The 278,124-nt window shown below is 40.7% G+C and overlaps 7 protein-coding genes and 1 pseudogene across 19 annotated transcripts; 3 read left to right on the forward strand and 5 right to left on the reverse strand.

Annotated features, from left to right (window-relative positions):
- The first annotated feature begins 6,010 nt into the window (after positions 1-6,010).
- TMEM108 (transmembrane protein 108) lies at positions 6,011-164,151 on the forward strand. 7 transcript variants are annotated; one of them, XM_079299969.1, is made up of 6 exons: positions 6,011-6,277; positions 13,534-13,662; positions 80,401-80,482; positions 153,064-154,170; positions 162,263-162,417; positions 163,807-164,151. In XM_079299969.1, exons 3-6 carry the CDS (start codon positions 80,443-80,445, stop codon positions 163,927-163,929), a joined length of 1,425 nt encoding a protein of 474 aa, XP_079156095.1. In that variant the 5' UTR covers positions 6,011-6,277; positions 13,534-13,662; positions 80,401-80,442; the 3' UTR covers positions 163,930-164,151. The 7 variants fall into 7 exon arrangements, with proteins under 7 accessions (XP_079156095.1, XP_079156094.1, XP_079156096.1 ...); XM_079299968.1 differs by lacking the exon at positions 6,011-6,277 and adding an exon at positions 6,388-6,602; XM_079299970.1 differs by lacking the exon at positions 6,011-6,277 and adding an exon at positions 7,104-7,124.
- A 3,290-nt stretch (positions 164,152-167,441) lies between these two features.
- On the forward strand, positions 167,442-190,016 carry BFSP2 (beaded filament structural protein 2; the record flags this gene model as incomplete). Its single annotated transcript, XM_079299974.1, has 7 exons — positions 167,442-167,897; positions 176,037-176,119; positions 178,029-178,185; positions 181,671-181,832; positions 186,953-187,084; positions 187,534-187,754; positions 188,531-190,016. 7 exons carry the CDS (start codon positions 167,442-167,444, stop codon positions 188,532-188,534), a joined length of 1,215 nt encoding a protein of 404 aa, XP_079156100.1. The 3' UTR covers positions 188,535-190,016.
- Positions 190,017-195,664: 5,648 nt separating this feature from the next.
- Positions 195,665-210,979, forward strand: CDV3 (CDV3 homolog). 4 transcript variants are annotated; one of them, XM_079299979.1, is made up of 5 exons: positions 195,665-196,129; positions 198,496-198,575; positions 200,747-200,889; positions 201,916-202,078; positions 209,879-210,979. In XM_079299979.1, exons 1-5 carry the CDS (start codon positions 195,890-195,892, stop codon positions 209,901-209,903), a joined length of 651 nt encoding a protein of 216 aa, XP_079156105.1. In that variant the 5' UTR covers positions 195,665-195,889; the 3' UTR covers positions 209,904-210,979. The 4 variants fall into 4 exon arrangements, with proteins under 4 accessions (XP_079156105.1, XP_079156104.1, XP_079156107.1 ...); XM_079299978.1 differs by lacking the exon at positions 209,879-210,979 and adding an exon at positions 203,116-208,760; XM_079299981.1 differs by lacking the exon at positions 209,879-210,979 and adding an exon at positions 203,297-208,760.
- A 3,427-nt stretch (positions 210,980-214,406) lies between these two features.
- Positions 214,407-216,749, reverse strand: LOC306798998 (DNA topoisomerase 2-binding protein 1-like). Its single transcript, XM_079299477.1, has 4 exons — positions 216,619-216,749; positions 215,599-215,688; positions 214,986-215,147; positions 214,407-214,642 (listed from the first exon to the last, which is right to left on the reverse strand). The coding sequence occupies exons 1-4, from the start codon at positions 216,670-216,672 to the stop codon at positions 214,499-214,501; spliced, it is 450 nt and encodes a 149-aa protein (XP_079155603.1). The 5' UTR covers positions 216,673-216,749; the 3' UTR covers positions 214,407-214,498.
- On the reverse strand, positions 216,621-237,847 carry TOPBP1 (DNA topoisomerase II binding protein 1). 2 transcript variants are annotated; one of them, XM_079299475.1, is made up of 25 exons: positions 237,786-237,847; positions 237,402-237,489; positions 236,691-236,825; positions 236,012-236,155; positions 235,352-235,533; positions 235,041-235,234; positions 234,039-234,218; positions 232,964-233,133; positions 232,298-232,461; positions 231,131-231,372; positions 230,627-230,937; positions 229,671-229,843; positions 228,402-228,613; positions 227,530-227,819; positions 225,716-225,889; positions 224,723-224,832; positions 223,544-223,667; positions 223,016-223,165; positions 222,429-222,537; positions 221,625-221,817; positions 220,576-220,802; positions 219,368-219,531; positions 218,323-218,440; positions 217,644-217,811; positions 216,621-216,755 (listed from the first exon to the last, which is right to left on the reverse strand). In XM_079299475.1, coding segments are annotated over exons 2-25 (4,017 nt in total). In that variant the 5' UTR covers positions 237,483-237,489; positions 237,786-237,847; the 3' UTR covers positions 216,621-216,753. The 2 variants fall into 2 exon arrangements, with proteins under 2 accessions (XP_079155601.1, XP_079155602.1); XM_079299476.1 differs by lacking the exon at positions 237,786-237,847 and having other exon boundaries at positions 220,654-220,802; positions 237,402-237,567.
- A 1,406-nt stretch (positions 237,848-239,253) lies between these two features.
- On the reverse strand, positions 239,254-257,364 carry LOC306799239 (C-C chemokine receptor type 5-like). 2 transcript variants are annotated; one of them, XM_079299977.1, is made up of 2 exons: positions 257,345-257,364; positions 239,254-242,590 (listed from the first exon to the last, which is right to left on the reverse strand). In XM_079299977.1, exon 2 carries the CDS (start codon positions 242,577-242,579, stop codon positions 241,509-241,511), a length of 1,071 nt encoding a protein of 356 aa, XP_079156103.1. In that variant the 5' UTR covers positions 242,580-242,590; positions 257,345-257,364; the 3' UTR covers positions 239,254-241,508. The 2 variants fall into 2 exon arrangements, with proteins under 2 accessions (XP_079156103.1, XP_079156102.1); XM_079299976.1 differs by lacking the exon at positions 257,345-257,364 and adding an exon at positions 246,114-246,264.
- Positions 253,006-257,442, reverse strand: LOC306799240 (C-C chemokine receptor type 5 pseudogene; annotated as a pseudogene). Its single transcript, XR_013777919.1, has 2 exons — positions 257,345-257,442; positions 253,006-256,041 (listed from the first exon to the last, which is right to left on the reverse strand). The product of XR_013777919.1 is annotated as a C-C chemokine receptor type 5 pseudogene (transcript).
- A 14,757-nt stretch (positions 257,443-272,199) lies between these two features.
- On the reverse strand, positions 272,200-277,067 carry LOC306800580 (C-C chemokine receptor type 8-like). Its single transcript, XM_079302816.1, has 2 exons — positions 276,877-277,067; positions 272,200-274,732 (listed from the first exon to the last, which is right to left on the reverse strand). The coding sequence occupies exon 2, from the start codon at positions 274,721-274,723 to the stop codon at positions 273,674-273,676; it is 1,050 nt and encodes a 349-aa protein (XP_079158942.1). The 5' UTR covers positions 274,724-274,732; positions 276,877-277,067; the 3' UTR covers positions 272,200-273,673.
- Positions 277,068-278,124: the final 1,057 nt, after the last annotated feature.

Consider the following 278,124-nt stretch of genomic DNA (forward strand, 5'->3'; position numbering starts at 1 on the left):
CAATTGTTCAAATACTTTAATCCAGCTATAAGGAAGAGATCCAGCAGGCTCTAAATGGTTATATTTTCATAAAATTCAGAAATAACAGTGCCATGATGGTGGAGGAATAGTTTTCTAATTGGGTCAGGGAGAGTGCAAACAATTTTAATCAGACATCTGTTTCTGAAGTCTCACTTCCTAGGCTTGTAAGTTATGTGACAATTAATTTTCAGTACAAAGTGTCCCAAACTTTGAGATTGGAAACATGAATTTTCTATTCCTTACCTATTCCTTCACTCCCTGAAATGCACAGAAGAATGTCAGAAGAAGACAAATAGCTCATCTTATTTTAGTCTTCTTAATTTGGAGAACTATAATAATGAATTAATCCAACACCTTGCTAATTTAAAGTGATTGCAGTTTTAGAGAGTTTTACATTTAGGAATAAGAACTGCACTATCTTTCCAAGGGAACTTTTAGGTTAATATAATCCTCTGCAACTTATTGAAAGTCTTCACTGTATATAAAATTTCTGCTTCTTGAAAGTTATTTTATAAATAAATGCATCCAAACAAAAACTGCTGGTGATACTATAAATCTGGACACAACAACTCTAGAGGAAAAGAGATGCAATTTAGGAAGAAAAAGTAAGGAAAATTTTACTTTACCTGTGTTTACATGACAGATGGTAAGCACAATCTTGGGTAATCTGTTAGTCCTTGTGAGTGAAATCAATTAATTTTAGAAAATCTATTTATTGCCAGGGAGATTAAAAAGTAATTAGCAATTAAAAAGAAATCTGTAAAGGTCCTAATTATAATGAAGCAATTAATTTAGTTTCTGATCAGGAGGGAGGTATTTAGAATCTGGGAAGTTTGTATCTTATTTGTTGTTTATTAAGGAAATAGCAAGCCCAATCTTTTTGGTGTTCTGGTGATGATGTCTGGAAAGGCCCCCCTGAATTTTTTATCACAATGCTGACACAATAGCAACGTCCCTAATACCAGTTTATTAGAACCCAACTGCAGGATTAAGTTCTTAATTAAGGGCATTTTGCAACAGGAAAACAATCTTAGATTTTTATTTTTTTTTTTAGTTTTCATATCCTGCCATCTTTTCCTACAGTTGCTTTTAGCTGAATTTAGCTTTTTACTTGCACCATTAAAATAATATTTTCTTTTTCTAAGAGCTGTGCATGAGGAAAATAATTTAATTTCCACACTAAGTTTCAGTGAGACGTACATCACGCTGAGCTCTTTAACATGTGAAAGCACATTTTAAACCCCAGCCTAAAGTTGGTGGTGGAATGTTTCTGTTGACCATAGAGACATAAATTAGGGAAACACCTAAAATGAAGGGGAAGTCAGGAATGTCAAATCCCTGGAGTTTATGGGACATGTGAAGATATGTGGCTTGTTGAAGAGATTAGGGTACGCTGTGGGGGGAGGTCTCATTGGTCACCTGCTGTCCAGATTGCTTCAGCTGCTTCCCTGCTGTGCCACTGACTTTGACAGACACATGGTAAAACGGAATTTAAGCCTCCACTGTTCCATGGTGTGGTGTGGCAACCTTTCAGGAGCACAGCTCCCATCAGCAGTGATTGCTCAAGCAGTACCAGGAATTCTTTATGGGTGAGGGCTACTTTAAACTAGTTTTCTTTGATGACATGTTTTTAAAATTGCTTTTCTCTGTGTGAATTACTCTCTTTGTGCTGAACCAACAAAACAATCAAACGCTAAGTTTACTTTCAGCTACCAGTGATCTTCCTCAAAAATGTGTTACATTTATAAAAGAAGCATCCCCATTCCAATGCCTGATATATGGTATTTAGATACAGATCTAAAATAATTGTGGCACTCTTTGAAAATTTGTTTTGGTTTCCTCTTTTCAGTGTTGTACTCCATGCTCTTCTGCAAAATCCCTAAACAGCTACACTCTTACCCAATGAAGAGTACTCTCAAAGTCTTTTGAATTCTCCTATAAACCCTAGTTTTTCCTTCCCTCTATGAGAACTTTTAAAGTATTGGTAGGTTTGTTTTGTTGAAGATTTTGTATTTTTAATATATTGCTTCTTTTCCATCTTGCTTAGTTAACTGCTGGAAGACTTCTGTTATGTTCATGCAACCAGCACAAGAACAACTTTTTCCTATTAACAGCTGCCTTTTTGAGAGCTCATCTTAATCAATATGCATCAAAATGAAATCTCTGAGCACTTTCCTAAAACCATTCAATATATGAGCATGCCTTATGTCTAAATGACTTTGACATCCACAGCTGATCATCTTTTCCTTCTTCACTTCTTTCCTTTCTCTTTACAAATTCTGGGGAGCTATGAGATGCTTCTGAGAAACAAAAGAGGAGAGAAAACCCCAGATATGAAATTTAAGGTTTTTGAAGTCTGTAGGCTTAACATTGGATTTCCAGGACCATGTATAAACATTTAATTAAACAGTGCTCAGTCCTAGGGCTGCTAGGTATTTATAGCTTCAATAGGCAGGTAAACATTTAGGATGCCTGAAAATAAGACTGTTTAATGAAATAATTTGCCATGGATTCAGGGACCCAATGTTAAGCATAAATACAAAATTACAGTAGTAAAAGAACTCCACTGCCTGCTGTTATCTGAACTCACAATCAAAATTAATCCAATGGATGTAAAATTAGAAACATTATTTTTAAAACTTGCTAAAGTGGCTTAGGACAATGTTGTGGTTCTGACTGAATGAAACTCCAATATTTTCCTTATTCTTCTCAGTATTTTTATTATTACTTTTATTGAAGCTTTGTGAGGTCCTTCTTCTTTCATTCTAACTCATCGTTTTTAGCACATGCATAATTTCATGACTTTGTAAAGACCTAGAGATGAATTAAATTTGAGATGAAAGGAAAAGACATTAATAGTGAAAAGGAAAAAGCTTTCTCCTTTAAAAAAGTGGCTCAAATACTACAGATTCACTGACAGTGCTTTTCTGAGAAGCATTTATTATCACAGATGTTTATAAGGCAAGACATTTTTAAAAAAAATCCTGCATATTTCAGGGATAGTTTTATGAGTCTAAGGAACATATTCTTAGCAACCCATCTCCAGGTTTTATTTTTAGTGCAGTGCCAAAATATTTTAGTGTAATTTATTAAAAATTTATTATGCAGTTAGCTCTCAAGTTGTAAATGAAGCATGTAGGAGGAGAGGGATTACTACTGTACAGCGTCTGCAACAGGGAATAATTATAGTCCTAGAATAAGAAGGGGGTGGAAAAATACTGTGTAATAAGTTGTGTATGGTTTTTCCTTTCAGTTACAGACTGATTCAGTTTTAAAAACTGCAAATCTCTCAGCTCCTGCTGGGTGTTGGTTACCCACCATGTGATTGGCCTCCAGAGAGAAGAAATGGATATGGATTCATCTGGGGTTCCTCGTGGCTGCAGAGAGGTGACAGCTCAGTGCTGCTTGTGCACCTCAGCCTGATCCCTTGGAGCTGATGGGGATCTATCAGGCTTCAGTTCTCTTGAGTGCTAAGGAATCCTCCAAGGACAAAGAAGTCTTGTATATACCCTTGTTCATCCCATTTTACAACTTCCATTCATTTTGCAAAGATAAAGTTTGATTTATATTTAAACCAGTTCAATTTGGATTTTCTATGCACTAAAACTTTACACTTGTTTTGGTTTGACATTTCTTTTTAAAAGAATTTTCACTAGGGAAAATATTAATAATGTCATGTGTTTTTACAAGTCCCATGAGGATTTAAAAAATTTCTTATAACTATAGTCATAACATCAAAACTAATTTTGTTCCAGTGAGAAAGAAACTCCAATCTTTTTCATTTGTCCTTTATAATTACTTACGAATTACAGTGCCCCAAAGGAACCAAGCTTGCTGGCTTTTGACCAGAAACAAGCCATAACCTCTCTTCAAAGTGTACACCTCTGAAGTGGCTGAACTTTAGTCTTCTTCAGAAAACATCTTTTAACTTGTAAATGTCTGTTGCTGGCTAGTTAAATAAACTGCCCTAAAATGGTTAACCTCAGTATATAAAATATAGTGATTTCTCTGAAACATGGTTTCCATACGTGGGTTGTGTGAACCCTGGGATAATGTTTTTCTAGCAGCTGAAATTTCCTCCTGAACCATATTAAGCAACTATGTAAGAAAAAGCTTTTATAGAAAAAAAAATAAAATTAAAATTTAGCAGAGTTGATGGACATTCTGCCAAACAAACCCCCTCTGTGTGGAGCAAAGGGGTCTATTTAACTTCAGGCTGTTACTTTATTCTTTATAAGGCAGCAGGGAGATTAGGCAGACTGATGATTCTTCACTCTGACTATGAACCAGAGTAAGTATCAACAGACTGGAAGACAAAATTGAGGCTGCCAGCCTAGGAAACTCTCCACTATATTTGCCCATCATACAGGAAGGTGAAAATCTTACACTTCCTCATCAGTAATAGGTTACTCTGTTATTACAGCTTCATCAGCATATTGAGTCTAATTATTTAACATTTGTACTGTGATTGAAAACATAACTAACTGCAGATGTTGTTAGTTGTTGGTGTATGATGTGGACTCAGCCATTGATGCAGCAACTTGAAGGAAATATTGGGCAAAAGAAGAAATAAGGGAAAGCCAGAAAAACATGGCAGAGGTTGGTTTTGCACTGACAAAGTAAAATCTCACTGAATTATCCATAGTTTCAATGCTAGTGATATTTCACCAGCAGCAACTCTTTAATTGGAAGAAAGTCTGAAAAGATTTCAAAGCCTGTTGAATGAAGTACTGAGCAATCAGGCAGATGGGGGGATCTTGTTCTGGCCTTTCAATGTCTAAAAGAAAGGTAAGAACAAAGTTTTTAATCGGGCCAGTTGTGATAGAACAAGGGGTAGTGGCTTAGAGGATGATAAAACACTGGCACAGGTTCCCCAGAAAGGTGCTGGACACGCCATTCCTGATAACATTCAAGGACAGGTTGGACAGAGCTTGGAACGACCTGATCTATTGAAAGTTGTCCATGCTCATTGCAGGGGGTTGGACTAAACGACCTTTACAGGTCCCTTCCAACACAAACCATTTTGTGATTGTTCTATACATCAGAAGCTCTGTGCACCACTTTGCACTCTTAAGTCCTAAATTCCTGACACACTCAACATTTCCACTGAAGTAAGAAGAAATAAAAAGACAACCTACACCGTCAGAAGACAGATGTAGCAGGTTTGTATTTGCCGATAATAATTATATAGCAATAGCAAACTTAAAGAAACAAGAGGGAATAAAAAAAGGTAGGGTTTTCCCCCTCTATCGGTTAATATAGAAAAATAACAACCAATGATTGCGACTAAAGAGGGAAAAGGAAGGAAGGCTTGAAATTCTCAGGCATCAGTAGTGCTTTGGGTAAGGCATTGAACTGGAACGGACCTGGGCTGGGAGCTGCCAGTGTTTCTAAACCTGCACTTCCGAGGCTCAGTTTCTCTTGGAGTAGCCACACCAAAATCCCTAGAAACATTCCCTTGCCTACGGGTTAAATCATAACCCAGCACCAGCAAATTTCCTCTGGAGGTCTCTTCCAGTCAGGCTCAAACCTGTAAGAGCTGCCGCGCCAGCACAGGAGCCGCGGTGTAAAGCAGCGGCAGAACACTGCCAGAATGCCAAGTGCAAGGCACTGCGCGGAGCGAACCGCTGTGCCACCACCTGTAATTCCACCCTAACGCGTACTCCTGCCCGCAGCTCCTGCCGGGCATTTAACGCTCCAGCCCGGGCTTCCCCTCTGGCAATCACGGCTGAACGCTGACACCCTGCCCCTCACCGACAGCCGCCGCTCCTCATTTACATTCGGCGCCGCTCCGCGCCCCCGCGGCGGGGCCGCCTCCCCGCCCAGCCGCAGCCAGGGACCCTTCCCGGGGAGGCCGGGCCGCTGGAGCCCCGCCCGCCGCCGGGCCAGCAGCAGCGGCACGGCAGCGGCAGCGGCCGGCGGAGGTGCCCGGCAGCGGCGGCAGCGCTGGGGAGGTGAGCGACAGCGGCGGCGGGGAGCGGCGGCGAGCGGCTCCTGCTCGCCGGGGTCCGCCGCCGGGGCGGGGGCTCGGCTCGGCTGGGCTCGGCTCGGCTTGGCTGGGCTCGGCTCGGCTGGGCTCGGCTCGGCTGAGCTCGGCTGGGCTCGGCTCGGCTCGGCTGGGCTCGGCTCGGCTGGGCTGGGCTCGGCTCGGCTGGGCTCGGCTGGGCTCGGCTCGGCTCGGCTGGGCTCGGCTCGGCTCGGCGCACCAGCTGGGGCTGGGGCTGGGGCTACGCTTGTGAGACGCGTTCGCCTCTGGGTTCGTCTCCTTATTCCTGTTCGATGAGAGGTGATGTGAAGAGGCGGGTGGTTTCGCTGCTAGTTTAAGGAGCATTGCGTTGTAGCTGTCCTTCTGCAGCGTAGGGGGCTCGGTTGTATGTGAATAAGCAGTTTCCGAGCTAGGCACGTAGTGAAAATAGCGTGTGGATTATTTCCACTCTTTTCCAACGGGTGGGAGCTGCGAGGGAAGGTGGCATTAGTATCTGTCATTGCGTGAAAAGCATCTTATCTCGGGTTGAAGGCAGGATTTTAAATTTTTTTTTTTTGTTTTTCAAGCGGGTGCTTGTCGCGACCAGTTTGTAGAGGTGTGTGTTGGCATTATTCAGCCAAAGGCACGAGTCTGCTCCATATCAAAATGAGCTGGCAGCCTGTGGCTAGCATGTTGTATTTAGAGTAGAACACTGCGTGTAAGACGGCAGCCTTTTTTAAAGATGTCTTGAAGTGTAACCACTGGAAAATCCTGTTGTAGTAGTGATAGGCAGTTTACTAGAGATAGCCTTCGTCTGTTTCTCTCATATAGTAGGAGGGGCCAGACGACTGTTTCACTAAAATATTTTCAAGCAGAGATTGCATAGGTTGTAACAGAGATAAAACAGCTATGCATAAGTAATTAAGGATTAAACAGAACTTATACAGAAAAAATTGGGAAGGAAATTGACTATGCTATGGGTAAATGACCATGCTTGTGCTGCAGAACTACAAAATATATACTGTATCAGAGAAAATTCACCTCTCTCAAGTGCAGAAAGCAGTCAGACATTCAAGGTCTGTGGAGGGAGTCCTTTATATGGAGAAGCTGCTGTGGAAAAACCCGCTAATTAAAGCAAGTAGGATCAGTTCATCTTTATCCTATTGACAATTTAATGTTTAAAAATGACCCTTTGACTGTCTGGGAAGGTAAATCAGCAGTGAGAACATGCTTTTCATGAATGAGGGTGTTGTTTTACACCTGGCCTTTATTTTTTTAGGAGGATAGGGGAAGAGGGGAAAGTGTGTAAATCTGTAGATTAAGGAAAACAATTCAAAAGAAAAAAAAAATTAAGCAAACATTTTCTACTAACGGTTTGCAGCACTACCTCTGGAAGGCAGATGTAACTGTTCAAATCTATGTTAAGTTCATCAGAGTGCGCCCTGATGTTTGCAGAGTGATTTTAACCAGATAATTAGTAGGAATAGATAAGGGTATAGTAACAGTGACACTACCTGTATCGAAGATAGTCTAGAGACTTAAAAACTTAACTAGACCTACAACTACACATGCAAGCAATTGGCTGTTGCCCACTATCCTGTTGTCCCAGAGTGACCTATTCCCCTCTAGTTTATGTCAGACTTACTTAAGTCATAATCATAAAGCAATAGTTTATGCAGATACAGTGAAATTATTCTGCTAAATTTCTTACCAGCTATTCTGATGGTGGTGGACCGTGCTAATCAACTGTGTAAACACTAGTTATTCCTTTTTTAAAAAAGTGCTACTTCTGAGGATTTGAAAACTGCAGAAACACCTTTAATCCTATTAGAACTGATGGAATTTGCTCTACCCTTGTAAACTAATGTTCTCTAGACTAATGCCAGGTATGGAATAGTTTGAACTTTGATCTTTCCACTGGAGAGATTAAAGAAAGAGGGAAGCCAATTACAAGTGTTATAATGGTAGAGATGCAATTATGCTATTGCACCCAGGATCTATAGTTACAGCAGCCTAATGCAGAGTAAAACAAAACTCAAGGTTATTATTGACAAAACCTTTTATTTCTGCTGATAAAATGGATGGGTCAATATAATCCTGACATATCTGCAATATTGTGCATATATTAAAGAGATTTTATGTGTTGTCACTGCCTTTAGAAGTTTGACAACACTGGACAATCTTTCCTCTCCTGGCAACAGCAGGCAATATTGCTAAGTGCTTGTGCTGTAGCATCTCCTCTGGTGCTGCCTTCCATTGGAGGTCTTGCCAGAGCTGTGTTGCCTTAGCAGATAAGCTGAATCAGCACAGATTACATTTCTTCACAGCCTGCAGCTCCCCAAAGCAAGAGTTCAGCTAAGCCAAATCTCTCGGTGTCCATGCAACAGACCTCAGCTGCATCAACAAAAACCAACTAACTCATGCTCCAGTCTAGCTCATTGGATTATAGGTAGACCAGAAGTTTTGGTTGTGCTAGAAATTGGATTAATCGATTGCCAGGTAAAGACAGGCAAGTAATTGAATAAATTCTAGTGTATGTGCTTGCAAATTATCTTTTCTTATCAGAGTTAGTGTATCTGTGTAGAAAACTTTCCCTGATTTGTTCCATGACATCCTTGCTTGAGCAAAATATGAACTGATATGCCTGGCTGTGCTTGCTAAACAATTAAATTAATTAATAAGCAACAAACCATTTTTTAAATGAATAGCTACTAAGTTTTTGCATCCACAGATCAACTGTCTTGTGGAGCATAGCTAAAGACAATATGGAGTCTGCAGTAGATCTCCTTTGAGTGATAGGGAGCAATTTTATGACTGTGATACTGAAGATACTTAAATCTTAAAGTCAGTGGAAATTAAAGTGGACCAAAAGTCTTGTTATTCCCTGAATTATTTCTAGGAAATCACTAGACACAGTTACTGTGGGGTAGCCACAAGTAATTTATCTGAAGACATGTGCTGGCCACAGTAAATATACAAAATAGGAAGAATAGAAATCTCTGTGAAGTTTTTAACTTAACATTCACAAAGAGAAAACCTCATAGTTAACTCCCTTTTCTGACTGAAGACTGAGTTATTTTTCAAAAGAAACAGGAGTGAACCCAGGTTATAACTCTGGATCTGATTTGTAGTCTGTTATATATAAAGCTTTTCAGAGTTCAAGTTTAAGATACTAGGACTTAGAATGGTGAGGTTAGAGGTGTTACCAGTAGATGATTAATAATAGGAGTGTGGTAACTGTTGAAATTAAGAGTGATGGGTATAGGAAAGAATGACCTATCTCTTGCTCCTGGCTGATGGAGATTATGAATTATGCAGAACACTTAGCCACCTCTTTGGGCAAGAACATGATACATCTCTGCTTGGTACTGAGTAATCCTTGCCACTGATGATATATGTAATCCATAGGTAAAACACTCACTGTGACCTTTGGTTTGCTGATAGCATTCCCTGAAAGAAGTATATCAGCTGGCATGCTTGCCAGTTTTCCTTTGAAAAGCTCTCTGGAGCTGGGTAAGGGTCCAACTTGTTCTTTATTATGGCAGTTAATTCTCTGTGCCTTCTCTTCATTCTTCTGCATAAAAGAAACAGCATGATTCTCAGAGTAAGAAGCATCTTTAACATCTGGGTACATTTTCAAAGTCATTTTGTCATCAGTCCATTCCATCTGTGGAGTGTGGAGACCTCAACTGAAATTCTTGTACCACTGTTCAGGATCAATTTTTTAATTTGGCCAGGTCACTAACATGTGATGGTGAACCTGTTTTAAAAATAGAGTTAAGTAAATTTGGGAACAGGGCTCTGTTTACAGGGCTGTAAAATTGCTGAGGTTGCAGGGACCTCTGGAGCTTTTGTATCCAACCCTTTGCTCAAAACATCTAGGGCGGTTTGCACAGGACTGTGTGCAGGTGAGTTTTGAATGTCTTCAGTCTCTGGGGTTGGTGACTTCACTGCCTCTCTGGGTCACCTGTATCTGTGTGGGACCAACCTCACAGTGAGAGTTTTCTCCTGTTTAAGTGCAGTTGCTTGTGTTTTTGGTTGTGCCTGTTTCACCTTGTTCTTTCACTGAGCCCTTGAGAAGAGCTTGGCTTCATCTTCTTTGCTGTCCCTTCTTTGTCACATGGGTGGCATGCACCTTGTGCATGGTCAGCTGAGAGTCCCAGGTCTTGTTCTGCAAATCCATTTTACCAGCCAGCTGCTCTCCAACCTCTGCTAGCACAAGAGGAGAGGCAGAGCTAAACAGAAAGGCGGGAAGAAGAGAAAATGACAAAGGGAAAGAGCTGGAGATGTGGTGGGAGGTGGGTGGGAGTGTGCAGAGGAATGCAGGCATCTGGAGACATGGTGCTGGTTTACCTCATCCCCATTACAGTGCTATTGAGGGAAGACCACATGTCAATCCACAAGTGCTTTTATGCCCAGTAATTTAAGCAGGATTTAATGCATCCTGTCGTTGTAAACAATGACATTAGTATGAATCAACAAGGATGTGTGAGTTTTTGCTCTGAGGTTGGTACATATGCTTCCAGGGCAGCCAGGAATTTTCCACAGTCTTTGCAATGGCATAAATTCAGGCAGTTTTGGTGTGATTTAATAAAAGGTTTGGCTAGGCAGCTCAGTCTGCCTTATTAAGCTGTCTACTAAGGCAGACTTTTCCAGGAATGATCTTTCAGTAAAACATCATGATGCCTAAGGAACAAAAATAGTTTTATGACAAGCCACTTGTACACTATGTTAGTCATGGAAGACATGGATGAGAGAAGTGGTCTCTGTGGTCACTTAAAAGATCACTGGCATCCCTATTTTAGTCCAGTGGTAGTCCTCTAGAATAGATGGTGCAGGACTACATTTAGGAGTCCTTTATGGTGGTTGTAAATGGAGGTTCTGCATTAGGGTTGATTCTGATATTTCATAACACGTATACATTGGGGCATAGAACTCCCTGGTGTCTGGAAATCACACAGGCATAGTGGGAGGGTGTCATAGCTCAGAAGTAGTTGCAGCTTGTCTTTATCATTAGTCTATATCCACATCCACAGTAAATAGGTCACTCAAAGTCAGTATCTGTCTGCTCTTTGTGCTTTTGTTTTTTCTTCCAGAAGCTTGAAAGTCACCCAAGAAACATAAAATGTGGTTTTCCTTTTCAAAGTAACCACAGATACAATCCATGTGATCCATGCTAAGCTGTTAGAGCAATGCCATCAAAGTTCTCTTTACCTGCATCCAAGCACATGACAAGAGCTATGTCTCAGATGTCTCTTTTCTTAACCTGCTGCCTCTTTCTGCTGAGTTGAGTGGTCCTAGTCCATGTTTCATTGAAGGTCCTCTTTGGCCCACCATTCAAAGGACAGCAGCCACTCACCTCTGTCTGAGCCCTGATTGCTTGTTACAGGGAAACAGAGACTGATCACAGAAAGACCTGCTGGCTGCCTCTCCTGACCTGGTTCTGGTCCGTCCAGCAGGTCTGAGATGGCAGGAGGGTTTCATGTGTTAAGCCCAGATTTACTTACTTGAATGTATTTGACATTATGTTGGATTTGTATTCTGAAAGACTATCACAGTATTATGCCAAAATCCCAGCACAAGCGTGGCGCAGCAATTGTGATATATAGGGGAGTTGCAATGCAAGCTGCTTCCCCATGCCAGTCTCTGCAGGCTCCACTGTCATGAAGAAGGTGGATTTGTTCTAATTAGAGAGGTCCAAAACCATGGGTTGAATACAAATATGGCCTGCAAATATTCAGATAACCTGCATAGCATGGCATTTTCAGTATTTTTGCCTATTAGTTTGCATTGTGGTACATAATTTGCAAGAGTGTGTGTTGTATTTTTTCCCCATGTTAGGTCATGACTGTCATTTTATCCAGTGCTTCTGAAGGACAAAGCTTTTACTTCAAAGAAATCAAGTCCTGAAACTTGTTGGGAGTAAAAGAAGAGCCTGTGTAATGTTGTTATTATTTGGAGATTCAAAATCAAGGATTCTGGGGTAATTGTGTGTGACCTTTCAGACTGAGATCTGTCTGCATGAAAGCAGAGGCACAGATCCCTCAGAAGATGTCCCTGGATCAAGGCTTTCTCTGTCTCCACCAGGAATTTCAGGTTTGAATAGCAATCAAACGAGATGTAACATGTGCCATCTGCATGTGACATGCAGGGATGGGGTGGCTTTGTGTGCTGCCCTTCATGGTCAGCATTTACAGCAGGATGTAAGGCTACAAGTGGTTCATGTACCATAGTGTCACCACTTATGACTTTTAGGCGTTCTGACTGAAGTGAGTTAATTTTCAATTTTCCATAATAAAAAAGGGAGGGAGAGAGCAGCCTACAGAGGATGTGTAGCCCACGACCCACATGCACACAAAGCTGTACTAACCTTTGAAATACTCACAAACAATTTCTGTGGAGAGCAGGGACGGCTTTTAAGCAGCAGGAGCCAAAATGTGGAAAGCAGCAAATATGCATCCCATTTTCTGTGCCATGGTGCTGGAGCCAGGGGTGTCTGGTGAAATCTCATAATGAAACAGTTGTTTGAGCAGTTGAATACAGCTCAGCAAAGCAGCTCTTGAACTAACACGGGCTGCCTGTCTGCCAGTAAACAGATAATTACACTGTGTTGTTTAATTGAACTTTCTTGAAAACTGAGATGTGTTTTTTGTAAAATCCACCATGAAAATGTGTTCTGCTTGTGGGTCCTGCATAACAGGGATCAAGATATTGATGAGGGGTGTCAGGTACAGAGGTAATGCTCTGTATGCTGAGCAATCTGCAGTGGGGAGTCAAGAATATATAAGTGACTCCCTCATAGCTTTCACAGAGGAAAACTGTACTGTATAAGCAAAGAACCTGTTGCTTGGTTTTTCAGAAGTCCTTTTGATTCAGATGACCAAATTTAGATACCTGGAAGGCGCTGCAGGTCTGGATACATTTGAGGAATCCCATTGTGATTCCCTGAGAGGTTTAAAAAAAAAAATCTGACTGAATTTCTTACTGTCCCACTAATTAATTTTGTTCCTGAAAACCATTGAACAGTGGCCAGGGTCACTTTTTGGAAAGGTTTTTTCTTTTTTATTACCTTGATTGCTGAGTATAAATTTTGGCCACTCTGTCAACTTCCAGTTTCTCAGATTATTAACATTCTTATTCTGAAACTAGTATTTAAATTGAATTTAGTCTCTTTCCACAAGAATCAACCTTTAACAGATAAATTAACAAAGAAATTGACAATTCATGTAAGTTGTGCCATAGTTTTTGTTAAGTGTTTGGATTTCTTAAAATTAGGAGTATGTTGTGAAATCTGTAGAATATACACATATGGAATGTGACAGTCTGGAAAGTCTGAGTCTGCAAAGAAATCTTGAAGAGTCTTCTACTTACATTCCCAAAAATCAATAACCTACAGAAACAATGTGGTCTGTAATCCATTACACTGAAAGCTCTGGAGAGCAATAGAGGCCACATGGCACAGAGCCATATGTATTTAAATTGAATGTCTTATAAAATGAGATTAATAAACATCTTGGAATAACACACCCACTTCTGTAAATTTACAGGTTGCACTAGCTGGCAGATAAAAATAAAAAAGCAAGAAGCTGGAAGCATTTTGATCACCAGGAAGATCTGAACCAATGGACTGTATGGATATAGATATGTTTGAAGGCATCTGCTCTTCCCATTACAAGGTAAGGCACGAATGGAATTCTCTGCTGGTTTATGTCTCTTCAGTGCAGTGCAGCCCCCTTCTGTGGCACTGCCCAAGATGGTGGTGCAGGTGTTCTCCAAGCTTGTTCAACCTCGTGTCTGACTGCAGGTAACTGTGGGCAGCTATTAATAACATAAATTGACAAAATGCAGACCCAAAAAAGCCTCAAGTTTCAAAAGCCAATGATAAATTTGGATCCTTGGGTCCTGTAAAGGTCAGAGTTTTATTATATGAAGTATCTGTTCTGATAGCTCTACAGTTTGTCTGTTTTTAGCATGTGCTAATAGAAGACCTTCCTGCTCACCTAAGGCATCTTTATTTGCTTATTAATTGCTGTAGATTGAAGTGTACTTGAAGCCTGTACGTAGTGTAGCAGCTAATCAGGAGAAAAAGTCTCTAAACTGAGTGCCAGAAAATGTCTCTGACTGGAGATGCAAGTTGTGCCATTTTTTTTGTACAGTTTTAGTGTTTCACTTTCAGGATTGTTACATGGTTTGTTTACACTGCTTAATTTTCCTTTTTTTTCTTCCTCTACCAGTAAAAATAAGTACTTACTGGTCTAAGTTGAAGGTGGTGGAGAGCTTAATAGATTTACTGTGCATCTTTTGCCTGATGCCCAGACACACCATCACTTAGTCTGAATGTTTCCTTCACTGAGTTGTTTTCAGGAAAGGTACAAAACACAGATTTTCAAAAATCTACTTGTAACTGGTAGAAACACTTGAGAAATACATGAACTGAACTGGATTTGAAGTAAAATTTCTCATTTTTGTGATGATGTAGTTCTGCATGTCTGGGGAGTGGCTACGTGGGACTTCGTATTTTAATGAATCGGATCAACACAAGTTTGCTGCAAAACAAATGCAAAACCATAGCAGCTCTGTTTTATTCAGGAGTTCAAATCAGGGAGCTGAGCAGTTGGAAAAAGAGGCAGCTGCAACTGGGTTTAGCTGGTCTCAGCTTTAATCCAGAGAGGACATTCAGCTCAGGCCACTGCAGCATTTAATTTCTCCATTTTCACCAGCCAGTGTTCAATGATATGGGAACAATCCTGTGCAGTGCCATTGCTTCTGTTCTGTATGAAAGTATGACTACTAGTGTTATCAGTCTGCCATTTCCCCAGTGTGAGATAACCAGTCTCTTTCTTTTGTGGAAGAACTAAATTGAGGAGATCCTTAGGTGGGTAATGTAACAGACTGTGGCACTGCATCCTGTAGATATAGGGGGGTGGGGGGCTCCCTTGCATGCTGATAAAACAGAATGACATATATAAAGTATTCAGAAAATGCAAAGATAAGCAATAGCAAATGCAACTTAAAAGAGAAAACACATTCAAACTCTTGAGTACTTGGGACATTCCACAACTCTTGTTAGGAAGGAATGTACATAGATTATAAAAAACCTGTAGGATCTGGTCTAGATAGCACACACTTCTCTGGAGAGTTTTATTTCTTCTACCAGATGATTGTGTAACCCCTGGTGTCCACACTCAGGTGCCCCAGTGGAATCTGTGTTGCCAGGAGTACAGTGCTGGTCTGTGCTTTCTTCTTTGAGCACCTTTACACAAGGTGTGTGCAGGGGGACAGGGAATGACAGCTTTGGTTCTGTGCATGTGAAGGGACAGTTCCACTGTCCTGTGCCACCTTGCCTGCTTTTATCATGTCCCTCTCTGGATCAGAGCTTCTTGGCACAGCAGGAAGCCCAACCTTGGACAGGGCCTCTGGCTGTTGCGTGGCAAGTAATCCTTCCAAATGGGATTTGCATTCTTGCAGCAATCCCCCCGTTCTGGGGATGGAGTCTGAATACATGGAGGCAAATTGTGCTTACACAGACATAGCTCAAGCCCAGCCATTCAGAACACCAGTCAATGACAGAGTTGCACACAAATTGAGTAGCTGAAAAGAACTTGTACTAGTGGCTAAGAAAAATGCACAGGGTCAGAGTATTCTGCAGTGTCTTAGTTAACTGGATTTATTGGTGCTGCTTCACAGCAGAAATGTTGTTAGAGCCCCAGAGTTGCTTTGCTACTTTTCAATTTCCAAAGGCTGTTGTCCCTGCAGTGTTGCTGTGTGGAAATGTGAGCTTGCTACTCAGCTACCTCTGTGAACAGTCCTGGTTTTTCCTGAATCTCCATTCCTCTTTTAGTGTTGTCCACTCCCTGCTTTAAAGCACCTGAGATGATATGCTATAGTGACTCTCATATTGGTGTAGTATATATAGTATAGTTTATATAGTATGTGTTGTCTAGTGATTCTTAATGTTACCCTGCTGCTGCTGGATAGAATAAATAACTGAAGTCAATTGTGGCTCAAATCAAAGCCAGACTTTGAATTCCCAAACTTTTAAATTGTGGTTTATTTGTGGGCATTATTCTTGATAGCCTTTTGGCCCTGTTTATCTGATTTTAATTGAGAAATGGTTGAAACACCAAGCAAAGCTTAGGAACTGAAGGAACAAATAACCTTCTTGTTTAGACCCGACACAGATATTCCAATATTACAAGAAGCTATGTGATTTTCAGTTAATATTCATTTCATGAAAATGAAAGCCTGAAAACCTCTGAAAAGTCCGAGACTACAAAAAGTAAACATTTTTCTTCGACTCATCCAAATATTTTGTAGCCCTAGTTATACTGTGTGTTTTTCATTTGTTTGTTTCCTCTACAGAACATAAGAATGTGTTTTTTCTCTATATTGAAGCACTTGTAATTTTTAATTGAAACATTTATTTTTAAACTAAAGATAGCTGAATCAAAATGAGTTCATTTTGCTATGAGTTTGCAGTTCAGTGAAAGACTCCCTTATATTCAAATTAAAAAAAAAAAAGAAAAAGAATTTGTTAATGACTTAGTCCTGCCTTTCTCCTTTCTGGTGCACTGAGTTTTATGTTCCTATTACTCACTTTTCTAGTGCTGCTAAGGGACCCCAGGCCTTGATGAGGGCTCAGTTGTTCTGCATACCCTGTTGGGTCCCACATAAATTGCAAATGCATCTTTCTGCAAAGAATATATGATCAAAGAGGCAAGAAAGATTAGATCAGTATGACCCAGGAGCATAGGGACAGTGAGACATTTTTCACCAGCAGGGTAAGCAGTGCCTTCAGGAACCTGGGGGCAGCCATTTACATTACAGCTTTGTAGCCTTGAGGTGATCATGTTTTAAGGTGGTGGAGAATCAAAGCATTTCATCCATGCGAGTGGGGAGGGATCCAAGAATTCACATCGTGTCACTACAGTCCTCCCTCTATGCTGCTTTGATTTGAATGAGAGCAGTTTGATTTAAATCAGCTGGGAAATGGGAGCAGGTTCTTGGCAGTGGGGGGAAGCCTTTTCCTTTTGGGAGTGAGTGTGACACATAGCTTGCCTGTCCTGCTGTGTAATTTGTCCTGACATTTGCTGGCACAGTAAGTTCTCACTAACTGCAGTGACACTTGCCCCGTGTGACATAATTCGGAACACTTTCTCATAATACTTCCACTTGAACTGAAAGCAGCCAAACTGTCTTTTCTAATTTCAGCCCTCTTGATCCCTTGTCCCCAGTGAGAAGTTCTGCCTTGCAGGGTTTCCCAGTGGTGCCTAAAGTAAAAAGATGAGATAGCAGCAAGCAACCCCAGGTTTTTCCCTTGTTGCTACTCAAGAGCATGCTAGAAGTCACTGATCCTTTATGAGCTAAATCCTGGAGGAGTTAGCTTCACAAGTCAGCACTCCTGAAGCAGACATTAAGATACAAAAGTAACAACAGTTGTCTAATCATCAGATCTGTTTGTTCTTGCCTCTCTTGCTACCAACACTGGTCACTTGTCACAGAATCTTATATTCAAAACCCGTCAAAAGGAAAAAGGTATGAACAAAGATCATAGTCTAAACATGGAAAAAGCATTTTTTGGTTTTGATGGGGAATTGTTTCAACTTTGTTTTCAATTTTTTTCTAAAAGGAAAATATTCAATATTCTGTAGTGAAGAATACCTAAACACATGTTGCTACTTATTCATCTATTCAAGTAGCATGTGAGATGTAGCAGTTATTTCTTGATGGTTAGGTGGAAAATAAAATTGTTTTGATAGCATTTTGTTCGTGTGGATGACACTGAATGTACATAATTCACTCCACCTGGTGATCTGGCCATGACAAGTTTGGTTACTATTTCTGACAGTAAATGATGGTGTATCTTTCAGATTGGTAAGAGACAATGGGGATGAAAAGTCTTTAGGGTGCAGTTAAATGCTGTCAAGTGAGGTGGGGAATTCACCAGTAAGTGGAGAAAATTTGGGATTATGGTCTCTTGCTCAGTATATGGTATGGAAAATAAACTGGTATACTGAGTAAAATCAGACTGTGAAATCTGATAAAAAGTTAAACTTACTATGAGACTAGTTTAAGAGGGTCCATCAGTACTGGCAGAAAGAAAGAAGCAGGAGCCTGGCTGTGCAGAATGTCATAGTGCTTCTTCTGGTTATTCACCAAGAGTAGAAATGAAAGCTGGGAGACTTTTAGGTATTTAATTATTCAGCCTCAGGTTCCTCACTATCCATAATGAGCCATAGTTTTGTGTATCAGCTCTGTGGGGTGGGGAAATGCCCTTATCCCACCCCCCCATACAGATGGCCACTGAGATTAGCCCAGGATCATGCAAAGCAGAGAACCAAATTCCACTTCTCAAACTAAGCACCAGACCTGGCTGTACTCTTAGACCCGTGGGCTGATCTTTCTGCAGAATGAGTGGGCCATACCATACCTGTCCTCAGAATAAGGATTAGTCTGATAAGTTTCAGCTGTGCATTTCTAGGTCAGATTTCAAGTGAGTAAAAAGGTCACACTTCAACTCTTTGCTCTTCAGGAAGAGAACTGAAAATAGTAAATGGAGTACAGAGAGCTACAGAAATTTAAGAAAGACTCAGTTTTCAAGAAGCAGGCCACTCTGAACTTTTAAACTCTAATCTTTGCAAAGGTGAAATTGCAGCTAGGATACCATTGCTTCGTGGTAAAGAGGTCCTTATAAATGAAGACCCTCATACAAGAAATTAAGTCAGTATAGAAAATCTATACAGGGTGACTTGTGTATTTGTTTTTTTGTATCTGTGCTATTAATTGTACGTTAGATTACTAGAAGTGAATTTTTAAAGCTCTATTTGTGATGTAGCCTTTTCTTTTTTGTTTCTGTTTTCCTCTTGTGTTTTTTTCCTCCTTACATGCATGTGGGGATTGCTTAAATTTAGATATTAAACTGCTTAAAAAGCCTTTGCAAAAGCAAATGCAAAGTAACATTATTTTTAAAAACCTGTCTTTTGGCATTTAACGTGCCAACAGCAGTGCTAAGGAGTTAAGGGAATGCCTGCAAGTAAAAAGGCAGAACCACATCAAGGAAAGTTTCACAAGTGAAAGCCAGCATCCTCTTCTGCAAGTAGTTGGGGATGTTTATGGCTGTGAAAAGCTTGCTGACTGCCGAGTTGTCAGAATCAAAGTGCTTAAAAAGTCAGGAAAGATTTTGACTTCTAAACATTCAGTAAAAGCTCATTTTCATGCATTTCAGTATGGAATTCAAAGTTAAACTGTTGGCTTCTTTCTAAATGTGTGCAGGCATGGGAAACTGGTATATATGATACACTATGTCAGAAGAAGGCACCGCGGTGGTTTTTTGCTGGCAAGTGAGATAGAAGATGATCTGAAGGATCTGATTGGGGTTTTTTTGCATGGCTTTAGTTATTTTCCTAATTACCCACCTTAAATCTTTCCTTTATTTGAATGGAGTAATAGCTTGACTTTGGGAATGAAATGGGGGTGGGGTGGAAATATATGAGAAGTTGCTGAAGCTCTGGATTGTTAAAAATGCAGACTGCTGGTATAATACAACTTTGGTCTTGTTTGAACAACATGATCAGCAGGCAGCATTGTCTAGGCAACCTAGTGAACTACCAAATAAGTATTAATTCCCTAAATCCTCTATTGTGGTTGTCTTTTGTATACATCAGTGTCATAACTCATGTTCTCTTTTATAGCTATTCAAAGAAAAGGTTGGTTGGTGCTTTTTATAAAGTTATGTTCTTTGTTCTAATCCTTTTTTTGGAATACTCTGAACAATTGTACATCTTGCTCATTTAGCTGCATCCACTGCTGACTTTCCTTGCTCAGTTTAGTCAAATTTTGGAGGTAGGATATATTGTTTATAAATGTCAGGTAGTTCAGCTGCTATGCCTTTTATGCTGAACCTTTTTTAATTTTCCACACCATTGTCCAGAACAGACTTTCAAAGCTAATGATGACTTCAGAGAGTCACCTTGTTCTGTTCTTTCTGATTTGGTTTTATAAGCTGTTCATACCTTATTTTATGGTAAAGGCAACTCCAAAAACAGTGCATGTAAAGTCTTATTCTCAGAGCTTTTCTTTAAATTGAAAGATGTTTTCCCTATCACAATAGAGATACTAATTTGCAATTGTTTCTTTCTCTTTTGAAATGTCATCTTCATGCCCTTGAGTATAATCTCTCAACATGATGTCTTAGGCAGACAATGTTTATTTTGTTTCCTGATGACACAGCCTAATAGCTTTCAGAATGGAAGCTGTCAGGTACCAATTGGCAGGAACCACCACCACACTTGTATTTTGTACTTTCTTTGGCAATTTAATAATACTGTACTCTTCAGTTTTCTGCTTCTCAGTAGTAGTTTGAGTCTTTCTTTATCTTTCATTTATGTCTTGCCTTGATTTTCACATTTTGGAAGATGTGACATCTTTCTTCCTTCCCCTTAGGCTGTTGAAATTCTTCTTTCATCTTCCTGCACCTTTCCAGGTTAATTTTAGTTGTCTGCTTATGGGTGATCAATCTGTTTTTATCCAGCTTTACACTAAGTGGAATCTTCTTTGAGTTTCCCTCCTGGGACTGTCTCATCCCTTGAACTTTTGCTCTGTACAAAAGTAGAAATATTCTGCTTCTCAATCACAAAAATATCAGACTAATTTTCATGCTAGTAAGTAGCTTTTTTGTGTCTTACCTAAATGCATATCAAATAGATTTATATGGTATCTCTTAATCAAATGCTAGCATTGCTATAGTCCTGTGATAAACTTGCTATGCATGGCTGACATCATATCTCTTGCAGCTTCAAATGTGTAGGTATATGAACCCTGTGCTTTGTGCTCTTCAGACACTTGTATAAAACTTCCCAGTGACTTTTGGCTGGGTATCTGCTGAGTTTCCAGTCTTGTTCCATCCAGAACCTTTTCTAATTTAATGTTGCAGATTCAAGTTGCAGAATACCTGACTTCCAGGCTTGAAAGAGTGAAGGAAACCGGGGACTTGTTAAAAAAATTTAGGCAAGAAGTGGAGGTGGTAATTTTCAACAACAAAGCCAGAAACAGGTTGAGAAAACTTAATGCCTGATTTCTCTGGGATGTAACTGGTACCATGTATTTTAAAGTAAGCTCAGAAATAAAAGACCAAAATTCATAGGCAGGTCAGAGCAAAGCAGTTCTAGTGAAATAGCAGTCCTTTCTCTCTTCACATAAGCAGCTGCTGGTGCACAACTGCTATGATTTTCTCCTGAACAGGTAGAAAAGGCACAGAAAAGTAATGTATTGTAACCTGTAAGGGAAATATTCCTTAAAAAATTCCCTAGAGTGTTGGCGTTCAAGTATCAAGACTGTCTAGACTGATCAGTAGCTCTGTTCAGGCATGGAAGAAGCCATTCTGCAGATCTTTCCCTGCAAAACTGCACAAAATTTCTAACTACCTCAGATATCCGAGGCACCATCTCATCTGGGGTGTGCATCTTGTTTCAGTGGAGCAAAAAGGAAATAATTGGCTACTTTCCCAAATGCATGTTTAGTTTTTAAGAACTATAGGGTACAGAGTACCAGCAGGGCTCCCTAAGAATTAGGTTTGGATAGATGGCTGCCAGCAGTGACTCCTTAAAAGGAAAGGTGATTTTAGATATCAGCAACTAATAGTACCAAACAGTCTAGCCCTCAGTCTGGCAGCAGGGGTGTTGGAGTTTGGTGCTGAGGCGGGAGCTTGGGAGAGAGTCGGGGAAGGCGTTGTGGGGGTGGGAAGATAATTTTCACACTCTGCACGAGTAACATAAGCTCTGTGTTTAATCTAATATCCTGAAATCTGACATGGGTAGCTATCCTCAGGGGATATTCACAGACTAATTGTAAGTTCTTATTTGATGAGAGGAGAACTTCGCTGAAACATTGTGGGAAGTGTAGCTGTGAAAATTTTTCCACACGTTTATTTTCAGTGCTTCTTTTCTCTAGTTTAACCCTATGTCCTACTGAATTGCCTTCATTTTCCCTGATATAGAATACCTTAGTGGGTTATGACAAATACTCAGACCTGTTGCAACAATGAGGTCACTCACTATTTTTCTTCAAACTTGCAGTAATACTGTTCAGTGGCTGTGGCACACAACCTTGCAGTGATGGAAGGACTTGGCCTCAGGCCTTCTCAGTGTTTTGTGTGCAGTAATTAAACTTTACAGTACCCTTCTGAGGCAGCATCTCTCACCTGTGTTAGGCAGTGCTCTGTGAGTAATTATATTGTAATTTTTGTAACTGTTTATGAGTGAAAGTGTGGTGTTGGGTAAAATAATGGAAGCAGACCCCATCACATACTGTATATCCTCCTCTCAAGGTTAACACTATGATAACAGGAATGACAAAAATAGAAACTATGAGTCTTAACTCCTGGGAGACTGATTTCATCATTAGGCAGCATCTCTTCCCTTAGGACCTTCTGTGTATTTGCTTTAACCCACCTTCTTGCTACCTTTGTTGCAAAGAAGTAGTCAGACTCTAAATAAAATTTTAAATGAAATTAGTTGCAATAATATTTCTCTTCTTGAGGGGGGTTGCATCGTCTTTCTTTTTAAGTTAGAAATACTAGGAATTACACTGAACTACTTGCTGTGTAGTCAATACTGTGTGAAAACTGGCAACATTCAAGCACCTTTTTGGAATAGAATGCCCTTGCTGATGTTGCAAGATAATTTAGTTCTGTTAGTTTTGTTAGTTGAAAATCAACCAAAACACTACACCATTTTTTGTTTCCCTCATCCCTGTGTCACAACCCTCATTTATTTTTTAGTGTAGATGTTAAAAGCTAATATTCTCCTTCTTTAGGGAGCCTACACAACTTCACTGTGTTTGAATTATCATGTGAGGTGTGATCAGGTTTTTTTATACCGTATAACAGTTTTTGCATTCTAAATGCAACAAAACTTGCAAAAGGTGATCACCAAGGGACTGTTAAAGCTGATTTCTTATCACTGGAGCTTACAAGCTGTAGCTGACAGCTGGGTATACATGTAACTAGGTAAAGGTCAGAAGTAATCCATTCTGGCACTGCAGACCCATTCTAAATACAGTAACTAGCTGCAGAGGTGGGTTCTGTTCAGATCTCCCTCCTGGCACACAGTGTGATGAGAAAAGGAGCTAAGGAAAGATTACTTTTCTGTTTTGAGAGGATCCTTTTACTAAGGATCAGGCTGCCCACTGCTTTGCTTTAACATCACCATCATCCAAAATAATGTACTGACTACTCCAGAATAACACACTGACCACAAATCCTGGTCAGGAGCAGTAGAAGTAGCTGATGCCATGGTGCTGGATCTATTTAAGTTGTTACTTGGTTTTAGTTTTGCTTAATTTGGAGAGATTTTTAAATTTTGGTTTGGTTTGTTTTTTTAATTTGCTATTGGAGATACCACCTCAAGGGAATCCATAGGGGCATTTTCTACTGTGAGTATAATCAAGTCCCTACTTAGTATGAGGCAATCTTTAGTAATTTATGCCTGTATCTTGGCTGCAGACTGCAGACTACATCATACATATTTTTGGAAAAGCACGGGAGATCTCTTACTGAAATTAAAAGTAAACTTTCTATTGACTTAATGGTTGAAATTGCTTTTGGTGGTTTTGTGCAGTTGTTTTGAAAGATTTCGACAGGACTGATCACAGGATAATGATGAAGATTTAATAGCAAGGAAATAGGGTTAATTAGAAACTGTGGGGTCCTACAATAACCCTAGAGATCACTGAGGTAGGCATGACTTTTGTTGAACATGATACTGGTTTCCTGTCTCCAAAACAGTTACACCCCAAAGTGTGGATAAAGTTATTGCAAAATGTGCTACTCTAGGAGGTGTCATTCATCAAGATAAAGAAGCTTATTTTTTGTTTGTTTCTGTTTTAGAACTTTTTGAATAAACATGAATCAGTTCCTCTCTCTCTCATTGACTCATGAGTCAACATGAGAGATTTTGATCCTATGCTATTAATGATCATAGTTTTAACTGCAATGTTTTTATACAGTGCTATTAGTTGTATTTCTCCTCTCAGAGATATCATTTTTGTTACTTTATGTACTACAACATTATTTAGCACATTGGAAAATTATATTTTGCTCAAACTCAGAATTTCTTCTGTCATTTTGCAGTAAAACAGTGTTATGTTACCATATTTTTTAATCTTCTGAAGAACATCATCACTTGATTTTAGCATAATTTCTGTTTATTTAAAAGGCTGGCACTTTATAGTTTATTTCAGATCAGAAAAAATTAATGAACACTCCAGGAACATCAGGGATGGATGATTATTAATCTCCACAGCTTTTTCTCCTTACTCCTTTTCCTTCAAAGGAAGGAAAAATTCAACTATTAATATTTTTATTCTCCTCTATTCAGTGAAGGTATAATCCAAAATTTATTAAAGGTAACTGAGAGTGTCATAGAAATCTAATAAGATTACAAATTACCTTAAAAACTAGGCAACTATCTGTATTTATTCTTGATTCTGGACCATGTACTTTTAAGTCTATGTACTTAAGCCATTGTCCTCTGAGATATTCTCTCCCAGTTATTGCAGAAGGTCATTGTTTGGTATGAACAGGAGTATAGACTCAGGTTTCAAAATTATTTATTCTGATCTGTGAAATAAAATACCAGTAGTTTATTGTATTTTTTAAAATTAATAATTTCAGCGTATTTTTACTGTCTTACAATTCACATAATTCAACAGCAGATGATGAGAAAGATCACAGATAACTTGATTCATTGCCCTGCCAAAGCAGGATTGTTCCTGGTGTCATGTTTTCCATTGCATTGCCCAGTACACTTTTTGGTAACTTGAAGGACAGATTGCCCATAATTTCCTCCTCCTGACTAGGTTTAAAAGTTTTAAAATGAGTTTTGTTAAGAGGTTCATTCTTTTTTCTAGTTCATTTGTTAAGAGGTTGGAGTCAGAAGTTCACCAGTGTAGAATGATGTTTGCTGAGATGAATCCATGTTTTTATGTAATAATGGAGCAGTTTATAAACCTTAATGACTGAATGGTGAAATTGGAGGAGCGAGCGTGTGACCTCTTGACTTCCAGGGATTTGAAAAGTAGAGGTGTTGCTTCTTGAAGGTCTTCTCATGTGGTTTATTAAGTGATTGGTTTATGGACTTTGCAGTAAACATAGGGCTTTGTATTCCAGTCTCCTGGGAGAATTCAGTGGGAACTGAATTAGTCCTCAACTAAACCTTTGGTTGTGTTTGAAACATTGCATTACTTTTTGCCAAATTACACTCCGTCTCTTCCAGAAATAATTTGCAGTGTTGAAGTGCTTCAAGTGAGCCCTTTATTCAAGGGGAAAGTTTTTGCACTCTCTTCTTTTATTTAATAGAGGAAAACATTGAAGAAGTTACAAAACTTGAACCTCTGTGGCTTGTATTGTCACTTAGACCAGCTACCATAAGTGGTGACTCAAGGTTGTACAGTCCAGCACTTCTCTTGCTTGATTAGCAGATCCATCCATTGAATTTTGTTCTTCCTGACACTAAGGACGTGAGGCTGCTTGCCCAGCCTTCTCAATTCTGGCCAGCTAATTATCTCAGTAGGATATATTGCAAGCAAATCAAAAAAGGCAAATGGTTTATGCTTGGTGTTGAAAAGAGATGTTAGATATTCATTCCCATTTGTTCTCATTGTTAAGGAATTGTGCTGACAAAAGCACTTTGCTCATGAAATAAGAGGAATGGAAGGAGAGGGCAAGGCAACATTAATAAGACAGAGGGATGTGCATGTGGCTTGGCAAATTGAGCAAGTGGAGGAGGTGGGGTCAGGGTTCCTGACTTCACAGCTGATAGACTAATTTTCTGAGTTTAACTGATTTACTCTGTGACACAGAGTACCTTGGCTCTTCAGTGCACCCATCCATAAGTAGGTTATGTTACCTGATTTAATAAAGGGTTCTGCAGATTATTTTGTAAAATGCTTTAGGAAAGTTGAATGAGAAGATTTATAGCTAGATAGGTACAGCTGTAGAAATAAATATAGATATGCATCTTAGCCTACTGCAGTTACAAAGCACAGAATTACTGCCATCAGTGGAAAGGACTGAAAGAAATCCCCTGGAAGCTGTTAAGTAATTCCTTGAATCTTTTCATACATGCATTAGATGTTGCTCCTGTTTAGCAACAGGTGTAGGGTGATATGCCACTTAGTGCATGGATGGAGGCAGAAGTGTGGGGAGAGAGAATAATTTGTTGAGGTTTTGTAATTCCTTTGTAACATAATTTTCATAAAACATTAAACTTTCATTTTGGTTCATTAGAATAAAAATTCATTCTTTCTCTCCTCTAGAGCCCTAGCTATTTACTTGGTGTTCTGTCACTGGCATTTTAAATGAGAGAATTTAAATATCCAAGTATTACCAATATCCAAGAATCCTGAGGAGAAATAAAAAAGCTTTTTCAAGCATGCTTTTCTTGAAGACAAGGTACTGGGTAGATTATTCTCTGGTCAGCTTCAGAATGGCAATTTGAGATGATTATAGCAACTCTTCTCTGATGACTTGCTTCTCCTATGGCTCATCAGTTCCATTTGCAAATCACTCAATTTTTAAACCATTTAACAATACTGTCTTAAAGACTATTTAAAGCTGTAGTGATCTGCCAAAAATAACACCAACCTGTTGTTCTATAGCAGTATAGAATTCATTCCCCTTGCTTTGTATCTTCCATGTATTTTTCCTTCAGATTCCTCTTCCTCTTTCTTCAGTTTCAGCTGGCTGTGGCAGTGGTGTTTAGATGGAGTAGAAAGGAAGAAGGGAGAGCTCCTTGAAAGCATTTTTGCTACACCACTGAGAGAGAAGCCTATTGGTGTGTATCAGCAGGGATGCAGGCAAGAGGTAGCAGATGGCATGAAAGGAAGGTAGGAAGCCATGAAGGGAACAGTATTTCTCAGAGAAAAGTGCAGTGTGCAGGGAAGGGAGATAGTTGGGGACCTGAGGCAAAGGTGGTCAGAGCTTGAAAGTGGAAAAATACCATTTTTCCCAGACAGAACCTCCTCTGGGATAAGTTGCCCTGCTGACTACTAGAGGAAAAAGCTTTGATCTCTTCACACTGAGCTGAAAGACCCTGTTTTTTTAAATCAAAAGACAAACAAACCTCTCAGGTACTTTGATTCCTGTTTCTTCTTTAAAGTGTCCTGTGCCATTAGCACATATGTACAAGTTGAAAGAGGGGAAATTTAGGTTCAATATTAGGAAGAAATTCTTTACTTTATGAGTTGATGAGATTCTGGAACTGGTTGTCTAGGGAAGTTGTTTTTTAAGGCTTGCTTGGATACAGCCATGAGCAACCTGGGAGGTGTCCCTGTCCATTTTGGGACTAGATATCTTTAAGGTCCCTTCCAATCCCTTAGCATTCTGTGATTCTACAATTAAGCCATGCAGTAAGAGAAGAAGCTACAGGGCTGCAGCTGGGAGGTGTTTATTTTGCCTAACCAATATGGCTGCATCAACATTAATAAACGTGGCCAGCATGCCCAGGGTCACCCAGGCCCTGGGCATAGCTACATGCAGCTCAGGTATATATAATTAAACATTTTTTTAGTTTTTAGATGATAGCCACATGTAAGCTACATGCTTAGTGTAGTAACTGTAGATTGCTAACTCTCAAACTGTGTCTGGGAATTGGACAGTGACCCTTTGAGTGATCTAATAGCATTGGTGATTGATTTCCAGCAGCCAGGGTGCAATAGGTTGGCTTTCTCTGAAGAGTATAGAAGAGGGTAGAAATTATAATGATAATTATAATATGACATTATAATGATAATGGAAGGTCAGAGATAGGCAGTGAGGATGCAAAGTGAGCCACGTTGATCTTGACATTCTTGACAAAAAATGCTTTGGGTTGATTTTACTCCACTTTCAGGCACTAAGAGAATATTTTGAACAAATTTTACTTTTGGATGTCTGAAGTTTGTTTGAGCCTGAGTAGCTCAGTTGGAAAAGTGAGCAGGGACAGATTGCAAGACTTCTTCCACAGAGCTGCCTGTTTTTTTCAGAAGTCTCTGCACAAGAACAAGATTATTGGGACTTAATTCCATGAGGACCAGCTATGAAACTAGCCTAAAAAGAGGCACATTTCTGTTGTCTGCACAAGGAATTGCACTTGCCAATGCCATTATATAAATGTCATCCTAATGCCCATTTGCAGCAATGCTGTAAGCAAACTTATACATTGGTTTATTTCTCACTAATTAAAGTCTTATTTAAGAATGAGTAACTTATACACCAGAATGATTTATTTATTTATAAATCACACAGGCAGGAGTTTCATACTGAGGTCTGCTGCCTCTGCAGTGCAACTTATTATCCCAAAACTGATCTGGGGTTGCTTCTCTGTGTTCAAGCATCTGTGACGTTAATGTTACTGCATTTTATAATTGGTACTTGATAGTTCAAGTGGATAATCAGCTAAGACATAAATGGAGCTTACCAGGAAACAATTGAGAATTTAGGATAATAAGACTGATTAGACACTGTGTTATGCCAGTCTCATGCCAGGATAATTCTACTGAGTTGAAGTTGTCCAAATAATGCTGTAAGATGCACAGTGGTCAGGCAGGCCCCTTTCACATATGCTTATTAACTGCCTGTCTTTGAGCAGACACTGTCTAAAAGGTAGTAAGCTCTTTCTAGTGAGAAAGTTTATATGTTCCTCAAATCTAGAATCATAGACATTACTTTCCTGGGATCTTTGCTACTTCCTTCACAGAGGAGTTTGAAAAACAGTTAATAACATCTCAAATCAGTCATAATTTCAAACACTTTTCTCCTGTTATCTAGGCTCTTTGTTTTAGATTAAAACATACAGGGAGAAGTATCTTGTCCAGCATTACATAATCCTGGTGGCTTCCAGCTTTATTGGGAATGCTTGTGTGCTGCTAAAGCAGGTGTTAATGCTCTGTGAAGGAGGGAACTGACTGCATTTTTCTGGTGGACAAGCACAAAACTGGCAGCACACAATTTGTACAGGCTCTTAAATTGGGGCCCAAGCAGTGGATGGAGCCACGTGGTCTACTTGAGCTTTTAAATAAAGATGACCAATGGAAGCTTTTTATTACCTTTGGTACAAGGCTTCATGAGAACTACTTTATTCTGTGTCACAAAAGATATCAGCCTTATTGTCTGGGTATCAAAGGGAGGTGGCATAGAGCCTGGTGTGGAAGATGTTTTTGCTGGATATAGTAGTACAGGAAGGAGACCACTCACTCTTTTGTCCCAAGGGCTCATTCTGGCCCTGATTCCCATGGTCTGGGGATGAAGAGCAAATGGAGACAGTTCAGTGATGATAATTACAAGTTGTTTTTTTTTTCTAGAGTGTGCTTCCCTGATACCTGGAAGTAGTTCTACTAAGAATATTGACCTGCCAGTATCTTGTGCTGCTCTGGGACTCACATAATCCGAATCATTTGGATCTGTTTCTCAGATTGCTCTGTACTTATTAGGCTCATGAAATCCATGCACTCTGATGAGCAGTTAATTCTCTCTCCAAAAGTGCTGGCTAAGCCCCAAGTGCCTGTTTGGCATGCCCTTGACAACTTCAATGTCACAGGAGCAGCAGCTGGAGTTGTGTGTTCAGTGTGTGATGGTTGGTTGGGGTGTGTTGGACATATGCTGTGTGTTTGGGGCTATTTAAAGAATTAATTTACATGAGCCATGCAACTGTACTGATGCTAGTGGTCTTCAGTCTGTGCTCATTACTCTGTCATGCTGAAGAACAGCAAACTATTCATCTTGTTCCCAGTTTATTTTTCCTCCCAAAAATTCACCTGTGAAAATAACATAACAGTTCCATGACTGGTTGGAAGGGAAGGAATTAATTAATTTCCCTAGCTTTCCTGTTTTAGGCTCAGTCTGGCTGAAGCCAGCTGCCCAGTCTGTCTGGCTCATAGATCTGAGTGAGCCACAGTACTGGGGAATGACACTGGAATTGGGAGGGAGGAGAGATTTCTGAGTATTAAGGTAGAGGGGAAAGAACATTACTGTTTAGGAAACGGGCTACCAGTGAAATGGTTGCTTTTTTAAGCAATTTGGTAGAATGACTACTTTTTGAGCTAATAATCCCAAATTTCTTCTTTAGTTACTGACTATATATTGGGTTACAGGTGTTTAAAGCAGACTTTGTTTTTCATAAAGGCAGTTTTTTATTTCCTGTACAATAAGGGTCATTTTAATGTGTCTTTCAAGCATAGGAAGCTTTACTTTTTTTGCTTTCTTTGAAGTTAATAGATTTACTTTGTTGTTCTTAGGCTGGGGATTTTTTAATTATTACTTTGTTTGTAGAAGTATGGCAAAAGTACTGAAAACCATTGTCCAAAAGGAACTGGCCTCTGTTTGAATTTTTGCTTTGATGCCAAAGCAAAAGGAAGTGAAAATTCTGGTCTCTTTGTCTCTGAGAAGAGATCTGAATTGTTTTCAGTAGAATCTGGTAAAATTTGCATTATCCTTAACCACTGGAAAAAGTCACTTTACATAATTGTCTATCTTCTTAATAGCAGTACAGTACCATTTACATCAAGGTTAACAATTCTGAAATGTGCTAATAAATATCAAAATTGTGCCAGTGGATCAGCATGACTCTGGGTCAGGAAGACTGAGATTCTGATTTTTGTTCATTTTTTTGAGGCACCAACTGACAATTCACCTGTCCTTCTATCAAACTGTTATTGCTGAGCTCTACATTAACTAATAGGTAACTTTTTCCTTTTTCCCCATATATTTCTAGAATATTTTCTTGTTTTATTTGTTTATGCATATATTTATTAATTTATCATACATCCAGCAAGATGAACCTCTATGAAGAGCTGACTGTAATTCAGCTGAGTCATCACAGCAGATTTTCCAGGGAGAATTGGAAAATCCCACTATGACAGTCACAACCCAGCTGCACATCTTAAAATGTTATGCAGCTCTGAACAAGTCAGTTGTACAATTTAAACAATGAAATGTATCTCTAATGTTTTTATTGCAACCAAACAGACACACAATGAACGTGGCCCTGCCACTGTTGACTGACATAAAACATTGGGAAATGTTGTATTTCATGGTGCAATTAAACACCCAACAGCCCTATCACAGCATGGATGTCACATTTATATTGTAACAGTGCTTTATGATGGCCATGATTTTTATTGATGACCCTTACTACCCATATAAAACATGTTTTCTTCTAGCAACTGTGTTATCAAACTGACATCACCCCTCTTCTTCCTCCTTTCCTATTCCACATCCACAGCAACTTTTCACTGCAGATGGATTCAGACATTTCGCCTGTTTAGCTGCTTTAAAAAAATCACTCATAGGTTAAAACTGAAAAATGAAATTACAACATTTCTTACAGTTCCCCTCATAAATGTGTATGTGGCAGGGAACTTATGGGAAGGAAGTGTCTTATCAAAATCTTAAACAGCAAATAAAACAAATCCATCTCTTGCTGAAGATGCTGATTTGTGGGGTTTGATAATAAACTGAATACAAATCTGTATAAATACAAAGTTAAACTTATGGTTAAATAGTCATTTCCACTATGGTCAGCAAAGACAGTGTTAAAGGAAGGAAGTTTTTTTAAGTTCAGAGAAGCCAAATCAGCTCTCTCAAGCAATCAGTAGGAATAGGGTTTTTTTTATTATTTTGGCACCTTTGACATCCTTATTCTTGCAAAGCTGGAAATACTATGGGAATAGCATCCCTCTGGGGGGAAAAAGCAAATTGTATTTTATTTGCAGCCTGTCAGGAATGAAGGGATCTGAAAGCTGGCTAAAATTGAAGCCAAAGAAAATTGCTTGGATTGGGCTGCTGCTTGAAGAAAGCTTGCTCTGACTGCTGGACTATTACTTCACATTAAAAATGCCCCCATTGTTCAAACTTTGTCTTAGCTAGTAGATTGAATTTATTTAGGGATGTCAGCTGAAGGTGCATTCTATGTTGGGATAAGAAGCAATTTGTATGTTTTGTGGAAAGGAACCTGATTTGGTTATGAAAATTACTTATAAATTCCAGGTATACTTGTGGCTGGAATTTTGGTCTGGTAACCTACTAACTTAGTTTTAGGTGAGATGTGGAACACAGCAGGTTACATAATCTTTCTAGGTCTATGAATGAGCACTTTTTCTGGGAATAAACAACTGACTAGTTTTTTTCATTTTCAAAGTAGTTGATGTTCTCCGAGGTCTCTTCTTCAGCCTTTACAAGCAGAGGGGTGAATCTTCAGTGCATCAGTTCCCCAGCAGCCAGTGAGAAACATTCTGCCTTTAAATGGTGCTGAGCCCTCCCTGTACAGCAGGGCATTGCCTGCACGTGTGTAGCAGTTCTGCTCCATTCAGTGTGTTGAACACACTGCACTTTGGAAGGTTTCATCTACAGAGCAGGTCTTGTACAGTTGTCAAATGCATTTTTGTTATGAGGTAGTCCTCTGACCAGGGATGTTTAGTGTCCCAGAAATTCCAGACCAAGAATGGAAACTTTTTTTCTTTGTAAAATTCCTCAAGCAGTAAAAAAATAGATGTGAAGAGGGAAACAGACTAATGTTAATCACAGTTATCTGCTGTAATAGGCTTGGAATTCAGAGAAAGGCTGATAATCTTGAGGCTTCTGATGTTCTTTACTGCAAAAAAAAAAAAGCAAAAAAGCTAAGTCACATTGGCTGCAGGTCCTGTCCCTTTGCTTGTCCTCCTGCATGGGGCTGTGCTGCTCATAAATAGGATTGTGCTCTACCTTGCTGAGTTCTGGCAAGCCTGGTGTGGGTTCACTTGGAAAACTGAAGATGAAAAAGCAGATGTAGAAAATAGAATTATGTGTTCTCACCTGTTTTTTCTGAGGTAAAGCAAGTTGTTTACTGACCTTTTCTTGCTCTAATGATCTCTGTGTTCTGTCTCTTATTCCAGGAAGCTTATCTCCTGGTACCTATGACTAGAAAGCATTAATTTGGACACCTGGCTGACAAAGAATTGTTTATTTACACTTAAGCAGCTGCAGTGTTGGAGTGCATCCTTTGAGGATAAGAGCACATGATGGACACTAATTGGAAGACTTTGAAAACTGAACAGTATCTGCCTTGAATTATAACCTTGTGCTGTGCTCTGCACAAGATCTGTAAGATCAAGGCAGAAAGTCTCACTGAGAACTAGGACAGAGTTTCAGAGACTGACAAAAAAAAGGCATTGACAGTCCTAGAAATGCCTCACTCAGGAGTGAGTGGTAGACATGCCTCTCAACTGCAGGGCCTGAAGGAGAGGAAAAAATTTAATGTGCTGTTGGGGAATTCTAAGCTGTGTTCGATTAGTTCTATACAAATTGTAGATCTTTGTTAATTTAAGAGAGGGCTAAGCCTCAAGACCTGAACAGTCTGATTTTTCATGTGCAGAATTCTGCAAAGACTGCCTTGTAGATTGTTTTTTTTAGATATCTATGAGCTTTAGAAGCCACTGTAGAATGGGCACAATGAAAAGTATATAACCCAAAAGTACAGACAGATAATAGTGGAAACTATTATCTCTCCAGGAAGTGTATAAAGGGAACTCTGTTCAGGCAAGCAGCTGAGTGAAAAACTTTGACAAATGGTAACTTTTTCTCTTTGGAGCTTTTCTGGTTTTGGAAGGCTGTGGGTAGGGCATCAGCTGGGGTAGAAGCCAAGCATCAGTTTTAGTGGGATGTTTGTGGTGGCAATGACTGCCACATGAGAGGAGACAGAAGGGAGGCAGCAGCCCAGTGGAGAATTACCTTGTCAATCACCTAAGATACCAGCATCTGAGAAAGGGGAGCTTGAAGAAATGCCATTGTATCTCTCAGAGTGCATTGTTGTTGTAAGGAGTAAGTTCAGTGATGTTTGCCATTTTCCTTTGCAGGAGTGCCTGGCAGCCAGGCTGCTCTCAGGAGCAGTATACTGATTTGCAGCAGAGGAAGGCTTGCTGTGTCTTGGGCACTTTGGGTAGTAGACACCAGTTCAATGACAAGATCCTGTGGTTTTTGTGTCCTCTAGAAAGGAGTCACTTCCCCTGCCCACCCTTTCTTGTGTAGATGTACAGTAGCCTGTGATGAAGCATAAATTTAGACTATTGTCTGTGCCAAAAATATGTTCAGTATTTTCATAATTCAACTAGAGTGGTTTTAGGCATGTGTTTATTTTCTTTAATTTTCTTGCCAGTCATGCTTATGCCTTAAAGAGCACATTGTTCAGGGGACTGTTTGGCCATCTTTGTGAAACCCTTTTTCAACTGTGTTGTTAGTTTATGTCTAAAGATAGAAAGCTTTTTAGTCTTGGTCCTTCACAGAGGTGCTTCAGTAAGGATAAACACTTGGTATATAAAGTGCAAGGCTAGGTGTAATGAAAGAGCTGTTCACTTGGCTTCTGTGGGAGCAGTGATTTTTACATGGATGCAGCCAGTGCTGGTTTCCCATGCAGACAGCCTTGTAGCAGGGATATTCACTTACAGGGCTGTTTTGGAGGTTTGTTATAAGCATCTCTTATCATATAGGGAAAATGGTATTTTTTAAGATAACTTCCATCTGACAGCTTTACTAACCCAGATCTCACTTTTTCAGTGATTTGAGGATTAGAGGTTCACATGTTCCTGTAAAACAAAAGCCCTTCACTGCAATGTGTGTTTCATCTCTGTATGCAATGCTGACCTAAAGCCTTGCTTGTGTTTCTCTTTGTATATCCTGGCAGCAGAGTAGCTGGTGTTGCTACTGCAGGAGTAACAAAAGCCAATTACCATCTGTCATGTCATACTTGTAATTTTCAAGATCCAACCACGGCTCTCCTGGTGCGACTGACTATGGATCATGATTGACATTAATAGCTATTTTTGAAATTCAGAAACTAGGATTTATTTCTGACAAGAGGAGCATGTTTGATTGATACTGAGCTCATTACAATAATATAGTTGATTCCAGGGGTCCTGCAGTGGCATTTATGACAGCTTTGTGTCACGTGCACATGTACAACTCTGTCCTAGTTGCATGGGGCTGCTCCAATGCTTTGAATTTAATGCCATGTTTGGGGGTTCAAAGAAGGAAGAAGGGAAAATGCACCTGCAGAGGCAGTGAACATCCCTTTTAGAGAGTGTCCTATTGCTGAGTGGAGGAAAAGAAATATAAAGTAAGTAGTTATGACAGATACAGGCAAAAAGTTTTGATTCAACTTTGAAGCCAGGCTAGAAATAAAATGTTTTTGCCAAAATGAAAAAAAAAAAAAGAAAAAATAGAAAAGAAACCAGACTTTTGTGAACTAACAAGATTTAATTTAATTGATTACAAGAAAGAGACAGCTGTGAATGAAGTCCAAAGGACAACACCTGTGGCCTGAAAAATCAATATATTAGAATAAATTATGTAAAATATTGCCTGTAGTTGAAAAGCATGTTCTGTTGAGAAAATCTTTAGAAGTAGGTATTGTATTCAGAACTTTGCAATAAATTCAGTGGGTTTTCTGCTTCTAGATACTTTTAATAGTTTGTGAACAAACTAAAAATAATTCTGGAGGGTTTTTATTTTTTTGTGGCGTAGTTCTAGACTTTTCAGTGCTCAGAACACTTAACTTTAAGGTTAAGTGATAACACAGTAGCATCTAAGTCTGCCACCAAAGCTAGCTCTATAATTTCTGTGTAGTGTTAAGGTGTTTTTGGTGATAATGAGCCTGTTTTCATTTTGTATAATAAAGTTTTTAAAGGGTTTTCTTCCAGCTCTCTGCCTCATTTTTCGTGTTGTGAGCTTGAAGGGCTGGGCTGGCATCAAATTAAATAGATCTCTCATGTCTGCTCTCTCTGTCTCCCTGAATAAACAGTAAAGGGATGAGATTAGAAAATCTGAATAAATAAATAATGGGTTAAAAATCAAGTTTTGCAAAGTCAGGGGCCATTTCTTCTTGAAGCCAAATGTCACAATTTTTAGAGAAACCTTACAAATACATAGGTTTTTGTAATAATTTGTGAAAATGGCAAGCCATGAAAGGCAGGCATTCTAATAGGACTATATAGCAACATGATACACGAGTAGAATTCATTATATCTAATTGTATCCAGTGCAACTTCTAAAATAAGGCAAGTTTCTAGTAGGCATTTCTCATTACTGCCCTCTGTCAAAAGGAGGGATAGAATGTACTTATCTTGTAGTCCCTGGAAGAACCACTAGTATTTGGCTGGCAAACAATAAAGGTTTTCTAGCAAAATGATGCTCATGGCTGCAAGAAGAGAAACTCACATTTGAACAAGTATGTTGGATTATGGTGCCTACAACCAGATAGCAGCCCTTAGGATGCACAGCCAAATGTTTGCTTGTCTATGCACAAGGCAGTTTTATTCTTGTAAGCAGTGCATGAACACTTTTGCAGGTAGTTGTTGGACATTCTTGTGGAAACCTGATCTTTAATTTGATAGGCTAATGGATTGATACTATATTTTCATTTTCATTAATGCACATTAACTTGAATTAGTAGTGCATGAATGTCACTGAAGAAAGGGTGTAACTTGTGTGCAGCCTATTAAATTTTGTCCTTATCTTTTTTCTAGGCTGTGCTTTAAAAAATTGTAAAAATTGGAGTGTTTCTTGGCATGAACTTCAAATGTCTTCTGAAGCAAACTTTTTGAGCTGACTAGCAAACTGCCCTGTCTGCTCTGTGGCATTCATACTCTGAACACAGGTTTGAAATGCAGGGAAGGTGTTTGTTTTAATACCACCAGCCAGGAGCAGTGAAAGGAGGGCAATTCTTCTTAACTTCAGCACAACTCAGTGCTTCCAGGTGTGGGGGAGAGACTATTGAAAGAAGAGTCCTCAGTTTGGAAACAACTAATGATTTGTCTTTGATTGGGTTTGATTTCAGATCCTTGACCACGTGAGACACATGATCAGGATATGATGAGAGGATCATATTTTGAATTTTAAAAAAAAGCGCACCTTAGTAGAAATAGCTGGGACAAAAGCTTTTAAGTACTTCTGTACATAAGAGAGAATATATTTTCAAGTACACAAGTGAATGTTTTACATGAAATTTGTAATGACAATTATGTCCTTTTTGATTCTAGTTCATATGAAAAAGCTGAGACGTGAGATATACAGTAAGGCAGTTAAATTTATCTTAAATTGGTTTTCTTTTATTTGAGGAAACCCCCAGAAACTAAGAGATATGAGACTTAATACTATCCTCAAGAGGTTGGAGATGTGCTAAGGAAGGTTTGTGAAATTTTTTCCACAAGGAAAACAGAGTTCTAGTACTAGCTGAAGTTTCCCTGCTCAAGGGCATGCCAGTCTGGAGGCAGCACTGGGGTCCTGGAGCTCAGTCTGCAGATGCCTGGGAACATGGAGAAAGATTGAAAATCACCAGGCTACACAATTACATATGTGTGATTATTACAAGGAGGCAATCTAACTGCAGGTAACAGCTCTCAATATGGCTTGCTTTAACAATTGGCATTGTCTATACACTGGAAAAGAAATTGCCATTCTTTTGATTTCTTCAGATGAAGTATGTTTAAGTGTTAAAGAAAACTTGTCCCATCTGGTGGGACAAAAACCCCAGACACTCTTCACAAGTGTCTGGTCTGTTTTGAGGTATTTTAGCCAACAGACAGCATGTTTTTATGATTACCCATCAACTAACAACTTTCAAATCAATTATTTTGATATCAAATGCTACCTTTGCAAAACTATTATTTTCATGCAATGACTTTTAAAGTAGATTGTACTCCAGAGAGAAATGAATGTGTGTCTCTGCTGTTAGTGTGATTTATGCTTCAAGTAATGTGCATGCCTTGAACAATAACACTTGCATAACCAGTTCTATTTACAGTGAAGCTTTTTTTTTTTTTTTTGTAATTTCTACTAAGTTTTGTTTACATGATGGGTGGAATGGTTAACATAGACCAAATTCTAGTGGGTGGGACTAGTTACTACCCTATGGATGCTTTTATGAGCAGACTTTATGCAATTTAGCAGAGTTTAATATATAAATTCATTTTAAATATTGCATGCTTACTTTTGTCTAGAGATTGAGGTGATGACATGTATAGATATTTGTAGATTAGGTGAATGTTTAGTTCTTAACCATAAGCTAGACTAAAACTTAGTAGCCAAGAATTTTTAGGAGGTACAGGTATGCTGAACAATCTATTGTTTTAGCTTAGGCTCAACTTATTTGAGGTACCTCATATAATTTTTTAGCACATGCATATTGATATTCTGGAGTGATTGTTAAAACTGGATTATTTTATATTTATGTTTGAATCTGAATGAAGAGCAGAATTTCCTTTTAAAGAAGTAGGTTGTTGTAACACTGAGGGGTGCTAGTCTAATAAATTCTGCATCTTGCATATATGAAGAGCACAGAGCACTACAAGGAGTTTTGCAAGTTCTTCTCTGTCCTTATTCCCCAACCTTCTGCTAGAGAAAGGGCTTGTGGTGGGGGAGGGGACTTTTGTAATTACTACAGATCTCTTCCTTAATCATCCATATGGTTATCTCTTATTTGCTTACTGAAGATCAGGATGTCTGTAACATCTCTTCCTTTTGCATACATTCGTCTAATGTCACAAGGTAGTATCATTCTGAGGATATGAGACAGCAGAGGATTCCAAACATATCCTGACAGAATGAAGTCTTTCATTTCTGGTTGTCACTGAAGGCTCTCCACTGAGAGAGGAATGCTCTAGAAACAGCTATTTCAGGAGCAGTGCCTTCTATGTTAACCCCTGACCAAATACAAAGTCACAGAACCATAAATTGGTTTTGTCTCTGGAGTCACCTGATCCAGCCTCCAGCTCAAAGGGGACTACTGCCAGCAGTAGATCAGGTGAAGTGTGGCTTTGTCTTGCTGCATCTTGCAAACCTCCAAAGGAGATTTTGCAACCTCTTTGAGTAAAGTAGCACTCCAGCATGGTCATTTTGCTCTTGGGCAGGAGGTTCAGCTAGTAATCAGTGTTTCATGAGCACATAGTTCTAGGTGGAAGAAGGAGGAATAACCTCTCAAAATGTAAGACCTACACTGTAAATCAAAACACTTTTCCATAAGTAGGTTTGCTGAAGAAAGCATAAAGGGGAAATTTCATGCTGGTTTCCTTTAATCACTTCAAAAGCTCAATAGAGGAATTTGAAAATCAGTTATACAGACATTACTGCAAGCCAACACATCTCTTTTGGAAATAGCAGAATTGCTACTTCTCGTTTTGCTGATCATGTCATGAGGAATCTGAAGCAGCAATCTGAACAAACTGCAGCTTAGGCAATGCTCTATCAGCAAAACAGATATGGATTTGTGGTTAGCAGCATATTGACTATTTATTTTAGTGCATTTGGCAGTTTTATCCTTTAATCTGCTTGTAAACCCTTTTCACTGGCTTGTAATACAGGCTTTCTCAAAATATGTAAACTGCAGAAGTGATTGTGTGTAATGTTATACTGAGATGAGCATCTCCTGTGGTTAATATGATGCCTTTTTTTTCTTATTGGGACTATGGGAACAATTTGATTAAAAATGTAGTTATAGATTTCAATAAAAAATTACAAGAATAGAGTAGGTCAAGCTGGACACAACTAGATACCACAGTAGTTGGTTTGAAAATATTTTTGAAAGTTGGAATAAAGCCAATGAAGTCTGAATTGGGGCAAGGAAATGTAGTCAACACTTACTTTCAGAAGTAATTTTCGATATCTGCTGGAAATAAGACTGACTGTGTGGAATAACAGTGATAGAGAACCTTTGTTTTGCAGTGTGTAGAAACTCTTCAAGATTCTTTCAAACTATTTCCCGCTGGAAATTTTGTGTGCATTTTGCAAGCAGCTTTGCCCATGTCCTTGAATTTCAAGAACAAGCAATTGGTTTAAGTTACAACTCCTGGATGATGGAAGTCATCTGAAAATCTACAATATTTTTTCCAACAGTGCAGCAGGATTTCATGTCTGGTTGTCAGGAATTCACCTGACTTAGAGATGGGTGCCTGAGGGCAAGTCTTGCTTTGGGTGCCACTTCTCTGCTGAGCCCTGCTGCTTAGGTCTGATTATCCAGGCATGGACTTGCTGCAGTTGAGTTTGGAGGTTGCCATGGGTATTAAGTAGTTCAAAATGTGTTCTCACATTTTAATAACAGCAAGTTCCTGCCCTTCTGGGACTGGATGATAATAAAATTACCATGTGGAAATGGATAGAGGACAAATGAAGTGCTGCTGAAAAGCTACCTGTGACAAGCAATACAGAGGAATAAGACATTTCCAGGGCTTTCATTTGTGCTGCATTATGTGAAATGGATGAGAAATGGTTTCTTTGTTCAGTCAAGATTTTGTTATAAGGCAGCTAGGTCACAGAGGTTGAATTGCAGTGAAAACAAGAGGAAAATATTGATGACTCCTGATTGCTAGCCAAAAGCAGGAGAGAGGGAACAGCAGTTCCTTTAAAATTGAGAAGCATGAAATGTCACAGAACACAAGCTTTCTGTTTCAGGAGAAGACCTGGGTAGAGGACTTTTTGTTCTCACTCTGAATAGGCATCAGACTTGATTGTATGTGCAGTCACAGGTATGCCAGGTCTTAAAGCTGTACAGATACCATTATCCATGGCCTTCCCTTGCAATCCATGCCAGCTCTGTAGTACTTGCATCGCTTATTGCATTGAAAAGTAATGATTGAGAAGTTTGTGTTTCTTTCCATCTCCTTTTTCTCACTCTAATAGGTTAAACATTTTCTGTCTCTGTAAGAAAGTAATCAATGAAAATGGCTGGAACTCTTTGAAATGTACATCATAGGGTTTTTTTCAGTTAAAGGGTTTTTTTTTTATGACAGCACTTCAGGTCTATTATGTAGTTAAGAATCCTAACCTTCCCCTAAGGTAGGTAAATTATATTCTCTCCATTTACAGCTAGTTAAACTGCAGAAAAGCAATAAAGTGGCTTATCAAAAGCAGCACAGCATCACTTCCTGAGAGGAATCTGGGACTCACAAGTTTCTCATGACACTGGAGTGTATTTTTGAAAGACTGTGCTGCTGGGTCCTGACATATTAATATGCACATAAAATTTGCTGGTATCTACACAAGTGAACAAGAATGGTGTTTTCTGTATTTCTTGACTGTTTCCTTGTGCCAGTCATATGCCAGTTATTTAACCAACACCATTTGCTAATATTTTGTTAACTCGTGTTTTCTGAGTACTCTGTCAGCTCTGACACTGACAATGTCATAAATTGCTAGCAAAAGGACAAGAGTCAACTTCACTAAAGCACTCCTTGAGGCCTTTTCTTCGTTGGGTACAGATCCCTCTGCAGCATGTACCAGAGAGTGGTTGATTTCTTGGTACAGTAAATCTTATCTGTGATGGAATGGGATGAAATTCTTTGAAGGGTTAAAATAATTATCTGTGTCTGGTGGGGCTCCTTTTAAGTATGTTTGCTTTCACCTCTTTTGATTGTCTCCCTTGGTCTTTGTTCAATGCCTTGTTTTCTCTTTTATTGTTTAAAAGTTACTTTGTTTTTTCTGCAAACAAGGCAAGAGTTTGTACATAAAGAACGCTGTGGAATATTACCTCTCTGTGTTCAGAAAAATATGGGAACAAATCCAAACAACCAAGTGTACAAATTTTAAAAAAGAAAAATAGTGTGCAGATATGTAAGCATATTAATATACCTGCATAAATAAGGAGTATGTAAGTAAGTAAAGATAAAAACCCATGCATGCTTTTCCTAAGTCACTACAGCTGCTCAAGATGTATCTTGTTTACAATTTTATTTATGAAATTATCAACTCATGTACATCATCACTTTATTTTTTGTGTGTCAGGGGAAAGGGTGGTTTGAGATGAAGTTGACATTGTATGAAAAGTCCAGAAAATAAGGGGTACTTATTTTCTAGTTGAATGCTGGCATAAGGTCCTTCAAAGCATAAGTTCCTCCTAGCTTGAAGTTTTGCCAGTCTCTCTGAGCTGGAACTGCAGGAAGTAAGTCACTACAGCACTGACAAAAAGAAGATTGGGAGACAGACATCACAGACCTTGATAAACACATCAGAAGACTTATTGATCCAGAAATATTAAAATTGCTTGGAGTTTGATATGAAGAAAGTATCCATTTTTTTTGTGTAGGTTTAGTTGGACAACAGCTCAAAGTCAGTTCATATTTAGGACCAGATGGTTGAAAAGAATATATGGCCCACATGGACAGGTGCCTTGAACTTTTGATATAATAATTTTTGATATAATTTTTGTTGGCCAGTGAAGATAGGACAGTCAGAGAGACTTTAATTCTTGATGCAAGTTTGCTTTTAGCATTAAAAATTGGGCATGGAATGTTGCTATTGACAACTCATGTGTGACTCTGGTGGATCTCTGCTAGCTGACCAAGGCATGCATGAGGTAGCAGAAAATTTTTATCTCCTACCTGGTCAGGACTGCTTTTTCACAGACCCAAGAAAAGGATAAATTGTACAGGGTTGCAAGTAAAATTCTTCTACTTCTCTCACTGTTGAATACAGTCACAGCTTAGTCATCTCTTACCTGTTTAACACAGAAAGATTCAAACTGAAACTTAAAAAATTCATACTTCAGTGTTACTTTTGTGGTCTCTACTGCCCATCTGACACTGTCTTCAGTAGCATGTACAGAGAAATTCCAGTCTTATGTACACAGATCATTTTCATTAAGCTGAGCAATCTCTGGAGCAGGAGATGGGAGACTTTAAAAAGCATGTCATGACTTCACAAGGCTTTGAAATTATGAGATAATGTTTGTAGGCTGTCAAATGGCATTTCTCAGTGGAACATTAACAGTTGTTCATGATCTACCAAATGTACCTTGGAGGTTTTTCAGCCTGGTACCTGACTTTTGCACCTCTGGAAGATGGCGCCCCCAGCCCTTGATATCACATTGGTCCTTGTCCTCAGTCTTGACTCTGAGGTAAGACTGCCATCTATTGAATCCTCCACGTTATCTCCCTCAAAATTTAGCTTTCCCCCTAAAAACTGACCAGCTGCAGTCCTGCTTTGCTTATGGGTCCTGACAAGATTGGAGGCCTCCCTGGCATGCCTTCAGGCTAGATCCCCTTGCAAGCAGAGATCAAAGTGTCAGAAAGCAGCAGCTGAGCAAGAGCTCTTACCTTGCTGCACTGATTCCTTTTGCACTGAAAGAAGCCATTACAGATGCATCTTTCCAGAGAATGGTTGTCAGATGCATTTTTCCAAGGCTTGTCAACTGCAGTAGGATGCAGCTGTCTTCCATCAAAGAGAATTTCAGGCACTTGAGGATAATAGAAAGAAAGAGATAAGAATAACTTTCAGAAAACACAGACTTGGAACACTATTATTAGAAAAAAACCCTTCCATTCAGCTCATTGATTCCTCTCAATGATTTCTCTCTGCTTTCATTTGTATGCAGGAATACTTGCAAGTGTAATAAGATTCATACCCTGCACAGTAGTAGCAGGAATTTTTTAAAGCACTGGCAGTATGCAATTCTGAAATTCTGCCTTCTCCCTAGACACCACTTCACCTTAATAGTTTGATAATATGGAAATCCCATGAGCACAACACTTGAAATTTAATTTTTTTTTTCTTTTTTGTATTTCAAGATGTATTAAGAGCCTTCTCCAAGGCCAATGGAGATCTGCTTCTGAATGTATTGTACTTTTAAATAAGACTCTCTCATCTAAAGAAGGGAACTGACCACAGCCCGAGGTTGTTTGAAGCCATGAGGTTTATTAGTCTTTTCTGGATGCCAGTGCAGTGGGGCTCTAGCAGTTTACATTGACAGCCCTTGAACATTCTTTGTTAATCTCCAGGGACTTCTCTTGCAGAGTCGACAATGGGCCTATGTGGGAGGATGGTGAGGAGCTGACTGGCTCTAAACACACAAGGATCACTACCAACCTTGCACCTGTTGTGTTTGCAGACATTCCTTCTCCAGGCACTGAACAAGCCAAAAGTGCATGGCTAAAAGCTTCATTTCACTTGACATATCTTGCACATCTGTCTAGAAGACCTCTGTAAGGCTTTCTTTCCTTAGTGGTTTTCATTGGAATATCTTCTCTGTATAATCATTTGCAATGGTATCACCTGTTTCAAGCAAAATCCTAAATATCATGCACTGCAGGATGGAGCTAGGCATCAAAGATGTCTGAGTTTAAGTTGTGAATCCTCAGAATATTAAGGATTATTATTATTATTATTTTCTGTTGTCTGCAATGGAAATGTTTGCAGCTATGCCAGTTGAGAAATAAGGTAAATCACACACCCAGTTCCCCCCTTTGCTCTCCCAGGAACTTATGTGAATTAGTGGGAGTTCTCAATTCCAAAGAGTGGTGTATTTCCCTTCAGTGATAAAGCAGCAAAGCTGCTTGTACCTGCAGATCCTTCCCTTTGGATTTAGGAAGGATAATGCTTTCCTATTCAGGCACCGTGAATGAGATAACCCATCACCATCAGAAGGCAATGGAAAAAACAAGGACCAAAGGTTAGCATGAACCTTGTGCTGGTTTGGCTTTGCCTGGATGTTGTAAATCCACTGTTCCCTGCTCACTTCCTACAGCCCAAGGAGCAGAGGCCTCATCTTGTTCTGCATGTAGCAGTCACTTGTGTCCCTTCTCCCAAGGCTGTGAGCAGTGAGCTCCTAATGGAGCTGGAATTGCTCGACTATTGTAAAATGCAGCCTAGGAGCTAGAAATGTCCTCATGCCCTAGGGAGATAAATTGGATGGACACAAATGGGAACAAAAGGTTTTGCAGTGGATTGAAGTATCAGCACATGCTGGGTGAATGTATTGCTCAAAAGGGTATGTTAAAATGCGTGACTCTTGATCTGTGCGCTTGTATGCTCCAGTGTTCCTCTGTAAGTGTTCTTGTCACCCACTTTTCTCACTCATACACAGGCAAAATTGGGCTTCACCCAGCCTAATCCTGCACAGTGATCCTGTATGAGGCCTTTCAGCACAATAGAAGAACCTGTGCAACAACCTCTATCTGAACTGCATCTCATCGAGGCAGGACAGACAGAAAATGATGTCAAAACTGAAACATTATTTTCTTCCTTGCAGAATCTCCCTTTTCTCTCAGTCGTCCATGGGGCTTTTTGTTCAGACATGAACAAATTCTTCCTTGACAGCCAGGCACCCAGAGAATGATGGTGGCCCAAGAGCTTGTTGTGTGCTCTGAATGGCAGCATCTTGTCCAATTCTTGACTTCCAAGTCTAAGGGAGATTTTGTTCCCCTCAGCAGATTGGGTAAAAAACTGGGAAGTAGTTGGATATTTAAAAAAATACATTTCCCCACCCTTTGTGTGAAGCATTAGCCAGAAAAGCCAGCTAATGAGTTAATGTGTGTGTTGTATTCCTCCTGAGGCAAATATGAATATGGATCATCATTTGTTTATACTGGACAGAGAATCTGAATTATTTTAATAGGGCTTTCTATTAGTTTGTGACAAATAACAAAATTACAATGTATTAATCATTCCAAACCCATTAAACCTGTCAGCTTTGAAATGATTGATAAAATGCTCTGATTTAGACTTGCACATTTCATCCACATTTTACTACAACCACTGCTTCATGTATGAGGCACAGCATTCTCACCAGTTTCTCATCAGGAATAAGTAATTGGCCAATTAAATCATAGGCCAGGATATCTTGTAGAGTAGAGTTAAATCAGTGATAGTCTATCTCTGAACAATTTGAATCTTAATGTAGGATAAATTAAGCTCCCTCCTTCGCAGTTGCCTTCATATGGAATCTTCTGGTGTGAAAAATGGAAAGCCTGAATTTGTCAGTCATGCAGGGCTGTACATCCTTTTTTTGTCAGAGATTTGTTTCCAGACTGGGTTTCACTGCTATGTTTATTGATAAAATAATGCCTCCCTTATTTATGACTGAAGCCTGACATCTTAGAAGCAGGAAGTGTTTTGTCAGGATGCGGGCTCCAGGACTTGATTTTGAAGCTTTCACAGATTATTTTTTCCCAATAATTTTGGCTTCTTAGTGCTAGGAGTTGAACTAATTTTAGTAGTCCAGTAGTGTCTAGAGGTTTTGAGCTGTACCAGAGCTCCATTGTGATACAGACTATATGAACTTATAGTGGGGAAAAGTCCCAGTCCTGCAGAGACTGCAGTATAACCAGGCAAGAAGATGGGTAACAAAAAGGAAATGGTATCTCTCTTTTTCAGATGGGGTTTCACTATTCACACAGGATAACAGAACAGCAATGCTGTTTACAGAAGTGTGCAGAAATAAAGCATTTTGCCAAATATCAAAAAGAGAATTTCTGTTAGAGTAGGGGATGAGCTGAGGTTTCTTGAGTCCCAGTACACGACTGATAAAAAGACAATCCTCCTGTTTTGTGATTTCTAAACAAAATTCAAGCATATCTCCCATAGGCTGGAAGGTAGGTAACATCCTTCAGGTAGATGAAAAAAAGCACTATACCAAGTGGGGAATGTGCAAAAAGTAAACAGAGATCATAAAAAACAAATTAACTTTTCTTTTTTCCCCCTCTAAATAATTTACAGATATCTTAGCAACAGTGCTAAAAATGTAAGAATTGCTTTTATTTGACTCAGAGCGCTACCTCATAGTTGGAATATCTCTTTTTAGCACTCGGGGTTAATCTTGATGCTTGGATAAGAAAGAACAAAAGGGATGAAGTGTGTGTTGAAGTTCCTTGCAACAAAAATTGTGTGTGACCAAGTTGTGCTGTTTGTTTACACCCTTGGATTACTTTTCTGCATTCCTGTGCCAGCAGTGACTGTTACCTAACCAAGGACTGAATGTTGTAAGCAAAGTCCCTCCCTGAAATACGCAGCAAACTCAAATCCTTATTTTTAAATTGAGCTCAAGCCTAGGTATTTTTCTATAGAGGCAGAGACTCCAGCAGGGGAGGTACAAAAGCACCATTAAACCCGTAAGTTCTGTTAAAAAAAACAGAATAATAGAATCATTTACATGGGAAAAGACCTTTAAGATGATCAAGCCTAACCATAAAAAAAACCCAAACACAAACCTTTTTGGTTTTGAAGAAGCTGATGAAACATGGTTTATCTCTTCCTTAACCCATCCTTTGGTTATGAGTCAGACAACACATATACAGAAGCAGTAGCAGGACCATGAAAAGTCCTGATTTGGACTTCATTTTCCACTGAATCTGTGGAGCTGCACCCAGTTTTCAGTAGTGAGGAATTAGTTGTGATGTCACATGGCAGTTGCAGATGAGGAGGGCAGTAATGCTGTGGCTGCTTCACTGGAAGAATTTCCTGATGGCAAAAGCCAAATGCCAGCCCTCATCGTGGGGTTTTCCCAACTCAGCATGGAAAAATGAGTTTTTGAGCATTTCCTTTTGGTGCTTTGTGAACTTTTTGTGGGTGGATCATGTGTTCATACACTGAGCAAGGAACAGACTTGGCTTTTCACACCACATCTGAAGAGCTTGATTGCTTTTTTAGAGGGAGTGTGCCCAGACACCATCAGGGGCTAAGTAGCAGCCAGCTGGTGAGAGATATTTAGAACAGAGACACATTTGGTGCTAAAGTTTTGACTGTTGCACTGATGGCCTTCAGCCTGGTTTCCCTAATGGGGCAGACTTGGCAGCCTGGAGGAGTCAGAACACCTGTCTGTTGGCTTCCCTGCTCCAGCTTGAGCATCCCATCATTTGAAACACTGGACATCTGCTGCTAGACCCTGTCTTTGGCAGCACCTGCATGTGTTTTCAAATACTTGCATATGAGACTAATGCCAATTTCAGCTGGGGCAGGGTGTCAGGAGTCAAAAACGAGCTCACCTTTGCTTTTGGAGCGATCAGTGGGCATATTTAAAAAGAGCTGCAGAACAGTAGTGCAGTGGGTCTCAGCTGTGATGCATGGTAGGCTTGTGCAGACTGTGAACACCAGATGTAAAAGGCACCTGCATTTAATCAGTCTGGGGAGAGTTGTCTCTGAGCTTTATCAGGACTTCTGATCAACTGCTGGTGCCTAACAACACCCAGGGAGGCACTGGGAATTGTTATGTCACTGGCAAGATATAATGCTGTTGTTAATTTAATGCTCGTTAGATGGTTTAATTTGGAAATTCAGATGTAATCAAATGTCAAACCCACTGTCCAAATTCCTAAATTAAACATGAATTGTTTGGAAGCTTCTCCAGAGCTGCTGTTTGCTGCATCACTCCCACAGTCACTTTTATTGGTTGCAGAAGCAACCACTTTGCAACAAGGAAATTTGGCCCTTACTGCAGGAGCCAGAATAGCTGCCTTGAGACATACTGAGCCCGTTTTTTGTAAGAACCTGTGATTTTTAATAACATCATCAAAGTCATTTTAGTGGAGGCTGAGCAGGAATGGAATAAAAAACTCACAAAAGGAAGAGTAATTCCCAGTCTTATTAAGGCATTCATTTGGTCTCTGTGTCTTGGTGTATGTCTGCTTAATGACTGTCATCTCCCCAGTTCTCCCAAGGGCATTCATGTTTATCTGCTTTTATAAGAAATGAGTCATCGAGTTTGGGCATCTTTGTCACATAAAAGCATCTACAAAGATCTGAATGTAAACACTAGGGTTTTGTTCTGCTGGTTAAAATTGTGCTGTGGGATTCCACTCTGCAAACACTGTGCTGGCTAAAGTTGCTTGTAATAGCTTTGTGAAAAGGGGAAAGACCAGATTTGGAATGTAAATATGTGTGAATATTTGTTAACAGATGAACTCTGGAGCAACTTTTTAACTTGATACTGGAGTTTTTGGTGAAGTGTTGTACATGTCTGATGGCTACAGCACTGCAGCCTGGTTCCCTGTTAACAGCAGAGTTTGTGTGATCTGAGAATTGCTGAAAAGCCTTTCCCACTTCTGTGTGTGAACGGTTCACAACAGGAATATGGGTCCATCTGGTTTTTATCCACTTCCTTCCACACTGGCACTTTGTAACAGCATTGAGGATAGGCTGTGAGACAAAAGCTATTCTAGATTAGAGCACAAATGCCAAGTGTCTTCCCACGTTGTCCTTCTGAAGAGTCAAAGGATTTGGAGCAAGAGCTTTGCATTAATCTGTTATTAAATAAATGCATGTGCTATCAGAACAATTATCAAAACAATATGGTTTCTGATATTTTGTAAATCCAGAAATGAAACAGTTTTATTTCATATTTTTCTTAAGCTAATTGAAAGCATAATTTAGTTCTTAATGCAGAGTATAAGAAATAAAATGGTCATTAAGTTGTCCCTTAAAATAGTGGCATTGCACTCAGACCAGCAGGGCTTACTGAAACTTATTCTGCTGCTCCTCCTTTCTCAGGATCACAAACAATACAAATGCCCTTGCACCAAAAATAGACTTAATCAATACTGCTCATATTTAGTTTTTTATTGCATTTATGATTGGCTTTCAACTTTTCTTAATAAAACCAGCTAGCTGTGTTTCACTAATTCTGTTCTTGGTGTTACTGGCAGAAAGGCAGTGACAAATGTGTTCTTTTAGTGCAGAATGGACTTTCAATATGCACCTAAATTTTGGCTTGACCCATGTACTCTTCTAAGCTAAGAACGCTGAGACTCGTGTCCCACATCTGTTCAGGGATTGTCAGTAGTACCAAAAAACTTGCATTCTGGTCAGTGTAAAAAGAGGTGAATCTTCAGTGCAATGCTCCAGAGAGATACTGGGGATGCTTTGTTGAGGCAGTCAGAGCATTTGGTATTGGTGGAACCCTTCACCTTGCCAGATCCATTGCAGCGGGATGTGACTGAAAACTTCTCAGCCTAGACCAGTAAAAGTGTTTTGTTTGTAAGATGTGACTTCCCTCAGTTCAGCTGAGCTTTTGAATATTTTCAGAAGGCAGCAAACAGCAGCTGCTTACCTTTTCCTCAATCACTTTTTAATTTCTGACCTGTTACTTTAATTTTGTTTCAGCCTTGTTTTTAACCAAATGTGACTTGGACTTGTCACTGGCACCTGCAGTAGATAGAGCAGGAAAGGAAAAGCTGGAGGGAGAAAGGGATGGGAAAGAAACTGGCAGTGTGGTCAAAGCCAGATGGTATGAGTATGTTTGGGGGAAGATATCTGGCTTCTGAGAATATTTTATACCTTTGTTATTTGATTTTTTTTTAAATAACATAAGAGTCTGTGGTTAATATTGCTTCGTCACCAGTGTGTAACAGCTAAAATGTGTTCTTCCTAGAGCTGCAGAAAGCTGTGTCCCAACTAAAGTGTGAAGCAACATGTCAGAAAAGCAGAGTGACATACCAAATCCTGAGCAACTTTTCTTTTTTTTGCTGAAGGGTAATGAAATCTGAAAAACAGGGAAAGCTGTTTCGGTTTAATATATCTTGGTTTATTGCAAGACTGGTAAAGGGCCATATGAGTGTGCTGTGAAGTGGACGTACAGAATGGGTAATTTAATTTTGTTGCTGTTGTAATCTGCTGGGCATTTTTCCAAAACAAGAGTAGGGAGTAACTGGCATATTTCATTACAACTGCCCAGATGACTAAGAGGAGATTAAGCCTTTAATTACAAGATGGAGCATCCTGAGCCAGCATTACAGCTTGTGACTGAAGCCACAGTCAAGCCTAGAAAAATCTAGAGTGTCTCAAATAGGTGACCTGTATGTATCTGCTAAAGACTTCACATCTTGCCTATTTACATATTTATTTTATTGAAGTTACACAAATGTATGTATAAGAGGATTAATATTTTCCATGAATCAGAAATATTCTCATGTGTCTGGTCTCCAAGCCATTTGTCATTGAAACAAGCTGATAGCTAGTTCTTTTCCTCTGTGTTTGCGTGTCAGCAACATAATTTTTAACAGGTGCTACCCTGTGTGGATAGAACCCTTAAACATTATGTTTAAACCCCTTGTTTCCTTTTTGATTTTTCCCTTCAAATTAGCAAGGCTGGATGCTGTCAGCAGTGGTGAATGGTTAACATCCTTGCTGATTTTACTTGCCATCAGACTGTCAAGTTAGGGGATGACATGCAATACTCGTGTAAAAGTGGCAGAGAAAGGATTTCTGTTTTTTTTTTTCCCTTGTTGTAAAATGGGTAAAAAGCCAAATGGAAGGAAGATCTCAAGTACCAAGAAGGGCTGTCTTTTGACAATATTTCATTAAACCAACCTGTATGAAGGAGCTGATTTCCCTTTTACCCAAAACATTTATAAGAAATAGTGATCTGTCATTTGAATATTTTGGTTTTTAGGGAGCTCCTTCAACTCCATTTGGCTGTCATGGGGGTTGGAAGGGTTAACTTATTGCAGGAAAAGAGCCCCAGAATTATGCCTTTATATGATTAAATCTGGGACCTTTTCAGTAAATTATGCTGGAATAGCAGGCAGAGCAGAGTGAAAAGATTTATTGTGCTAGTTCATATACATAGGTTGAAGACTTGGCATGGAAAGCTGCATGGTGCCAGTGCTGAGTGGTTTGCCAGTACCTGGCTGTGAAGAGCAGTCATTTTCTCTCAGCTGCACAAGGTTGCAGGATGTGGATGATTTTGTTATGCAGATATCTTAAGGCCTGGAGCAGCACCTTAATAACGCTCTAGTGCTGTGATGCTGTTCTCCTGCCCTGTGAGCAGGATGCATTAAAAGGGGCAATTTAAAACAGCCAAGTGGGACGTTTTATAACACACAGTGTGTTTTCCTCACTTTTGTCTGTCTCTGGTAGGCCTGAGGTGGCCTCTTCCTGACAGGGGGCTCTAAGAAGAAAGCAAAAGTGCAGGGTTCTTTTTGGCATTACAGTGTGTTTGTCTGAGACAGCAAGAACTAAGTAGTTACAGACATGTCAGCTGTAGTTGAATGACTGAAATATGGTGACCATCAGGAAAGACCTATAAAGGAGCACAAAATTCAGCTTTAATGGGATTACTGTGTAAAATGGTGTTCTGTGAGTGTGCAGTTTTTGATGTAGCTACTCAGAACTCCTCTGGATGACAAAAAGTGCTATGGAGAAGCTGTAATTTTCCATGGAATAAGTGCACTTTTGTCTCTTGAAATAACAGCATATGCAGGCAATGGCCTAGTGAGTTGATACTCTTCAGCATCTCAGTTCAGGCAACACTGCTGTTACATCAGTGGGATTTTTCTGCAACTTAATTGTCACTTAATAAGAGGAGAGAATATTTTCAAAAGTGAAATCATGCTAGCTTCTTTGGAAAGGAATTTTGCCTTTGAGAGCTTTGAAGTTAGCATGAGAGAAGTCAGTAAACTAGCAAGCATTTTGATACGTAAAGGTCAAGGATAACTATTAGATAGAGTGGCTGGCTGAGAAAATCCAGGCATTTGGCAGTGGATTCATGCCACAGTGAGTTATGATCAAGCAGTTAAATAGCAGGGTTATTTGCATCATCCATGTGGCTCTGCTATGCTATTAACCATTCCTCCTGGTGTCCTCTGCAGCAATGTTTTTGAAAGTTTATTTTTAATTGCATAAATATCCTGAGGCCCAGACTTCTTGTTCTTGTGTTAGTGGCTTTAGTGAGGATATCAAGAGCTGCAGGATAGGGCATATTGCTTTAGTGTAAGAAATTCAAAGACTACATTAAAGTACCTCTTTCCCTTATTTGTTCTTATGTATTCTGCTTTTCATCCTTTGAACATGACAGGAATTTATTTTCTTTTCCCCAGTAGTAGAGTGCATTGTGAGCACTGTGTATGTCCCTCAGCTATGACTGAAAAATAAAGGAGAGAATAGTTGAGTTATTCTGTAGCCAAAGGCAGCAATCACTTCATGCTGGGTCACCTGCTTGGCAGGCTCTACAGCTCCCTGCTCAGTTGCTAGTACAATTACCTCAGTTTATTTATGGTTATGGGGGGACATAAAGAGTAAATTTGGGGAAGATTTCCATTTTTATGGTATAACTGGAAGCCTCAGTCATTACACAGACTCAGCAACCTTACCTCTGTTGAGGCAGAAGCTGAAACCCCCCCCATTTTAACTCAGCTCTAAATAACTTTCTTGGGTGTGCTTCTGTTGTGACCTCATGTCTTGTGTTTTCCATGATCAGCCCCATTGAAAAAGAAAGGCAGGCAGTGGAGGGTACATCTGCATTAGTGTTTCAGTTTGGTTTAGGAATCTTGTTTTGATGAGAATCCCTCCTGTTGTCTGCACTTACACTTTCATTCATAGCAGTCCTGGTGCTTGTGAACTCGACTGGTTTTGGGTAAAACTAAAACAGAAGCTGCAGCTCCGTACACAAAATTCATTCCATGGGAGACTAAAGCAAAGCTAGTCCCAAGTAAACTGCCCTGAAACACACAGGATGGGGTTGCAGGATTTTTAGCAACACTGTTATACAAAACTACTCCAGCTGGGCTACACTGATTGGTTAATAGATGTAGCCTGGAACTATCTAGCTCTGTAGAGCAACTCATTCTATGGAGTTCAGCTCAAGCTTTCATGTATCTCTACTCCCATGTGGAAGACTCCATATTCAAAACCTGTCCTGATGGAGCTGGTGTTGGTGATTTTCTCATCAGCCCCTGAGTACTCACAGGAGGGCAGGGTGAGATCACCTCTGACACCAGCAGATCCCCAGCTGCCCAGGGAGGAAAGCCTCTTTTATCTGCAATAACTGTGGTTCTCTGAAGATGGATGATCCATATGAACTCCACTTTCATCTAACTTCCTCAGTGCTGTAATGAAATGCCACCACCAGGACTCTGGATCTTTTGAGGAATAGAAGAACAACTGTGACTGCTTCATTTCACAGACTGTTAATGAAAAGTTACTGAATACAGCAGAGGATACAAATACTTCCTGAGTAGCAGTGTTTATTGCTACTACTGTCTGGATGAAACATGACAGATTATTGTAGCTAAATAATCAACAGAACATACACTGTGTAGAGGGTGTGGAAGTTCAGAAGAGGCCCCACAGCTGCTGAACAAAAGTGTGGAGTTGCAGCTTATTCCCACCATGGGGGCTGGGTAGTAAACAGTCCAGTTCACTCCTGCCAGGAGAACTGGGTGGGCCTGTTTTCTTTCATGCTGTACCAGAAAACTGTCTGTGGTAGCCAGACAATGCCAATGTTTTCAGTATTACATTACCATAATTGACAATACTACTGAATTGGTAGAAAACTGCCAAATCAAATGTTCCAAGTAACCGTGGTGCCATTTGTCTGATGATAATGTTTGATTTTCTGAAGAACCATGCAGCATGCAGAATTAGGCGAGGGGAAATACACTGCATGGTTATTAATTCTTTAATACTCGAAACTACTTAGCAAAGAACATGTAGATCAAAGCTTTTGCTTGAGAAGATTGAGCTTCCGAGACAGGAGATAGCAGGAGCAGTCTGGAGCAATATAACAGAATCCTGGAGGATAAAAAAAAGAACTGATTACATTTCCATTAGTTTTTAAATCTCCTTTGTGTTCAGTTTAGACATTTTCATGACTCTTGAATTCCAGGTTAAATCTAGCCTGTTAAGCACTTGATCCATTTTCTCAAATTGACAGGCGCTAGCTTTCCATTTTTAATAAATGAATGTACTTGGAATTTTGGTAGGCATCCTTCAAGAAGAAAGCTAAGATTGATGGTTAATTTCTGGTTGTTACCTTAGATTATGAAAGAAAGAGGTGGGTTGCAATAATCCATTCTTCATTGTAACCATCCCCAAAAGACATATTTCAAGCAGGTCAGATTTTCATGACCTCAATTGCTTTTACTCATAGAATGGAAAAAGGAGGGATAATCTTTTTTTTTTTTTCTTGTTGTGATGTGCATTTAACTGTCTGATTCATATTTAGAGCCCAAGTCTATCATAAGTACATTCCCTATTGATTTCATTGGAAACAAAAATAGTATTTTATGCCCAAAAATCCTGTAAATCCAAAATTTGACCCTCCTGAAGTCAATGACAATTATACCAGAGATCTTAAAAATGGCAAAATTTGACTTCACGCTCTTCTGGGTATATATGGGAGCTTTGGAAAAATTATTTAGAGCACTACTCCAGTTGAATTACATGAAAATGAAAATAAAACATTAAGGGCCATTTTCCTCTATTGGTAGCTTTTTATCATTTAATGTACCCAGTAATTTGATAGTATTAAATCTTCTGAGATTCTATGCTAGTGTATATTGCAGTTTAGTGTTAGTGAAAAGGATCAGTTAATCAAAATACCGATTTTCATTGAAAACCCATCATATTTCATTAGAAGGAATTGCATTTCTCCTTGTATAAGTTATTGAAGAACCTGAATTTCATCTCATGATTCTCTAAATCAGTTGAAGCAAATTAAAACCTATGCAAACCCTGTATTAGTGAGAAGAAAGTTGATACACTGCATTCTTTGTATTTCCTTGACATATAATTGTGTTTTTTCTGTAATTAGCACAAGTGTGAAAAATAGCACAGATTAAGACAGCAAACAGTCCAGTTTACAGAGCTGTGACTTTGAGTCTCTGGGAGGGGAGTGCTGAGCACTGGCTTAGTTAAATACACAAGCCAAGGAGTAAATCATCAGAACACAAAAGCAGGCTTTAGGAGATGTTAATGCTACTTATGTTAATAACCCTCCATGTGATACAAGGAAATATATAAATGCTTCTTTCACCATTGCTGCTTTTACCCTTTTGGTACTAACTGGCAAAGCTTCAATTAAGAAAAGGTCACCAAAAGGTTAAATTCTTAGTGGAATTTTGTCAGCTCTTAAAATAAAAAGCACTTTTGTGTCTTCCTTCTTCTCCCCTCTCCACCCTTTTCCTGACCCCTTTTTAATGGATATAAGCAATACTGTGGAGGATTTCCAGGATGTTCAAGAAGTCACTGTGGCCCTACTCATTTCAGCAGACATATGTTAATTTTGACCAAACACCTGATATTTTATTGTGTCTTTTCTTCCAAAGAGATGCCTGAATCTTGACTGTTTGGTTGGTTTGGTTTTGGAGGTTTTTTTGTCTTACAAAACTGTGTTTAACATTGCTAGATATCAACTGGCTATTTTAAAATGGTAGAGTAAATAAAAATTAACAGAAAGTATAATATGCCATAACAAATATAACTCTTATCTTCTGCTGCTAATTAATAGTTGAAAGTCAGATTTTCACATTTAATTTGCGTGTGAATAGAACAAGTCTTTGCAATTGAAGGGTGTCAAAAGAGGAGACTTTCAACAGCTATCTCTTAATTTATAAGGTGATTTGTTTGTTAACTGGTTCATGGCTGTCACAATTTCGGGTGTGTGGGCACCCAACATGCTGCTGTGTGTTCTGGCTGTGTGCCTCTCCCCTGGAGGCACCATCACACCAGAGACTGATGTCTCAGGTACTACAGGGAATGTGGAATGTGCAGCCTGGCTCTTGGTGTGTGTGTGCCACTGAACACACCTGGGCACGTTGTGAAGCACCTCAGAAAGGCTCAATCACTTTTACAAACCCAAGTTTACTTTTGTGCTCAGTATTGGTTCACTGGTACTGAAGTATTGAACTCTTTTATGAAGAGGCAAATGTGTAAAATTCTAAATGAAGGAGTTTATGGGCAGTAGGCTGGATTGTACCTTGAGGCATCGTGGGAGTCAGAGCAGAAAGGAAAGATGCTGGCTGGCAGTGGCAGGTGTATTGAACTTTTCATAGGTGTGATTTATGTTTCTCTCTCCTTTCCAGCCAGTTTTGTTGGGTTGAGGGTGAAACAAAACAATTTATGCCATGTATTTAAAAAAACAAATCAAAGTAAATTAAAACTGCTAAATTTTCTTCCCTCCTCCTTTTTTTTTTTTTTTTTGGTTTTTTGGACCTTGAATTCAGTGTAATGGTAGCATGTTAGCAGCAGCTAGCATTGAAAACATTGAGAGAAAATGCTCAGGTCGTGCCACTAGCTAGAACAGATGAAACACTACTTAACCTGGCTATGTTCTCTTGAATTTTGGACATGTTTTGTTGGGTTTTGTCCATGCTTTGTTAGTGTAGCATTATGGCTTGCATACATTTGTTTGATACAGAGCATTTGCCACTGATGTCATTTTGTCTGTGCATGTGAAGTGTTGTGCAGTCAGTACTCCTGTTGGCACTGAGCTTGGACTTCTTAGATATGAACTACAGCAAGCCTTGATGCTTGAAATGCAGTATATTTTGTCAGAAAATATTTCTGCATTGGAAGGAAAACAATTGTTTTACTAACATACACAGCCATTTCACCTAATCTCTGTTTGTCAAGTCCAATGTGAAACAAAGAATGTCCCTCAACAGGGTATGTAATGCCCTTCTGATGTAGACACTCATGTGAGAATCTGGAGCTGGTTGAATCAGACAAAGCAAAAATTTGAGCTACTTTTATAGATCCAAGGTGAGGTTTTGTTTAGGGATTTTGTGCTTGTATTGTTTGGTTTGGTTTTTTTCCCCTTTTTTTGCCTACTGCAATTTTAAGTGTAAATTGCTTATCGCAGTGTGGAGCAGAAAAATACTCAACATGTTAGCAATTTTCCTAACAGAAAAGAAAATCCTGCCCTTTATGATAGATTGCAAGGAACTCTCCATCTAAGTGACGTGTCCTTCAGGAGGAAAAGATGATGGGTTAGTTTGGATTCTGTAGTTTGTGCTTGTCTGGAGCCCCATCTCACTGGCAAGCCCTGAAAAGCAAGAAGCAAAGTCTCCAAACACTCCCTACTGTTACAAGGGAGCTTTTGCATTAGCACAGAGTTTTTGGGAGCTGCTGTATCCACACCTTTGTGAAGAGGGAGGAATGTGGGAACGCAGTGTAAGCTGCTCCCTGCATTGTCTCCAGTAGTGGGGAGTGGAGTTTGCATTTTGGGACAGAGTGGTTCTTGCCTTGTCTGGAGGGCAAGGACACAGGTTCTTCTTGGCCACTGTGGAGCTCTTGGGTGGGTGGAGAAGGAGCCTGGGGCTTCTGTAGGACTCTAAGTACCCTCTGTTAGAGGCAGAAGAAAGCCTTTGTTTTGTCCTCCTCCATCTTTCTCTCCATCCCCCACATAAGAGCTGTGAAAAAATCTCTCCTTGTAAATGCTCTTCAAATGCATGTCTGCATGTTTAGGTACACACACACACTCACCTGTGTGTCTTGGATTGTCCTGGGGACACACAGGTGGTCAGCAGGTGGAGAGCACCAGCTCACAGCAAATGACCCGATTAGTTCTCCCCTGTAAGTCCAAACAATGCCAGCCCTGCTAGTTATTTCTGGAATGTGTTATAGCAGAGCCATGTTCAGCAGACTGGCTTTGTTGCTAAGGAATAGTGGCAACCACGGGGGGGAAAAAAAAAGCTGATTTCTTAGCTTTTCAAAACAATGTCTGGAGGGATTTCCCTCTGGACTTAAACTACACTAATCTTTCTGTCTCTTATCAGAATTACAGTGTATTCATGTTCAGGTATCATAGCTTGGCTGGGGGAACATTTGTAAACACAGACAAATATGTCTTCTCTGAGTATTTAGGGATCTTTTTATTTCAGGAAAGCAATTTGACCACTTCAAATAAATTCTTTACATCTTATGATTTCAGCACTTGGGAAAAGCTCTGGCTTGACAACCTTAGGTACACAGGGCTTTGTCTTGCTAAACAGCTTTTCCTTAAAAAGGGAGAAAGATATTGTTTTTTGTGATGTGTGATGAGCAGATCAGTACCTGGTCCACAGGGAAGGAAACCTGAATAGTATGGCAGCAGTGTAGAGTTCTTCACATCTGTGTCTGTCCAGATGGGCAGAGAAATTCTGTGGCACCCTTAATATCTCAATCGAATTAATCCCAGTGGTGGTTGTAGAGGAGGACATGAGTTTGTCTGCTGTTGCTAGTGAATGGTAATATCTGTTTAGTTGCACAAATGGGTGCACTTTGGTGCTAAAGCCTGTGTTCTGTAGCTGCTGTCAGTGATTTGTAATCACTCTGCATGAACCTCTTAGTCGTAGGTTTCTTAGCTGCTGTTCAATAAATTGAATTGGAGATTGCATCTTTCTTGAAAGAGCAGCAAGAAATAAATGTGCAAGTAAAGAAGAAAATTGTGAGGGGAAAAGTAAATCTATGTATGTATCCCATCAATTGTTAGCATCACCTCTACACTGGTATCTGGATTAAAGCATCTACAAGAGCCAGGTACAATTTACTCCTATAACAGAAGTGGGACAAGTACATTTCTATGTGTGCTCATGGCTAATGGTCAGAAAACTGGGTAAGTATGATATTAATACATAGAGTCATAAATATGAATTGTTTTTCTGCACAGCTCCCTGTTTACCATTCAGAGATGTGCTACAAAATGAAGCCTGTTTTACTAAAAAATGAAGTAATAGAAAGCTTTGTCAAGAAACTGTTTCCTTCTCTTTTCAGAGATAAGTTCTCTGTAGCTAAAACATTTTTGTACCACCAGAATTATAAAGCTGAATGTAGATGGTGTAAGTTTTATTTTTCTTGAGTATTGCTGTCAAGTAAATCCATAAAGATGATTAAAAACTGGCTTCCTCTCGGCCTTTCATTTGTAAGAAAACAAATGTGCCAGTCTCAGCAAACAGATGTCCACATCATAAAAATCATAATCACAGTTGGCTTGAAACCTTGCCTGTCTCATAAATGCATCTAAGGGCTGAAGAGACAAGGAATTTTACCCCTCTTGGTCTCTCTAGGTCACACCTGAGAGAATAGCAAAGGAGGATAAAGAAATCTGCTTTGTTACTTGGATGTTATGTTGCATGGGTTTTGAAATCCCATGATTCCTGTTTCTGTCCTTTAGGGATATCTTGTTATTAAACAAGATATTATTAACAAGTCTGTTATTAAACAGACTTATAACCAAAAATATGTAGACAATGTTGTGGTGTGATTGTTACTTTATTCACACCATGCTAAGCCTGGGAGGGGGATGCATTAAGGATTTAGTGCAAAAGGAGTGGAAGAAGGAATTCAGTTTTATCCTCAGCCCTGGCACAAACACTTGAATCACTGTGAAGAAGGGAACATATCAGACCAGGGAGTTGATCTGAATGCTGTCACGCAATTTTGGGGAGCTTTGTTCAAATTCTTTTACTGACTTGTGTAAGTCAGACTCATTGGATATGCCTCGGATCTGGCTGTACGTTTTCCAGATTCAAAGATTGCATGAAAATGCAATTTCCTGAATCCTGGCTTTTTGTCCTTTCTCTGCATAATAACAACTCTTAAGATCCAAGAGTAAAATTCACAGACAAAATCAGGTGTTTAGACCAATACTTAATTGAGGAACAATTTCAAATTTGCTGTGGGTGGTATAGCTTATCAGCCACCAGCACATGCAGGAGATAGGAGCAGGATGCTTTGGGGGTGTCTCTGTGGATTTACTGAAGCCTGAGGTGCCAGTCAGTGCTGGTAAGTAGTGTCTCACTGCAGGATGAGTGGGGAGATTGCTGGGACACTTCACAGATTATGGTGCTGTTCTGTGCTGTTCAAAAAACAAGGAGGCTGTCTCTCAAAGCGCTTTTAAGAATCTCAAATTGGGTTTTTTGGGGAAAGGAGTGGATGATTTTAGACTATTATATTGTAGGATAACATCTTGTAATCCCAAACTACCACAAACTGCTGTCTCTAGCTTTTATCAAGAGTTCATGGTACCACAAATGAAGTCTATTGTGGCACTGGGATGGGGTGGATCTTTCCTTACAGTCCTAAAAGGACTGTGAGTTTGATCTGTATGAGGAATCTTGCCATATGTGGTGTGCTATGCACAGCATGTGTGTCTTCTGCTTCTTGTGCTGTGACCTGTCTTGTGTGTAGGATGGTGGGAGTAAGGAGAGGTGTCTGGAAAATACTTGTCTTTCAAGAGGATTGCATCTTGCCTGCCTATACAGAAATGATTATACTGAATTTCTTGCATCGTTAATTTCCATGGCAACGAAAAATAATCTCATAAATGTGGGATTATTGCTTTAGGATCAAAGAGGGGAGAACCTGGGCTGTGAAAGAGAAAGTTCTTTATTTCAATATCTTAGCAGCAGCAGGAGTAACAAAACAACTCTTGAGATTTTAGCACATTTTGCTTTTACTTCTTGATCACCTACAAACCCAAGCCTTAAATATTAAGCAAATAAAAGCAAGAATGTTCATCTCTTGTACTCTATTATCTTGTCAGCATTGTTCATTTCTTCTGAGTGCTCAGCAGACGATGAAATAATTGCAGTGGAGCAATAAAGCATATCTAAAAGAAATCCCTTCCTTCTTTCAGCAGTGCCCTCGCATCAGCTGGCTGGAAGGTTAGACCCCAAAAAAGAACATGATACTGTGCATGATGTGAGAGTAGGTGACTCATCCCAAACAGCTCTTAATGGGGACTCTTGTGGAAATATTTCCTCTGAGCAGGCTGGTTGGAGGGCAGTAAAAACCTTAATGGGCCTGCTGAAGAATTCTAGATGGAGTCCACTGCACTTTTCACCATGAGAGGATTGCTGCAGGCATCTTAGTGTCCTTTGCTTCTTTCCATCACGTGTCATTTTGAAGCTGTTTGTCTCTCATATACCTACTACATATTGGGAAGCTACTGAGGAAATGTAGGTTTATAGAAAGGGGCTCACCAGCTGCCATTTTTCCTAAAAGAAAAGCTGCAATTTAACATTAACCTAGCAATTAAGCAAAAATTTACACTAACATGCTGCTTTCTTGCATAAAAATCCCTCTCAGCAACTCTGAAAATTATCTATGAGAAAGGTAATAGAATAATTCCCAGCATCTTTGATTTGGAAAAGCTATTTTCTGGCATGATTGATATTTCCTTTGTGTTAGCATGGGAGGTCGTAGAAAGAGGAGTAATCTCTCTAATGGGTGTACTCCACACTGGTGCCTGGGGTCCATGATACATTTGTCAGGCTTTAATTACAGCTCTGGAGTTGAATTTCCACAGTAATTAACTTTTATTTTCAGTTATCCTGTGTCTCTCATTTTTGACACTGACACTTTCCTGTTAGAGATAGGGATAGCAACTGGCACGAAAAATAAAGAATGTGGAAATGAGGAATAATTTAAGAATTGGCATTGTTTTTGCCATGACTTCTGACAGTAGACAAAATCACATTTTCTTTCAAAGCTGTTTTGTTTTTGGCTACCTAATATGTTTTCTCTTATGCATAAACACATATCCTGTTATCTTGGTTACCCTTCCTTATGTAAGGTCCAGTAGTAAAAAAGCAACTTTTGTTCAGTAGTATCCTACATCCCTGTTACAACAGGTCTTATTCATTATCTCACAGAAATATTTTGTTACCTTTTGGCAAATCTTGACTTTTAAGCATGAATGTGTGCTAGGAGGCTATTCAACTATTATTTTTGGTATTTCTGCAACTTTTTAGTTCAGTTCTGGTTTGGATTTTTAAGCGTAAATACCACAAGTCCGCATTCTGTTGTCTGTGGTGGGTGTGGATTGCAGGAATCTCTGTCTCACTGAACATACACACTGCTTTTATTAATGGGAGTTAGACACTTGTGTCTTACTCTTCCACTTTTAATTCATGTAGTTTTCACACTTACTGTGAAGTCCTATTATGTAGAAGCACAAATAGTGAAATCCCAGAGTCACTGTCATTTGGCTTGGCCTAACAAAACAGCCTTTCCAGGAACAGAGGAATTCAGACCTGGAATCCACTCCTCTTCTGTCTGAACTGCTGTGTCAATTACCTTTTGACAGACATACTGAACTTCATTTAAAAAAGTTTGTTTTGTTTTGTTTTGTTTTGTTTTGTTTTGTTTTTTACAATACCATGGTATAAAATCTCCGCTATTTATTGACTATCTTCTGATTTCCACTTTGAATGTGTTCCCAGCTGGCTGTCACCATGTCCTCACATGTTCATGTGCTCCTAGGGGTAGGATAGAAAGCCTCCTTGCAGGATGCTGTAATTGAGTTAAGAACTCTCAGAAAATATTAATTTCCTAGGTGTCTGAATGTTGTCTTGTCTTGCCCTCAAGAATAATCTTCCAGAAAAGAGGTGGCTGCTTTCTAGCTTTGCTTTTCTCAGGCCTGTTGGTGTAAACTAACTTTGGAATTTACTTTCTGTAATTTGCAGCAGCTTCTTCATTCCCAAATACTTGAAATGTATTCCATGTTTTTAAACTGTAGATCTGGTCTTGCTGCTATAGCTTTGAAACAGGTGGTGGAATGGGCCCTGCAAAGTGCAATGCTACCAGCAAAGAAACAGCTAAGAATAGTATCATTTCTGAAATAAAGCTCCAGAGATAATTAAGCAGAACAGTGCAGTAAATCAGTGTGGCACTTAAGGACATGGCAAAGGCCATGAAAAAGAAAGGTAATAAATTGTATGGTGAGAGGTGCTAATTGATCTTTGTTTGCAATTTCAAGCTGTGTTTCCAGGTTTCATTTTAATATTTCTTGTGGATTGAAAAGCAAGTGCAGAGCTGAACTGATTGTGATCAAATAGAAGAATGGAAACTGCAGAGAGACGTGGGCTACTCAGGCACCAAATTCCTGTGAAGTAATTCTGACTGCCAATATGTTTTCAAATGTTTTGCCTTTCTAGTTTGCAATGTGCTGGCTCTACTCACCCGACTCGTCTTACAAAACTGTTCCATAACAGAATGTATCTGGGTGCTGTGAAATCCTGTGTGATGTTTTCTCTATACTTTCTTTCTCTTTTTAAACTTATCTTGATTCTTCCTTGATTAAAGCATCTCTATACTTCATGTGTCCACAAATTGTTGATCCACTGTCAGTTAAAATTGTTCATTGTGGATGACTTTACCATTCTTTAATCAGCTTTATCTCTGAATGTACTTCAGTGCTAGCCTCTGTTTAGCAGTGCTATGTCAAGGACTGAGTGGCATTATTTTACACGCAGTTGCTCTGGAGATGTCATGGGGAGGAATCTCATCTACATGTTCCACTGCAGTACCCACTTGGAAGGGAAACTTGGGGTTTGTTTGATTTCTGACCCCGCTCAAGTTTCCAGATCTGTTGTTAGTGACCTGTCCTGTTTTAATGCAGGACCTCATCCCAACTTTTTTAAGATTAAAAAGGAGCTTATGTAAATGGCTTGCACGAAACATTAAACTAAATAATATTTCCTACAGACATCTGGAGGAAATATTTGATGTCTTGCAAAGCAAGAACTAGTGTGCAGGGGCCCTGCATTGGTAGAGAAGAGTAGCCACTGATGAGGTCACAACTCTATAAATCATATTAGCAGCATGGCTTGGTAACTTGTGTTTGATATTTTGTGTATTATTACTATTGATCTTTTTTGTTATAAGTACATTTCCAAAGTTTCCTTCTTCATCTGCAGAGCATTTTATGCCATAAATGTATAATGCAGTTCTTCCAGGATCTGTTTTCCACATAGAGCTATTCATGTTTTACAGAGAAATCTCTTACCAGGAGTAGGGTTTCCTGCCTATTAATTCTCCTTTGATGGAGTTTTGCAGACCAGTTTGAGTGCACTTTGATCTTGACTTCCCCAAACCCAGTTTGAATGGGAAGCCCTGTAGCTGTCTTAGCTGTGCTTGATCCAATAAGCTCTCTCAGGAAGCTGTATTTATTCCCTAGAGCACAGTGCCACACTGTGTGGCTTTTGCCTTCAGCCAGCTCACATTGTCAGTAAAATATATCTGTCCTTATCTGCAAAAGGCTGTGTAGATGTAACACTGGTGTGCAGAGTGAATGGGTCTTGCCTGGGCTTGCAAGCTCTTGGCTCCTTGGGGAGGTACTTCTTTATGCATAGATGGTATCTAGGAGCAGAACTTGCTGCCTTTCCCAAACCTTTAGAGTGTTTGAAACTCTGCCCTTCATGTGGAGAAACAGACTGAATGTGCATTCAGGATGCTTTTATGGAATATATTAAAGGTGAAAGCACACTGTGACATTGACTGGAATCATCCCGTCACATGGGGAGGCTTTCAAGGCACCTGCTAATCGTTTACAGCATCTGTGGGCTTTCCCAACTCTTGCTTTAGCCAAAATATTGTCAACACAAGTAAGCTCAGCTCCTTTGCATCCATGTGCTTAATATGTCTGACAAAATGAGCATACGCTGTGAACAGGATTTGTTGTTGGTTGTTGGTGTTGATACATAGATGTCTCAGTCAAGAAATAGAGAGAGGAAATAACTGTCTGAGCTTTAAATCTATGTGTCATTTTATTCTTTTCACCTAAATTCACCTAAATTAACAGGCTACAGTCAGTCTTAGTCAATTTTAGTCCTGCTACAGCCGTTTTGTCTCAAATAGTTTGGTGATCATGCCCAGTGAGAAACTCATCCTTCCATTTAGTGGAGATTTTGGGGCATTCTCATTAAAGAGAGGAGACTCAGATTTTGTGTCTTATTTATACAAAATGGAAAAATAGCTCTAGGAGGGCAGGGAAGGAAGCCTTATTTTAGAGTACTTATGTTAGAGTGATAGCTAAAGTACTTACCTAGGCTGTGGATAACTAGCTTAACCACCAAACTGGAAGGAGCCTTATGAAGGAGCCTTATTTTTCTGAGAAAAGGGTTGAAAGGCCATTTTCCCATTCAAGAAGAGTGGTCAAATATCTGAAACCTCAATGAAAGAAAAAAAAAATTGGGGTGGGAAAAATACCTAACTGATTTCACTGAACAACACTTTCATTTGTACACACCATTGGAAAGTGTCAGCATCATATGTCACTCTTCAGTTCAATATTTCTCCAGTTAAAAATCAGAGGTTGGGACAACACTGCATTGACTCTGCTATCACTGCAGTATTTTAGTCCTCTGAGCTGAGGCAGTAGAAAAACAAACCAAAACTTTAACTCCTGTGTAAACAAAGATTCTCCAAAATGCACAAGTAGTACTGGAGTAAGAAGTAACATTAGTCCTTGAATTTCAGTTTGTGGCTAGTGAAGTTCCAAAGTGTAAATGCAGGGAATTTGCACATATGTTAAGCTCACATATACGAATTTTCCTCCTACTGACATCTGCAGTGCTGTTTGCATGGCCAGCTTGCTTTCAGAGCAGTCAGATGTCAGTAAAAACATCACAAACCTTAGGTAAGATAAATCTGAATATATGGGTCTCATCTGCATTCATAGCACAATGGGAAAGACTTGACAGAGTGATGAAAATGTAAGAAATGGAAGCTTGCACAATTCAGGTGCTGTGTGCTGAGTTATTTAGACATTCTAACATAAAGATATGTCCTGTTTTTTCCTGAATCTGTGATAAGAAGGATTATTTAAAGCTGCAGTTGATTCATGGATAATGCAGACATGGTATATTTTCATTGGAATGCAGAGAGAACTGGTTCATATAGATAAGTTATTAGAGAGGAATGGCACAAGATTTTCTTTCCAAGTGAATTATCAAGCATCTGCATTGCCCTCAAAATGTCTAATATTGACTTTTTCCAACAAAAGAACATCAAATTTTGTGGACCACTGCTTTTGTGACTGGTTTATAGATTCAGGATCCCTATGACAAATCCCACTCTTCTTTGGTGTGAGATACACTGTTTTGTCAAGAAAACATTAAATGGTTTATATAAAGTCAATGTCACTACCAGCTCTAACAAACTACTCCAGAATTCCTCTTTGTTTGCATTGTTCCATGTGCATTTAGCTTTCTGTTGAATAGCAAGTGAAAGTTTTGTTCTGCTGTTACAGCCTGCTCCCTTGTACTCCTACCTGGTGGGACCAGATGTATCTACTTCTCCTTCTTCAGAAATGCCTTGCAGGGCTTTGAGACTTGAAATGGCCTATTATCTACCAAATAACAGATGTCTTCACAGATTAGCCTCTCGGAGTAAAAACACAGGCACACCACACAAAAGATGATGATTAGCTAGTTGAATAACAATGGACAAACTCCAATGCAGATGTACAGCAAACAAGGAAAGGATCAGACACTTATATTTCTATTTTTCTGAGTTCATTATATACATTCATTTTTACAATGACATCTTAATGTTAAAGCTGCCATTATGCAGCTTTCTGTTTCAAAGCTTCTAACATATGCTTTTTGCAAATTAAAATAATGCATTAATATTTCTCCCAATTACATGCTAATAAAAGGCTTAATTCAGTTTGCATACAATTAATGCGTTTGTTGCAAAAGTATTCCATATGTTATTTTAGTTCATTTCTTTGAATGTATTTCAGTTAAAGATTTACATTCAGTATAAAGGAGATTGAAGAATGCTTCAGTGATAAATCCTGCAAATCATAATACACCTCTCTGTATATGGTCCAGCAGAAACCAGAAAGTTTGCTGACATAATTTGGAGTGAAGCATATGAAGAATCAGACACATTTACCTACAGGGCTTCCCGTTCTTGATGGTTTGTCTCCTTAAATGATTAAGAAAGGATAGGGCTGGGGTATGGTCCCCATGGAAGGGAAACTAGGCAAGGACAAAGAGATTCTTAATATGTGGAAATAAAGTGGTGAGACAGAGAGAGGAGGAGCAGAGAGGTGCTAGGAGAAGAGGATGGGATGTTTAAGAAAGGATGGAACCAATACACAGGAAAAAGACAGAGAGAGAAAGGTAGACAGGATTCTGGCAGTAGAGACCAGACTAGCAGTAAGGCAAGGTCAGGTATTAGTCAGCTCAAGGGTTAAAGTCTGGGCTCAGAACAGAAGAGGGTCCAGTCCTCCAGAAGGATTGTTTTTATTTCAATTTTTTTAAAAAATACAAATGTCTTTTTTTTGTTTTTAACCTGTGTAAGTTACACTTAAAAGTCTTTTAAGGGTACAAAGCAAAGCTGTCTTAAATATGGAGAGATTTCAGTCAACACTGCTCAGATGAATCAATATTTTATTTTATCATAGTAGCTCATTATGTCACCTCTTCCTCCCGTAACTGTACATCATTCAGAGCCAGCTTTGAAGCCAGAGTTATTAATTTCCTGGGGAGCACTTCTGTGGCTCTCATTATTGCAGCATCCGAGTACTTTAAAAACATTAATGAATTTATCTTCACAATGTGCCAATAAGGTGAAATGACATTATGCACCGGGGAAAATTATGCACAGAATCATAATGTCAACAAGGTACATTTAATTTAGATGCCCAACTTGAGATGTTCATGCCCTCACTTTCCAGAAACAGCACTGGATCATCCTTTCTTTGTTCTGGAGTTGGCTTCTGAGTCCATCACAGTTGGAATTGCTCCACACTTCCATGGTTCAGAGCACAGGTGTTCCGTGCTCTGCTATAAGCAAACAAAGAAGATGCAATTAATGACTGCCTGCATGGAGTTTGGATTTTGTGTCTTCCTTGGCATGAGGCACTGAGGCAGAGACAGAATCCAGTTCCCCAGGGCAGCTTTCCACTGCCCTAGGCACAACCACGGTGGTTTTCCAAGCCCTTACCTCACTCTTGTTGGACTGTCCAGTGCCATCAGCAGTGAGGCAGAGATTCAGGAAACAGCAAGATCCTTCTTGTTGTGACCTTGACTTGCTGTATGTGTGCAGGCAGTCCTTGCACTTTACACTGAGCAAGGCTGGATGTTAGACTAAAAACCAAGGTGTGTGGGTTTATTATTTGCATTGTTACAGTGTGTACAGGCTGTAGACAGTGCAAATTTCTTGCACTGCCAGGACAGATGCACCAAAAGGGCTCTCATTCCTTCCCATTGATTCATATCTTCTGTAACTCTGTTGTGACAGTCTTAGCACACAGAAGCAGGGGCTTCTGAAGCAGAGAGAAGCTGGAATTTTATTTGAAAGAGATCCTTCATTGTGTCACACTGGGTGGCCTTAGATTGTGTGAGCTGATTTGGGGATAAGGTGGGAACCCTGTCACACAATACACCTGTGGCTGACATCTCCTGTCTTTGTCCTTGCAAGGCTGAACTCATGGCTCAGAAATGCATTGCACCCAAAGGGCACAACATGTTTTCCCCAACTTTGTACAGCTTGTAGAGGCACAGCCATGGTACAATCAAGCAGGACATGGAAGAGACAGTCTGTTTCACTGAAAGATTCCTCTTTAGTAGGAAAAGAGAGGGATAGAAAGGTCCAGAGAATGTTTTTCAGATACACAAATAGAAGTTAGTCTCTATTAGCTTGCACAGTGAGAAGGGAATCTGACTGAAGTCTGTAACTGCAAAAATCCTGCTGTAATAATACAGCGCCCCCCCACACCCTCTCCTGGTCCGTTCAAAACTGTTCTTCCCCATTTTCCTTCATCAGTTCATTTTTATATTGAATTGCATTGTGGTGAGACAGAGTCACTGGAATTACTCTGGGTTTGCAATCAGCAGCTCAGAACATGGCTTAGCCCATCCGGTTGCAGTGTAGCAAAAAGTATCTGACACACCTGAAATGATCCTCTCACATTATAACTGCAGTCAGTTATCTAGGCACATGTTTATTTATTAAATTCACCTATCACTCCTTCACCTAAGCAGTCTTATTCTTTCCCTGTCTAGGCTCTTTCTTATCCCTGTCATGCAAAAAAAAAGAACAACCTTTTTCAAATGGTGACATTTGCTTGCACTGCTTTATGAATCTTGAGCCAGGTGCTGCGTCCACACTGAAATCTTCTGTCAGGGTCAGTGGGCTTCCCCTGAGAAAGAACTTCACAGTCCCAGACAGAAAATGAGGGTTTTCACTAACCTATTAGAATAAGCTGTGCATCTGAGCATAATCTTACTTGACAGGATAATGTGATTTTAGATGCTGGTGTTTTGAGATTTCCCTTTTTATTTTTTTTTTTTTTTTTGCTTACTTGCACCTCTGTATATGCCAGCGAACCTTTTGAAGGAGGGGAGATGAGCTGTTTAGCCAGTAGCAGTCTTGCTGGCTTCACAAACTGAAAAGGAAAAAAATAAGACACACAGTGATATGCATGCTAAATCCTCTCTAAAGCTACAGACCTGTCATGTAAAGCTAAATCTCTGTCAGTGCCAGGTTACCATCTTGCCCAATCATCTTACTCTACCTCTCTTTCTTTTGCCTTCAGTCCCCCTCTCCAAAGCCTTAAGTTGTAGATATCACGTTGACACAGAATAGGGCATTATTATTATTCAGTTGCATAGAAAGTGAATTTACATTGAGTAAAGCCAATAAGCCATGGTGCTCTGACATTTAATTTTCTTGGAAATTCTTCCTATTGAATCAGACAGCACTACATGCATTTTCAAATTAAATTCAGTGTTTGCACTACAGTAACCTTGTAGGCAGAAGAATAAATAATTTGGAAATTATCAAGAGCCTATTTCCTGCCACCTTCCTCCAAACCTAAATTTTTATGTGGCTATATTTCCGTGTGATGCCATGATAAATTTTTGGTTTATTTCCACCCTCTGTCTTAAAATGGTGTGCAAAATAGTCTTCTATAAAAAGAGTTGCTATTAATAGCTGTGTCAGTAGTTAGTAGTCTCCTATTTTTTCCGTGGCCATTTCTTCCTTTGGCATCAAACCCTGGGAAAACTGAGAATAAATAAATGGTGTCCCTTGAACTAGACACAGTTATAATAAACTCTGAGATGAAATGTCAAGTCTAAGCAGGTGTACTATTCTACTTTCCAGTGTGTGTTGATCAGCCTGCCAAAGCAGTGCAGTCATATTTCAGAGCTCTCTTTATCTCCCTTCTCTTCTTACCATATTGAATGTCTGATTATAAAGGAGGTAGTAAATGGCTCTGTTAGAAGGAGGTTTAACCAGAGAGACTTAGGTCAAGACATCATCTTACTTTCTCTGTCAAGTGATTATGCATTTATGCATCCATCCATCCAGATCTGCCAAAAGATGTTCCTATTCTTAGAGCTGGAGTTGTTATAATTTCATAGAAGAAGCTAGTTCAGAAAGACTTTGTCTTTGAAGTGATAGACTTCATTTCAAGATGAATGTGTGCTCTAAAATAGCTGAGCAAAGGAAAGCAGCAAACATTCCACTTGGGATTGCCCCTGAACTAACACCCTGTCACAGGAGCAAGAGGGTCTGGCAGAGCACACAAGAAGGTCTTAGAAATGCCCAGCCTTTCACATCTGTTTACCATACTGATATTTTTACTAAAAATATTATTATAAACCATGTTGGGTTTTCTTGGGTTTATGGTCTGTTAAAAGAGCTAGCAATATAGGTTAACATTAAATACATTAATGCACCATTGAGACTGAATGGTTAAGAATTCAGAAGGTGGTTATGATTTCCTACCAGGCTTTTTTCAATTATAATAAAATGTTTCTTTCAATCTTAGGTACTTGTATGTGTCTATTATAACCTGTCATTGTGAAATTAGATCCTTATGCTGTACTTACATATTATGATTAGAGCTGGTTCAAAACATTCAATCCAAAACTGACATGGAAATAATTTTGAACATGTATTTTGATGGGAAATTTAATATATTTTTCTTTTGACTGAAAAGGAAAAGGAGATACATTGTACAGGTTTATGACTTTTTTTTCCTGTCTTCTTTTTTCCTTTTTTTTTTAACCTTTTGTCAGTGGGAGAGGCATGCTAGTATAAATAGGGAAGGAAAGACAAACAGAAAACATGGCTGTCTTCTATATATATATATCCATAAAGAAATATATATATGCAATTAAAAATTACAATAATGAATAGATTGCTTTTTATTTAACTTTTTGGCAGCCGAGTGGTTATATTCTCCTTCACTGTGGGATCTTGTTTGGTATAATAGGATGGGCCACAACCGAAATATGCAGTCAGGGCACTCTGAACTGGTTCAAAGTTCTTGTTTTTCACCCATCTTCAGTTCTCAGAAAGAGTGGGTCTGTGAACTGGGCTCAGCATCAGACAGAGCCAGAAGAGCACTACATTGCCATCCTTCACTGGTGATTATTTCCCCTGTGCTTTGTGGATGTAGGCCAGCCTAGGGAGTTGAGAGGCAAGGCAGAATGGATGGGTCTTGGATTCAGGTCTGCTGTGCTTATCTTACAGCAGGTCAGTTTGAATTCCCTTAGAGATGGTCCAGAACTTAATTAGCCTATCTTGATCTTTTTCTTCATTCATATTCCCCAATCTCCTTAATCTTTACAGTCTCCTGAGGAAAGTTAGCATGAGGAACCTTTTTTACAGATGAGGTTTTCAAAGCCAAATCCCAGTATGTGAGATTTTTGTCAAAACAATTAGAGGCACTTAGTTTGCATCTTTAGTTCACTGTAAATCAGATAATGCTGATGCACAATATTGAGCCTCCTTTGTACTGGTGTCTTAAGGATTATTTGTTAAGCTGGGTAATTGTGATGTTTACTAAAGAGAAGATGGTCTTGCAGTTAAAATGTTATATTGAGATCTTCCCATCTCTACTATAGATTTCCTTTAAAGTCATCTGGGGCCTGTGTAACAGTGTTTTCAGGACTCCAAGAGAGGTGTGTTTGACAGCAAAGGACTTGCTTACATTTTGGAGTACTTAAGCATCTTTGTGAAACTGGAATTTTGGTCTGGATTTCAGACACACAGAGCATTCATACTCCTCTCTGTGTACAGCTGATGCTTTCCATTCTTGAAAATTTGACCCAGTCAATCCACCTTAGGAATACAGTGTCATACTATAAGAGAGGGAGAATAGGACCTTCTCCTTTGCATGCTTTTTGTATCTACTTTAAATACTTGCATTTAATCAAACTGAATAATGTGAAAAGCCTGATTTCAGCTGCTTCACAAAGGTAAACCCTTTTTCAGCTCTCCTGTATTTATTTCAATGGAGGCAAAGCTATTTGCTTTTCCCTCCTTTACATTAAGTCTTTTTTTTTTTTTGTTTTTTGTTTTTTTTCTCTGGGTGAGTTTCCTTTGACAGATGCTGGCATCCTCATTTTCAGTGTTATAGGCTGAATTCAATTGATTGACCTTCAGCCCTCAGAAACTCAGTGGAGAGAAACAGCCCCAAAAAAGAATGGGCCCCTTCTTCCTAAGAGAGGCATTTTAAACAGGGCACAGGCTTCAGAGGAGCCAACACACCTGCTCATTGCAGAGAGTTTCACTGAGTAAATCAAATGTCACATTGAAAGTGTGGACGCCCTGAGGCTCCTGAGATGCCACAGAAGATCCTCCAGGAAAAGCTGCCCATCACAAGAGTGGTGTGGAAGTAGAGCTTGTTTCTACATCCACTCCCTGCTGTGAGTGAGAAGGAAGAACAGCTGTATTTTCTTTATTTTTCCAGAAGTTATAGAGACATATACTTTACTTGTGTGCTAAAAAAGTCTTTTAGTAAGAGAGCTTCCAGTGGTCATAAAGTTCTCCTGCCAAAGAGCAGGTAATTTTCACTGCTGAATGCTTCCTTGGTATAGTGCAGCCTGTGAAATTTTCATCATGAACTTGAAATGAATATTAAAAGATTTTCTTTGGTTTGGCTGTCATAAGACCCACAAAGAAAATTTTGAAAAATTACACAATTTAGTCTTAAATTTGTCATATTTAATTTTTAAAAAGTCTTCTCAAGAGAACAGTAAAAAGTGCTTTTCACTATAGATTTTTTCTGTACAACTTTCTTGACTCAGCTGTTCCACTTTTTTTTTCCTCATGTTGCATTGTGAAAGATTATTCTCCCAAAAACTCAGAGAAGTTGGACTTTTTCCTTCAGTTACCCAAAATAGCATGTTTCAAGGTGTGCAATAAAATTTCATTATCAAACTTTCAAATGCCCATATATTGAGGCTTACTGGAAAAGAGAATATTGCTAGGTGTCCACAAGAATTTCACAAAAATATTTCATTATTTCATCATAGGATATTTTATATTCAGCCATATACAAGTTTTAAAATGAGCACAGAAATCTTCCTCTGCCCACCCCTAATATGTATTAATGACCAAATCCTAATTATCCCTACAGCTGCTAAGTCATTTTGATCTTTATGAAGATATAAGCTTCTCAGGGCTCCACAGACATGAATAATGTAAAGGAAGGGCTTCTTCTTTTCTTATTCTAAAACTGGACAGACAGTCCAGTCATGTCTTTGCACCACTGAGAACGAGAAGCAAACAGAACTGTTTTCTCCACTGGAGCTGCCATAAGAAGTATTGGCTAATGTTAGGTAATTAGAAGCAAAGAAATAGTCAAGAAATAGTCACTTGCACCATTGATGTGTGAAGGACATTTAGTAGCCCAGTGCTTTATAATTTTTCTGATCTCCATCTCTGGGATTTATAATCAGTTGTAATCAGCCACTAGGGTAGTACTGTCTGTCACAGCTTTTCCAAAATGGTCATGTCTCTTGTGAATGACCTTTCATTTCCACCCTGGTATTTTCCCTCTCAGTTTTCCTTACCCTTTGAATGATTGCCTTTTGCTGTTCAGTGATTGCTCATGAAATGACCACAGATGCCAAGACATTAAATAGCCAAAGGCAACAGTACTTTTACCTGGCCTTTTCTGACTAAGTCCTTCTCCTGGCCATGGTCACTTAGATATGAGATTATTCATGCCCATCTATTTTTATGACAGTGAGCCCCAGGAGTTCCTTTCTTCCCTCTCCCTTTCATCAGCATGCCCCATGTCTGACATGTGAGTAAAGGAGGATGGTGAAGGGTGAGCTAGCTGGCAATGTCCTCCATATGCCACACAAATGACAGTCTCTAAGTGATCCTCTTGCCTAGAGTTGTTCATGGAAACCCTGTCACAGCTGGGAGGAGAGTTGTGGGAGCACAGGAATTGGAGCTGTTGTGTTAGAGAGATGAGGGATAGGGACTTCAGCAGTTAATGATGAGGTAGGGAAGCTGAGGAAGAGGGAACAGTTGCTGTCAGGGTTTCCCCTGTATATTGGCACTGCTTTCTCTGTGTGATGGTAGTAGCTCTAGTTAGTTCCCACCTGACTATTCCTTATGCACATATGACAGGCACAGCACCACTGAGACTGGTTTTAATCAGCTGTGATATCCTGAGGGCAGACTCTACTCTATGGAGATCTTAGGAAAGCAAAAGGTGTACACTTCTCTGGGTAAGAGTGAAGTACATTTGAATTGCTCTCTCTTAAATCTGCAAAGAGGAATCTACTTCAAAAAGTGCTGAAAGATGTAAGTTATAAAGTGGACATAAATATAAAAAATTCTGCACTCAAAGTGTTATGAAGAAAGATGGTAGTGGTGGTTTGCATGTTCAAAGCAGTGGGAAATAAATCACAGCAAAGAGTGTTGCACATGTTGAAGGACAGAGAATTCCTGCTTGGAGGAATCTTATTGCTGCAAGTTAATATCTTTATATTAGTATGCCCTGAAGCTTTTTGGGATATAAATTTTGCAAAATAACATCTGGATTGTGGAAGCAGGCCATAAAATTAATAAACAAATCTTGAAAGCCAGGAAACACAGAATTTTGCTTGAGCCCTGTGTAGCCAGGAAGAGGACACCTTCTTCCTTTTATGAGGCACACTGGAACACCCACTGTGACTAACCTGTGGGATGATTCCATGGTGGTGGAATTTACACTGGGGCAGTAACTCCTGGGGATAGTCTCAGCTCTCTTGAGTTGTAATTGAGGAGCCTCTGCTGTCTTATAAAGAATGTCTTTTAAAGAATTTGTTGAATATCCTTGGGCAATATTATACTGAAAAGATCAAGGCTGGGTTTCCTTGACAGAGGAGTCAAAAAAGATTGGAGATGGAACTACCTCTGAGTCTGTCTGCTTTTTCTTGTTCATTTTATGGAGAAATACTGTTGTTGAAAGCTCTCTGTGATATAGCATTTTCTTCTTTCCAGAATGATCCATAGTGGAGAGAAGGCAGTCAGAAATAACATAGCATGGTTTATGTGCTTCATGGATGAGAATGGAATGTCTTTTGCCCATATTCACTTTTCTTTACCATTTTTCAGCTTCTTTACTTTAATCTCCTGGTTTCTGCTTGACAGACAACAAAAAAGAGTTCTCCACTGCCTGTTAGCTTTGCCTCAATGTGCATCTGCTGTTCTTTCTCCTCTATTTCTTCTGTAATTTAAGGCCTGGTTGGCATTTTTTTCCCATCAGACGTAATGAATGGCTGGGAGCTGTCTGCTCTTTTGGACTCCTTTGTCTTCAATCCATCATTATGTCTTCATTGTCCTCTTTAATTTAACTGAGATGTTGAGGGGATCACTTACTGTGAAAGACAATACTGCTAGCTGTCCACAGGGATTTTACACATCTATTCATCATCTTGGTAAGATAAACTATGTATGAAATATTGTGTACTAAAAAAATGCAAAATACGTTAAGTCCATTTCAGATGCCAAATGCTTAACCAGTATTTTTAAACAGAGATTTCTGTGCCTCAGCATGTGACACCTTTTCTGGATACAAATTTTGTTTAATTTAACTATGAAAGATAACTATTTCAAACTTGACATTGATTTGACTACAAACTTGCACTAACTTTATTGCTTTGTTTCAAAGTATGTCAGTAAGTGCACCTGTATGAACTGCAATACAGAACTGAAACAAAAGTCATAATTACACCTTTATTTCCTGGTTTTCAGAGGGAGTTCAGAGCAATTTGGGAATATGCCCTTTTATTTGGAGACCAAAATATCAGAAATTAACTTTAGAATGCTTAATAAAAAAGTATTCTCAGGGATCATGTATATTTGTATCAGAGAATTCCCTCAAATAGTCAGAATGGCTCTCAAACATTAAAGCTCAGTATGTTTCAAAATGAATATTTTGGTGAAGTCTACTCCCAAAAAACCTCAGAGAACTGTTGAAGAAATGAGTAAGGAGTATAAAATGAATTCAAAACTCAGAGACTCCATTAGATTTTGCATTATTGAAGTTTAGCACACATTTTCAAACTCCGTTTTTTTCCAAGACCACTTCTGTTTCTGCTCATTCTTTTTTTTTTTTTTTTCTTGTGGCAGTTTACACATTTAAAACAGGTGGCAATACTCTGGTTTTAAATTAAACTGCCCAAAGTCAGGAGCTGTCTGTGTGTCTGCCTTTTCCACCTGCATATGCACAACTTTGCTAATCTATTAGTGCCTAAAATTACATACTCAGGTACCTGAGACAACATGGGTTGGTGAACTAGAGCACTTTCAGCTACCAGCCACTCAATCTGTAACCTTCCTTGATTGTGATAAATAAATGTATCTCTAGAGCCCTGAGAAGAGTGTCCTGATAGCTGGACATGAGTTGAGACTCAGAAAGGAGCTAGTGAGATTTTGCTTTGTTTTCTTAGAGGTACAGAAGAATTTCCATGATTGGAAGGTATTATTGTAGAAACTATGGCAACTTCAGAAGTCCTTATAAATTATAGGTATATATTTTTAGTATAATAATAATGATAATAGTAATTCAGCCTTTCATTGCTATCCCTCAGAAAAGTCAAGGTGGTAAATGATTGCATGGTAAAAATGGCAGATGAAATTCCACAGATGACTAATGCAGGAGCAGTGATGAAGACAAAGAGAATCATGGGCACAACTGAGAAGAGAGTAGAGAAGAAACAGGAAATATCACTGTGCAGTATGAAACTCCAGTACACACCCACATTTTGGTGGCTGCATACAATTTTGTTCCCTGCTTCTCAGATCTGAACTGTAATGGATAAGTTCATCTTAAGGCATGGCAATTATCATTGATAATCAAGATAAGGTACATCTTCTTTATGAAAAAAGAAAAAAGACAGGAATTACTCAGCTGGAAAAAGAGATGCTAAATGATCTAATGGAAGACTAAAATTGTATGACGTGGAGGAGATAAGTAAGGAATAATTATTCTCAAGTTTAAAAAGTATGGCATCTGAGATAATTTATTCCACTCAGGCTTGCTGGAGACAGAGCAGTCTATGCCAGGCTGTAAAGATTACCTTGCACTGTTTTTTTCACAAATCATTTCCCTGCTGTCCTGCTGGCAGCTCATGTTTGAGTCAGGGTAGTGGGCTGCTGGAGCTTTCACCTGGCTGGGTGCAGCAGTGGCTCCTCTGTTCTCATGCCAGGTCTGGATTCAGGGACTTGATGGACTGATTCATCTGCCTCAGCTTTGTGTAGCCTTGCTAATCATTGCGAGCAGTCTCTGCCTTTGGAAACCCCTCACTGATGTTCCTGGGATTACAAAATTATACAAATAAATCTTAGATGTCTCTTGCCTCACAATTAAACAAGTCCTTGTTTCGTCCACATTTCCTGTACACAAGAAACAAGGTATTAAAAACGGTGGAAAGTTTATTTGCAGCATTTTCCACATTTTAAAATTTAAATTAGTTGGACTAGATGATCCTTGTGTGCCCCTTCCCACTGAAATGTTCTCTTCTGTTAAGCCCAAGTCACACTAAGGACTTTGAGGAAATTGAGACATTGTAAATTCATGGCAACATTTCATTTATGTATGTTCACTGAGTTCTTCATATATAATTTTATGGCCATGTGGTCAAGAGGATAAATCTTCTAACTGAGACCAACAGAAGAACACAGTAAAGTTTTCTGGTGAAAACCTTTGTTTCTTTGCCCATATGCACACTAGTTCATATTCCTTAGCACAGGGTCTAAATAAATATACTGGTCTAAATAAATATATGCACAAACCCATGCAATTTGTTTTTACCACAATACAGAATTTATAAGCAAAAACCTTTATTTATTATAGCATTAGGGTAGCAATAATATGGAGGCTGAAGAGAAATACAAAAAAATTGTGGTTCACAGCCAAGAACTGCATCACATCAACATTGCCAAGCATTGTTCAAATTTTTATGAAGTCAATAATGTGGATTTAGGATTGCAATTTCAGATTCTCCCTTTTTTCTATTTTATTTTTTATGACTTCCCTTGGGTCAGTGCATGTAAATCCTGTTTTGATAGAAACTTAATTTTATTTGTACTTTGTAAGAGTACTTTACTATGTGGTTTCTACATTGTCAGTGGTTCTTGTCTTTTCCTGAATATATTTTTATTAATATCTTAGTGGCTAAACACAGACCTTTTGTATATACATCTTTGAAGAGTGCTGTAATAGATTATATTATGTCTGTTTATACATGAAGACTGAGGGTTTTCACTACATCTGTTTCATCACTTGGTAAACCATAGGGAAAAAGGGGTAAAGAGAAGTCCCTCAGCAAGTTTCCATGATAAAACTATAGCATGACTCTAATGCTGATGCTGATAAAAAATGGTGAGCTAATTCATAGGTGATGGCTTCCATTTAGGAGAAAAGGCCTTGCAAATACTGACATTTCTGCAAGTTATAGAGATGTTTTTAAGATCCAGTTTAAATGGAAAGTGTGGAGAAATCGAAGCACACAGCATTTGTGTGCATAAGCTTTCGTGTGGAGTAACAACAAAACCCAAGCATCTTTTGTTACAGGCAACAGAAATCATGATCCTTTTGAGTTTTCCACATGGAAGTCAACTATAGCTGTTTTCACAAGCTCTGCAGCATTTATGCAGTTCAAAGGTGTTATTCGTTGGTTTGACTTGTTTATCTTATGTCTTCAAGATTGCATTTTAAATAAGCTCTGAAATATTTATCTGCATGTTAAAATGACTCAGAAGTGTCCCTTAGGAGTTTAGAAGATGAAAATGTGTTGAACTGAAAGCTAGAGGATACCACATGCTTTTTAATATTGACCAAGGGTCTTTCAAGGAGGTGGTCTCAGTGTCCTGCTTTTCGCAGTTGGTTCTGAATGTTTAGCAAATTCTTTATTTTGGAAAAAAAAGCTTGATTGTTGTGTTGTCTTTGGGTACTCAGTGAGACATTACTCACAGCAGTGCTTTGGGACCACATTTGCTTTTCACTTCTGATTTATGCATTTATTTTCCTCACAACGTGAATAATTAATATCACCATGATTGAGATTTATTTTTTTGTAATATCTTTTAAACCAGGGTGAAAAAATATCCATGTCAAGTATTTGAAAATACCATCTGAGGACACATAAAGTATTATTAGTTACTCCCCAAGTGGGCAAAGGCAGGGAGGTAGGGTGGTCCCATATTTTTGCCACATCACATTTTCAGACAGCAGGCACAAGAATTATGAGATCCCCTTCTGCAGCAAGACAGCTCAGTTTAGAAGAAACAAAAGATGTCTAGAGACATAGAGAAGGTTCTCCAGCCCAGGTGGGGTATATCAGGAAGGAATATGACCTATAGCAGCTGACTAAAGCTAAAAATGCCAGGACAAAGCTGCCCTCTGTGCTACAGTTTCAGCTGAGTTTGGGATCTCCTCCACTTTGGCACCACTGAAATTTTCACTGGGGAAGAGGGACTTGGGGCTTTCTCCATGCTGTACTTCTTGAGAGACATGGGAGGGAGAGCTCAGGGAGACAACTACAGCCCCATGTGCCCAGCACAGCTGCCTGGTGGTGTCTGCATCTTGTCTATGCTTCTCCACTGAGGCCCTTCCTCCAAACTAAAAAGACTACTGTAAAATTAATTTTATCAAGCCATAAGCATGACATGAAAGTAATTTTCAGTGTGTTTATTCCACATATTCTTGAGAATTTTTTCCCTGTTTGGCCATGACTCTATCCTCCCCTGCCAAGTTGTTGGAGAGCGTGGCTAAACCAAAGTGCAGTTAGGCAATTTCCCATTGCCTATCAATACAGTTTTCCTGTGAAGCTTCATCTAGTTTTGCAATGAACAGGTATAACAAGGCAGCCTATATTTTTTGTACATAATTTTCTCCTTCTCTTGCCTTTTTTGTTGACAGAATCATGAATAAACTGGCAGACCAGCAAGACCACATGATACCATGAAGAGAAGCTTACAGGTCCTCTGTTGCCAACTGTTTAGTAAGTAAATATTAATTTTTATTCTGTAAGAAAGGAAGTACTCAAATCCTTATGTAAGATAGTAATATTCATGCAGTGCACAATTCAGAGAAATATTTAACCACATGTCTTGCTTCAGGTACCTGGAGGAACCATATGGAAGTTAAATTACCCAGTTGTCTGAGATATTTAGAGATGTATTAAGAAATGAGTTGAAGGATCAGATGATTCTGCAGTTTTGTACAAGAATAGAACTGATCTGCTTTGCCTTGCAACTGAGGGAACTATCAGTCTCAGAAAACGAGATGTAGATACAGAGGATGGTGGCTGGAAGAAATAATGCAACGTTTTTGGAACTGGGATCAATCCCACTTGGCATTTCTGGTGGTCGCTGTCCCGCTCAATAAGATGTGTGGGTGAGGGAAAGTCTAGGCTCACACAGACCTAAATTCTGTGTGACTTCCTGAGATTATAAGTTGCTTTTTTTTCTAAGTTTTGGCTTTCAGAGGAGTCCATCCAATATGAAAGTCCAGCAAAACCACCAGGTAGAATTTAGACTGTGTAGACAGGGGCTGGCTTCCCTGTTCATGGCAGTAAGGAAAGGTTTTAGGGATATAGCAATATTGACACTGTTTGGGCATTTTTGTAAACTGACAATTTTCAGTACAAGCATCAAAAGCAATAGCTTTTCTTCAAATTTGTAGAGATTAAATAAAGTAGGACTAGACAAAATGTAAATATAACCACTTGCTGTCATGTTTTACAAGGGAAATTGCTAATTTTCAGTAAAAATAAAAAAAAAAACCCAGTTTTTCAATGTTGTCACTTCAATTTGGCAGAATATCTCACTCCAATATACATTTTTCATAGACAGTTTTGTATGGCTTTCTCTTATTTTGGCTAAAGCAAGATAAAAACAAGAAAATCAGCTTAATATGCTTGGAATGAGCAATGGAAGAACTCTTAATTTTATTGGATGTGTGAAAATGAAATCTAATAAATATTTTATGGGCTGTTGCAGAAATCTGGTTGCTATCATATCTGTGCTTTACTCATGATCATCAGGGTATAGAGTGAGAGATTTCTTTTGCTTTGCTAGGTTGGTTGATGTTCTTATTCTATTTACAGCTTCTCCTGTGACAAAGGGGAAACAGACATGTGTCCTCATGACATTAGGGGAGAGGCTTCAAGATTATTCTGCTTGAGCATAAAGCTGGGCCAGATGTGCCTGCATGACCTGACCTGCCCAGCAGCACTATTTTGGGTCCAGAGGTTTAGTGCCTGGCTGGAGTTCAGTGTGAGAAGAGCTCCTCAAGGAGAAACCCACTGAGAGCACTGGGGGCTGTGGTGTTTTTACCACTGCTCAGGACCCAGAATACTTTGCTGCATTTCACCATGTTGAAATGTCATTTAACTCTAAAACTAACTTGGTTTCTGGATCAACGTTAGGTTCATTGTAAAGAAAATAGGAAGCAGAACATGCAAACACATTTCTACCAAAATGTTGGGAAAAGAAGGAAGCTATACTGTTCATCCAACTGTTGAATCTTTCTGTAACTGTTTTTGTGTTTTTTAATGCCATGTTTCCCTGCTTGGCAGCATTCCCCTTTGTTATCATTGTTGCTTTAAACTGTATTTTTCAAGGTCATATGTTGACTATATAGGTGGCAAATAGAGCAACACTGAATATAAAGAGGAAAAAACTGAGAGAACTATATATATGTATATACACACACAGATATATATAGCATGACTATGCAACAATATTGTCAACTCTGTGATGTAATTTGAAAAGATGGATTCTGAACTTACTACTTCTAATGAAGGGGAAAACTGCTTTATTTTTCGGAGTGCAGCAAAAATTTGTAACAAATGTACTTTCATTACCAAATGCAGCAGCTGCTGTAGCTATATAAGAGGTATTTTGGGCATGTGGAATGTATTTTTCACTGGTTGGTTTATAAAAAAGCCTGTGACAAGTTACTTAATTTGTATTGTATCAGCTTTCTTTTAGATGCACTGAGGTGTGTTACCTAAGCTCACTTTTTCCCCAGTTACATCACAGTGCTAAAAACAATCTCCAAGAGAGTGCATTCTGTCCAAGGAAGAGGAAATTACTTTGATGTGTTTCCTCTAACTGTTCTTTGTGGTATAAGAAGGGCCTTCAGCATGGTATTTTTTGTTTCATTTGGACAAAAGAGGAAAATTGCTACTATTATACAGCTGAAGAAAAAAAGCAAACTTCACAGAAAGTATCACTAGAGGATATTCTGCTTTGGGCTGATTCACCAATGTCTTCTACCTGCCTGCCTTCCTCATCTGCAGCTGCAACAAGTGGGTCTGTGGTGCTGCCTCTGTGATGTGGCAATGTTTTCATCTTGTCTGCTGTGGCATGAGTGAGTGAGTGAGGTCAGGGCTACAGAGAGAAGTGTCCTGAGTGTGCATTCTTGCAAGTATGAACAAAGGGAGTGCATAAACAGAAAATCTAGGATAGCTGGAACAAAGCATTGGTGGGTTCTGTAGAAACAGTGATTAGATGGAGAGCAGACTCTGTGTGCTTGTGGATGTGCCTGTGGAAAAGAAATACAGGAAGAAGCAGTTTCACCTCCAAACTGGTGTGTTGTTATGAGGCTTGCCACATTTTGCTGGACTCCCAGCTGTGCTACTGGGCCAGTAGTGGCTACACTCATCTGTGAATTCTTTTCCACCTCTGTTCATTCGTGCTGTGCTTGGCTGTTTGTGCAGTGTCTGAGACAGTAGGACTCTACACTCTATAGGGCTCCTTGTCTTTGGGGCTGGAAGAAAAGACTTATGTAGATATTGGTTTGATTGTCAAACAGTGGGATTTGTTAGGTGCATTTTTAAAAATCAGACCCATATATAAATAAGATTTTGATTGTAGGTTATGTCTGTGTTTTTTGGTGAATTTCACATGAGTTATGCAAGCATTCTATTGCCATCCATATTCTTTTGCTGTGCTTTCCAAAAAGAGCACATTCCATCCATTCATGCTGATCAAGAATAGCATGTGAAAATGGCACTAGCAACAGCTGCTCTTTTGAACAGAGTTGTAGCTGGCTTGAATCTGATCCCAGCTGTCAAGAGGTTGAGCTTGTGAAAATTGTAGTGCCACACTTGGTCCAGGACAGGGGCTCCGGGCGATGCTACTTTACCTCTAGTCATTCATAATTTATGAATAAGTAATTACACATGTGATGTAAAACTATAAAGAAGTAGTGCTTTCATACTGTATCTTCAAAGATTCCATTTAATCTGAAATCTCTTAAGACATTAAAAGAAAAAAAAAGACAAAAAGATTGAAACAAAAAATTTGGAAGAGGTTTCTTAGTAAGGGCTCTTTGAAGTCACTAGCTAGATTGAGTTGATGAGGGCCAATTAAAGCAAAACATGTGTCCACAATTTGCTGCCATTTGTTCTAGGCACATCTTTATGGATGAAGTTTGTTGCGTCTGTAATGATGAAGATGCAAATGTCTTTCCCATGAGGCTGAGCGATCTCTGTTTTTTATAAAGATCTAATGTGATGATTTAAGCCCTACAGCATGAGTCACAATATGTCTGCATTTTCTGTAATGAAACATGCACACTATAATTTGCCATGCATACACTCAGGGCTTCCAGGTTGTATGTAAGCTAGAGAAAAATGTGGGGACAGGTAACTGATGGAGCTCTTGGTGTATAACCTCTATATGGGACTTATTTTCCTGAAAAAAATCAAGGGCTTTTATTTCTTGTTTACTTACAGCACTAGGGTCTGTGTGAGGACCTGTCACCACAGCATCTGAAATAAAAGGCCATCTGAGTGCTTCTTCATGTCATTATCACTTAGTGTGTTCCCAAGTATCACTCTTTCATCTCAGAAGTCTGGCATGATGCCCAGTGATATCAATAGGAAGAGTTTTCTCTTTGCAAGTATGTACCACACTCTGTAGTAAAATGAGCAAAAATGACTGTGAGTGGCCGTGCCTTATAACACAGGCTGTCACAAGTCTTGTGTCCCCTTGCTGTGGGTGTAGCTCACCTTCCCCAGTGTTACCTGGCAGCCTGGCTGCCTCTCAGTCAAGTCTTTGCAGTGAAGTTCACCCTGCAGAAAGAGTTAGCACAAGCCTGGACTCCATTCCAGTCTGAAGCAAACCCAAGGACTCATCTTTTAAATATTTGATAAGCAATGTGAGTTTGTAAAATTCCTGTATTAGAGAAGACCCAGTCCTAAGTACCTTCTGAAAGGTGTTGAGCAGCAATACCTCCTAATGCTTCTTGCCTCTGGTAGGAATCCACACCCACCAGCATTTCTTTCTATTGCCAAACGCTGTCTGTGAATAATTACGTGTTATTAATTAGATGGTGTGCACTGATGGCTCCTTTATACAATTACACATGGCTCATTTGGAGCAAGTGCAGAGGCATGGTAACAGTACAAGAAAGACTGCTGCCACATGCAGGGGAATAACCTGCTCTCTGCCCACAGTAGTAGATGAGACGTGAAGAAATGGATTTAAAGAGCAGGTAGCTTGACATTAGACATCAGGCAAAAATGCTGTATCAGGTGAGGGTGTTGAAACCCTAGAACAGGCTAGTCAGGAGGATTTAAGTCTGCCACTGAAGGACTGAATGGAAAAAAACCCCATCTCTCAGGGGAGACAGAGGTAATTTAGATGATTTCAAAAGCTCCTATCAAACCCTCTGTTCCTGTGACCACTAGGTACTGTGTCCCTAGTGCAAATGAGCCTGCTTGCTTCCAGAGAGCTCTCAGCTTGCACAAGCCATGTATAATTAATCCATGTGCTAGAAATGTAAAGCTGACATGGGCTTAAAGATACTGAGGATCACTTGATACGCAACAGCAGAAGATGTCTTCCTGTCATTCACAAAGACTCACAGAGAAGAGAGAAAACATCATTTTTGTTGTGCTCTGCTAGATTGGCAGGTATTAGCTTGAGCAAAGACAGCAGCAGGGAGTGGTTATCCAGCAACAGATTCCATCTGGTTTGCTTAAAAATTAGAAAGGTAAACAGCCTCTGGCTATGCAGTGTATCATGTACAAAGCTTTTTGGGATACTCACTGGGTTGAGGCATTTGTGTTTGAGAATCACGTGGCTTGGTAACAGCCTGCCCATCAGGCAGCTCACAGCAAGCAGTCCCTCAATACTTCCTTTTCCCAGAATTCAATTAAAGGTTGCTGCTTCAGTTTCTCAGCAAAAACTGCCTTCTTGAAAAAACCTTCTGTTTTGTGATCCTGTCCTGGAAAGCAGACCTTTTGAAAGGGGACTTGAAAAGCAAACCAGTGCACCTTATAAAGAAATTAAATAGAATATACATTTTCTTACCAGATGTAGTCCAGTGTCCTTGTTGTGCCCTTTAGTGAGATTTCAGCTGCACACACACATAGAAAAGGGAATGTTCCTACTTGCTGTCTGAATAAGCAAAACTCTGTGAATCGGATGGCTCTTGCCATTCTAAAACTGAGATTGTTCCCATGAATAGCTTGCAGTATTTATTTTAAATTTGCTGGTTCAATGAACATTCATGCCCTTAAAGGCATTACAGTTTGGTAGGATTTCACAGATAGTGTGAAGTCTCTAACAAATTTTGGGTACATCTGTGGGGTGGGATCTTCTGCCTTGTTTTGCCAGGAGCAGATAAAAATTCAGGACATAGCAACACAAACAACTAACATATTGTGAAAAGTTCTCTACTTTTCTTGCAGATTTGCTGAAACACAGAAAGATGTGGAATAGGCCTGCAGCTGTAGAATTTCAAGTCATGGTTTATAAGGTCCTTGACACTGAATTTGGAATAAAAAGCCAACAGGCAGTTACATTATTATATTTGCTCTTTCTATTTGCAAACAAGCAATTCATGCCTTTGCACATATCATTTGATAGTCTGAGTATGTTCTTGGCATTAAGCACCTTCAATTTTATACTTATACTGGTGCTATTTGCACTAGAACCCTGTAGATTTTTCAAAATTATTGAGCGCAGATTCTTCACAGTGTTTATATTCATCAAGCATTCACACCCAGTTGTATGACATTCCAGTAACAATGTCCATTATTAGTATGCTAGAAAACCAAGAGATATTAGGGAAATGCATATAAATATGTATGCTTAGCCAAATTTGAAAATGCTGCAATTTGGTTTTAAAATTCCTTACCACCTTGGTAAAACAAAAATCTGATATAACTCCACAGTATTACTTCCCTCTTACGGTGTGAATTATTTGTGTTTTGGACCTGAAGTGATCCCCATTGTGTGACCCATATCTATCTAATCTCTTTTAGATTCAGTACTGTTTGCCTCAAGCCCTGAGAGAGATGTTTTAGAGGGAGAGCGAATAGGCGGGAGTACAAATGTGACTTTCCTCTATTTTCCCTTTCAAAAGTCTATTCATCCATCTCTAGCAGAAATGAAGCTTCAGGAACAAAGACTTAGGAGCCTGTGCAAAATCATGTGTGTGTTTTGAGACCCAGCATCAAGTGGAGGAAGAAATATTGCTGATGTGCAGGTTTAGCAACCATGAAATATCAGTCCTATTAAGTTCAATGGCAAAACTCCCATTGACATTAGTAGGATTGGGATTTTATTCCCAGCCTTCATGTTCCCAGTTTGCTTTGATATGTTGCATTATAAAATGAAAATAACCTGTCAAACATTCATTTCTTTCCCCAAAGCCTTCTTTTCTTCCTGGCTGTGCCTAAGAGGCAGTGCTATGGTTTTTGACAATATTGCAATCAAAGCCTAATTCAGCAGTTAAATATGTAAATTAAGTTGTTATCCCCAGCCAGACTGCTCCTACAGCAGCCTCTAGCCTTGGGCTTGAATCTACACTGACCTATGTTCCAATAATTTGAAATAAGAAAATTTTGTATGTCAACATGCACACCTGTGTCTCCTGTCCATGAATTATCCAATGCCTTTGACAGTGTTCCTGTGGGAAACACAGAAAAATTGCTGTTAGCTCTCTGTTACATTGTTATCTGATATTCCCCATGTGCAATCTGCCCTGCACAAGGATTTGTACCACTGGTACCAGTACCAAAGCAATGTTTAGACCCCCATGTTAGGTGCTGAAACTTTTATATGTTAGAAGTGTCTTTGCTTGCAATGCCTTTGAACTTTTCTCCCTCCAGCCACCCTTTGGCATGCTACATTCCATCATTTTTGAGCAGAAAAGACATAACTGTGGATGTTATGGCAGATTTCATTGCTCACTTGTGCCCTTTGTAGCTCACTGCAGGCTGTGTAAATAATTTATTTGTAAAATAGGCTCATTGCAGGCAGTGGAAAGAGTTTGGAAGAAATACACGTGCAAAAAGTTGTCATCTCATTCAGTAGCATGTGATGGGTATTATCCCTGTCCCTTCTCTAAACAGAAAATATATGGATGCCCTTTGTGGATCAACAAAAATTCTCCAAAGAACTTGAGTATACACCAAAACATTTTGGCATACACTAAAATGCTCCTAGCTATTAAGCACATTCAACTCAATAGAAGACTTCAAAACTCCACCTGTGGAAAAACTTGGTGTGAAACATCATCCAGGTTAGCCTTTGGAACAAAGCCTTTGCTTCCAGAAGCACTGCATCCATCTGGTCTTTATTTGAAGACAGGCATCTGCAAAACTTCCTTGACAAATCAAGGCCCTGTACATAATTGGCATGAATGTGTTGTTTTGTAGTACATTATTGATTTAAACTATGTGTGTCCTCTAATGTTGAAACTTCAGGGGCAGGATGTGCTCCCAAGGTCTGGGAAAAGCCACTGTCTCCTTTCACATGATTTTATTCCCCATATTATTTTTGGAAAAGAGGAAGATGTTTGTTATATGTCCTACACAAGATATTTGAAAAGTGATCTTGGTAGGAAAAATATTGTATCCCTGCTCTGGTAACTAAAAGCCATCTCTCTATTGGGTTCACAAAAGGTTCTGGAAATGAGGAGAAAAAAATTATAGCAGGTCAGAGCCCTTCAGCTAGAGAAGGCTAGGGCACCACAACACTGAGGCCATGTTTCCTTGGGTTTGAGGTGCTGGGCCTCACTCTGGCTGGTGTTTATCTCATAATGTGCATCACAAGTGCCCAGGAGGAATCACCACTTCAGGTTCTGAAGGAATAGTGCAGTGTAACCTGGCCAGATTTCCCATTACTGAGCTATTCCTTTTGCTCAACACCAGGCTCCTGGTCATATCCAGGGCCAAGGACAGGATTTCTGGGGCCAGGTTTTCTGTATCAGAAAATGCTTAATAACTGATTTTGGCACAGTGAATTTTCCTAAGTACCTAAGCAGGTCAACCTGCTTTCTTCCTGGTGGCTAGAGCAGGAAACTTCTGCAGGTGTCTAGAAGAAGTGCACGAGGCATGTCTCTAATACAGTGTGCCAAGATATTTTGGAAAATCTGATCCATTTTCCTCTAATTTAAGGGAGCAGACTTTGTTTCAAAACTGTGTAATACTACACAGAGCATAAAAAGTTTGCCTTAGAATTGGTGACTAATATTCAGTGCGTGCTTAGACCAAGTTATAAGGAAGGGGGAAAATAAAAAGAAGGCATATGGAAAGGAGCAAAACAGTGTGGATGGCTAGAGAGATGCCTGGATATTCCTCATAATAAAGTAAATATATTAATAATAAAGTAAATGCATCCATTTCTTATTGCAGGTTTAATTGCAAACTTTAGGTGTATTTCACATAGCCATTGAAACACTTGTGCTGATTGTATTTATTGAGTGCCTATTCTGTATTCATTAGACTGTTGTTCCTAACTCTACTGTAGCAACATGTAAATATCTTTCCAGCCACTGCCATCATCAGTAGAAATGTGTGTGCTGTGGCAGAATAAAGCTTGCTCTGCATGGAACCTAAAATATTGCTTAGAGGGAATGTTCAGACCACACAACAAACTCTGTCTCATGAGGTTTTTTAACCCATGGGCTTTCCTTATTGCTAGAAAATGAACAAGCAATTCTCTCTCATCCCTGAGGAATACTGGTCTTAAATAAGTTGATGATCAATGCCATCAGTTGTTATGAGTCATTGCAGGAGACCCTGAAAGAGTTTGAAATTTTTGTGTACTCACAGAAGACTTCACATCACATTTTATTATGACTTTCAGAGTGAACTAGTGAGTATTAGTGGCAGTACTTTGGTGTAAACTGTGGGAAGCAGCATGATTTCTGGCCACATTATAAATCCATTTTGTAGAACCCATGGCTCTGCTGCTGCTGGAATCCCCATGCAGACAGCTTGTGAGGGACACTCAGTTTTCTAATACGAAGTTTCTCATTCTTTAGGTATTTGGAAAAGGCACTGCCTCCTTAAGTTAGCATTGCAAGGGAAGGATGATGACTTTGCACTATCTTCTAGAGCATTAGATTTCACTCGCCCCTGTGGAGGCTACAAATTCATTATGCTATTGCAGCCTCTCATTGCTGGGGGCATTAGCAATTAACATACAAACACTGCAATGAAGATGTCAAAGAGAGGAAAGTAAAGATAACAAACAAGAAGAGAACCTGATAAATTAATAACAGCATGCTTGCAGGGCAAAACACTTGTGTTTGTATAGACAGTTTTGCCTTAAAGCACAGGGAGAGAAAAAAAGTGGCTTAAAAACCTGTGAACTTTCTGCCTTGTCTTGGAGGTAGAATGGATCAATTATCTCCCATTTTTTTGTTGCTCACTTCAACAGTGCTAGGGTTTGACACTATTTTTTCCTTAGAGAACCTGGCCATTTCACCTAGTTCAAAGCTGTTTTGTTGTGCCATTTCAGGAAGGAAGAGCTGTTTTTCTGATCAAGGTTCTGTACATGCCTGAAAGCCTCACGTTAAATCCCTGCCCCGGGACCTACTTCTTAATGCTGAGGTCGTGAAGCATAAAGTTAATCACATTACAGTCTGTACTGCACAGAGGTGCTCTGAAAGTTACTAAAGATGAAGCTTGTGCTGGAGAAAGGGCAATAGGTGCTTAGGGAAGGAGGATTCTCCAAGGCTGATTCCCAGAAGCAAACAAGGAGGATATGGAGGAATGGAGTAGTGTTTACAGCTTATTAGGAATGGACAGTAGTAGCAGCTTTTTTTTTTTGCTTTTTTTTTGCTTTTTTTTTTTCATGCTTAGCAATCCCTTATGGGAGAGGTCATCTGCAAGACAAGAGTTATAGAACCCTGAGCCTCAGCTATGCACATTGCAGTGCATCTTTTCTTGCCCTTGGGACATTTATGACTGGGACCATTAGTTTCACAGTCACTGCTGAGCATGGATGTGACTGACAGGGAATCAGATATAAATCCTCCAGCCTCTAGGGGATTGGTGGAGGTGAATGAACTGGAGACAGGATAAGACAGAGAAAGCTTAGTGTACATTGTCAAAGAAAGGGCTCCTACAGGAAAAAGAAAAACTTTTTCCTTGTATTCATTCCTTGTAGTTTACAGAGCTGCAGAAGACCCGGGGTGAGTGGAGATGTACATAGACTTGACTAGCTCTTCTTTCAGGAAGATTTGTTTTAGAAATGAAAGGCAGTTCTAAAGAAAAGTCTTGGTCTGAATTCTTGTTGGGAACATCCCTTAATGCTCCTAGCTATTACTCTTCTCTCAGTTCCAGGGCACCTGTCTTCACCAGCATTTTCCAACATGAAAAAATCCCTCTTTCTTGCCGATGGTGGTGACACCATTTAATGTCTTCAGCTCTTCTCAGCCCTGATGAGGCCATTGTCCCCTCCTGTGAACGTTCCCTGCTCCTGGCACTTCACTTCTACCAGAGCAACGTGCTTTTCCACGGTGGTTTTCACTACTGCATCAAAAATTTCGGCTTCATTCCCCTGGTTCACAGGCTCTGGAGCAGCCCAGAGCTCCCAGCACAGCTCAGCACAGCAGCCTGTGTTTCTGTGGGCTGGCTGTGCTCCAGAGCAGCCCCATCACAGGAAGAACAGCTTGAAGGTTACAGGCAATCAGCATAAATCGCCAAGGGCCCAAAATGTGTTGCTGAGCCAGTGTGGATTGTTAAACCTCGAAACATGTTCCCTTTTTCTTGCTGCTTTTTTCTCTGCTGACTCTGTGGAGGAGAAAAAGCTTAGAGCCCATTTTGGTCAATCTCAGAGGAGGGACGTAGCTGGTGCAGCAGGAAGAGTAGGACCAAAAGCACCTCCTAGTATCCAGACCATCTTGGGCTGTTGTTTTTGTCATTGAATTTCTCAGTAGCTCCTGTTCCTTCCTGCACGTCTTCTCTATTGAACTGTAAGCATTTGAGTCTAGGGGTTGACAGTATTTGGATGTGTTACACAGTGCTGAGCATACTTTTGGCTCTTATTTAGTAATTATAACAATTAATAAGAAATACCATATGGCTAAAAATATTGTAACTCTCAAAAGAATTCTTGGGCCATTTATTTTTTGTGCATATGAGTGTGTGCCTCATTTAAGCCAATTATTTTTGTATTAACAGGCATTGGTTATGCCTTCCTTCTGCTTTTATTTTTAGTAGTATTCAGATTATTACAAGAAGTGTGAAGAGTGAATGAAAAAAAGAAATCAGTTTCCTAGTACTTGTCTTCTAAAATTAAATTTTCTGGTTGAATAATCCTACATTTAATCCTCAAAGGGATGTGCCCCCTAGGGGGAACATTCTCTGGGCCTTCAGGTGCCTGCTGTCAAAATGTCAGAGGATGGGAGATAAATCCAAGTGAATTAATGAATCCAAATCCTTGTTTGGAAATCAGATGGTGTTTGATTATGGCTGCACCATCTTTAACCACAAATGTGGAATTTAGGGACTAGAGACATGTTACTCTCAAAATTCAATTCCCAGGCTGTGTTCTACTTTTTGGGCAATGCAGCAAAATATGCTCGAGTCCCTCTCACTCCCCATTTTATCAGTTATGGGAGACTGGGAAATCTCAGTCCTCAGTGTTTCAAGATGAAATTTTTTAGGTCTAGCAGAGATGATCCTTTTTAGCATGGCACAGACAAGTGTAAAGCCTCTTTTGTCCTATGGATTGAAGGGGTTCAAGCTTTATGTCAGTGGAGGAGTGGAGATCACACATGGTCCTGGTGTATCCCCAGACTGCCCCTGTGTCCCCCACTTTTTGGACTGGAGACCTGTTGTCACAGGCTGATTTTCTGTTCCTGTTCAGTGATATTTTGAGAGCAGTGTGTTGTTACTGAGCCCGTTATCTGGTGCAAAGGATGCATCCATGTGTGTTTGTACTGGGCAGCAGCATCCACAAGGGAACAGAAAACACAGACCAAGGACTTGGGTCATCCCAGTACTTAAATCATCAAATTTCAGATTTTTAAAGTAATGAAAGAGCTTGTAGAAGTGTATTTCTTTAAATTTCAGCTGTGAGTAGAATATGATGCTTATTGCTGTTAAGAAAGGACTAACGTAGTTCACTGAAAATTTCAGAGCTGTTTCTTGTGTTTAAATAATAAGTAGAAATTATTGAAAAGCTTTGACTACTGGTTTTTTGAGAACAAAAGCACAGGTAAGTATATTTTTAAAGCGTGATATGATATGCTGAGGAGGAACATGGGAGAGATGGGCAGAAGAATGCAGGTTTATGTTAGTATTTTTCTAAAAACAGCTAAGATGTTATTTTGTGAAGCAAAGTTGTTTTGCAGTGGCAGATGTATAAAGACATTGTTTGTTTCAATGGCAGGTGTCACTGGCAGATGAATGACAAGTTTGTGTGAAGAACTGCAGTTGGATCAGCAAAGCTGATTCTCACCAGAGAGCTTTTGGAGATTACAGTATAGCATGGGGAATTTATTGAGGTGATTTATCCACAGTGCTTACACTGTGAATACATCCATACTCTGTCTCAACTATTGTAGAGTGGATTTCAATACTTATAAATGTATTATTAATGTTATTTTAGCAAGCAGTATGTTTTTCAGTAGTTTCAATGTCCTTCATGTTCATGGATTTTGAACATAACTCTAAAACTCGCAGTAAATCTTCTGCTGTTGAAACAAATAAATTTTGGGAAAGCATAAAAAATACTTCTAAAAATTACATTTGAGTGCCAGGAGTGCCTGGCAACCAGAAATGGAAATTTCTATACAGGAGACTTCTGAAAGAAGCAAAGGAGGAAAATTTAATATTCTGGTTTTGCCTGTGGGGCTTTCTTCTTGTTTTGGAAGCTTCAATCAGTAGGTGCAGTTTGTAGAAAAGACAGGTGGAGAAAAGCAAGCTAAAAAGAGACAACAGATGAAGCACTGTTTAATGCTAAGTACTCTGTTTTCCTCTGCATCCACAGTTCTTGTGCTATGAGGGAAACAAAACCAAAGACTGGTTAGAGGAGGAGACCAAGAACTTTTTTTTTTACAGTCAGCAGTAAAACAATAGTGAGAAAAGACTCTTCTTCAAGTGGTTTCCTCTGTCATGCTATCAGAGAGGGTGAGTTCCTCTCTCTGCTTTACAGGGCCAGGCAGTTCCTCAGCTGTTCCCCTCATTCTCACAAGATCCACTAGCTGACCATGCTGACATTGCCTCCCGCCCACTCTTGCAGACCCTTATATTGTGTAGCTCAGCATCTGCAGCCGGGGATGAGTTACCAAAAGAAGTAACTCCTGAGGCCAGTCACCTGTGGCTGATCTTTCATAGCAAAATGTGTTTGCTACAGTGCATCTGTGCAAGGGTAGGAAACAGTCATGAATTTGGCAGTGAGAAAATTTTGCCTTTATAAAGTTATTAGCTGCAATGGTTTCACTTTGACAGCCCTGAAATACACCAGACACTGAATTGAGAGCTTCTCAGTTTTGTAAAATTCAAAACTGGTGGCTGTGCACTGAGTTATGGCAGAACCCTGTGGAAACCTCTGGTAAATGAGCTTTACAGATTTACATCCTTCTGTTTGCTTTTCTGAGTAAGCCGATATATGTTTGTGCAGAGGCAGTATTTTATATGCAGGCAAGATAGGATGCCAATAGTGTTATGTTTGTCATTATATAAGATCCAAAATGCATTAATTTATAATACACATTCAAATCTCAAGACCCTGTTAATTTCAGTCAATTTCAGGGTCTGTTTTGAGGGACAGTGTTTTAATGAACCCATAAGTCACCAGTCATAAGCACCTCTTGTTATTTTCATTTATAAAATCAGTAGCTGTATTAAAGATTCACTGATATTCATAGTGCTTTTGGCCACTCTTGAAGATGTATTTTTCCAACAGGTCTAGGACTTTGTCATTTATAATAAACTCTGAGAATAATGGATTTGGAACTGTATGTGTCTGAGGGAGAGACGTACCTTGTCGTCTACTGAATTTGCCACATATTTCAATGTTTTAAAATATTAATTTATTTTTATTCAATTTTCTAATCCATTTATCCATTGTTCAGCATAAGAGAATTTCAGCCTGTCTGCCATGCATGCATTAAGCACATCTCCTGCCCTGTGGTGCACTCATCAGGCTCTGTAGGTCGTTATGATAATGCCTCTAGGGCAAGTTTGCATATGAACTGTATCTATCTTGTGCTTTCTTCCCCTTCTCCTACCCCATTTTTGTTTGCAGAGGATTTTGGCACTGCTGGTTGTCATAGGAATGTGGTAGGATTGTTGAACAGGAAAAGGGGAGATGCATAGCTTTGCCCATAGCACATTCAGGCTGCCACCTCCAGGAGCTGCAACAGCAAGGGACACAGCCTGGAGAGTTGTCAGTGGCTTTGCAGTTGCAATAATGTTCTAAGGAGGGCAGTGGAATTTCAGTACTCCAAAAGCCTTTACAACCCCCAGCAAGTGCTGGGAATGTGTTTAAGTGCTCTTCAAACCTCCTGTTTTGTGGTCTCGTGGAGAAGACATCACTGTGATGCCTTTCACAAAAAATGTTGCAGAACTTCTCAAGTATTTTGTGAGGAGACACTAAAGTTGCCTAACTACATCTCCTTCAGCCTTCACAGAAGAGGCAAAAGCAAAAACTGTGTTATGGATGGCTAGTCTTCACCCCAAAAGAGTGTTTCCTGGCACAGTTTGGAAATGATGTAAAGGAGAGACCTTGGGAATGTGTGTCTGACTTCTGTGTTTCTATAGAATTCCTGTCAGCAGCCTTCAAGCTATTTACTCAGCTTTGAGTGGAATTATATTTGTGATGGCTCCTCTCTAAATTTTTGTGGTGGAAGGGATTAATGGGTCTCTTTTTTAAAAGAGCTCTTTTAAGTCAGTATGCTAAAAGCACCCTTAGGCTGTTTTTAATATATGTTGGGATTGCAGTACTCTAAAACATTGCTGGCAGTGATGGAGCACCTGCAGTTTTCATTCTTTTAATTTTATTTCCTAGCATTTGAACAGGAATTAATCAGACTGTGAGGAGACTGCTGCAAGGTTTAGGTAGAGTTGTGGCTGCCCAAGCTGCTTCCCTCAAAAAAAGAATGTCTGCTCATTTCTCCATGACCCTGTCTATGCTGGCAGTCACTGCATCACATACTTAGCCTGAGCAAGAGAATGGAAGGTCCAGCTGAAGAAAAGATCCAGAATATTTGAAAAGGGAAAAAAATAGTCCTGAAATTCTCTTAAGGTCATTGTTAAAATTAAGATAAAAATCATTAACCTGCTTTGGTAAAGAGAAGGCTCAGCAAGTACAGGTCAGACAACAAGGCAACAGTATGCATGCATAATGGGAGTGTGGATGCATTGGAGGAATAATTTTTAGTATTGTTTAAGAAATATGTCACAGAAATGAACAAGAATACAAGAACCTGAAACATGCTGCATTCACTCCACAACAAAAAGAAATATGTCACCAAAGGGTGATGCCTTGAAACCCTGGGATCTCTGCTGCTCTGAGAACCACCTTCAGGTTTCTTCCTGAATTTTCATCTTTCAGTATATGAGCTTCTGCTTCATTGCCATAAGGAACAAATAAAAGTAGTTTACTTCTATTGAGTCTAAAGATGATACTCTATATTTCCAGCAGTGTCAGACCACTCAAATTTCTTTAATTCACTGAATCAGATTCTTAGTGGACAGAAAGAAGGGCATGATTAGCTTGGTTTAAGTCATTACTGCTCATGGAAGTAAATCACAAGGCAAGTATGAAAGTCTTGCCTGGCTTTCTTGTGTCCTGCTAGAGTTCACATTTGTGAAAGCACTTCAGGAGCTGGTCAGGTAATGCTCATCTTTTAGGCACAGCTTCATTGTGATTAATAAAACACTGATTTCAAACCCAGAGATTTAGTAGAACATTTATTTGCAAAACCTAAAGCTAGAAGATATTCATTAAAGCATCTTTTTAAGGATGTTCCTATTGTTTTCCACATTAGTGTAGTCTCAGAGAAATATTTACATAAGGTCCATGCAAGTCCTTTTTTACATGCAGATATTCACACAAATGCTCTTAAGTGAAAGCCGTCAAGCATCTCTTAATTTATTTTCTGGTTCTGGATAACTTCTTTCTTTTACTAGTACTAGCATTTAAGCATTGTCAGAACACAGCTTCAGATTCTCCTCTTGGTTGCTCTGGTAATTTTCAGGAGAAAAAATAAATTCAATAGATCATCTTTGGATTTATACTGATGTTAAATGTGATCTAGTTCACTCGGCATCTGTTCCAATGAGAAAGCCAATCTATTGAATTATTTTATTATTTTCATATCCCTTCTTTGTTGCACTTGCTTTAAGTTTTGCCTATTTATCACATCCCTAGACATTAAACAGCTATCTAGGCTGGCTGATTGTCACGTGAGAGACCAACAGTGGACATCTGGATGGGGTAGGATGTTCTGTAGGAAAATGATCCCCTGAAGTGAACAGATTTTGAGCTATGCACAACACAAGGAGGAAAGTTGTGGAGTGACAGATGGATGCCTCTGGTTGACCTCGCTGTAGGTGCAGGAGGAGCAGATGGCAGGCAGGGTAATGTCCAGACATATGATTTTAGGTATCTTTGACCCTCAGCATAGCTGTGTACAGTGGCAAGTAAGACTGGAGTCTTGTGAGTCACTTTTGCATGGTGCAATGTGCTTCTCTGGCAATTCAGACACAGACACAATTACAAACAGGTATGCAAGAATAATGCTGTCCATTATTTCCTCCTCTGAGGCTCTGGTGGTGTCATGCATGGATAAACTGAAGGACTCATAACTCATTAGTGGGATCCACAAATTAATTGTCTGTAACTATTTCTGTGCTCCAAGTGCTATAAATATGTGTTGTAGGTAGAAAAAAAGTAATGTAACCATGTGCATAATTCGTTTATCTGTCTGTTTTGCTGGTGAGGAGCCAAATCCATACAGGGGTAGTTACAATAGGTTACTAATTGGGATTACTTACTATGTTAATTATGTGAAGACCCTTAGCAAGTCAGCCCTGTTGTAGAGCTGGAGTGCCACCTTTTTTGTGTAATTCCTGGTTGTGGTAGATTTCTGGTGAACATGGCCCAGATTCTGAAGTTCTTCTCAAAACATTTGTTTTTCCTTGACTGGTCTTAGTTCAGATGATAACTTGATCGAAGTAGGAGAGGGATGATTTGACCTGAGATTGCTTTTATTTCTGTGAGTGATGGCTGAATAGTTCTCCTTCTTTCTTGGGTGAAGTAATGCCTGATCATGAACAGACATTAATCTCTACTGAGAACATTTAGTATAGTAGGGAAATGGAAAGAAAATGAACCCGGATTTTTATGCAGCACTTGGCTTTCTTCTTCTGTAGCAGAAAGAGCTGAATGGTTTGCAGGAAGGGTCCCAGTTCTTCCTGCCTTCCTAAAGACTAGGTACAGCAAAGTGACTGCACAGCCAGGGTATAGAGACCAAGGTAATCTCTGATATGACAGAGCCCACTGACTCCTGAGGAGCCCTGCAGTTACCACAGCAGCAGTCATGCCCACAGTAATGGAATATATAAGGAAACCCTAATTTCGGGAAGCTTCTTTCTCTCACCTATGAACAGATCCATCAATCTCTCTCTCTCACCATTCAGGAGCCACTAGAAATCAGTATGTAGAGATAAATGAGGCTATTTAAGGTGAGGAGGGTGAAGTTACTCTACCAGTAGAGTTTCTCTCAAATACAGCCATTGTCAGGGCTGTGCTCCTCAAATGCCAGGGACAAAGGCACAGAAGTCAAGAAAAACTTTCTGTAGCTTATTATTTCTGATGATAATAATAGTCTTTTTGTGTTGAAGTAGTAGGGCTCATTTTTCAAACCCTGTGCATATATTTGCAATACTATCCTGGATCCTAATGTATTTGAAATTTGAGCTGAGAGAAGATGAGCAAAAGCATTACTTTAGCTTTGGAAAACTGCAACAATGTAGGAACTGGCTTCTTCAAGATTGGAGGCAGATTTGATGGTTCTAAACTCTACCCTCAAGGCCCACTCAATGTGCACATTCTTCACTCAGTTTGTCGACCAGTCTAGCTTACTGAATTAGGAGAAAAATTGATCCTGTGTTAATTGGTCTTCTTTCTGGTTTTCAGTATAATATAAATTAAAAATAAGCAGCAAAGAGTAAATAACTTGATTTTTATTTCACTCAGAACTGTATGGTAATTCTAAGTCCTGCAGATAGTTGCTGTGTGATAAGCACTCTGCTCACATAAGGAGCTTATCTTCAGAGAAGGCAGAAGTCCCCTATTTCCCCATAATCACTCTGGTTTTGTGAGGGAGAAAAGCAACATGTAGGTTATAAAGGGAGTCTTTATCCTCAAAGTTGATAAACTACAGTGAAATGATAGTGCCTGTTGAGCACATGGTAGGACATCATTTCCTGCCACAGGACAATGAAATAGGTGTATTTCTTTCCCTTTTTAGTGTAAACTGAAGCCTTTGTCCTTTCTCTTCACTTGGCATCTTTATTAGAAGCTGAGCAAGAATATGGAATAATCATACTACGTCTCATATCATATCATAGTACTCAGTGGGTAGACTGAGCACACACTGAAATGCTTGTGTGCACCTCTTCCTTACTCACTTTCCATGGAAGAGATGAGATTGCACATTCTATTAAGAATCACAAACTCAAATCCTCTTTGTTTATATTGGGTGTTTTCGGTTATGTTGGATTTTCTTACTGTCTCATGTACTTTTTTTGGCAGTTTCTTATATCTCTTATGTATTTTTGTACTCGTTGTGCAGCTTCTCCTGGTCTCTCACATTTACTCAGCTTGCTGACCATGCCCAGTGGCATTGCCCTGCTGAGTAAAAGCAGGGCTGAGATCTTGCTGTGAATAACTGGCTCCACTGCCACCTTCCATATTTAAATCCCCCATTTGATCTTGAAAAACTTGCTCCATCCTTTGCCTTGTTTCCCTGTCCCTGCACCCTGTCTGGCCCATGGGGCAGGGACTGGGATGTGCAAACATAGCAGAACTTGTGGCTCTAAGTAATGTGGTGATTTAATGTCATCTTGTGGGTTTTCTTTTTAAATTGAAGCCAACTGCCTTCAGCAGCAGTCACAGATGAAAAGGTCTTTAAGTGCTGGTGAGCTTTAGCAGGAAAGGAACCACTTATTCTGTGGGAGCCTGAGTGTGCCTTGGAGGCTTCTCAGAAACAGAAGAAAACAAGACCTGACTTCAAGTCTGCTCAGACCATCCTCTGCAAAGCAGACTCAGTCCTGCCCTGTTTCTCTTGTTCATATTGGTTAGCAAATTGCAGTTCAACAAGCTTTATTACTGACCCTTTGGAATCATCTTATAAACCAAAGCATAGACTTTTTTGGTTTTGTTCCACATGTGTGTAGAGTTGGTGGCATGACTAAGACTCTGCATGTATACAGAGAGAGATTGAGAGAAAAAGGAGCTGGCTTCTCATAAGCTCAGGAGAGATGTCCTGCTCTGGCTGTGGATTCTGGGGACATGCTCAGCACGGTGAATATGTGAGTGTAAAATGTTTGTCGGCACAAATGTTTCTTTGATGAGCATGTACTATACCTGTGAGGGAGGGGATGCTGCTCCTAACCTTGTGCTTACAAAGCACTTGGTGCCACGCGCCAAGCCCAGTCACACTCATTCATTTGATACTCTGCTGTTAAAAGCTGATTTTATAAAATTGCTTGTTTAGCACGAAATCACAGACACCAGAAACAGAAAAAAAATAGGACACATAGTTCATTTTTACACTCTGCCAATTATCTCCAGATGTTCCCACCTCATACTTTCCAGCCGTGATACAGTCCTCTCTTAAGTCACACCTTTTGTATAGAAATTACCAAGGAATAACAATTAAGGTCTATTTTTCTCTCTCCCAATACCTCTTACATGGGAAAAGCCACAAAAATTTTCCTTGTCTTCTTTTCTTGTCTGTGTATCTTTGGTTTTAGTTGAGCTGCATTTATTTCCCATTAACCCACATGTTCCGCTCCTGGTGCATTGTTCTTGTTTGGATGTAAAATGCAATAGACTAATACTCCAGTGCATTGCAGAAATTGTTCAGGGAAAGTTAAAGGTTCCAGTAAATAGACTACATATTTTGGAACTTAGGCTCTGTCAGGCAGTCTCTTCTGACATTGATCAAAAACCTGATGAGGAGTGAATTGAACCCCACCCCCCTTTGTTCCTTATTTACACAAAGCTGGAGGTGACTTGGAGAGTATGCTTGAGGAATAAAAATATATATGCTTTCACAATAAAAAATCACTGTATAGCTTAATATAAAATACTAACTACTGCTACCTGCTGCCAGGGGAAAAGCACATTGCACTTCTTTCTGCTGATGAGACCATGAACATGGAAGAATAAAGATATTTAATTTGTCAGCATTAGTATTTAGACTGAATAGAGCTTTGTAGTAAGTTGTAAGATAGCACTTCCAGATCTGAAACTGCTGCTTATGCATTGTGCTGGTTGAAATTTGGAGGGGTGTTTGTTTATGTGGTTTTACTTTTTCTGTACTTGAAGCACTAGCAATTTTATATCAAATCTCAGAAGAGCTTGAAGCTAAGGTTTGAACTTTAGAAATGAGACATTTCTATGGCTCTTTCCATTCTCTCATAGCCCTATATTCAGAGGAACTGGATTATTTTATTTCTTTGCACTCTTAATGATCAGACTGTGAAGTCCCACTAATGGATACACTGCTGTCTAATGTGCTTCAGGTTCTTGCCAAAATGACCACGGTGCTCCTTTACAGGCCAGACAAGAGCAGTGTCCCTGGCACCAGGTGCTGGCTCAACAGTGAAAAATAGGGGTCTGTGTTCCCATCCAAATACCCCCACTCCCATCTTCCTAGATGTTTCAAGAAAATAATTTTGGAATTTGGCAAGGGAACAGGAGATCATACATGGACAGATTCCCCTGCACAGATAGCAAAGCAATTAGGTCCAAATTAAGACGACAGTCATCCAAGCTGTTCTGTGTGGAGCCAAATTGAAGTATACCCAAAGCAGATTGCAGGTTGTGAGCCTGAATTTGAAACCTCAATATTCTTAAAACTTTTCTTTTATATTGAATTATTATTTACTGTTTGTTTATTTTGTAGCAATTCTCCCCTCCTTCGTCAAGCAGAGCATTTCCATAAAAAGTCAGCCAGTTGATTTCTGTAAACGTGTCAGAATCAAGCTTTCCTTATGAGTAATAAAGAGTACATTTATGGGACATTTCTTTTCCACAATGTAATGCCAGCTCTTCTTTCCACCAGGAGAGACTGACTTACACTGCAACTGGAATAGAAATATAATTTTTCAGTTGAAATATCCTAAAAAGGCTCATAACAATGAGGCCTACCTAAGACTGATGGGAGGGAATTGGGAATTTTTAATAATGTGCTCTGGCCATTTTAAACAGGGATAGTTTCTGAAACAGTGGGGCAGAAAGTCTCTGAAACCCCAAATACTATAAGGCTAAGAATTAACTACTTCTTTACTGCTGTTAAATTGAATTATCACTGGAAGGGAAAAAAGCTCTTTAATGGTTTACCCAGATATTGATTCTCTGTTGTTGTCAAACCCCAGCTGTTCTGTGGAAAGGAATAGTGGGGTCAAAATATAATCCTTGTTCCACACCATGGAGGATCAATACCTGCAGTATAATTCAGGTAGTTGTAATTACAAGGTCTTGACAGCTTTGCCTGTGGGTTAAATGACAGTCAATACCAAGTTGGTAGATTTCTTTTTCCTGAAAGTCCCTAAGTGTGTGGGTTTTGCTTCTTTTCTAACAAGAAGGGATCTTTGAGTCCTGGCACTTCTTAACTGTGTGCTGTGCAGACATGGGTGTATAGGAAAAGGTCTGGCTTTATTTACCCCAAGGAATCCCATTACTTTGCTTTCCATGCAGCCTTCAAATCATCCTATTTTATAATGTTAAAAATTTTGGGGTCGTGGTGGGCATGGGGAAAGGTATTTCCATTGGCCAGGACCAGCTTCCCTTTCATGTGAAGGACAAGGCTGAGGTTTCCAGAGCAGCAGCATGTGGTGGTGGGTGGGATGGCAGCTCTGGAGTCAAAAGCAGATATGCTGGAGAGCTTTTTGGATGGATTGCTGCTGCTCCTAGATTTCAAGTGCTGTCTTGAAATTGTCATCCACATCTGCTCCTACTATGGGTTAAATTACTTTTCTTACCATACAACAGGCCAAACCATATGGCTCCTTGTGTACTTGTGTGCATGCAGGCACTTATGCCTACTTAAAATCCCTCTTGTGAGCTAGGCACAGGCTTTACAAGAGACATTCTGCCTTGGAAGGACTCTTGCTTTACTCCAGCACAGTTCACCATTGCTGCTCTTAGTGACTTCTACCAGTGGCAGGAAGAAGATGGTGCCCAGCACAGAAAGAGCTCAATCACCACTGCACTGATAGGACCTGCTTGACTGACCCTACCTGTGAAATGATGCAGCCAGTACATAATTGAAACTATGCAGGTGCAACTCTATACATAAAAAAATAATGGTGTGGTGCTAATCAGCATTAAAATAAAAGCAGCACAGTCTGCTGTCCTAAGAGACTCCAGTGCTGGGGCACTTAGAGCAGAGCTGAGCACAGCCCAGCTCTACATACTGAGTCCCAAAAGCCCAGAAACTAATGACATGGGTACAGGCAGTGGTACTGTGTGTGCATCAATTCGATATTTTTTGGGTGCTGCTGAACTTACATAGCATCAAGGAGAGAAAAAAACCTCAACTAAGTTATATCAGTTAATGAATGTTGAATGCTTTTCATGACATTCTGTACAGTCTGAGGCACTGGAAGAGTCTATAGACTCATCTTCTGTGTAATTCCTGGGGGTATGTTCATGTTGAAAAATTTATATTGTCAGCCTGCATTACAAGGAAGAACAAGTAGATTTCTTGTCTTGATCTCCCCATCCATAACCTCTCAAAAATTTGGTATTCACCCAATAGTTGGTGTGCCCTGCCAGCAGAGTTTTCTGTCTTTGGAACAATCCAACAGCTCAAAAAATTTAATTGTCTGTCGTGGCAGTTCCCCCATCTGGAGGGACTTAAAACACAAGGAGATATGTAAAGAAAAAATCCTGAATTTCAAACAAAGACATACTGTTAATTATTACCACTGATGGAAACAGAATCCCCATCTCACCCTTGCAAATCATATTTATTCTCCTGCTTCATATTTCATCTGTAAAAAATAGCCTCCTTAGTAGCATCTAGAACTCACACTGTAGTGACAGAGAGGGAAATGTGCCACCCTATGAAAAACAAATAAACTGTCAGCAGAACCTACAATTTTTTGGAGGTCTGTCATCTTATAATTCACTAGACTAAACCATATATAGCTGGTGAGACCAGATGAGATAATAGATGAGTTACAGACTGTCCCTGCTGTGGACAGCTGGTAAAGTCATTTAATTTTTAGCTGGAGATTTATCTGCAGACTTTCACTTAAACATCCCTGAATACAGAAGCACAGAAAAGGATTATATCTGTATATCCAGAAGTGTATATATGTATGTAATTCTTACTTATTTTAAAGAATGAGAACTTGCTTCTGAGTCAAATGTAAGTTTTCAAGCTTATGTTGTTCTAATAAAGTAAAAATTGCTCGATACACCAAGTAAAAAAAAACAAACAAAAAAATTGAAGGACTGTGTGAGCAACATAACCTCATGTGTTTCATGTGGATTTGAAATGAAGCTGTTTAATAAAATGGAGACATCTTTCAGTTTGAAATTTCTGTAATCTCTCTGCAATTATGGGATAGACAGGTAATCGATTGGAATTTTGATTTTTCACTTACACTGAAAATCCATCCTGATCCTTGTCCTCATTTTAAGATTTGTTGTTAAAATAATTTGGATCTCCTTTAGATAGAAATGCCTAGAACAGGATTTACAACTAATATATGCAACGAATGGGGAAACAATGTTTACAGGCTTCCCTTGAGTCTCAATCAAGGCATTAGCAGTGGTTATTGTAATAACAAAGGAAGGTGCATCCCCTCTTGGCAAATTCCTGATGTTTGCTTATCTCATGTGCAGCTCTCTGGTGTTTTATTTGAAGAAATTTATTGATTGTTCCTCATTAACAATCATGTTGTATTGAATGAAAAGAGTCAAGTCATGTTTCATATACTGCCCTCAAACCCTTAGGCTTAGCACATCTGTCCTGGTTCCATTTTTTCCCTGACTGCTTCTATTCATTAGTTTTAATGGACACTTTGAAAACTGCATGATTAGGAGCTGATTGTGCTTAATTATTTTCTATTTATTTTCTTTCCTTCTTTTTTCTCAATGAGGGAAGAGGTCTTACATTGTAGGAACATACCAGTTCATTCAGTTTGGCACATCCAGCACTTAGATATGGGTGTATTTAGTCTGATACTGTCTTACTGAGAATGGCAAATGTGTTGGTCCAGAGTACAGGAGGTTCCCTGGAGAACAGCTGCTAGAATAACTTTTCTTATGACTGACTTTTGTCCTGGAACAAAAGAGCTTATTGTTCCATTTTAAGGTAGTTAGATTATCAGTGTGCTGTTCTTTTTGTTTTTTCCTCAGGTAGAGATAGATTGGCTCTTGATGATTCTGATTAAATTCCTTTTTTTTTCTACAGGAATAAAACAGACCAATTTATGTTCTTCTTTCCTGTTCAGAACCATATACCAAATTATTTCTATTTCTTCTGTTTTCACACGCCTTGCTATTCTACAAGTCTTGATATTATTGAATTTCCAGGCAGAATAAATAGCCATGCCAGATTTACCTTTTTATCATTATTAGTGTGCAGAACTGTCTCACAATCCCTTTTGTGCATGTCATCTCTAAGCCTTAAATCTTCATCTCTTCAATTTATCCATAAGGATAATCCTGAACAACTTTAATTATCTTTAACATCATTCACATTATGCTCCTACCAGGAAAGGTATTGATAATTTTAGGACTCAACATGATACTTTTTATCTGATTGTATCTATATTCCTGAACTATGAGTCTGAACTTTTGCTTCATCATATTTAGAGGAGTATTGGGTACATAATTGAGAAGGAGAACAAGGCTTGTTGTAATGTTGCTTGATAACTATATAAACAAACCATACCTCCAAGAAGTGACATTTTAGCAATCATCAGCTAATTGAACTGAAACTTATAAATAACTGGGGATGCATGACCTCTGTTTGAAGAATGTAGTCCTGCTTCCTTCAGTGTAACCATAATTCTCTTCCTGAGTCACCAGTTCCCAAGCTGCCCATTTTTCCCCGATAGCCATGCACATGCAGCACTGACACAAACACAGTTTGTTAAGCCACTTTCATCTCTGGTGAAAGTAAATGCTACTGCTGCAAAGTCACCAATATCAGCTGAAAAAGTTCTGCTATTGTTGTCATATTATAGGCCATAATCCTTCAGAGTTCTGGAAAAAGAAAACAGTGCCAGCTACTGGTTGAATTGTAAAAACAGATTATTTTTGGGGCGCCAAATGCTCATTTTGGCATTTTTTTATTTCATCCTCAGCAAAGTCTGTTCTCCACCAATAAAGTTTAAATATGTTTTCCCATCTCCTTGGCAACTAGTGCACAGATTAATATAAAAATGCTGCCTGAACAGGAGTCAGGTGTGGCTAGATGCCCAACATCCCATGGCAAGTCAATTCTTTGTTCCCAAACCATTAAACACATACATCTTGTGGAATGATTATCCTCTCTAAACTAGCTGAAAACTAATTTCATTTTGCTCTCTATTGTCAGGTGATTTCTTTCTTTTCTTATTTTGAGTTGGAAGTGCAAAAGGAACAGGTGATACCTGAGAATGGACAGGGTAGTGAGATTTTTTCCAAATATCCATTTCTGAGCAGGCAGTTTCTTTATGACCTTAGCGTGTTTTTCAATGAGCAAATTCTATACCAGCTACATTTCCCCTCACCCACAAAAGAAAAAAATTATCCTTCTGGGGCTCAGCTTAGTTTTCCAAGAAACTTTCTAGCCTTAAAAATTGTGGGAAAAGCTCAAGAATGTGACCTCAGTGTCACAGGACACCTCACTGTGGACAGACCTTTTAAGTGGTTGATCTCTTGCTCCATTTTGGGATGTTTTGAAGCACTCCCAGTCTGCATGCTGACCCTGCTTGCAGCCTCCCCATGGCCCATGCAGATCCTTTCCAACAGACACATATGTGTGTGCATTTTGCTCACTAGACTTTACCAGGTTTACTGCTCTCAGCAAGTGGTGTTTGTCTTTCTCACTTTCACAAGATCTCACCTCTGGAAGTCGCAGCTATTTCCAGTTTCCTCCCCTCCTTGAATTCCCAAGTTACAGCTCCTTTGACAAAGTCCAGAGAGTCAGGTTCTCACAGCAGACATTGTTGTGCTGTGCCTTGGTGCTCTTGGCTTGTGCTGCTTTGGAGTTGAATGCTTCCAGCAGCCCTCAATGTACCCAGCTTCTGCTGGGGGCCAGAGCCCTAAGCCAAGAGAACTGAGCCAGGATCCACTGCTCATCACACATTAAGAACCAGCTATCAAGGTTCTCCCAAGCCAGGTGGATCTACATTTTGGAACCCAGTGAGAAAAGTGGTTCTGGAACACCTGAGATAATGTGTGCTGATGTAGCCTCTGCTCTGGCACCCACAGCTCATTTTTGGATATCAGCTAAAATGTGCAACAGAGACAACTCAAAAACTGACTCAAGGGTCTGTGTAGTGGGCTTTATCTCTTCTTAAATTTGCAAATAGCCTGAAACACTAGTTTTGAGCAAATATCCCATTTTACTGAGATGTTTAGAAACAAAAGGCACAAAATGAAGCACTGAAAAAAATGCAGTACAGTATAAATAAAGGCAGACTGTATTTTAAAATAAACAGTAATGGTCATTATTTTTCCTTTGTCCAATAGCCATATTCTTTAAAATAATGTACATCTGTCCCACAAATGTAATAACTAGGTACTTTGCAACAGAGCCAGTCTGTTGCAGTCAAGGTTGTCTATGGTGAGGTGTATGGAGAGGAATTTGAGTTTATGTGAGTATTTAAAAATCAGAGTTTGACTTTATGGTGGGTTGACCTTGGCTGGAAACCAGGTGCCCACCAAAGCTTCTTTGTCACTCCCCTCCTCAGCTGGACAAGGGATAAAAAATACAGCATAAGTCTTGAGGGTTGGGATATGGACAGGGAGAGATCACTCACCAGTTACTGTCACAGGCAAAACAGACCTGACTTGGGTAAATGAGTTTAATTTACTGGCAATCAAATCAGAGTAGGAACAGGAACAGACTGCTCCAGCATTAGTCCTGCACAGGGTCACAGATCTTGCCAGAAAACCCACTACAGTGCAGGCATTCCCTGGCATCACAGCATCCTTCAGCATTTACCTGCTCTGCTGTGGGTCCCTCCATGGGCTGCAGATGGGTCTCTGCTGTGCAGTGGGACATTCACAGGCTTCAGGGGACAGCTGCCTCACCATGGTCTTCGTCACAGGCTACAGGGGAATCTCTGTTCTGGCACTTGAAGCACCTCCAGCCCTTCCTTCTCTATCTTTGTGTCTGCAGAGCTGTTTGTCTCACACACTCTCACTCCTCTATTCTCTGACTGCACTTTCTGTTGTGCCATTTTTTCTCACCTTGAGTGTTTTCTCCCAAAAGCAGTGCCACTGTCACTGATGTGTTCAGCCTTGACCAGCAGTGGCTCTGTCTTGGAGCCAGCTGGCACTGGCTCTGCCAGACAGAAAGGAAACCTCCAGCGTGTTCTCACAGAAGCCCCTCCTCTGGTCCTCCTGCTACCAAACCCTGCCATGCAAACCCAAGGCGGGCTCACAGGAATATAAGCATCTCAGAGGAGCCAAATGCCTTGACAAAACTGTTGAACAGCACTGATGTGCTCAAACATCAAAGTAAACGGAGGCCAGCTGTCTGGAATCCTAGTCTGTGCTTGATTCTTTAAGACCCTGCTCCTGTGAGTGTTTTGTGGAGGATACCTGTTTGTCATCTCTGCAGAAGGAGGTCCTCTCCTGACCTTTACAGTGAAAAGCTCCCAGGCAGTGATGCACAGTCCTCTGACACTGTTAATCTCAATAGCAAGCTAAATGGTCCTGCCCTGGGGACAGGTAGACCACTCATCACCCAGTGGCAACTTGGCGTCTTTCAAAATAACAAAAAATACCCCAACCAAAAAAAAACAAAAAAAAAAACAAAAAACAAACAAAAAAAAAAAAAAAAAAAAAAACAAAAAAACCCCCAAAAAAAAAAAAAACAACCAAACAAAAAAAAAAAAAAAACAAAAAAAAAAAACAAAAACAAAAAAACAAAACAAACAAATAGAAAAACAACCCAAGCTGTTCTCCATAGCAAATCTGACAATAAGTTTTTATTTGTTACTTGTGCTGACTGTTATCCATTTGAATTGCCTGAAGGTTGGAGTGCTTCTGAATATTGGTCTCTGCTTCACCAGTTATCCACAGCTGCCAGCTATATGTTCTTCATGTAGACCATGTTGTATCATCAGATAAAATGGCATATTGCCTCCAAATAATGATCCATTTAGCACTGTGTCCTGGTCAGGCCCACATCAAAATATTTTGAAATTTATTGATGCATAGTGAGCTTTTTATATGGGTGAAAGTAGCTCTACTGTAAATCTGGGGGGGGGGGGGGGGGGGGGCAGCTTTGTAGCTTTTGTCCCTGAGTATTTCCTCCTCAGCCCAGGAGGTTTTTTCCTATGGTCATGTATAAACAGTAGCACAATGATGGATAGACAGTGTTCCTGCTGTGTCCTGTTTGGGAGCTGTAATTATTACTCAAAAAATTACTGGCTACCCTGCTGAGACATTATTTAATGCTACTTCAGGTGCACAGGAACTGATTAATTGAATGCCCCTGTAAGCAGCCATTATGTTTCAATAGGATTTTATTGTTTTGTCTCTCCTCCACTGGGTATTTAGAGCATTTTTTCATTGCTTGAATACCCCATATCACAAGCATTTGCAGCTAAGGAGGAGGGAGAATATCTAGCCCTTCAAGGTCTGTCTGGGACTATGACTTTGCCTCTGTAAGAGTGTGCACCATGTGAATTAACATAGATCATGATGGTTAGCTGATACTACTGAAGGTTTTCCTCCTCATCTAAGACATCTGTTGGATTAGCAAAACCATTTAATATGACTCTTGGTCACAAAAGAGAGCAGTAATCATGGAACTTTAGCCTCCAAATCCAAATGAGTGTGTCTGGGAAGGAGCTCAGCCCTCGTGTGGTGGTCAGGATTGGGCTCATCAAGATGGGTTAATGGAAAGATGAGTTTGGGCTGCTTGTGAGTTAATCCATGGCAAAATTCTAAATTAGCTGTCTGGATGCAGAGAGAATTAGGATCTTTTATAAACCTTTAAACTGTTCACAGATCATGTATTATTCTGCATTTTAAATCAGCCTCATGCAAATCAGCCCTATGGGAGGAAAAAGGGTTAGTTAGATACTGATTCCTAACCTGCAGTTTTGCTTAAATTATGTTTTTCCAGCACTGATTTACAGACACGAAGTGTAATTCTATAATCAGAACCTCTGATGGACTAAAACAAGATGATTGGTATGGCTAGGGGAATGCTGTAAATTCAGATTTACCTCCATTTATGCTGCAGTAAAGAACTATTTTGTTTGCTTTATTTGCTAGACTTCATCCTGCAGAGAAAGTAGATCTGCAGATAGCAAAAGGTAGTTTGCAGTTCCATGAATATATTTCTGTTAAAACATAAACAAGTTCTTACTTTCAAAGTGGTCTTTAGTCCAGCTGCCTGACACTGAGACATCTAGTGGTTTTCATCAGTGCATCTGTGAGCCTAGTTACTTATGCCTAGGTGAATTCTCAGCTCTAATTTCTCTCCCAGCTAACCAGCATTGTTAGCTGGATGGGTACTTTAAGCTCCCTGGTTAGATGGGTACCAGCACATGTGCATGATGACTTCTCAGTTTATCTCAGCCACAAATGAAAATCAGCCCTACATACATGGAAAAACTAACCTGATGAACAAGTCCTCTTTCTTCTTTTCCCTTGTGCTCCTTAAAGACCTTTATTCATCTCAGTGATGAAAAAATAATAATCAACACTTAAACAATGAGTTTTTGCTTGAGACCCTGGGCAGTGGTTTTTAAGCAGCTCATGGTGGTTCAGTCATGTGCAACTCATTTGAACTCAGTGAGTGCTGCACGCCTGAATCTATGCAAAGCAGTTAGGAATTTGTACATACAGCAGTGTATAAACATTAAGTATGAATGCTGTCTGCTTTCAGGTAGCTTTTCATCCCACATCTTTTTTTACATGAAGAGGCACCAATTCTGCTGACAGCTTTATGTGGGAAGAGGAAATTACAGTTTTCCTGCTGTCACCTTCCCAGACAATACACAAGCTGGTAGTTTCTGTGAAAATTCTCACATCTTATTCAGTATCTTTCCCTTGGTCTATTTTTCTTTAGTCTACCTATAATGCCTTCTAACTTTAGTTGTGTTGTCAGTTTCTTAATTTCTTGGGTGCCTAAAGCATAAGTGACTGTGTTTATGCAGCCTCAAAGTACTGTATTTAATTTGTGCCCTGTTGTTTTGCCCAAGAGAACGATGGATTTCAGCAGCTGAATCTCATTTAGATTGTCAGTGTAGGCTAGGTCAGCACTTTTGTTCAGATTAGAATGATACTTTTGAAGTGAATCTCCTGCATGTCCTGATTACTGTGCTTTGGTTCACACCAGGGAGCTTTCACAGTGTGCAGCAGTTTGATCCCTGTGGATGAAGCCAGGCTGAAGTCTTCATCCTGGGAGCACTGTGTTGTACCCCAGCTGCCCATGTTTGCCAGAGACAACCAGAAGTAGCCCCCTGAAACACATATACAGTGTGGTGTTGGGTCTGCAACAGCTCCAGCTCTGCTCCAGAGCTTCCCACCAGTTCCTCCACACTCTTTGCTAATGTGGATGTTGGTGCTTGTTTCTGGAGTCCTCTGCTGCTCTGAGTCCTATTGGGTTCAGTGTGCTCTCTGCTGTGAGCCAGCACTTCTGGGGGAGCCAGGTGACTCCAAAAAAGTCAATCTCTAACCTCATGTCTGCACCAAACACATTATCATTCATAGCAAAAATATTGCTGCTGTGAGATTTACTACACATATGTGCATAAGGTGAAATGAAGATTACAATTTTTTCTTTCAAAGCAGGCTGACAAGATAATGAATGAATGAACGTGCAGCTTTTACTGACACTGGATGCCTAATTTAAGTCATCCTGCCCATGTGAAAGTAATAATTACCACCAAGTAGGAAAAAACATCCATTTAGCCCATGTTGCCTTTATTTTAAGTTGCTTCTTTCTCAGTTTTCCTGTACTGTCAGATCTTGAGTCCCCTGTTGTCAGGTGTCATTACTTCAGAAGGTTCAGTCAGAAGAACCAAATCATGACATTTTCAATATCCCTCTTGATACAGTAATTCAAATCCTTTTGCTCATGACAGGAAATGCAGTACAACTAACTTGGTAAATGCTTGAAATAATTGAATAAAATCCTATTTTGAGTACAGAATAGAGAGGTTCAAAGCAAATGGTTTTGAATCCAGAGATCAAAATAGAAATGCTACATAATGGGTGTTGAAGGAGCAGGGAAAAAAATTTCCTTTCATTGTGATGAAATTCTGGGTTCTTTCAGCTTCCCGTACAGCGATTCTGATTTTTTTCATCATTCTATGTCTTAAACCACATTTTAGATTTAATACTGTGCCAAATGAGATAATTTATCTTCGTCTGACTGCATATTTCTACTTAATCTACTTAACAGATTTCTACCAGCTCTGTCAACCATAAACACAACTCTACCCTTATACAGATTTGTTTCAGTGCTTGTAGCTGTGTGATTACCTCTCCCATCTTTGCTTCTGTAAGCTTTCTTTCTTGCATAATGACTTACAGCTCAGTTGTGATTTGTCAAAAAAAAAAAAAAAAAGAGAAAAAAAAGAAATGCTTTGTATGCTTGTGGTTATGCTGTTGGGAATATAGCATCCCTTCTTAATCAGGAAATGCATTTGGAGTATACAGCAAAACTGCTACCCTGCCACACTTTTTACTGATACTGTATTTTAGTCCCTTGCAAGGTGGACTACCCAGTTCTCAGTTATCTTTTTGTGCTACAAATAAACAAGTGTAGTATTTTGCATATTTGCAGGTTGTGTAAATAGTTGTGAAACTGATTTCTCAGGCAGGTCCTGTGTTCAGCAGCTTTGCTCGCACTCAGCATGTGGTTATCATTGCACATCTGGAAGTGGTTCCATCTGGTCTTAATCTTATTCCACATCTCTCATGGGCACTTAGAACTATTTATGCTGGTATCTACACTAGTAAATCAAGCGTTCCTGAGCACTGATGCCAACTGGCTGCTGAGGTTTCCTGACATCCCTGGGCTGGGAAACTCTCCCAGCCTGCACAGGAGGGTGGCTGGGTCCCCACTGCACTTGGCAGCAGTTTGGTGGCCCTGCTGGAGCAGTGACAGTGCTATCCCTGAGAATCCTTTTGCTTTTGGATAAGATGGACATCTGCAACTCAGGATCTGGGGATCTTCCCAAGTCTTGTTTAATTGACTAATAGAGGCATAGCTTTATTCAAGGCTTCTGTGCTGTCTTTCAAGGAAGTTAGTAAGTACAAGTCCCTAAATCAGATTTGCAGTTTAAGATTCATGTTTTTCTGAGATGATGAGATTTCACAACACTTCTGAAAGAAACATTTAAAATTATTCATACTGCCTGGTTGTCATACAGGTGAGACTGCTGATGGTGTAAAGGGGCTGGAAGTCAGTTTGCATGGCTGTTCTGTGGAGCACTCTAGTACTGAGTAAAATCAGAAATGTTAACTTGGAGATCAGCATCAGTGCTGTGTCATAGAAAATGGGCATGGAATTACTCATTTCAATTAACTTATAGTCCCAATTTCTGTGATAATGAACTATGCTATGACCCAGCATGAAAGACATAGAAAAATTTCTGTCTTTGTTCCAGAATCAAGGAATGAAGAGAAGTTAACATATAACAAACATCACTGATTTCTGTTGGGGAGCTCTGTTTGTTGTCTTCTATTGCAGTGTTATGATCACTTTGATACTGAATTAATGTGTGGTTAGAGAGCTCCATGGAACAATTTGTCTTTTGGATGGAGAGTTTGCATTGAGACGACAAGAAAAGGGTTGCATTCATTCAGTCTCCTTGAGTCATGGTTTTAGTTGCCAAGTAATTATTATTTTCAATAGAGAAAAGAAAAAAAAGTTTAACATAAATAACAGTGTATGGCAAATAGTTCTACCTTTCAACTATTTTAACACAATGCATGTTTTAGAAATAGATTCCATTGATAAAAGAAAAGGTTAGTTCTGGCTCTTTTTTTTTTTTTTTTTTTTTTTAATGATGTATTGCAATAAAGTTTATTCTGTTTGAAGTTAATAAATGTCAACTGATATTTATTTAATCTGGGCAAAAGAATTGCAAGAACAGCAATAGATCATATTCTGTTGTGTTGCATTTTTGGTCCACTGAAATAGAGGTAACAGGAGCTGGAATTGTTTTTTGCCGAATAAAGAAAAAGGAAAACTGATCTGATCAGTTACTGACTAGCTCATCTCTTTTGGATGTTGTCACTTATGTCACCTGTTCCTCATCTTTCCATAATAAATAAGATCAGCTGAGAAAGGTGGAGAATTTTTCTGCAATGAAATAAAAATGAGGAGATCATTAATGCTCTGGTGTTAAACATCCTCTCGATAGGGAGCTTCTGTCTCAGTTCAAGATAATAGACAATGAAGCTCTAAGACAGGAGCAATTTAAATTACATTTTAATCAACTCTCAGGAGGGAAGGCAGCATTATGTGAAACTGTTAATAGAAAAACAACAATGTTTCTTACTCTATCATTTATGTGTATTTGCCTGAACAATCCAGTGAATTAACAGATTGTCTCCTAATTCAGTCAAACTTTTCTGTGATGTTTTAAAAAAAATCCCATCCTACTACTCTTTCAGAGCAATGACATCATATAATCAGAGTCTCTTATCTAATTTCATTGCATTTAAAGTCTGAGGGGTGAAGGCAGTGTGAATGTAAGAGGCAATGTTATTATCACTGCTGCATTGTGACTTTGAGTGGAAATATTTTTTCTTCCTTAGACTTTTATGCACCCTGTCAATGTTGCTGGAACAACCTATAATCTGTGTAATAAATGCTAGAGATTTGGCCTGGAGTCCAGTGAGTAGGCTGCATTTTCATATAGCTTTTTCTTCTTCAAGAAGGCAAACTCAATCAGCAAAACATACCAATTGTAACAATTATTTAGTGTGAGGTATTACTGACAAAGATGAAATGGCAAGTGTGCTGTGCTAATCCCACTTCCCAGGCTGGAAATGGAAACTGCTGATTAAGAGCAGCAAATCAATTTGCTAACTATAGTTCTAAAAATAAGGTGTGCTGCAAATAGAAAATTAATGGGAAATGGATAATGTTGAATGGATTGATCAATGGAAATGTAAGAGAAGACAAATGATGTGTAACTTTACTTTTCCCTTGGCTAATCAACTTCATGCCCATATGTAACCAATGAAAGGCGAGGGAGAGAACACATTTGTAAAAATTAACCAATGACACTGAACACTGCCCCTCCACAGCCCTGAGGAACTAGTGCAGGAAAGAGGAAAAATGTTTTACATGAAAAAAACTTGTATTTCCCAGAGTCTTGCTTTAGCTGAAATAGATCCACTGTGTGCCTCATATTATCCCTGGATCCACCAGTCTGTAAGAAGGAGATACTGGAAAGGGGCAAAAATGGAGGAGGGGACATTACTGGAGGGGGAAAGAGTAATGTCTAAGGAACTTGCACTGGGCTAGAGGAAATATAAAAGTTGAACTTTTCATTGCCATTACTGGGTTTAACTTGCAATGGTGACTGTCGTCATAGTTTGACTTCACATGCTATCCCAGTGACTGATTTGGGGTTATTTAGGGTAAAATAAAGTGAAGAACTTTGCCTCTTAAGGCTGAGCAATGTTAGGGAAGTTTGGAGGAAACAAGGCAAAAGTAGAACTCTGCGGCTCAGAGATGCAGTTGTGCTGCCACCCAGAATAATCTGAATACCTGCAGTTGTGCTGTCTTTGGAATTCCCTCCTTTAAGAGGAAAAACAGGTGGAGGATTCATAACCTCTTCTGGGAGTCACACAGATATGTCTGCATGAGGCTCCACTACTGATCTTGTGCCCTTTGAGGGCACATACCCCTGTGTTGCTCTGTGTCACATCTTGATTCTTGATACAAAAACCACAGCAGTGTTTCTCATTCTCCTCAAGCCAAGCATGAAATGTTGGACAGCCTGGAGAAAATCTAGTATTTCAGGTCTATATTTCAGGTAGCTTTGTTTCATAACAATGGGGATTTTGAACATATTTTTAATAGAAAATATTGATTTAATATGTAATCTTGTACTAATCTCTATAAAACCGGAAACACTGAAAACATTCTGATTTTTGAAGAAAATAGAGAAATCTGAGGGATGTTTGTCTTCAAGACAACCAAAACTAAATTGGTTTTTTTTTTGTTGTGATGTTTGAAGATGCCAAAAATCTAGTTGATTTTTTACTTTCAAAATTCAAACAAACAAACAAACAAACAAACAAACTCATGCCGTGACAATTCAAAGTCAATCCCCCATTTCTTTTAGGAATTATTTGCTAGTTTCTTTCAGGAATTATTTTCCAACTTCTGGCCAAGGGTTCCTCTGATCAGGAAGCTCAGGAATAAATCCAGCCCAGGGCAAGGTCCTGATGATGTGGATGGCAGTGCTGTGTTCTGCAGGCTGCTCTGGGCAGTTGGCTGTGTTTTGGCAGACCAGAGATTTCAGCAGCCTGCACTGCAAAGTGGGCATGTCCTGGTGAGGGTTTCTTGGCTTTATGCTACTGACTCCAATCATCACAGCATAGCTTCATGTTAAAATAATGAAGCAGGTCCAATCTCAATGCCATCATGGCTTTGCACAGGCTTTCCACAGCCAAGTGTATTAATCAGTGGCTGGAGTATTTTGTCAGATCAATGTGTCTTCCCTATATCTGATCCTCCTTCTTATAATAGTATTCATGAGACTTAAGGAACAGTAATTGTATTTTCAAAATTATTTATATTTTCTACATGAAAAACAACTTGGTGATTACTCCATAATTAATTTGGGATGCTGAGATATCTTCTGGGATGAGCTGTATTTTCATTTAATTAATCAATTTCCTGGACATGGGTAAATATAATAAGCACAGTTGCAAGTCTGGAACAGGCCAGTGTTGATACCCAGCACAATGAGACATCTAGCTGAGAACAAATCCAGTTTGCATCTAGTGCCATAAGCTTGAATACAGTGGGAAGAGAAGAACTGGGAAAGGGAAGGTCTGAGATGGAGATCCAGGTGCATGCATGAGATGACTGAGTGACCTTATAGATGGCATGTGCAGTTGAACAAACCAGACAGCACTTTAACAAAAACCTGAGTGATTTTGGAAACTCTCACAAGAAATGGTGCTTTGAGAAAGTATGTAAGTCAAATGATGGTACATTTTATTTGGCTCCACAAGCTAACCCACCTCAAGATCCCTGCATTAGGATGTGACCATGTTAATCTGGCACTTGTGGTGCATGAAGTGTCCCTGTTGTTGCCAGTGCCTGGATATATGGAGAGCTTTTAATCTGGCATGGCATGTCATCCCAAAGGGAACACTGTGCCTGAATCTTCAAAGATGATCTTGTCTCATTGGCTTCCAGTTGTGTTTACTGGCAACCTGCAGCGTGTTGCCATGCAGCTGGTGTGCAAGCTGAGGAGAACATAAACAGCACAGCTGGGAGACAACACATGCAGTTTCAAAAAAAAAAGAAAGTCTGAAATGTATCAGCACATCTTTATGAGAATTCCTATGGAAACAAGACACAATAGAGAATCAATCTCACAAATTATTATTTTTGTGGAAAACATTATCTTTTCCCTAAAGCTTTCTCTTCAGCAATCTTCCACTGTAATTCCTTACCATTGACTAAGGTTTTTGGCAGGCTACAGTCATGGGTCTAGCCTGCAGCTGGCCTTTTTGGATGCTGCCATCCTGTAGGAAAGGGGTGCCAGGACCACCTTATCTTTGCTTTGCCATTACTAGGAGTCAGCTCTAGTAGTCCAATAGCTCTAAGGCAGCAGCATCCATCAGCTGAGGGCTGTGGCCAGGACACCCAGCCCTGCTCTGCATACACAGCAGTGGATGTTGGAACACAGGCTGCTGTTTTTGAGAGCAGTGGCAAAGTATGCTGCTGTAAGCCACATCTTTCCTAGGCTGTTAAACTGGCAAGACAGCTTAACCTCCTGGCTGGCTTTCCTTCCTGGATCCCCTGCTCTTCCACCTAACAGTGGCTTTTTTGCACAACATCCAGGTCTCCCAGTGCATGTTCTGTTTCCTAGGTGTGTCATGACAGTAGCTGGTGAGAGCTGGGGCTTATCCAGCTGATACAACCTGCTGCTGCCTGCTTCCTCCCACTAAGTGCATGCAAACTAGTCAAGCTGCTTTATTGCCCTGCTTCCCTCTGCCTGCTAAGGACTGCAGATCAGGGGCATGCCAGGAAAATGGGCAGAGGTCATGTACGGATTTCATCTTTCCGGAGAGAGCCGAGTGTCAGAAAAGGAGGTCAAAAACACCAGCGTGCTTCAATGTCTTTGACTTCAGAGGTGGCTTTTCTCATCACTGCCTGGCCTTTCCTTTGCTCTGTCAGTGGCTTGCTACCCTGGACCAGGTGTGCCTTACAGTCATCTTAAGCTGTGCTTTGTGAAGGCAGGATATTGTCAGTGCTCTGTGTCCAGGTCGAAAAAATGCCTGCAGAGGGTCAGGCTGAAGTGAGTGCCTCAGCCTTCCCACTGCAATGGGCTTTGACTCTGCTGTTGTAAAACCAGATGTCAAGGATCAGACGTGTGAAAAGGCGAGTGGTTGTTAAAAAGTAATTTAGTAAATAAAATAAGTGGATATCACATCCCCAGCTGGAGTTATTGCAGTCCTAAGTGCTTGAAAGTCATTAGAAGAATGAAGAAAGAAAGAAATCCTGAAATTGGCTTAAATAATATGAGATTAGAAAGTGTTTTGGGGTTCATGTGGCTGCTTTTCAATATTGAAGCATTAAGGGCTCATGTGGGTTAGAAACATATTTTTATTAAAAAGTAAAGCAGGGATTTTCACTGAGGCTGCTTCCCTGTTTGAAGAAATTCAAAAAATGTGGCAGAACATTCTGAAGCTGTTTCCTCAGTTTTTGGTCTGGGGAAGAGAGCAGCATCAGCTTTCAGTGGGTAAGTACTTGGTTCCTCTAACTCCAGAGGTGCCAAGGCAGCTGCTCCAGATATGTAGATGACAAAAAACGGTACAACAAATTTATGATTAGTCTTTTCTTTGGTTGCCTTCTAATTGCTTCATGTATGTCATAATTTTCTATGTCAGGCAGCAAAGCACAGGACAAAAAATGTGGACTTGTGTAATGAACATGACCTTCATATACTCATGGTCATGTTTTTTGCAGTAAAGGTGGTTATTTATAGTCAATTAATTTGTATACTGGCATGAGGATCCCATATGAAGCTGAGGATTTTCTTTTGAGATATTTATGTCTCTTCAAGAAAGATAAAATATTTTAATTGATGTAATCTCTTCATTGCAGCACCAAGGTACATTTTGATAAGAGCAGGCTAAGAATTTTTAAATTTCTGTATCTTTCTTATTGATGCAAACTAAACTCACAGGGCTTTTAATTAGGTTGTCAATGTGGTGACAGTGACATTGAGAAGATAGTTGCACAGTCATTCCTTTTTAATGATGTCTCTTCTTGGTAATTAGGGTAGTTCCAGATTTATGAGGATTAAAAGAGCCATATACCTTAGATTTGTTCTTGGAGATTCTTGTTAAAGACTGAAAGTATTGTGTCAATGTAGTAAAACCAGAGGCAAGGTTATGAAAGGTAGATGATTCTCCCTTCTGAAATCATGTCATTTGTCTTCTGGAACATTTTTACCTCTATTGTACGTGTAGCTGGAGAGAGCACAGGCTACCCACGGACACAGAGACTACTCTGGCATGGAGGAATCATGAAAGAGTGTTTCTAAAGCAAGAAAGGGATGCTGCTTACTGTGGTGAGAGTCTCCTACAGTCAAATCTTACCTGCCTTTTAAATAGCAGTAATTATTTGGGGCACTTCAATCTAAAGCAGTATGAAGGTTGGGGACTAAGTTCTTAGAGGACAGGTAGTAGCAGCTTGTTCAAAATCAGAGTGCTCTGATGTATCTGACATTGATGCTGGAAATTGAGGCATCCTTATCCAGAAAAGGAGTTGGTGGATGTGCCTGTCAAGTTAATTTCCTTCTGTTGCCCCCATTTTTCTGCAAACACTGCAGTCTCTCTATGTGCAGAGTTTCTGTTCAGCAATGTAGGCTTGTGCAGGATGGTGGGGGAGGCCAGGTGGTGGCAATGCCATGTGTTCCTGCCTTCAGTGCCTTCCACAGGCAGGGTTAGCTCAGTGCCACTGTTCCCCCTGTGCTGCACACCCACACCAGCATGACTTCCATTGATCACCAGTGCTTCTCCCTGAAACAGCAGTGTGTAAATAAAGCTGTCAGGAAACAGGCCTTGATACAGGAGATGAGCAATGAGGTCTCTGGGTGATGCCTAAAGAGGCTGACCTGGAACAGAGGCTAGACAGAGTTAAAGGAATAAAGTAGGTATTTATTTAAAAGGCTTTTAAAGGATACCCCTTGGGTAGTACAAGAGCCTGGCTATGGCTCCACCCAAGATGGATTTTGAGTCACAAGTTCTTACACTTTTATAAGTTTTGGTCTATTACATATTGGGGTTAATTGTCCAATTACAGCTTCAGTTTATGAAGTCCCATCCTCCCAGTTTGCTCTCCTCAATTCACTGTTTATACTTTTTGGGCCTGGAGCTGTGAGAGTGTCCTTGTTTCTCAGGATAGAAAAGGATTGTTTTGTCTAACTAAACTATGAGGAGAACTTGCTAACACTTTATATGAAGTTCAGAGTTACACACTAAGGCAGTACAGAATCTGAAAAATATGAAAGCAAAACTTAAGGCAACATGGGCAGGATGCAAGGGACTGGCCAGTGCCTTGGCTCTGTCTTGCATTGGAGGGGGCATCATGCACTTCTCTCAAGCCCTGACATCTGCTCATACCTCTGGTTTGAATAACCAATACAGCCTTTTCATGTGTCAGAATTAAGGTTCAAGGTGTTCCTGTAGAGACACAATTCCCATTCCTCAAGTGCCTGTCTCTCCTGCACGGGAGGATAGATCACCAAGCACTCTCTGCAGCATATACTCAATAACTATATAACTACTGCCTGCCTTTTCAGGTGTCTGATTCTTGACATCTGTTTTTACAAAGCCAGACAAAGTCACACCTTAGCTATCTGGATGGTGAGGCATTCACATGCTGAAATACTCAGCTGAGGTAAAATTGCCACTGATCCCAATGCAACTCCTATTTGGGGGATTGAAGGTTTAGTTTCTTAACATAAAAAACAGCTGCCACAGTGAATGGCAGCCAGGAGAGCCAGTGCTGGGAAACCCAGGGTTGCAGGCAGTGGTGGCACAGCTGTTCCCAGCCACACTGGGCTGAGGCTGCATCCAGGGTGTCTGGAGCTGAGCAGGAGCACAGGCATTTTCCTCTTTCTCTGAACTGGGACATGTTTTACCCACTGGGCCAGTTGGCTTATGGGTGCAGACATCCTTTAAATAAAAATCTTATTTACTCCAGAATGCCTCATGATTCTAAAGGAAAAAGCATAAATGAAAATACAAACAGTAAGCAGAAAGTGGTAATTAATGTCCAGTGCACATGTGCAGCATCGCTGATAATGTTGCCTGGTAACAGAGGAAGGGGTGGCAGAGCCTCACCAGGAGCCAGTGAGTCCTTTTCAAGTCTGGGGTTTTGCCCAGGGGGGAGAGAGAGCCCCACTGACAGCTCTCTCCTCCTTATTGACCCCCATTTACAGATGTACATGCATGCATACTTACATGTCTTTTGGGGCTGCAAAATGCCATCCTGAATAAATAAATACATGAACTCTCTCTTTTCATCTCAAACCAGACACTGGTGTTTTGCTGTGAGGTGCCTACAAAGGGCTTTGAATAGCAGCACGTTCAGTGGGGGAAATTTTTGCATCCTTTTCCTTTGATCATGATAGCATGGTGAGAAGGAAGCAGACTGTCTTCATTTCTGTAACTAGGTAGGGTGCCCAACCTGACAAGGAAAAACAGTTCTTACTCTACCAATTTGCTTTTTATGACCTAAAGAGCATTAGAACAATTTATGCATTTGTAAGTGCATTAGAAAGAAGCTTGAAAAGAAAATTGGCAAATTCCTCAGGAATCAGCATTCTTTTTCAGTCCTTAACATATTCTGTTCTATGAAATTATAATCTGTTTTCCTTAGGGTTTTTTTACTATGTTTTCCACAGTTACAAGGCTGGTGTCCTTTTGTGTTCCTGTTGCAGTACCTGAGACTGCTAACTAAAATTTGCCAACCGTGAATAAGCAAAAACATTTTATTATTGCAGCAGCTACCAAGGCCACAAAAAGACACTCCTGAATTTACACTCCCAGCAGGCTGCAACAAAGATTTTTGATTTATCCACTCTTAAGTCCCACCTGGTGCTGAGAACTCAAGGCCCAGGATGGAGTCCACCCAGAAACAGCATGCACTGTCGAGTTAAACGTGCTCTCACAAACAAAATTTCCATCTTGTAAGGATGGAGCTAATTGTTTTAGGTGTTTCAATGCTCATGCCAGTCAGGCAGATTGTTAATGGTTCTCACCAGCGCTCACAGAAGTCAGAATAGTCCTTATCTGCACCCGAGAGGTACTCCAAAAAGATGTGCATTTTCTTTTCATTCAGAACTACCTTGTGAATTTAAATAAATTCCTTCCTGCCAGAGGTGTGGCAGAAGTTGCTGGTGGCCAGCATGAGCTTCTGGGAGACTTCTACATCTTTAATAACTGAGTTTTGCAATTAATTCAATAAATAGTTTGTTGTTCTCAGTAATTCATAAATGTTTTATTAAAATGTTGATGGCATTGACTGGAAATGAAATAAAAGGATTTTTAATTTCTAAAAAGCCTGTAAGTAATTACCAGCTCATGCTTAGGAAACCATTCAACTGGAGCAGAGCCTCAGATCTTTTTTAGCATCTACCTCTAGCTATTTTTTAGAGTGTAGAAGATTAGAATTAAGAAAACCTATTAAACAATTGAATGCCAGCATTTACAATAACTGTAATCTAATAAAAGATTAATGCATCACAGCAGATCTGTGTATGTTGCCAGTGGAAGGTTTTTGACTGAGCTGTTTGAGGTGTCACTTTCATCACAGGCTAATGACTAGATAAATAAAACAACCTCATAATAAGAGTTTCAAAAGGCTTTTTTATGGTAATAAAAATTAATTGCCTACAATCAAAAGTGAAAATATGAGTACACAAGGGAGATCCACTATTTGAAGGGAATCATAAAAATTGTTGGAGAATTAAAAAGGAGAATTACAACACAAACAGTGTGATTCCTGTCACCACAATCTTGTTATGCAAGAGTTACTAGCTTTGTTTTGAAATTATAGCAACACTGATCAAGGACAATAAAGAATAAAAAGTCTTATTTAAAAGGTACTTTCAGTTTATAGATTGCAGTATTCGGAGACCAGGTGCTGAATCCACCCCAACCCATTTCATGTTTAAAATCATGACTCAAACAACTTTGCAGGGGTGATAAGCAGCCACAGTTCTAATTGCAGTACACAGGATAGATGGATTTTCTGTTCACTTGGGATTGTCACAGAAGCAATGAACTGGGTGTTTCTGAGCAAAATACTTAGTGAAATATTACCTAGCACACTGAGTAGCCATGAGATTGGAGGGAAGGTTAGACACCCTGAAAGGTGCTTTCCTGCAGCTCTGAAGCCATGGAATTGAACAGTAGCCAATCCCTTTAAAAGACCACTCAGTAATGAGCTGTAAAAAGCGGGGTAGTTCAGTGAGATGCTGCTTTGTAAACAGTAGGAGAGAGATTTTGGCTAGCAGACAAACTCCTTCCAGCATCTTGATGAAGCAAGCATCATTTTCCTGCTGGGATGCTGCCTATTAGCATCAATCCAGACCACCATGCCTTGGGTCTTCCAAAGGAGTATTTTCCACTAATGACATTAACAAATATAAAATCAGATAGCACCTTTTAGCCTGACTCTGTGTGGCTTATCATTACTAAACACAACACTAATCACAATAACAACATATCTGAAGTAAAGTTAGGACAGGGAAATCCAGTAACACCTCCACAACCTTTTGTTGGGTTATCATCTGATATCTTAGCTTCAAGCCATGGCAGTTAGTTTGCTGTTTAATAATCCAAAATACAGCTTCACGACTCCTTACACTGAAGAAGAGAACATAGCCAGCAAAGGCTGTTTATTTTCATTTTCTCTGTTTGCTGTTATCCAACTGTATTGGTTTTCTTCCAGAGATGTGCTGTTGCCACACGTTTTGTCGATGGCTGTAAGGAAATGATTTGCTGGAGGTTGTTGGGAGTGGTCTCCTCTCATTCTCATAGAGCACAACCTGGTTTGGTAGGGTTCCTCTCTGACCACCTGCTCACTTTGAATATTTTCTGATGGCAGGTTAAATCAAAAAATAAATCAAAAACTAGCAGGATAAATGCCAACCATCAAAACTTCAGTTTAATGCCATAATATGAAGCTAATTGAGCCCCAGCAGCCATGGGGGAGTGACAGAGAAAAACAGGTAAGCACAGCAGGATGGACTTGGGTACCATCTGGCTTCAGGAGTTCTTCATTACCTGGATTTTCTCATTTTCTCCAAATTACTTCTGCTAGGGAGGGGCTGCCCCCTGGAAATGAGCTCACTGTTGTTAGCTACTAGAATACATATCAACATACTTAATTTTACATTTGGTGATCTCTGTCTAGGAACTCACAGTTTGAATGGATGTGGGAGAAAACTCATGGAAAAGTTCATTTTTCTCTCATATAAAATCTAACACATTTGTAATTTTGGCCATTTTTTTAGACCTGTGGTCTTTGGATCAAATTTTTTTATCGCTGTACCTCAACACTTTAGTTCCTAGGAGCTGAATTTGGTTCAGAAAAGGAGTTAGCAAATAAAAGAGTAGGGTTTTTTTCATGTAAGTTATTTCATTCTGGACACTGACAAGTGAGTAACCTTCATAAATGTCAAATTTAGAAGCACACAGGCTCTGTTTGCCTTCATTTTACACATGGTTGAGCCAGCATATTTTGGTTAGCCAGGGATCATTTAGATAATCCTTTAGAAATCTGGCCAATTTCATCTGTTTCACTCTTTATGAACCTACTGCACCCACCTAGTTCTTTTGAAAAGCACCAAAATCAGATCCTTAGGATGTTTTTGTCTCTCAGAAGCTAAAAATTCTCACAAATAGAAGGGTTTATCTACTGGTGGCAAAGATGTGGTTTCATCTTAGTGCAATATTTGAGACAGTGTCTTGGATCATCCTGTTCTTCCCAGATGCTGTTATCTGCAGTACCACTGAAATATAAACCTGATGGTAATCTTCTGTGCAGCTATGAATTTCTTACCTTACCTCTGCACTCTCAAGTGCCTGTGATTTCATGGTGTATTAGAGGAAAAAATGGCTCATAAGGATCTTGGGGATCCAAATCTTTGTGTTCACTTGTGTGTCAAAGTTGTTGAAACTGGAAGGATTCTTGCATGCCATATGTATCCTTGCTGGATATACCTCCACCATCTATGGCACAATAATAAGAACAAGATGCAGGCCTAGAAACTGACAAAAATGCAAACCTCAGAGCTGCCAAATTAAGTAAATTTATCAGAGAAGAAATGAAAGCATCTGCAGGCTGCATCACATGAATTTCATAAGGAAGAGAATTCCACCAAATTGGGGCCAGGCATATTCCAGATGGCACAGATGGTTTAGCAAGTGACAGATTGGAAACAGAGCCCAAATTATGAGCAAGTACATAAACAGAAATCAAAATTTCTCCAATAGGTAGGAATCAAAGCCTGAAGGGTCTTCAGAGACAATAATAACATGTTAATTTTAAGCCTTAAGAAGTAGCCAAGTTGAATGCCTGGATAAGGATGGAAGATGACAAGTTGTGAGAAGAGCTCACAGCTTTTCAGTAGCTGCCAAGTTGGGAGTAGATTCTTAACAAAACTGAGAGGCAGAAAATGGCCCCCCAAATGCAGCTCTAGTCCAATGTGTAAACTGCAGAAAAGCAAGTCGAGATTTCATTATCCAGCTCATTGCAAAACCAGTCTGAATGTTGTATGGAAAAAAATACATTGTTATGTCTTTTTAAATCAAAATCAAATTGTGACTGGCTTTTATGATAGCCAATTTATAGATGGGTGAAAATGTGCAAATTATAAAACCTGTGACCATGTGAAGAAAATGTGTGAAAACAATAGGAGCAATGAAAGAATAATCAGAAGTAACAATATTTCAATATCAGTAAGGGAGGGAAGGAAATTACAGCGAAGTTAATCCTTAAAACAGTATGTGGGGAAAAGTGAGAGAAATCTTAGCTCCAACTTGAACAAAGACTGATTACTTTACTCTCCAGTGATACAGGCCACCCTATGCAGTGTCTTAAAATTCAAGACAGCAAAACGTTTTAAATAATTTAATAGTAATTGCATAGTAGGAGCAATATAAGAACTTTTGGGTGTAAAAATACCAATTGCAGGTTTGTGTATGTACATATGTGCACACAGAGATATGTTTATACACACAGAAATGTAAAATGCATGGATAAAATTTTACAGCTGCAAGTGTCTCCTACTCCCTTTAAGCCAATGGTAATAAGGCTTCCAAACAGCCATCCCTTTTTTGGCAATGCTGTCCTTCATTGCTGACTTATCCCTAGGTTTTAAACATGGGCTGTGGGCCTTATTCATGTGTGAGAGTTGGTTTTGTGGCCCAGAGAAGGATTTCTGTAGAATCAGAGTGATGGAGAACATGCTGTGAAGCTCTCATGCTCTCTCTCAATACCTCCTAGGCACTTCCTGGCATTATGGACAAGTATTTTCCTGGTAAAAGGTCAAAATAATAAAAGCAGTGGTGGTTTAGTCTTTCAGGCATGGTTAGCTCTTCTTACAGAAAGCCTGTGGATCTTATTTTCCTGCCTTTTTTTAGGGAGCTGAGTATGTTCCACCTCCTACAGCCACATGAAGAAGGCTGGAGAGCCTCAGTAGCTCTGCTCTGTCCCATGCACACGTACATTCCCCTTCAGTTTTCAGGGTGGCAGTGGGCCATTCTATCTGGTATGTTTTGTTTATGCTTTTTTCTGGCCAAGTGCACTAAATGCACATCCCCAGGATCCAGGTCAAACTCTGGACTTATTCTAATGTGGATCCAAGGAACTGTCTTAGGTAGAGCTTGCTCCGTGGTACTTTGATGTAAAACTGTATCATGGCCCTTCCGTCACCCACTGTCAGAAAACCTTTTCTTCAAAGAGGGTGTGCGTAGCCTATGAACAACACATAAAATGAATGAGATAATTGGGTGGGAAAAAAAAATCCTGTATTTATGTTGAACAGTTTTTCCTGTTGGCCAGGCAGGCAATTTTTTCATCTTTTAATCTGGTCTATCTGTAATATTATCTCTGCACTGCCTTCCTGGTTTCTTTGTTTTCCTGTCAGTCTTTGCCCTACTCCTTGCCCCACTGTCTCTCTGTTTCTTTGATATTCAGATTGACTAAAGTATTCTCTCAGATCAAGCAGTGGGAAAAAAGTGATAATTTAAGTCACATTATAAATCCCAGATAGGCACTTGAGGTTTCTCTCCATATCTGCCTCCCTCCCCTCCAAACATCAGCAGAATGTTTTCAGGGTCTGATACTGCCTGTCTCCTCTGTCTTTCCTGAATAAGGGAGAAAGCCCCTGTGGGTGGAGAGGACAGAGACCCTGCAGCCTCTTATCTTGTGTGATGTGCAGCACGTGTGGGAGGAACGGGAAGGAGGGGAGGGAGCACTGCCAGGGGGAAACATGTGCTGTGCTCCTTGGGTAAGGGCAGCAAGCCTGCAGCTTAATGAATCAGCAGCTTTCATCTGCACAACGTTCCTAATTGGATTTCTCTGAAGAACTGCAGATACAGACCATCACCTGGTAGGGGAAGGTGACAAATGTGGACAGACAAGGTGTGGTGTTGCTTAAAGGAAAGGGAAGCCACTGGGTTGGAGGCAGTGTCAGCACCAGCCTCGTGTGGCTGCTGTGACATGATGGGGCTCACATCAGTGACAGCATCTCAGGCACAGCAGGAGACCCTATTAAAAATAGGAGAAAGCTGCCAGCCTTCCCACAACAGCACAACCTCCTGTGTGACAATTTATCCAACCCCACAGGGGTGCCAGCATCCCTGGGGCACATCTGCATTCCCACCTCGCTCCCTCATCCCTCACCCTCACTGAAGTTGTGCCATCCATCTTTGGGCTCACCCCACTGACTGCACTGTCTCTGTGGGTGTCTGATGTGGATGCTGGGGGCACTGGCAGGTGGTCCCTTGGGAGCACCAGGTCAGGAGGTAGGAGCCTGCATTAGGGCTATGCCAGGGAGAGAACAACTGACAGCTAATTAAACATGGCTTTAGGCTGTGGTCACTATAGAAGAGGATTAAAGGAAAAAGGCACTGGCATATTCTCTGTTTAAAACAAAAAAGTGTTTAAAGTCTCTATGTCTGTCCCACCATATGTGGAGGTGGAAATGTTCTTTCAGTGAAGACCTGTGACAATATGTTATGGACTCTCACTAAGCAAGAAGGTACAGGTACCAAGAAATTTTCCTAATGACTGGGAATTTCCCTGCCATTCCTTGGATGTCCATATTTTGCACCTGCAGGAGTTGCTGTTGACTTCAAAGGAAGCAAAGAGACAAATTTAGTTTCTGTGTGTATAAGAGGTTGTATTCACTGGTGACAGCTTTGTCAGAAACCAGATGGAGTCTTCAAACTCGGAGTAGATTATCTGATCTTTTCCCCCCCCCCCTTATTCCCTCTATTACAACAGTTAATTTTTCTAAGTAATTTTATTCTTTCCCTTTCACAGTTGCACATCAGATGCCTGATCCTGCCTAGTACTTTCTCCCTGACCTTACAGTCTGTTGCCATGGAAATTCAGCTTGGTAACTTCAGTGATGGATTAGGCAGGAGACAAAAGATAGACTGGATAGGAAATTGTTACCAAAAATTCGTAAAATAAAACTCCTTAACACCAACGTGGCATTAAGAAGCAGGCATTCTTTATTTGGTGCCAGATATGTGACAGGATATTTCCACCAAAATATTGCTCATGCTGAGTGCAGAAATGGCTCTTGTTTATCCACTATAATTTACATACATATTCATTGATTTCCCAGAAGAATGTACATGTGGTAGTCATTTCCTCAAAGTCATCAGTGTATTTCCTCCCTCATCAGCACATGTGTTCTCTTGTCCCAGGGATCTCTCTGGTGGACTTTGGTGGTCATTGACCCTGAAGCTGTAGTTCACTGCTTGATGAACATGATATTACTTCCCAAATATGGAGCTGAGGTGGCATAACTAGTCTAGTTCATTACTCTGGAAACTCTTGATCAACAGAATTTGTTCTCCCATGCCTCTCCTTGGTTAACAGTTAACAGTTTAACATGATCCTCTTCACTCTGTGGTTTCAGAGGCTGATGGTTTTGCAAAATAATCATTGTATTTTCCCCACCAGCAAATAGTTCCTCATCTGCAGCAAAATGAACCTTCATTTGCTAAAAGGGCAAGACAGGTTGTGGCTGTGCTGTACCAGGTCTGAAGAAGCTGGTGAAAGCAGAGTGCTGTCTCTGGATGTGCTACACAATGCCTGGGACTGGGCTCTTGACCAGCTTGTATGTGACTGCACCAGGAAAGTGGTATTCCTGGCAGCCCAGTGATGGAGGAGGGGGTTCAATCTGTGCCCTTGTCCACTCAGGTGGGTCACATCTCTGTAGCTTGCAGACAGGTGACAGAATTTCATCAGGATTTCATCAGGCCCTGCTGGGAACCAGGGCTATGAGGGCTCCAGTGGTCTGGATGGCTGCAAGTCCTTGTTTTACCAAGCCAAAGCACACACAGCTCCCTGAAATACTTGCTTTTCTGTGGAAGGTCATGTAGAAATCACAATAAGAAGCTCTCTATTAGCAAGGCAAGGCCAGACATCCAGTTAATGTTTTGTCTCATTGCACCTAACTTTGCTGTGGAAAGTTGTGAAGGGTGTGCTTGCCCCCATGGGTTTATGTGATGATTTCAGTGGGTTTCCAGGAGGGTGGGTGAGCAGCACTGCTGCCCCCAAGCAGTGCTGCAGGTGTTGCTGAGGGTGTGTGGATAGGGCCAGATGTGCAGCACTTTGCTGTTCAGCTCTTGAGAGCCCTGCAGCTTCCAGGACACTGTTTGACATTTTGGTACAATCTGATGATTTGCAGCATGTGCCCAGAGCACTGTATTGATGTCACGGTGCTGGATGTGGGCCAAGCATCCAAAGGGCAGTGAGTTGGTTAACATGATAATCACGTTGCATCCTAGTCTCTCCATATGACATAGCTTTCCATTCCTGTTCATGACTCTGACACATTTTTCTCTAAGGGCAAGTATGACTTAAGTAAAGTGACAGAAGGGAAAGAGACTAGTCAGGGAAGAGAGGTATCTGTGATGTAAAACAGTAATATTTGGAATTATAAACATCAGGAACAACTCCCACCACTGCTGGATACAGTCTGTTTGGTCTGATAAATCTTTGAGAACTGGGAGCCCCCAGTAAGCAACAGGAGTTCTGGAAAAATAATAACCCAGTGAGGGTCAAGAGGCCTCAAGGGGCAGGGGCTTCCATGTCCAATCCAGCAGAAAGAAGGGGAAGCTGGCATATCTCAGGAGAAGTGTGTCTCTTTGAGGGATGAGAGCTGCAGCAGCTGGAGATTGTGCAGCTGTTTAACAGCTGGCTTAACATCCAGCCCTACCAAAGGACAGAGCTGTCCTCACATTGTGGGAGTTATTTGGGATCCCAGCATGATTTTATGGTCATGCCAAGGATTAGAGCACTGCAGGGCCTCTGCCATTCTCTGGGGGCAGACTAGGGCACAGGAGCTTGTACAAAATGAGAGCCAAGCTAAAGGTTTTGGCTAAAGCCACTTTAGATTGGTGGAAATCCTTCCTCTGATGGCAGTGGCCCCAGGATCAGACCTTGAATCTTTGCATCTTGCCTTGAACAAACATGAATCTTTTTTAATGTGGGTTTATGCCATCCTAAGAATTTGCCAGAATTCCCAGCCCTGAACTGAACTCTGGAGTCTCCAGGTGCACCTGGTTCTCCTGTGCAGGCTGAATTTGGTGGCATTGCTTTGAGCTCCTTGGGACAAGGGCTTTCAGTTGCTGTGTGCTGGTAGTGGGCTTGCTTAGGCTCATGGAAACTTGCTTCTGGCTGCTTTTTCCAACTTCTTGGGCACAGCTTGGCCTCATAAACAAGCAGAATGTGACCAAACAGAACATAGGGAAGGAAGACAGCTGTGATGCGTCCATCCAATTTCTTCTTTATGGCAAGGATGACATGAACCAGAAATCCTTTGCTATTTAATTTGTTATTTCAGTGGAGAGGGTAGAAAGATTGTTCATGCTATGCATTGCTCGTGCCATAAATTTCCCACCATCAGTCTGAAGCAGGTTGATATGATCAATATTTGACCAGCATAGCTGTAATATCACCAGATGAACCAGAATTTTCAGCTGAGTGGCAGAATCTTTTCTTAATGCATCTATACAATACTTCAAAATATTTGCAATGGATTTATTTCCAGTTAGGTCTAAATCCTCCAGCAAACTTCAAATTTATTACCTCTGGTGTCTGCAAAATACCTTCTTTATACCTCATATCAGCTTCCTTTCAAACCAGATAGTACTTAGATTTTATGGCATATTACATTATAGTCACTTACCATCATACATATTGTGTTCTTCCATGGCTCTAAATGTTAAAGGACACATTTTTTCCTATTTGAAAGGAGGGGGAGAGTAGAAAACACATGTATTAGCAAAATTGCTGTCATTTGCTTCATCACATCAAGGCTGAAATAACCAATCCATTATAAGGGAGGTAATATATCATACATTATTTGCTGCTTGCTATGGCAAGCCACTGGCTCAGCACATACAGACTTATGGATTTGTGGAAAGTTCGTGGAAAACTGTAATGAATGTGCAGTTGTGATGAGCAAAATTAATGCTAATATTTACTGCTCTACACAACTATAATATATCAACAGCTTCCCCCTCCCTTCCTATTTGCCCCCTCTGTACATGCAGGCAAACGTTCCAGCTATTTGATTTCCATCCCAGCTATCACTCAGTAGCAATCTTGTCAGCAGAGGTTCCACCCCTTTAGAGGACAGAAGTGGAGCAGAGACCTGAGGGAGCTTGGTTTGCCATGCCACTGTGACCTCCTCTTTGGCTGCCATTGTGCCTGGGTGTGAAAAGAAGCTCCAGAAAGATGCTGCTTGCAAACTTCTCTCTCCACAAAATAGTTTAATCAAAATGTTTTGCATCAACTAGAGGATGCCTGGCTATGCAAAGCAACAGTGATATTTGGCATCAAATGTTTTGATCTACTGTAACAACATAATACCATATAGTGGTGTATATATGTTATACTTATTATTTTTATATCTAGAAAGACATAAAAAGCATATTTTATAAATAGATAGACAGACAAATATTCTTTCAAAGCCACTCGGTTGCAACACCCCATAATAAGACCCTTTATTTAAGTCCCTGCTGCACTGATGGCAGGGTGGGAGTGAGGCATAAGCAGGCTGGATCAGCTGTGTCCTGCCCCACTTTGAGTGGGAAGAGGAGGACAGGACACTGTGGTGACACAGCAGGCTCTGTCCTTGCACTCCCAGAACTCTGGACAGCCCTTCTGCAGCTTCCTAAAGGGTTCCTTTGGCAGCTCCTGGAAAGGCAGAGATGGGCAGGGCAGCCTGATTAATGTCAAGACTTTCCTCATGTTCCCTGATGTTCTTTGCATGCAGCCTTTAGGTTCCTTTTGAAGTAAAGCAGAAACATCCACGTGTCCAAGCCTGGCTCTTCACAGTCCCCTGTTTGTTGATGCAACAGGGTGTGCTTGAGGCTTGGTGCTTGGAGTTTCTGGACTCATTAACTACATGTTCAGGAAGTGGATCCATAAAATTAATTTACCCTGAATGATGCATCAGTAGTCCCTGTGGTGCAGACATCAGCCCTGTACTCTTATTTTTTGCAGTGTGGACAGCAAGAGCACACTCCAGGATCAATTCTGGCCAGAGCACAGCTACTCCATATGCACTGCCCAGGCAGCTGAGCCTGTGCTAAATCACCTGCCCTTTGGAAAGGCAGGGAGAAACACTGGGTCACCTGGCCACCAATGGAACTTGTTTCGCATGCAGTACAACAAAATCATTGCTACTATTGCAGTGTACCATTATTTTCAGGGTCTGAAATGTTTTTCTAATCAAAATCTACGATTTTCCTGAATGCTGAGTTGCAGATGGCTTATAATACCACTCTCCTATTATTTTTACATAGGAATGCTGCATGCTCACTGAAAGCATTGGGTGCAAACCTCCTATTAATTTGTCTCTCCACTTTTCAGCATTCCCATGTCACCCACTTTAGCTTAATGGGAGTTGTGTGACGCACCTTGGGGAGCAAATCCCCATAAACATGCAAACACTGTAACCTATTTCTAAAGAGGAACAGCTGCACTATTACACTTGGTTTCTCAAAACAGCCAGAAGATAATGGGTCCAGATTTGCCCTCAGCTCTGTTTCTGTAACCCCTGTGATTTCAGCACATTGCAGGTGCCTCATGGATGGGCAGATCCTCATGTCTTGTTTTGCCCTGATCATTGTCAGAGCACTGGAGTGAGATTGAACCTGACTGGAAGCCTGGTGGCACAGGTGGACTATGCAGGCTTTTTGTCTGAGAAGCATGAAGCAAAAATGGCAGAACAGGCACCTAGGTCCTTGAGAAATAGCTGTCATTTGCCCACAGCACTTGCCCTTCACCACCATAAAAAATATATTTCAGCATCTCAGAGATGCTTCTTTCTGGTGATCAAGATATGGGCATTTGTGTCTCAGTATTTCTATATTTGCTGGGAGAGCTTGAGAAGGAGCAAAACAAGTCATTCATGGCTCACTAGAGCAGTGAGTGGTTGCAGCTTTTGACAGTGTGACAGCTGAGTAATAACATGTTTTCACATGGTGGCCCCATGTGATGTCCTCAGCATCTTCATGCTGTACTGGAGATTTCCTGTCCCAGGGAATGACATGTGAAACAGAGTAGTTACATGGTGTTTCATAACCACTGCCTTTGGCTAAGGATGTGCATGCAGTTATGATGGTCAGAAGGTTTTTAAGTGCAAAAAAATTTTAGCTAAAAAGGGACTAGAGATAAACCAGCTTTTTGGTTTTTTGTTTTTTGTTTTTTTTTAATTTGTCTGTGTATCTTGCATGCAATAAAACAAGTTGGTCTGTAAGCACCTGACTCAAATTCCTCTCTGAACTTTCTGATATGAGCATTTGGTGCTGTGTGGTTTACTTCCAGTTGCTTGGACTTTTAAAAATCTCATTTGTTCTTATCAAAGCTGCAGAAGGCAAACATGGATACAAGTGTTCCTCACTTGTATGACTGCAATGTCCCTGCAGTGCCTAACGTGGAACAGGCTCCTCATCAACGTGAAAGGCAGAAATATTCAGATGATGATAAAACCCCTGGGCAGGCTTTGTGAGTGTGGTTCTGGCTGTGGTCTGGGCTTCAAGGTTCAGCTTGAAAGATAGGATTGCCAAAGCAGGGGGTGGGCAAGGATCTGGGGAAAGTCTTACACACATTCCCGATAGTCATTGTGGCAGGGTTCCTGTCTGTGACACATAAGGAACAGATTAAAATTTTCCCTAAACAGCCTATGATTATCTGATGCTAAGAGCAAAAATGTCTCTTATAGGAAAGAAGAAAGCCACAGTCCCACTCAGGAGCATGTAGGCTCTTCCAAAGCCAGTTTATGATGAAGGTGTGGGAATTGTTAATTACTTCTGTGGAAACAAAACCACTGTTCTTGCTTCAGATCCATTCCTTTTTCCAGGCTCTTCCCCAATTTTCACTTGTTCCTAATTTTCTGAAGAATGTTGCTTGGGGGATAGCAATGTACCTTTCAGGCTTGGCTCAGTCTAAAGGTGAATATTTAGAGAAGTCTCAGCAGAAGCAGCCTGGCTGTTTTTATGATATGTGGGTGTGAAGAGAAACCAGCTATTCCTATTTGTTCCGGTTGCAGCTTCTCTGACCTCATAACTCAAGAAGAGCTGAGGCTGGGAAATTTGAACCCAGCTTGTTTTATAGACCTTGGTGATGAAGGAGAAAACAGTTCATGTCTGGAGAAAATCAATTCAATATTTCTAGAGTTGGAAGCAATTAGAATTGAAGGCCAAATTTTACTTTGAAATACTGCAGCACAGCCCTCCTGAAATGCCAATCCGAGGGCAGAGCTCATCGTGGCACAGTTTGTACATATTGATGAAAAATTTAATTTTTCCTAGAATGTTAAACAGAGGTTGAGGGGAGGAATGTCAGATTTATTCTGCATGAAAGGTCCAGTTCCAGCTCTGATGCCAAACTCTGGGCCAAAGTATAAATAATGTTCATCCAGCAAGGAGTAAATATCTCAGCCATGTCAATGGGAGGTTTGTGCAATGATCAGAAAGACTATTTTTCCATATACAAGCAATTAGCTTTTTCAGATAACATTATTTATTCTGAACATGGTTCTTAAATCCAGTATTGCTTGCGAAGACAACATACTGTCTTCCATTCTTACTTTATTCTGTTCCCTTTTTTCTTTCCTCTGTCTTTCTCCCTACTGCCTGTCTTGTGTATCTTCTTTGTTATGCCTTCTTCCTTTCCTTCTTTAGAGGAACTCTCTAAGGCTGCTGTCTGCAGAGTTTTCCCTAATATCTTAGCCATTCCAGGGAATAGTAAAGAGTTAATGTTGGAATTCGAGTGTCATTTCAGGGCTTTGACTCAACATGTTGATGGCAGTAGAGAGAGAAAAAATTTCAATTTTTAGAAATCCAGAACACAGGAATGGATAACATCAAAATATTGAGGGATCAGTCACATAAACCATTGAGTAAGTTTGAATCAGCCTTTGACTTGGATTTTTCATTGGGTAAATTTTGTTGTTTCTGTCAAGCTGAGCGCTTGCGGGAAATTCCATGAGAATCCATTTCCATAAAATTCCATTACATCTGCCCCTTCATCTTCAAATAAGCTTCTTGACCTAAGAAAAACCACTGTTGACTGCAAATCATTAAAGGGAGCAGACATTAAAACCCCTTAAACCCATAACTTATTTACAGAAAGTGGATTTTTCCAGCTCCTGCCTTTATTGAATTGTCACGTGCTATATCAGGCAAACTGCAAATGTACAGCTGTTGTGAAATCAAGTCTTCCTACTCCTAAGCCATCAGAAGACACCTCCACAAATGACCCAGCCATGCCCTGACATGTCATGACTAAATTCTGTACTTAGTCTGACAGAGGTGTCCCTCAGCAAAGCCCTCCAGGTCTAGCTGAAGTCAGTTTGTCTGCTAGGGTTCTGCTTCTCCCAGGTCAAAAGGATTCTAGCTCCTGTGGTTTGGAGGCAGAGCACTCCATTCTTACACCTCAGCTGAGTGTCAGTTGTCATGACATACATTTGGGGTTAAGTAAATGTGGTTGTGTCTTTACTTTGCATTAGGAGGCATCTTTTAAAATTTATTTTATATTCATAAGCTGCATGCCATGTGTACATGGTAGAAGATTTTGCCATATGTAGAGATAATGCCTCCAAATTAGTAATTTTGCTCAGGGGCTGTAATAAAGACTGGCAAGGAGACTAAAATGCCTGGATTTTTATCTCTTCTCCTAATGGAGATGATGCTGTTTGGACACTTCAGACCCTCCTCAGAATGCTCCATCTGATTCATAGTACTGCCTTCCTTAGGCAGCCTGGGTCAGTAGCTTTTCCTAACTTCCAACAAATGAAAGACCTTGATATGTATACACTGTTAAAGGAGGTAAGACCTAAACTACAGTAGATGGTGGTTTTTTCCAATTTGTTTATTGATAACAACATTAACAAAATATAAACATGAAATATAAATGTGTGTTAATGATAACTAACACATTAACTAAAATATAACTATTATGCCCAGACTCCTACCCTCAACTGCTGCTATAACATACCTGTGCATGTGGGTGCACAGAGGGGGGCAGAGAAAGCTCTTCAGCGTAATCATACATGCATCACAAAAAACCATGTAAATGCATCTCATAGGAATGGGTTTGCACAGCTGCCACCAGCAGCTCCTAGTCTCTGCAGGGTGAGTTTGATCATATTCATGCCTGTGAACAAATGAATGAATGAATGAATGGGTGAGGTATTTTTTTAAACAGAGATTGCAGATGATTATTTTGTCTTACCATCTATAAATATGATTCCCTTTTTCCATCTGCTTTTCTCCTCTCTTTCCTTTCTTCCCCCTTGCAACCAGCTCGTTTGTTTGAGGCCAGTGGCAGCAGTGTCTCAGGAGAGAATGTGGGGACAAGCATGCACTGACATGATGCTGTTCAGGGGCTGTGCCACCAAGATGAGGCTGGAGCTCTGGAGGGGTGGGTGTGCATCTGGCTCTCAGGGTGTGGTACTGATGGAGTGCTCCTGCCTGCAGCTGTCCAGCTGCAGAGCCAGCCCCTGCATGGCTCCAGCTTGGCAGTGCTCTTCGGGTCTCAGTAGGGCCAGATCACTCACACAAGCTCAGGGTCAGGTCTGTTGCTCTACAGAGCAACAGTTGAGAATGTGTGTTTCCTGGGCCAGGAGCTGAAAATGAAGGGTTAAGTGGGACCTGATTATCTCATAGACCCTGCTTGGAACGCCAAATGAACCATTTCCATCAATCATTCCTTCCATCCATCCATCCATCCATCCGGCTGGAGACCTGTGTTCCACTGGCTCTTCACTTCTTGGGAAAAATTAACACCCTCTTAGAGTTAAATAGCCTTCATGGAATCACACAGGAAAAGTTTTAGCTTGCTGTAGAAAGAGATTTGAATCTTCATTTAAACTTGAAGGATTTTAAAGAATAATTTCTGCTGCAGCCGGCTGGTTTCATCCCTGCTAGGCTTTCCCTGTGACTTTGTCCCACATGGGCTGCATGGCAGCAAGTGGGAAAGCCCTGATGCAATGTGCAGCTGGCACCAGAGCTTGTGATGCCCTCCCCTTCTCACCAGACAGTTGTTTGGGGGCCACAGAGGGAGCAAGATTTGAAATGTTTCTCTTTCAAGCAGCATTGAGGCACAGCAGCTCTCTGTGAAGTGACAGCCTGCCCTTGGGCACATCTCCTTCACTGCTATTCCAGAAACCATGTGGCAGAGCTCTCCAGCTGCATCCTCTCCCCTTCCTCCCCATCCCTGTCCTGCACTCACATCAAGGTCCATTTCAGGCAGCTGTGACAGATAATTTAGAGCTGCTCAGATAATTCAGTGCTGTGCAGACAGTCCTCTTAGATCAGAAGGGTCTTGTTGAGGGAGGCTGTGCTCTTCCTGTGCCTCCAGAGATGCTGTATAGGTGACTGGGCAGTAAAGAATCAGCTAAAATCTCCTGCTCAGATAAAAGCTTGGTGTCAGATGTTTTGCTTTCCAGTAACTCCATACAAAAAAAAAAATCTCTTTTTTGTTGTCAGGGATCATTTTTAAACTAGTTAGTAAGAATTGTCATCATATTCCCCTTTTAATCATGCTCTGCCAAGAGCAGCTGCTCCTGAGGTGAAAGGGAGTTTGTGTCCAGCTGCTCCCAAGGCCCCAGTGAGTGAGCAGAGACAGCACTGCCTCTGCTTCAGTTCAGTGTTGGCCCTTTATCACTCCTTCTCCTCCTTCTTCTGGAAATATCACCTCTGGACTGACTCCAAACCTGAAATGTTTTAGCCTTGTATAATAATTATTGTGACAGTTATATGTCTCTTAAAACCACAGGTTTATTAGGGAACCATAATTTTGGTCTGTGCCCTAGGTACATTCTTCCCTTCTACCCTCCTTTCAGTCCTTTCTAAACTATTCCACATACATTTTTAATGTGTGCCAAAGATTTCACATAGGAAAAGAGGGAAAGTTTGGAAACAGCTTTGGATAAGTTAGGTAATGTGGTGTAATTTCAGGGAATGAGTCTGGATATTTTTTTCCTCCTGCATGGTATGTGCCACGTAGCTTGAAAGATCAGTTAGTGCCTTGGACACGTGCATGGTAGCTTGATGATTTTTCAAGGGATATGCTGAAAAAATGAAGTTAGCCAAGCCTGAACCCAGTGCAAAGAGTTACACAGCCTTTGAACTTCACTTAGTAACTAAACCCAAAGATAAATCTGACTGTAGAAATTAAAAATATGTCAGAAAAAAAAGCCTGTAAAGTGCCCAAGGCACTGCTGATAAATATGGAGCATTTGTGTCTTACGAAATGCATTTCTTCATAATTACCAGTATATGGATTTGCAGTGTTCAAAGCCCAAAGAGTGAATGATCTGTGATGGATGCACAATAAAACAGGACTAATTGGAAGCATTAATATAGACAGAGGCAGAAGTTGACATGGAGCTCTGAGTAAGAGATGCTTTATATTGCTATAGCAAGTACAAAGTGCTTGCCTGTAATTTGCAAGTTCAAATCACACCACCTTCACAAACAAATCTTTGCAAACTGTTGCTGTGTCATTTTTTCCTCTTTTTGTTCTATTGCATGTCTGATAAATATCTTGTACCCAAGGTCATCTTTAGGAAATAGTTGCAATACAATAGAAATGTTGCTGTAGGTGCTGCTGTGTTTCTGGCAATGTAATGGACAGTGAGTGAGCATGCAGGAGCAGCTCCCAGCAGGGACACTTTGGAATAAATATACAATAAAGAAGCACAGAGGAATGGTAGAGTAATGTATTTCCATAAAGAGCTGTATTCTGTACGTTCCCCCAAAGCTCTTCTGTGGTTTAGGCCTGTAAGAGCAGAGGTACATGTCAGTTTTGCTGCTCCTCTTGCTTTATCTGCCTGCTCCCACCCCAGCCCCACTTCAGTGCCACTTCTGGCACGTGGATGATGCCACCAGCATCAGATGGAAGCAGCTCTTGCTCCAGTGCCTTTCTGAGGCAGCGCTCAAAACAAGAAGTCAGGTTCTGATTGCATGAAGATACAACCTTAGGCAGGTTTCTTGTTAGGAATTTCAGCCACTGACCCTGGTTCACACCAGATCACTTGGTTTTTAGCCAATATATTGTGGCTAAAATAACTTACACATATATTATTTACTGTTTGTAAGTAATCTTGGGCTAAGCAGTTGTTTTACATGTCTTTGGTCACTAATTTGGTCACTGGTCTTCAACTCCCAACTGTGTTTTACTTCTTCAGGTCCATTTAGTGTTTCCTCTGTTCTCCTCTGAGAGCCATTTGTATGTTGAATAATCTTCCTAATTGCAGAGGAGTACTCCTGCTGCTGCAGCAGAAGCCACCATCAGTCCCAGGGGACTTTTCCTGACACTGCCCTCTGTGGGCCTGGAAATGGTACCCCAAGCAATCGTTCTGTTATTTATTTCCATCCAGTCCTTTGAGCTCATACTGAACAGGGCTGAAACTCTGCACTTATATAATTATATCCTTTGTATAATGCTTCTTCATACTCACCTTCCTTCCTCTTGGTGTCCTGACCTTTGCTAAGGCTGTTGGTAATATATTCTCTTAGCCACAGTAGTTAATGCTAATGCAAGGACTAATGTTCTCCTGCAGCTTTAATGCTGATGTGCCACACTTAGAGCTCTGTCTCCAAACAGAATTATGTCCTGAAACTGCACTTTACTGTGGGAGTGATTTTGCTGTTTGGGTACAATGACAGCTGAGAATGCTTAAAAAGAGAGAGAGGGGGGAAATGTAATAAGGCAAAATGTGACAAGGCACTTATGTCACTATTATCGTGGCATTTCTTGGGTATGTAACATCTGACTGCCACACAGCTCTTCCAGCATCTGTCTGATGCTGAGGACTCAGGGTGGTGTTTAATTGTAGTTCATTCAAAGTGCTTGAACAGAAAGTTGTTTGTTTGTCAACATCTCCACTGCTCCCTAGTTTCAAGATTATGTTTTGCATATTAATAAATTAAGTCCAGACCAAGGAAAGCCTGGAAAAGAGCAGTGTAGGCAGTAAAAACATGTTATTATCTATTTCAGAGATGAATTTGTCTTTCCAAATGCACCTCTGGGTACGTTTGCACTTGCACTGTTTCTAAGGAAACAACTCACAGCTGTGTTGGAGTTTTGTTGCCGATGTGCCAGCAAGTCTCAAGCCCTCTCTGAGGCCCAAGCAGTCACACATATTAAGGGCAGGGCATTGAAGCCAGGTGCTACCACTGAGGTAGGTGCCCACACTGTCAGAAATCGATTGTCCCTGTTCCATGGCTGGCATTTCTGCATTTCCACCAGAAAAAGAATCAATAGCCTCAAGAGCAGAGCAGCTGGGTCACTGGGCAGAGGCACATCTCCCCTGCAGAGGATTAGGACAGGCACCTCAGGAGCTGGCTGTTGCAGTGCTTTCTCACCCAGGTACTGTAAAGGCAGAGATGTCTGAGCACATGGTGCTCTCAGCAGCCACCCAAGGTTGCTGCACAGCTGTGTACAGCCACCCTGCTCTTGAAGGGGAGATGGTGCAGGGGAGGGACAAGGGGGGCAGCCACCCTCTCTTTTGCCTTTGGATGGCAGTTTGCATCAACAGTAGCTGAAAAATAAGCACTGTGCTTTGGGAACTATGTTATAGCCTGACTGAAATGAAATGAGGCTCCCAGTGTAGTTTCTGGAGGGGGAAGGAGAGAGATAAGATGTCCACGTCATATCCCCAACAACATAACTGGTATTAACGAAGCAGAAGTCAAGGATGAATGAGCATTGAGGCTGAGCTAACTTTCACATCAAGAGAAGATCCCTGAAGGGCTGTGTGCTGACAGGGCAACATGGAAAAGCTGGTACACTTAATCTCTTCACAAGGGCTGTTCTGTGAATAATCAGAAGTTGTTAGGGTTGTCAGTCCAATTTCCTTCCAAAATAGAATTAAGTGTGGAGGAGATGACATTTCAGAAATGGGTAAAGTAAATTCTTTCCTGAGTATAAATAGAGGCAGGTTTAACCAGAAAGGAGAGACAAATAAAATATCTTACCTGTAAAGTACTGTGTGAATAGTGCTGCAGTAGGGGGCCTGCACATGACTGTTGCTATAATTCCAAGCAGTTATTATATGTTGATGTTGTCAAGTGCCAGCCCATCATGTGTAAGGCAGGATCACTACGAACACTTAAATCATTGAATGTAAATGGTGCTTCAGACATGCAATATATTCCTGTGAAAAGACAAGACCAACACATGTTCATAATTGCATTCCAAAGCAGCACACACATAGTTGGTAGTGGATCTTTTATTTCTTTTTAATGCAAATGGGGATGTAAAAAGAGGCCATCCACACAGAAAGGTGAAACATTTTACTTTGTTGTGTAACTGTATTTATGCTGAATTGCAAATACGAATTGCAGAAGTGAACGAACTGCAGAGTTGATGGAGCAGATTTTTATGAAGTGAGATCCTCTTCCTAACTTCACGTGTATTTCCATTTAAATTACTCATCCCCTGACTCATCAAATACTCTGTGTCACCATGTCATCTCACCCTTCTGTTCCTTGTGTATGATATTGCATCTCTCCACCTCTTGAACTGGATTCAGAAGCAATAACACTGAGTGAAATACAAGCAGTGGAGTCCTGCTCTCATTAGCAGAAATTATATCCAGCTCCTGCTGTGACCTTACTTATAAGTACATATGATTTACTGCACCAACTTGAACCATCATTCCTTCCAGACCAATACCCAGCTCCAAAGCATGGCAAAAAATCCATATCTCAATACCTGTGCAATCTTGCAATTCACCTAATGGAGCAAAAACCCCATTCTTCATTTCTGCAGCCAGCAGCTGATATTTTCAAGAAAGTAATTGGATCTTCCCCTTTTATCTTTGCGTGTGCTAATGCAGCCTACACCTCTGACATTCTGGAGTTCCAGGCATGCACCTCTGTTCTTTTGCTGTGCAGGGGCATTCCTGACCCCTTCCAGCCATAAGCAGAGCTCCCTGGAGAGTAGCTCCCAGAGCATCCATGTGGCTCAGTGTGGATGGACCATGATGAGCATCCAGATCATTCTGAAATCAGCTTTAGCTGAAGCCAGGTTCAGTTCAGGTCTGCAAAGAGGCAATACAGTTTTTTGTCCCAGAAGCCAAAGGAAAGCTGTCTGTAGGAACAATGAATAGAAAGAATAGCCATGAATAGTAAGAGCTCACTTCTTTCCCTAGTAACCTTGCAGAGGTCTTGCTAGCCTGTATAATCTAGCAGATAATAAAATCAGATAATAAAAACAGCATGCTACAGCCTTTCTGGTTGATTTATGTGCAACCTTACATTCTTGTGCTGTTCTCACAGGAGAAAATCTGGACATGATAACTTTCACTCCCTATTATATCCCAATTGCATCTTGGGAATAATTTACATCTGACCCTTTGTATCCCCAAACCGGTGCCCAGTCCCCCATACCAGAAATGCTGACTCTCTTGATCCTGACCTGTTTTGCTTCTCACTTGCCCATATGTTAATCTGGGACTGTAAATGATTTGCACAACCTATCCCCTGCCCATTTACACACTCTGAGACAGTGTCCTTTTTCCTTCAACTGGAAATGATCAAAAAATCAGAATAAAGCTTTCCTGCAGGTAAATATAGCAATTACTTTCTAATTGTGTCTTACCTGCTAATATATCAGTGCAAGCTTCTCATTACCAGCTCTCATTGGAGATCAAGCACAAGGATAACCAGGCACTTGGAAGTAATAATGTGTTTGAAGGGGGCATAAGTAATAAATCATTCAAATTACTTTCAGTGAACAGATGAAATGGCAGAAACACCTTCAGGGTTTATAGAAGTTAGACAGCATGTGCATAACCACAGCATCCCTCCTGACTGCAATATCAGTGTTTCTGTGCCTGCAGTTGGAGAATTTAAGCACAGCATTTGCAAGCAGAGGAGAAGGAAGTTCTGCACTGTCGAAGCAGAGGGATCCACAAGTGGGATGCTCTGCTCTGCCTCACCTGTTGTCATACAGTGTGTTACAGTATTTGAAATCAGCCATGGATCAGGAGTTAGTGGGAAAGATAAACATAGAGTAGATAGAGGATAGATAGACAGGTTCTGTTCCTTTAAATGTTTCCTTAGAAAAGACATGTTGAAATGACTGTGCTATAATGAGAGAGTATCCTGAGTCCAGAATAAGCTCGTTGTTAGATAGGCAAGTCAGTGTAAAGTACTTAGAGCTGGAGGCTAAGTCTTGAAGAGATTAGGTTTGGAAAAGACACATCATGTGGTGCTGGAATCAAATGCCTTGGACCTGGTTGCCTCCAACAGCAAGTGGAAGGATTTGGAAAGGAGTGCAGCAGGCCCAAGAGCTGCGTATTTTTGGAAAAAGGTTTATGCATGAAGAAGTGGCTCCTACTTCCTCATGCTACCCACCACTTTCCAGTTCAGCAGGTATCAGACTTCTTGCCTTGCAGGGGCCAGGAGCATCTGATTTGTGAGCTGTTTCTTTGAGAGGCAGCAGCACCAGTTTCAGCTGAATTAGTGTTTGCCCAATTACCCTCTAATATGTGAAAGAAAAGCACTTCCTAATGCATCACCATGGAAAAGCTGTCAGGCCCTGTTCTAGTCCACTCTTTATGCCAATTTAGTGTTGCTCTATATAGCTTGTTGTTCTCTTGGTGTTCTGTAAAAACTGGTTCTGAATGTCCAAAGCAGTGGGATTTCATCTCCTGGAAAGTCACAATACAGGGACTGCATTTCACCTTTTCAAATATCACTTATATCCCTTTATGGTTTGCTTTATGATGATGAGATCTGAATAGATAGAGGCATGTGAGGTGGGATTCCTCTCATCTAGTTTTCATCACCTAAAGGATGGACATCAAGTTAAAACTCATCATCCTCAATGTGACCTCTTTTGCTAGTGCAGGAAAGGTGCCTCTCTGAGGTACTAGTCAGACTCTGGATGGAGTGAATTGCCTGCCACAGCCACAGCTACCTTTCATCAAGCATGCAACTTTTATGTATGTGAAGTTACTCACTGTTTGGGGAGCTTTCAGAAATCTTTTCAGGATGGCTCTGAATTCTCCTTTCCCCTTGCTTATCAGTGCTTGGGCAATGGACACTCTGGCTTGAGTTAGCATCAGTGACACCAACTACATCCTTTCTTTGGCAAGATCCTATTTTAAGCTTTTCATCTGAGGCCACAGCTATCTGTGTCATTGTCAAAACTCTTCAAAAGGTCCAGTGACATTGATGGTAGGTCTCTTAGAAGCCAAAGGTTCTGCAGTAACATAAATAGGATCAGCAGCACTAAGTGCAGGTGAAAGAAAAGCCAGCTGCACATCCTTTCTGTCTCCCTTGGCAACAGCATCCTGCCAACAAAAACTGCTGCCAAGTCAAGGCTGGAAAGGAAGGGATGTGCATTTGCAAAGCTGGAGCTGGACAAGCTTTGTGTGAGGGGGGAGCTGTCAGACCAAGGAACGCTCATGTGCTTTTAAAATTATTTTTGGTTTGTTCCATGTGTTTTTGGACAAGGGAATGCACATAGACTTTGTCCTTATGAAGAGTTTTCATCTGAAATTCCAAATGACAGTCTTTGCAGTTTTGGACCATATGTTTCCATCCATGACAGCACGCAGGGAAGAAATCTGTGGTGAATTACTACTTACAGATGTGGCAAATCCCCCAGTAAAGGTTAAAATACGTGGCATGGTTCTCTTGTTACACCAGCTGCAGCTTCATGCTAAATCATTGTTTCAGCAGCAAGATCTTAATCAGCCCCAACTTCTAGAAACTGCTAACCGAGCTGATATTTTTAAGGACCTTTTTTTTTTTTTTTTTTTATATTGCACTAAATATCTTTATTTAGAAAACCTTCATGTTGGAAACAGTAAGAGCAAAAAAGTGAACTGCAAATGGCTGGGAGAAAAGGAGCATCATCACAAAAGCACAGAAGTGCAAAGCAGACCTAAGATTTTTATTCATACTCTGTTTTTCCACATCCTTCATGAAATTATCATGCTTGTGAAGACAGTCTTTGTGTAACTGTGGGTGAAATATGCTTGTGATACATGCATCTGCCTACTCTCCTGATTTTTGTCCCCAAAAATCAGCGTTGGCATCACTGTGAGAGTCCCCTTAGCTGCTAGTGCAGCCAGATCTCAAAACTGTTGTCACAACTTCATTTCTTACAGATTTGGCCACAGCATCAGAAAAGAAGTCTGGTAGCAACACACTTATTTTCAAGGCCTGAGAAAAAAATAGGATGTTCTCACTTGGTGTGGTAAGAGAGAAGAAAGAACTGGCTTTTCTCTCTAGAATAATATTAGGAATTAATTTTATGAGGAGCTCATGTAACAAACTGCTTGGGCTGTTGCAGCAAATTGGATGCAACAAGAACTCTGCATCAAAGTCTTGAAAAGCCCCAAACTTGTTGCTCTCTTAATATTTTCCTGTGCTTTTTGAGGGATTGGTATTTTGCTGCCCAGGACATATTTTTGTGCTTTCCAGGCAGCATGTTCTTCCAGACACCCATTGGTGCCAAAGAGACAGAGAGAAACTAAAAAAAATAATAGGAGAAATCAAGAAGGGAGGCAGGATTATGGCTTCAGTAATCTTAGAATCTGTGGACTTCTTTATGGCCCATTCACCACTGAGAAGTGAAAAAATAAAATACAGAGTGTGCATTTTGATGCCAGGGAAGGAGAAGGAGAAAGAGTGATCACTATTTCATTCCCTGTATTTTCCTCTGTCAGGAATATTAATATCATTAGAGATAATTGAATAAGTGGAAAGTCTGGTGGAGGTGCAGAAGCAGGAGGTAGATCTGTAAAATCTATCCCCAGACAAAAAGCTAAGCACTGCTCTGGAGGGAGGGCACTCTGCCTTGAAATAGGGACTGAACAGCCTCACAAGGGCATGCAGCTGGGGTGCTTGTTGCTGTTTTGTTCCCGGAAAACGAGAACTGCCAGCAATCCTCTGGCATCTGAATAGACTCGTGTCAGACAAACTGTATCTGGACTTGATGGGAAACCAAGCTGGAATACCAAGCAGCCCTTGGATCTGCTGGCAGAGAGGGGGACTGGCTCAGTAAGTAATCTTGCCTTGCAGTTGCAAAGGTACTCCATAAAGGAGCGAGCCCTCTTGCTGCACAACCCTGCAAGACACGCCTGCCTGGGCTGTCTCTGTCCTCATTCCTTCAAACCAGTTCCAACAATAACAGCAACTCCTGCGTGCAACTGCCTCATTAGAGAGATGTATTTTTCCTTTTTCCACTGAGGGATGAAGCTTCCAAATCCTTGTGATGTGAGCAGGTGAGGATGTCTGCTGACAAGTCCAAATGATATTTTCAGGTAAGTGCTTACCTTGAACGAGCAGCTAGAGTCAGGCTCTTTATTACCCTCTTCTCAGTAATTACTGTAGCCCTGATTGTCAGTAAGCCTTTTCACAAGGTTGAACAGCTCCAATATCTGTATGCATTTAGCTGAGTAGGGGATCTAAATAATTTCTAAAGCACCTATCCCTATAGTATCTGTGAGTCTCTAGTGCAGTGTGAGAATGAATTGGGATCTGCTTGCTCTGTGACTACACGACACTGTTCTTTTTGTTATCACCCATTGTTTAGCTCTCTGGAGGGACAGAAATTAAATTTGATTCACATGCTCACTCTCTCAAAGTCTGTGGTATAAGTGTATTTTAAAGCAGCAATAGTGGTCTGCAATGTTTTTGTATCTTTAAAGCACCGTGACTTCTTGCCACATGAAAACCGTAACTGCTGTTGCTGTTGTTGCACAGGGAGTGTCAGCAAGAGCTGCTTAATTTGTGTTTGTACATGTGATTTCCAGAGCTTCTGCTGATGCTGTTTAATGTTACTGTAAATAGAGCTGTTACTCTGTGTGTCTCATTCCCTGCATTTTACCAAACGCTTCTGTGCTGAAGTTCAGGTTGATCACTTGTCTAATACCGGGGAAAACAGACAATAACTTGTAAGTTAATATCTGGGACTTCTGGCATGGCAGATAGACTTTCAGAGAAGAGAAATTTTCTATGCAGAGTAACCTACTTTTTCTTCTCTCCATTCTGCAACCAATCATGGAGATTAAATTTGCTTAACTCTTTGTTTGTACAAAGGCTGCTTTATTGTGAGTGAGAATTGCATTGCTCAGACAGATGACAAAGAAGTGACCGTAACAGAAGTAGTAACACACACTTTGTACAGTTTCTACCTATTAAAGATTCATTTTGCTCCCTGTAATATTTTAGGTTTGTTGAGAGACACGTTAGAAGTGATTAGTGTTGAGAAGAAAGCTTTCATTGCAACAATAACATCGTTGTTGCTTTGGAGAGGTTTTGCACAGTCTTCTCTCGCTATTAGTAAGTCAGGACAGGAGCACAGAGGTTCAGCATCCTGCTCTGTGGCCACGTACAAACAAGCCCTGGATCTGTAGATAATGGGTCCTTTGTAGGACAGCTCCCGTTGCTTTCTTTGCCCACGGCAGACTGGAATAATGAGTCCAGCAGTAGGTCTCTGCACAAAAAGCTCTTCCTGACTTCCTAGAGCAAAAATGTTTGCCAAGTACAGCTCAGGCTGACTCTGTTTGTCTTGCTGCAAGGTCCGAGGTAGCAGAGGCCAGAAGGGGTCAAACACCAGACTGAGCTGGTTGTGCGCGTTCATTTGCTGTAGAAAATGTAAATGTGCAGCTCAAAAGTTTCCACTGTATCTCTGGCAATTAGGAGTTGATCCAAAGCTGGCTAAAGTCATTGGGAGCCTTTCCACAGGCTTCAGAACAGGAGTTACATAAGTTTGTGTTGTTTAGCAGGGGTGCCCCAGGGAGGCTGAACGCATGAGCTGACTCGACAGCCACATGCCTGCTCTGCCATGTCAGGCAAAAAGGCTGTTCTGGAGTGCCCAGGAAGAGTCCCATGCTGCACCCAGCAGTGTTAACTCCTGAGTGAAACCTTTACTGCTGTCCTGTGCCAGGACACTGGCTCCTGGTGGAGCCTCACAAAGACCAGAGATACAACAAAGAACATAAGCTGCTGAGGCCTGAATTGCTTATTTTTTCTCTTAAGACACAGTTCTGCCACTTCTGTGCAAAATAAAAGGGTCACAAGGAAGTTTCCAAGTGGTAGAACCCTATGGGTTTCATGGGCTAGGAAAGTGAAGTACTCCTAACCCCAGACTTTTCTGAGACTCATTGACTCATTATGAGGGTTGAATGGATTGAATGTAGCCATAAAATAAGGTTTCAAAAGCATGAATTTGACACATAGCATTTAAAAAACAAACCAGTTTGACTTGTTCTGACCCTGTACCTTAGAAATGGCCCCGTATGAAAAAAACTTAATGGTGTGAGCTGACCTTTGAAAATATTATTATTTGCTATAATATGCTTGCATCAGTCTGTACTATTATTATGCTAGCAGATCATAAGGACTGCCAGTCCCTACTCCAAGGGGCTCATGCTCTAAGTAAAATCAGCTCTAAGAGTCTTAGGCAGCCAAAAAGGAAGGATTTGGCAAAGACTGCAGGATTCCACTTTGAACTAAACAATAGCGTTTGCTATCTCACCTGGGATATCAAAAGCTGGCCAGGAGAACTTGATAGCAACCAGAGAGCTTCCTTTCAGTGGAAATGGAATTGAAGGTAAGCTGAGGCACCAGGAACAGGTGGCATTGTACCCACCATGACCCTTCACTTAGTACATTTGTGAAGCACAGAGAGAGGGAAGAGAAGGAAAGAACATCACAGGTGCTGGATAAGTCCATTTCTGTGACAAATGCCTCCTGCACCTTAGTATGGAAATTCAGAATATCATTTTCCTAGGCTTAAGCCAAAGTTGCCAATAAGGGCAGTCCAATGTCAGGGAATTCAGTGAGAGCTCCACTTTCTAAGACTTAGCATATCCTCAGTGATAGAAAAGTAAAAAGTGGGAGCTCTGGGCAATCAAGTGACTGCAAATCCAGACAGAGTGTGCTTGGGTGATGATGCAGAACATCTAAAAATACCAATTCCAGCTTTACTTTTGCTTTCCAGCAAATTAATTCTACTTAAAAGGGCCAACAAAACCCACTGTGAAGTCCTTGTCATCAGCTGTTTCTCTCTAAATATACAGCACTGGCTATTTTTACAATGATCTGCTAAACTGAATATTTTTTCCAGTAGTTAGGGGCACAGATTAGCTCTTGTGGTTACTGAAGGAATTACTGTGGTCCATCCAACCAGCAGAAAAAAATGTCCTAAAAAGCTGTAGCTTATAGGGCCACAGTGGCTCTGCAGAGGCAGTTGAAGCAAGAGTGGCAGATAAGCAAAATCTGACTGCCACAATGTGAGATGGCCAAATGTCATGGGAGTTATTGTTTATTGTCAGATAAATTACTTCTGTTGTAGTATTTCCTATAAATATTTATTCATTCTTTACAAGCCACCTAAAGGTACGAGCCAAATGCATCTGGTTTCCCATGCCTGATGTGCAGTGACCTGCTACCACAACAGGCTGCCCCAGAGGGACCATAAATCTTTATAGGAGCAGGCCTCAGATTTACCACTATTTCAAGAAGTGGAAATGGATATTAGGTGGGTTTTCAGCAAAAGATCAGGGTTTCTAACCCCGGGGCATAATATGCAGAAAAGCTAACAACTTCTTTATTCCTTCAGGAATATCCTGGAGAAAAACATTAGTACAATAGTGATAGGGGTTTTTTTGTGTGTGAGGTGTGAGAGAAAGCAGTTACACAAAGAATATCCAAAAATTCTAACAGGCATTACAGTTGTTATGATCTAGTATCTCATCAAATCTGCCAACACACTTTATCTTGTGTGCTCAGAACAGCAGGCCCAAAGTTTCCTGGATCATTATCTCCATACACCAAATCCAAAATAAATCGTCATCCTTTCCTCTTCGAATTTGTTCTGTGGCAGCAACTTGTCTTGGCATGAAATATTAGCCATATGGACACTAGAATATCTGCTTTGACCTTGACCTCAGTATAATCACTGCCAAAAATGTGAGGATAACTCCTGCCTTTTATTTCCAAGAGTGATGCTCCATGGGTACAGCCCGATCTGCTCTCCTGGTTGCATCTCGGTGTACAGAATTCATGGGTTTTAATTTGAATAGGTGTTCTGCTAAGAGCATATTGTCTATGGCTGGCTAGGAACTGGGAAACAGTATCCCAGATGATGGTTTATTTGGCAGAGATATTTATTCCAGAAATTAAGAAAAAATGGAGAGCTAATTTTAGCATCAGGCAGTGGAAAGTGCATTACTTGTAACTGGCTCTCACCATGTTATTTAGTCAGTGTTTTCATCTTCCGAATTCTCTTCAAAGTAACAGGAGGCTGCTGGGGGCAAGATGAGCTGAATTGTTTTGGTTGCAGAGCTCTGTACTTCTCTGGCTCAGAAATGATGGGTAGTGATCAAAGTAGAACATTTAGCTGGGCAAGAGGAACAGATACTGCTCCTCTGGTGAGTTTTTGCTACATGTATTGCAGTGATCATGAATGGGTGTGAACGATACTCAGGATTCAGAATAAATTCCCCACATTTGCATTTGCCCAACATGAAACAGAATCAGGACCAACAGACACATAATCAGATACCTTCTTTCACTTTCCCAAGTCCCTGTCTTCCTCTGGCCTATAACAGATATTCCCAAATAGAGCTAAATGGCATAACAACACTCATGGAGAAAGCTGGCCAGCTAGGAAGGGTAGAGCAGGGAGCAGGAAGACACTCCACAGTCCTGGCTGGAAGTTGATCATCACCCAGTTTGGAGTCCTGCAGTTTTGACGAGCTCATCTCCCTGACTTGTTAGGACTGTGACAACATTTTTCACCTCGCTGCTGCTGGTTGAAATTCACACTAGCACAGTGCTAATGGTGCCATCTGATGATGCTCAGTGGACTGTGCAAAATGGATTTATTCCATGTGCTTCCTAGTGGGCAGAGATCCACATTACACTCAACAGCTTCAACATATGGAAATGGTGACATGTGATTGATGTGGTCCCTGCAGGTCACACTAACTCACGGTGTATTAGCCCTGAATCCTGGGGAGGCTTATGCTACTGCAGCTGCCCACCTCCATTATCTGAACTGGGAATTAATGAAAGAATTGATGTTCCCAGTGGTGTGAATCTGGCACCTTGTGAAATTATGGGCAGCACTGAGGGAGGTGGGAGGCATAATTCACACAATCCAACCTCACAGCTCATGTGAGCACAGGACAGGTTACAACCAAACTTTGGTTATGAGTGCAAAGGGCAGTTGTGTTAGATCACAATAATCACAATTTTTTTTAAATTGCTGGAATAGCCATGTTTTCTTGTCAATTTTTGACATTTGCCGTGACTGGATTTTCCGAAGTCATTAAGTAAAGCACAGCATGTATAACCCAGGTAGCCCTCTCATCAGACATCCCTTCTTGACCTAATTTTCAGCAAGGCCTAAGCAGCTGCTCTTTCAAAACACAGATTGCTTAATGGCAGCCAAGACTGGAGGCAGCCAAATTTAGGATTTTGCAGCCAAAGGAGGGAGCAGACTAAGGTTTCCACAATGATATGGACATTCATCTGGACACCTCCTGGCCACAATGAAAATGAGGACGTCTTTTGTTTCTGCCCCTGAAATGTAGGATGCTTTTTTAGCTTCTCCAGGGAAATCACCTGCTTATAGCATTTTGAAGCTTCACATGAGTCAATACTGCAAGCTCCTCTCTCTCTTTGCCACAGAAATTCCCTATAATTTTGCTCATTGCTCTCATGACCATGGAGTCACCACAGCTCCTGCAGATTTGTTTTTCTCTTCCTACTTTTGCAGAGAAGCAAACAAAGTTGGATGCTAACTCTTCTGTCCTTCTGCAGAACATGGAAGGCATTCCTTCCTGTCAGACACATAAGCCATGCTGTCCCCATCCCCTGGTTCCTCCCCAGTATCTCACCTTCTTTATGTGTTTTTTTCCCTCAGGTGTTCTACTGATCTTGGCACTGACAGAAGAGCTGGTGTTTTCTGCTCAGGTACTGTCTCCCACTGTCTCTTCCTCTCAGGGCTTCCCGATGAACACTACAACTATCACAGCCATGGGAACAACACCTCACCACAAAGACCACCACACAGAGCCCCTTCCCATGTCTGCTCAAGCCATGTCCCACCCCATCAGCCTGGTGGAGGAAGCCCCTTCCACCGGGCAAGAGCAAGAGAGTGGCCCTCGCATCGGCGGGAAGGAAACTTACCATTTGTACAACCAGAGTGCTTTGTACTTAGGACAGTCTCGCCCCAAGGGGAAAATATTCCAGGTTTTCAAAGGCAACTTCTCAGAGTCGACAGAGCCTTACCTAAAGACGACCCTGCACTCTCCCTTCCCTACCCTGAGGAGCCCTTTCACAGACCACCCGTTCCAGTCGCAGACCACGGCATCCAGCGATCCCAATGGAACGGGGCTGGCAAGAACTACACACTCAGACCCTTCTCCCCACAGCACCTCGGGAAGCCGTAGGGAAGCAGAGCGAGGGGATGGGACCGAGGCAGTAGTGCAGGAGGCAGATTTTGCCACCACAACTGCTGGACCATCAACTGATCCTGAAGCAGTGTCGGTGCCTTTTAAACCCACCCGCTACGGCGCGTGGGATATGCTGAGCAAAAACAACTCTTGGGTAACCTTGAATCTCAGTACAAATGTCCCTCTGTTTGCTGGCTCTGGATCTGCTACAGCAGCAGCTGGTCACTCGGTGCAGACCAGGTTTGATGTCAGCATCTCGTCCCCGGCAGCGGGGGCTGCTGAGGGACTCGCTCCAGCGCAGCACGGCGCGGTGACCGGCGCCACATCACCGGGCAGTGCCCTCTCCTCAGTGCCTGCCACCAGCTTGTCCAGCTCCACCTCCACGGCTGGCTCCACCGCCACCGGGAACTTCCTGAACAGACTGGTTCCTGCCGGGACCTGGAAACCAGGTGTGCAAGGAAACGTCTCCCATGTCACCGAGGGGGACAAACCCCAGCACAGAGCCACCATCTGTCTCAGCAAGATGGACATTGCCTGGATCATTCTGGCTATCAGCGTCCCTATATCCTCATGTTGTAAGTTAATTGACACTTTATTTTGCTTTCTCTTTCCTTAAGATTCAGATTTCAGCCCATGAATCAAGGAATAGCTGGAGACCTAACAGAAGCAGGTCAGCTTGGGATGGATGAGATGCACAGACATCAACTTCACTGACCAAAGTGTTACAGTCAAAGCCTACTTCCTCCATTGCTATTTAAAAATCTTATGGGTGATTCCCCATTTGAGGGTGTAACAGTAGCCTGAACAACTCTAGAATGTGAAGCAGCTTTACGTCAAGATATTTAAAACAGTGACCAAAAAATTGATCAAAGACAGTGATTCTTTTATCTAGGAACTAGTATTTGCACCCTGAAACTGGATTTTAAAAGCCCACTGCTATCCCAAAGGATTAATAACATCTGTAATGACTAATAATTCAGGAAACACCATACTTCATTGCAGGCAGTGCATGAACTATCAGATTTAAAAATCTGATAACCAAAATGCTGATTTCCTCCATTTTAATTTCAATTTGCATTTGCCAAGGGAAGAGAAAATTTGGAAACCTTGGCATTCAGATACCTGGAGTCAGCCATCTGCAGGACCAGGGCAGGCTGGGTTTCCAGAGCTGGCTCAGGGTCTTGTTGTTTGACTCAGTTACAAAAAGCACACTAGAAATTATGAGCAAGCTCGTGAGTGCTTGCCAGGATGTCCCGTGCCTGGCTGGTTTGTATCAGCTTGGTGGGACAACATATTCTCTGAGGTCTCACTGTCATGGGGTGTGATTATTCTGATCTGTGTGGAGTGAAACAAAACCAAGCATTTCCCAGCCTTTGGTGCCTGAGGAAACATAAAGGGGTAGCAGCCAACAGTGCTGAGTATTAATGCTGTTATTTACAGCTATGAGCTGTACTGAGGATGATGACGATGATGAGCTGCCTGATCCAGTCTCACACACAGTTTACTCCAGCCGAAAAGAACAGTGCTGCTCTCTGCTGCTCTTTCTGAGGTGCACACACCTGATCCTGCACCTGTCCTTCTGCCTGGATCTGATTTGTCACCTCCCTAAGGCACTTCCAGATTTTTAAAATGGCCAAAAAATATCCACTTTACTCTTTGGAACTTTCTGTCCACCCAGTGAGCCGAATCTGTTCCCCACAGAGTCAGATGAGCATGAGACTCAGAAAGGATGAGGCTGCAGAAATGCAAACCTGGATAGGGGACCATACTAATTCTTTCAGCAGCTGCAAATTATTGGATTGGGTCACCATATGTATTAGATTCACACTTCTGGGAGCATCAATTCTGCTATTGCCAAAGTGGTTAAACCACAAGTGAGAATGAAGCTTAAGGCTAAAAGATGGAGTAACCAAAGCAGAATTTGCATTTGCATTTCTGTGTAAGGTGGAGGGAAGAAAACTGGGACTTTGCAAGCACGTGGTCAGAAGCAGTAATATTTGATGATTTGATGAACTGTGCCTTGTCTGTCCATCAACAGAACTAGAGGATCCTTCCAAATCCTTCCAAAAATTGTGTTTTGGGCCTATATCCAGAAAGAAAGCTGAGCAGGATAGAAGGTGTCTAAATACAAAATAAGAATTGTAAAACCGTACAACACAAGCATGGGAAGCATAGCCAGTGGGTAAATTCTGTGTGCTATATATGAGGTAAATAACAATAACAACAGGAACAATAACAATAGTAATAATAATATGATAATTCTGACAGCAGGAGTGCTAACCCACTATTCATTAAATAGAGGTGTTAGCATTTTTCTTCTTTTCCTTTGTGCCATAATGGTATGTATTCATGTGACTCTGCCTATTCTGGTCCTTGTATTCATAAGCTACATTTCTTTTAAAAAGTCAAATGCTATTTTCAAAGTTATCTATCCCAGCTCTAATACAACTGAGTGTTTAAACGATTCAAGTGTTTAAGTCCGGCTTTCAGGACTGGATTCCCGCAGATGGCCTTCACTGGGACTCTCCTTTTAAAATCCGGCGATCCTCTGATGTATTCCGGAGTTGGAATGAAAGGCAGGCAGGCATTTAAATGGTGCATTTTGGGGGAGGTCTGTCTTTAGGGTTTGCTGGCGGCGTGTCGCTGTTGTGGCGCGGGGATGAGGGATGCTCTGCCGTGCGCGGCGCGGCTCTGCCAAGGGCGCTGTCGCCACCTCCCGGGCACGGCGCTGCCCTGCGCTCCTCCGCTCCTCTGCAGGGCGGCTGCAGGCTGCAGAACACATTTTGGGGCTCATTTCGGCTTCAAACGGGGAGGGAGTTTTCCCAGAGAGGCTCTCACAGTTGTTTTTGGCACGGATGGTGGCTCTGTGCTCAGGTTGGCACCTTCAGGACCAGGCAGAGAGAAGACAGGGGAGTTAGCCATGCACCCTTGAAAGACATGGAAAAGGGTGAGGAGAGGCAGCCCAGAGCCTGTGCACAAGGCTGCAGAGCTGCAGGAATCCAATTAACTCAGCTCCCTTGTCCTGCTAATGAGGGGTGCCCTGAGCCTGTGCCAGTTCCCTGACCCCAGATTGTTTTTCCAGAGCCTGTGCAGAGCTGTGCAGTGACCAGAGCATCTCTCCTCTGCCAGGAGCCCTTGTGTCTTTCCATAGAATCTCTCCTCTGTGCAAGAAGTTACAAGGAGACTGGAAGAGCTTTCTTTGGAGGGCTTATGGGCACAGCTTGTGCTACTCCTTGGAAGGGAAAACACATCATGATTCTGCAAAAATGCCTCTATCCCTCTCTGATCCCTACATGCTGCTTGCTGTTACACCTTCTAATAACACCTGTCAAATGAAAACTTGTGGACATTTGAGCATTTATAGCAGGGGAAGTAACTTGCTAGAGAGCAACCATAGGAGCCTTTGGCTCCTCATCCCAGCTGAAAGACGTGCTTGGGATGCTTAACTTCTCACAGGGGACAAACCTTGCTGGGGTTTCCTTGCTGGCCCATGCCTGCAGTGGGAATTTACACCAAGGAGCAGGAAGCAGCAGACTGTTTGTTCAGCATCACTGTGCTCTGACATCTGAGCCCCACTGAGGACTGGAAGGTCCCACTGGCTGTGCTGGTGGCACAGCTCAGGGGCTGTAGCACGAGCCTGAGGATCTGTGCCTCAGGAACACACCTGCTTAATTAAGAACTGGGATTTAGCCTCCCACCCTTACAGTACATTCTTCCTTACAGATGCACAGATTTCTGAGTCCCGCTGAAATCCCTGAAACTGCTAGCCAGAGCAGTAATGCTTTGAGTAGGAATGCACAAGCCATGTCTGCTGCATGAACCTAGGGAAATCATTTCACCTTTTGGCAGCTCAGTTTCATGGTATAAATAATGAGGGTAATATTTCTAATGCCATAGGAGGGCTGCAAAAATGAAGGATTCTGTATCGTTCTCTTCCCAGAATAGCAAAATCATATCTAACAGTGATGTCATTATTTTCTTCATGTCCCAGTTTGAGTTGGTTTTGCAGTGTCCTTCAGGCAGCCTTGAACACTTTTGTGCATGTGCTGTTGTGTATGTGTAGGTGCCTCTGTCTGCATTGCAGAACAAGACACAGTATGAGCTCATTTTAAAACCCACCATTCCAGTCCTTGGGCTCCTGGTCCTTGCATCACTGTAACTAAATGACACAATAAAATGTGGAAGAACAGGAACTTGCAAATCAGATGCACAGAAGTCGATTCAGCCAGTCAATTTTGCTGACATGGGAGAACACAAGAGGAAGGCTGAGCCTCTGAACACAGGCATCAGCAGAACTCAAAGAATATGTGAAGAATTGCCTTGGGCCTAAGCTCTCTTAGCTCACAGTTCAAGCACTGGAACACTTTCCAAAACTACCTCACTCACTTTCTCCATGACAAAACCTTTGTGATGCTTGCTTCCCAGTCTGGAGCAAGGGAAATCCCAAATCCTGAGCCTAATCCCAGATGTGAACTCAGGCTGAGCTGGAGAGACTCCTGTCTCCAGGTGTTAGCAGCTGTAGTCAATAACCAAATCCATCCTGATACCTTTATCACAGCTAAGTATGTGCTGCTATATATGGGAAACAGAAAGAAATATGAAAAAAGCACTTTTGGTCATTGAGGGAAGGGTTCTTTAAACCTAGCTTGGGTTTTGGTCTGCAGCTGTAGGGAGAAGTAAATGAAGATCCTCCACCCTGAATATTGCATGACTTCTAAGTGCTTACAGTTCTGTTAACACAGTATTTTGTGGGGCACATGGAAAGTGGGGGAAGGGAGTGTGCAGCTGTGTAATATTGGTAAAATATTTTAGTGAGTTGAAGAGAAAGTCTGTCAGAAAACTGTAGGGAGCTGTTATGATCTCATTACACTGCATTAATGAAGCTGGTATTGAATGTGGTGTGTAATCATAGTGGATTATATTTTTTAAAAAAAACCAACAAAAAACACCAGAAGATTAGAAAAGAGCCACAGAATGATTTAGGAGTGGAGAAATGCAACATAATTCCACTTGTGCCATGATGTAGCACAAAAAGAGGCTGAAGCCTACATATATAGGAGAGATTTCTGACAACACAGTGGAACTTTAATAAAAAAGGCAAAATAACATGGAGAAAGGGAACTTTGAAGGTGAAGGTATTTACACAAGAGTAATGTAAATGTGTCCCCACAATGGAAATTAAACATTGAAACAAAATTTGTGGGAATGGGATAGATATCTGGTCACTCTGTATCCTTAAATAAAGCTGAGTGTTTTCCTATGAGATGTGCTGTATCTTAAATACAGATTATATTAAAGGCAGCAGATGAAAGTCTCCTGGTGTGCAGGGGCTATGGGAGTGACAATAGGTGATGTTCCCACCAGTCTAGAAACTTGTAAATCTGTGAGAATCTTGTTTCTCCCATTTGTGGGATGTTTAATGTCCTGTTTCATAGGTGGGGAGACAGATAATGCAGATAAGGTGTAACTTGCCCTATGGCCAAAGAATGTCCAGTGTCAGAGCTGGAGCTCATCAGCAGTGAAAAGATACGTGTTAAAAATGCTTCCAAAATCTCTGAACCTCCAGAGACCCCTGATATTTCCTAACACAGTGTCACATGTACAAAAGACTTCAGGCTGACACAGGGCCAACACTGACATGTCTTCTCATTGCACTTACTATTGACTTGAACATGAAGCAGGCAAAGGGAAGTTAGTTGAGCTTTTCTGACTCCCAGAAAGCAACAAGAGGATTGCTTGAAAACCAGGGAAGAGTTAATCACATAATATACCAGGATAGATAAGCAGTGTGCTGCAGCTGCAAGTTCTCTCTTCAGCTCTGTTGTTGTCATTATTGCCATTTGTGCCTTCCAAACCATCTCTGCCCTCTGTGTATTTCATTCACTTAATATGGCCTCACTGGCCATCAGATCTGTCTGTCCAGAAGAGTTTTTCTGTAATACATGTAATTCTAATTATGGGAACAAAGGGATATCTAGGAATATTGGTAAAGCTGTACCCTGGTCATGGTGTTGTTCTGGAAGTGGGAGGTGCTATGTGTAGTACATTAATTTCACTAAAATATGCCCAAAATGTGACATATTACATAGTAGATGTGGTACATAATGCCATAGTTTCGTGGTGGATCTGGCAGTGTTAAGTTAATGGTTGGACTCAACATTCCTAAAGGTATTTTCCAACCTAAATGATTCTATGATTCTGTGAAAAGGGCAGTTCATAGAAGATGAAGAGGGAATAGCCCCATTCCAGCCCTGCTGTCCTCACTTGCCCTCTTAAATGAGGTCTCCTCTGCTTTGAATTGGGGCAGCTTAGGTAGACATCCTTCTGCTAAAATGCATGTTTATGGAAGCTCAGGCACCCATTTTCCATGCTCTTCCATCCATTTTCTTGTGTGTGCACCACATTTAGAAGCCAAGAGTGTAATTAAGATAGGGAGAATTACTGCTGTATGTATCTACACATGGCAAAGCCATTTCCTGCTGGAAGAAGCTGAGATCTCTCTCAGCTCAGTGTCATTGGCTTTCCAGCCCCTAAACCCCAAATCTGATACTTCTCTGTCAGCAGCCACAGCATTTTATAAGCTGTATAACCTCAGGCTTTAAAAAAAATACTTGCACAGAGTTGACTTTAGTATGTGCTCAGGTGCCTTCAGAAATGCTCTGTGCCTCAGGGATGGATCACTTGTTGCTGGAGTACTGAAAAGCTCCAAGGACTGTTGGCTCTCACCAGCAGTGGTGGGGACTAAATGCAAATCCTGCATCACTTCCTGATCTTCCTGAGCCTGCAGGCTGGGCTGGGACACAGAGAGGGCAGCAGCCAAAGTAGGGATAAAAGGTGCAGCCCTTCAGGAGGACAGGCATTTCCCCAGGCAGGGAGAGCAGTTCTGGGGGGCCATGAGGTGCAGCAGCAGAACTCACACTATTGGGGTGTCAGAAAATGAAGTTGTTAATGACAAAACTGCCTGAATGGAAATACATTATTGGTTTGTGGGGGTTTTTTTGGTTTTTTTTTTTTATTTTTATCCTTATTAGTTTATTCTCTTTTTTAGATAGAACTCTAGCATATCACTTTTGTGATGCTGTTTGTATGTGGTAGATGGGATAAGAAATTAGAGCCATGGCACATGAGTAGCTGCGCTGTTTGTCAAAATGTATGCAGCGGCAGTGATCTCTCTGCAGTCTTTTCTTTCCTCTGAGATATCATTCTAGTACATAATTTTAAATGTAGCTGAGGAAATAATATATTTTTCTGCTTCACGAATGTTTTCTCTCTTCTATTCTACCATAAGGGATTTAGCAATTATAGAGGGAATTTACAGCAGGGCATTTCCAATTTCACAGGTAAAAATCAAAGCAAGCACATGTGCAGTTACCTGTGTGTATGAATCAGGTAGATTACAAACACAACTGGTCAATGAATTCCAGAGGTGTAAGGAAAGCAGACAGAGCTCACACATTACAGCTCTGAGCAAACCCTTGCACACACCACAGCTTCTGCCTGAATGAGAGCTGGTGGGAGCAGTAATTCTGTTGCTGTGTGTTTGCCTGTCTCTCATAAAGTTGCCAGGATTACCCATCTGAATCACAGGAGATTAATAAACTGAAAGCCATTCCAGAAAATAACACTCAGCCAGCTTTGTGTTCAGCTGCCTTCTGGGAGACAATTACCTGGGCATTTCTGGGGCCCAGGGATGCTGTGGCCCTGAGACCAGACTGACTCCTGAGCACCAGGAGTTTCACTTGCTGGTCACTTTGTCTTGCCTAACTGCTCTGCTTTAAGTTTAGATATTTCAGATTGTAAAAGCTTTTATTCAGATTGTCCTCTGCAGGTGAGGAAAAAACCCACTCTCAGACATTATCCAATGCCCAGACAAGTGTGGGGGAACAGGTTACCTCTATCAGTGGCTTTCACATCCCACAGCTGATGGAGACAGGCAGGAAAACCCCAGCTCTGGTGTTAACACTATGCTGGAAGTGTAAGGTATGTGAGACAGGTGCCACAGGGGATCTCCACACCATCCTACCCCTGTGTCATCCTACTCAGGAATCCATCTGTTCTCTGGCTAGATGTGTTGGAACACAGTCACAAACCAAAATCCAAGTTACAAAGGGCAGGCAACAGAGGCAGGAATCAGTGGTGCTTCAGGACAGAAGCTTTAGGTATTGGAGACATGCAACTGCAGGCCTTTATGAATTTGCTATTTGAGCTAGGACAGGTATCTGTCACTGCCCACTTGCTAATGTGCTCATCACTGCAGCCTCTGAACACACCAGATGCAGAAAAGATCCCCACAGAAGCATTTTAGTCCCTGAGGAATGCTCTCTCTCCAAGAGGGTCTATAAATCCCTGCTTGGGTATTAAAATGCCATCAGTTATAACAACAAAGCTTCTCAATAATCAGGCAGCCACATCTTGAAGATTATACACTCACATCAGAAAGAAAGCAAAAACTGCATATTCTGCCAAGCCCAAACCCTCATCTGTTTGGCCCAGATTCTGACATAATTGTGTGGGGTTTGTTAGTAGAGAGCTAGGACTGGCTGAGACTGAGGTGTATGAATGCAGGTAACTAGCCCTCTCCTTAAGTAAAATAAAGTAAAAATCCAGGTACTGATGGATCCTTATTAAAAGGAAATAACCAGATTTTTGACATGTTTTTATTGACAGCAGTTCTGCTGACAGTCTGCTGCATGAGAAGGAAGAAGAAGACATCTAACCCAGAGAACAACCTGAGCTATTGGAATAATGCTATTACCATGGACTACTTCAACAGGCATGCTGTAGAGTTACCAAGAGAGATCCAGTCACTGGAGACTTCAGAGGTACCTCACTTGCAGAACTGGTGTCTGAAAAGTGTGACTGAAGCCATGCTGGGAGGAGGGGAGAGGAGGTCATATTAATAAAGCTTTGAAATCCCTACACATGTTCAGGGAACAGCTTTTAGGGAAGGACTCATTCCCACACATGTATTAGATGGGATGAACCTGTCAGCAAAACTGGATTGGCAGTATACCCAGGCAGTGCAGATGTGTTCCATATTGCAGCGTGGTGATGGGCATTCGCCACCTCTAAGTGAATTTGCTCCTTGGTTTCTCTTCTTATCAGGCTGCAGCCAATGTCAAGCCATGCCATGATGGCTTAAGGAGAGCCCTTTGGGCTGGCTCATTACTGACAGTCAGTCTACTGTGCATGTGCCACACAGCATAAAAAAAGGAGGTTGGTGGAAGTTAGCAATGCAAAGAAATTGTGTACGTTTATGTCTGAGGGGCTGCTAGTAACTTCTCAAATAGCAGTTCAGGAATGAGTGTTCCCATTACAAAAGTAATCAGAGCATCAGTATGTGACGGTGTGTGATGGTGGTGTACACTCATCAGCCTTTACTTAAGGGATCTGACTGGTTCAGTGGGATTATTCACACAGTGGGATTATTCACTGGTTCAGTGGAATTATATCCCTCAGATAGAAATTGATTTCCTGGCCTCAGAAACAGAGAATAATTCATTTTAGTTCAAAGGTATTTAAAACATAGAAACAGTAGACAGTCTGAGTTTATGCTGAAGCTAGCTGACTAGCTCATGTGACTAAATTAAATTTAAAAAAAAAAAATTAGAAAGGAACTTCTGAGATATGATTAGACAGTCACAGTCACTTCATTAACCCCACTTTGCTGGCAATTATATTGCTCAAGCTAAGGCAGGACCTGGTCTAGCTTGCCCTGAATCAAATGTCAGACCTATTCACATACAAGATGGTCTTCAAAAGCTGAGTCATTTAAACCTGATCAGAGCATGACTGAACTGGGGCATGCTCGGGTGGCTTGGACTCATATATGTGGCTTTCTACCCTAAAAAAGTTGAAAATGCGTCTTTGAGGACTCAAGCCCAGCTCAGAATCAGGAAACACTTACAATGAGTCAATAAAGTGAAAAAAAAACCCCAAGAAATGTGAAAGCTTCAAAGGAATTGGAGGTTTGGTGCAGCTGATTTGTGGGTCCCCAGGCTGAGAAAGGATCAGCAGACTCTCAGAGCAACTTTTCAGAGCAACTCACAGCTCATCCTGCCTGACAAAGGGAGAAGCCAGCTCACCGAAGGTGGCTCTCTGGAGTCCCAGCCCACATTCAGCCCCTTTGGGGCACTGGGAGGAGTGCCCTGTGTGCTGGTGCAGGGTGCAGGGTGTGAAGTGCTCAGTCTCACCCTCTGTTTTTCCCCTAGGACCACCTGTCCGAGCCGCGCTCCCCGGCCAACGGCGACTACCGGGACAGCGGGATGGTCCTGGTGAACCCCTTCTGTCAGGAGACACTGTTCGTGGGGCACGAGCAGGTCTCTGAAATATGACCCCACAGCTGCCCCCTACTGCAGTTTCATCTCTACTGTCTCCAAATTATAAATAAATATATATATATATTATAAATATAACCTTTGTGTAACCCTGAATTACAAGAAATGTTTTCAGCTTTTCTTTCGTCCCTCAGAATTGTCAGCCCCTTTTTTATAAGTGTGGTAAAACTTTACAGAACAAACTGTGGCTTTATAAAATAAAGGTATTTCTAAGCAAAACACCTGTCAGGTGGACTGTTTGCTTCACTCTCATTTACAAACTGCTGCTAAATATACATGGTGTGGAAAAATACTGAGTAAGGCTGCTCTTGGTGCAGGCAGCATGTGGTGGGTACAGCATCCTGCATCCTATGTGTTGTCACACAGCTAAGCACAAGCATTTCTGCTCAGTGACCTTCCCTCCTCCTACTTCAGAATGACTGCAGTCACTCCTTTCCTTCAGGCTGCTAAGCTAGAATGCAAACCAGACAGGACCAGCTCAGTTGCCAGAAGCAGTCCTGTGCCTTGAATCCTTTCTGTGACTCCAGTACTGCCTGAGCACTAATTGGATGAGCCCTTTGCTGTCCCACTTCCAGTCTGAGCTCCAAAACTCTTCTATGTGAGAAAGGACAAGAATGGCCCTTTTTTCCTGCATAAATGTTTTAACACACTACACATTGGACTCACAGCTGCTATGCTTCAGCCCAACAAGCTTAGAATAATTTCCTGAAGATCAAACAGACTCAAAAGAGGGCATGTGGAGTGCTCCCTTCAAAGGAACAGAAAATTCCTTTGAATTTATAAAAAATCTTGCAATCTGGTGACTAGGGACTGCCACAAATTGAATGCTGTGGCTTTGACCACATTTCTGCTTTCCCACTGTTTTATTTATCTTGAGTCTTTAGACTGCTGATGCCACTGAATCAAGTTTCCTCCTGCCCTCTTCTCTCTGGGGCTTTCCTTTTCCCCTTCAGAAGGAAAGCGCAGCCTTTCAGAGCAAACTGGCAATTCTGTCCTACCCTGTTAAGTGCTAGATTGCAGACTCTAATAGTGTTAAGGGAATAGTAAGGGTGAGTGAAGCTTAAATGATGGATTAAAAATAGTTTGCTGCAAGGCAAGACTAATATGGAACATGGTATGACTTGGCCCAAATCGATGCTGTCTCTTTGAGTAACCCAAAACTGTTATTGTGGGACCAACTCTCAGTTTTGCCTCTCAAATTGCTTTTTTATATCATTCAACAAGTGAAATGGCCTCTGTCCTTTGAAGTCTTGTCCTCCTTCTCCCCACCTCTGGCCACCAGTTCTGGCAGACAATTTTCTGCTTTCACTCCACACCACCGGCTGCTCAGGCTCAATGCTTGGCTGCGTGAAAGGGAAGTTTGAGCAGGACAAGGTTAGTGCAGCATCATTAACCATATGCCGTGTTCAAGGAGAGCCACAGCTGGTACTAGAAAAGAGACTTACAGCAATGCCACATCTGGTCCAGCTGTTCACACTTACCAGCAGTGTTCCAGTGGCTGCTGTTGGTCAGAGCAACATGACACCTTCAGTAAATGATGGCTGGAGTCAGACCCAGGCTTGGCTCAGGGAGCCACAGAGGCCTTGTTTCTTCTCCTTTCTCCCCATCCCACACATGCACTTCTGCTGTGCTGTGGCACAAACCTGATTGTGGACTACAGGCTTCCAGAAACTGGAAGATTGCAATGTTACAGGAACTCTCCTAGATATTTGTTTCTCTGCTCAGCATCAGAGAGTAATGCCGGGCTTCCTCATGAGGTGATGGGGCAGGCAGGATGACAAGGCTGTGTATGGACATGGATAGGCACTTTGGGAATATATTTTTTCGCTGTGGGGTAAATGCTTTGCAGTATGATACCTGTGATCCTCATGATCACTCAACAGCCTCCTAGAAACCACTGTTTGATAGGAGAATAAAAATTCCCTGAGGCTATTGCTGAGAGCAAAAGCAATCCCACAAGGATCTTTGTTTTTATTTAAAGAGGTAGGTGGACAGAGGGAACAAGGTTACAGAAAACTAAATTAGGTTCTTTGAAAAAAAAATACATATTATTACACTTGTTTTCTGTATATGGTATTACTTTCACAAGGGAGATTTTTCTAATTTGACACAAAGCAACTACACTGAAAATACTGTGTAAGAAATACTGGAGGATGCTTCTCATTTAACCAGCACAGTTTGTTTGGTAATCTAAAGGCAGAATACCTAAACTAGCCAAAAGTATTTGCAAAGCTGAGAGATGCTGCTGTCCCCAGTTTTCACACAACCTGGAAACGGTAACCTGACTGTAAGCAGCCTTGCAATTCTCAAACTTAAAAAAATAAGTGAAACAAACTCCAGCCATCAACCCAGCGAGCCAGGATTAGGCAGCAGTGGAAGACAGGGATTTCTGATTGTATCCTGTCTCGCCAAAGACTCACCACTGCCCCTGCACAAACCTACACTGCATTAGGGCAATGCCCAACATCAGCACATTACAATCGTGCCTACAAGATGTGCACACGGTGGTTCTACACTGGAACAGCATCCTGCCTGTGAAGTATCCCTGTGTGTAGGTAGAAAAAGCCACACCTAACATTGTATTGTGAAGGATCACACTGTACCAGGAACCCATCCTACTTATTATTACCTATAAACTACCCACCTAATCACTAATAGCTAAAGAATAGTGACATGAAAAGCAGAGCAGGGGAAATCTCTCCCTTTCCCTGCAATAAGTCTCTAGGATTGTTTTACCCTTTTCTTTCAATTCACAGTTCTCTCACTTTGTCACCACATGACACAGGCAAAGAAGTGAAACGGGGCCTTCTTGAACAGAAAAAGTGCAATTGATTATTGAAGTTAAACTGACTGAAAAGGGGTGAACATGAGGGTTCTTGTCCCTATAAAATCTGCTGGAGTTGGGTCAATATGCCTTGGGTGGGTGGTGAAGCCAAATTGCAGTGAAATCCAGAAGCTGCAGCAGACCCAAGGGAGCATTGGATGCTCTGCAGTGGCAAAAGGCTGGCTCAGCTCTGCTCAGCTGTGGCCCAGCTGACTCCACAGAGGTTTGGGTTTTGCTAAGTTTGAAAACGTCTCGCTGAAGTAGACTATGTCTGGAGCAAGCACAGGTGTGAGAAGCATTTGCAGTATATAACTGGATACCTGTGGCTATAAGGGTAGGAAATCATCCGGGTGTCAGCCTAGAAAACACTGCTGGTATTTTAACACGTACGTTGTACTGAATCCCCGTCCCGCTGTGCCCGTAAACACCATTGTGCTTTTCATCTGCCACATTTGCAGCAGCAGCAGCACGGAGATTTCCCCCGCAATGGGACTGCTGACCCAGCAGCCGCCGGACAATGTGACGGGTGCTCCGGGGCAGCACAAAGCCCCCCTTCCAGAAAGCCGTCGCACAAAGCCGAAATCCCGGGCGAGCCCCAACCTGCTGGGCTCGGCACATCGCTGCCGCCAGAGCGGGGCGAGGCGGCCGGGCTGAGCGGCGGTGCTCGGCAGGCTGGAGCGACAACATGCCCTTGCCGAGGCGCCGGTCGTCCTTCCTGGGGCAGCAGCCCTCCACCTCCGCGGCCGAGAGCTCGGGACCGCCCGGCCGCCGGGTCAGCGTCGGCGGCGGGGGCAGCCTGTCCCGGCCCCCCGGCGTCTACGTGGGCACCGTCCCCACCGGCGGCGTGAGCAGCCTGGGCACCCGAGTGTCCCGTAGAGCCCTGGGCATCAGCAGCGTCTTCCTGCAGGGCCTCCGCAGCTCCGCCGCCGCAGTGCCCCTGGCCCCGGGGCTGGACAAGGGCAGGGGGCTCTCCTACGAAAGCCTGAATGGCTGCTTGGTGGAGTACATCGAGAAGGTGCGAGCTCTCGAGCAGGTCAACCAGGAGCTGGAGGAGCACATCAGAGTCTACCTGGACAAGAAGGCGGCCAGCGTGGGCAGCTGGGGAGCGCTGCGGGAGAACTGGGAGGCGATTTACCACCAGGTGAGCTCTGCCGGCAGCCGGGGAGCAGAGAGATGGAGGGAGGGAAGGAGGGAGGGAAGGAAGGGGCTGCAGGGGCATCAGCAACTCCGGGCGGCCACGAGCTGGACCAGCGCCGTCCGACTGCAAGGCGCGGTGCCCGAGACAGAGGGTGCGAAACCTATCTGCATGATAATTAGCATTATTATGCCTATTAAGCAGGAGAATTGCCTTAGGCACCGTGCGCATGGGAGCGATTGAAATGCACCCCAAGGCGCCGAAGGCTGATTAGAATGGATGGGGGTTTTTTTTTCCTTCCTCCTTCTCCCCTTTTTTAAAATCTGTGGTTATTACACTGAGTATCAAAATTATTGAAAGAAACGTGCTAGAACTGAATTAGATTATCTTTCACCATGATATCATTACAAGAACACTTTTTCTTTTATCAGCAATTCAGATTTTTACTTTATTCACTTGTTGGCTTAATAACATCTTCGAAAGCTTTATTTATTTAAAAATAATAATTACAAGGCTACAGATGAGTGACTTCCTTCTTTTCCTTTGCCATCACCCCACCATCCCTTATTCCTGCCTTTTCCATACGGCACAAAAGTTTATTGTGGGGGTGAAAAATAATGTCTGCATTTACCACATGGACGAGAAGGAGTTCCTTTTGCTGGCCAGCAAGGCCTTGCAGGCTGATGTCCTGCTGCAGCTGGCACAGGGCTCTGTCTGCTGAGGTCCTGGTGCACCACACAAGCCTGGTTTCCCAGCTCCCAGGCAGTGGGAGCAGACAGGATTCCAAAGAACTGGAGTCTGGCATTTCGCACAGCTCTTCCCAGCAGCGCTTGTGCAGGTGCAGAAAATGCCATCGCTGGGTCTTTGGAAAGCCTGAAAGCCAGCTTTAAGTGCCTGGGACAATTGTGTGTTTTAACTTGGGCTGGCCAGTCTTACTTTGCATTTTTAGGGCAGGTCTTCTCCCAGATCGCTACAAACGTTGCTTGAACTCTGAATGTGTTGGCATAAGCTGTTGTACAAAGATGGTGTCAGCAGAAACACCCAGTTAAGCACCAGCTTTTAAAGTTGCAACCTTTTAGTATCAGTAAATGACTTTATTGCTTCCTAAGGGAGCAGCTGCTAAAGTAAAGGAGTGCTCTGAATCTGGGGTACAAAATTCATCTCCTTAAACCTATTGTCTCACTGGGGAAGATGGGCACTTTGATAGGGAATAGGGAATTAATCCTTGGCAGCCGCCATCCCGTGTTCTCCAAACCAGTGTCCCATTTCATCGTTGTAGATTTCACCTGTAAATTCTATCAGTATTTATGTTGGAGATCAAAAATGTGGGAGCATAGGTACTTTAGGAAGGACTGTTTGATCTTTCATTATATAAGCTGCCAACATTACAGTGCAGATGAACCTGCTCATGTAATAATTTTTCATCCAAATTGCTTTCCTTTCAGCCTTTCTTTGTAGGCATCCTTGCCTCTACCTCTTTTTTGTGAGTGCATAAGAGCATCTCTTAATGAAATCTAGCCTGACTATCAGGCTCTTCCTATATGAAAAATCAGAAAAATAAAGCCATGTAGTAAAAGCATTTGTGAGCATCATAGAAAAGAAGAGAAAAAGACTAGCATCATCTATATCTATTTAAACTATCAAAACACATCAGAGAACACATAACATTTTCTGAATTGCTTCAATTAAATCAATAAAAGAGGCATCACTTAGTGGGTTTTGTCTTTCACGGATGTAATCCAAGCTGTTATGTACAATTCTGATTAATAGATTTCTTTGCTTTTTTTATTAAGCATTTAACAAAAAATGAAAGTAGGACCTTATCCAGCCCAAACACCAATTAGCTCATTCCTCCTGGAGCTAATTGGCATAATTATGCCAATATCAGCATCAAAACCATCACATTTATTAAAATAATGTCAAAATCAGTTGCTCCAGAAACAGCTGAAATCACACAAAGCCAGAACTCCTGCCACAGAACGTCCCAAATGGAAAAGTAAAAGGTATTCAGGAGCAAGGTGTAGCAGAAATGAGAGACACCTGGCAGATACCTTCCTAAATGTAATTTTTGTAAATATATTCAGATTTTCTGTAGATGTCTACATCCACCTTGATTTCCTAAAGAGTGACATACTCCATTTTCAGCTTTTTGTAAATTCTGAGCACTTATTTCAATTCCTGGCTAGGCCCATGAGTCCAGCAGGGAGAGACACCTGGCAGCCATAAAACCCCTTGGTGCCATTTGCATAAAGCAGCTGTGAAAGTTTTGGGGGGAAAAAAAACGCTCAAGCAGGCACCTGGTTTAACCAAGCACTCATGATAGGAACAGTTTTTGAACAAGAAGCAGCAAAGAAATATCCACAGTTGGGGGGGAGTCTAAGCAGGAGCCCTTTCCTCTTGCCCTGCTAATGATTAGACAAGGACATGGCTAAAATGGACTCTCCTGGTCTCAGAATCACAAATGTGGCGGGCCCATCTCTGCAGTGGCAACAGGAGAGACCCCAACAGACCTGAAGTCTTGCTTCCCTCCTGCCCTTCCTGGGATGTGCTCCAGCATCCCAAAGTTTAGGTAGTTGCATTGCCAGCAAAAACAGCTTGGTGCCAGCATATATCCCAAACACAGAGCTAAGGGAAAAATGTGTCAGTGAGTGACTCAGAGGGTGTGTGTGAGTGCAGGGTCCCTCAGGAAAAACTGCTCATGTTTCCTTGCAGTGGTCAGAGCTATGGCAGCAACAGGGGATCACTGGTGGGAGCTGAATGATGGAAAGCCACTATCCAGCTCTCAGGGTTAATTATCTGCCTGGGCAGCTGGCTTTTAGCAGAGCAGGTGGACACACACTAATTGGGACAGGCACAAAGTGAAAGAATTTTTGCTGGAAAAGAGGGAAATGAGAAATCCTTGCCAAGAGGAGTTAATGTGACAAAATTACAATATCATGATAGAAATATAAATTATATACTCTTCTTCTCCAGGCTTCATCCTCATCTTCTTGGGGAAAATTCTATCTCTAAACAAATGCATCTCTTCTGCAGAATAAGAGATTGTTTGCAATGGCAATTCCTTCCCAGGGAATAGGGCAGCACTGGGAGAAGTGGATGCTTGAAACAATCTGAGTGAGTGTACAGAGAGAAGAGGGTAGCTCAGCCTCCATGACTGTTCAATTGCAGCTGCATGGGAGACACAGAGATTTATTTTGTCTATGAGATGACACATAATGCAGTTCACATCACAGGAGCAAACACAAAAGCAGAAGAAGGAATCAACATCCTGGACCAATTTTATCACTGCTGTGACTGATCATGACATCCTGTGTGTGGCTGGAGCATTCAAAAGACCTCCAGAGTTTTTCTATAGAGCTACTTTAATTTGCACTTGGCCTTTCTATCAGCATTTAATCAGTGTGAATATTAAGCCTGGAGAACACACAGGTCTAACAGCCTGAGAAATTGCTATTTGGACTCACACCCACTAATTTATTTGCTGCAGGGTCAGAAGAGCCACTGAGTGTTACTTGTGACACACTCTAGCACAACACAGTTCGTGATCAGTGTCTGTAAATGGCTGAAATAACATTCTGCTACTCATCTAAGGGTACAACAAACTCACACAAAATGGCACAAAGCTTGATCAACTGCCCTACAGAGCATGGCAGTGAATTAGTTTAATTATGTTCTCTCAGCCATCTCCCACAGCACAAATTTGGGCTGCCTTCACAGGCAGCTGTGAGGGGGGTGTGAAGTTTTCTCTGTGTGCTTGGGCAACATTGCAGTTTTACAGATCATTTCTTTAAGAGGTATCTCCTGCTTTAAGAACCAGGCATTCTTTGATGCAGTCCTGTGCACTTTTAAAATATTTGATGTATACATGAAGTCGAATTTCCTTGGATGCAGCAGGAATCAGCAAAGGAGCCACCAATATACATCTCTCTTTCCTGAGGCCATGCAACAAATGCTGCTCTTGCTGCTTTTGAGGTTTCCTCCTTCAGGCTCTGAGGGTTCAACACGGAGAGCATGACCAAGACCATTAAGAGTTTATTGCTTGGCAGTGGGCTGCAGGCTTTTAGCCTGATTTTAGTTGTGAATTAAAACGTTTTGGAGGCAATGGTCTGTTATCAACTATTTCCTTGAGTGAGGAAGGAAAGACTAGATTGACATCTTCTGATCTTTCCCCAAGGAGGCATTTGCTTTACTGGAGTGAACTTAAAAGCCAGAGAAGTTTCCATTACATGAATAATTAAACCATGAGATTCATTATCACAAGCCACACCTGAAGCCATGAATTTAGTAGCAGTCAAAAAGGACATTTGTAAGAATAACAAAAGTATACAAAGCCACAGATAAAGGCACAGCTAGGAATTTGAAAGGCATAGTAAATCTTGTCCTGCCAAACTTGGCCAAATCTCTGTTAAAAATCAGAAGTTACTAGTCACCAGGGATAAGGAGTAAATTCTCCCTGTAAGTGTGTATCACTTCACACTTTATCAAGTCTGGCATCTGCCCATTCCCTTGAAGCAGCTGTTTTATCCTTGATGCCAGCTGCAACCCAGCAAATGGGCCAGCATGTTGATGCAGATTTTGATGAGACTTTTCTTCCAAAAAATTAACATTGCACTTTCATGTCCATACAATCACAATGAAATCAAAGAAAAAATTGCTTTGTAGTTGGGTGTTTATTACCATGAATATTCACTGTAAATTCAAGAGCTGAAAAAAATCATGATCAAAAGGGGTATGAGAATCACAGAACCGAGTGTTGAAAGACAATGTGTGACTGAAAGGAGCTATTATTAGTAAAAATATTTGCATTTTTAAAACTCTTCCTATCTTGGCTCTTTGAATGCCACCTGAGCATCAGTGACATAAGCCTCCCAGAAGCTCTGTGAGGCAGGACATCACTGCCTTCTGTTTTACAAGCAGAGGAGGCAATGTCTCAGTGCTTGCAGCATTGCAAGGCCTCTCATTCCAAATGGACACAAAGAAGGGTGTTTCCTAAACTGCTGCATCATGTGTTTTAGTATGTGTGTCAGCAAAGTGGCTACAAATCTCTCACTAATGCTGCATCCAGTGTTTGCATCCAGCTGTTGATTAATAGGAGAATTAAATCAAACAAAAGAGCCACTAGATGGAAGACTCTGATCTCTTCTTCTGGAGCCTAGGAAAGGGCTTTCACAGCTCATGCAAATCAGAGGGAATCTCTCAGGAAACATGGCTTGTACCATGTTTGACAGTATTAGAAACTACTGTCTAATTGCTTACCTTCAAGTCCACTGTCAGATTTAAAGGGTGCACAGGTGATTTCCAGGAGGGCTGAAAAGTCAATGCCTGCTGCTTTCCACTACAAGTCGTCTCTGAACTCTTCCAGACATGAGTTTGGGGTTTTTTAAATACCATTGTTACTTACATGGCAGAGTTCAGGGTTTTGTGGAGTTTTGGAAAGCCCTGGACTTTCTCACTGAGCCTTTGGCTTTAGCTGTTGGTCTATGAAGAGGAGAGTTGGGGTATTGACTGAATCCTCAACAGGAATATGGTAAAGACATCCACTGTGGGGCAGGTAAAAGTCACCTCAAATGCCTCAAGAAATCCACAAAATCACTAATGAAAAACACTTTTAGAAACCAGTCTGTCTCCATATAGATGCAGAAATCCAGGCAGCAGCAGTTCACCTGCTATTGCCTGCTTCTGCTTTTGTTGCAGCCCCAAAGCCCTTTCACACTGTATTCAGCCTCATTCACTATTAACATGCCTCTGAGTGACACTGTGCAACTCACAGGATGTTCCCAATTCACTCAAAGACATAAATTTTTGTCAGACTTTAGGCCAGATGTTCTAACTGTGAGTGATCCCTGCCAGAGGCAAACAGGTTTGTTTCAACAGAGCAGAGCAAATCACAGGGCAACATTTCTGCTCCTTGATTGAGTCAGGGGGAAAAAATGAAAGCTTCTGTGAAGATCCACACATGTATGAGTTGTCAGGAAGACAAAACAACCTCTGTAGGAAAAAAGAAAATAAAGAAAAATAAAGAGGTAGAAAAAGAAAGCAACCAAGACTTCAGAGCTTGTGTCAAAGAAGTCCCTCTACTTCTGTGCTGACTAAATGCCAATTCTTCTCTTCAGGAGAAACTCGGGTGTCCTGATGCAAGGAAACCTGAGGACAGAAGAGCAGCATGTCCCCAAAGTCCCAGCTCTGTTCAACTGCTCTGAAATGCCACAGATGGACAACCTAGGGTTTGGGGAGTTAGGACAGTGCTGATAAAGTGGAGCTGCAAAAAATCAGGGAGAAGAAAATAAGGGGTTGAACAATGAAGAGTAGCCAGTTCTGTGTGCAAATGAGCACACAGAATTCTACTGTACTTGTGTGCTGCACAACAGGGCTGGTTGGAGTGAGTGACTATCTCTTTGCCCACACCTGTGGCTTTTGTGACATCTCTGACTCCTGTCCTTTTGCTGCACTTACCAATTTTCCCATGATGAAACTGGGGCTTTTCCCCCCCCAACCCCCCAAGCAGCAGTATTTACAGAACCTCTCTTCTCTGTCCAGATGCTATTTTCATGAAATGTGTTAGAACTGGATGTCTCTGAGTTGGCCTATCCCTCTATCATATTGTTTGGAATTGGCCAAGGAATCCCACAGTTACTGAAGAAAAATAGGTTCCCCATGCAATGGTGTGAAGCTCCAGCCCCAGCCAACTCCCCTGGTTTTTCCTAACAGTAGGTGAGAATTAAGAAAACCACTTTTTAAATTCTTGTATGTAGAGTGCTTTTGACTTCCTGATCCACTATAGACATAATAAATAGTGAAGGAACAGGTTATTTCTCCACATTTCTCCTTATCAGATGCCTTCAGGTATTACACATTTGTTGGTCCAAACATTTGTAAGACATTTGGAGCAGTAAGCCACTCTCCATGAGGGTAAATGTTAATTACCACCAAGAAATGCTCAGCCTTGCATGCCCACCTCCACTCCATCACCAAGCAGCCTCAAAGCAGGTGGGAACATAAGGCAACAATGCCATTGAGATCCACTTGAGATAACTTGTCGGGATGCAGTCTTGATGTTTCCACATTGCATGGTGTTTCACCTTGCAAAAAGGTGAATTCAGAATGCTTTGGGTGATTTGGAATCTTAGTTACAGACTTAATTATCTAAGGAAAGATTTTTCTGCTTCATGAACTCTGCTGGCCAGCTTAAAAATCTAATCTTACTTATGAGGTGATTTAGTTTTAAGTGCAAATCTTCATGGGTGTTTCCTGAAAAAGGCCAAAGAAATCTTCAGTTTAGCTTTCCAGAGGGACAGCTTGGATCATGGGGTCACTGGAACTCTCAGACAGTTACTTGCAGAAGTGATCACTCTAAGCCTGCTACTGAATTCTTCATGTCTTTGGTCATCTCTATAGCTCAGTGCATGTGTGATTCCAGGGCAGACAGTGGTCTTTTTATTCTGTTTCTCATTCTATATAACCCTCCTGAATCACAACAAGCTGCTAAGCCACAAGCCTTTCAGCTTTACTTACCCCTCAGTGGCTCTTGGATGTTAAGAGACGCACCCCAGAGCCATAGCAATGATACCACAGTCTGATTTGCACGATCTTTCCAATCAGTGTAATAATCTTTGAAGGCTTCTCAGGTCTCATATCTATCGCAAGAGCCTAGAGGATCCCCTAGGAGAAGGAAAACGACGCTCTGGGAGCTGAGGAGGGCTCGCAGGCGGCATGAGCAGCAAGTATTCCGTGGCTCCCCGAGGAGGACGACTTGGAAGAGGACTGCTGATATGGGAAGTAGAATAGGAACTGCATAAGTGCTGCTTAAATTGTACCTAGAAAATATAAGTGGGACTTAAAGGATGAAAATACTTTGAGCACAGCAATGAATTTTGCCCCTTGCAAAGAGCTGGTGATCGGAATAAATGTGTTGCTACAAGAAGATGAGGGCTTAGGAGGAATGAGCAGTTTGAGGACAAATTATGGCCTATTTGCAGAGAATTTGTGACACTATATGTACAAAAATAATTGATTAACTTATCTGGAATGAGTCACTTGAACAGCCCTAGGATAAAGGAGTATTTTCAGAACCAAAGCTGTACATCTGCTTAAGATACACGTGCTGAAGCTCTTCACTGGTTGAGCTCTGTTGTATCTTTCTTCTAGGTGGGTGAAGCAGTCCTTGAAAATGCTCGTCTTATGCTGCACACCGAGAATATTCAAGCCTGTGCTGAAGATTTTAAAGACAGGTAGTCTTGTGGTGGCACCCAGCTGGCCACTTTCTTTAAACTTTGCCTTTGTGAACACTTAATTTATAAGGGTGTAATGCAAGGGAGTAGAATGGGCTTGTTTTTTAAGTTGCATATTCATATTCAACACCCTGATTTGGGAGAAAAATAATGATGGTGCTAACATTCTTTTGGAAGATTTTGAAGATTCATAGTAACAAAAACGTGCACAAGCAAAGTGACCTAAGCTGTTCTTAACACAGACATTTGTCTTAATGCAGATATTGGTCTCTCACTGAGAAGTCGGTATTCATTCAGAATTGGGTTGACATTTTATAAAGGTGAACTTCCATGTTCCTTTTAGTTGCAATTTTCAGTACTTCAGTACCAAAACCAAGTATTTTTGGAAGTAACAATCATTCTGCTACAGCCGCAAAGAAAAAACTACAGACATCAGGGTTGAAATGTTAGACAAGAAAAGAGAAACAGGCTGAGCTGATTTTCCTGTCATTTACTGAGCAAAATAAGTGATAAAAGAAGATTTTAAACACTGGCAAACTACTTTTTTATTGTCTTTCTGTTTGAAAAGCCTGATAATCATGTGTATGAGCGCAGGAAGCTCCTAAGATTTTAGTCAGAAGACATGATCCTTCTAGCTTTTTTTACTCATAATGGTCTCTTTCATTTACAAATAGCTTTTTGCAAGCTCTGATGCAACAAACATACTTCAAACTAATTGATTTTTATATCCTGTATTTTTTTATCATCCCTTAAACTTATTTTTCTCTCTCTCCGGCATTATTTTATTTAATCATAAAACCAAAATGTGTTAATGTTTCTTAAGATTGCCTTTTATTTCAGAAAGGTACAACTCTGAGATACTCATTTGGTTTCACATCCAGCAAGTTGCATTCATATTTTATGTAGTTTAACAAAAATACTGTTTAGAAGTGTCAGCTGACTTGGACAAGCAGTCTACATAACAAAAACAATGTTGAATTAATCTACTGCATAGTGAAAGCTCCTGGGATCAGATGCCACTCTCCCAAGCTCTAAACTCCAGCAACTCCAGCAATGAAGGTGGCTATCAAGAAGCCAAGTGTTTATGAAGCAGGTTCCCAACAGATCCCAACTAACCTGCCAAGCCCCTCCTGGCCACCAGGTCCCTGGGCTGGACAGGTTTGACACAAATGTCTCCCACCCAAGGAGATTCACAATGCAATCCACATTTTCAATGGAAAGCCTAAACCAAAAAGGTACAAACAAGAGCAATGCAGCAAGCAGTGCTGTGAGACAGAAAATGCTTGCCAAAATTTCCCTATTATTACAGCTGTGGTTTGGAAATGAGCCATTTGTTCCAACAGCAAACAAACCAACCAAAAATATTTCCTCTTTGTTTTGATACTACTGGGACTTGGTCTTAGGGATGGGCCAGGGCCCTGGAACATACACTAGACTTCCATCAGCTTGTTTGTTAGAGGTAATGCTTGATGTGCATGTTTTTCCTTTAACCATTGCCCTAAAAGATTTTTATGTAGACAAGGGAATAGGTATTCTCATTTTATAGCCAGGACAACTGAGAAAAAGCCACCCATGGTGATACTGTATATAAATACCAGATCTAGCAAGAAACCATGAGCCTCTCCATGCTTTTTCTGGAATCTTATCAGATTGATAACCACCATAGCACATTCTGCTAACTTGGCCTGTTTTCTTACACTCTGAATTAATGACAGGGCACTTCAGGCAGTTAATTTCAAGTATGAAGAGCCAAGGTGGAGTAAAGTATACTGTCTGTGTCTCTCTGCCTTTGTCTGGGACGCATTCACTAATTAGCAGAAATAGTGTGGTTCAGGAAAAAAAAAGACAGTTCTTACTTGCTGAGCTGTGCTGTATTGAAGTTTGGCTTCTTTTTTTTTTTCCTCTGCAGGTATGAAAATGAGCAGCCATTCAGAAAGGCAGTGGAAGATGAAATTAATTCCCTATATAAAGTGATTGATGATGCTAATTTAACTAAAATGGATCTGGAGAGTCAGATAGAAAGCATGAAGGAAGAACTAACTTTGCTGTCAAAGAATCATGAAGAAGTAAGTCCAGACTCAGGACACTGCAAAGCCAATGTGTGCCTGTTTCATCTGGTTGGTATCATATATCTAGTGCAAAGCAAACATTAAAAACTCCACCTGCCATGTCTGGGTGCGGGGATTTTCCTGAAACCTACTCCTATTTCTTCCTTCTCTTTTAACTCAGAGGACTAACCCCTGAGACATTATCAAATTACTTTCATGTAGGTGTTAACTCTTTCTTGTTTGATAAACGTGGCATGGAAGAGATGCAATGCCTTCATTTATTGTCAGACACCCCATGATGGTCAAGGGGCTGCACAGTCATGTATGTGGATATCTCAGCAGTGAGGTCTGATGGAAGGAGAAAGTGCATGTGCAGGGCACCAGCTCTGGTCCTGCTGCACTAATGTTGAGCATTAACCAGGTTCTTAGGAAAATACCCTGCTTGGCTTCGCAGGGTGCTTGTTTCCCAAAATTTAGTCTCTCTTGAGAAGCACAACACTGAAGAAAGTCACAGGGGCAGTGGCCTGAAGGAGTGGCTCTAAAGAATCATCATCAAAGGTGCTGGCAAAAGGAGGTTTAATATGAGATGTGAAGGTGCAATTTAACTTTGATAGCAAGGTTCATTTTATTACTTACTATGTAATGAATCTTACAAAGGAAAATTGGATTAGAATCAATCTAGAATGGTTTACATGGAAACTGGGGATGCAGAGGGTAAAGGTGTAAAGGATAAAGGTTCAAAAGGGTTAGGAGAGTCCACCCCATTGAGTCACGCGGCTCAGAGCAGACCTCCTTGCTTTCTAGACTCCTGATGGAGACTAAGTGTAGCTGAGTACAAACTTTACCTCAGACCTGGTCAATGGTTTACAGCTAAAGGATTTATCAGCACCTGATCGCTGACTAATTTAACATTTAAAATTAGCATATAAAATTAAAATTAATTTTAATTTAAAATTATCCAATAGGATTTCCTCCAAGCACAGCAGTAACTTAACCGTAGATCTGGGACTAGTATTCATATTATACTTGCTATAGGGTATTTAAACCAATTCACACAAACGGACATGAATAAGTCTGCATGAAGGTGCCTGTTAAAAATTTCCCTCAAGTTCAGTGCAATACTCAAGTCAGATGCTTCTGCATCTCTCAACAGGTGAGACCTGAGCCTTGAGGAGTAGTGGGGATATCCCAGGCCCCACCATGAGCATTTGGCAACAAGTATTGAGTATTGCAAACTTGTTAGCTCCGAGAGGTCCCAGTCAGAGGGAGATTGCTGCTCACAGCCCACTGCAGTCCAGGAGATCTCAAAGGGGCTCACTCAGGACTACTGTTTATAGAGTCCCAAGATGATTGGCTCCAGTCATCTGTCAACCTCCATCCTGGCTGTAATCCAAGTTTTCTCAGAAGTCTGGTGACAAAAATATTGTTTCACTTGGGCATTGATTTGGGCAAATAATATTCCAAGGTTATGCTAGGATAGCTGACTATCTTGTCCCCTTCCTTTGTCAGGTAACAGAAACTCCTAGGCACAGACAGTGTTTCTGATAAACTCAAGGGAAGCTTAATTGCCTAGAAGCCATTGATTGATTAAGGCTGAGGTCTATAGAGAATTCCTGAAACCACAGAGAGGCCCAAACAGGTGGAGAGGATGCACCACCAGAGACAGGAAGCTAGAAGAGAAGCCCACACTACCCAATTTTGCAACACTTTCCCACTTACTCACTGCATTCACCAACACTATTTGAGTGAAGGTGGTTTGCTTCCTTCATCAGGGATTTCAGGATTGAACATAAATCAGCATCTTTATTCGTGGGGACTTGAATATGGAACTGTTACTAATCCCTCATAAGAGACAGCAGGTAACTGTGCTGGTGCCTCAATAGTAAGACAGAGCTTGAATTGTGATTCAATTCAAGAGCTTGAAAGGCTCACAAAAGCAAGGTACTGTCCTACCTTACATTTCTTACCAGTTGTTCCTCCAATCACAAGATTTCAGCAACACCGGCTTGCCAAGATGAGGTTGCATCACTAGCTCCCTACTTGAATCAGTCTAATTCCAAGGCTGGCATTTTGCAGAAAATAACCAGTGCATGACAGGAGAAGATGGAAGTTGTTTTAGAAAAGAGAGTAAAGAGAAAATAGATAGAAATAAACAAGATCCTCTTTAAACTTCCAAGTAATGCAATGACTGCAGTGAAACCAGAAAAACTGCTGTTCTCACTCTGCAGCTATGGCATAAGGAGAACACCACCTGTCCATATTGATTCTCATGTAGCCAGCAAGGAGCCCTTTCAGAGTGGAAAGATGTTCTTTTCTTTACCTTTTGGGAGTACCTGAGCATTTGCAGAACCACCTCGGCACAGGCCTGCTTTTCCTACGGCAGCAGCACCAGGGGAAGCCGCTTAAGAGAAGTCACAGAATAAAGGCTAGAAGCCACTTTTGCTCAACTCTGGCAGAATTAAGTCACAAGGACTTTTCTGAACTAATTCAAACCTGTCTTTACTCTGGTGCTCCCACTAGCAAATCCATGCCAAGTCCTTTGGAAGCTTTTGTGAACTTGGAGTGGGCACATTTTGAGGTTTGCATTCTTGCAGGTTCATAATTCACATAATTCCCATTTTTTCCAGTATTGTCACTGTCAGGGGCCATTGCTTACAAATATAATTCCCAGATGCTTTTACACTACCTTTTTTTTTTTTTTTTTTTTTTTTTTTTGTGCCAATAACACAGATAAACAGGTTGATATAAAAGGATTGAGGTGCCAGACAGTTAATATACATTGTGAAAATCTCATTAATTCTTGTGTTCCTGAGCATGACATACTACTGATGTGTTACCTTTAAGTGTGCAATTCTAGACCTGCTAATTCTCTATTGGTTACATTTGGAATTTGGAGCACTTAAATGTAAAGAAGGAACAGAATGCTGCCACAGAGGAGAATCCTCTTCATCTAACACGCACATACAAAATACATACACTTGTCTCACACAAACTGTGAGGCTGTAGAGCTCCTGCTGCTTTGCACATCTTGTATCTTCCAGCAGATGCTCCTGCATGATGCAGCAGCAAGGAGAGAGTTTTTGATATCCTGTAAGCTGTTAGTTCCTTGGTCCAAAGTCCACACTGCAGTTTTACTGGCAATATATGTAGTGATTTTGGATCCCAGCTGCACAGGATGCATGTGTCAAGCACTGGCTGCTGGAGAAACTTGCCACTGTTGAGAAGGCACTGCCTTGGTGCAGGGCTTCCGTCTCCTTCCATCAAGGGGAAAACTCTTCCAGTATCCTAGATCTGCAGGAAGAGACCCCATGCAGAAGTGAGACAAATCCACATCTGAAAAAGGAACCCTTCAGTGCACTAAATCATTTATGTAAAAATACTTTTTGGGACCAAATTTAATTTATCTCTGTTTATGGCACCAAAAGAGCTCTTCCTTGAGCTTCTCTGAAGATACTATTCAATTGTCCAGTTCACTTTCTTTATGTTTGTTATTTTTGTTCAAGGATGTGAAGGTATTATACAAGCAGCTTGCTGGATCTCAGCTGGAAGAACTTGATGTTCCACTGGGAAGTGGCCTGGATGACATTCTGGAAAAAATCAGAATCCACTGGGAGAGAGACATTGAAAAGAATCGTGCTGAGACAGGTGCCCTGCTCCGTACCAAGGTCAGCACTCTGTAACCCACTCCAACATCACAGCATATCAAGCAAACACAAATTCTCTCTAACATTTTGCAATATCTTTGGAGGTTGGGTATTTTCTGGTTTTGTTTTTGGTTTTGTTTTTTTTTTTTTTTTTAAACAGAAAATATGTTAAGAATCTAAAGTATTTTGGTCCAAGTCCAAAGGAGAATGCACTTATAAATATAAAGGCTTTCTTGGGATGCACAGAGTTAAACATTGGTGGAAATAGCCCTGCTCATATTGCAGGTATCCGTGGGAGCCTTTCAAGGGCTCTGAAATGTTGGCTAAGGAAAACAAACTTAATCAGTTGATACATTCTGTGTAGGATAAGCCACTGTTATTACCCTTTTTACTAGGACTATTCCTCCACTTAATAATTTACAGGGGTCTATAAATAAGAAGGGCAAAACACATTGCCCTCTGCACTATAGACTCCTTGCTGGTTTCTCCCCGATATTGTTTTCTTTGGCAGCAGTGGGAGAACTAGATATTAACTTTGAAATGAAAAGTGATGATAACAGCCATTCCCTTCCAACAGGGATTTTCCTCTCCTGAGATTGTCTGAGACAGCTTTTTAATGCAGCTTTTTCCCTGTCATGAAGGATCACTCATTTTCCAAAGTGTCTGGCTGAAGTATTTTTGCACAGCTGAAGCATTAAGTTCAGTGGATGATCCTGTATGTTAGAAGCCATCTCATTCTGAGTTGGCTCCAACCTGGCAGAGCGTGACAGAGGAAATCAGGAGACCAACAAAGATTGTGAAGGGCCTTGTGGGGAACTTTGGTGAGGAGTTCCTGTGGTCACTTGATTTGTTCAGTCTGGAGAAGAGGAGACCTCACTGCAGTCTGAAACTTCCTTGTGAGGGGAAAAGGAGGGGCAGGCATTAATCTCTTCTCTGTGGTGACCAGTGACAGGTCACCAGGGGAATGAATGGCCTGAAGTTGTGTCAGGGGAGGTTTAGGTTGGATGCTAGAAAAGCTTCCTCACCCTGAGGGTGGTTGGGAACTGGAACAGGTTCCCTAGGCAATTGGTCACAGCATAAGCCCAACGAAGTTCAAGGAGCATTTGGACAATGCTCTTGAGCACATGGTGTGACTCTTGGGGATGGTTCTAATGCAGAGCCAGGAGTTGGACTCAATGACCCTTGTGGTTTCCTTCCAACTCAGCATATTCTGTAATTCTGTGAAATCATAACTGCAGCAGCACTGTTGAAATACTTAGAAAAACCATATAAACATACAAACATATAAACATATAAACATATCCCCCATGATCCGAGGTAAAGAGCTGCCATGAGAGGTGTAGGAGGTATCAAAAGCAAACAGTGAGAAAAAACAAGAAATATGTTTGTAAACATATGTGCAAGCTCTGACCTAATTTTCAAAATAAAGAAGAAAAATCCTGTGAGAAAAGTGATAACAAAATTGCTAGGAAACATACAAGAAGGCAGACAGAGGGGTTTATCCAGAGGCCCCATCAAGTTTGTGAGAATGCCAGACCTATTAAGCAAAGTTTTTTTAAAGTTAGACTGTGGGGTCTGATTTTCAGCTCATACAGTCCAGAGGAAGTGAGTGACAAATAGACTAAACGAGCCTGGAGAGTGCCTCCATACAAAGCACATGCAGCCCTGAAAAGCCAAGGCATCCTCAGCAGCCTCTGGAGCTTTCCCCAGAAAAATCTGTTCCTGACTCACTGCCAGGTTTCAGTAAAATGAGCTGATGGCACCATATTCTTCAGTGTTTCCACTTGCCTGTCCTGTTGCTCTCCTCCTTCTCCTCCTGTGCCAAAACACCCTTACAACTTTTTTCTTCCTATTTTTTTCATACTTTCAATATCTGGTCTTTTAGCTGCTCAGAGATATCATTTGGGGAGAAAATTGACAGCTTCTAGTAATTGCTCTATCATGTCTTTGATACCCAACTCACCCCTACTCAGTCATCTTAGCCTAAGCTCTTACTAGTTTCAGTTGTTTCTGTTTTGGTTTGTTTTTTTTAATGGAACAAAGAAGCAGAATACCACAGATTTCTGGAACGATCAGTTTTGGTTCTGCCAAGTTCTGGAAACACATTCTAGAGAGGTTTTTTCTACAAATAAACCCAGATGATGCAGTCTTGCATCCTTTACCTTCTACAGACACAGACAGATTCAGATTACTACTATGTATACAGATCACAAAAGTTTAGCTTTTATTAACTAAGCTTCTGGTTTTATATTATCTTTTGTGGTTAAGTTGTACCATTTGGTTATCCACACAGTGAAAAACTTGCCCTTACTCTTTTGTGACATCCCAGGAGGAAGAGCAGTTCCCTGCACTCCTTTGCTCTTTATTACCAGGTTTTTTCAGTGTCTCTGTGAAGTTTTCCTTGGTCCCTAATATTTTAATTTCCTTTTTCTGCACCTAATCTCTGTGTACCTGTGACGGGCTCAGACCAAGGTGTTTCAAATGATGTCCTATCACTTCCTTAGACATGAAGGCAGTATTTTTGTTATTTTCTGACTAATTACCTTGCCTCATTTGTTTTGTCTTGTCACTAGATCAGCAGTCTTGGCTAGATTTCTCAAGGACATTTGGGCACCAAATCACACCAATTTAAATTTATACCTATGGGGTTTTACATGGGCCTTTTTTAGATGAGTAACCTCAAAACTCAAGTCCATTGGTTTCACCTGTGCACTTTTTCATCTGTAGTGGTCAAAATTTTTCCCCAAATTGACACAAGTGATTCAAACCCTTGCAAGACATGCACGCTATTTATTTTTCCCTGGAAAGATGCTTTACTTACTGATGTGCTGTTAATTCATGTAGTTTGATTCCACACATCCATCCCTGCTCATTGCTAATCTGTATGGTTTTCTGTTATCCATAAATTCTTGTAATTCATGCTTCATTCCCAATGCAGCAGACCTTGAGGCATCAAGCTATAAAGCTTCTGTCTTAATGGAACTAGACCTTAATTTTCCTCTTCATTTTCTGTCTCTTGACCGGCTGTTGATCCATGGAAATGTTCTGCCTTCAGCACACAATTACACAGCTTTCTCTGTTGTCCTCATAAAAGGCTCTGAAAAATCTTGTGAATTATGTCAGTTGTTTCTCCTTTTTTTGCTACTTTGCTAAAACCTTCCCAGAACTCTCAAGAGCTTTTCAAAGTAACTTCCTTTCTTTAGATACCTTGCTGGTCAACTCTGGGTGTTGGTGTTCCATTCCTAATCGTTCTTTCATTATCTGTATTTCATGAAATACAGACTAATGAGGGATTCTGCACTCATGCACAATGCTTGGCTTGGAACTGTACAAATATTTGAAATACACAGATTTCTAGGAAACTCAAGCATCAACATGATAAAGACATAGGAATATTATTTCATCCTCTCCTTCCATTAGTCCAGTTGTTTGTGGTCACCATATGTATAGTCTTTCCCTTATGGAGCATCTCAGGGATAGGAAAAGTCTCCTCAGAAAACAGTAATTGACTAGTGAAAAGGGCACAACAGACTACTTCTGCATTTCTCCACAGAAGGAAGGAACCCCAAATCTGAGGCCAAGTGTCATGCCCAGCAGCACCCCACACATGGACACTTGGGGCTGGTAATCCAGTAAAGGAGAGTGGGAAAACCTTGTGTGTCCCAAAAGCTTTAGAGTGCATTCAGTGTGTGCTCACTTGTGGTGTCCTCCTCAGTGTTTAGGACCTGATGTGGCCATCTCCATCTACTCCATCTGCTTGTTCTATCATTCCCACCACTAAGGTCAGGTTCACAGTTTAAGGCAGCTCCTGGAAGGGTTTCAATGCCACCTGCAGTGAGGCAAGCTGGATTTATAGGTAGGGTAAATGTTTCTCATTACCTGAAAGCCAGGCTTCAGGTAATGGGTGTACACTATAAATATAGATGCAAAGGCACCTCTACCTTCCCTGTGTACCTCTTTAAAAAGAGGCATTTGCAGTCCTCGTAGCCTAAGAAGGTGCAGACTACTCTCTCAACACAATTTAGGAAACATAATTTACTGAAGAATGGTAGGTCCATGATCACTGGTTCACCAGGAATAGTCAGGTAGAATTATATGTCTCTGAAGCACAAGCCCCAACAAAGCATTTCCACAACCCAGGATCTGTGCAATTTGCTGGAAAGGACAGGTTTGGTGCTTAGATTGAAATCCAGCCCTCTGCAACAAAGGTTCTTAATTCTAAATTTCTGTTTGAGACTCAACTGGTATTTAAATGACCTTTTTCACTGAGGTTATTTCATTCACAATGTGCAAGGCTTGGGGTTCACATGGTAGTACAAAACCCCCTGATTTTTGGTGCATGGTCCTAGATTTTTTAAAATTTGAACTTACTTTTAAAATAAAAGAATGCATAATCAGAAAAGTAGAACAGGGTCAAGATGAAATTTCAGAGCACGATGGAAGTGTTTTGCATAGTTTAATTTTAGCATCATCCACAAGAAATGTAGGTTTTGACTGAAGAGTTGTATTTTCTAGAGAGCCCAGAGCTCTGGGTTGAAAAACTTTGATCTCAACCCTTATTAAAAAGTATAGAAATTCTATTTTTACTAATGTACTTTTTCCTTCACCTACTTTCAAGGAACATGAACCAAACACGTATAGAACCTCCTAAACCAGAAGAGCAGGAAATAGCATAATTAATATATTACTTAATTAACAGATTTTTTTTTTTTACCCCTGTGATATGATTTGCTGTCTGACTCATAGAATCTTATGCGCAAAATTAAGGTGTGAGTAGTTCTGAAGACACACAGCTTTTTAAGAAATATTATAGTATGGCTATAAAATGAACAATTAGAGCAATGTTTTCTCTTTAGAGATAATTTTAAACATACAAGTATGAGTTCTGAACAGCTGTTGTTGACACGGATAACATAAATACACTTGTATGCATAAGCCATTTTACAGAAAATGCCTGTAAATATGATGGTTTTGACACTAAGAAGTATCCAGAATTGTTCAACCAAGGGATTTAATACACATGAATCATACTCAGAGCCAGAATTGCCACAAACTGTGCAAACATTGCTGTCAGTTTGGAATGTAAGGAAGCTAAACCATAACTTGTGTAGGTTGTGATGACAGTCGCCTTCTCTCACCAGCAACAGGCTGAGACGACGGCTGCCGTGCGAACCCAGGAGGAAGAGCTGGTGGAGGGCCTCAGAACCGAGTTCCACGAAACTGCCTGCAAAATACAGAGCCTGCAAGCAGAAACCGAATCTTTGAGAACCTTGGTAAGGAATGCTGGGTTTTCATGGGTGTGGTCTCTGCAAACTCAAACTTCTGAGGGGAACATTCCTGTCTTGGGATGCAGAGTTAAGAATGAATCCCATTTTCCACCAGATTGTTTCCAGAGAAGCCAGACATTTCTGGGCTTCTCTTGATTGAAATGGTGCTCTAGGTGCACCACATTTGATAACTAGGCTCCAAATTTCCATCTTCAGTATACTCATACTCAATCTCACTGAGATTGCTTGGTAGTGTAGGACTAGACAATGAAGAATATCTGCACCTTGCAAAAGTACTTCAACTTTTGTAATGATAATACCTAATATCAAGGTAGCTAAAAAAGGAATTCTCAAAATATATACAGCCAGTAGAGATATTGGCCAAACCTGAATAAAAATCACTAAGAAGCATATGGAAATTGACTGATTTATTGTCTGCTATCCTGCCCTTGCAGAAGAGGGGTCTGGAGAATTCTTTATATGACGCCAAGCACTGGCACGACATCGAACTGCAGAACCTAGGCTCTGTCATTTCCAAGCTGGAGGCAGAGATGGGAGAAATCAAAGTAGAAACCGAGCAGCAGCAGAGGGATCGTGAAAATCTGCTGACTAGCAAACAACAGCTGGAGAAAGACATTGCTGCATATCACTGCCTCCTGGATGGAGAGCAAAGCAGGTACTTGTCCTTAAAAGGATGGAGAACATGCTCCCTGGGAAGGGGTTGTGAGGTTGCTGGAAGCAGGAGGACTGGAGTCCTTTTAATGTTTCATAAGGATGGCTGGTAGATGGAGAGGTTTGGAGAAGCTGCCAAAGGGAAGAACACACCAAATCCCATTAAACAGAGATTCCTAATGTACTGGAGGTGGGTGGTTTCCAGCCCTACCACAGAAGGACATGATTTGGGAACATGCCATGAGTTTCACTTCTCTGAAGGTTTGAGATATGATATTAAAAAGCTGCTACTAGGAGTTACATTAGTGGCTGCAAAACAGATGTGTTGTTTCTTGATTTGAATACATTATGCCATCCCACCTCAATATAGTCCAAATATTATAGCTGTGATCCTGGGAAAACTCCCTTTCTAAGCTTGTAAGATTCCCCTGAAGTCCAAGGATTGAATCTGGACCAGTGACTGTACCTTTTGTGAAGAAATGTAGTTCCAACTCAAGATTTTTCCTCTGGGAATAACCTTTAAACACCTTACAGTGGTTGGGTTGTATGGTTGGCTTTTCTGGGATCCTCAATCATCCTTAGTCATGGAACCTCTGAGAATCTGAGCCACAGATTTTGACTTGTTCTTCTGTTCAGGCCAGGAAGAATTTTAAAATAATCAAATCTTGCTGAAGCTGATGAAATTTCACCAGCTGAATTAAGGATAGGACTTGGCTGAGCAATTTTCCTGTTTGCAGGAAATTTACCAATTTTTATCTTTTTTTTTTTCCTCACTTTCAGCTGATTATGAAACTCCCAGCCCACAGAAGACCATTGCCATTAAAGCAAAAGATGTCACTGCCAATTATATTCGTGGAAGCTAAAAACCCATCAAAGCAGCCTGCTTTATTCAGTTTGATTCAACAATCAAAGTAGGTTGTAGCTTGAACAACTTTATTAGACCCTCTTCATGTAATTGCTTTGCTTACAGATTTCAATTTACTCATGTTGTTAAAATTATAATAAAAATAAAGAATATCAGGCTTTTGTTTGATTTTTTATTTCCTTCGAGCATTTTTCATGATAGCTGGAGGGGGCTGGATTAAAAATACCAGGTCTCCATTTCCCACCAAGTAAACTCTTTCTTTTCACAGTACAAATATATCAAGACTGAGCTACCCCTCCCCTGTGTACACAACACCCACAAGGAAATGATGAGTGCACTGTTGTGCCACAAGATCATCAGCTCAGTAGTGTGAAATGCAATTCAAATAATGTCAAATGAGTTAAGTGCACTGTAAACTCAATGTGATTAATTTTGCAACATGTAAACCAGCAGAATCATTAATCCAAGCATCCCAACAGAACTTTATAAACATATTTTTAAGTCTAGACTAAACTTCAGGAAAAGCTGAAGGTGCAGGAGAGTAACAGCAGTTCTGCAGGATCCAGGTTACATCCTTTTACTGTATACTGAAAGTCCAAGCCAGGGTATACACTTGTGCAAATTTGATACTTTTTGGTTTATTTGTATATTTTTATATTTATTTTTACATGGTTGCTCTTTCTTAATATCAACATCCCTCCAAGGCAGGTTGGCCACACTTCTTTTGAACAGGAACCCACATAGCATCAACCTGTTGGGTGACCTTAGGTTGTTTCCCGTATTTATATGGCATCATGAGGAAAAAGATTGGCCATCTTTCACTTTTGCCTTTTTTTTATATTTTAAACATTGGTAACCTCATTGTATTGCATGTGCAGTATGGTCACATAAAATACCAAGATGGATCTTGCATTTTCAGAGAAACATAATGAACATTAGCTCCTATCACACAATTTTAGGCAGATGGCTTGCTTTCCTTCACAAGTTTCTGCACAGCAATGAAGTTAAACATATATGTGTTTGTTGGATTGGGACTTCACAGGACCAACAGTTACACCGGGTGACAATACAGTTCATTAAATGGACTCAAAGACTACTGAGAAATGGCATATGTTAGAGAACACAAGGGCATACAGCACATACAGGAGGTAGACTTCAGATATTTTGATTTTTAATTGAAACATTAGCTAAGAAAGCTACTTATATTTTAATGATTGATAAAATCAAATACCCTCCAAATCCACTAAACTTGATCCACCAGTGAATTACAGGAATAGGCACACAAGTGTTGTCATGCCTTTCCTGGTACATTCCCCCCACACATGAAAAATCCTTCCTTATGCAGCTGCTTGACAAATGATCCTTCATTTAATCTCTGCAAAAAATCCATCTGGCATGTACCACCTGCAAAATTTTAATAAAAACTGCTGGATTAAAAGATTACCCAATAACAACCACAAAATAAAGGCAGATGATGGCAGATTCTGGTTTTTTTCATATAACGTAGGCTCCTCAGAGCAGCAATAATACCTTCTTACACATCAGTGCAGACAGAATTTACCAACTAAGACTCCATCAAGAACAGTGATGATAAGAGAAAATACACACAAACAATGATACAAGAAATTAGATGGCACTCACCCTTGGGTTGGGGCTAACTGGTAGGTGTCTAGGAATGATCACTTTTTGGCATTTACAGAACATAACTTCCCACTCATTCCTGATACAGAAGAGAACAATCTTCCTATGATTTGAAAATGAAGAGGGAATTTAAAAAACATAAAAATATACAATCTGCATTCAGATGCATTTGCTATCTTCCAGTGATGCTTTGGGCATGAAAAGCAACTGACTATCCCACTGTAAAACTATTCTTTATAAATACCACTCATGGAAATAAACCTGAAGAAATTCTGAGTCTACAGTTATACTCAGATGTGAAAGAAAGATTTTTAAAAGTTTTTTCTATGCCACAATCCATTATACTCCATAAAATTTTATTAGGTTAATACTAAGATGTTTATTCATTGGAATGTAAGTACTTTCTTTCAAAATCATCAAGGTATTTCAGCATGGAGAAGTGTCTGGAAAAGGAGGAAGCATCTAAGCATAAATAATGAACTTCCAGCAGCTTTTCTCTTTATTCCTTGCAAAGACCAAAAACCACAGAAAAGATTATTTTGTGAACAGTCCATCAGAAGTCAAATGTAGCACATTTAGCCCTTCTAAATTAAAGTACTTTCATATTAAGTGATAAAGCTCTTGTGAAGAAATCTTCCTGCACTTTTACACAGACTCCTGTAGGTACCTAGCTGGCTGTGCAGCCCCTCCAGGCTGCTTGAATGCTGTCTAAGCAGTGACTAAGCAGTCTTCACTGTGTGAGATGGGATATTGAGTGTGACAGACTAAAGGCTTTCAAAACTATTTGCAAGCACTAAGGTTCATAAACAGATTCAGCTTTATATTTATGCTCTAGTCTAGCGATTGCTTTATTAAATACACATTAACATGTTTCCAATTGGTTTTTCTTCAGAAAATCAGCACCAGAAAGCAGATTTTATTATTCCCCACTGCAGTATCTCTCACACCTATATTTCTGTGAAGGAATTTGTGACATTTGCTGGTATGAACACTCAGGATGCAGTCAGAGAGCACAGATAATACAATCTAACAGCCAGCTGCTGCACAAAAGGACATCTCTGCTCCTACTTGTGTATTCCCATTGCACTGTCTTGTGCTAGCACCAACATCTGTCTGATGTTACAGGAGACAGCACAAGATTCAAAATCAGCAGAAAATTAGCCCTGCAATATGCTGGAAAGATTTCCTGCCACTTGTTTCCCTGAATCAGGCCACTGCAGGGACAGACATGTACCAATGGCAGCATAGGGATGAGAGGGGGAGTGGAACTAGTCCAGACTGTAAAAGCCACCCCCTTGGTGATAGCTAGTCACTAGGTCAGATGAGCTGTGCTATCAAACCATATGTGTACTTTATACTCCTCCCAGCCAGACACAGCCTCTTCTGCACCACAGCCTGAACCCACATTGCTACATCCATGGGGGAAGGACAGGGTGCCAGCTCTATGTAAGCCCCTGCCTCATTTGTGATTTCACACTGAGCAGCAACATAGTACACCAGCTAGGCACTGGTATTCTAGCCTATCATTCTAATGTTTATATTTTATAATATATATAATATATACACTGATTCTGTAGTTAAAAATTATTTTTAAGGTCACTTTCACTCTGGTATTGCCTAAATTTTAACAGTTTAACAAACCACCGTGCACTGCTGACAACCCTTATTGTTGTAGAGGTCTGAAACTACAGCAAACTCAGAGCTGAGAGGAAGGTTAAGCTTCTAATGAGAAGTGAGCCCACGATGTGACAAGGACTCCACCAGAACTCTTCTGCAAGCTGCTCTGCACCTAGGGGCACCTTCTCCAATTTCCTTAAGCAGTCATCTGCCCAGGAGTTACTGAATGTTTTTCTGCTTGTACTCCACAAATGTCACAGCAGTTTACAGTGGTGTCACCTTCATGTCACAGAATGGAGATTATTTGGTACAATGGAAGATGAAACACTGGGAAACTGGAAATGGAAGTCTACTCCTAACTCTTGCATCACCCACAACCCACTCCAACTTTCCTTGCTTCAGTTTCTCCAAGTGAACAGCAGCTGCTGCATCACTTTTCCTACACGCAGTAGTGCTTCACACCTCAGGCTTTATTAAATGCACCAAGATGCACAGGGAGCAGCATCATGGCAGGACTTGCCATAGCTACAGGACAGAGGATTCAGGCAAGCATCACTGTATGGGGAGGAGAGAGAGACAAAGTGCTCAGAGTCCTGGGGGTAAATCCACACCTGAGCAGAGGCACTCAGAGTGTTGTCTTGCCAAAGGCAGGTCACACAGGTCAGTGATGCACAGTGCAGCAGGGAGCCACGTGCTGAGCTCATGCTCCCAGTATGGCAATGAGGCATTCTGGATATATTCCTTGCATTACAAACATCACTTCTGCCAGTCCGTGCCTGCGAGCTATTCTTCAGCCAAGTGTCCTCTGTGCAAGTATTGAGAGAAGTTGAATTTGAGAAAGGAAAAGAAAACCACAAAAAAAAAAAAAGACCTTTTTTCTGCATGTGACTTTTTACACAATAAGAATCTTAATGGTAAAAGCTGATGAGATGCATCCACACAGAACTACAAATGCCACGCATCAGCACATTTTCACAATTTAACATAAAAATAAAACTAGAGGTGGGAGGTAAATCCAAGCATAACTGCATAACTAATGCTTCCTTTAAAGCACAAACTGAGACACGTCTTTAAATCTGGATCTAAGCCTTCTGAGGACTAAAGCATTGCTGCTATTTTCCATGATTTCTGCTGATTCTGTTCCAGATTTAACAGCTGAAAAGTTTCTTGGTGCTCTGCTCCTGACAGGTATTAAGTTTCTAATCCAGAGTTGGGCATTCCAGCCTTACAGTACTATGTTTGCAAGAGACAGGTGATGCAGGTGCTAAAAGATGCAAAAGGCAAAATCAGGTTCACATTCTCCAGCCTGATAACGGGACTATCCATAATAATACAATGAAAATATTTTACCAGTTGCTGAAATTCAAGAAATGATCACCTCAGAATCAGGCACAGCACTGTGCTTAGCACATTATTAGGTTATCTGACACAAAAGCTGAGGGACACAAACTCTATGATGGTATTACCAGCGCAGAGCCTGTCCCAGCATAGGGCAGTGCTGGAGATATGCTGGCTTCCCAGGAAATAAAGGAGCATAAACACAAGGGAATGCAGTGCCTTGACATCAGGAATGTCAAACACTCTTTCACACCCAACCATTCCCTGTCACACCCATCAGCTGAAAAGGGACAGTAGGAAGGGAGCACAGAAAAATGAGACTTTTCTACCAAATTTGCTCCCTACCTCAGTAACGATTCCTATCGCAAATGCAGTGTCACTGACCTCGTGACATTCTTGGCGCTACCAAATGAATTGTTATGCTTGCAACTTTTAGCTCCCAAGGGCCTGCTCTGTGCAGGCTCAAATCCTCTAAGTACACAGGAAGTAAAAATACCAGGAGGACAGCGGGTGACACATAAAAAGAGAATTGTAACACAAAGGCAGAATGCTTGACTACAGTGACTCAGTTACTCACAGCTACAAAGCACTTCATGAATACATCGTGTGTTTATCCTCTTTCTGCAATGTCAATGGCACCTTGTCAATTTTTTTCAAACAACCTGAGAAATAAAGATGGAAAACACTAAATAACAGCATTATCATGGACTAAGTTCAGACAGTCAGCCCCCAAAGGCCGGAAAATTCTAATTTATATGCTAATTCACACATAATTATTTCAAGAGAAAACATGATAAAGCACAAAATTATACTAAATAACTCAAGAATACAAACACACTGACTTTTATATAACTGTCATACAAACCAATACATATTTGAAGGGTAATTCTCATTTTGGCTCACCCTTTACCAGTTCCTACTTTTATCTCCTTTAGATGGTTGATGACCGAAGTAAGTAATCGGAAACAGTGTTTCATGAAACTATTTATGACTCATGACAGGCTGAAGATGTTTTTCCAAATATCCTGTCTCAAAGCTTTTGACGTGTTTCGAAGACACTGTGAACTTTTTAAACACCCATGTTTTTTTCCAGAGTTAAAGGTCACTACAGTACCCAAAGTTAGAGGTAACAACCTACAGACACCAGCTGTGAAGTTTGTTTTCCAGCATATACTCGCTAGGCTTCAATGCCAGTCATAAAAACAGCTAGGAAGTTCAGGCCAACACATCCAGAAATCCTAGGCAGTGTGATGTTTCAAGATTTACTCATTTAACCACACAGACCCAAGACGAAAGCTAAGTGACTTCCTTGCACCCTTTGCAAGGACAGTGTAAGCTCACAGGCCTTGCTGGGTGTGGGAAGAAACGCCTCTGTCTCTGCTGGGAATGACACAACCTTTCCTCAAGGGCTGGGGGGAGTCGGGCAGGCCAAGCAGTGCCCTGAGCCTGTGGGATCAGTAGGGGACTGGGGCTGCTCCAGCAGTTTTCTCAGCCTCCTTGGAAGGGATCCCAGCAGCGCCGAGCCCGAGGGCGCTGTCCCTGTTTCACCGTGAGGGGGTCCTGACAGGAAGGGCCTGCACATGCAGGGAACAGCCAAGGGCATCCAGAGAAGCTATGGCTAGTCTCAATGACAGACTTGTTAGGATTGGAAAGGACCTCTGGAGATGATCCAGTCCAACCCTGCTGCCAGGCAGGGTGACCCAGAGCAGGATGCGCAGGAACACATCGGGGAAGGGTTTGAATGACTCCACAGCCTCCCCAGGCAGTCTCCGCAGTGCTCTGCTATCCTCAATATAAAGAAGTTCTTTTTCATGCTAAGGTGGAATTTCCTGTTATTTAATTTACAGCCATTACTCCTTGTCCTGCCACTGGGCACTATGGAAAAGAGCCTGGAATCACCCTCTTGGCACCTGCCTCGGAGACATTTATGTAAATTTAGGACACCTCCTCCGTGTCTTTAGATAGAACAGCCCCCGCCCCTGCAGTCTCTCCTCATAAGAGAGGATGCTCCAGTCCCCTCATCATCTTTGCGGCCCCCGACTGCGCCTTCTCCAGCTCTCGTCCTGATGAACCCAGAACTGGACACAGCACTCCAGATGTGGCCTCACTATGGGTGAGCAGAGTGGCAGGATCACCTCGCCCGCCCTGCTGTCCCCATTTTTCCCGAGGCGCCCCGGTCGAGCTGTGCCGGCTCGCGCCCTGCGCGCTCGCTCCCACCGCGCCCCACCCACACGGAGCGCGCGGAACGCCGGGGCGGGAGGGGCAGGCGCGAGCCCGGCCCCGAGTGCGCACGCGCCACCCTGCCCAGCTCGGCCAATCCGCGGCCGCTTCGCCGCCGCCCTCCCCGCGCCCGCCGCGCGCGTCCTCACGCGCCGCAACGTCAGCGCCTGTCGCCCCGTTTGGACACACCCCCGAGCGGCCGGCGGCGCTCATTGGCCGCGGCGTGGCGGCGCGTGCGCCGTTTGGGGCGCGGCCCCGCCCCGTCTCCCCTCAGCCCCTCCGCTCCCTGCGGGCCGCGTCAGGCGTGGGGTGCGCGGGCCGCCGGGCGGGCGCGGGCAGCAGCAGCCGCCGCAGCAGCCGCAGCCGGGCGGCCGCGCTCGCCGAGCAGCGGGGGGGCCCCACCGTTCGCCTCTTGGCCCGGGCCGCCGCTGCTCTCCTTCCCCCGCCCGGCCGTCGCCATGGCGGAGACCGAGGAGCGAAGCCTGGACGATTTCTTCGCCAAGCGGGACAAGAAGAAGCGGAAGGAGAAGAGCAGCCGAAGTGCCGCCGCCGCTGCCGCCTCCAGCGCTTCCAACGCCGGCTCCAACGCGTCGGGCGCGGCCGCGGGGACTCCGCGACCGACTGAGGGCGGCGGCTCCGGGGCCGCCGCCGCCGCCTCCAGCGCCGCCGGCGGCTCCTCGGCCAAGGCGGCGAGCAAGGTGCGGGCGGGGAGGCCGCGGGTTCCTGCCGGCAGGGGGCGCCGCCGCCGCCCGGCCATGCGGCGCCCGGGGCCGTGCGGGGCTGGCGGCGCTCCCGGCCCCACCCCGGGGCCCCGGCGGGCGCCGCCGCCGCCGCTGCTGCTGGCGGCGTGGGGGGAGCCTTCGCCGGCAATCCCGGCCCTGGGGAATCGGGAAAGCTGGGCCCCTTCCCGCTCTGCAGCTGTGCCTCAGCCCAGCACTCCCTGCCGGGTTTCGGGATAGCGGCCGGAACCGGAGGTTTGCGTCAGGTGCCACCTGGAGCTTTGCAGCGTGGCATGTGGACCTTGGCGATAAGATTCCCCCAGAGTCCTTCCGAGCTCTGTGCCTCCTTGCCAAGGCTGAGTTTTGCTGCCCATAATTTTTTTTTTTTTTTTTTTTTTTTTTTGGTAGCGTATTACAGTGCAACGATGAGAATGCAGGAGAAGCTTAAATGTCCGTAGTTGACTTAGTAGCTCTGTATTTCTTCCTCCGCCCTTGTTCTTCCTATCCACATTATCAGCGCTGAAATAATGAAGTTTAAACCAGAAGTAGCTATAAGAGCTCTAATGCTGTATATTTTTAAAGCAATTCTAAAAAATACTCTAGTGTTTCCTGATGGTTTTTAAATTATGGAGCTTGACACGCGCAGTATCTTTATTGCATATTTGTCTGCTGTAGGCAGGACTGATAGGACCTAAAAAACTACTTACACCTTTTATCTCTATTTCTGGTTTGCTTTTTTTGCCTCTTGGTATTGTTTTCCTTTGGAGACTTCAGCACGTAGTAATCTGAGGATGTGTTCCCTGTCTTACTGCTACAAATCGAATCTTTATCTAGCCCTCATAGTATAAAAAGATGGCTTGTGAAAGGGTTTTTGGAAGTTAGATACATTGTTTCCTTTGTCTTTATATAGAGGATCGGTGATTTAAAGATACAATCTTGTGCTAGATTGATTACTAAAACCCGAAGCTGTTGTAAGAGCTCTAATGCTGTATATTTCAAAACGAATTTTAAGAAATTCTCTCCTGTTTCCTATTGTTCGACCTGGAGCTCTTGACATGTGCAGTAGCTTTCTAAGTAGATCAAGGTCAGTGCTAATCTTTCAGCTGCTCGTCTGCTCGCTTGCAAAATATCTGGCTTTGACTAAAGCTAGTACTTGGATTAGAAACAAAAGTCATTAAATGTAAAAGGTATGTTAGCTTGGAAACTGTAATGTTTCCATGGAGATGGGGATATAAGAAATCTAAGAGATTTTAGAACTGTAAACTTCTGCTCTTCCAGAAGACTGAATCTTCAGCAGGCAGTGCAGTTAACATGAGGTCACTTCCTACTTCTGCTGTTATTCTAAAGCAGGTCAAAGTTTTTCTGCTGGAGATTGACTGTGTAGGAGATCCCAGCACAAGGCTCTAGAAGCAGCTTTATTCTCAGCAGTTCAGTGGAAAGGGGACTGTACTTCTGGCAGACCCTGCTTACAAGCTCTTCCCATTTGGAGGAATATAACTGCATTTCATGTAGAGTGTAAGAATTAGGTAAACTACTGATTGGGCTTTGTGTTTCTTAAAGCTGGGACTGGGAACGTGGGAAGGCTGCTTATCTGTTCTGGTCCATTTTTGGTCCACCTTAATAATCCTAGAATCTCCTGAATGATGCATAGGACAAAATTGCTTCCACTTAGGTGAGTCCCTCTTTCCTCAAACTTCCATTTCCAGACCCTCGAGTGGTTCTCTTGAAAGATACACATATTTTGTGTACCAAGATTGCTGTGGTTTTGAAGCTGACCTTTTTACTGTTACAAAAACACTGCTCAGGAAACAAGATGAAAATGTGATTGTGAATGTGAAAAAGTCAAATGCACCATTGTTAACATTTGTCATAAATGCACTGTCAGCTATTCCAAATGTTCTTTTTTGTTTGGCTCATGGAATAGATGATAGAAAAGTTAATTTAAAGCTTTGTGTGCATTCAGTCTGTTATAAAACCCTACTGTTAGTGAAAGTCTTGCCCTTGTATTGCCCTGGATCACGACTGCATGGTCATGTTCTGTACTTGATGTTGTTCCTTGACTTGCTGATGTGTTTTTTCTGAGGTGATGTGGTTTTCTTTCACTTGAATGACTTTTTGCTGGGGCATTTCTTTGCCGTTCTAGTGAGTTAATGCCAGGTCTCAAGTGCATCCCAGGTCACAACAGAAGCTAGGGGATGAGGGCATGCAATCCTTTCCCCTCTTGACTGCAGGGCACACAGTTTGGTTTCTCCTTCACCCTCAGTTTTTTTTGTATTATCTTAGTTATGTTCTTCTTTTCTTTGGTTACAGAGAAAGTGACAACTTGTATTTTTCTCTTCTTACAGGAGGAGGATGATTGGAAGGAATTTGAGCAAAAGGAAGAAATTGATTATAGTGGTCTTAGAGTTCAGTCCATGCAAATAAGGTACTACTTTTTCTTCTTCTTTTCTTCAGTATAATCCTTACCAGTGTATAAAAAGGATGGGTTTTTTCTTCAGAGCTGCTTCCATGGAGTCCAGTTAAAGAGAAGTTTGATATGTTTCTGATAGTACACAAGTTTGTTACTGGGTAATTTAACTTTGACTGGTCTCTGCCAATATTCTCCTTATTTTGTAAACCTCTGTTTATACTCTAGATCGATCTGTTTTGCTTGGGACTCGGGATTTTTTATTACAAATGCTTGATATTCCCCTTCATAATGATAGTCAAGTAGGAATTTTTCAGAGTAGTGCAGGGTAGTAATTCCCACTGAATCATTTGGCTGCTGTAAGGGTACCTGACTCAATCTACTAAGCATCTTCAGTTGGGGAGCAAATTCCTGAGCCATTGCATTTGTATTTCAAAAAACCAAAAAATACCTTTGGTAAAAGTAGTGTCCCATGATAAGATCCCACAGGATTGTGTTTATCTAATCCACGATTCCTTGTTTGTTTTCTTCATTAGAATTTCCTGTTGTCTGGTACAAAGTAAGTCTACTTATGTCTATCCTGGTCAAGAAAAACATTTCAACAGGTCAGAAAAAAGGTTTTTATGACCTCATTTGTAGACTTAGAATGTCAGATAATCCTCATTGTCCAGGGATTGATGTTCAAAATAATGATATCTTAAAATCAGGCTACCTATAACCAATACAATAGGTGCTGTCTTCACTGTTTAAGCAAGTCTGTCATTTCTGGAGTTGTTTACTTCTTTGGATCACAGCATTCCTCCCGTTCCTTTCAGTTAACTAGTCCTTTGGGCCATTTGCATGAATTTGTCCCACAAGCTGTCCGTGGCATTGAAGTGTCACAGTGGATAATCACATCTCTGATTAGAGAACCAGTGAGCTGCAGCTTCACTGACTGCTGGTGCTGTTTGAATGAAAAGCCTCTACTTTGGTTTTCCAGACAAAGGCCAGCATTCCAAATACTTTTTGTATTGTGGCAGATTTTCAGGCATGTGGAAGTTTTTGCTACAGGATTTTGTAACTATTCAATTAGTGGATTCAAGGGAAGAGTAGAAAAGTAAATGGAAGAAAAACCCACTATAGGTTATAAATTATCCATTCTGGAGGTCTCTTTGATGAAACAAAGATACAGAGTGTCTGGTGGTGTGGGATGCTCCCTGTGCTTGCTCTTTTGTGTTAAGTTTGTAGACAATGTTTCTGTCATTTAAAATCAAATGTTTAGGCCCTTGGGCCACCTTACTATGGTTGTTGCTGTGTTTGGATGAACAGTGAAAAGCCATTTACAGGTTGGTTTTTTTTTTTTCTGTTTTCTGCCCATTACTTACAAAGAAAGCTACAGAGATCATGATTAGTAGGATTTGGTGTATTATAAACTTCTGAATTCACACCTCTGCTGTTGCAATCAGTGTCTTGATTCTTTCCAACAGCATGTTCCATTTTACCACATAGCTTTCTGTAGTAGCTTTGGCCAGCAAATTATTTTGGGTGTCTGACTACATCTATGCAAAATAAAAAAGTCTAAATAAAATACAGGCGAGCTTTTTGGATTGAGTCTGTCTTTGAAAAAAATTACATTTTTCTATCTTGTGCTTCTTTTTTTTCTTTATTGCCTGCTTAAAAAAAAAAAAAAAGAGATCCGAGTTTATTTGTAGATTGTGTATTACCCATACATATAAGGGTGTTTCTTATGGGGCTGTGGTCATAGGAAAAGTGAACTCAAGACTTGCTTTCTTTCACCACTACTCCACTGTATCTTCCTCTTGACTAAAGCATTTTATGGAAGCTGGACTTGGAGACCTTTCCTGCTTTATTTTCTCATCCCTTACAAATGTATGACTGTGTTAGTAAGAAAAAAGCCTTTCTGCTCAAAAGAAGATGCCAGCTCCTTTGATCACTTTGTTCAAGTTGCTTTTTTTTTTTTTAATTGTTTTAGGAGCTTTTATCCTTTTCAGTTGCCAAGTTATGTAGCAGTATGCCATAAATTGTTCAGATGGAATTGCTAGTACAGTGATTACAGGGCTAACATAGTCTGGTTTAATTTAGTATCTTCAGCATGGCAGCCATGAAATCTTGTCTTAGGAGGACTGTGGAATTCTGGCAAGTCTTAAACCTCCATTTGTATCGTGCTACTGGTCATTTCTCTCTTACAGTGAAAAAGAAGATGATGAAAGTGAAAAAAGAGAAGAACCTGGTGACAACTGGGAAGAGACTGGTGGTGGTGGTGGTGTAGACAGATCATCTGGTCCTTGGAATAAGTCAGCTCCTGCACCAGCCCCTGTCGTTGAACCAATTGGTAAATTTAACTCAGACTTGTTTTTTTCCGATCAGAAGTGCATCAGATTGAATTAAGCTGCTCAGTGGGTAGAGCTCAAGGAATGGTTCCTGTTCAGGCACCTTTTAATTAGCTAATGGCTTGATTGGCATGCCAGCCATCAAGGAAATCTTTGTGTTGAGGGATCTGAGGAACAGAATTGAATTTAAAGTACCTGTCAGATACTTTAAAACACACGTGAAAAGTTTTTTTTTATTTCCAGCTTCAAAATGGGGGGAAACATCCTGGCTTTGCAGGAGATCCCTCTGTAAAATACCTGTTGGAAGTATTTCTGTTGATGTAAAAAGGCAGCTTTAGCACTTCAGTGGATGTTTGGCCAGTATCTGATCCATTGTGGCCATTAGTAGCACACTTTTCAAATCTGTTCTTTGAGTATTGAGAACATGACATTGCAAAATAGATTCTTTTAACTAGGATTAGTTTTTTTTAAGTACAGTTTATTAACATCGGTGAGATAACCAGAGATAAACTACTTAGTCATCCTCTGAGTTCAGAATATTCTTTTCCATGGAGAAATTAATTGGAAAATAGCCTATGTTCTTTTTTGTTTGTAAAGGAGGTAAACCTAATTAGTGTTATTCCATGTTAGATTTTTACCTGAAGTGCAAACTATTTAGATAGTCCCCTCTGCACCTCGAGGAGTATTTTAAATAAGATTTGGAACCTATATAATTATGTGTTTAAATCAGTTTTAAATGTGTTTAAACTGTTGCTGATAAATTTCAAATGAGAAACATGAAGTTCTGATTAGTAGTTCAAATTCCCTAAACTTTGTGAGGACAATATTCTGAAGCCACATTTCAGTTTGACTGAGTGTAGGTTGCCTGCCTTGTCTAAAATACTTACTTCCAAAACTTAAAAGATGAAGAAACATACTTGTAAGATTCTTTTTATTTCTTCTGTGGAGCTGTGTGTGTTGGTTGTTTCGGGCTCTCGTCAGTTTGGACTGCAGCCTTGTTCTGCTGTGTGAGTGCCGCTCTCCCCTAGTTGCAGAGGCTCCGGAGCCGGTGCAGAGCGGGGGCGTGTACCGGCCGCCCGGCGCCAGGGAAGGTGGGCGGCCACGCAGGGCACAGCAGGGACCGCCAGAGATCTACAGCGACACGCAGTTCCCCTCGCTGCAGTCCACCGCCAAGCTCGTGGACAGTCGAAAGTAAGTGCCTTCCACTGGCTCCCCAAGGGAGTTCTGCCTCCTCCAAATTCTTGTTTGTCCTAGTGCTTAAGCCTGAGTCTTTCTGTAGAGGAGAGAAATAACTAAGGGATGCTAAATGTCTTTTCCAACTCTGTTCCTGTGAAATAACTTTCACTGGATGTAGCCCAGTGAGATAGCTGAATAAGACTGCCAATTATGTATCGTTGACAGCTGAAGGATTTCACTGAATATTTCTGCTACTGACAGCATCTGCTTCCTTCAGACACTAGATGAGCCGTGGTGAGGCCCTGTGTTAGTTCCTGCTGTAGACAGATGTAGGAAGTCCTGAGCATGCAGCCTTCTTGTTAGAGATATGAAGGTGGTTTAACTGGAGGAGTGGGGTTTAATACATACAAATCAATACACTTGCTGTCTGAGCTGTGATTTACAGAGATGAGCCCCCCCCAGTTTTGCTGAAGTGTTTTGTATTATGTGGTGCTGAAGACTTCAGTCTCACCCTATTTTTGAATCCTGAACTTTCTAGAACCTTATTCCCAGTAGAAGAGATGGCAAGGCCGATACCTAATCAATTTAGCGGATTTGGGGTGGTTTTTTGTTTGTTTTTTTTTTATTTCTCCCTCATGCTTGCTATGTTACTGTTTAATACAGCTTAGGAGAAGTTTTGTTTCCTCTGGGTATTTTTTTGATGTAGCAAAGGAGATATGCTGTTATTGATGCTTTGTCATTTGAATGGTGCAAATTGAGCCATGATAAAATTCTGAATGAGTGTTTTAGAAAATTCTGCTTTCTAGAACCTATTTTTCATAAATTCAAGTAAATTTACTTTGTTAATGCAAACTGTACTGGGTGATAAGCTTATTTTGTAGATAAAGTTTTAAAAAAATTGCTTGGGAACATTTAGGTTGTTCTGCTAAACTGTAGATCTTAGTTTTCTGTGTTCATAATGTTTTTGTTGGGATGGGGTGGAAATGGACTAGAAATTCACAATTCACAAGTTAGTGATAAGATATTTACTGATTACATTTATTTTCCCGTAGGGATAAAGAAATGGAGAAGAGCTTTGAAGTAGTAAAATACAAAACTAGAGGTAGGGATGAGGTCTCAAAAAACCAGGCACTTAAACTTCAGCTAGACAACCAGTATGCTGTGCTTGGGGATCAGTAGACCTGCACATACATTACAATTAAGGAATGCTTTTTTGGTAACCCTTCTACTAAGGTAACTAAACTACAGCTAACAGCTATGATGAACGTGCCACCTTATTTCTGCTGGATCTACTGCAGCAAGTGCAGACTACTTTGACATAAGTGATTGGTTCTCCTGCACTATGGAAGCATAATATGTTGCAACTTCTCCATTGGATATGGGGCAAATTAATGTAAATGATTGAACAAGAGTCATCAGTGTGCTTTATTGCTCAGAAAGATACCTACAGCCAGTGGTCATTTCAAAATCTTTTTATGTTCAGATACTGAGCCTTCGTAAAGGTTGACTACCTCAGACTTGATGCACTCATTGTGGACACCATGTGGATCACAACTTCTGGAAGAGAAGGTTACAGCTGTTTTAGTGGCCATCTGAAACTTGAAACCAGCTCTACTGGATTCCTGTCAGAAATCCTGCAGAAGTCAGCCATTTGGTTCCAATTTGCTATAACAAAGATTTAAGTGACCTTAATGATGAACCTGTTGGTTCCCCTTCTGAGGAATCCTGTCATGTGTAGCCATAGCCTACTAGAGACTTCTGGAGCGTCCCATACCACTCATACTGTCCAAGTACAACGGAGCTGTAGTTTGTTTACCTTTCTAGAGTGCTGTATGGAAGTAACTGCAAAACAAATTAAAACTCATTCAGTATCACATTTGAGGAATGATGAGTTTGAATGGTTTGTTTGCATTAGCCATTTTAAAGTTGTCTAAGTTTTTTTTTTTTTTTTTTATTTCTGTTATCCACAAAAGAAATGCCTGCCTTGTTTCTGATATCAATTTGCAGTATATTTAAACAATGGTAAGATGTTGTAGTGAAGTAGGATTTATTTTGGTTTTTGTCATGAAGTTGGTCTTTCTCACCCTAAAGCACTAAGACTTAAGAGTTTTTGATTTGACACAGAGGTATCCAGACTCCAACTACAGTCTTCAGAATTTGTCCTTTAAAAATGAGACATGTGGCAGTAGTGATACTAGATAAAAACTATTTTCTAGCAAAAGCAGTTGTTTGTTGAGGAGTGATGCTCATCTGATAAAAAGAATAACTTAATATGCAGAGAGATAACTACAGCTGGTAAGCCTGATTTGTTGGGCTACTTCTGTGAAGCACACAGCTCTCTGAGGCAGCAATCCTCCAAGTATAACTCATAAGTGGTGTTTATTAACAGTCAGAAAGTTCAGTAATGATGGAAGGCAGTGACTTCTTTAAGTTACTTAATTTAGGGGAAGTAGGCAAAATGGCACTGATACACTAGGAATCTAGGACATTGCTTGTAACTGTTTCAGTGAACCAAACCTGTCAAGTACCAGAAGTGTTCTGCTGTAACTGTTTTCTCTTCTCTGAATTTTTACACCAGAAGCAAAATTAAGTACAATAGTGGTGTGCTCCAGTGTTGAGGTTTCTCAGAGTAAATGCCAAAAAGTAGACCCGACATCCATACAAGTTGCCAATGGCAAGAAAAACAAGGGAACAAAACAAAGCTTGCTTGTGTGTGGGAGTACTGTGTATGTGCAGAAGATAAGGATAGTTCAGGAATCACCCAGCTGGGTTCCCTTTGACTAACTGCTGACTTGCTTTAAATTTACTTCTCTGAGGCCAATGCAGATATTGCTGTTGACTTCAGTGGGGCTGGGGTTTCACCTGGTTCTTTCATGCACAGACTAAAACTGGCCTTGCCCTTGCAGAGTTAACTGTCTATAAAAAAATTCTGCTAGAAGCTGCTATTAAAGAGAGGGCTCGAGACTATTCTTAAAGTTGGAGACTTCATTTGGAAACAAAACCCCACTGAAAGACTGATACTGATACCTTGGACTCTGAGCCATGTATCTTCCTTGAAAATCCATTGTTGCCAGCAAAAGTGTTTTTGTCACAATTTCTGTGGAATTCTTGGTAAATGGACATGTCACTTGATGGGGTAGAGATGTGAAGTCTTAAAGTGCTTTTCCTGATGCTCTAAAGAGATTGCAATCACTAATGCACATGAATTGAATTTTAGTCTCCTGTGTGAAGGGTAGATGAGACTGTCCATTGTACCACCTTCATTTGAGGTTTTTGGGCATGAATTCTGGCAGTTCAAGAAAACCCTGTAAAAGTTTCAAATCAAATAAAATGGAAATATACATGGATTCTGGAGTCTAGTGAGTTTTTACGTTTTAGTTTGAGCTCATGACCATACAATAGCAGAGGAAACAGTATTTGGATCTCTTCAGGGATAGGCCATGGAGTGGGCAGTTGTCCTTATGGTCAGGTGGGCTCTATTTCAGAGCTTAGCAGTGCATATCAATAAAACATTTATTTATACATAGAAGTTTAGCTTGCTACTTGGCACAGTGTTGTCTTGCTCCCTCCATAGAGGACCGGTTTGAGATTGTGAGGTGAGTAGGAATGAAGCTTTGACATGCTTTTCACATAAAAGTACCTCTGATAAATTAAAGAATGGGGAAGAAAAACCCAGCCTCTGGATGGCTGCTATCACTGGAGCCCATTGGGTACTGATAACTAAAGGTGTTCCTTTGGGGGCTTCACTCAAGCATATCATTCCAGTTTGTTTCTGGAGGCATAAAGAAAAAATCAGAAATGCAGCAGATTTTTGTAGTACAGAATGTTAAACTGTTTTAAAAGAAGTGTTTCTCATGTTAAATATAGCTGCCAGCAACTATCAAAATGCCAGTTGTCAGTAACTTCCTTGTACCAAGTAATTGCTCTGCTTACCTGAAATTTTGAAAGTCAGTCCTCTGCAGAAGCTCAGTATGCTTTGGAGCCTCTGAAGTCCAATTTTATCTGGTTTGTTGTTGCTTTCATTCCAGGCATGCTAAGAATATCCTTTCAATTCCTTCAAAATGCTCTTTGAAAGCTGATTCCATAAATGAAGGGTTGTCAGTTGTAGAAATGAGATTCTTGATGCTGGTCCATATAATGCAGTTTGTGTGGCATTTCAGGGACTCCCTGACCTGTGATATGCTTTTTGGTGGGTTGCTTGTTAATTCCCAATTTAAAGGTTCTGGTTTACTTTCTCTGGCTTACAATAAAACATAGCCATGAAGTTACTGGAAATGTCCAGTGCTTACTGGGAAAAGAACAGTTTGGATTTGTGTTGCTCAGTGATACAGTCTGTATTTAAGGATGTTAAAATGCTAAAAACCAGGTAATTTTAATGAAGTTGGGCTTCTCAAATGTCTGCTGTAGGCATCTGGAATCTGTATTTACTTGAGCTGATGATAAATACAGGAGAGGATTAGTTTTGCCCATGCCCATCTCTCCCAGTTTAGCTGTGTCATGTTTAATCTTCTTCACAAATGAAGAGGAATTGACAATTAAAAGTGACTGTCTCCTGTTACTTCAGTTTTGTATTTGTAGCTAACTTTTGCTGTCATGTCCATAGTAATTTACACACATTTTTAATGGTACCAATTGTGCTAGAGGTCTGATACTACAGGAAATGGGGCTATTGGTATTTGACTGGCTCTGTTATCTCTTGGAAACTTGACCACTCCCCATGGCTGAGATCCCTGTGTTGTTCAGGTCAAGTAAACAATATAAATTTGATTGGGCTGCTTATCTTTGGAGCTGGCTTATCTGAGCTTTTGCAATAGTTGTAGCTTTTTGCCTTTCTAATTTCTTCCTGGTTGAGCAGTTTTAAACTTGCTTGTGGTTTTCTGTCAAATAGCCTATCTGAAATGGATCAGGGATTAATAGGGCTTCATGTGCTTAAATAATGTTGTTTCTTTCCAATATTGACAAGGTCAGAAAATTATACCTTATTGGCCCAAGAAGCTAAATTGTAACAAAACCACCTTTAGTACTATAAAATCTTTATGAACAGTTACATTCCAGGTTTTGTTGCTGGATTGTAACTTAGTTTCCAAATTCTCCCTGTTTTCAGCTTTTAATGTTACAACTTGTTTTTAATGATAAGGGCTTTTATATGTCAGTGTAAGAAAATAATAGATGTACTTAAACTTCAGATATATGAATTACGTATGTACAGAGGGGAGAAAATCTGGCATATTTGCAGTCAAACTCCAGAAAAAGTTAAAAAGACAGCTTGTCTGTATTGAGGTTAAAACGAGAGCCTGCAAGCTCTAGCAGATGGAAGAAGAAATGACAGCAGAAAACAGAAGTGATGAGTTTAAGTTTTAACAATTGTGCATCTAAACTTCGGCTTCTTAAGCATCATCTGCAGTTCTGCCATATTCTGTTTGAAGTGAAATAGAGCAGGAAGGAAGATTAATAAATAAATAACTTTGGGAGAGTGGAAATTATGCAAGTAAAACATAGGTGCTGTAAGAAGAGAGGGATTAGGAGGGCTGTTTTTAAATGCTAGCTTTAAGTGCATAGCCTGAGGCAGGGGCTGGAGTGTCAGGCGTTGGGTAGCACTGTGTGTGCTGTGTGTGTAGGCACTGCTTGCACAAGTAACAGATTCATCTGACTTTAAATCAGCAAAACTGTTTAAAATTCAGTTCTTGGGGAAGGCAGCCCATGTTTTTCTTCCTTTCGATAAATGGGGAGAATGTGCTCAGAGAGCAGGTAGAATTTTGCATGAATTTTGGTATGAAGCTGATCTGTTGCCTAAAAGAGAGAACTGAGGACAAATTTCAAGATGGCTCAACAATTCTCTTAGGAAATAAATTGTCGATTTAAGAAATTGTTATTCACTTCTTAATGATTAAAGGCTGACACATTGTTTCAAATTGCTATGAAGACTTTTTTTTACAAAGTAACTTGTAAATGGTACATGCATCATGGGTTTATTTTCAGTTGCTTGAGAGTATGTGTTGATGCAGCAAGGTTCATGAAGTTCAGTGCTCACTTCAGCAAAGTTCTGCTTAGCCAGAATACAAATACTAAAAACATATCACAATATTAATGAGTCATCAGGGAAAGTAGTGTGTCTGGAATATTAGATTGGAAAGTGTCATCTAAAACAACGGTGTGCACTGAAAAGCCCATTTTGTAGCAAGAGCATGGGAAGCATGGGACAGGAGACTGGGGTTTGGCCTTAGTTTTCTATTGAGCTGCTATGTTCAAGTAATTTAGTTTCACTTTGTCTCAGTTCCCCAGCTGTACCAAAATAACCAACAACCTACCTCACAGGGGTGTTGTGAGGCCAAAGCTGCTCTTTGTCAACGGCTGGGGCTGATGGAAGGTTCTGCAGAGGACTAAAAATCTGTATTAAAAGATCTTTATATTAGCTTTTATTGTGGTATTTTAATACTACTTTGGCAAAGGCTTATTTCTATGGAATGTATACGTCCTATTTAAGTATTATGTCATTGGGCTTATTTTAGTATGTATGGGTAAGGAAAAGGTTCAGGCTAAACACTCAAGTGGTATTTCCTCTCTTCAGTTATCTGTGCAACCCAAATGGCATATTAATATGAGGCTCTTTTTTTTTATGTGGAACATATTAAAATCAATATTGCTATATTTTGTAAACCCATGACTGAAATAAAATCTTGTTCACAGTTGATAGCCATTTCTTATAATGTGGCTGTTTCAAAGTTTGTTCAAATCATGTGAACCAGAAATATTCACTCCTAAGTGATATTTTGTCATAGGAATGTGCTTTTCTTCTCCACGTGTAAACGCTTTTTCCTGCTCTTTATTCTTTCCCTTACTTAAGTTGAAGTGGCATGAAGATAGAAGGGAAATAGGGAGAGAGAATAATCTTCAAAACTTGTAAAATCTGGTATTAAGGCAAACTGTAGAGGAAGGGAATGAACAAAAGGGAAATAGTTGGCCATGGAGGGGGTTTTATGAAATAAACAAAGGGAAGAAATTATCAAAAACTATGTGTGAGTGGAGTAAGCAGCATATATAAGAGGAGGGAATACAGATACAGCAGAGGTGATTACCCTATGTATTATTATCTCCTGATTTATCAGTTAACTGCAGCTGAAGTAACATGAACTAGGAACTTGCAAATATGTCTGTCTTCTTTTGCTGGTGATTTCAAAGTTCATTGCTCAGCTTTTACAATGAGGCTTCAATCAAAAAGAGAACACGATGTTGGCCTGCATGCAGACAAATGACAGCTGTGGTGGGTCCTGGACAGAGATGAGGCCCAGCAGTTACCTTCTCTTAGTGATATTTTTATCACTGCAATACCTCTAAGACAGTTGTTAATGTGCATCAGCAGTGACAGTTCTCTGTCAGAAATGATTACTGTTAAACTTCAACAAACTGTGGCAGTTGCTTCAGAGAAAATGTTTAGCTAGCTGAATAATAAGCACTGAAGAATAACATGGCGCTTTTTGTAATACTTATGATGATAACAAGTGATATTAAGGACCATATATTGGTAGGTGGCTTAAATTGACTTTCAAGTATGTATCTTATATGGTGGGAAGGAGAATTTCTTCTAAGATGTTTATCATCTGTCCCCCTCTTAACAAATAAATTACTTTACTTTTACTGTCTTTCCAGCTTCAATGAGCTGCTTCTACCATTCTCTTACCACTTTCCTGCCTGTATTTTTCTAATGTGTCACTTTTTTTAAGGTGCTGAAGAAACAGCAAATACTCATTGAGATTATCACCTCTAAGAGAAATGGATGCTGTAATATTTTTCCGTATTGTTCTGTCTTTAATACAGCCTAACATCTTATTCGCTTTCTTGACTGCAACTACACAGTGAGCAGATGTCTTCATCAAGCTGCCATGGTGATGCCTAGATCGTCCCCTTGAAAGATCACAACTAATTCAGACTCATGTCACAACTTCTACCAGAGCATGTATGAGTGGTTTAAAACCTTTCCAGTATTAATTGCCTTGGTTTGTCCTGTTGACAACTCACCTGCCCCTGATTTGCCAAGTTTACAGAGTCATTTACAGTACCCTGGCAATCATCATCAACCCAGTAACTTCGATGGGGATTGGCTTTTGCCATTTGATGTACTGAAGTCTTCAGTTTCATGTATATAATCCACTCTTCTGGTCAGTGAGTAGCATGGCAAGCTCTTACTAATTTTTGCTCAATCTGATGTTTTCTATTCATTTTCATGTCTCCTATCTTCCATACTGAATTTCCATTCTAGCTCAGTTACAGTAATGAAGTCATCATATTATATCTGCCTGCTTTATTTCAAGTAATTTGCCTATAGAAAACTGTTAAAATATTATAATAAGCTTTCTTTTTAAATTAAAACAAACCACTTATTCTGTATATCTTTCAGAGTATGTGCAACCATAGCAAAGTGATTCAAACCATAAAAACTGGCTGATACAATAGAACAAATTTATTGAGAGAAAGGTAAAATCAGTGTATGGTCTCCAAGAGTTTAACTTCACTGGTGTCAATAGTTATTTGTGTCACACAAGGCGAGTTTCCTTTACATTTGGTGTCACAGCCAGAATCAAGTGCCAGTGAAAAAGCCCTATAGAAACTTGTTTTAAATTTCTGGGTTATTCTCTTTGTGCCAGAGATGAAGCAGATGCACTACTATTACTTAGTCTTTGATCAGCAACCAAAGGAGCTCAGCCATGCTTAATCTAATACACCTGTAGTAGTATTTAACTGGATATTGAAACTACATTAGAGTATTTGAGATGAAGCAACACTGGAGGGCAGGCTTAGTCTTTGTGGTTTGTTTCATCTCTTCATTCTCATCATCTTCTGCTTTAAAGAGCATGGAGCTGTAAATTATGTTGTCTTTAAGCACTGACTGCATTTCCCAGTCATGTTATGTTTACAGATGTGTCATAAGGGCAGACTCAAGCCTGGTAGGATGTACAGCCTGGCCCCTGAGAGCTGCATTACCTCAATTATCAGAGTACCACATCCTAGAGAGCAGCTGCCTTCCAGTAGTAATGATGATACCGGGTCGAGAACAATGAACTTTGGTTTTGCATCCAAATATCTGTATTAGGTGTTCTGTTACAGCAGTATTCTGTCAAAAAACAGTTGTGGCTGCTGGGAGTTGAATAAATTGGCTGAGGGGAGTTGGGATTCTTTTTACATTTTGAGGCCTTGGCTGAGGGGGAAGAGTGCCACTGAATATGAGAGTTGTTAGAATGTAATACTTCATAGGCTCTCCTCTGCCTCTGAAGCCTCCAAAGCCCTGTCTTGCCACTGTAGCTCCATACTGTTGCTTACTAACTGCCCAGTAACCTTCAGGACTGACAAGTTCTTCGACCGTGCACTGTGTCTCTACTCTGGGAAATGGGTAAAAGGCAAGGTGGCTTTGGAAACTGGCATGACAATGTTTTCTAGGCAATGGGCTCTGTTCATTGTTTTTCCTGGAACTCAAAACTCAGCGAAAACCTCTTGATTTGACCTCTCTTTGCCCTAGAGTATTCCGTCCTCCTTGTGTTCATCTACATTATTACCATGCCAAGGATTTCTTAGGTGCCTGAATTACTCACCACTTTTTTAGAAAGCAGCAGGCATGAACTCCTGAGTCTTGAAGATGCTGCATTGCTTTTGTCAGGGCTGTAGTATCACAAACATTGCAAAACTGCCTAGCAAGTACATGCAGTCTCCTTGAAGAACTGAAACCTAGAGCCTCAGAGGAGCCAAATTCCCACTGAATACAGTAAAAGGGAGGCAGTAGCATTGTTCACAGTACAACACAGCCCAGCTATGGAAAGGAGTAGGGTTGCATGACTGGTAACATTCTAGCTTAAACAAAACTGTCTTACCTGGACAGCAGGTCCTAGCCTAAAGCATTTTAATATTTTTTAATTAAGAGATTACCGAGGGAAGAATTGTAAAAGGATCTCTCTGTAAATCAAAAGGAAAAAAAAAACAACCTGAATTGGTTTTCAACAATGTATCAGAATGCCTCAGCACCAGACTTAATGTGAAGAAATGAAGATAATTGTGTGCTCAGTGTAGTGCAAAAGAAAGAATGACAAAATGGTTTGGCTGGGAGCCTATGGAGCACAGCAGAAACAATTTCAGCAAAGCAGAGTTCAGTATGATCTGTTTCTGAGAATCCCTCTGTGTGGCCCCCAGAGTTAACACAGGAACCTAATGGTGCCTGTATATTTATATAATTATGTTAATATTCGTAACTTAAGTTCAAAACCTGAACTATATATATTTTTGTCAGTAATTTTTTTTTACCCTGGTTTACCTGTCATGGCTTCTGCATATGACAACTTCTAACTGTGCAGTGCACACACCTGTTGTCCTTTTGTCCCATGGTAGAGTAATGGTATTCAGACTCTGTAAAGCACTTTCATGATGTTTCTTGTGAAGAAAGCTGAAGAAAATAAATTTATCTTAACAGCACCAACTGAATTTCCATCTTCCAAGTTTGTCTTGTGTTGTTTTCCCCCTTGCACGGCATATGCACAGAGGTGCATGCTGGATGTTCAAGGCCCAGTGCAGAGGAGGAGCTGGCCCTGGCTGCTTTCTGCTTCTGTCCTCACTGTCCTGCCTCAGCCCTGGCTTTAAACCAGTGTCCACGAGAGCAGAGAACACTGGAGAACATGTAGCACTCAGATCCAGGTTACTGGTTTCACTGAGGGTTGGTATGTGCCTTGATTTTTAGCTGCTCCCCCTTCTGCCCTGCCCCAGGATTCACAGCAGCTGCAGGAACTGTGTGGCTCTAAGACTTCTTTTAAAGTTCAAGTTAAGTGGGTCAGGGAGTGGATTTTAATCTATAAAGTGAGAATACAAACACTACCCTTCTACAGCAGCTTCTGGAGACTGGGAAGAAAAAGTCACAGGAACTTGCCTGGTAATACACTCATTTCAAATGCCTGCAATGCAAAGCCATACTTCAGAGGTAGAACAGTGAAATACACAATTAATTCAAAGTTAAAGTTAATTCAAAATGTGATATAAAGCATTAGCAGTATTTTTTTTAGTATGTGGTGCAAAAAAAAAAACCCAAAAAAACAAAGCAGTGTGAAAAGACTGTAGTCACTGCAGCTAACATAGCAGTCTTGTCACAGCCAGGCCCCCAATGCTAGGGGCACAGATTTCAGTTCTTTCAAAGACTCAAATCCCTCACACTCATTTGCAATCCTTCCTGACAATTCCTTCAGGTCATCCTGACAGCAGGTTGCAGAGCTCACTGACAAACGATCCACTGCACTACAGCAGGAAACCAGAAGCACAAAGTACAGCACTGCACATAAACAGAAGCTGTGTTCCTGTTCTCTCTCACCTGGAGACCCCACGGCTCAGGTGCCTTGTCCCTTCCCCAAGCAGCAAAAGTCAATTCTGCCCAGCCCAGAGTGACTCTCCAGGTTGCACAGTGCTTAAATGCTTGTGGCTCAGTCTTGGATCTACAACAAATCCTGATGTAAACCCTTTCTAGAAAACAGTATTCAGCAGCTAGAAAATAAACATAAAATACACTCTTGCCTTCAAAACAAAAAAGAGGTAAATTAGAGAGACTTCAGTGTTACATGTATTTTTCCAGACAACTCTACTGGTCCTGTGCAACTGGATGCTGTGCTTTTCTGTTCAGACAGGCTGTAGTAATTCCAGCTGCTTAAATACAGCTCTTCAGGTTCCATGAGAACACTTTTGCTCAGACTAACAGTGTGCTCACATACATGATGTTCAGTAAATATAGACCTAGACCCTACTGTTACTGAAAAGGTCAAAGACTTTGTCAAATATTGTGGTTGTCTGACTAAGGACATTTCCAGCTGCCAGAAAATGAAGTCTGTCTGGCTCTGGTTACCGTCACAGACTCAAACAGGGAACATGGTCAAGACAAACTTCACTTCTTGGGTAACAGAATTGCTTCTACAGTGGCTGAGCAGATTCATTAGCACCTAGGATGGCAGCACCTGTAATCTATAATTTATTACACCCTCAATTAGTACAAAAATTTACAAGCTAGTTCTTTTTTTCTCGTTTCCCTCTTCTCTCCCAATAGAAAATACCAAAAGATGAAAAATTAATGTAAAAATCTAAGTCCATTACTATATGGGAAATGCAATGGAATTCTCATCAATTGGTATTTTCTATACAACACAGAGATAAAAGGTAAGCGTTTTACAAATTATTTCTTAATTGTTATTATACAATTGTGTCCACAGACAAAATCACTAGTCTAGTGATGGAATAGTTTGGACATCTTAAAGTATGTTTTGGATGAATTCTTGCCATTTTATGGCTATAAGCATTACTGCAAATTTATTTTAATCTCAGGACACGCTAGACGTGAAACTCAAAGCTTTTAATTTTTGGGGCAAGAATGAAAAAATATAAATATTTAAAAATGTACAAATTAAGAACAGAGAATATGTTTTAGTGTATTCTGGATCGCTTGACTCTGCTCATTTCTCCCAGTGCTTTTCTCTTCTGGGATAATCCGGTTCCAAGATCTGAGTTATTCTGAAGGCAAGACTCAGCTTCTGGCAGGCAGTAAGACTCCATAGAGGGAGGTGGATCCTTCAGTAAAGAAAAAGAGAGTGGGTCAGCTCAAGAAGAGCAGCTTCTGAGAAGACAGAAACAGCTTATTAGTTGTCTAAAACTGAAAATAACAAAATAACAAAACAAACATTACATGCCTACATTTTAAATACCTTTTGTGAGCAGCTCCCTACCCTGCAAGAGACCCCACTGCCACCAACCAGAACAAGTCAAGTCAGAGCATAAATCTGAAGTATCAGATCAAAGCCCTCAGCACAGGCAATTCCTGGCAAAGGAGGCCCGTGACTGGTAGAGCAGCCATCCCCCTGCAGGGGCTGAGGAGTGTGGCATGTGGCAGGTGGGGAGCCCTGGGTGTGCCTACCTGGATGAGGTAGTCAGCAATGTACTCAGGTTTGAGGCAGTTCACTCCCTGGGCTGCTGCCTCTGCCACGTTAACCCTGGAGTCATCTGGCTTCAGCTTATTGAAGTCAGCAAAGAGGTGAGTTGCTTCTTTAAAGAGAGATGCAGAATGGCCAGAAAACACCTAGAGACAAGACACAACCCAGGAAAGTTTAATTGTTTCTTCCCCCAGACAAATGCAGTTCATGACATTTAATTTCACTCATCAAACTAACAGAAACCAGTGGGAAGTCAAATACCATTTACAGCTGCATTCTGTACCATCGCATACCAGTCCAAAAGGCTGATCCTTCCCATCAGAGAATGGCACAGAAATTCTATCCTCAATTCCCACCAGCAGTACTGACTTGTGCAACCTCAGACAAGCTGCTCTGCCTGACCACTTGCAAAGTGAAGATGACAAAGCCTTTTCCTCCCACCCTTTGACCATGTCTCAACTACCCTGCGTAAGCAAATTTTGTTCGTGAAGACCTTTTACTCACATGAAAAATGCCCACCACAGAGTTAAAGAGAAAGAAAAAATAATTAAAACAAACATATATGTATTTCATTATTTTTTTCAAACAACTACATACTTTAGCTCCTCCTGACTGAAGAAGGCGCCTGAATCCTGCTTCCTTGGTTTGATCAACGTTCAGGATCACTTTCCAACCACTGAAAGCTCCCTAGATAAATGACAATTCAGTCAAAAGGATGTTGATATTGAAAAAGTACAAAGATTTAATGGGTCTATAATTTATCCATTTTGAGAATATCCATCAGATGAAGACTTGCAATTACCTAGTTTTGCCTTCAAGTATGCCAGAAAGAATCCAGACCATACAGCTACTGGGCCACAGTCAGCAGCCTGCCACCCAGCCCCCTCTAAAAAAGACAGTGGCACAGTATGCTTTCCAAAACACCAGACACCACAAGAAATTTATCTTTAAAAACCCCCAGTTACTTGGAAACATTCTCCCCAGTTCCCCCAGCATGCACTTGGTTACAGTAACAGCATAGAGGGCCAACTGGTTGCCTCCTACAAACACTCAGCCTGGTTTCCAGGTAGGCAAAGGGCACAGAGGATTTGTTACAAGCATTCCTTTTAAAAAGGTTACTGTAAAGCACACACAGGATTTTTCTGACATAATTGAAACACCACCTTTCAATGAATCCTCAGCTACAATGCCTGATTTGAGAGGAGCTGGAAGGCTTTGGGGAGTTTAAGCTAGCTTCCAAAAATTTCAGTGAAAGACTATGAAAACAGTAACCAGTTTTGGTTTCCTAGCAGAACTGAGTTGGGTTAGCTCTCCAGTCAGAGCTCTGAAGAATAAACATCTTCCTGGCTGAAGGACATTTATATATGTAAATAGCCACATTCCAGTCTTGCAAAACATGAACACTGGTTCAGAGGAGACTAAGACTTTTCATATACTATCACATAAACCCTTTTAAAAAACAAAATTATTTAACTAGAATATATCAAGCTGAGACATTTTGTTCTTGATAACGAGACATGTTACCTTCCCCTGACAGTGAATCTTTAGTTTCTCAGTGACAATCCCTGTCCTGCCCATCCACATTGTACACCTTACATTACAGGAATATCTACATACCTCAACAACACCCGTTTCTTGCCTCCCTTTGTGGATTTTTTTCCTCCACCTCATGGCTGCCAGTGCTAGTTTCTTCTGGTTTACATTGATTCCAGACAAGACATTAAGTACAGAGTTACTTCCCCACTCATAGTCTTCTTCCTGAAACAACCATAAGCTTGAATTACAAAGGAGTCCTGCCAATTTTACCAGCAGAAAAACAGATATAAAAAACCTACACCAAACAGAAAAACCCTGAAACAAATCCCATCTCACTCTAGCTACATATATGGATTTTATCCAGCCAAAACAGCTCTAGGAAGAATTAGAGATATGGCTCTTAATTGCAAATGTTTATCTAAATTAACTTATGTTTTCTGTAACATGAAGTCTTGTACACAACCAGTTGCAGTTACATGTAAAACAGAATTCAATAGCAGGACAAAGCAACTCACTACACTGGATACCACAGACTATATTTCTGCAGTGTCTTCCAAATCTTCCAAAACAAAGTCAGTTTTAATATATAAGGATATAAAGCAGTCTACAGGCATTACTTTAAATTAGCCTAGTTAATGTAAAAGAACTGTCTGACCCAGGAGAACTGCAAAATTAACAGTTAAGGAGGCATCTGAAAAGGCAGAATTCAAAAATATTTACATACATGATTATAAAATCAAATTATTTAAAAATAATATATGTTCCTTTACTGAAAGAATCAAGATTTTATTCCTGGTTTAACAGGAGCCATGTAAATTTAGCTGATAACAATGAGAATTTACCAAAAGGCATTCAAAGACTCAATTTTAAGAAGTAATTATAAAAAGCAAAGGTGTTTCATTTATCATATACCAGGAGTTTGGTGCAGGACTAGTTTTCAGACAAAGCTTGTCAAAAACTTCTCAGATTTTGGATTCTCTAAAACTCCCATGGCTTGGGCACCCTAAACTAGCAACTGGTTTTGAGAAGCTGTCTTTTCCTAGTAGTGCAAAACAAAAATAAATGCAAAACCATAAAACACACTCATGTCCTAGCAGCAGGGTCACATGCCTGAACAAAGCAGCCAGTTCCTCTACACGCCTCCAGGTAGGAACGATGGAGCACCCACTTTCCAGCCGCCATCGAAGCCAAGAATTTTTCATTCCGAAGAGGATGTCCCACAACAATGTGTGTGCAACTCGGATCAAAGTACTGTTTCTCAAGTACTACTCCACCTTGAATTGAGGAATAAATAAATAAAGTGTCATGCTGCACAGAGAAAGGATCAAGTCAAAGTGAGAATTATTTGAATTCAGACCAAAACTCAGCTCAAATTTACATTGAGATTATTATCATTGAAATGACATGGGCAGAAGCTGCAAGGGAGGGAGAAGCAGCCAGGAAAGAGTGGCTCTGTAGAATGCCACAGCAACACAGAAAGGAATGAGAGACACCAGAAGAGTGCTCATCCTGGGCACTCCCAACAGTAAAGAATGAGGCTGTTGTGAAGACAGCTAAAAGAAAACTATGAGGAGACAAAACCATTGCTGTTTTATGGCAAAGCTGATCACTTGCATAATAATAATACTATATTCAAAGAATTGCTCACAAGCACAGAAAGCCATGAATTTGAGACCTCAAATCTGATGAGTCACTAACAAAAGCCCTTTCTTTCCCCAACAAGCCACAGTTGAGCAGACACATACAGACACATACTATTCATTGCATTTGACAAATATCTGGTACCTAATTGCTCAATCAGATGGCAGTAATCAATTCTTTCTTGAGGATTAAGAGAAGACAACTGAAATTTACGGAGCTTTTCTGTTTCTTCATCAGCCTTCTTCTCATCTTCAGTAGCAACCTAGAAATACAGTAACAGTTTTGAAAATATGACAGAACAATTAGGTTGAAAGCTGACTATTTCTCTGCCAAATATTTTGGGTTATTTATATATTAAGTTTTCTTTTAGCTGGGTAAAGAAGAACCAAACTTGTCAGTCACTTGACAAAAAGCTTGGATCTTACCAAATTATCCTTAGGCTCCTGCTTGAACACCCTTTGGTTCTCCCTTGCTTCAGGGCACAGCTGAACTAATTTGTCATAACAAGTAATCCTTCACTCACATCCATGGAATGCAGAGTTGAACACATAAAGAAATCAGTATTGATCTATCACACTGCCTCATTCATTCACTTTCCATCAGGCTGGAATACTATATTCTTTGAAGGCCTTTCCACTAACTTGCCACTTCATGCTTCTGAAGACACTGCTGAAATTGAAGCATCAAGTGACACATTGCAGGTGAGACTATAAGCTCATTTCCCTTTCCAAGGTGACAGAATTTTAAACCAGGTTTTGGCAGAAAAATAATTTCCCATTTGTACCTAAACATAAAATTCCAGATACCACCAAAGAAACAAAGGCCTACATTTTTTTCCATCATCCTAACATGGCTGGAGGAGTTCCAAGCAGTATACATAATAATTCTTCATTCCAAAGCCTGCCTTAACATTCCAGCACCAACTAATGAGACAAAAAGCTTTATTTGTCTAAACAAATAAGCTTTATTTTTTTTTAGCAAATATTATTTGTTCAAAAATCTCAAAGGGGGAGTGTTGAAAAGAACAGAAAAAAAGAGAAGAGAATAGAACTGCACAAAAGTAATCCACCTCAGGATTTTTAATGCAGATCTGCATATTTTATATTTATCATCAAATTCAAAATTTCTTAAAGTACGACTGCATCTCTCAGAATACAAATCATCATAAGTATTTTTCCATTTGACAAACCTTTTCTTTGGGCTCTGGTGCCACAGGAGGGTTAGCCAGGGGGAAAGCAATGCTGGGGGCCTGCGGAGTAGGGATCAAGTTATCCTTAGCTGGTGTTTCAGGATCTCTGCATATGGGATTCTTTAAACTTTCAATCACATCTCCATCCCCAGCCTCAGGAACAGCTGTGAAGGTAAAGTGGTGTTGCGTGACTTGCCTTTGGCAGAATATAATTATGCATAAAGTAAAAAATATAATAAAAATAAAAAATCCTCACAATTGCTGCCACAACATGTACAGTTAATACTTCACATGCCTTTCATAAAGATATTCTTCCTTATACACAAACCACCAACAGCAATATTGCAATCATGTCCCCAGACTACTCACTTTTGAAAAAACACCTGAAAACTGCAAATGACCTGATTTCTTTGGCTAAACTGCACTGATTTGGTTGAATCGAAAATCATTAAATGGAATTATCTAAATTTCTTCAACTTCCTCTAGGATAAGGTCAGTTTTCAGGAAGATTGCTGCCACAGAAACTCTACAAGTAGATTGAGGGAAGGAGTTGGCAGCAGGGAGAGAGAAAAAAAGGATTCCACTATCTCAGAATAGAAAGAAAGCAAAACATGAAAAAACATTTGGTTTTGGCAGAAAAGGTATGTTGCTTCCTTAGTCCTAGCAACAGATTTTAGACTTCAAGAACAGGGAACATAAATAATGTATCTTTACCAAATCCTGACCCAAGCATATTCATCAGCAACTTGACACATCTTGGTTTTTTGGGTCCATGAATTAATCTTGTACCCCAATTTTTCACCTATAAGTATTTCCACTACAAAGGAAAATATTTTGCTTATGGTATTGAATTCCACTATATTTACCTGAGAGGTTACCTGGAAACCAGCTGTGGCTCAAAAAAACCAAAACAACTTGGAAAATTTAATGAAGTCTTCAAGTTGTTTGCTTTTTTTGGACCCACGGCCATCTATTTTCAGACAAGCACTGCTTTGGTGTTTGACCACAAATGAATGGAAAAGCTTCTCTTTAAAAAAACAGCAACACATAACAGAGCTCAAAGATGTGAAATTGTATTTTTGCATTTGAGAAATGCCAACAATGCTCATTTTTTTGTAAGTAGAACTCAAATGCTACTGTATTTTAAAAGTCCCAAAGACAAATGGATGCTGTTGCACAGAACAAGGATATAGCACTTCTAATTTTACCTATACCAGCCATCTCTGCATCAGGTACAGATCCTCTGAGGGCAGACTCATCCACATTCTTACTGGTGTTACTCTGACCTTGCTCAAGGTACTGTGAAGGACTATCAGGCCACTGAAGGTTGCTGACAAGTCTTGCTCTCTCTTCCCTCGCAGTAGGATCATCCCAAATGATCTGCTCACTCTGGGATGGCTCTGTGTTTATATCTGCCACTGCCTGGCGGGACTGCCTAAGGTAAAAACCACAGATAACCTCACAAACTGATTTTACAGAAGACTTCCATTCTAGAAGGCAATGTGTTAATGATCACATCAACTGCAGCATGACCTCATTATTAGAAATTACAACTGGGAAAGAGAAAAATTTCAGTATTTCTAGCACCCTGGCTTTATGAATCTAAGTGCCAGCATGGCTGAAAATGGGCAGCCAAAACATCAGCAGATATTTTCATTATGTGCATATGAATAAGTTATTATAAGATTAGCATACCTTACTCTTTATTAAACCTATTTATTGGCAAATAAGCACCAAGCTAACTGAATAATTTTGCAGGGGTTCCACTACTGTCTTACTGCACATCACTGTTGATGGAGTTCAAATCCTATTCTCCATTTGGAGAGAAAAGAAAAATAAAAGAGAAGAAACATTCACAGAGGTGCTTTGCAGTAATGCTGACTATTTTTTTATGACCTATGTAAGCATTCATACACATTTTCTTCAAAATCTATAAGAATACTAAGGATTCTGAAGAGAAAGAAAATAAGCCAGTTAAAAACCTGAACATTAAAACCAATCATACTATTCTGTTTAAAACAAAAGTTATTTTAAAAAGTTTTTTAAAAAACCAAAACCCCTACCTATTAGAAATCAAGAACATTCTGACTTTACCTAGCACATCCAGTTAAAGATTCTGAATTGCAGGAGAAGAAACTCAGGCACATCAGTAGAAACACACAATACATCTGAAAACTGTGGAGACCTATTCAAATCTCAATGAATGTCTAAATCCACGTAAGGACAAAACAAGGTACATTTAAATACAAGTCCATACCTTAGAGCTTCCAAGACCCTACTGCGGCCATTTCGCACAGACCGTGCACTATCAGGAGTGGCTGGAGAACCATCAAAGCTGCTCCTGGAAAGGGATCCTCTTTGCCCTTGTGGTTTCACCAGTGATGTGGCAGACATGAGTTCCTGCAGCTGCTTTTGGAAGTTCTCCCTCATTTCTAGTGCTTGGGTTAAAACTTAAGAGAAGAAACAAAACTCATAATATCACAACTCTTATACTGCAACAAGTGAAAAGTGAACAACCGATCACTGTTTCAGTGAAAACTGAAATTCCAGTCAACCTCCCTCCCCCACGAGGACAAAGAGCATACATTAAAAAGAGGAAAAGTAGTTGGGTAAGAATATCAAGGAAAACTACATGTGCCCTAAGTCACCTATTCTTAAACACAAGGAGAAATCTCCATTCAGTTCACTTCTGAATCTCCTCACGCAATCTAACTTGGATCCATAATTCTTCCAGAACAAATTTATTTACTTAATATATACTCCAAAACAAAAACCTGTCACGTTGAGGATGAACTTCAGTGTTTTAAAAAGAAAGAAATGGCAATTAAGTATCTTCCAATGAATGATCATGATTTTCTTGTGGGCAGTCAAGATCTTCAAGATCTTTAAAATAGAGAGGAAAACCCTTTCCAGCAGCAATAAAAGCTAGTTGTACTTTACCAGTACATTGATACACCACCTAAAGTTTCCAGACCTTAGCATTCAGCATCTGGAACTGCAAAGACTCATATTGATAGTTTGATAGTCCATAAATATTCTGAAAACAGTGATTTACATTTACCTCCTTTGGATTCACTTGCTACAATTTGTTCTTCTCCTACATTGACTGTTTTGTTAATTTCATCAGTAGTTACATCATCTTCAGCATCATCTTCATACACAGGAATAATCTAAAACCAATGAAGACAGGTAGACTTCTCACACCAATTATTTTTTTGCTTTTTAACCATGTGTGACACTCTGAAGATCATTAAATCTTGGCTGAGAGTAAATCTAACCTTTCTGCTACTGCAATGACAGTAGAACAGTGAATAGTAGAATGGGTGACAACTCCTATTCTGAAGTCTTAATGTCAGTTAAAGCAAGTTCACACCTTAGATCTCATTATCTAAAAGAAAAGACATCCATCTTTTCAAATTTGGAAAGCAAATCCTGAAATGCCTGTGTTTTCCTCCACCACCCTAGAAGATGAGTATTACAAATGCAGAAAAACCTTAAGGAACATCTGCATTAGCTACTCTTAATCCCTAGCTAAACCTGCTTCAGGACGTTGCTGAACTAGTACCAATGTTTTATTACTATCTTAACCTAACTATTAACTGAATTCAAATCACTTCATGGAACACACATTCCTATCACACACCATACCTCATTTTCCTCTGCTGGTTTTCCAGTTGAAAGAGGTTTACTGGAGGAGGAGAGCCTGACGTCTTGCACAGCACTGATATCCAAGCTCATTTTGGGATTGTAAGTGTGAGGAAAGAGAGATTCAGGAAGCCGTTTACATTCTCGGGCACTCTGTAATAACATCAGTTAATTGGAGAAAGATAAGGAACTGATTGAGATAAAAGAAACTTCACACCTAAACACAAGAAAAGTACAATAAAAACTCTGTCAAAAGAAGTACTTCACCCAAGGGGAAAAACATGTCTGCCATTCTGGGAAAAATGTAGCACAAGTTTTCAGTGGAAGAGAATTTATTTTCTCCTTATGGAGAACAAGGTGAATGTACATCAGTGAAAAGGATCACTCAATTTACAAATTCAAAGCAGGATGCAAAAATCAGTCCTTATATATGTATGGTGTAAATACACACAAAAAATCCACTGACATATGACTGGTTTTAAGCCTCCATTTCCCTTTACTATTAAATAGGGAATAAAACAAGCTTCATACCTCTAAAAGCCAATGTTCTGAAACAATATGTATACCCCGCTCTTTAACAGATTTGTACTCCTTATTGTTATCATTCTGTCCTCCCTTATAGATGAAGTGTGTTACTGTTTCATCAAAGCACCATCTGGAAAAGAGAACAAAACACAACTTGAAGACAGAATTTCTATCAAAAGATATCAGAAATCCAGCTCAGAAATTGTCCTGTCTCTTGCTCAAGTTAAAGTACCTCTACCTATTTTGTTATGGCTCAATAATCAATGAGCCCACTTTCTTTGCCAGAAAAGACATCAATCAGTTTCATGACAGCACAACTTCAAGGTGTTTTGAAAGTATTCCTGAAGAAAATAAAACTAAATGGGATAAACATATGGAAAGTAGGAGTTTTGCTTTATAATTTATTTTGCTTTCATTTAAGTGGAATTTTAAAATAGTTTCTGAAAAGAATGTGTGATCTTGGATAAGAGCTTTTTTCTTTTGTTGTCACATTGAACTGCAAATGGAATACTGATCCTTGAAGCTCAAAATAAACAAAAATTGAGGACTGTTAATTTTTAAACTGATAAAAGCAAGTATATGCTACCTAATCCAAGTATGTACAGCATTTTGAAGGTACTACCAAACGTAAGTGTAACTTCCTTCACACCAGAAATAATAACACTTACATAAAAGTCAGTAATGAAATACAAAAATCAGATTTAATGGGAGCAGAATTCTGTCTTAAATAAAAAATGTTAAGTTTCTAGTTTCTCTTTGTGACAACCTATTTTTCCTAAGCTGCTCTTAGCTGTTCACTGACTTAGCTGTGCTTACAATCTAGAAAATATTTTGTTTTGAGCTAGGGAGAAACATACACAAATTTATGTTAGATTCAAGACCTAAAACATAAAGCAAATGTTAAACCATCCAAAAGCTAAACTTCTTCAAACCAAAGAAGAAAAACCCTGCAATTCAAGAAGACTTTTGGACAGACAGTCTGAGATGGATTTACAAAGAACACAGGAACTGGGGATGTGGCAGGAAAATATTGCCTTATTTCACATTACAAATGGATAACTTGCTGTTTAGGATGGTAAAATCTAATGTTTAGCTGTAGCAAAAGGCATATCAGAATGCAAAGACTCAAAGTTACTAGAATCCAGACCAGTGCAAAAGCTCAGAAGTCATTGTATTGGCTGATACCTGTAGTCTGCTCCAAGAGAAGCTGCTACTGCATTCAGCTCCCTTTGCCTTTTACTAAGTTTTTTACTAACATATATAACTGCATCAGCTAGAGGCTTGGGCTCTTCTTCCTGGTCAAGCAGCAGGGATAAAAACAGAAGAGTTACAATTGGAAGGCTTCTATATCAATAACAAAAGTATTTTAATATTTAGTGAAGTATAGTAAGATAAACACACTTCCTCTGTTTCTTATGCTCCCCTACCCATGCTCAAAACCCAGCATTATGACCATGCACTAAAAATGCCTAGAGATTCAGCCCATCTCCCTAGAACATACCCCACTCCTTTCATCACAGGCTGAACACTGAAATTAAGGAATTATGAAACCTGATGCTACTGAAGTATTTCACTGTAGAGAAGTGAGAGAAGTAAGACTAAGGAACTACAAAACAAGAAATAGCAGCATGCCCCTTCCAGAGGTCATTAGCTTTCTCGCCCCTCCTCAACAGTAAACAGTGCACTAACATGGCAAGCAATACATAAATTATCCCTTTCCTCCTACACCTTTTTGTTTTCTCTCACTTTTCTCCTTCTACTAAGCACAGAGGAAGGCAGGAAAAGAAGACATGCATTAATAAGGGACTCTGAACTTCTGGTCAAAGACAAAATATCTAACCCTGTTCAGCTGGAATGTGAGAATTTCTTAAGTGTAGTATCTCATTCCAATACTACAGAGTCTAAAATTGTACATATTTATATGCCATGTTACTTAGCAACTGCTTAATATTCAAGACAGTAGTGCAGATAGTAGAAAAAGATATTAAAATTCTTCGTCTTCCATGAGCAAATTCCTCTTACATTCCTTTAACTGTCTTTGAAGAACACAATCATATGAATTTGTATTCCAATAGATCATAAATAACAATTCACAAATTCCTTTGTAACTGAAATCACAAAGAGAAACTTTTCTTAATTAAACCTATACTTCAGCAACTAAACCCCCAAATTTCCTACCACTTCTGGCTGTGCAGCAGCCAACTGAGGGCTGGCAGTAAGAGCTGCTGCGTGCATTGTGCTGCTTGCCAGCGCCACTTTCAAGTTTCTGCCGATGACTTCAGAGAGAGGTGTGCTCGGTTTCCTGGTTCTTTGTTCACGACCTTTAGGAGTTTCCAGAGCTTCCAGAGCATCCTACCAAAAAAACAAAAAGAAAAAACCAATTGACTTTCACAAACACCTCATGAAATTCTTATTCCAGTGCAAGTTTTAGAAATACAGTAGGACTTCTTGCTCCTAAACCAAGACAGCAAACTATAGGAACAGCTACCAAGTGCAACTATAGTACCACTGCACAAAAACTGTACAAGGCAAACCCAATCTTAGAGCCTGCAGAAGTAAAAGTTTATTATTATTATTGCAGAAGACAACAGTTTATTAATCTCTCAGTTCACTGCCATCACTGAGAATTGCCCCTCAGTGGAAAAACCTGACTCATTCCTAACCCCAACCAACTACTTTAATGTACTCACATCTTGGCCCACAAGAGTTGCAATATGAGTATGTGATTCTATCTGCACCTTTAAAATACCATTTCACACTGTCCTTTTTTATATAAAAAGAGATATTTTGGTCTAGAATATCTTACTTTTGAAAATTATCAGAGCCTTTCTTCATGAAGCAGAACTAGCTAAAGAAAAGACTGGATTCTTCTACATTTGTAACATGCTTTGTCCTATTGTGAGCAGAGGGATTGAAAAACAAAACAGAAAACCTCCCACAACAGAACAGACAACCCACAAACAACCCTCAAAAAACCAAACAACTCTGCAGGAATTCAATTCATTGATCCTTCAGTTAAGCCCTAGAAAATTAAAAACAAATCTGAAGCCTTCCAAAGCACACCTGAGTCATTCAGGATCTCCTCCAATGCAGATACTCCCTTGACGACAGGACCTCCACTTGTATAATGAAGAGACGAGACCCCTCATTTGATGCAAGCATGAAGCAGATTTTTTGATTTCACACATCAATATATATACCTTTTCAACTACAGCTAAAAAATAGCACAAATCTCAAGATTGGTGTTTCTAAGTAACATTACTTAATCAGAGCTCTGCACAGACCTGTACAGACCAGCATAGGCATGTATAGTCTTGCATGATTTATCTTAAACAAAGCACACCTTTAGCTTCTCCATTCAGGATTCTGCCTCGGCTTGCCAGGGCTTGTGCCCTACCAAGCTTAGTACATCCACTTCAGTCATGAGTTGAGCAGTACTCTGAGCCCTGCTCTCCAGCCATATTTCTAAACTCTCTGTCAGGGGAGGTTTTTTGCTGCCTTTTCTAGTCTACTGTAACCTTCAGAATAAAGTACTGAACCCAAAATCCCACACATTTTTCAGCTTGCAATAATAGATTTGTAAATGCTTTAAAGCTATTACATTAAAACATGCCATCAAAATAGCATTTCATCAGAAAATGCAAACACTTGTTTCCAAATACCTGGAGCAATTTTAAGATCCTTTGTCACATTTATCAGTCTCTAGATGCAAAGAACACAGACTGGATACTGTCTGAGGTGTAAATGATGCAATAAGCACAAAGAAGCTTTGCTAAGGACATTACAGTACTTATTCAACAAATTTAGTCCACTTTAGACCATTAACTAAACTATATAAATAAAGGAGACAGTTTTTCTGGCTTTCTTCAAAAGAGAAAGTCTGTATGTGAACAGCATAAAAACTGGTAAAAGCACAGGTTCCTGTGCTGTTTTAAGTTTATGCACATCTTCAACAGTACTGGCCACATAGACAAAAAGTTTGCAGAAATCACCTTTACATCAAAAGAAGGCTTGAACAACTTGTCTTCAGAAAGAAACTTTGATGGTGTGTCAAGATTTAAAGACGGTTCTTTCTGGAGTGGTCCCCCTTGTGCAACAGGAGTTGTCTTCCCAGTATGATGAGAGATTACAGCTTGGAAAGCTTTACTCTGGAACCTTTTGATATCAAGAGGGGTCACAGCTCCTTTGTTTCCAGCTTCAAGGAGACGAGTAGCCTGCTCTGAATCAGGAGATTTAATAGTTGCTGGTGTCTTGCTAAGCTGAGTAATGAAACTCTCTGTATCTTTAAAAGAAACAAAACATAGGCAAGCAAATTGGTTTTTTTGTTTGAACATAGACCCCACACACTCTTATTTAAACAATAACCATGAAGAACTGAAGAGAGAGGCACCAAATCATTGCAGACTAACAAGTCTGAAGTCTTAAGATGGATCTCTCATCAATTCCCATGCAAGGTACAAAGCAGTATACGTGCCAAAGAGGACAAATTTGAGACACTGAGCTTGAATCCCAACTGAATGATAACCACATGACCCTCACTGGCTCCACCAGATTTGCAGTAAACATACAATATCATTTCTGTAATCACAACTCAACAGCAGGAAAAAACATGGTTGCATGTATAGTCTGATCTAATAGAAAGTGACCCTGTCCATGGCAAGGAGTTGGAACTAGATGATTTTTAAGGTCCCTTCAAAATCAAACCAAATCTAGAGCTCTACCTTAATATTTGGAAAAATACCCTTTATCTCCAATACTTTGAAGGTATTAGGAAAATTAAGACAATTTCATCACACATGTCTTTTTTATGGTGAACAAACAGCACAATGACACAGTCATAGCCCCTAATTTGCTAAGAACCAACCTTCAGCCTCTGCATTTTCAACCAAGAACTTGCTTTCATCTGCTCTCTTTCCTGTCCTTGCAGACTGCAAAAGCCAAGCTACAGTGACTGCTGGCAGATTCCACTTCTTTGCAGCTTCATACTTGGAGCCATTTGGTTCTCTCACCACAAGATGGGTGCTGGCAAACATTCCTTTTTTGGCACTGGCTTTCCGCACAAAGAACTCTTGGACTCTACAATTAGATTGTTAAAACATTCATTTAGTCATAAACAACGTTCATCTAGGGCATGTCTATACTACTATAAATTGTATTCTCACAACAGAAAAAGAACCAATAGAAATAGGTATTTAAGGCAACTCACTTTGCATTTTACAGCCTAACCTGCAGACAAGGGAAAAAAACCAAAAATACCCTCCAAAAAAACCCCACAAACCCTCAAAACAACAAAAATGTTACACAGTAATGCTTCTATTACACAGCAATGCTACAGTTTTGCTTCTAGCAGCATTGAAAACAGTATCATACTCTAGCAATCCTCCTGCAAGATCCCATTTTAAAATCATACACTAGGCCTAACAGTCTTCAGCAAGATGAATGGAACAGGTCTGCTTCCCTTCCAGACTCAACAAGCATAATTTTCAAATGAACAATAGTTTGCTTTGTATTACAGTTTTTCTCTTATCATCAAGGACACAATCTTGCAAAAAGATGCCAGGACTGAGAACTCATCAGCAATGAATTTAGTTCAAACAGGCTCCAAACCAGATCAAATGATACTTACTCTAAGCTACACGATTTTGCCATATTATGACTAAACATGTTTTTACTAAAGTTTTTCTAAGATCTTGGTGAATTCTAAGCAAATAGGGCACCATTTTTTAGGAGCTGGAATAGTGAATAGGGTTTATTCTTATGAGGCTGAGCCAGATAGTACTGAAGTGGTCCTTTCCCAGACAACCAAAGAGCAACTTGGAAGGCCACTTCTGAAAACCCAACTTTCACTGATCGGTTCAAGAGCAGAGTAAAAAGCTGCTGAGACTCAGTTACTGGAAAATAAGAGATTGAGCATATTCTGGTAGAAATTGGACTGCATGAGTATTGACCATACTTCCTTCAAAGAGAGCAGAATGAAAGACCTATACAATGATATCTCACTGCTTCAGCACCAGGTCTTGTAAATTAATGGAATTCAAAAGAGCTTTAACTCAAATATTTATACAGAAGAAATGAAATGCATAATGGCAGCACTTTGGGTCTTTAAGAACAAGAGAAACTGTGACAGAAGTACCTGGCTCCCAGCAGTTCTGCCACATAAACAAGGGAGTCTCTCTCTGCACCAGTGAACTGGCTAAAAGAGAGAACACAATCTTCCAGAGGGGTAGCTCCTTCCATTACCAGGACTGGGGTGAAAAGTGGATTGGATCGGAGATCTAAAAGGGCCTGCTGTTCCACGCATGTGATCTTCAAGAAGGTGGAAGACATAAAAATGTAAATCAAGACAAGTAGCAACAAAGCCAACAATGTTCCAGCAACTCCACAACAGCATTTATGGACCCAACAAGAGCAATCCTACTTCCATCATCATATCTGAGACAAATGATTTCCCATTGGATCAGACAAACTTTTTTAGACCATGTCTATTTTGTCAAGTTTTACATTCTGAAGCATTATTCAGAACCTTTCAGTTGCTAAAGTTCCAACCATGCAGGTTCCCATAAAACTGGAGGTTTCCAGTTCAGTGCATGATCTGAGGTCAGTAGAGATTTACTCCACAGGAAGTTACCTAATACTGAAAGTTACTAACAGCAGGTAGTCCATACCATGTGCCTGCTCCTGCCAAACAAGGTTAGTATTCTTTAACTTTTTAGGTTACAAACACTTGCTCTTCTGCCATAAATTAAAAAAAAAAAAAAAACTATAAAAAGCATGAAACAAACAAAAACAACAAATCATTATTAGTCAACTAGCTCCTTCTACAGTTCATTTAGACAGAATGCTGTCAGACCTCATAAGTCTGGGTCATGACAAAGGCCATTTAAACATCCTGTGGAAAATGAAGTGAAACAGGTAAGACACCCTACAGATGCAGAGGCTTTAAAGAAGACTCTTGTTTAGCACATTCCAATTTAAATTAAGCTAATATCTCAGTATCTTCTTTATATTTAAGCTATTAATAACTGCATTCTGACAAAACAAATTTGAAATAACTGTTTATCTGAGAATTGAAAAGTGTAACTCCCTTACCAGCCACGTATTTGTGACGACATCACCAACAGCTGCCTTCACGGTGCACCCTAATAAAGGTACCACAGCATAGTCTGCAATGGTTCTGCTTTGCAATGGCAGAACTTCCCCAGCATTCTCCTTTATAATGTCTGCAAGGCAGGACTCATCCTCTTCACCAAAACCCAGAAGATGAAATCTCTTCCTGAAAAATAAGCCTCCTTCAGCCAGTGTAGAAGACTCTGCCAAAGTCCCATTACAGACAGAAGGTAGATTCTCTCCTTGGACAGTCGAGTCACTGAAGGTTCTGGATGTAATTTTTTCAACTTCATCTGAAAAGTTAAAAAAATAAAAAATAACCAAGCATAATAACTGTTTGACAAGAACATCAAAGACAACCCATAACAGTTTCAGGAAGAAATTACAAGATTGTGCTGTTTTCAGCCAGATTGTAGTTATTCTGCAAGCTAAAATGCTAATCATGAGCAGTTCAACTTTCTATGTTTTGTTGAGCCTGAAACATACCTAGTGTGGAATAATTATTTACATATTGAGAGAGGAAGTCATCTTCAGCAGCTTTCTGGTGCTTTATAATGTTCACAGTGTCTTTCTTCAAGGCTTTTTTGGGAAAAATTGACTTCTTTGCAGGTTGTTCTAAAATTGGATTCTCCAACAGCTGGTAGTTTAGAGGGATATAGTGCTCCACTGGACACAGACAACCCTTACCAAATGACTCCAGCAACCACTTTGCTGTCACTATATGAGGCCTATAAATAAAATAAAATGTTATACAAACGTTACAGTGGGTTTCAGACCAAAAAACCCAGTATACACACACACACAAACTCTAATACTAAGCAGGCTTCGGGCAATTTACAACCCTTAAAAGACTTTAATTCTTTCAGTCTGAGAATAGAGCATTTCATAATTATTTTCTGTAACATAAATTATACCTGCCACTGCTGCATTGCCAAGCTCTTCCTCCTTAATAAATAAATACACATTAACACCTCTTTTCACCATTGAGAACATTTGCTTTTCTACTTGCTGAGGTCACCCATGGCTACCCAAAGATACAGTACTGAAAAGCCTATGTGGACATAGTTATTACCACTAGCTGTAAGTCTTCTTATTTAAATCAAGAACTACTTAGTATTTTCAAATGAATATTTGATTCCAGTGAACAATACAATAGTTTGGCAGGAAATTTAAAGATCATCTAGTTCCAACCCCCACCCCAGCCATGAGCAGAGGACACCATGGACTAGACCGGGTTGCTCAAAAGCCCATTCAACCTGGCCTTGGATACTTACAGGGATGGGGCACCACAGCTTCTCTGGGCAACCAGAGAAGCCTCACCACCTTAACAGTAAGGAATTTCTTTCTAATATCTAAACTGAAATCCCCTCTTTCAGTTTAATGCTATTCTCCCTTGTCCAGTCTCTATATGACCTTCACAGAAGTTTCTCTCCACCTCCCTTCGAGTACCGGAAGGCCACAATTAGGTTACCCAAAGCCTTTTCAACCAAATCCTCTCAGCCCATTCTCCCAGGAGAGGTGCTCCATCCCTCTGACCATCTTGGTGACCCTCCCCTGAACTCACTCCAACAGTTTGATACACTTTCTACACAGAGGTGGTGGGAGAAAGAAAATAAAATGTAACTAGACCTTAAGCAATAAAGTTATCACTACCTGTGAGTTGTCTTGTCCAAAAAGTGTTTCAGCTCATCATTATTTTCCCCCACAATGACATGAGTAACATCTTCATTAAGTTGATTAAATCGAACGCCACCACCACAATTAATAAGCCTTCTCATCTTGTCCAACTTTCTGCCACTGAAGCCAGAGAGATAGATCTACAAAGAGAATAGAGCAACAAATAGAGCCTTAAAAATGTTTAAAAAAAAACACCCAAGAAAAAAATAAAGTAGAATGTTTTGGTACAATTTGTTACAACTGCTGCAGAGCACAGAAAGTAGTGCTGCAGCTTCTGAGAAGCAGTAAAAAGTTAAATTAATCTGTGGAGATGCTTATCTTTGCAAATTAAATCACATAAACGAAAAAAAACCAAATAAACCCACACACTAACTCTAGAACCCATTCACTCTAGTGTTTAAATACAGATGCTTATTAATATAAACTTTTATACTTCTACAACATATTTAATACAATTATATTCACACAGGTATGTAGACACACACACATACATACAACAAAAGCATGTGGACACAAAATAAATCTGGTATTTGCTGCTGACCATGGTAACAATTTTCTCAAGCACAAAGTGCCAGTGCTTCACCATAGTTGCTTTCACACTGTTAAAACTGAACATTTCAAAGTATACACTGTTAAACATACTCGACATCCATCTAACAAATCTTCAGGGGCTTGAAAAGAACTTGTGTCCAAGTTTTCCAGCTCATCAGAAAGAGGCTCCAGTCTACTGCCCATAGCTGAACTACATGCAGTTTCATTAACACCACTCAAATTGATATTGGAAATGTGGCTGACATCCGAAAGAGAATGATCTTTAAAAAAAAATAAAATTAAAAAAGAAGCATTAGATTTGGCTCAGCTCTCTCCGCTGAAGAAAATACAAACTTGCCACTTATGATTTTGTGGTGCTCTAAGGAAATGTAAAGTTTGAAGAACAAAAAATACTAGGTAAGTAAAACCTTTGCTAAACCAAGGCCTTTCTTTATACATAGATTGAGCAACCTCTTACTAGAAAGAGCACTGATACATCTGTTTATTTCCTAAAGGTTGGCACTGTGACACAGCAGCCAATGAGACTTGTTTTCAAAGCTGTTATACCAGTTTTGTGGCCATCTAGTAGAAATAATTTTAAAATTAAAGAGGACTCTCTGTAGCAGAAAAATCAATTCTACTTTAAGAGGAGTCAGTACCAGTTGGATACACATTAAAGCTGCTTGTATCTTTCAGGCTACCATGTGTGCTTACAAAATACTTTTAACTATCGTTCTGTTATTAGCATGGAATAAATAAAAACAAGTGCATAAAGAAAAATAAAATACAAAAATATTAACAAAAATTTATTTGTTCCCCCCCACACCCCTAAGACTACTGTGAGATTAAACTCATTATATGCACTTGTTTTAAACTGTAAATGTATGAACAGTTGTGCTTTTGTAGGACTTACAGATGTACACCACCGGTTCTCAAGCAGACAATCATCCACCAACCCAAGTTTACTTTTTTAATGATCATCCACACATTTCAAGTCTACACATGCTGGAATATTCAATGTGCATAAAAGCAATCTGTTATGTTTAAAGCTTAAGCTAAGTCTAGAACCCAAACTGTCAAACCACTATTCATAAAAGCAAGCACCTTACTCATCTCAAGATAGTTCTTCCTCCTTAATACAAATTTTCCTACCTTATTGAAACACATTTTAAAATACCTTACTTACTAGGAGGCTTGCTGGTGTCATTCGTAGGTGTTGATGTACTGGGTGCATTACTCAGTTTTGATCCAGCCTCTACTTTATACATTGTCTCATCCTGACAGAAGCCTTTCTTGATGCTGTCAGAAAACCACTGCACAGACACACAGTGCACATTCCACTTTTTGGCACATTCATACTTCTGACCTTCCAGATGTAAACAAAATTTAAAAAATAAAAAATGTCACAATCTTTAAAAGACTAAAGCATCCAACAGTGATTCCTGAAAGATGGCTGGACATTAAGAAAATTTAGAAATTCAAGTAACAGATTTTGATGGACAAATTATGCTTTAATTTGTCTGTTGATAAGCTCCTTATGCTGTAATAAAAGTTAGAGTTGAAAAATTTCATGGACGGCTAACTCATGGTATGACAAGTCATTAAAGAAATAAAAAAAGGGAAAAGGCTTTAAAGCTTTCAAGGACACAAATAAAAGGTCAAAAAGTCCCAGCATATTTCACTGTAGGCAAAGAGAAGAAAATCAAGGAAAGAAGAAAACCCTTCCTTTTTTCTCACAATAAAACTAAAATCCTTTCATCTTCCCAAGAGGAAGAAAAAGGAGCTTTCATTTTATTTTAGTAAGGAATTTGGAAGGCACAAAGAACAATCAATCAGTTACAAAACACTGAGCCACAGTCCAATCTCAATCATGGTACAAATTAAGTCCTAATCTACTCTCCCAAAAAAAAGTTTTTTTTTCCTTTATACCCTTTAGGATTCTCCCTTTTCCTTTCTTTAAATACCATCTATATTTCTGGTCTTTTCTCCTCTTTTGTTCTCTTTCTCACGTCTTTACAGGGAAGCAAAGGTGCCCTGTGTTACTCTTTCCATCAACATGATTCCCTGAAGAGAAATAGTAAGAGCAACACTGAGCCAGACACAGAGGCAGTTCAAGCTTCTGTGCTTACACACCTACACACTACTTCATCTCCAGAAGTGAAAACAGCATTTATTCTGTCGGTTTTACCTTTTGGCTCTTGGACTATGAGGTGAGTGCACTCATTCATCTTGAGCTGCCCCGTGTACTGCCCACCGTGCTCAGCAGTGAGGCGCTGCACTTCCTTCCTGTCAGAGCTGCTTAAGCCAGTGACACAAATCGTGCAGCCAAGGAACACAGGACAAGTGTGGTCTTCCATGCTAACATCAGTGTACCTCATTATGCTTCAGGAATGAAAGAGAAAGTAGTTATTTTGCAAGTAAAATCAACTAGGAAAAGAAATTAGTCTGTACCTAAGAATTACCATTAGCCCAAACAAAATCAGTTTTGTTTTTTCATACCCTTGCTGAGATTTATCCCACAATGTCTTAACCCATGAGGGAAGTAAAATAGGTTTCTTCAGGGAAGCAGCTACCAAGTATTTCTTGCTGCCAACTTCTCCAGCTATAAGATGAGTTACTGACAAGTTGAGGTCTCTGTATACACATCCACCCATCATTTGCACATATTTATGAACTTCTTCCTTGATGGGGAAAAAAAATTGAGAAAATTATCAGGGGGAAAAAGAACCTATGTGACTGTCCATGATTCTCCCTAAAAACTGTTAAAAAAATACTAAATAGATATATATGGAAGCCATAAAAATATAACTGTAATTTCCATTTTATTTGCACTTATGGTAAGCTGAACATAATATATACTCTAAATAAAAACACAACAATTATGCTGTATGACCAAAATTTTGCAGATGGTTGACACTTCAGGTAGTATTAGAAAAAACATACCAGAATAAATACAAAGTAAACATACATAATCACATTTAAGGTGTATTAATATCTGAATAAACCACATACTCTACAAGCTACAGAAGACTTGATGGCTTTAGACAAAGACACAATGAGACATACATGCTCTGACATATATGCTGCCTCAGTAACGAGCCATGCAAAGCAAATATCAACAACAGCCAGCTGAACAATCTATCCTTGGGAAGGCCTTACCCTCACATCCTTCTCCAGGCTGGTACAGGACACAGTGACATCGGCCATGGTCATGTTGTACACGGGATACTCGGCTCTCGGGACACATCGCTGCGACTGCATGCAGTACAGAACCACCTGTGGCCCAACAATCCTACAGCCAAGCTGCAATAAGGGAACAGGGAAGCACAAAGAAAATAAGCAGAGGGTACACTGGCATCAGGAATTGTCTCTGAATTCTGAGGAAGGCAGGGCCCTTGAATCTGTCCTCCGCCTCCTCCTCCAGCACCTCCAGGTATCTGACAGTTTTGGCTTTACTTTCAGTTCTGGATTTTCTGTAATCCTTGTAGATTTTCCAGCCTCAGTAAAAGCAGATGATTCTATGGCTAAGGCCAAAGAATTCCAGCTAGCCTATCTTGTCCACTAGACAATTCTTCGCAGATCAAACCAGATCATGGTTATCAGGAGATAAATAGTGTAAGAACCAGCTCAGGGACTCCAGCAGGATCAGAACCGACCATACTGCTTACTTTTCCAAATGTCTGAAAATAAGCACTATGCTTTGCTTCTTCCCTAAATGCAGGATGAAGTTCACACTGCTACACTTGGTGCAGTAAAGAATATTCAGGATGTAAATATGGACACAAGTGCTTCTAAAAAGGAGAGAATAAAGCTCAAAGAAAGTTGCTGGGTGGCATACCTTTTTGAGATGACTGAAACCCATGCCTCTGAATGGATCACAAATGTAAAGTGATTTGTCATTTTCTTTTATATTGAGTACTGCTTCTTCTTCAAGGATCTGGAGATGTTCTTCTGACTGGAATTCTTTTATAGACTGCAGGTAAATGATGCGTACAACAACATTTATTTAATTAGCAAATAATTAATAAAGAGGCAATCTAGTGCAAGCTACACAAGGGAACATCTTTGAAACTGCTCAGAACAAAGCTGTTTACCATGCAAACAGGTATTGGCAGAAGAAAGGCATAAAACTCATTTCCTTGAGTCTTCACAATATTCTGACTTAAATATTTGGCACAGAAGCCTTCAGGACCTGATCCTGCCATATGGTGCCTATAGCTCCCACTAACATCCCAAAGTGTAACACAATGCACAACGTCCTTCCAAAGTCTGTGCATAGGTAACTGACCACCATCCAGACCTTCCAGCTACATGTCCCCTTCCTACGTATCACAGGGTTTTGAAATTGAAGCTATTTCATTAAATTCTCCAACAAAACTGCCCTTACTCAACAAGCTTTATTATAAACTAAGCACCCCTGCTATAGAGACAGCTTTATTTTCAGGTGCACACATATAAGTCAGCCTATTGCATGGCACAATCAGCTAACTCAGACACAGAAATCAAATACCAGTTCACCAAGCTCACAGAGGTGACCAAACCCACTTACCTCAAGAGCTTTAGAAAAATACTGCGAACTCCCGGCAGACTTTACGAACTTCACAAAAAACGGCTCCTTACTACTTCTCATCCTTCAACTAAGAAGCAAAACCCAGTGAGCGCCCTGACATGCCGCCGCAGCCCGGAAGCCCTCTCGCCCGTCCCGGGCCCGGCACACGCCGCCCGACCTCGGCGGCACTGACTTCAAACGGGGACGGAGGGGCGGGACCGGCCGACCCACAGCCGAGAGGCCTGTTTTCCACCGGCAGACCCCTTCTCCCCCGGGAGGCCCGTTCCCCACGGGGCCCGAGGCCCGCACGGAAGGGACCCCGCGGGGCAGCGAGCACCCGGCACCCCCGACTCCCACAGTCCCACCCCCGGCGCAGCCCCTCACCCGCGCGGGAAAGCGGCGCTGCCGGCACTGCGCAGGCGCGGGGCGGGGTCAGTGTGGGGGCGGGGCTTCGCGGCAGGGGTGAGGCTGAGGGGGCGGGGCCTCTGCGGACTGGGGCGGGGCGGGAGCGGGCGGGAGAGCGTCTGGCTGAGGGGCAGGGAGAGACGGGCGGGGAATTGAGGGAATCACGCAGGGATAGCGAGTGGGACGGACCTGGGTAGTGAAAGGGCGTCTAGTCGTGGCCCCCCGTGCCACGGGCAAGGACACGTCCCAATGCATACCCTATACCCTGCCCTGGCATTGTTGGGGATCATCCATGCCAGCCATCGGGCATCCACAACCTCCTTGTGCAATCTGCTCCTCACCACTGCCGGAGGAAAAATTGTTTCCTAATATTTGACCTCAGTTTACCCTCTTTGTCGCCATTACTCTTTGTCCTGTCACTGCAGTTCCTGAGGATGATGGCAGGCCCTCTTTAGATACTTTGTGCTGGGTTTGCAAGGCCTGGTTTTCGGTGGCTGAGGGGCTGCAGGGGTGGCTTTTTTGAGCAGCTGCTAGAAGCTTCCTCCATGCCCGGCACAGCCGACCCCTGGCAGCGCCAAAGGTGGACCGGGCCAATTAGAAATGGCAGTAACGCCCCTGTGATAATATATTTAGGAAGAAAGAAAACCAAAAAGGGGTTACCGTGGCCAGAGAAGAGTGGAGTCCGTTGAGTTTTTCATCAACCAGCACGCCCAAGTCTTTCTCCACAGCGCTGCCCTCAATCGTTTCTGCACCCAGCCTGGAGCTGTGTCTGGCATTGCCATGGCTCTGATGTAGGACTGTCTGTCCTTCAACGCGTCCAGGGACGGTGACACCATTACCTCCCTGGGAAGCCCATTCCAATACCTAGTCACCGTTTCTGTGAAGAAATTAATCCTAAAAAAAAATGTTTTGAATGAGGAAAGCGCCAAAAGCCTGCCTGGAGTAGTGCATGTTTGTTGGCATAAAACTTTACAGTGAGACCACATGATGGCACTGTAATCTTAAGAACCGAAAGGAAGTGTGTGCACAAGTGCACCGTAATTGTTAGATATTCTACTAAGATGATCTACTTAGGTCACTAAATACACTGCAATTCTTTTACGCACTTATTTATTAAAAAAAAAAAAACTTATACAAATCATCTAGGATCAGTATGAATTGTTCCAGATAATTTTTTCCCTATTGGTAAGTGTAAACAAAATCAAATATAATGCAACCAAAGTAGCATATTTATTAATGGATTATTAGTGACAGGCAGTTAAGAGCACTGGAGTTACCTTGATGGTCCTGTGTTATTTCATTATGCTGCTATACTTAGTCCACTTGTAAAACTTGAATTTTGTTCTGCTTGTTCTTTCAATGTTACAAAGAGGAATTTATTTTCCTTTTCATTCTCCAGAGCTATTCTAAAAAAATAAGGGAATGGAGGTGGGAAAGGATTAAGAAATCTAACAAAAAAGTTAACCAGGTTTATTGGTTGGTGTAATACAAAATATGATTACAGTTATTGGCAGAGTCCTTAATTGAACGTACCAGTGTTTTCAATTGTGTCTTTGAATCTGGATCACAGTTCATTGCAGTAGCTGAAATATGACTTGTTTTCATGAGCTGAAGTGTGATCCCTTTCCAGTGAAGTGATGGAAGCTCTTGATAAGTTGCCAATGCACTGGGCCAACTATCTCACTTCTACCTCTTTCCTCCGGAAGCTACTTGTTGCTTAGAAAGATCCATGATTAGAGGTCCATGCTGTAGAAGGATCAGAGCAGTTTTGACATGCCTCTAAGAAAGTTTGTCAGTGTGTCCTTGCCCGGTTTGTTGTTGTGCTTTGCTCCTGAAGGGCTGACAAAGATGTCTTACTGTGTCTGGCATCAAAGCCTTCCAGAGAAAGTAGTTGTTCAAAGGCACTGTGTTTTCAAGACTAAGAAAAGTTCTTATCAAGAGCAGAATAAAATACAAAATTGTTTCAAGGAAAAAAAAAAAAAAAAAAAAAAAAAAAAAAAAAGGCCAACCTGACTAGTTACCCATTTTAAAAGCATATACAAAATCCAGAAAGTAATTGATGCACAGGGCTTTTAAGAAGAGTGTGCAGCTGAAAATCTTGTAAATGAGGAGGTGTGGTATACTTCTGTTACACTTCCCATGTGGATGTAGTTTCAAAATGGTTCTTAATATGACAAAATAAAAAACTCAAAACAAGTGGTTTAATAAGTAAAGATTTCCCTATTTCACTTCTGCTTTAACAAGCGCTTCCCACTGTAAAATTCCTTTGAGACTTTTTGAAACATTTTCTTCTCTGAAAATATTATTTAAAAGGCTGTCTAGAGAAGCTGGCAAACAGAAATTGCCCTTCTGGATAGGAATAGCAAACAAAACACTTTTTAATTCCAGTCTCCAAAATTGTCCAATACCATATGTCTTAGGGGAAATATATGAACTATTGGAAGGGGAACTTGGCCCATATTAATTAATGCTGTGATTATAGTATGTTCTTAAGCACCTGAATAGCCCAATATCTATTTCATATTTTCTATGTCCACATTCTTTCCAGATTCTGAGCTTTATGGAGAATCAATCACATTTAACCACCAGTCTTACTAATCATGGAAGCTTTTCTCTCTGTAAAACTCCTAAATGGAAAAAAACCCCTGTAGTCAAAGCCCCCCCCCCCCGATGAAACCAGCTTCTAAAACAAAAGAGATGCTCTATACCCTTGACTCTCTAGAACAGGGAGTATTTTTACTTATTCAGATGTTTTGCTAAATGTTTATAACATACACTTATCTCTAAAAACATCTATGTCAATACAATTCAGAAATCATTTTCATACCTCTAACACTGTTGTGGTTCAGCAGCCTGCATTAATTTTTTTAAAAGTTTTTCTCTAATGTAGGCTACAAAAATAACAAGCAAAATCACTGCACGAAAAAGCTAGAACACTGTTGGCTCACTCTTCATGTTGGATCTAACCTGATTAAAGCGTCATTTGAAATACTTTAGTTTTAAAATACTATTACCACACTGATTTCCTGAACAGCTATAGGACATTAGCTTTTTAATGACAGATCAATTACATTATCTTTTTAGCATGAGTAGCATATTAAACATCAGATGAGTACAAGAGAGCCTTCAGAAGTATTGAACACAAAAGTCTGTCAGATATTAGGCCCTAGTAGTTAGAACTATTATGAGAAAAATCTAAGTGATTAGGACTCAACCATACACAAAGGAAAATATACCATGAAATATCAGAGTCCATTCTAAGTGTATAAATTTTTCCATTCCTGCTGTATGACAGACCTTAGTAATTTAGCATTATTTACAGAGATACACAACCAGACTAGTAAAAAATATGACTGAGTTTAAATTAGTGAGGTACTTTGTATAATATACAGTCAAGAGATGTTTCCAAAGAACCAGTGTAACTTTATAACCTCTAGTTCACTTCAAAAAAATCTCTTAGCCTGCAAGCTTAGGGCCCCAGTCAGGTAACTTGCTACATCCTTTTCATTTATTTGCAAATACCCAAGCCTGTGAGCAAATGCAAACTTTGGTAAATATGTATTCCCTGGGGTTTTGTTTGTTTGTTTGTTTGTTTGTTTGTGGGGTTTTTTGCAGCTGCCTTAAAGACAATATCCAGGAGAGATTCAGCAGCCATTCATCACAGAGTTTATCTCACAATTTCATATTTTCACTGGACACAACTTATAATGCAGCAGAAACTTCTTGTTCTCCAGTAGATTGTGTGTAGGTGGAGCTTGCTCGTTCAGCTGTATCAGCATAGAAAACAGGACACAATTTAGACATGTGGACTGCAATCTGTTTATGGAAAAAGCTGCGAAGATATTTCCTAAATTTTTCTCCAGCGAAGGCATAAATTATAGGGTTGATACAACAATGGATCATTGAGATTGTTTCTGTCACTTGAATTGCTTTGTGCAGTCGACTGTTCCCTTCACAAGTAGAGATGGAAAATGCACCTTGAAAATCACGCAAGAGAATGCAAATGTTGTACGGTGCCCAGAAAAAAAAGTAGATAATCATGATAATAAAAATAAGCCTGACTGCTTTATGTTTCTTCTCATTCCTACATTGCAGTAATGTCTTTATAATTTGTGTGTAGCTGCAGATCATGATTAACATTGGAATAAGAAGTCCCAGGATGTTCATTTTTAAGGTGAGGAATTGCTTCCATGCATCTCTTTGCTCTGATGGATAATGAGCACTGCAAGTATAGCCTGAACTTTCCTTCTGAGTTTTGTGAAATACTACCCCAGGGACAGAAATAAGAACAGCAACAACCCAAGTGACAACACTGGCGAGGATGCCGTAGGCAACTGTCCTGGCTTTCAAAGCAAACACTGCGTGCACTATGGCCAGGTACCTGTCCAGAGTCAAGAGGATTATGAAAAAGATGCCACTGTAGAAGCCAAGGAGGTAGACACCTGACAGAATTCGACACAGTGCCTCCCCAAAAATCCAGTCATGGGCTGCGTAATAAGCCCAAAAAGGGAGAGAAAATACAAACAGCAGATCAGAAATGGCCAAGTTGAGCAGGTAGATGTCAGTCATACTCTTCAGCCTCTTGTATTTCACCAGGATAAGGACAACAAGCATGTTGCCTGTCAGGCCAAATATCAACACTAAAGAATAAAGAGGTGGCAAAAAATTTGCTGCAAAGTGCTTTTCCTCAGTTGCAGGGCAAGGCGTTGAATCACTGTAGTCAAATTCTGTTGTCAGAGGCCAGTCGGTGAAGTCTGTGGTTTCATTTCCCATGGTGTATTGGTCTGGAAAGGAGAAAAAACAAAACAAAACAAAACAAAACAAAACAAAAACAAAAACAAAAAAACCCCAAACAAACAAACACATTAAGCTAGAGCAATCTCCAAGCTTTGCAGTGAAGAGAATGGACCATGCTGATGTTCTCATTTGGTTTACATTTTGCTGATGAGCACAGTAGCATTACTTTGTCAAGAGAATGAAATTGCAGAGCTACCATGAAATCTATCTATACATCTGTGGAGTCTCACTGGTGCTTGTTGGAAGTGTACTGTGTGTCATTTCCCACATGTACATTGTCATGTGCTTTTTTCTCCTCAGTAGAGATTGTCAGCTGCCTGGCCTAACCAGAAACAAAGAAATGCTGGATTGAATCTGAACCATGGCTGCTCTTGATTTAGGCACTGTGTTTTGGACTGGCCTTCCAATGCAAGGAGTTGGGGTGTGGGAGGTCATAGGGCAGCAGAGCTGTGAAAGCCCTCAGGCAAGTTCTGCTACTCACTGGGAACAGAGAAAGGCTTTACTGTGGGTCAGCCCCTCCAGTCTCCCCTTTTCCCAAGTCCCTGGTAGGACTGAGAGCCAGATATAGCAACAGCAGATTTTTGTAATTTGTTCTCTGAAAAGCTCACAGAACTGTCTTCTCACTGACCCCCAGAGAACATGGAAGAATTCCTGTGTGTCCCATGAGAAGCTGGGCAGAGGATTTTGTGAAGACAGGTGTCAGAGGGACTGAAGTTCTTCCTGGTCACTCAGTGAGGAAATGCAATTGATGCCTTTGGTAGCCGCTCAAGGAGAGCAACATGCTGTCTGGTTAAAGTGTTGCTCTGTCTCCCTGTGCCATCATGACTGCTTTTATCAGACACCTCATGGCAGACAGGTGCTGCCTATGGTACAGTGTTGGTTTTGAAATTAGCTTCCTCCTGGAAATGTCATGTGTGCTTTTAGACAAAGGACACAGAATGTTCCTGATGCAGAAGAGTTCAGGTAGTGCCTCTGTCCCAGCTTGCTGTGTGATCCCTGAGCACTCATGTCATGCACCAGCATTCAGTCCTTTCCTGGATGCACTTTTTACAGTGCTGTGATCTGCCCTGTGTGATTGAAGGCATCTTTTGCAGAGACCACAGTCTCAAAACCACCACCATTTCATTCTGTCTGCACTTGAGCTCTGCAAGTCTAAATGTCACTGAAGAAGAAACTCAGCCCATGGCTGAAGTGACTGAGAGAGTCGCCCTGCTCTGCTTTTTGGTACAAGTTCTTATTGGTCCATTCTGACTTAGAGCTTGTGAAATCCCCTGGTCATCTCTTTCTGCCTGTAGATAAAACGTCTCAGAAGAAAGGACTATTTTCTGCTGTAAAAACAGATTGACACAGATTAAGGACACTGCCATTTTAAAAACGAGATTGTGCTGTCAGCTCCTGATGGAGATTCTTATGCTGCACAGTGCAGATATGCATCTGCCTCAAAGGAGGAAGTTTTGTTGGAACAAAATCTGTGCCTTGTACTAAAAGAAATGCTGCTTTTGCAAAACTTTTCAATGCTCTTTCCCCGAGTTTTTGAGTCTGGCTACCAGCCCCGCTCCTAATAATAATAACAATGACATCCATGTCTTTTGGAGAATGAGGAGTAAGAGAACATTAGCAAATTGTAATTGTTTGTGTCTCAGCTTTGCCCAGATACAAATTCTTGATGACAATAAGTGAAAAAAAGAAGTGCTATCAACCTCTTCAAAGACTGTAGTTTAGGAACCTCTGGCAATCTCTGTGAAACATTTTTTTTCCATAGTCACTCAAACCACATAGTTATCACAATGCAGCAGTAATGGCTTTGTTGGTAAGGGAAGTGGCAGTGGCTCTGTTATCAGTAAATAACTTGATTTTAATGCAGTTAGGGGTTTATATTTCTTATGAATTTTCACTAACACTTAAAAAAAAGTGAGTTTATAAAACATTCTTTTGTCTAAGATATTAAATTCTTTACTTCCAAACATGAACAGAGTTGGGCATTACCCATGTAAATATTTAAGATTTTTGTCAGCTAGATTTGCTAAATTCATGTTGCATACCCTGACAGTACATCCCTGCACATAGGTAAATATCCTCATTTACAATGTGTCAGCCAGACATGCTGTATATTGGGATTATGGGATGAGTGCCAGATCCAGCACTTCCTGTCTTGCTCATTTTGCACCTGTGGGATGGTCATGCATAAATATGGGCATGAAAAACAACTAAGTCATAATCCCAGAGTGGGATTTCATGGGTAGGTGACTGGTAGGATTCACAGCAAAGTGCTGCCTTGATATTACTGTGATAATTCTTTTTGTGACAGACCCTTCTTCCCGTTAACTGCCATCTCAATGCCTTCCCTCTTTTTGCTCTGCCTTCCCGGAATGACTACCACATCTTCCCTGCATCTTGACTTATTCCTTACAACCCTTTTTGCATGCTTAAGTTATGGCTTCCCCTTTGAGCAGTTGCTTCTGCTGACCAAGCCCTATTCCTCTAGCCCAGCCTTTTCTTCACAAGTCTCTCTGCAAAATATTTACTACTCTGAATTGTGTATAGTATCCAGTGCATGCTGACAATGGAGACTAAAAATCAGAAAAAAGAACTATCAACAAGTTTGCTCTTTAACCTATAATCTTGTTTAGGAGACACTGTTGACTACTGACTAGAATATTTCACTGAGTTAATCAGTTCACCTAACTAGAGGAATCTGTCTGGGCTCATGTTTCCTGATCATTCCAAAACCCCCGAAAGTCAGTCAACAAAGACCTCTGAAGAAAGGATATTTTAAAAAAATTCTGTCTTATTTTGAACACAGTTTAGATAAATGCAATATTTCTAGCAACCTGCAATCTGCAATACAAATTCTGTTTCTCTGCTTGAGACTAGCAGTCATACATTTTTTAAAAGAAAGGATCATCATAGAAAAGATGACTAAACTCACGTCACTGCTTCGTGCTGAGTGTCAAGTCACAACTTTCTGTGTTTTAAGAGGTAAAGATTTTGCTAAAGTGAGTTTCAGTATTTTGCATAGTCCCATAAAATGGTAATAACTATAGGGCTGTGGCAAATGGAGGTAAAATGCTAAGTTATGCTGCATGTAAACAGAATTCAATGAGTCAATGTCTAAAATGCAGCACTAGTTTTTCTGTAGTCATCCTGTGAGAGGCATAAGTACCCTTAAATAATTCAACATTCAAACAACTTTGTTTTGAAGTAACAGTTTTTAAATCCATATTTCTGTAATTGCACATCATTTTCAGAGACAAAATCAGGGTGGCACACTCCATTATGTTTCTTACTCAGATCAATCACTAGGGATTTATTCTCTGCTCAAGTCTTTTAGTGATTTTGTCTTTCGAAACTAGTGCATTACATTTAACATGTATTATGCATTTTGCCAGGATAATTTTTAAAGATGAGTACACTTGCAGGATTCCACTAGTATGTTTTACTTCAGACATCATAGTACCTAAGAAGCTGCTAAATGTTAAAAAGAAAAAAATAGAGGCAAAGATAACTTACCATGTATCTTACTGTGCAGGTGATGTCTTGTATTTCAACACGAGTAATGCTAAAATGACTTGTCCGTTGTGAGAATTGATTGTATGACTTTCTACAGTCAAGACAAAGGTCAAAAATACCTCTTCCTGTGTGAAGAGGGATGTATCAATTTGAAAACTTCTAGCAAAGATATATGTTCACAAAAAAAAAAAAAAAAAAAAAAAAAAGAAGGAGCAGTTCTCTGGTTCTCTTTTTTCTAAAAATGGGTTATCAGATGTTACTTTTCTAGCTCTTGAGACGTGCAGATATTTTGAAATTCTAGAGGATCCTCCTAGGAGCTGAAGTTTCACAACCTACAGTTGTAGTTTTAGAAAAAGACTTTATATAATTATTTTATGTTTTTCTTTTAGCTGAACTGTTTGAATCAAGAACAGTTTACATGCAGTTCATCCCTATACATTTTTAGTCATTAAAATTCTTTTATGTTTTTCTCTCCTTTAACAAAATGTGGAGTCTTTGAATAAAGTTTATATTTCCATTCAGAATTACCTGCACACTTCCTGTTATCTTGCTCTGAGTTGCAGTCCGTATATTTCAGGATAGTTGGTTGATCCTGTTTTTCTTTCACCTGGTCTTCCAGACTGTGCGTTTTTTAATTTTAGTCCCTCTCATAAGACTATGTCTTAGTCTGTGTAGTAGTCTGACCTTTTAAAACAGCACTGTTATTTATGTTTTGGAAGTAAGCTTTAGAAAAGCTTGATAAGAGATCAGTTTTTATCAGTTTCCTCCCTCATAGCTAATTCCTCTGACTTTTAGAATTAAACTGAAGCTGCACTGTGAGCAGATTTCTAGGTCCTTCCTGGACATCAAATAAATGACACAGGAGGAAGAAAAAATACAGAAAGCAAGAAAGGGATGGTGCCTTACCAAATTCCAGAGAACCCCTTAGAGAGAATTCCTGAGAAGATACCTGGTAAAGTACAACCCCCTGCCTCACCTTGACTGCTTTTGGTAGGGTCTGGAGGATTTCCCATCAGTGAAGGCACTAAAGAGATACCTTTTCTGTGCTCACTCCTTGGTACACTTGTAGGATTTAAAAACACAAAAAGCACAGTGGTGTCTTTCTTTGGATGCTGCCATTCCTTAACAGAAGTCAAGGGAATCACAATTTCTGAATTATCCCTTGGAACTGTGGGGAGACAGTAAAGAGTGAAAAGCTCACTCTCTTTTCCTTGTCAGCCCTTCTTTGCATGAGGGATTAATCTTTATTCCATAGTATGAATGGATTTTTTTCTTCCTTTCCTAATCAGCTGTTCTGGTGATCTCTTTAAAGGCTGGAGTCTCAGGGTCAAAATTAAAGCCCCCTGAAGGGCATATTCACCCCACCATGCTTGATGGACTGACTATGTTAGACCCCTCCACAGTCAGTGGAAATAGCTGCTTCTAATAGTCTTTCCACTACACTTAAAATAAGTTCCCAATGACTGCCTAACTTTCCTGGATTAAAATTTCTGCTTTCATACTGAATTCTTATAATTCTGAAACAAGGTATTGTGTCAAATTACTTTTTCAATGGATAATTTCTAAACAATCTACATACTAAAATTCATAGATATTTTAAGTATCTCTCCATGACGCCTGCATTGGTTGCTCGTGTTACATGTTAGTTAATCCACTGGAGACTCTAAACCCTTTCTTAATACTCTAGGAGCAGGGGAAAAACAGTCTCAAATGTGTTGCTGGACTTGCCTGTTTTTCATCAAGTTTTATAATTCTGAAAGATGCTCCTGCAAAACTTGCCCATAACATTTAGACTAACAATAACAACAACTACCACTACTACTTAAAACTAAGACCTGTGGTAGGCTGGTCTTCAGAAATTTTGTTCCCACAGGTTTATTGGGAATGACAGTGAAACACAGACTACTTTGTTTGATTTTGTTGATTATAGCTTTTAGTTTCCATAGCTCAGTCTGGCCAGCAAGCACAGTGTGGCATGTTATTTAGCGATGAAGAATATTGCAGACCAACAGAGGGCCTCTGCCACCCATGGTTAAAACAGCTGAATGAGGGGAATGCACTGGGTCTGCTGAGCAGCTGCATCTTACAGCTGGACAAGAGACACCCCAGAGAGAGTGTGAATTGCTTGGCACTTGGCAGCCCAAGTACTGGGCTGTGTGACTTTATTGTCAGCACCTGCAGGATATCTACAAATAGCTTTACCCCAGCTGCAGATAAGCATAGCTGCTGGGAGGCCAGATTTGGTCAGGTCTTGTGTGTGGTTGTGGGCAAGCCAAATCCCTTTGGTGCTGTTTGTGGGGCACTGAGGGGTGTGCTGTTCATTAACACTGCTAGGACAAGATCTTTCCTACAGGAATTAGTCTCCCATCCAGTCTGAAATTTCATCACACTAATCTGGGACTGACCATCTTAATGCTGTCTCCCTTCCTCTTCCCTGCTATCTCCATCTTCTGTGTGTGAACACAGGTATGGATAATGCAAGCAGCATATCCATTGTTGTAAGTCAGATTTCTTTCAGCTTTTCTCAATCCCTTGTCAAGCATTTCTTTGAAAATTGCTGCTTGTCATGAACACCAGTGGATTTTAAGAATCTTTACCTAAACTGAACCTCATAATTTTACCAAGAAATGGAAGCTATTGTTCAATAACAAAAGTAATGTTTCAGTGTGTTGATATAGCTTTGAATTTACCTACTATGGTTTTCATTCAGAGATGAGTATGAGTTATATTCAGTGGTGTGATGCTCCTTTCCTCCATAAAGGTATTCCTGGAATGGAAGTGAGCTACAGTCCCCATCTATGGGGCTGAAGTTGATGTACTCAGCAAGTGTGCAGCCATGTACACTGTCAAGTCAAGCTGCATTTATCAATCTCTCCCATCCAATGATTGATTATATGATTCATCTTTACAGTAATCAGCCATGGCACTGAAGTGTCTGGTGTCTGACTCATATGGCACTCCCAGAGAGATGCTGTAATTTATGTGAGATTTATACCCATACTGAAATGGCTACTAGAACACATACCAAAAACTCCTGTACCACTGTCATACACAGGTGTCATCAAGTATAATTATGGGTACAGAAACATGAAAATTCAGCTAACAGTTTCCATTCAAGTTATTGCAAACTTGCATCACCTGAAGAAGAAAGGCTGGGGGGAAGAAGGAATCCTGGGATAGAATGACAAATACCTTTCTTAGGTGTACACAGTGGGATAGAGCAAAACAGTCTTATTAGAAGTCTACAGCAAAGATTGATTATTTTCAACAGGAGAAGAGCTCAAAGGAAGAAGGCTCAAGGTGAACATGAACTAGATTAATGTTGTTACTTGTTCTATTCACAACATTTGTATTAGCATGTATTTTATTTCATCAGTAACAAGTGTTTTTGTCTTGAAGAGGCTGAATAAAGACATCCAGCTTAAACCACTTTATTGCTTAGACTATTTTTCTTACCATCCTTCTCCTTCAGGCTCTCAGGTTCTGGTGACTCATAATTTGAGTCACAATCATACCCAATCTTACCATCTGTGAGATGTATTCTTTTGGGGAAAACAGGGGAAAAGCACGATGTAGCACCGATGTACCACACCCTAAGATTTCTATCGTAGAGACTAGTGAAAAGAAAACAAAACACTTCACACATAGGTGTAAAAGAAGATGGTTTACAAAACCAAATTCTGGAAGACATAAGCATTTCTAAAGCCGACAAACATTTCTTCACGTTGTTGTTTATTGTCAATAATATCAAAAGTTTGGGGCTTTTCCCCCTGTTATTCTTCAGCTGTCTGTTTGTTTCTTCTTTGTAAATCTAGCACATACATCATTGTGCATTGCAGCACATCCTATCTCTATTGTCATGGTATTATTTTTGTTCTGGCCTTCTCCAAGCTGCTCTTACTGACCTATGTTTCCTTATGAAGTGAGGAAGAAAACATTATTTCCTTCTACTATTTTTATCCAGGTTTCTGATGTATACTCTCCCAATTTATAGATAAAGTGTTGTCATTATACAATATATTTTACTTTTGGGCCACAGTTATGCATTTCACAAAATTTCATCTTTCAGAATCTCATTTTTGCATAGGCCTTTAATTCATACACCTTAGGGTTTTTTCAGTTATATTTAGAGTACATAAATTCTAGATCTAGAGTTGGGCTTTTTAGGCCTATCTCACCTACATTGGATGTGCTCCTCCTGTATACCTGTAACTCCTGGACTTTTTATCAAGCAGGTTGGGAAAATCACACACCTAATCTCTTCCCAGTGAAAACTAGGTCACACAAAGGGTGAAGAGTCTGTTTGATGACAAAGTATGTGCCAGTAAGGCAATAAAGTAGCTTAAGAGAGTTAAAAATTCACCAAAGTATAGAACAGAATAAATAAAAGAACTTAGGAAAAAACAAACACGCAGAACCAAAATCTATAACCTGAGAAGTAAGAACAGGAGGACACTATAAATCAAATCACAGAGAAAATGATACTGTTGGTAAAGCCAAAGAAGTTTGCTTAGTCATTAGCAAAGTTAAATACCTGCCTATAGACTATGATTGCCTCTTGCTCAAAAAACCCCCTTCTTCACAAGGCGTGCAGGCTAAAGGAAGTGTGCACTCCCTTAAATAGACATCAGAGAATACAAAGCCAAGGACTTCAGCTTTAGGTTGGTACACACATAGGAAATGTCAATCTTTTCTTTTTCAAAGTGTACAAAAACAAGCATGTGGCATTTTGGAGGTGTGCTAGCTTTGTGGATTCATGACCTAGCACCTGTCTCTTCCCAACTGTAAAAGTTGGGAAGTTTGTAAAAAAACTATCTCAATTGCATGTGTGAAATGGCTTCTTGTATATCAAGTGAAAGATTCCATGCTCAGGACAACACCAGCCCCTAGAAACCAGAAAGTATTTTCAAGAGCCAGAGGTTAGATGTAGTCTGTAATTGTCCATACCTTCTATTAGTGTCCCTGCAGGGTGTGTTCAGATAGCTCTTTTACTTTCATCCATTTGGTTTCCATTCCATTCAAAAAGTCTGATATAAGGATAGGTCAGGTTGTTCGTGTTGTATGGGTATCATCCTACTGGCACAACCCTATAGACAGTTCTGGAGAGTTGAGTGTCACTTGGAGGTTTATGCAGTTTTGCATATTGGCCCATGTTTCTAAAAATGCTGCCCCCCTCTGTCTCAGTGTTGGGGTCCCACCTTACCAGGATCAGTCATTCCAGACTTCACACATTCAAACCAAGATTGCTGTCACTGTTACCACGTACAAAACTTCTTGGCAGTTATACAGACTTTGACAACCTTTTTTAAAGTCTTCCTATTTAAGTTTTTGAATAAAATACAGCTCCTAGAAGCCAAGTGTCACCAGAATATGGGTACAAAGCAATGCCTGCACCCCTTTATTCTGGCCTGGTTGCTATAGATATTCTAAATGCACCAGAATTTTTCAGTTTGCTTTTTTTTTTTTCTCTGTTGGCTTAATTTTTTTTATTACTTTATTAGAGAGTAATGCTTCTGAGGCCCTAGTGACCACACTAAACACTTCCTAGTTAAGGCATCAGCAGTTTAAAACAGTAGCAAAATTAAATTTCAAAACTAACATAAGTATATAACTAACTAACTAAGTATATGCCTGTTGTGCAGTATATGCCTGTGTTTGACCTCGTCAGCTCATGTAATTCTCCTGGCACTTTATTTGTTTCTAATGAACTGCAACAAGATTCCATGTAAATTTGTCCTTATGTTCTTTGTATTTATACCTCCTGTAATTTTCACTGGAAACAGATATGTTTATTTTGGAGCTTCATAATTGAAAATCTCTCTTATCTAAACCTTTTAAGGTTCTGCTTAAAGTATTTACCTCTGGTCTTCCCATTAGTTTTGCTATTATTTTCTTAGTTTCTGTTAGGGCTAATAAAATCATTCTCTCATTTGTGTGACTACTTTTTCCTAGTTATCCATTTTCATCTTCTTCTTTTCCTTTATACCCCATTTTCATTTATCTTATATGAAATATCTACATGTAAGGTAACTGTTGGGTTAACAAACACAAGAGTCTTATGACAGAAACGTCCCTATACACTGGTTACCAAAAGTTTCGCTATTTCTGTTTGTATCTATTTGATGCAAGCCAATGGCAGCGGTTATAAACCTGGTGGTTTCTTGTGAATGCTGTTCAACATTTACCAGTACCATTTTTGCCCTTAGGAAAAAAAAGTATGCACCTTTGCCCCTTAGGAAATCTGCCTGGCAGTTGGCAGAGTTATCTTCTGCTGTGTGGGACATTCCTCCCTGCATGTTTCTGAACATGTGGCAGTAGCCTCTCCTAACAGGAAGGTTGGACTCCGTCCTGTTCAGTGCATAAACTAGACTGTGTGATTGGTTTTGGAGCTATGTGCAGATACTTGCCCATGACATGTGGCCATTCTTTTCACAAGCATGCTGAAAGCCCAGGCACCACACTATCTCTTCAGGCAATAAATAGAAAACTTCAAAAGTTTTGAACTTGCAAAAATTTTCACTTAGCTGTTCAACATTTGTTATAAAGCAACAATTTATTTGTGGTGTTCAAAGAGATCTTGTCTTAAATCTGTTTGATGTTCTGGTAAGGCTAGTATACTCTCTAAAATGCTTGCTTTTTTCCCCTCAATATCTCGCCAGAGCAGCTCAGATGCCTCCCAGCCACTGCAGTGGTTCTTCCTTGTCTTGAGTTTCTTCTCTGCTATAATTGCAATCCTGGCATATTGGCAAATCCTTGCCATTTTCTTCACATACCTCTAGTTCATCACACAGTTTGGGAGCATCTGCCTGTGTGTTTGGCTCTTACATTTACACTGTATCTTCATCTCAATGTGTTTCCAGACCTTGAATACTATCTACAGGATATACAAAGATTTCCAGACACTGATTTTATTAATTTCACTGCATTAACAGGAAAGCAGGAAGAAATTTAATTCCATCAAGAAAAGGATTTACAATTAAACACACCAGGAGAAATAATCACTGTTACAGCAGGAATTGTATTGCACTGAACTAATTTATGCTTTAAAATTACAAAGGTGCTTTCACTTTGTTTCAGTAAAGAAAGTAGAAAAGAAAGAAAAACTATTATTTTTAAACAAGAAAATTTACTGTGAGGATAGTTTTTGGTCTTTTGTGTAGGCTATCTGTGGCTATTAACCTCACAAGATTATATAGCTGATGGGATAAGAGCTAACAACTAATAGAAGCAGTGCCCAGGCATTTTAAGGCAGGAGGAAGAAGATTATTTGCACCACCTAGATTAAGGCATCTGATACCCAAATTAAGAGACTGGCATGTTCCTTCCACAGTTAATCTTCCCCTGAGACTATTTAAATCCTGTGAGTGCTTCTGGGTCAGACACTTCTTATTCTTAGCTGACCACTGATGGACCTTGAAGAGATTTGCTGTTAATTTAGGCCTCTGCATCACATGCCTCATGTCAAGTAGTGTGGAATTCCCTCTGGTGTCCTTGCTGGGGTTGAACCTGCCCCTCCAGACTTCCATGAGCAAATCCTTGCATGCATGAGCAGTGTCCTTCTAAGGAAATGGGAAAAAAACCAGAAGGACATCTCACTTGCATAAGGAGTGCTCACCTGCACTTCCTTACAGTCTGAAGTAGGAAATTGTCTGCTGTGCTTCTCCTTCTTCTTCTTTGCTAACCCCATGTCCCTATAATTCCTTTATTTTACAGGGAAACTCTTAAGAGTGGAATAATTGCATGGCCATAGTACAGTAGTAGGCCAATGGTCTCGAGTCTTCAGTCAGCATGCAGTTCTCATCGAGGTACCAGTTGCCTAGAGGCACTCTTCTCCTGGGAAGACAGGAAGGCATGCCTTGTCTGGAATTGGTTGATTTTGCAGTTCCAAGGCCATTGTCTTCCCAGAAGTGTATCCTAAAACTCAGACTTTGTGTGTGTGTGAAGAACATGTTTTATGTCTTTCCCATGCAGGAGCCTGACCTGACACACTGGTGTCATGTGTTGCCATGTAAACTCTTCTGCACACGATTTACCTGCTCAGAACTAGGGAGGCCTGCTCTATGTACTGTGCTCACATCCTTCAGAGGGCCCTGTTACTCTTCTCATACAGAAGCTTGCATAGCACATACCAAGGTAATTTTCATTCTGGTCTTGAAGATCTGTACTGAAGGGCCTTTATTGGCTTAGTGGTTTGTTTTTTTCTTGGACGGATATGACTTGTCAGAAACAAGCTCACACTTTTTAGGAGTATATCATTGTCTTCTTGAGCAGTCAGTAAATTTGGTGTGTGCAGTTGCTTGAAAATTGCACCCACAAAAATCACAATGTTGCTGATTAAAAGCCCACTTTGGAAAAAGTCAGTGACTGAATGTGATCTGGCAGACATAAAATTAAAAAGCAAAAATCACTATAACTTGGTTATAGCTGTTAAAGGATTTTATTTAAAAATGACTGCACTATTAGCAAAACAGAAAAATTCTCAGGTTCAATGGTCCCAGTAAGATCTTTTGAGATGACCTATTATGTCTTAGACTTTTTAATATTGTATCCCTCCCTCAGTAAATCTTAGTGGATAGATTTTTGTAAAAAAGCATGATCATATTTGTCTTGGCCCTATTTAAATATTGATGTGACCCAGCTACACAGTTAATGTTTCCTGGAGAACTCATTGATTCTCTTAGTTTAGCAATGGAAAATGCTGTAATCCCAGGGAGCAAACTCCCTCCAACAGTAGAGGAGCACAGAGTTTTCAGTAGTGGTCGACATAAAGATCTTAAATAATGTCAGGCACTCCTCAAGGCAAAGAAAATGACGCAAAATTTGCTAACTAATGTTCTGATGTAATTTTACAGTCCAGTAGAGATGTCGTGCTCTGCAGTGGATTGTGTGAATGTGGAATTGACTCTTTCCAGTTTTTCACGATAAAGACCTGGACATTTTTTGCAAAGGTGAGGTGTAACATGCTTTTGGAAAAAGATATGAAGATATGCCCTAAACTTTTCTCCAACAAATACATAGATCACAGGATTGATGCAACAGTGGATCATTGAGATTGTTTCTGTCACTTGAATTGCTATCTCCAGTTGTCCTTTAAGTTCACAATTTGAGGTGAAAAATGAATCTTGAAATGTATGCAAAAAAGAAGAGATATGGAATGGTGTCCAGAAGATGAAGTAAAAAATCATGATTACAAAAATAAGTTTGACTGCTTTCTGTTTTTTCTCATTCTTAGATCTCAATAATGTTTTTAGAATTTGTGAGTAACTGAAGATCATAATGAGCATTGGAACAATAAGTCCCAGAATGTTCATCTTTAAAATAAAAGAGTACTTCCAATTTACTGTGGAATCAGTTGGATAATGAGCACTGCAAGTATTATGTGAACCTTCCTTCTGAGTTTTTTGAAATACTACCCCAGGGACAGAAATAAGAACAGCAACAACCCAAGTGACAACGCTGGCGAGGATGCCGTAGGCAACTGTCCTGGCTTTCAAAGCAAACACTGCGTGCACTATGGCCAGGTACCTGTCCAGAGTCAAGAGGATTATGAAAAAGATGCCACTGTAGAAGCCAAGGAGGTAGACACCTGACAGAATTCGACACAGTGCCTCCCCAAAAATCCAGTCATGGGCTGCGTAATAAGCCCAAAAAGGGAGAGAAAATACAAACAGCAGATCAGAAATGGCCAAGTTGAGCAGGTAGATGTCAGTCATACTCTTCAGCCTCTTGTATTTCACCAGGATAAGGACAACAAGCATGTTGCCTGTCAGGCCAAATATCAACACTAAAGAATAAAGAGGTGGCAAAAAATTTGCTGCAAAGTGCTTTTCCTCAGTTCCCATGCATGGTGTTGATTCGCCGTAGTCAAATTCTGTTGTTGGTGGCCAGTCGGTGAAGTCTGTGGTTTCATTTCCCATGGTGTATTGGTCTGGAAAGGAGAAAAAGACATTAAACTGTGTGAGGTTCTTGACTTCTGGGGCTCTTGACTCCACTTTGTCGGGTTATCTTAAATAAGCAAAGCAGCTAATAGTTGCTGAAAAGGTTATTTATTAAAAAGCACATCTTATTACAAAGCACATCAGTCTCAAAAGGCAAGCAGAAAAGCAATAGCAAAAGCAGTAGCAAAAGCAATGGCAAGAACAAATGGCTAAAAGGCACCAACTCTCCCCAATACATACTCCTATATAGGATTTTTCCCAACAAGATAAGACACAAACTCAGACCACCACTCTTTAACCTATTAAAATTCTAGTTTCTTAGCATGCTATAAAGTATGCATACGACCTACCTTGCTCTATGTGAAAAATGTGAGCAATATTCTTACTGTAGCTCTATTATGTCTAAGTACTATCTACAACCATGGTCCTGGAGCCTCTACTGAAAACATCAATCATTAGAATTCACACTGTAACTTTGGCATTTGAAACCTTGCACTTGCTAAAAGCATTAGAACTCACCCTAAAACTTACCAACTTACTTCTACTTAAATGTCTACTTTATGTGTGAGTGGCTTAATATACTTCAATCCATCCACAGGCTTTAATTCAATCCCTGCACTTTGATTTCTCTCTGAAGAATTCAAAGAAACCCCTGACTCACTGACTCCAATAAAACTAGAGGAATTTCCAAGCTTTGCAGGGAAGAGAATGAGCCATGCTGATGTTCTCATCTGGTTTGCATTTTGCTGATGAGCACACAAGCATTACTTTGTCAAGGTGTGAAAGAGAAGGAAATTGCAGAGCTCCCAGGAAATCTATCTATACATCTGTGGAGTCACACTGGTGCATGTTGGAAGTGTGCTGTGTGTTGTTTCCCATGTGTACATTGTCTTGTGTGTTTCCCCTCCTGGTATAGCCTGTCAGTTGTCTGACCCATGGGGAGAGGATGGATGAATTTAACGAGTTATAAGTAGTTTGGGGGTCTTGTGCTCATCAGTGGCTTTCTGGAGGAGTGTAATAAGCCAGGAAGGTAGCCTGGAAAGAAAGCATCAGTGTCTGGCATGCAGAGCATTGTCTTGCTTCTCATTGGTATCTGTGCACCTGCTCATCATGTTGGTCCATCCTATAGCCCTTGCCCATGAAAGACCAGGCACTGGTCAGTAATGGTGTCTGCAAAGGCACTGTGACATGGGTGAAAAACAGCTGATTTCAAGCATGTCTTCAGGTTGCTTCAAGTGACAATCTGGGAGCCTTAATGTCAATGGGAATTAGGAAAGCACTAAACATACCCACCTGTGCTATTGTGGCTGTTGAAGAGTGGAAAGTCAGCAGTGTTGGTCTGGGTTAAAATGGCAAACACTGGTTCTTTTACAGAGCCTAGAGCAGGTGAAGGCAGTAGAAGTGTGCTGGTTTCAGACAGCTCTGGGATGAAATCGGTGCACAGTCCTGCAGAGAGAACAGACAGACAAAGACCTTAGTAAATGATGCAGAAGATGAGAGTTACTGTTGGAGTGGCCTCTAATATCTGTCTCTGTGTGGCATCTTCCTGTCAGCTGAAAGACCTCTCCACTGCTGTTTGGGGATGTAAGGAGTTTTGATTCCTTGTTTCAGTAGTTGTTTACAGCCCTTATTCAGGAGATGAAAAGTTTATATTGGTAGAGTGTATTGGCAGATACGGCCATAGCTAAGAATGTGCACTACAGTTCTTCATGTGATATTGTTCTTCACCCTTTGTCAGTCAGTTTCCAGTAAGGCAACAATGAGGAAATGCAGAGGTTGTGCAAACTCTGTTTGATTTAGGGACTGTTGGAGGGACTGGATTTCCCCTGCAAGAATGGGTCTGAGTGTCAGCCCCTCCAGTCTCCCCTTTTCCCAAGTCCCTGGTAGGACTGAGAGCCAGATGTAGCAACAGCAGATTTTTGTAATTTGATCTCTGAAAAGCACACAGAACTGTCTTCTCACTGACCCCCAGAGAACATGGAAGAATTCCTGTGTGTCCCATGAGAAGCTGGGCAGAGGATTTTGTGAAGACAGGTGTCAGAGGGACTGAAGTTCTTCCTGGTCACTCAGTGAGGAAATGCAATTGATGCCTTTGGTAGCCACTCAAGGAGAGCAACATGCTGTCTGGTTAAAGTGTTGCTCTGTCTCCCTGTGCCATCATGACTGCTTTTATCAGACACCTCATGGCAGACAGGTGCTGCCTATGGTACAGTGTTGGTTTTGAAATTAGCTTCCTCCTGGAAATGTCATGTGTGCTTTTAGACAGAGGACACAGAATGTTCCTGATGCAGAGAGTTCAGGTAGTGCCTCTGTCCCAGCTTGCTGTGTGATCCTTGAGCACTCATGTCATGCACCAGCATTCAGTCCTTTCCTGGATGCACTTTTTACAGTGCTGTGATCTGCCCTGTGTGATTGAAGGCGTCTTTTGCAGAGACCACAGTCTCAAAACCACCACCATTTCATTCTGTCTGCACTTGAGCTCTGCAAGTCTAAATGTCACTGAAGAAGAAACTCAGCCCATGCTGAAGTGATTGAAACAGGCCCCTGCTCTGCTTTTTAGCAGATAGTCAATTTAATAACATGCTGAGAGAGAATCGAAAGTGCTGAGGAAAGAAAAATTTGCAGGTTGAGAAAAAGACAGCTGAATAAGATAATGAAACTGAAAAAACCCACGAGAGGTAATAGAAGGGCAAATGCTTGCCAAGTCCTACCAAGCAGATAGATTCAGTCTTTGAGTAAATTCCTTCTGCCCCTAGTTTTATTCCTGACTGTGATGCTGTATGACACAGAATATCCTTTTGGTCAGTTTGGGTCATCTATCTCAGCTGTGGTCACAGATCTAAATGACATCACCATAAGGGCTGCTGGGAATGAAAGTAACTCCATCCCAGTCAGACCAAGTTTACCTTCCCACCACCAAAATTTATCCTTGCCCTATACAATTGACACTGATCCTGGCTAGAAGGACAGCATGTGCTGTGCTTGTTTCGTTTACTCACTCTGACCTGATGGGAAATCTCACAGTATCTGTATGGTCCTCCTTTTCAAAACAAGCAGAAAATATTAAAAATACTTTCGGAGATGCTTAAAAAAAATGCTTCTCCTTTGCACACAAGCAATGTTAATCACAAAGAACTTTAAAAAACTGACTTGGATAAAAAGGACAAAAAATTCTACTGGAAATTACTGGTTGCGTTTGATTTTAATATTTTTCATTTATCCTTAACCATATTTCCCATTTCCATTTTTCGTGGAGAAGGAAGCATCTTCTGCAGAAGCTGTAGCCCTTGACAAGATGTCTGGTTTTGGCTCTGCAATTATGGTGCAAGCCTTCAGAAATGAGTGTGTTATAGCAAAGATATCTCCAGGTTTATCTCTGCTCGTGCTATTTAAACATAATTGGAGCAACTCTGATTTGAGAACTTGTATTCAATTATTTGGTTTATTTTCCTCTTTCTTTTTTTCCTGTCCAAAATTACATAAGAATATTCAGAAATTCTTAATTATTTTTGTTTTCTGTACTGCTTGTGGCCATCAGCGCCCACTCTCCTGACCACAGTCCCACTGTTTCCGCATGCACAGGGTAATTTTGGTTGCTAACAGAAATTCTGAATGATTTTTGCAACAAGCAGGCAGCATGTCAAGCCCAAGGTAGACATATAAGAGGAGAACTTACTAATTTACCCTGTGTTTAACCATGTAAGAGTATCTAAATACATGAACAGTCCAGTAAGAGGCTACTGCTGTTTCCCCTCGGAGGACTGGTTATGTTCTGAGTTGCCAAAGAAGCTGGATACAGAAAGGATTTGGCAAACAATGGGCCAAATACCAGGACCCTGGAAAAGAGTTCTTGCAAAGAATGTCAAGTTAGATCTTAGATGGGAGAAAAAATTGGTTTGCTAAATACTTGTAACTTTGTGAGCCCAAATAAATGTAATTTAATTTCTCTAAGTTTTAACAAAGCTGCACTTATGGCAACATCAGAGATTCTGGTAATAAAGGTGTAGCCCTGAAACATGTCTTTCCAGTTTTTTGTATTTTGGCTGCTTTGAGAAAAGCCTCACTAGCTCCTGAGCAGATGTCTAGGTGCTGGTAGGACTATCAGACATTTCCATGTCATTCAAGCAAAGCAGCTCCTGAGTTGCTACAGTGGTTTATTTAGGGATGACATTTGTCACAGCTCGATGAGTCTGCTGTGCTCTAGAGGGGAATTGGACAACGTTTCCCCTCAGAAACCAGAACTTGTAGTAACTACAGGATACAAGAACAGCTGTGCATGAATGGAGCTCCTTATCTCAAAACTGAATGACTGCCCAAAGTTCCCTTCACCCTTTTGCAGTTTAAGACAAGATTTCTCTTTTGAAATGTATGAGCAGGTAACAGCACTATTGCCCCTGCTCTCACTCTCTTCCTTTCATAAATGCCAGTATTTGGCACTCAGAGAAATAAATTGCTTAATGACTTGAAGTAATTTTAAAAGTATGTGTCAGCAGCATCTGGGGCACTTTATGAAGAGGGAGAAGTGCAACTGAGTAATACTGAAACTTAAAAAAATAATACCACATGTTCTGATACCAGGCTTTGCAAGAGAGGTACCCAGTGTTTTCTGCTAGCAGCTCTACCTCTTTAACTTTGCCTTTGGCTTTCTAGGAGGAGCAAAACTACAGAGAAATTTGTGCACAGACACCTGCACTTGCTTGGAGGGCAAGCATAAAAGTAAGAATTTTTCCTGAGGAAAGATGAAGGAAAAGATGGAAGTAAAAACTAAATACTCTATTAAGACTCTGAACTGATAGTTTCCCTCAAACACAACTTTTCATGTGGTAGTGACCACAGGATTCCTTTCTAGGATTTGATTGGGTAAAGAGCCCCTTGAAAATTAAACCTTGCCTGGGAAACCTCTTCCTTTTTTCTAACAGCTGATCATTAGAAACATTCAGAATTACTTGTCTCCTAACTGATGGGTTTTTTCCAACCCTACAAAACTTTGGAAGTAAAATATACTCTAAACTGAAAAGATCAGGCTTAATTCTCTGTGGGGCCTTAGGATCTAATTGTTTACATCCCCCATCAAAACCAAAAAGAGAGTCTAGCTAAATTTCTGAGCTTTTACACTTAAATAGAGTCAGTCTATGGGTCTCAAGACAAAAGAAGTAGGATGTGTTCTTACCTAAACAAATGTACAGTAAAGGAATATCATAAGCACTGAAAAAGAAAAATTTGAGACAGGTATTAAATACTTGCATCCAAATCAAAAGAATATGTACACATGGGCTTTTCTCTTGGATAAGCTAACTTCTGGACTAGTATGTCTGTTAGGGTTTTTTGCTATTGTTTGGTGTGGGTTTTTTTCCAGTGTCTGATAAAACATTGAATTCGGGGTATTTCAAGCAGTGATGGTAGTCACAACCATTCCGAGGATGAACTCCAGCACAAAATGGAATGCTAATAGTTTGGAGTGCAGATTTGCCAGCACCTGCCATAGGATCATGTGATGCCCTGTTTTTGCTCCAAGAGTCTCCACACTGAGAAGTTCAAGCTCCCTGCTCTGTTGCTGTCAACTGTTCCAGGCAAAAAAACAGTGACAATTCTCCCATAAGTGTAAAAAAAAGAAAAATAATTTGTAGGCTATTGTGGCTTTTCTGCTAATATACAAGTGGCAAGTATCATTCATCCAAGCAGAGAAGCTCCTCTTTTCCTGTGTGTGACTAGAAAAATTCCAGTGTAGTACTGATTTTTAGTCATATAAAACCTCATTAACAAAAATTGCAATCTGGGTATAAAACTGATATCTCATTGAGATATGGCTCAGATATGGAGTAAAGTCTTTCTAGTGTGGTGACTCAGAGGCACCACTTAAAAAAAGGACCCAATCCCAATATCCCTTTAAAACATGATAATGAAATAACACTTTTAACACACTAAATGTTTGAATAATATTGAGAAATGATAGGATAGGGATGGAGAACACCTGTCAACTGCATCTGACAGAGCAAGATGTGACTTAGATATGGAGAGCTAAGGTGAAGGTGAAGGATTTACTGTCTGAACAATTTTATCCTTAGCAGAATGCATCTTCAAGCTATCTATCTCCTGGAACTGCTTTAAAACCAAGACCCAGCAAGCTTTTGATACAAAAAAAAAAAAGATTATTATTTTCTACACCAATTGTCCAATTGAATTCTCTGCTTTCACATTTAGTCTCATCCCAAGCTGTAAGCTAGTCACAAGACCCAAAGATAGTTCCCAAAGATGTTATCTCTGCTTCATTGTCAGCTCTACTGCCACTGTCATTAGACTTATCAACTCCCCACTTAGTGATTCTCTTTTATATATACACACATTTAGATAGAAAGATAAGAAAAGAAATTCAGCTACTCACTGTTTCATCAAGCTGGTCTAACTGTGGGTTCTTCTTCTACATGAACAAACATATATCTGAAAATAGGAAACAGCACTTCCTGTGACATATTGCATAAGGGGGGTAAGTTTCTTCTTCTCTGAAAAAGCTTGGTTTCCAGGATGAGATCAGAACTGGTGGATGAAGATTTTATGGTGCCAGCTAGTTCTGCTCCAGCTGGAACTGGAGCAGTCAGTCCATCTCTACAGGTTCAATAAAATCCCATTCTCAGGTCAGTAGTATTTCTATCTGCTCTGGAAGCTTCTAATCTCAATTTACTCTCTTCCAGTTTGAATCCATTGCACCTTGTCCTGTCATCCTACGCCTTTGTTAAAAGGTTCCTCTCCTTTTTTGGAGACTCTCTTCAGTCACTGGAAGGCTGCAATTAGATCACCCTGAAGTGCTCTCTTTTTCAGGCTGAACAAACCAGATTTCCTCAGACTTTTCTCACAGGAAAAGTTCTCCATCCCTCTGGTTGTGTTGGTGGACTCCTCTGGATTCTCTCCAACAGTTTGATACCCTTCCTGTGCTGGGGATCCCAGAGCTGATGCAGCACTGCAGAGGGATCTCACCAGAGCAGAGCAGAGGGACAAAATCCCTCCCCTCACCCTGCTGGCCACACTGCTTTGGATGCCGCCCAGGACACGTTTGGCTTTCTGGGCTGCAGATACACATTGCTGGCTCATGTCCATCCTCCCATCCACCAGCACCTCCCAGTCCTTCTCTCCAGGGCTGTTCTCAATCTGTTCATCCCCCAGCCTGTGCTGATACCACAGGTTGCCCAAGAGCAGCACCTTGCACTTGGTCTTGTTAAACCTCACAGAGCTCCCATGGACCCACTTCTCAAGCTTGTCCAGCTCCCCCAGGTTGCATACTGTCTTTCAGGTGTGTCAACAGTCCCACTCAGCTTGGTGTCATCTGCGCATTTGTTGAGGGTCCACTCAATCCCTTTGTCATTAAAAAATATATTAAATAGCACTTGGTCCCAGTACAGACCTCAGGAGGACACCAGTTGTCACTGATGTCCATTGGGACTCTGAGCCATTGACAACTTCTCTGCAGACAGGACAGTCCAACCACTTGATGATCTATTTGACAGCTCACCCATTGAATACGTGTCTCTCCAGCTTAGAGAGAAGGATGTTGTGAGGGCTGTCCAGAAGTCCAGATAAACAACATCCATAGCTCTTCCCTTGCTCTCTCTTGCAGTCACTCTGTCACAGGAGGCCACTGGTTGCCCTTGGTGAAGCAGTGCTGGCTGTCCTGAATCACCTCTCTGCCCTAGCACAGCTCCCAGGAGGATCTGCTCCATGTTCTTCCCAGGCAGAGAGGTGAGGCTGACAGGTCAGCAGTTCCCAGGGTCATCTTTTCTACCCTTTTTAAAGATAAGTACAATTTCTCCCTTCTTCCAGTCACCTGGGACTTCACCTGACTGCCATGGCTTTTCATAATTAATCTCCATGGAGATGATTCCATCATACCTTTTTTCATGATACTCCATGGAGAGGGGCTTGGCAATTACTGTCAACCAGTTCCCTCAGGACTCTGGATTGCATCTCACTGGGTCCCAGACATCATTATAAAACAGGATTGATGAATAATATGGCCACTTCTCTGCTCCCTGTGGAGTCTTTTTCAATTTTATAACAATCAAGGCTACATTTTTCAAATTTGCACTCCTTTGGCAGCAGATCTTGACCATTTTCTCTAAGACTACAGGGTGTTTTCCTACAGTATTCCTGAAAAGCAGTGAGACTGGCTTGGGCCACAATTATAGCTGGATTTTTTAATTTACTAAAAAATTATTTTCAGTAAACCCAGGGATATATAACCCATCACACATGTTACAGGGAGTATAAACAGGGAGGCCCAAGATGCATTTTCATTCTATACCATCTCCCTCTGAGTTGCTGTCTGAATTTGAAATTCTTTTTTACTCTCTTTTCCTACTCAATGTACAGGCTGGTAGTTCAGAAGTCTTGTTTGCATGTTTCATCTTTTGTGAACCACTATGCCTGGTAAAGAAATTAATTTGCTCTCAAAATCCTGACTAAAGAAGTTATTTTCACTGCCTCATGAAAAAGAAGGGTGTCACCTGGAAAAGGGGCTCATCTCAGCTCTTATTCCAAAGGAGAAACTCCTTTGGAAGCCATCAATCCATCATAGGGTCTTTGTGTGGGTGTAATCTGGAAACAGCAGAAGTGATCCTTTACCTCTTTTCTCCCTGTCTTGTGTAACTGGGGCTTCCTTCTGCCTTTCTCAAGGTCTTTCTGGAGTCACCAAGCTCCCAACCAGTTCTAGGAAAGATCACAGGAGAAGTCTTCATTGGAAGACCTATGTACTATTTTCATAACCTGGGGGGTAAGCAGGAGTTTTGAGTTTGGCGCAGTAGTTTTGGTGCATCCTTGTAGTGGTGAATGAGTCACTCCTGACCAACCAGCGCATTCTAACTTGAGGACAAAAGCACTGCTTTGCACGTATTGTTTGGAAAGGATTTTAATTCTTTGTGCCTCCAATCTGGGTGCTTAGACTGAAGACAACTGGACAGTGTTTTCAGGCTGCCTGAGCCCCAGTTGCTCCAGTCTTTGAAAATCAGGGCTGGTCTCTTTCCAAAATGGTGATGCAAATAATCTGAAGCTTCAAAAAATTTGAGCAAGATTAAAATGCAGGAGGAAGAAAGAAGGCATATTCAAAAGAAAGGAAGCATTTCATATCAGGAACTTAATTTTAAGCACCTGTGACTACATTTTGAACTGTAGCCAAATTACTATCATCTTATAGAGGACAGAACCCCCCTGAAAATGTCTTTTTCAGACGTATTGAGACTCTGAAGAAATCCAGGGGAAAGAAATTGTGTTCATTGGTCTAGAGAGCATAGCCTGTGAGAAGTGATTGTGAAAGGACTAAAGGATCTCTCAGACTTAATTACTATGATTTTGCTCATAATGTCTTTCTTGCATGGATTTAATGGGCTTTATAAACATTAACTAATTCATGTAACTGCCTAGGAGATATGAGCAGAGGAAGCAGTGAGAGAAAAGTATCCCAAAGTCAGAGACATTGTCATGAGGAGATTGCCATTTAAAATTAGGTTCTCCTAATAAAAAATTAGAATAAACAGTAAGAAAAGAGTATATAAACTTCAGCATGCTAATCCACTGAAATTCTATAAATAGGGAGGTACTTCTTTACCAAAGGGAATAATCAAAAAAGAATGAAGAACCTCTGTAACAAAGCTATCTTGCTGCTTCTGGAACTTTCTACAAGGTGTCACAGCAGTACCACTGAGAGAAATGAAAGAGGGGAATCGAACCATGATGTGGCAATAATAAAATTTTATGTGCATACTGAAGTCAGGCTGTGGGGATGCAACACTTAAAGGCACTGAAATGGTTTTCCTTCTTTCCTGAAGAAGTATCTTTTCCTGTGGAGGGAAAGGGATGCTGGAGACAGTTCACTAATGACAAAAATATCGGTAATATTACCAACCAGATTACCCAAATAGAAATGACTGATCTTCAGCTACATGCCAGTAAGATGGTAGCAAAGATAAGTGATGGCCTTGCAGCTCATCTCATGTTCTAGGCTTTCCATGGAAGGAGAAATGCTGACTTCAGTCCCTGTGTCAAAGCCTGTTCAAGAATTTCAGGCAAAGCAGGACAGCATGAGGGAAGGTGCATACCAAGGAAGTTGCTTTCCTGTTGCTCCAATGTGCTTCATCCTAACCTTTGATGATGAAATTGAATGAAGTAGATCTCTTGTGCTAAAAGAAGAATTCAGTAAGCATCTTAATGAGACCTTTGCTGCTTCTCTTGAGCACCCTCACACACATCAGACATTTTACTGACAATTTTTGAGTTTATAGGGATGGGCATGTGGCAACTTTAGCTGAGCACAAGGAGGAGCACAAAGCAGGCCTTTGCAAGGTTTGTTAGTAGGGAATTCTTTCCCAACTCCTTCAAACTGGAAGGTAGAAGCTGCAGCAATCATCTCTCCCACCCTTAGCTGGTAGCTGGCTAGCTAATCCAAGGGCTCCCTCTCTAGTCAAGGGACAGAGGTTGGTATTTGCAGAGGGTGACAAACTGTTGTAAATTACTCCACCTTAGGCTGGAATGAGTCACCTTGTGGAGGGAGCGCTCTTTAATGATCCAAACAGCCTTAGGCAACACGTTCAGGGTTGAGAGCCAGCCTGTGCATTGATAAAAGTGTTTCAGGTAACCAGAATAAAGTCTCCAGGGCTTTTGGTGATGAAAAGCCATTTATTTTGGACAAACATGAAGTCAAATATTTTTGTTTTGCTGTTCTTCAGGGCCAAGGTGACTTTTTAGCAGGTAAGCCTGATATTGCTGCCTAGTTCCATTGCTGCAGAGGAATAGATCTAGAGTACATATAAAGACCAGCCCAGGTGGTGATGCACCCAGAAGCTGGAACAGATTTGTTATGGCACTTTGAAGGCTGTACTTTGCTCATGCCCATGAAAACTGCATGTGCTACCTATCATGGCACAGAAGTAAGGCTGCAAAGCCTGTCCTCCTCTTCCCCCATATCCTCATACCCATGCAGGTGTTCTAAAACTGTGTTTTAGGAAGGGTAGGAAGATACACAAAAGTAAAACAGTTTCTATTGGTGGCTTATGCAAGTTTCCTCATTAGCTGCTCAGGTGTCACAGTGCTTCCTTACAGCTTTAGGGCACTTCACAGAACCTTGGAGGTACAAGACTTGACAACAGAGATGTAAGTAAACTTGGAGTCCTATTTATTCTTAAGATATTCTGCATTACTCACAGAAGAATGACACAAGGACATATCAATTTAATCTGCCCTTCAGGTTTACCTCTTCATACAAACATTGTGGTGCTCAGTACCCTGTCACAATGCTTGGTTCAGTTTGCAGAAGGCACCCTCCCAGCTGAGGGACTGGTTGTTTGGGGTTCTTTTTATTGCACTTCACTACAGTGCAGGAGAACTATTAATTTAATTTTAATCAATCTATTTAATGTACACTACCCAGGCCCTTCTTGAACTGTGGAATTCTGTTTTTCCCTCATGATCATGTCTCTAGTTCTGCCAGGCTAATCTCTGAGTCCTTCACAGATATTACTGTATTTGCCTCCTTACCACATTTAGGAGATGAAGCAGTACAGTTATGTCCATTTTTGCAAACTTACATTAATTTGTGGAAGCCAGTTTGTAAACTGTTTTTCTCCAAAGCAATGTACTGTGCTGGGGCAGGGTTCTCATTTGTTGTAACTGCTGGTTCTTGGTCTTTGCACTGATTCTTGGAACAGGAGGATCACAATAGCAGAGGCTATCTATGGAAATCTTAGTGTAAATAGAAAGGGAAGGTGCTTAATTTGTGTGCTAGAATCAGTCACTTTAGGGTGGGTAGGATAAAATCAGCTCCAAGTGTCTAAGCCCCTTGATGAAACTTGGGCCTGTCCTGTGATAAGCTTGAAGATTCCAGCTGTATTTGTGGCACAGGACTTGGCATCTCTGAAATGCAAGTTTCCCATGATTTTTCTTCTCAGGTATCTGCAGGACTGCTCAAGGAAACTGAACCAAAAAGACACAAATGGCTCCAAATAGTCTTCAGTCTTCCCAGAGACTGGCCTCACACTCCTGTGCACCTACCAGGGAGCCCTGCTGTGCTTCTGAGAAACTCCCTGTGGAGAGTCCAGCACCCTGAAGCAAGCTTGGCAGCCACACTGCACCAACTTGCACACATAATGAATCTGACCTTAATCATCTTCTGACCAATTTCATTTGTGTGTAGGGACACCACTTCCTGCACAACTTCTTTAGAGAAACCAAAGAATACATTGGCCTTCAGATAAGTCATCAAACCATTTTTCACAGTCTACAGCCAACTAACCACACACAGAATCTGTGGTACTACAGACTTCAAATTCTTCTCCATCCTCAGTAAAACAGGATGAGGTTTTTTTTGGTAGATTAAGCTTCATTGCATCCTCTTTATCTCTTTTTTATTTTAAGGTGATACAAATTACTGTCTGGCAATGGGAATGGAAGAGCTAGCTTACAGCTTTGTCACAGGGGAGATATTTCACATGTGCTCTGTTAGTTGAATGGTTGTAGATAGGTTGTTTGTGCCACTGGGCAAAACAGTCTCACCAAGAGTGATAGGAAGTCAAGTCCATCTGTATTTGTAAAGCTTTCAGATCACTTTGCAGAACTTGCTTTATATTTATCACATGCAAACTAGCACGTCATTCTTCATGGAAAGATTTTGTGAGTGTTAAGATGAAAGCAAGCCACAAGCAAGTGATAAAAATTACTTCAATGAAAAAGTTGTGTGAGCAAGAGAATTTTAAGAAAAACTGATACTTCTGCCTCAGTTGTACTAAAGTATGCTAAGATAAAAGCCTACATGAAGAGTTACATGAATTATAGAGTAAAAAATGTATTTTCATTGCCTGAAGTGCACTTGGTTTCACCTGAAATCCCAAAACCTAACTATCACTGGCATGTTTGTTTGGGGAGTTAACCTTGCACACTGGTGCTCCATTTTACAAGACTTCAAGTCACACTGTATTTTCAATACTGTTGGATATTGGAGAAGTTCTCTGTCCATTACTGTTTTTCACACTGTCCAGGGACCATCCCTTGTCTCCTAATTGTTCATATGTTAAAGGCATTAAACATTACATGCTTGCACAGCACTCACCACTGGCACTTCCAACTTCCCTTCCTCTACATATTTCACTGAAAAGTCTCTCAGGGAGGTCTAAGCCCCTCCAACCTGTGTTTTTTAATCTGAAATTAAGGAGTCTCTCCTGAGGTATAACTTAGCATTTTCTCTGCCTGAGAAAGAAGCTTAAAAAAATTAGGGCCAAAGACTCTGGACATGAGCCACAACCTGGAGAAGCTGTGTCAGAATGCTGTGAGAAGTGAAATCAGTTTGAGAATCAGTGTGAAGGGAGTGAACAGGATGACTCTCTAGGGGGAAGGACAGACTGACCAGCTGACAATGGAGGGCACTGAGATGGATGAGAGAGGACACCTGATTTTCTCCTTCAGGCCAAAATAAGGAAAGGAACTGCTGGCAGAGGAAGAGAGAGAGAGCAAGCAGCTGGGCACAGGAGTCATCTAAGGGCCACCAGAGCAGACCTCTGAGATTTTCAGGTTCTTAAAGAAAGTTGAAGTTGTGTGCGTTTTGGATCTTGGTGGAGTTATGAGGTCATTTCAGCAGAAATTGCAAACCACAAAGAGTTTTGTATCTCACTTCTGGGTTAATTTATTAATGCATTTGGGGTTTGCACTGGCTAATGTGTTTTGGTTGTAATGTATTTCTAATTGAGAGGAGCAAAACCCACACAAGGTATGAGGCAGAAGATGGTGTGAGATGTGTTTGTGCAGCCAAGGTTCTAGTGTAAGGACTACAGATAGTTACAGTGTGTGGCCATGAATGAGTAATGTCATTGATTTTGGCTATTCCAGCTATTCCTCTTTATAACTTGAGCTTAAATAAGGAACTGAGGTAATACATACTTCTTACCTGGATCTTTTCAACTCTGATGTCAAGCCCCAGGAAATGTTATGGAAATTCCCAAAAAGTGCTGTATCCTGTCATCCCCAATTCAGTGGTGGATCTCAAACATGTGACAGATTTGTCACAACCCTAGCCTTGGGGGGTGGGCCAAGTGGAGAATGTCTGAAATTCAGTCTCACCTTCTTAAGCTTGGGGCTGTCCCATGGTAAGTCAATAGAATGAGGAACACTGACAGCTCTGAACTGGGCAATCGTAGGCTGGAGAAAAGCCAGAAGGAATCACAAACAGCACCACAACACACATTATTATTTTGTTTTTCTAACTGAAGTGCTCCTTTGCAGTGCTTTGCACAGTATCAGTACAGTCACTTTAAAGGTCTGGGAGGTATTTTTGAGGATGTGCACCTTTGGCCATGAGGCCTTGGAGTAGAGTAAGGTCAGACCTGGATAAGGCCACAGTGCCACAGACATCATGCTACAAAATGACAGGGGAAAACGAGACAAAAGTCTGTGAAATGTGTTAGATGAAAATCAATGGCTAGAAAGTTCACGCCCTTCAGAACACACACAGTTCAGAACTAGGCAGGGAAATGCTACTAAATGTGAAAAGTGCTATTCAGTAGTTTAACTGGCAATTTGATAGCAATGGTTTCAATACAGCTTTGTCTCTGGAGAAACAATAATTGCTTTAGATGTGCAACATCTCATTAGATCTGTTCTACAAACAACAATAATTTCTTTATTCCACTCTCTTCTGAATAGTGATCATGTTTCCACTAATCTAGTGGAACAAGATTGAGTTATATGTTTTGGCATACATATGCACAGTATCACACTCATCCCAGGAAATCCAGGTGGCATTAAACCTGACTGTTACTTGGTGCTTTTGCGGAAGTATTTGCAGCTGACAACATCTCAGCACATGAAAACTAACTGATCTGGTTATGAGTAGATGGCAAAATTTCTTTTACCAATTTTACTGTGCGTCAAAACCCTTGAAACTGAGGAAGTAGTGCATCTGCTACCTCCTTTATTCCCAGGTATTATTACACCTGCAGAGAAAAGTAGATTGTTGTTGACAAGTTTCTGCCTAAGAAACCGTGTAATTGAAGAAATGGTACTACCACAACATTATCATTATTATTATTATTGTTATTATTATTATTATTATTATTATTATTATTATTATTATTATTATTGTTATCATTATTATTATCCTGTGAATGTAGCACTCTTTTCCAGAACTCTTTCAGTGCATACAAGTGCAAACATTTTTGAACACTGTTTAGTGTCCCCATAGATTCTTTCCATCACATATAAGAGTAGCATAAATTCTTGTGGTCCAAACCATTGAAAGTAAAATTTCATGTTTAGAGAAGAGGCACAATGCTTCTGGGTGTTCTGCTTTGTGCAAGTGCTTTGGGGTGATTGCTGGGTGCGTTTGTGTCTCTGTTCTGGTAGTTCTTACAATAAAAGGGGCAAAATACCTACATGTATTTTTCCTTTTGCAGCCACATTATACAGAGGAGGGGCCTGCTGAAGGGAAAAGTGTCCTCAGAGTCTGCAGTCCTGGTCTGTGAGAGATTGCCTGTGCTAGGGCAGAGGATGTGGGGCTTGGATCTATGCCCCTGAATTCTTAAACATCAGTTTTTTAAATACAGCAGTGGAAGATGGGGGGAGGAACTCTTCAGTGAGCCCAGCAAAGCACAATTTTTACTTTTTGATTAAGGCTTCACATATCATTTGGGGTAAGTTCTGCTACTGCACACACACACAGAGCATTATTTCAGTAGAAGCTGTAAAAAAAGAAACACAAAAAACCCCCAAACCAAAACAAAGCAAAACAAAAGAAAAAACCAAATCCAACCAAAACAAAGGAAAAAAAAAACAAATCCAAAGAAAGAACAGAGTTTGACCCTTGTCCTGTAACCTGGAGAGAATCCAGCTGTTCATTGGGGAAGTGCCAGTGGGTGAGAGCTGCTCAGACATTTCCATTATTCCTTCTTCTCAAAATATCAGTTAAAGCAGAATATATAGATACAAGTTCTGTTTCTTCTTCCTTCCTGATCTAAAAGATCAACAAGTAAAATGATGGTGTGTCTGAATATTTTAAACAGAAATACTTTTATCCAAACTCCAAAATCTAGCCACAGGGAGAAGACACCTGACCTAAGATGCTGACCTGTGTTTCTTTTCAATCATTAAAGTCCCTATGAAGCCCAAAGAACTGCACAGAAATGCACAAACAGATTTATTATTTCTAAATGCAAGTTTTCTGAGAAGTAAAACAATATAATAATTGAGTTGCAGGGTATTTCTTATCCACTGGGGAACAAAACCTAGAAATGATATCTATAATAAAAGAAAGAAGTATCTTCTATATCATATAGTTAATAGCAAGAATCACCAAGATTCATTTTAAAAAAAACTTTTAGGATAGATAAAAACGTGAAATTATATTTTCAGATGAAAAGGTAGAATTAGGAAAATATTTAAAATTTTTATTACCTTAAAAAATAAAATCTTTGACAACATCCAGTCTGTGTTTTCCCTGATTTGAGGTGTTCTCTTGATTAACTTTAAAAAATGTGTTTGCAGTAAAACTACCTCAATATAATTGTTTTCTTTTCCCTGTGAATTTTTACTGGGATTTGGAGAACAAAGCTTCCTCATCAGAAAAGTGGGGATAAGACTTAATTTGCTGAAGAGCTTCAGGGTGCCTCTCAATTCCATCAGATTCATTTTATGTGATACCCACTCAAAAATAAGAAAACTCAAAGATTTCTTTATCCTAACTGAGGCTTATGATCATTAGGCAGACTATCAAGAACCAAGACAAAAAAGTTAAAGCTAATGTTTATTAAAAAAAAGCATTTTTAAAATGACAGAAAACAAAAACATTTGGAAAAAGAGATGGAGCCTACTTTGCTACAGGTCATTCTATGATGGTTACATTTAGCAGCAAGCACTGGAGGCACAGAGTGGGAGATCCCACAGCTCCAGAGGAATTCCAGAGGGAATGCAGGGCCCCCACCTGTTCTGAGGAGAATGTTTTCAAGTGTAGGAGCCTCCACAAGTTACCAGTATAAGGGGACACCTGGAGCCATTGCTTTGTTATTTTTGGAGGCATCACTAGCAAAGGCTGCTCTGGGAGGCAGCAGTTCCAAGGATTCCAGGGCTGTGCCCCTGGGACCGTCCCACAACAAACAGAACCCTGAGGTGAGGGGGTTTTTGTCTGGGGGCTGAGGCAAAGGGGAAGCTGTGACAGGGTCTGGGGGCATTCCCTCTTTGCAAAATGAAGCAATCCCATGTCCACTTCCCCCCTTTCCAGAGGGGTGTCACACACTTGTGCCAGGGATTCAGGGATTCAGCTTCCACAGGGCAGAGCATACTTGGGGGTGAGGCAGAAGCGACAATTGTCAGAGGAGAAAAGAGATATTGGAGGAAGCAGCCTGCTTACTGAAGTGTATTAAAGGAGCTCTAAAACTTCATTAAAAGTTATTCTGTGGCAGCGTATGGTCACCACTTTACAAATGCACTGGTTCTCTTGGGAAATGAAGGTCACAGGTTCCCATGTGGCAGGTCACAGCGCATCCCAACAGGAGGCACAGGCATACTGCATCTCCCAGGGGATGCTGCACACATGGTGCAGCCTCCAGGACCACAGCAGACCTCTCCAGCCCCTGATAGCTGCAGAGGGTGGCTCAGGTGTGCTCACAGGACCCCTGCACTGTCAGAGCAGCCAGAGAGCTGGGTGGGTGCCGAAAACGACTGTGCAGCCCCTCCAGTGGGGCTGGAGAGGGCACGGCCACAGGACTGCAGGAGTCCCTTGAGGTGAGCCTTGAATGTCACACCGGCGAAGGCGTAGATGACGGGGTTCAGGCAGCAGTGGATGAAGGAGATGGTTTCTGTCACCTGCAGGGCCAGCGCTATCCGGGAGCTCGCCCTGCAGTCATTGATGATGTGCAGGCTCTGCAGCGAGTCGAGGAGCAGCGCCACGTTGAAAGGAGTCCAGAAAAGGAAGAAAACGATGACGATGATGAAGATCATCTTGATGGCCTTGACCTTGTTCCGGTTTTTGCATTTTTGCAGGTTTTTCAGTATCTGGGTGTAGCAGCCAACGAGGATGCTGAAGGGAATCAAGAGGCCCAAGATAGTGACTGCAAACTGAGAAGCAACTTTCCAGGTGTTGTCACCTGGGGGGTATGTGGGGACACACTGCAAAGCCTGCTCGATCTGCAGCTCCTGGCTGAACAGGATGTTGGGCACAGAAGCCAAGCCAGCCACCAGCCACAGGATCAAGCTGATAATTATGCCAAAAGTAGCTGTCCTTATCCTCATGGCATAGACAGCATGGACAATTGCTATGTACCTGTCTATGCTCATGAGGGTTATAAAGAAAATGCTGCTGTAAAAACCTGTGTAGTAAATGCCAGCCATTATCTTACACATGGCATTGCCAAAAACCCACTGGTCTGAAGCGTAGTGGGCTTGGAAAGGGAGGGGCAAAACAAACAGGAGATCAGAGGCTGCGAGGTTCAGCAGGCAGATGTCAGTCATTGTTGTCAGCCTTTTTCTGGTCAGGAGAACCCAGAGGACCAAGGAGTTTCCCAGGAGGCAGAAGACAAACACAAGGCAGTAAAGAATTGGCAGAAAGAGGGATTTAAACCTGCGGAAGTTGTTTCCTTCGTTACACGGAGCAGTGTTTTCATCGTATCCATAGTCATATTCTGTTGTGCTAAGGAATTGGTTGGTGGGATTCATCTCAGATACCTGTGCAGGAAAGAGAAAAGGTTAAAAATGTCCTGGCATAGCACTCCCATGGTGACTTCTCTCTGCTGTGTTGAGCCTGTGGGTCCCCTCCAGGCAGAGGGGGACTACAAATTCAGTCTTGGTCTCATTGGCTGGATGAGAACAGCTGTACCACCCAAAGGGCTGCCCTGCAGCCTGCTGATTGTTGCTATACACTTGTAAGTGTGAGCACTGGGATGGTCTCTGTTTCCCTCAGACTGCTTTAGTGCCAGTGGACCAGCCCCTCTTCATGACAATGACAGGGAAAAATTCAGGTCTCTGAAAAGTAATAATGATAAAGAATTATGAATCCTGTACAAGTACAAATCTGATCTAAGGATCTCAATTTTCTTTTGCTCCCTGATGTGGGGAAGCTTTTTGCCTTTATCATAAAGACCCTCATAAAAATGTTTTGCCTATGAAGACATCACCAATGAGCATAACCTCATTTTCAGCAGAGATGCTCAGGGCTAGGTACTGGTACAGAGTGCGGACATGCAAGCTACTTTTCCATGGGTGGGTCCAGGATTGCATACAAAAAAGCTCTGCAGCAACAAGGAGTGCACAGGGCTGCACAGCAACACTTGCAGTGCCAAGCTCTGAGCAGCTTGGCTGTGCCTTTTGCCACAACACAGCAGCTTAGTGCTCCTACCTGTTGTGTCCAACTTCAGTTCTCTAGTGTAGAGAAAACCAAAACATTAGTGGGAGTGATTCCTTTCTCATTTCTGAAGAATTGAAGGTAGCCTCAAAATAGTAAAATAACCTGACATGCTCTCCAAGAGTGACTCAGTGCTTTAGCCAACTTTTTAATTGTTTCAGATATCAGTTCATGACCCCTATAAAAGCAGATTGGGTTTCCAGACTTGAGAGTTCACATTTTAAGAAGTGATTAATTTTTTCAAAAGAGTTTGGTTTTTCACTGCTGAGACATTTGAAAGTTTAGTCTGTGCTGCACCTGTGTTGCACCTACTTACAGGCTGACCACATCTTGAAAGAGCTTCAAAGACACTCAGTTTCCAGGAAAGAAGAATAACTAGTAATAGTCATTGCTGTTAAGATGAAGTAGTAACATGAATGAAAGTGATTAATTCTATAGAAGTAGATGATGTGCTTTCCTGAATTAAAGATTACTGCCTGGAGATACAAAAGGGGAGATGAGTGAAAACTTTTTGTATTGATAGGAAGGAGTGACAATTCAGCCCTCCTTGCCTGGCTGTGCCATCTGTCAGGGGAACAGAAAGATCTGTGTGTACAGCCCAGAGGACTGCCAGTGTCCATCCTCTGCTCCAGGCATGGATGCTCCTCATGCCTCATTGACCTGTCTCAGCTTTCCTCGGGACACCAGAACCATTTCAGTTGGTATGCAAATGCAGAGAAAACTGTTTCAAATACAACATTAAACCCCACAGAATTCCTTGTTTAGAAATAACAAATAATGAGAGAAAAGCTGTGCTGCAGCCCACATCGACAGTATAATTCTCTGCTATATGGAGCTCTCAGCTGTAGCTAGGACATCTGCATTGTTAATTTTAACTTCTTATAAGGCATACATTTTCAAATATTTAGTTGGTAAGTCACTAGATAATGGCTCTTATTGCAGCAGCAGATAAAGGTAGAAAATATTTCCTGCTAAAGCTTTTGATGCATGAAACTGACACTTTGTGACTAAGTGCTGCAGCGCTGGCTCTCATTTCTTAATTTTCTGTCAAGGACCTCTTAAAAGAGGACTATCAAACTATCAAACTATCAACAATCAAAACTAAAAAATATAAAAAAATAATTAATATAATCTTATAGATATACAGATCTATAAATATGTAGATAGAATTGTAGTGATACATAAATATAGATTTATAGCTATAAAGTATCTATTTCCAACAAAATTCAAGTGTTTTTCCTGGACTGGACCAGAGATGCTCTACTTCAGACCACCCTTACACCATTAGTGCCTTCAACAGCTCCCAACCAGGCCACAGCATTTTCCATTTTCCCCCCTCTCCACTGAGCAAACAGTCAAGCTAAAAAAGCAGTTTTACAGAAGGTACCAAGGGAGAGGTGGCTGCTGCAGGTGTCCTGGCAGCCACAGTCAGCCCAGCAATAGCACACTGAATATGGATGGACTTTACCTTTGACAGAGGAAGCCTCTCCTCTCTCAGCTGGCCCTGGCCCCCTTCTCCTCCTGCCCTGCTGCTCGGGCTCAGGGGCTCCAGGAGATTTATTCCACCTTCACTTCTCTTGTGCAGAAGGCTGAGATTTGGTGATACACGGCTGTCGAATGGGCAGCTGCCAAATACAGGATAGCCTTGGAGGCAAATAGAAGATTTTTTTATCTGTAGTAAACAGGAAAAGGGTGAGAGGGCTATCAGGCACCTTCTGTGAAACAAAAATCAAGTGCATCTCTTCTTTAACACGGTAATGGGCAGCACTCCTTTTGACATGTCTGCTAAACCCCCCTTCTTCACAACCTCCCCCGATTTAAGGGGAAAATCTAAAAGTTCAGATGTCTCCACCACAGGAGACACCCTAATAAATTTGCAGCTTTTTACAGAAATTTAGATATAATTATTTTAGTTTTTAATTTTCTTCAGCTAGTAACAACTTGTATATTGCAGTCTGTGTATATCCCTCCCCATTAAAAACACATTAGCATTCTGAGCAATATAAAAACTCACAGCTACTAATACCACTTTGCCATAATTTTTAATCAGTTCTTATTTAGTGGGGATATTTCTGTTTCTTTGCTACCTTAGGGTCTTTTCAAGTTTATTTTAGTGACTTGAGGATGGAAAAGGACAAAATATTGAAACAAAAACAGGCTTGAATTTTTTTATTTTATTCAATTTCTTTAAATTACTTAGTGGAACACTAACCTTGTAAATTGGGGTGCTTTGTAAGTCATATAAAGGACACACTTTTTATCCATTAATTTCAACAGGCACAATTTTCCTGACTTTTGAGAGCATAGGGAATACCAGAGGCTCACTCAAGAGGTCCCAAACAAGTATGTGGCAGATCCATAACACGATTTTTATTGAAGTTATTCATGTATTCTTTGGTTGCAGTTTCAGCCCAAAGTACCTTTACAGGTTGCAGATTGCTGTTGCTTAAGTGAGCAACAAAAAAAAGAGACAAAGAACTAAATACTGCAAGCAGAAAGATAAAGAAAACTGAGGAAACTGGCTGGAGGAGAGAAGGAGTAATGAAATAAAGGACATATCACTAGTGGGTAGCACAGTCAGAAAAAAACTGTCCCTCCCATGAGGTATTCAAAATGTTAACAGTGACCAGGGCATCATTCTGTCTCCAATATCCAGTTGGTCTTATTATATAAGAGAAACCAACTCCCCTTTTTTGGTTCATATTTTTTCCCAGAT

The sequence above is a fragment of the Erithacus rubecula genome (genome assembly GCF_903797595.1).
Source record: "Erithacus rubecula genome assembly, chromosome: 3".
Lineage (NCBI taxonomy): Eukaryota > Metazoa > Chordata > Aves > Passeriformes > Muscicapidae > Erithacus > Erithacus rubecula.

Excerpts from the sequence above, each read along its gene's own strand:
- TMEM108 (XM_079299967.1), top strand. The coding sequence starts at position 82,753 with ATGTCTTCTACCTGCCTGCCTTCCTCATCTGCAGCTGCAACAA. Across the intron at positions 154,171-162,262 it reads CGTCCCTATATCCTCATGTT|CAGTTCTGCTGACAGTCTGC; the intron begins GTAAGTTAATTG and ends TTTTATTGACAG. Across the intron at positions 162,418-163,806 it reads AGTCACTGGAGACTTCAGAG|GACCACCTGTCCGAGCCGCG; the intron begins GTACCTCACTTG and ends TTTTTCCCCTAG.
- CDV3 (XM_079299978.1), top strand. The coding sequence starts at position 195,890 with ATGGCGGAGACCGAGGAGCGAAGCCTGGACGATTTCTTCGCCAAGCGG. Across the intron at positions 196,130-198,495 it reads CGGCCAAGGCGGCGAGCAAG|GAGGAGGATGATTGGAAGGA; the intron begins GTGCGGGCGGGG and ends CTCTTCTTACAG. Across the intron at positions 200,890-201,915 it reads CCCTGTCGTTGAACCAATTG|TTGCAGAGGCTCCGGAGCCG; the intron begins GTAAATTTAACT and ends GCTCTCCCCTAG.
- LOC306798998 (XM_079299477.1), bottom strand. The coding sequence starts at position 216,672 with ATGAGGTGGAGGAAAAAAATCCACAAAGGGAGGCAAGAAACGGGTGTT. Across the intron at positions 215,148-215,598 it reads TTCAGTCAGGAGGAGCTAAA|GTGTTTTCTGGCCATTCTGC; the intron begins GTATGTAGTTGT and ends TCTTGTCTCTAG. Across the intron at positions 214,643-214,985 it reads TTGCTGACTACCTCATCCAG|GATCCACCTCCCTCTATGGA; the intron begins GTAGGCACACCC and ends TCTTTACTGAAG.
- TOPBP1 (XM_079299475.1), bottom strand. The coding sequence starts at position 237,482 with ATGAGAAGTAGTAAGGAGCCGTTTTTTGTGAAGTTCGTAAAGTCTGCC. Across the intron at positions 235,235-235,351 it reads TGGGATAAATCTCAGCAAGG|CATAATGAGGTACACTGATG; the intron begins GTATGAAAAAAC and ends TCATTCCTGAAG. Across the intron at positions 220,803-221,624 it reads AGGGTCTTGGAAGCTCTAAG|GCAGTCCCGCCAGGCAGTGG; the intron begins GTATGGACTTGT and ends TTTTTACCTTAG.
- LOC306799239 (XM_079299977.1), bottom strand. The coding sequence starts at position 242,579 with ATGGGAAATGAAACCACAGACTTCACCGACTGGCCTCTGACAACAGAA.
- LOC306800580 (XM_079302816.1), bottom strand. The coding sequence starts at position 274,723 with ATGAATCCCACCAACCAATTCCTTAGCACAACAGAATATGACTATGGA.